This window comes from Lemur catta, chromosome 1 (assembly GCF_020740605.2).
Source record: "Lemur catta isolate mLemCat1 chromosome 1, mLemCat1.pri, whole genome shotgun sequence".
NCBI lineage: Eukaryota > Metazoa > Chordata > Mammalia > Primates > Lemuridae > Lemur > Lemur catta.
In genome coordinates, this window is record NC_059128.1 from 209,114,350 (window position 1) to 209,387,762 (window position 273,413).

Genomic DNA, 273,413 nt, shown 5'->3' on the forward strand with positions numbered 1-273,413 from the left:
CTCCTGGAGGTCAATACCCCCAATTCAGTTCTGGCTCAAAGTAAAGAAGCTATAGAAAGACTAGATTTACTGTGTCTTTCTTCTTTCTTTCTTTCCTTTCTTCCTTTAACTTTTTCATTTTAAAATGATTTAAAATTTACATAAAAGTTGTAAAAATTGCACAAAGAGCCCCTGTGTACTCTTCACTCAGATTCCCCAATGGTGGATGTTTCTAAACCATTGAAAATAAATTGCAGAATTGATGATCTATTAACCCTGAGTACTTCAGTGCATATAGGACACTGTCCTATTAGTGTATAAGCACAGTGCAACCCTCAAAATCAGAGAATTATTATCAATCCAATATACTGTCAAATCTATAAGCCCTATTCAAATTTTGACAATTTTTTGTCCCAATAATGTTTTTTATAGGTCCAAGATCTAATCCAAGATCAAATCCAGATCAAATCTCTTCAGTCTCTTTCAATCTGGAACAGTTCCTCGGTCTTTCCTTGTCTTTCATTACCTGGGTATTTTGAAGAATATAAACCAATTATTTTGTAGTTATTTTGTCCCTCAATTTGGGCTTGTCTATTACTTTCTCATGATTTGTGCATTTTTAGTAGGAATACCCCAGCAGTGGAGCTGGATTGTTCTCAGTGCATTATAGGAAGTACACAATGTCAATTTGTCACTTTACTGGTGACATTAACTGTTAATCCATTTAGTTAAAATGATGTCTGCCAGATTTCTCCACTGTAAAGCTAATTAGCAAGTATGGCATACTTATTAATTAACAAGCCATTTTTGTGGAGAGATGCTTTGAGACTATATAATTATCCCATTCCTCATCATGATGGTTCTGGCATGAATCAATTATTCTATCATCTTTACAAAATTGTGATTTTTCTAATTCCACCATTTCTTCTGTATTTATTCATTGGCATTCTAATATAGAGTTTTTCCTTCTCTTTTACCCATTCATTCATTCATTTCTATCAGTATGGATTCATGGACTCCTGTTTTATTCGAAGGGTTACAATTCATTATTGTCAATGTTTATTTTGGTACTCAAATTTCTTGAATTTACTATAGGCCAACAAAGAACAAAACAGTAGCTGATGATGTGGCCATGACAGGAACTTGGGGAAAATGACCATCTCATTTGTCGATGCCCTTCTGCCAAAGACCACTGGGAACACACCTGTAGTTAAACAAGTTGGCTTTATTACTCATTGCAGCAAAGGAGGACACACAACATGAGGAACCATGGGGAGTCTCAGTAAGAGAGTATTAGAAGTACCAATTGTAAGATTTAGGGTTTGGTGGAGTGATTTGGGGAGAGCCTGAGGAAGCGACGATTTGTTCAAGATTGAATGCTGTCAGAAAGCTGGGGTGGGGGGCACGATTAGATAAAGAAATAGCAGTCATTCACTTGGCAAGATCAATATACAAAATCAATTGTATTTCTACATAGCGGAAATGAACAATACAAAAAGGAAATTAAGAAAACAATTCCATTTACAATAGCATAAAATATTAGAAATAAGTTTATCAAAAGAAGTGCAAGACTTGAACACTGAAAAATACAAAACATTGTTGAAGGAAATTAAAGATCTAAATAAATGGGAAGATATCCTATGTTTTTTGTTTGTTTGTTTGTTTTGTTTTTGTGAATATGAGCTTTTATTCACTGCCAGCTCTGGGATGGAAGGACAGGGCAAGTCATGCACAGCCTAGGTCTACCCTCCAACACCAGGCGGTGCTGGGCAGGGGACTCAGAAAAGGATGCAGAGTGGGCTGTGGCACTTGCAGAGCTCCCTCACCACATGGAGCAAAGCAATCTCACCAGCCACCTCCAGGATGCCCGTGGGTCACACTGCAGCAGTGGGGAAGATCTGGGGCTGGAGTCTGCTGTATCTGACACCAGCCCCTGTATTCAAGCTACCTTGATGACGATGCCCACAGCAGGGCCTGGCTGATGTCCCCTTCTGCCACAATTCTCCCCAGGTGATCGTGGGACAGGCCTCGCCCTTGCCAGGCCTCACCTGGCTTGTCTGTAAAACGGAGGTGATGATGCCGCCTCCAGCCTTCTCAAGGCTGGCTGAGGGAGAAGCCACGAGTAAAACCGCTTGGTACACAGTAGGTGCTTAATACACAGTCATTGGGATTAGTCTTGTAAACACAAGGAAACTGAGGCACAGAGTGGGCAAGCCATTTTCCCAGAGCAACACAGTGAAGCTGAAATGCAAACTCAGGCTGCCAGTGGGTTTTCTCACTCACCCCAGAGAGGCGCTGACACATCGAGGGAACCCCCCAGAGAGTGTGTCAGACACACCCCGGTCAAGGGCTCATCTGGTGGGCCTCAAACACATGGAATCTTGTCCAGGGTGGACACTCTTCTCCTGCCTTGGCAGTGCCCTGTGAGGCCTGGGCCTCCTGGGGCATCAGTACCCACTTGTGGAGTGGATTACCCCTCTGCTTAGATATGGTGAACACCTATTCATCCATCAAAGCCCCAGGTCCCACACCCTCTTCTCCAGGCAGCAGCCTGCAGGATTGGAGGCAGACTCAATAGAGCGAGGCCAGCCTAGGAATGGCAGCTGTGATAGCAGGAAGCGGCCTTGGGGGAGGGGAATTGTTTATGGACTCTCCAAGTCACATCCCTACTGGGCCCACACAGGTAAGCTTGGCATCATACCCTCAAATTGGGGGGATCTTGGGTCAGGGATGGGATCAGGTAACACAAAAACTTTAAAAGTACAGAAAAACTAGAAAACACAAACACATATGACTTGTCCAAAGTGCTTCCTTCTCAGCCCAGAGGGCAGGGACTGCAAACCAGGTCCCAGGTACCTGGGGCAAGCTGCCTTCATAGGGGCAGCTCAGTCTGGCTGTCACTTAAGTATATGGCCATACTCCCCAAATTGATCCACATATTCAACACAAAAAATTGGCCTAAATCATGTGAACCTGGATTCTTAAAACAATTCTGTGTTAGTTTTTTTTTTTTTTTTTTTTTTTTTTTGAGACAGAGTCTCACTTTGTTGCCCAGGCTAGAGTGAGTGCCGTGGCATCAGCCTAGCTCACAGCAACCTCAAACTCCTGGGCTTTAAGCGATCCTACTGCCTCAGCCTCCCGAGTAGCTGGGATTACAAGCATGCGCCACCATGCCCGGCTAATTTTTTCTATATATATTTTAGTTGGCCAGATAATTTTATTTCTATTTTTAGTAGAGATGGGGTCTCGCTCAGGCTGGTCTTGAACTCCTGACCTCGAGTGATCCACCCGCCTCGGCCTCCCAGAGGGCTAGGATTACAGGCGTGAGCCACCGCGCCCGGTCCTGTGTTAGTTTTTATAAAAATACTTTTAAAATCTAGCACGTTGAAAGTACTTGATTTAATTTTTTTACTTTCTGGAATTTTAGGGAATATTCAGTTTATAAAAGTGCTTATTTAGTTCTATAGGCCTATCAGAACAAAGTTCCTTAAGGAGGCTTTACAATCAACTTTATTAATGCCATCTAGAGATAGAAAATATTACACTTTCACACAGTGAGAGAGAAAGGCCTTTCTGAATTACAAACATAAAGACAAACAAACATAGAAATTAAAGCTTAAATTATAAAATTTCAGCCATAGGTCATGAGTAAACACAGAAGTATAAAACTTGGTGGTCCACATCAGAGAGCTGTTCTCTTCCCAGTAGATATAAACTCTTAATTTATTTGCACTCAAAATAGACAAGTAGACAAAAAAAAACAAATAAACCAGAATTTCTGTCATCTTTTACCCAACAGGGACAAGATATCTATAAACCATCAGTCCATTTACAGAAATTATCAAATGGTCAAACCATAAAACCAAATTTCCAATGGGGACTAACTTACCGGCTATAAACAAACCAAAAACAAAATAGACAGAGAAATTAAATCTGGAAAAACAGAGAATCAGCAAGGTTCTATTATCTCTTTGGATTCACCTATGGGAGGCAAGAAAAGATGTACCCAGGCTTATGCTGCCTTTGAATTGGACGAAGTTTATCTGGCTCTGCCAGGTGAATCCAATGGGCATCTTGGTGGCAACTCCAAAACTATTAAAAGATAATTTCAGAAAAAAAAGTAAAATCATGACTCTTATACAGATATAAAAATGAACATATGTTAAAGATTTTGTTCTACTCATATGATAGGAGGGAACCAAGCAGATGTTATAACCAGTTCAAGGGAAAAATCAAAAGATCACAATTTATGTGGAGTAAAGGAATGATGAGATGAATTGCGATTGGTGACAAAATTGATTTTCCCACAGGGAGGGGGGGAGTCAAATAAATCTCTACCAGACAGGACAGAATTCACATCTGTCAGTTACATAAAACTTTCAAAAGAGCTGAAAAATAGCTCAAAGGCAATAATCAGGGCCAGAATCAGATGGCCCTGAGGATGTGCTATAGATTATGCAGAGTTTTCCACTGAAACACAAAGTTTTTTCCTCTGCTAATATTTATTCATTTTCTTACTTTGTGCCAGGCACTGTACTAAATGCTTCACAAGCTTATCTCATTTAATCATCACACTAACCTAGAGAGGTAGGTACCATTATTAAGCATATTTTGCAGATTAGAAAACTGAGGCTTGGAGGGTTTAAGGAAAAGCATATCAGAAAGACCATTCCATCACTTCCTCGTCACTTTTATTTTTTTAAAAACCTCTGCAATTATTAGTATATTAGTATCATCCGGGACTCAGGTGTTCAGTATTACTCCTGAAATTACACAAACAAATGGAAACAAATGGAAAGAATCCAAGTCAAAATTATATAACAAAACAGCACTCCATCACAAAAGCGTGTAAAATTACAGGAACGCTATTGTAACGTACTAGCACTTTAAGAGAACAATAATCTCAAAAACCACAAAATTGCCAAATTGTTCCCTAAACTGCTAAGCAGATAAATATGACTCTAATGAATAGGTTTGGGTTTTGTAAAGAAAGATTGAATTCAAATAAATTGAATAATTTGTATTGAGATGCACAGTTTAAGTGTCTTGTTTCCTCATATCAATTTGGTTCATAAAGGGACAAACCTCAATACAGGAAAATATACCCTATTTTAAATGTGGTATAACTTTAGAGGCTGGCCCAATTAATTAAAAATACTCTTAATGGAGAATCTCAAGTTTCCTGAGTAGTCTGTGTTTAGGTAGATAGGAAAAGACATTTACAGCCAGCACTTTCTTAGTCTTTGCTAGGACTAACATCAACAAAACTTGAAATGTGGCAGTCTTGTGTTTTACACTCACACTTTTGGGGATACATTCCCAGGTCTTCTTTAATGTGGGAACTGCAAAATATAGCTGCCATTACATGATAATGAGAGTTAAAGAATAGAATCCTCATGTAAAGATTAAAACATACTTTTCTACTAGTTCTTCAAGGACAGACTTTCAAAATGTTTGTTTCCAGTAATTCCATGCTGTGAGTAGATTGGTTACTCTTCACTTTGTAAATATAAGTGGGCTATGTGAAATTTGTTATCAACTGATCAATTTTGGAGTTTCAGTTGTAGATGAAAACTGTCTCAATTTAATTTTTATTATCTCCATCATGATATGCAGGGTATGTAGACAAAAGCTCTTTATCAGCTAACTCTATGAAAAGGTAAACACCGTAATAATCATGTGATCCAAAATGAGCAAAAGCAAAAGGGTAGCTTCCCCTGAAGAAGAAAAATTTCAGACCTATGAAAAGGACAACAGTACTAATAAAAAAATTGCATTTACTCTGAAGCATTCGAAATGTCAACAAAGCAGCTGCAACTTTTTTTTTTTGCAATTACAGAGTGGTATTCAGTTAACAGAACAACAATTATTTCATATAGGCTGCATCAGAGACAACTGAAGTTTAAAAACTGCCATCTCCATATATAACTAATTTGCACTGTGCACCAACAAGAACCTGCTTTAGGTCCATGGAGCTGTGAGGAGGAGGTTGGTGCATCAGAGCCAGAGCACAGCACCTGACTGACGTGGGACTGCAGTGCTGCAGGGGGACACTCAAGTCCCCAGGCTCCCGCCGGGCGCAGTGGCTCACGCCTGTAATCCTAGCACTCTGGGAGGCCGAGGCGGGTGGATCGCTCGAGGTCAGGAGTTCGAGAACAGACTGAGCAAGAGCCAGACCCCGTCTCTACTAAAAATAGAAACAAATTAGCTGGCCAACTAAAATATATATAGAAAAAATTAGCCGGGCATGGTGGCGCATGCCTGTAGTCCCAGCTACTCGGGAGGCTGAGGCAGTAGGATCGCTTAAGCCCAGGAGTTTGAGGTTGCTGTGAGCTAGGCTGACGCCATGGCACTCACTCTAGCCAGGGCAACAAAGTGACACTCTGTCTCAAAAGAAAAAAGACCCCAGGCTCCTCCGCAAAGAGCATCTCAAACAAACAAACAAACGAGAACCTGCTTTAAATTTCCATGCCAATTTACAACTCCCATACTGTACCAGGCAAGGTTAGTGGCTATTGAAAATACCATCAGGACAGGGCTATCTAAAGACACATTCAGTAATGTGTTAACTATACAAAAAAAGGCACCATACAGTTTAAAAACAAATCTTACACAGCCTTACATTTCAATTTTTTTCCTTAAAAGGAGTGAGTTTTGTATGGCGCGGTGGGGGGGGTGGGCATTAAATGCTTTATAGACAAGAAAAAAACTGCACTAGAACCAATTTATTCATCATCATTATCTTCTTCTTCATCTTTTTTACCTTCTTCCTCCTCTTCCCTCTTTTTCTTGCTTTTTTCAGCCCCAATAAGTCCCTTTTTTGCTGCATCAGGCTTTCCTTTAGGTCAGTATGCAGCAACATCCTTTCGATATTTTTCCTCCAGCTTTGCAGCCTTCTTTTCATAGGGCTGCTTGTCACCTGCTGCAGTGTGATTCCACATCTCTCCTAGTTTCTTTGCAACATCACCAATGGATAGGCTGGGATGTTCTCCTTTGATTTTGGGGCAATATTCAGAACAGAACAAGAAAAAGGCTGAGGCTAGGCGCAGTGGCTCATGCTTATAATTCCGGAACTTTGGGAGGCCAAGGCGAGAGGATTGCTTGAGCTCAGGAGTTCAAGACTAGCCTGAGCAAGAGCAAGACCCCATCTCTACTAAAAACAGAAAAATAATTAGCTAGGTATAGTGGCACACTCCTGTAGTCCCAGCTATTCAGGAGGCTGAGACAAGAGGATTGCTTGAGCCCAGGAGTTTGAGGTTGCTGTGAGCTAGGCTGATGCCACGGCACTCTAGCCAGAGTGGCAGAGCCAGACTCTGTCTCAAAAAAAAAGTTAACAAAATTATCACATCACCTAGCAGTTCCACTTCTAGGTATTATATATACCCACAAGAATCGAAAGCAGGGACTCAAACAGCTGCTTGTACAGTAATGTTCATAGCAGCATTATTCACAATAGGCAATAGGTAAAAACAATCCAAGGGCCCATCAGCAGATGAATGGATAAACAAACTGTTCTATGTACAATAGAATATTATTCAGTCTCACAAAGGAATGAAATTCTGATACATGCTACAATGTGGATGAACCTTGAAAACAGTTGAAAAAAGCTGTACACAAAAGGACAAATGTATGATTCCACTCATAGGGGGTACCTAGAGTAGGCAAATTCACAGAGACAAAGTAGAATAGAATAGAGATTAAGGGGCTGGGGGTAGAAGGAATGAGGAGTTTAATGGACACAGAGATTCTGCACAGGATGATGAAAAACTTCTAGAAATGGACAGTGGAGAGGCTGTACAACATTGTAAATGTGCCACTGACTTGTACACCTGAGAATGGTTGAGGTGGTGCATTTTATGTTATATAGTTTACTACAATAAAAAAGTTAATGTTAAAAAAGTTACAAATAATAAAAAATTAAAGAAAAATTGGAAACTAAAATGAAAGAATAGAGTACCAAAGAAAGAGAACAAATGGCTTTCTAATTTTACTACAATTTTTAAAAACGCAACATTCTAAAAAATCCAAAATTTACTGCTGGTACTAATTTCTACAAGTTTGCTGTGCTGCCATACCCACATCAAGAAATTAAAAGATACCATTAAATATGTAGGAACATTCAACATCAAAAGCTAACTGTATGTAGTAGCCCCTGAAAAAGCTACAACCTGCATTTTTTAAAAAGTATTTTCTCTACAAAGAATCTTATCAGCTATACAAAAATCAACACAGTTTCTATACTGAAACTAATATTGAGCTGCACTTGAATTCACATTCCTTATTTTGCTCAGCAAAACAACCACCTGGGCACACATAGACACTCCACACACATCATTACAGTGTAGCCATTTATTCTTCATCTTCTCCTGTTCCTCCTCATCTTCATCATCTGCCTCTTCCCCCTCCTCATCTTCTGATTCATGCTTCTTCTTTGAGCCTGTTGGCCTGCCAGGGCCTTTCTTTCCTGCCTCACTTTTGCCCTTGGCACGGTATGCAGCAATATCCTTTTCAGATTTCTCCTTTAGCTTAGCTGCTTTCTGTTCATATGGTTGTTTATCTTTGGCTGACTGTTCAGGCCACATTTAACTCAATTTTTTTGCAGTACCCCCAATGGGTAGGCCTGGGTGTTCACGTTTGATCTTTGGGAGATGTTCAGAGCAAAACAGGAAGAAGGCAGATAGGGCCCTTTTAGGAGCACTGGGATCTTTTTTCTTTCCTTTCTTATCACCTTTGGGAGGAATGTAATTTTCATCTCCCCGTCATAGTGAGCTTTCTCACTTTTTGCCATATCTCAAACTTATATGACCTTTTATTTGCAGACATAGTCTTCCATCTCTCCGAACATTTCTTAGAGAATTTGGCAAAATTGATAGAAGAGTCTCGGTGTTTCTTCTTGTGCTTTTGCTGGGAAGTCTGCACAAAGAAGGCATATGAGGACATTTTGCCCCTCGGTTTGTTGGAGTGTCCTTTACCCATGATGACAGAATGGTGTCTGTCTACCTGGTGTGAGCTTTTCCTCAGAGTCCCGCAGACTGGGCGGATCCAACAGAGAGGCTTCCTTCGAGGGCTCTGGTGTGAACTGGTTTGACAGGTGGATTTTTGAAAGAACCAAATAAAACTTCTAGAAATGGAAAATATAATCACTGAAACTAAAAATTTAGTGGGCCCGGGCATGGTGGCTCACGCCTGTAATCCTAGCACTCTGGGAGGCTGAGGCAGGAGGATCGCTTGAGGCCAGGAGTTTAAGACCAGCCTGAGCAAGAATGAGACCCCATGTCTACTAAAAATAGAAATTAGCTGGACAACTAAACATACATAGAAAAAATTTGCCGGGCATGGTGGTGCATGCCTGCAGTCCCAGCTACTTGGGAGGCTGAGGCAGTAGGATTGCTTGAGCCCAGGAGTTTGAGGTTGCTGTGAGCCAGGCTGACACCAGATTATATTTGTGGGGTTTTGTTTGTTTGTTTTAATTCTACATTCTAGCCCATCAAGAATCAGTGAACAGGCTGGGCACGGTGGCTCACGCCTGTAATCCTAGCACTCTGGGAGGCCGAGACGGGCGGATTGTTTGAGCTCAGGAGTTCGAGACCAGTCTGAGCAAGAGCGAGACCCCGCCTCTACTAAAAATAGAAAGAAATTATATGGACAGCTAAAATATATATAGAAAAAATTGGCCGGGCATAGTGGCACATGCCTATAGTCCCAGCTACTCGGGAGGCTGAGGCAGAAGGATCGCTTGAGCCCAGGAGTTTGAGGTTGCTGTGAGCTAGGCTGACGCCACGGCACTCACTCTAGCCCGGGCAACAGAGTAAGACTCTGTCTCAAAAAAAAAAAAAAAAATCAGCGGACAGATTAGATGGTAGTTTAATCACAGCTGAGGACAGAATGTGTTTCCTGGTAGCTAGATCTGAGGACATCACTAGGCACACAGAAAAAGAGATAGAAAATAGGAAAGAGGGGTTAGCAGGCAGAATAATGGTCCCCCCAAAGATGTCCGTACCCTAATCTCCAGAATCTGTGACTGTGTTAGGTTATTTGGAAAAGGGAGAATTAAGGCTGCAATTGGAATTACCGTTCCTAATTAGCTAACCTTGAGTTGGGAAGATTATCCTGGATTATCCAGGTGGACCCAATGTATCACAAGGGTCCTTATAAGTGAAAGAGGAAGAGAGAACAGAATGAGAACCAGAAAGATGAGGTGGCAGTGTGAGAAAAATTTGGCCCAATGTTGCTGAGGTTTTGAGGGGGGCGTTGAGACAGCGTCTCACTCTGTTGCCGGGGCTAGAGTGCGGAGGCATCCTCATAGTTTATTGCAACCTCAAACTTCTGGGTTTAAGCAATCCTCCTGCCTCAGCCTCCCAAAGTGATAGGATTACAGGTGTGAGCCACCAAGCCCGGGCAAGCTGGTGGTTTTTAAGATGGAAGAATGGGACAATGAACCAAGAAATGCAGGCAGTTTAAAAGCTGGAAAAGGCAAGGAAATGGATTCTTCCTTAGAGCCTACAGAAGGAATACAGCCCTGCTGACACATTGATTTTAGCCTAGTGAGATCCGATTCAGACTTCTAGCCTACAGAACTGTAACACAATAAAGTGTGCTTCCTTAAGCCACTAGGTTTGTGACTTGCAACAATAGCAACAAAAGGCATGTAAGATAGAAGGAAACCATCTACCATATGTCTAATAAGAGAAAGAATAGAAGAAACACAATGTTTTTTAAATGGCTGAGGATTTTGCAGAATTGAAGACATGAATCTTCAGATTAAAGGATCACACAAAGGTCTGAATGTGATCAATATAAACTATTTATAACCATAAACATTATAGTGAAATATCTAAGACCTAAAGTCTTAAAAGCAAACTGAACCTCAAGCACAGGCAAGAATAAGACAACCAGAGCTCTCTTTCTGGGCAGGTTACAAATGTCAGTGGTCAACCAATGCTATCAGTATTCAAAGTCAGACTCTAGGTGTGGCCCATGTGCCTGTAATCTGGACATCCTGGGTCCCAATACATGCTCAGAGAAGAATTTAGACAAAGGAGATGGAAGGAAGCTGTTTCCACAGGGAGAGATTTCCTTTCTACCTTGTTCTCAGTCTTCTGCTTCAAGGTAAGAAAGGGGCAATGATGGAGGACGAAGGAAGAACTCTCTCTGGTAGAACATCTAGGTAATTCTTTCAAATTTCCAACTCCTAGAGATTATCTGAGATGGGCATAGTTCTTTCCCAACTATATTACTGTGATGCCCAAACAGACTTTCCTTCTCCAAACTATGGAAAATCCGCTTCTAGTTACGTGCCACACAAGAGCATTTCTATTTTTCTTCCCATGAACCAGCCACAATTGTGTTCTCTTCCATTCAGCTTCTACATCCACCTATCTTCCTACCCACAGGTATAATTCTTTTTCTCTACATGTATGAAACCCACCTATTAGCAGAGTGCCCACTTTAGCCATAACTTCTCCATCCACCTACTGAATCCAAGGGCTGTAGGTTAGGTAAGATGCCAGAGGGCAACAGGTCAAGGGTGAAAATAGAGTGTGTGCTTCTCTTCCAGTGAGTTAACATGGTAGAGTGGCTGAAACATGGGCTTTGGAGACAGACAGCCCTGGGTTTGGATCTTGGTCCCTCACTTTGCTAGTTGTGTAACCTTGGGTGAGTTGCTTAATTTCTCTGAGCTCCAGTTTCCTCATCTGTAACATAGGACTATCCTTGTAGAGTTGTGATGATTCAATTAGAGAAAGTGGGTAGCACAGTGCCTGGCATTTGTTAAGTGCCAATAAATGTCATCTCTCCCCATTAGGTTGTCACAGGACTTCAGATAAGGTGACACAGGAAAGGACTGGACCAGAGGTGACTTCAAAGGCCAGCACAGGAAAGAGACACAAATTGTATACCTGGTCTAGGCAGTAGGAACATTTTAAAAGCTTCTCTGGCCACTTGCAGACAGGGATTGACAAATGAACATTCGAACGATTCAAGGATGTGCCTGGAGAGCACTGTGACTTTGGGAATGGATAGGGCTTGATGTCGTTGGCACAGAGGTCATCTCTCTTATTCCAGATTGTTGCTTTTCCAACAAATCTCCACCAGTAGAAAATTGGAATCATTATTAGTCAGAAAAGGGGGAAGGGCAACACCTAAAAAGCCTCAAACTAATAAACACGGACAATTATTATATGCACACTAAAAATAAAAATCTTTTCTAAAAAGCCTCAAACTAGAAAGCTGATAGTAGGGTTGAGCAGCAAAGTAGGGAGAAAGTTGAGACAGTCAAGATGAAAATAGGTATGTTCTCTTTGGGGCCCCAGGACAGTAATCCTATCTGATGACTATCACTGTTTCAGGGCTCAGTTTGCATACAGATTTGGGCATGCTTTGCTTGCAGACAGAAATATTAGACAGGAGGCCGGAGCCCTAAGTCAGCTTACCACATTAGCTTCCATCATTTGCATTCCAGCCCAGCCCATCCTCCCTGGCATGGCAGGAAGCACCCAGCAGCTGGACGCCTCTCAGTGAGCCCTCCCCCATTCTTCCTCTCATCAAGGTGTGGGGGGCGCCTAGCACAGCAGCAACAACCAAACCTGCGATCAGATCAAGTCCAGCTTCTGCCTCTTATTATCTGTTTAACCTTGGGAAATCACTTCTTCCTGTTGCATCTTAGTTAAATGTTTATTACATGAGGATAAAAACAGTATCTACTGATGGGGGATTGGATTAAATGGGGTAATCCATTTAAAGGGCTTAGAATATACCTGACACATAGTCAGTGCTCAATAAATGTTATTATTATAACAGGCTACCCAGGCCCTGCCCTGGGGCCCCTCTCGTATAGGGAACACAGGCATTCTCGCATTCTCTCCCTCCTCTCTCATGTTTGACGTCCACTACAGGAAGGGGCAGTACTTTCACCATCGATTGCTCAGGGTTTGAACAGCATGGGGTGGATCCCTCTGCTCTGAGTGTGGTGTTTGACAGAAAGGCCTTCCGTCCAGCCACCAACCTCAGTGTCCCCACTCGAGTCAACATCTCCTTTACAATGTCTGCCATCCAAGACGTGGTGAGTGCTACCCCTCTAGCCATCCTTGGCGTCCTTAATTTTTTCCCGGCCCCTGGCAAGGTGACCCCCAAAGCTGTTAACCACACACCAGCTTCCTCCATCATTGCTATAGGGCATTTGCCTGGCACGGAGATCTCAAAGCAGCTCTGTACAGTTCAGCAGGGTGAGGTATAACAGCACATGGAAGAGAATCTTTTCTTCTCACCCTGGCTGCATACCAGTGTCCAGGATCCACCACCACAGGTTCTGTTTGGATGAAACACAGGCATTGGTATTTGTGAGCTCTGGATTATTCTAAGTTACAGCCAGGTTGAGAAGCACTGCTTTCCTCAGCCCTGCTGTGAACTCCCCTGCCCATGGCTGGACGTATCTATTTTGTCCAAGCTTTTGTCCTGGACTTGTAATGTTGGCCTTGATCATAGCATCCTCTTTATATACCTTGGGGATTGGTAAACAAAAATGTGAAGCGGGGATGAAAAGACTTCTTACTGGCAATATACTGGAAACAGAAAATTCTTTTGGCAGGATGAACAGCTACAGCTCTTGTCATCGTTCCTATGGCTGGAAATGGTATGGCCAACACTTTATTCTCTCCCTTTCTTTAGCGTCAGAAAGGATTTTAAACAAAGATATAATAATTAAGACTTTTAATGTACCTAACATCACTTTGGAACACATGAAGGAGAAATTGAAAAATACACCATAATGGTGAGAAGCTTCAATATACTGCTTTCAAAAGTCAAGTAAAACAAGAATAAATATATATGGTGATTTTTAACAACATAATTAAGAATCTTAACCTAGACCAGGTGCAGTGGCTCATGCCCATAATCCTAGCAGTTTGGGAGGCTGAGGCAAGAGGATTGCTTGAGGCCAGGAGTTTGAGACCAGCCTGAGCAACATAGCAAGAACTCGTCTCTACAAAAAATTAAAAAATTAGCTGGGCATGGTGGTAAGCGACTGTAGTCCTAGCTACTTAGGAGGCTGAGGCAGGAGGGTTGCTTGAGCCCAGGAATTCAAGGCTGTAGTGAGCTATGATCACACCACTGCACTCCAGCCTGGATGACAAAGCAAGAGCCTGTCTCAAAAAAAAAAAAAAAAAAAAAAAAAAATTAAAAAAAGAAATTATGAACTTGAAATGGAGCACATACATATGAAAATCTATGGAATGTAGCCAAAACATAACTCAGTGGAAAATTTATATTTTAAGTGCATTGATTAGCAAACAAGAGGGACTTAGCAAACAAGGGGGGAAATGACTGGAAGCTTATTAGAAATGTACTTGATCTCAGGCCCCACCTAAGGTTACCAGCCATCCCAGCCTGCCCAAACTGAGGGTCCTCAGGTCATGGGACTTTCAATGCCAAAACCAAGAAAGTTCCTAGCAAACCAGGATAACTTAGTCACCCTACCCACTGGATCTGAATCTGCATTTCAAAATGATCCCCAGGTGTTTTATATGCACAGTGAAGTTTGAGGAGCACTGATCTCATGCAAACCTTTATCTAATATGCATAGAACCCCCGTTCTGGCTATGGACACAAACTTCAGCTGCTGATATTAAAAGTGCCTTGAGACTAGACAAGCCCACCCAGAGTTGGGTAGTCTTTGAAAACATTTTCCAGAGAAAGTTACCAGCCTTGGAAAAGAGAGCTGGTCACCACAAAGGCAAGAGAAGATAGTACCCAGCACCCGCCAAGTAGAGGAAGACCACTAAGGCTCTTGGCTTCAAAGAACCCAAGGGCTTGTTCTCTCCTCTCAATAGAGACCAGTGGGAGATAATTAAGACCTTGCTAGATATTAATCCTATCATATAATAATGTCTGAACAACATTGCAGTTTACAAATCCTTCCATACCCTATTTCATTTATACCCACTACCACCCTTATTTCACACTGAGGAAATTCTAGCTCAGAGAGGGTGAGTTATTGATCTTTCAGCTCCAAATCTGATTCCTACTATAAAAGGAGAGTATTTCCCTGATCATCAGTAATTTCTCACTGAAGTAGAAAAGCAGAGGGGTCAAAATTCACGAAGAAAGGAACACAGGGAGGTTCAATTTTATCTGTAATTATGATTTCTTGGGGAAAAAAGTCAAAATATTGACTCCACAAAATTGGGAGGTAGATAAATAGATGTTATTATATTGTTTTATATACCTTTCTATGTGCTTGAAATATTCTACAACTTACGTTTTTTTAAAGAGGAAATTGAAGGGCAGGGGAAAATAACTCCAATGCATGTCAGGCTTTCACCTCTCCTCCACCTGGCCTGTAGGTCTGGGATAACCCATTTATCAGCTGGAACCCAAAGAAGTGTAAGGGCATCACCAAGATCAGTGTGGCGACCAAGAACCTATGGCTCCCAGACATTTTCATCGTTGAGTTGTGCGTATCTGGGGAAAGTCAGAGGGAAGTCCCATCTCCTGGTATCAGTAGAGATTACAGTTTACCACTGGGGCTACCATCAGTGGTCTTTAGATGGCTAAGAAACAACCAGAGAGATAAAGAAAAAAAAACACAGCACCTGCCTCCCACCTCATCTCTCTTCTAGCATGGACGTGGATAAGACCCCTCAAGGCCTCATAGCATATGTAAGTAATGACGGTCGCATCAGGTATAAGAAACCCATGAAGGTGACCAGCATCTGTAGCCTGGACATCTTCTACTTCCCTTTTGACCGGCAGAACTGCACCCTCACCTTCAGGTCATTCCTCTACACAGGTAAGTTGCAGGGGGGTCTCAGGGATGGGGTGAAGGAAAACAACCAACAAGACAATAAAAAATAAAATATAAAGTAACTGTGAGTAAATGGTGACCAAGGAGTATGGGTTTTGGAGCAAAGAATAAGGCTATATGGATACAAAAATATTTTCCATAAAGGCAGAACCCACATCTGCCTTGTTTATCACCATCCCAAGCTCCTAACAAACTTCCTGGCATATGGTAGTCACTCAAAAATGTTTGTTGCATAAAAGGATGGGAAAGAGAGTGCAGTTGAGCCAGGAAACTACATCCTTAGAACACGATTTGGATGGGTCTCACTTTCAGTGGATAACATGTTGCTGGGCATGGAGAAAGAAGTGTGGGAGATAGCAGACACGTCCCGGGACATCGTTCAGACCCATGGAGAATGGGAGCTCCTGAGCATCAACAAGGCCTCCCCAAGGATATTGGTGGGAGGCAACCTATACGATCAGATCATGTTCTATGTGAGCTCGGAGACCTTTGCTTTTTCCTTCCTTGATTGCTCTTGCCCTTGCCCAGAATCTCCACCAAATGAGTCTCTCCCAAGTTTCAGGGTCTCTCAACCTTACCATTTTCTGCCTGAGGCCAGAACCCTCTCTCCCAGCTGCCCAGCCTCACTCTCCTTCCTAAAACTCGTGGCTCTGGCTTAACCCTCTTGGCTAGTTCTATTATCAGATTATGAAGCTGGATGCCACATAGCTCCAGATCCCATGGTGTTATCAGACCAATGAAAAAGGCAGAGACAGAAATAGTCGCTGCTATTCCTGGGAGTGAGCTGCTATTTCTGGATTTGGGATTTCCTCCATCTCCTCCCCACCAGGTAGCCATCAGGCGCAGGCCCAGCCTCTACATCATAAACCTCCTGGTGCCCAGTGGCTTTCTGGTTGCCATTGATGCTGTCAGCTTCTACCTGCCGGCAGAAAGTGGGAATCGCGCCCCATTCAAGATAACCCTCCTGCTGGGCTACAACGTCTTCCTGCTCATGATGGATGACTTACTCCCAACCAGTGGCACCCCCCTCATCAGTATGGCTCTTCCAACCTTTGGGAAGAGAAGAGTGGGAACTACCTCAGGGAAGGGAGGTGTACTGGGAAAAGGAGGCTCCATGCCTGCCAAGGTGGGATCAGAAGAGAGAAGTCCTGGGTGGTGTCTCTGGCCCTCACACAGGCCCACCTTCCCTCGAGGTGTCTACTTTGCCCTGTGCCTGTCACTGATGGTGCTCAGCCTGCTGGAGACCGTCTTCATCACCTACCTGCTGCACCTGGCCACCACCCAGCCCCCACCCATGCCGAGGTGGCTCCACTCCCTGCTGCTGCACTGTACCTGCCCAAGGAAATGCTGCCCCACTGCGCCCCACAAGGGAAATGAGGCCCTGGGTCTCCCCACCACCCAGCTGCCTGGTGAGGAAAGTCAGCCCCCCACACTTGCTCTTCCCACATCCCCACTTCTCTGCCCCTGCTTCTCTCCCTGGGTGGGTAACTTTCACAGCCTAGGGCTCAGTCTCTGTCTTTCTGTAGGTGTGAAGGAGCCAGAAGTGTCAGCAGGGCAGATGCCTGGTCCTGGAGAGGCAGAGGTGGCTGGGGGCTCAGGATGGACAAGGGCCCAGCGGGAGCAGGAGGCCCAGAAGCAGCACAGGATGGAGCTGTGGGTGCAGTTCAGCCACATGATGGACACCCTGCTCTTCCGCCTCTACCTGCTCTTCATGGCCTCCTCCATCCTCACCATCATTGGCCTCTGGAACACCTAGCCGTGATATCTACCTGCTCCTTCAGATCCCAGCTGCTTCTGGCCTCCCGAGACCAGCCAGGTCTTCACCCTTTCCCAAGAACCAACTGCCATATCCCCAAAGATTACCATTTCCTTGCTGTATTCCATGTATACCAATCCAGCCCTGCTGGTCAGTCTCCTCCAGTCCCAGACATTTTCCCCTTGGTCCTGCATTCTGTTGGCTTCCCTCAGTCCTACCATGTGGTTCTAGGACCCCTTTATGTCTTCTGCATAGCAGGTTCTACCTCCTTTGCCTGCTAACTTGTCCCAATAAATCATTTTACAGAGATTTCTGGCTCTTTGTCATATCATAGAGTAGAAACTTAAATATTCAGGACTGATAGTTTCAAAATATCACCTGTGCATTCCATTGCCTGTGATAAAGCTTTGGTGTCATAAGGCTGCGATCCCCAACCCCCAGGCCACAGACCAGTACCAGTCCATGCCCTGGAAGGAACCAGACTGCACAGCAGGAGGTAAGTGTCAGGTACACAAGGGAAGCTTCATTTGTCTTTTTACTGCCACTCCCCATGGCTCACATCACCACCTGAGCTCCACCTCCCCGCACCAATTCAATGGAAAAATTGTCTTCCATGAAACTGGTCCCTGGTGCCAAAAAGGTTGGGGACCATCATAAGGGATAATCCACTCACTTTAAGTCCAGTGTGACAACTCTGCTATTTGAGAAGTTTTAATTCTCTTAGGGGTTTTCAAAAACATATGTTCTTACTAATAGAGTTCTTGATTCATCTTTTTCACTATCTTGTACTGATTTCATTTTAATACTCTCTGAATTTGTTTCATTTTATTCTTTTTCTTATTTTCCAAGTTGAATTCTCCATTAAAGTATTCTTGGTCTTTCTATAATATAAATTTTACTCTGAGGACAGCTTCAGCTAAATCTCATAGGTTTTAGAATAACGTGTTCTCCTCTTCATTATTTCATAGACAATTTATAATTTGTTTTTATTTCCTCTTTGATCTAAAGGCTATTTGGGAGAGTGTGGCTTAATGTCCATGGACAAGCAGGTTTTCATTGTTAATTCCCAGTTTTTTTGGTTTATGATCAGAGAGCATGGTCTTTAAATTTAAAACTTTTTGGATTTATAAAGCTTTCTTTCAGGCTGAATGCATGATTGGTTTTGTAACAGGTTTTTGTTTTAGGACACTAAAAATGTATATATTCTCTATTTATATGTACATCTACTAAGTAGAGTGTATTGATTGCATTATGCCAGTCCTCTTCAGCGGTCCCCAACCTTTTTGGCACCAGGGACCGATTTCATGGAAAACAATATTTCCACAGACTTGGCGGGGGGGTGGGGGGGATGGATGGTTTCAGGATGATTCAAACATATTACATTTATTGTGCACTTTATTTCTGTTATTATTACATTGTAATATATAATGAAATAATTATACAACGCACCATAATGCAGAATCAGTGGGAGCCCTGAGCTTGTTTTCCTGCAATTAGACTGTCCCATCTAGTGGTGATGGGAGACAGTGACTGACTTGACAGGAGGCAGAGCTTACACAGCAATGCAAGCCATGGGGAGCAGCTGTAAACACAGATGAAGCTTCGCTCACTGGCCTGCCACTCACCTCTGCTGTGCGGCTGGTTCCTAGCAGGCCACAGAGTGGTACCGGTGCGTGGCCTAGGGGTTGGAGGCCGCAGCTGTATATCATAGTTTATTTTTTGTGTACCTGGTCTGTTAAAGCTCAAAACTATTTTATTCGTGTTCTCTGGGTAGTTGTAGTTTCCCTTTGTATATCTGACTGTTAGGTTATATGATGCATAAAAGGGTATGGTTATTATATGTTCTTGCATTATACCTGATTTTACCCTTATATAATGTCACTGTTCTATTCAATGTGTTTGAACATGATTTCCATTAGTATGATGATGTTGCAAATCTTGCTTTTGCCTGGTATATTTTTGCACATCTCTTTTATTAATTCTTGATTAATTTTTGGCAGGGTCATATACATACAAGGTACAAATATCAAAAGGCATATATGGCATCTATCTTTGTTTCCAGCCACCTAGTTCTCCTCTCTAGAAGCATCTGCTGTTCCTTTCCTTGTGCATCTTTTAGAGTACTTCTTTATTTTCCATCTTGCCTTGTCACTTTATTTTAGGTGCACTTTTTGTAAACAACATAAAGCTGGATTTTATTTAATTCAATGTCTTCCTTTTGATAGAGTAATTCACCTGTTTACATTTAGAGAAAAAGCTGATATATTTGGTTTTATTCTTCCCGCATATTTCATGTTTACCATTTATATTCCTTCATGCTGTTTCCTCTATTTTCCATTCCTTTACTTTTGCTGGCTTGATCTACTTTCTGTTCATTTTTTTTTTTCCTCCTACAAAATGAAGTCCTGCAATGCTTCTTAAATTCTGCTCATGATTATCTTCAAAACAGATATCATTAGAACTACATTTTTCCAGTAATACATGAAAACTAAATTATAATTCTGTTCCCCCACTGAAGTGTTTTATTTGCCTATTCCTCCCCAACCCCAGAAAATGAAAAATTTTTTTAAAAGTTTACTTTCTCACTCTTCCCCCTACCTTCACCTCAATGATTAGAATTTGCAAATACAGTCTAAAATTTTTAATATAAGGATATTATTTTTTCTTACAGTTTGACTCTTCGTTTTCAAGGATCCTTGCTTTTTAGTAATGGTTGGTTTACTCTATAATGTAACTCTACAGAGGTTGAGTATTCCCTTTCCAAAATGCTTAGGACCAGAAGTGTTTCAAATTTTGGATGTTTTTGGATTTTGGAATATTTGCATATATAATGAAATATCTTGGAGATGGGACACAAGTCCAAACATGAAATTCATTTATGTTTCATATACACCTTATACATGTAGCCTGAAGGTAACTTTATATAATATTGTTAATAATTTTGTGCATGAAACAATGTTTTGACTATGTTTTGAATGCAACCCTTCAAAAGAGGTCAGATGTGGAATTTTCCACTTGTGGTATCATGTCAGCACTCAGAAAGTTTTGGGTTTTGGAGCATTTCAGATTTCAGATTTTCAGATTACAGATGCTCAACCTGTATATTCCAAGATCCACAGTTTATCTCAGTTTCTCTCCTCCTTGTCTTTTTCTATCAAGAAAACTTTGTTCTGTTTTAATTGCCGCCTTGTTAGCACGCTTCTCTCGAGTATTTTCTTCAAGTAGTGTACTGGGTATATGCTCTGACTCCTGTGTGTCTGAAAGTGTCTTTTGTTTTGACAGATAACACTTTCTTGGCTAGGCATAGATGGTATAGGTATATAATCGCAGTCCCCCATCCCGAGTTATCTATACTTGTTATTCTAGTTTCCAATGTCTTAGATGAGAAATCCAAGGCTGCTCTCATTCTCTCCCTTTTGAAAGGAATATCTGGATGCTTAAAAGAATTTCTATTTATCCTTGGAACTTAGAAATTTCACTAGACCATATCTAGATGCGTGTGTGTGTTTCCATTGATTCTGTCTGTGTCTCAGCGATCCTTTTCAAAACGAATATTCAAATCTTTCTTCTGCCTGGGGGATTTATTTCTAAGATTTAAGTAACACTCTACTCTTTTCCATCTGTTCTTTTCCTGTTCTGGAATTTCTGCTATTCACAACGTAGGTCTCATGCATCTGTCCTCCAAACTATCTTTTTTTCTTCATGCTCCCATTTCTTTGTGGTTTGGCTTTGTGTTATGACCAATCTTTCAGACATCCAATTCAGGTCTCAGTAGTGACCATTTCTACTCTCTGTTCATCGATTGAATGTTTTAATTAAAAATAAGGCTTTTCATAAATTCTTTTAGTGTTCTAATCACATGTCCTAGAAACCATCTTCTCTTCTTCATTAATCCTACTTCAGTATTAATGAATATTCACGTGATCACCGATGTGGCTAATTTTATGTGTCAACTTAGCTAGGCTATGATGCCCAGATATCTGGTCAAACACTAGTCTAGATGTTGCTGTGAAGGTATTTTTTATATGTGATTAACAATCAGTAGACTTTCAATAAAACAAGTTACCCTCCATAATTTGGGTGGGCTTTATCCAATCAGAAGTCCTTAAGAGCAAAAATTGATGTTTTCTGAAGAAGGAATTCTGCCTCAAGGCTACACCATAAAAATCCTGCCTAAATTTCCAGACTTCTGGCCTGCCCTGCAGATTTTGGACTCAGACTGCAACATCAATTCTTCCCAGAATCCCAGCCTGCCACCCTCAGCCTGTCCTACAGATTTAGCCCCCACAATCATGTGAACTAATTCTTTAAAATAAATATCCCACCCCCTTTTCTCTCTCTCTCTCAATGAATATATATATATGCACACACACACACATATATATAAATATATATATGGTGTGAGAGAGAGAGAGAATATGTGTGTGTGCGTGTGTGCGTGTATGCGTGTGTCTGTGTGTGTGTGTGTGTGTGTGTGTGTTTCGTTTCTCTGGAGAACCCTGACTAATACAGTTATGCTTCCTGAGACTGAGTCCCCTTACATAAATTGTAAGTTTTCTTTGCTTGTGATTGTGTGTCCCCTCAGCACCTATATAGGCCATACTGTGAGATTCTTTTGAAGAAGAACAAATTGTCTTAACTATGGAAGGCCTGGAATAGACGGCTTTTATGAACCAGTGAGGAAACATCTTCCTTCTACTGAAGCACATGGAGGGCATTTCTCAATTCCCAGGTCAATCCAGGAGCAGGTAGCAATCCTCTCCCATCTTTGGGGACTGAGAATAATTGAACACATCAGTGCAATTTCCCCTGTCCCCAACATGAACCAGACAGGCCATCCAACAACCACAGCAGCAAACAGAGGCAGCTCTTCCCCGAGTTCACAGTCGTCCACTTGCTAGGCCCCTTCAGAGAACTGTGAAGTTCTGATGTTTACACCAACCTCAAAGAGAGACAAGCTTTCTCCTCAGTGCTGGTCCATATCATTCAACTGGGACAGAGAGAGGGGACACAAAAGCACAGATCTGACCATCTCCCTTCTTTCCCCTGTCTCACCTCTTTTCACTGCCTTATTTTCCCCATAATCCCCTAGGATATTAGGGGTTAGACTTTTTCCTACATCATATCATCATTCTTCCTGACTCTAGTTTCTTGACTAAATGGCAGACAAAGTTATCTTCCTAGATTATGGGAAAAACTTGTGATCTGACCAACCAGGCCTGGTGCTTGGTATACTTAAAAGGATATAAAAATATATAGAAATTTCTTTCATTCTCATACTGCCTATTATCTTGCTACATAATCACGTTTTTAATATAAGCCATTAAATGTTGCCTTTATCAAAACTTGGGTTTTTTGTTTTTCACAAAATGTAAATTTATAGAGAGAGGGAGAGAGGGAAGTTAATCAAAAGAAATTTAGGATGCATAACTTCAATTTAATCATGATAAAATATCAAACAAACCTAAACTGAGCTTAATAATTTGAAAAAGCTTCCCATAGGCATAGATAGCTTCACTGGTAGATTTTACCAAATATTTAAAGAAGAATTGATACCAATTCTATACAATGTCTTCCAGAAATTAAAAGAGGAAGAAACATTTCACAACTCATTCTGTGAGTTGCAGTCCCTATCGTGATCCTTGCTGCTTTTTGCAGAAATTGACAAGCTGAGTCTAAAATTCACGTGGAAATGCAAGCCGCCCAGAATAGCCAAAACTATCTTAGAAGAGAACACAGCTGGTAGACTCATACTTCCCAATTTCAAAACTTACTACAAAACTATCATAATCAAGATAGTGTGGTACTGGCATAAGGATAGACATATAGATCAATGAAATGAGAATTGAGAGTTCATAAATAAATCTTAATACTTACAGTCAATTGATTTTCTACAAAGGGACTAAAACAATTCGATGGGAAAAAGAATAGTCTTTTCAGCAAATGGTGCTTGGACAACTGGATATCCACATGCAAAAAAAATGACTGTGGACCCTACTTTATACCAAAAATTAACTCAGAATGGATCATGGTCCTAAATATAAGAGCTAAAATTCTTAGAAGAAAACACAACAGTAAATCTTCATGATTTTGGATTGGGCCATGATTTCTTAACTATGACATCAAAAGCACAAATGATAAAAAGAAATATTGATAAATTGACATTATCAAATTAAAAACTTTCATGCTTTCAATAAGCCATCAAGAAAGTGAAAAAAGGCCAGGTGCAGGGGCTCCCACCTGTAATCCCAGGACTTTGGGAGGCTGAGGCAGGAGGATCACTTGAGGTGAGGAGTTCGAGACCAGCCTGGGCAACATAATGAGACCCCCATACGAAACACACAAAAAAACTAAGGAATTAATTGTCACAGATTGTAGGAGACTAAGAAGTGAAAACTACATACAATATGAGATCTTGATCTAATTCTGGAACAAAAAAATGATATTGGGGGGGAATTATTGAAATTCTAAGAAGGCCTGTAGTTTACTTAATAATATTGTACCAGTGTTAGCTTCCTGGCTTTTAGAATTGTACTATGATTATGTAAGTTGTTAACTTTAGGGGGAAAATATTGTACTATTTTGCAACGTTTTGTAAATCTAGAATTACTTCAAAATGAAATTTTTGAGAGAGAAATTTAAGAAACATTTCAAACAATTACAATATATAAACTTTATTTTGATCCTGAACAAAACAATTAATAATTAAAAGAAAAAAACTTCTGTGAAAATTGGGGAAATTGGAACACTGAGTGGTTAATGACACTAAAAATCATTGTTAACATTCAGTGGAATAATGATATCGTGGTTATTTTTGTTAAATAATACTTTTTTCTAGAGATAAATGTTGTAATATTTACAGAGGAAATGATAAAATTTCTAGGATTTGCTTCAAAATAATCTGAAGAGAAAGAGGAAAGCATGGATCTAGGTATTGATGAAACAAGACTGTCTATGAGTTGATCATTGCTTCATGTGGTGATGGGTACATGGGATTCATTATACTGTTTTCTCTATTTTGTATATGTTTACACTTTTTTATTATAAAATGTTTGTTCATAGAACTGCTTGTTTCTTTCCCTTTACCTCTTTTCTGTAACAAATCCTAATCTCTTCTCCAGCAGGTGCATACCTCAGGTCAACCAGAGATAATGTCATATATTCAGAAAAGTTAAAAAAAAAAAGGCACATTACTGGCTCTCAAAATATTACCTACAGTAAACTGGTATTATGGACACAAAGTTTAAGGCAGTGGCTTCCAATTTGGGGGTTATGGACCTAGGGAACCAACTCCATGGGATTGGCAAATACAGAAGTATTCCAAGTATTGATTGTAGATGAAATAAATAATATCGCGCTCTCTCTCTCTCTCTGTCTCTCTCTCTCTCTCTCTCACACACACACACACACACAAACACAAACACAGCTGTTTTTAGAAGCATGTTTTAAATTTTCAAATATATAAGATTTTCTCAATTATCTTTGTGCTATTGATTTCTAACTTAATTACACTGTGGTCAGAAAATATGTTTTGTGTCCATGCATGTCAAACCTTAATGTACATATGAATCCCCTGGGGATCTTGCCAAAACACAGAAGGTCTAGGGTAGAGCCTGCACTTCGACATTTCTAACAGGCTTTCAGGTGATGCTGCCACTGCTGCTCCAGGGACCATATTTTTAGTGGAAAAGGTCTGTATGATATATGATACCAATTTCTTGAAATCTGTTGAGATTTGCTTTGTGTATAGTTAATGTTCACAAACCTTCCACAAGAATTTGAAAATAATGCATATTATCCAATTCATAAATGCAGAGTTCTACATAAATCTATTAAATCAAGATGAGTAATTGTGATATTCAAGTCTTCTGTATCCTTACTCAAATATCTGTTTGATCTATGAAATACTGAGAGAAATTATTTAAAATGTCTTACTATGATGGTGGATTTGTCAATGGTTTCTTGTAGTTCTATCAATTTTACATATGTTTTACATATTTTTTGGTTTTTGTTTGTTTTTTGACAGAGTCTCACTCTGTTGCCCGGGCTAGAATGCAGTGGCATCATTATAATTCAATGCAATCTCCAACTCCTGGGCTCAAGTGATCCTCCTGCCTCAGCCTTCCAAATAGCTGGGACTATAGATGAGCGCCACCATACCACGCTAATTTTTCTATTTTTTGTAGAAATAGGGTTTTGCTCTTGCTCAAACTGGTCTTGAACTCCTGACCTCACTCAATCCTTCCACCTGGACCTCCCAGAGTGCTAGGATTACAGGCATAAGCCACTGCACTTGGGCATATGTTTTATATATGTTTTGAAGTTTCATTTTTTGGTGCACAGAATTTGAAATATTTTAACCTCCTGGCGAACTAAAGCTTTGTCATTATAATATGATCTTTCCGATTTCTAATAAAGCTTACCAATAGATTTGTTTTGGACAGCATTTGCCTGATGCATCTTTTTCCATCTTTTTACTTTCAGCTTTTCTGAGTCCTTGTGTTTTAGTTATGTCACTTGTAAGCAATATATTACTGAATTTTATTTCTTTATCCAGTCTTTATGTGAATAATAAAAAGATCTTAGAATGTTTTAACCCTAATCACCTCCTTCCTGACTTATGTGTATAAATAGTTTAGCACTTTCTTTTAACCCCCCAACTTAGATATTAACATTATTTTATACCGTCAATGTTTGTTTATATTTACTCACACACTGAGCATTTTCTTTTCTTTTTTTGAGACAGAGTCTCCCTCTGTTGCCCGGGCTAGAATGTCATGGCGTCAGCCTAGTTTACAGCAACCTCAAACTCCTGGGCTCAAGCAATCCTTCTGCCTCAGCCTCCCAAGTAGCTGGGACTACAGGCGCCACCACCACACCCAGCTAATTTTTTCTATTTTTAGTTGTCTGGTTAATTTATTTTTATTTTTAATAGAGAAGGGGTCTCACTCTTGCTCAGGCTGTTCCCAAACTCCTGAGCTCAAGTGATCCTCCCGCCTGGGTCTCCCAGAGGGCTAGGATTACAGGCGTGAGCCACTGTGCCCAGCCCTGAGCATTTTCTTTACTAGCACTTCCACCTTGTACCTCATCTTTGTTCTGGAGTTTTCTCCTGCTTGGAGTATACCTTTTAACAGTGTTGTTCAAGAGAACTTTCTGCAATGCTGGAAATGTTCTATCTCTGCGCTGTCCAATAGAGTAGCCACTAGCCACATGTAGTTATTGTGCACTTGAAATGTGGCAATTGTGACTGCATTACTAAATTTTTAATTTTGTATAATTTTAATTTTAATAGTCATATGTGGCTAGTGGCTACCACATTAGACAATGTAACTTTACAAGTTTCTTTAGTAAAAGTCTTTTCAAAAATTGTTTATATTGCTATATAATGGCTGCGCATATTTTGGGGGTACATGTGATATTTTGATACCTGTATACAATGTGTAATGATCAAATCAGGGTAATTGGGATATCTACCACCCGAAACATTTATATTTTTGTGTTGGGAACATTACAATTCTTCTAGCTATTTTGAAATATATAATAAATTATTGTTAACTATAATTTCTCTACTGTACTATCAAATAGAACTTAATCCTTCTACCTAACTGTATTTTTGTACAACTTAACCAACTTTTCTTCATCCTCCCCCGAGTAAATGTCTTTTATGGCCAATTGTCTCCATTTTTGTTTATCTGAAAATGTATTTATTTTAATCTTGTTCTTGAAAGATAATTTTTCTGGGAAGACAATTGTAGTTTGGTGTTATTTTCTCTCAACACTTTGAAGATGTTATGCCATTATCTTCTGACTTCCATTTTTGCTCTAGTAAAGTCAACCTAATTTGTTCCCTTTTAGGTAATACTGCATGTATTTCTCTTGGGTTGTTTCTAATCTTTTTTTTCTTTTTTTTTCTTTTGTCTTTGGTGTTTTGTCACAGTGTTGCTAACATATAGCTCGTCAGATTCAAGGACTCCTTCCTGTCCAGGCATTGGAAAAACTCTGGCTTTTTCTCCTGGTCAAGGCTTTTAAAAATTTCTTTCAGAGATGGGTCTTGCTCTGTTGCCCAGGCTGGAGTGCAGTGGTGTGATCATAGCGTAATCATAGCTCACTGCAGCCTCGAACTCCTGGGCTTAAGCGATCCTCCTGCCTCAGCCTCCCAAGCAACAGGTGCCCACCATTGCTTGGCTAATCCTGATCAACTCTCTAGGAGGGAGTTCCTGCAACAGAACTCTTGGCACCTGTGACCTGTTTCTATGGTGAGCAACCATTCCAGTGTGCCAGAGACTGAGCAGTTTCCCTCAGTCGAGGATGCAGAACTTTCAGTGCTAAAACTGGGACAGTCTTAGGCAACTGGGAACAGTTGGTCACCCTACCTACTTCTCCTCCTTCCTACCACAGCCTTCCCCCTTCTAGAGCACACACGTTCCTCTGGGGAGGCTGGATAGAGCCAGTCAAGCACAGCTTCACACTGTTTCTACAATTCCTCCCCCTTCTAGATTCAAGACCATGATGTTCAGGCTGATCTATCTGGCCATACTTTTTTTACTCCTGGCAATGCTGCCTCAGGAACCCTATTGTCTCTCTCCAATCCAGCCCCATTAAGGAAGCTCCAGGTCTCTTCAAGAGGGTTGGTCTGTACATGTCTGGACCTCAGAGTAGCCAGGTAAAATTCCTTTCCACAGAGCTCTGGGGTCCATGAGCATCATAGGTGTGGCTGGCTCCTACTCACAGCCCTGGAATGCTCTGTCTGTATCAAAAGGCACCTAAACAGCCCGGTATAACAATTGGTGAGGAGGTCTGTGCACAACCCAGCAATGAGCTCTAGGGGGCGGTGTTGCCCAACTCCACAAGCCACCCTTCAGCATCTCATCAGGGCCCAACCAAAGTAGTGTATTTATTGTTAGTGACCTTATTTTCATCTTTTCTCTCTTCTTCTCTTTGCTTAAGTTTTTAAGTGAAGTTTCTTTTAAAAAATCCCAACCTGTTTCAACTGAACTATGGATAAAATTTAAAGGATTTTTTTTCTCCCAAACCTCAGCCCAGAAAACAAAGAGGATTGTTATATCTCTGGAGACTGATTATATCTCCAGAGGAGACAGTGAGAACAGGCAAGAACTCAGAATTTTATTTCTTTTGTCATTTTCTAGCAGTCTGGGACATGGAGAGTTAAGATCTCAGTTATCCTGTAGCATACTTAGAAACTTTAACTTTCAGAACAACTCCAGACCCAAATGTAACTAGAAAAATAAACAACACTCACGGCAGTGAACAACCAGCTCTGACCACTGATCAACAAGTAAGCCCAGCTGAGAAGTGCAAAAGGCCCTACGACTCATCCTGAAAGTGCTCTGCCAGTTGGATGCATCCTATTGCCAGAGCCCTGACTCTTAAGCAATGCCTAGAAAAGGCCAGTTCTTGTGTACATATCAAAGATGTCCTGAAGGGGACATATCCTACATTATTTTGACATATTTGTAAGTAGAATCTAGGGAGGAAAAAGTACCATTTACAAGTTAGAAGAAAACATAGAGGAAAAGCTTCATGTCATCGGATATGGCAATGATTTCTGAAATGACAACAAAAATACAGGCAACAAAAGAAAAAATATATAAGTTGAATTTTATCAAAACTAAAACTTCTGTACATCAAAAAACACTATCAAAGGAATCAAAAGGCAATCCACAGAATGGGAGAAAATATTTGCAATCATAATCTGATAAGAGGTTGATGTATGAAGAACTCCTACAACTCAACAACAACAACAAAAACAGGCTGGTTGAGGAGGCTCACACCTGTAATCCTAGCACTCTGGGAGGCCAAGGCGGGAGGATCGTTTGAGCTCAGGAGTTCAAGACCAGGCTGAGCAAAAGCAAGACCCCCGTCTCTACCAAAAATAGAAAGAAATTATTCGAACAGCTAAAAATATATATAGAAAAAAAATTAGCCGGGCATGGTGGCACATGCCTGTAGTCTCAGCTACTCGGGAGGCTGAGGCAGGAGGATTGCTTGACCCCAGGAGTTTCAGGTTGCTGTGAGCTAGGCTGACACCACGGCACTCCAGCCCGGCACTCCAGCCCAGGCAACAGAGTGAGACTCTATCTCAAAAAACAAACAAACAAACAAAAAAAAACAATCTAATTTAAAAGTAGGCAAAGGACTTGAACATTCATTTCTCCAAAGAAGACATAGAAATGGACAATAAGCACATGAAATGATGTTCAATGTCACCAGTCACTAGGGAAACACAAATCAAACCCACAACGAGACCACTTCACACCCATTAGAATAGCTATTATATTTTCTTTTAAAGAAAAAGAAATGTTGCTAAGGATGTGAAGAAATTGGAACCTTATGCACTGTTAGTGGGAATGTGAAATGGTGCAACTGCAATAAAAAACAGTATGGCAATTCCTCAAAAAATTAAACATAGAATTACCATATGGTATAGCAATTCCACTTATTTTGGTATAAGCACAAACTAAGTGAAAGCAGGGACTTGAATAGATATTTGTATGTCCAGGTTCATAGTAGCATTACCCACAATAGTAAAAGGTGCAAGCAACCCAAGTGTCCATTGACAGATGTGGTATATACATACAATGGAATATTACTCAGCCTTTAAAAGGAAGGAAATTCTGAAACATGCTACAGCATGAATCCACCTTGAAGACATTATGCTAAGTGAAATAAGCCAGACACCAAAGGACAAATATGGTATGATTCCTCTTATACAAGGCTTCTAAGTAGTCAAATTCATAGACACAGAAAGTGGAATGGTGGTTGCCAGGAGAGGGTGGAATGGTGGTTGCCAGGAGCGGGGGGAATGGGGAATGGGGAATAGGGAGTTAGTGTTTAATAGGTACAGAGTGTCAGTTTTACAAAATGAAAAGAGTTCTGTGGATGTGGATGGATGGTAGTGATGATATCACAACAATGTGAATGTAATTAACACTACAGAACTGTACACTTAAAATGATTAAGATGATAACTTTTATGATATGTGTATTTTTACCATAATATTTTTAAAAGACCTTAGCCTTGGGAGAGCCAGGATACTTTTGTTTGTCTACAGTTGATCAGACACTCAGTTAACTGACTGGCAACAACTAGTCATTCATTCAACAAATATTTATTCAGCATCTGCCATGTGCCAGTTACTCTTCTAGACACCTGGAACACAGCAGTGAATAAAACAAACAGAAAGCCCTGCTTTTCACAGAGCTTACCTTCTAGACTGATTTGATAGTCAAGATTCATTTTGAGGCAGGGCGAGGTGGCTCACACCTGTAATCCTAGCACTCTGGGAGCTGAGATGGGCAGATTGTTTGAGCTCAGGAGTTTGAGACCAGCCTGAGCAAGAGCAAGACCCCACCTCTACTAAAAATAGAAAGAAATTATATGGACAGCTAAAAATATATACATAGAAAAAATTAGCTGGGCATGGTGGCACATGCCTGTAGTCCCAGCTACTTGGGAGGCTGAGGCAGTAGGATGGCTTGAGCCCAGGAGATTGAGGATGCTGTGAGCTAGGCTGACACTACGGCACTCTAGCCCAGGCAACAGAGTGAGACTCTGTCTCAAAAAAAAAAAAAAAAAAAAAGATTTATTTTGAAATCTAAATGCAGAAAAAGAACCAGAACTGACAGTTAACCAAAAAATACAAATGATCCCTTAACATATGAAAAGATGTTCAACTTTACTCAAAATAAAAGAAATGAAAATTTAAATTACACCTTTTTCCCCTTATAGATTGGCAGAAATTCTAAACTGTTGACAAAATACTCTGTTGGTGAGGCTATGGGGAAATAGGCGCTCTCCTACATTGTTGGCGTAAGGGTAAAATGGCACATTGTCCATGGATGGCAATTAAGCAATGTCTCTGAGTTCCGCCAACGCCTCTGCAGGCTTCCCAATGAGTTTAACAGCATATCCCCTACCAAAGAAATTGTATCCAATTTGATCCAGTCACTACACTTTAAGAATAAATTCTAAAAAATAAATGCAAATTTATAAAGATACATAAGAGGATGCTTGTTGTGGCATGATTTGTAATTGCAAAATCTGCCAAAAATATGAATGCTTATCAATAGAGAAATGGTTGGATAAAAAATGGTGTATTCATACTACAGAATATTGCAGAAACATTGAAAATAGCTAGGTTTGTCTACATTCCACCACATACCAAATAAAAATCAAGTTGTAAACAAAAATGCATAATCATTATAGCTAATATTAATACTTACAGTAACAATATGTCAAACACTGTTCTGAGAGTTTTTCATATATTATTTCATTTAAATTTCACAACAATTTTATGAGGTAAGTACTATTATTATCCCATTTCAAAGATGAAGAGGACCAGACATAGAGAGCTTGAGTAACCTGCCCAAAGTTACCCAGCTAGAAAAGGTACCCAGATCAGGGCCTAGAATGGAACCCAGGCAGTCTGGCTGACATACTAGCATGTAATCATAAAGTAAGTATACTGTCTGTAAGCAAAATTCTAATTCTGTGTTTGAATATGTGTGGATATAGGTATACTATATTTGACCATATGGGTATGGTGTGTATGTGTGTAAGCATATACACACATATCTCTAGTTCTAGATATATAAAATTAGGGGGAATGGAAAGAATATACATGAAATTGTTAAGAATGGTTAACTCTGAGGGTTGGGTAAGATGAGAGAAGTAGGGGAAGGAATTTTTACTTCTTTATGTAGTTTGTGTGTGTGTGAGTATGTATGTGTGGTTTTCAGTATCTTTTTGAACAAAATAATTAACAGAGAACAGAGTAAGAGAGTCTCCCTGAGAGTCATCTATTAAAATCGTATCCAGCCAGCTACCTTTCTACAGAATTGTAAGACCTGGATTACCGCATGCACAAGTGCCTTCAGCAGCAGATTCACCACTTCTTAAGGTTGCGGGAGTCATTCAAAAATTTCTACAATCATGAGCAGACAACTTGCAGAATGGGAGAAAATATTTGCAAACTATGCAACTTACAGAGAACTGATATCTAGAATTTACAAGGAACTCAATCCAACAACAAGAACAAAAAAACAAATAGTCCCATTAAAAAGTGGGCAAAGGACACGAATAGACATTTTTCAAAAGACATACAAATGGACAAGTATATGAAAAAATGCTCAACATCACTAATCATCAGAAAAATGCAAATTAAAACCACAATAAGATATCTATCATCTTACACCGGTCAGAATGGCTATTATTAAAAAGTCAAAAAATGTTGGTGAGCATGCTAAGAAAAGGAAACACTTCTACACCGTTGGTAGGAATGTAAATTAGTACAACCTCTATAGAAAACAGTATAGAGATTTCTTTTTTTTTTTTTTTTGAGACAGAGTCTTGCTCTGTTGCCCAGGCTAGAGTGAGTGTCGTGGCATCAGCCTAGCTCACAGCAACCTCAGACTCCTGGGCTTAAGCGATCCTACTGCCTCAGCCTCCCGAGTAGCTGGGACTACAGGCATGAGCCACCATGCCCGGCTAATTTTTTTGTATATATATTTTTAGTTGGCCAGATAATTTCTTTCTATTTTTAGTAGAGACGGGGTCTCACTCTTGCTCAGGCTGGTCTCGAACTCCTGACCTCGAGCGATCCACCCGCCTCGGCCTCCCAGAGCTAGGATTACAGGCGTGAGCCACCGCGCCCGGCCCCGAGATTTCTTAAAGGACTAAAAACTGAACTACCATTCGATCCAGCAATCCCACTGCTGGGTATCCACCCAAAGGAAAAGAAATCATTATATCAAAAAGACACCTGCATGTTTATCATAGCACTATTCACAATAGCAAAGATATGGAATCTACCTAAGTGTCCCTAAGCAGATGATTGGATAAAGAAAATGTGGTACATGTACACAATGGAATATTATTCAGCTATCAAAAAAGAATGAAATCATGTCTTTTGCAGCAACATGGATGGAATCAGAAGCCATTATCTTAAGTAAAACAATTCAGAAGGCCGAACCCTACATGTTCTCACTTACAAGTGGGAGCTAAATAACGTGTACACATGGAAGCAAAGTGTGAAATGATAGACATCGGAGACTCAGGATGGCGGGAGGGCAGGAGAGGGGTCAGGGATAAAAAGTTATTTACTGGGTACAATGTACACTATTCCAGTGATGGATACCCTGAAAGTCCAAACTTCATCACTATGCAATGTATCCATGTAACAAAATTGCCCTTTGTACCCCTTGAATTTTTAGCAATAAATTTCTACAATCGGACCTGCTTTCCGTACCTTCTCAACCTCTCACCTCTGTGTGTAGGTGTGCTATTAACTTCCTTGATAGTCCTATTTCATTCCTTTTTTTCCCTTTATTTCTGACTCTGAATTTGGAGGGCAGCTGAATACCTTCCTCTACGACGTACATTCATTTAACAGAAAACTTTTACTGAGTTGCCTTGTGTCTTTTTTCCTCCAGGCTAAATTTTCCAAAACCAAATGGTTTTCGCTCAGCGCCCTCAAGAGGGAAGAAATGACAGCCTCCATGGTCCCACGAGGAGGGGGCCGGAGTACAGTGGGTCAAGTCGGAATCGCCACGTGGCAACAACTCTCAGTCCCAAGAACTCCAAATCCCGACGTGCAACGCGGGGATGGGTGGGAACAACGTTTGCAGAAACAGCAGAATCCCGTGGCTGAGGAATTCGGACAGTTCCCGCGCAGAAAGGCACGGTGCCTTGCTGGGAAGCTCCTTGCCTCCCGAGTGACGCCCAGGCTGCCTTGCCTCTCTTCCGCCGCCTCTCCATGGCAGGCTTGTTTTACTCTCGGCAGCCACCGCTTCTTTCACCGAAACGTGATGCGCCCCTTCAGTGTCGGGCCTTTAGTTCGCAGTTTCCTGTGCCTGGAAAGTTTGCTGCTTAACTGCAGTCCTGCTCAACTCAGCTGGTGTTCTTGATCCGCCCCCGTCTCCACTCTGCTTAAGACAGAGTAGGCTGATAGGCTGAATGAATGAATGGTTGAAGACATCATAAAATAGTCACTGTTATCCCCACATAACTTGGCAGAAAGATTGTGGAACGATGAAGTTAGGCAGATCGGGTTCCAATATCTGTTCTTCCACTTACTAGCTGCGTGAACTTCCCTCTCAGAGTTCAAGTAGTGTTTGCTGAACGAATGATAAAGTGTCTTGCAGAGGTATGTGACGAATTAAATAAGATAATGCCTGTATCGTGTGTGTCCCCCAATCATCGCTCAGTAGAATTACTACCCTCCCTACAATACCACGTTCCGTGTTTATGTGAATTCCCTGTGGGGAGGCGAAGTCTGACTCGGTTCCAGCTCCCCAAGGCGCCAGGTCCCTTGAGATGAGTAGACTGAATACTGAGGACTGTGATATTTAACGTGCTCGGGTCGGGGAAACCGCTGGACGGTTACAGATCCCGGATGGAGCGGGCCCCCTCGCGGCGACCACAAGTCCCATCATGCCGCAAGATTATCGGCTCGTTCACGTACAAATGAAGGCCTATAATACTTGCAGATGGTGTCTGATGTCTAAGGGACCGCACCCCCACCCTACGCCTCCTCTCCCAGGACAACCGGCCGAATCCCACCCCTCACGCCTCGGGCTCACCTCAGACCCAGAGGTGAGGGCCTCTGCTAGGGGAAGACGCATGCGCACTCCTCCCTTCTCGTCTCCTTCCCTACGGTAATTAGCCCTTCGCTTTTCAAGTGCCGGGTCCTTTTTGTCCCCTACTGCGTGCGGTGTCAGTTTCCCTGCGGAAGTGGTGGCCGTGAGAGAAGAAGATGGCGGCCACCGTGGTGGCACCGCCTGGGGCGGCGGCTAGTCGGCCTAGCAAGCGCAGCGGCGTTGGGCCGGGAGGCGGCGGCGGCGGCGGCGGCGGGGGAGGCAGAGGGGCGGAAGAGGAACCGCCGCCGCCCCTGCAAGCAGTTCTGGTGGCCGACAGCTTCAACCGCCGCTTCTTCCCCATATCCAAAGACCAGCCTCGGGTGAGCTCCGCGCACGCAAGCAGCCAGAGGGCCCGGAGGGTGGCGGGGCTGGAGTAAGTTATCCTTTCGGCTGCCTAGTGCAGCGTGCTCTGGAAGGACTTGTGTCCATCCTGTTATCCTAAAACCGAGCTTATCTGGTTAGGAGGAAGGCGAAAGAGGGACAGTCTAAAGCCCTGACCAAGTCAGTGGCTGGCTGATTTGGGCATTCATATTGCTGTGTACCTCAGGTTTTAGAGGAATGGAGAGTACTAAATGTAGAAACAGTACTGAAGAGAAGCCTTCCCAACCAGGAATCAATGCTCCTAGAGGAGGCCGCGCCGCCTTTAACCTTGCAGAGGAGAGATGCTTAGGTGAAAAGAAACACCACCCTTTGCCTCTGGAAGACCGATAGTATGCCTAAAAAAGAGCGGGCTAGATCTCAGGCAGTGTGCTTTTTTTCCGTTCAGATTTTAATGACAGCCAGTGCCTTCTGTCCAAAGGACAGAATGGGTTTAGTGGTTGGTTGCCATTAGCCCCTGAATTGTCGAGACAGTGGGGAAGTGGACTCTGAGCTAGTTCTGGGATTTGCTTGGTCACTTAGCAGTACCCAGTTCTATCAAAGAGAGGAAACTGCATTGGGTTTAGGGAAAATTCCCTCTAACTCTCCCCAAAAAAGCCAAGTGATGAAGGGTAGTAGCTCCTGACTCTTAAAAAGGGACCAAGGAAGGAAATTTTTGTGGGGAAGAAGGCCTTAGTAGTGCTTAAATTTATGGAGACTTTATTGATTTCCATTATTATCCTTTGTCAGCAGTGGTCTGCTATTCTATCACAGCTCTGTCTGATACTAGACAAACAGATTCTATGCTTACTATGCCCAAATTGCAACATCTTAGACTCAAGCTTAGAACAAGCTATGAACGTCAAAGACAGGAACCTGTTTACCTTTGAATTGAAAGGATAAAGCAAAACTGTAATGTTTGGATATACTCTTAGAGAAGTGAAAATTATTATTGCAGTGGAGTAACCAAAGAGCCCTTAACAGATCCAAGACCTCAAATTTTTTTTTATATCCTACCCTCCAGGTCCTCGTGCCCCTAGCCAACGTGGCATTAATTGACTACACTCTGGAATTCCTGACTGCCACAGGTGTACAGGAAACCTTTGTCTTTTGTTGCTGGAAGGCGGCTCAAATCAAAGAACATTTACTGTAAGATCCTGCAATTTTTCTTTCCATGTTTCACCACGTTTTTCCAGTTTTTTCAGGATGGAAGTAATTTAGTAAGGGGAAATGTGAAGGGAAAAAATGTGTCTATTTAGATCCCATTGTAAATTCTAAGAGTGTTGTCTTAACTTATCAGGAGGTGAGCAGCTGAAGCCTTGTATCTATCTGTCTTGGGGTTCCTGTGACAAAGATTAAAGAGTAACACTGGGGTTTTTCTGACTCTCACCTATAAAGTTTCGTCCCAATGGACTTTGCTTTTTATTTAATGGCTCCAATATGGAAGTTACAAAAATAACATCTTTGTTTTTGCACTGAGTTTTTAAATAATGTTTGTTCTGACCCTTGATGACAAAAATGAGCTCTTCTTCATTCTTTGTATTCCCACTGCCTAGCTTAATGCCAAGCATATAGTGAGCACTTAACAAATGTTTGTTGAAATCTCAAAAAACACTAACTCTCAGGATTTATGGAAATTAGGATATTAGCATGGTCTCCATTAGACAGTTCCTAAATTTTATATAGACTTCACAAAGAGAAAGCTGACATGAAAAAAGTATGTTCCCCGGGTACTTTCTGTACCCTAGGTTTCAGCAGGATTTTGAGTTCAAATCCATGTTTGAGGATAGGGGTCAAGGTATAGAGAGGAAATAACCATGTTTCTCTATGCCATAAAACAAGACTGGTGACACAGGATGCTGAAAACATTAATTATAGTTCATAAATCTCTTTGAAGTTGAGGACGCTGGCAAGGACCCAAAAAAGCCATAGAGAAGGAGTGCGAGTGCTGAATGGGGGAGAAAGACAGAGGAGGTTCATATGATCTTTATGGTTGATTTACACATCCCCCTCACCCCCACCTTCCTTTAGGAAATCCAAGTGGTGCCGCCCTACATCCCTCAACGTGGTTCGAATAATTACATCAGAGTTATATCGATCACTGGGAGATGTCCTCCGTGATGTTGATGCCAAGGCCTTGGTGCGCTCTGACTTCATTCTGGTGTATGGGGATGTCATCTCAAACATCAATATTACCAGAGCACTTGAGGAACACAGGTCAGGATGGGAGAATGACAGGGACAAGGGTTAGGGACCAGCAAAGCCCTGTGACTGCTTTTTTGCAGCTTTTTGCTTCCTATCCTTTATAGGTTGAGGCGGAAGCTAGAAAAAAATGTATCTGTGATGACAATGATCTTCAAGGAGTCGTCCCCCAGCCACCCGACTCGTTGCCAAGAGGACAATGTGGTAGTGGCTGTGGATAGTGCCACAAACCGGATTCTCCATTTTCAGAAGACCCAGCGCCTCCGACGTTTTTCATTTCCTCTGGTGTGTGGGTATCTGGGGTCCATGAGGTAGGAAAGTGACAGGCTTCAACAGGAGAAACAAATTAAAGTCCTTATAACTTTTCCCCACAGAGCCTGTTTCAGGGCAATGGAGATGGAGTGGAGATTCGGTATGATTTACTGGATTGCCATATCAGCATCTGCTCTCCTCAGGTGAGCTCTTCAGGCCAAGGTCACACACCCAAAGAGTAGAACTCTGAGGGTATGTTATTGCCCCCTTAGACGGCCAGGCTATATTTTTCTTGCTCTTTTTCTGATCTGTCCTAAAGCAAAGAGGTACTGTCATCTTGTCCCCAGTATCCCATTGGGAATCTCTTTGAGATTCTGGTCCATGTCCAATGTCATAGGGTGTGATAGGTCTCTGGGGGCTTATCTATACTTCCAGAGAATAGCACCTAACCTTAACCCACCCTACTTTACCCCCCAGGTGGCTCAGCTCTTTACAGACAACTTTGACTACCAAACTCGAGATGACTTTGTACGAGGCCTGTTAGTGAATGAGGAGGTAAGAAAAGGCTTACTAGGCCTCTTTAGGAGAGGGCTATGATTTTATCTTATCCTGGTAACTTTGGGTTCCTTCTGTGGGCCTTAGGAGGGAGAGTGAGGAGAACAGTACAGGAAGTCTTAGGCCATTTGGGCTGTAACAGTGAGAGGCAGAGCGGAACTTATGAGGATTAGAAAGGTGCTGTACTTGGGGCCATTCTTTCTGTCTTGCTTGCCTGGGTAACCTCCCTTTCCTTCTCATTCAGATCCTCGGGAACCAGATCCACATGCATGTAACAACTAAGGAATATGGTGCCCGGGTCTCCAACCTACACATGTACTCAGCTGTCTGCGCTGACGTCATCCGCCGATGGGTCTACCCTCTTACCCCAGAGGCAAACTTCACTGACAGCACCACCCAGAGCTGCACTCATTCCCGGCACAACATCTACCGAGGGCCCGAGGTCAGCCTGGGCCATGGCAGCATCCTGGAGGAAAATGTGCTCCTGGGCTCTGGCACTGTCATTGGCAGCAATTGCTCCATCACCAACAGTGTAATTGGCCCTGGCTGCCACATTGGTGAGCACAGATGCAGAATCAAGCCAGCCATCGTAGGAGCAGGAACCTGGCGGGTCCTCTGTCTCCAGAAACAAGGATGGATACACAGGGGGCAGTCCGTGGGAATAAGGAACTTGAGTGGCTACCTTAAGAAAGGAGGAAACAGATTTGGAATTACTGATACCTTAATTTATGGCCTGTGAACTTCTTATTGGGTGACTCCGCATTCCGTGGTACCCTGTATTTTACATTCAGGACCAACTGGATAATTAACACCAATAACAACATTTATTTACTGCATTATAGTTTACAAAGGGCTTTTACATATATTGTTTCATTAATCCTCACGAAAACCTTGTGAGATAGATGTTGTTTATCCCTAATTCATAAATAAATAAATAAGCTCAAAGAGGTTGTCCTACCCATGGTCATAGCTAATAAGAGGCAGTGGTGGGACTTAAATGTGGGAATTCTGGTTGTAGGTCCAGTGTTCTTTTTACTCTACTATAACTGCCTCATTAGCCTCTTGGCAACTCATATTGGTTGTGAGAATGTGATGCTTCGAATAGTACTGCCCCTTTAAAAGAATAGTAAGATTCAGATTCTAAAATGTACAAGAAGAGGTGGAATAATTTGGTTCTTCTTATAGACATGTATGTGATTCTAATAAGGTTCATGAGTTCAAGGGGTCCCCAGGAATCTTGAAGTTTCTTGGGTTCTTAAACCTGATAGATAGTCTATTATTGTAAACCTGGTATAGGATGGTCAGGCTAAGCAATGTTCTATGCACAGGCCTGGGCTTAAGAGGGTGAGTGGGTATTTCTGGTGAATTGAGGGATGGCATATTAGGAGAGAGCTGTGGTGGTGTCAGTCAGCCCTGTCCTCCATGAAGGGCTCTTGTCTGAGCCCTGAGTGACCAGGAGTCCTTTCCATCCTGAGCCAGGTGATAATGTTGTGCTGGACCAGGCCTATCTGTGGCAGGGTGTTCAAGTGGCTGCTGGAGCACAGATCCATCAGTCTCTGCTCTGTGACAACGCTAAAGTCAAGGAACGAGTTACACTGAAGCCACACTGTGTCCTCACTTCCCAGGTGAGACCTGCTCCATACTATGCACAGGCCCCAAATCGAGTGATAATCATGCTGAGCCAGAGGGCCCTTATTTCCACCCATAATTCAGTCTAGCTTGAGAGTCCAAATCCAGTGGTTTCATTTACCTTTTACTTAGCATACTGAAAAAACATTTAAAAAGTCACTCTTTCATTGTCAGGATGTACTTTTCCTCAACACACTGATGGTTCTATGTCATCCACTCGTTTTTTTTTTTTTTCTTCCCTAGGTGATAGTGGGCCCAGACATCGTGCTGCCTGAGGGCTCGGTGATCTCTTTGCACCCTCCAGATGCAGAGGAAGATGAAGATGATGGCCAGTTCAGTGATGATTCTGCGGCTGGTCAAGAAAAAGAGAAAGTGAAGATGAAAGGTGTGAGGCTCAACAGGTGTGGGGCATCTATGTGTCTCTCTCTCTCTGCCCCATAGGAAAATGAATGTTTCCTCCTGGAGGGATCGGTGCTTCTGCTAGGCCTTCTGTGTAGATCAATGCCTTTTCTAGGTTACAATCCAACAGAAGTAGGAGTTGCAGGCCAGGGCTACCTCTGGAAAGTTGCAGACATGAACATGGAGGAAGAGGAGGAACTACGACAGAATCTGTGGGGTGAGCTAGGCCTTATGCCTGCCTTCCTCCTTCTACTAAAATCTGAATATTTTGAAGGATAATGAATATTTCAGAATTACATTACTTGTACATTCCTTTATTCAGGTAGACAGGACAGATATTTTACTGTTTGTCAGTGGCTCTTCCTTTGTTTTTTCTCTTTATCCTTTATGAATTCTCAGGACTCAGGATCAACATGGAAGAAGAGAGTGGAAGTGAGAGTGAGCGAAGTATGGATTCTGAGGAGCTGGACAGCCGGACAGGCTCCCCTCAAATGGATGACATCACAGGTGAGAGACCAGGAGAGCAGTGCCCTGGAAAAAGGAGGAAAGCCCTCAGTTTATCCTTTGCCTGGATCAACTAGCCAAAGGCTTATGTTCTTCCCAGAAAGGGTTTGGTATAAAGTCAGGGCTAGATGACTGAGAGCAGCGGTCCCCAACCTTTTTGGCACCAGGGACTGGTTTCATGGAGGACAGTTTTTCCCCGGATAGGGGGATGGTTTCAGGATGATTCAAGTACATTACATTTATTTATTACATTTATTGTGTACTTTATTTCTAATTTCTAATATTCTTTTTCTACATTTTCATTTGCCATTCACTGATAGGGTTTTGATATGAGTCTGCAAGCAATTAATTTATTATGGTCTCTGTGCAGTCAAACCTCTCTGCTAATAATGATCTGTATTTGCAGCTGCTTCCCAGTACTAGCATCACCACCTCAGTGCCACCTCAGATCATCAGGCATTAGATTCTCATAAGGAGCGTGCAACCTAGGTCCCTCAAGTAGGCAGTTTATAGTATGGTTCATGCTCCTATGAGAATCTAATGTCATGGTGATCTGACAGGAGGCAGAGCTCAGGAGGTAACGCTATTGATGGGGAGTGGCTATAAATACAGATGAAGCTTTGCTCACTCATCTGTTACTTACCTCCTGCTGTGTGGCCCGATTCCTGACAGGACACAGACCAGTACTGGTCCACGGCCCAGGAATTGGGGACTGCAGAGTTAGAGCATTGTGAAATGATGTTGGCCCATGAACTTATTCTTCCTTTGATTTTAGTGTTTCAGAATGAAGTCCTAGGAACACTACAGCGGGGCAAAGAGGAGAATATTTCTTGTGACAATCTAGTCCTGGAAATCAACTCTCTCAAGTAAGAGCAGCCCCTCCCTGTTCTCCTTGGGGTAATCCCAGGCAGGTAGGGGTTTTCTTCTAAGTATTTCTTTTCCAAATAGGAACCTATTCCTTTGACATCCCAAATGGAGGCGGCCAGTAGCATTTGGAGCAAGGAGAGCATTAGGTTCTAGCCTCAGCATAGATTTTTCCCTTCCTAAGCCCTTCCCTTCCATGTTGTTCCATCCAACTTCCTCTCCTCCAGTGTTCTGTGAAAGTCTTATTTCTACAGCATGCTGAAGGGCCGATGGAGGCCCTGGTGTCACCCTAGTGTCCCCACAGGTACGCCTACAACATAAGTCTAAAGGAGGTGATGCAGGTACTAAGCCACGTGGTCCTGGAGTTCCCCCTGAAACAAATGGATTCTCCGCTTGACCCAAACCGCTACTGTTCCCTGCTGCTTCCCGTGAGCAAAGATTTGGGATGGGTACAGGGGATTGGGTAGAGGCAGATACATACCCTTGCTATACTTGACTTCAAAGGAAATCAGGAATAGAAGGTCTTATTATGTGATGTATGTTATTTCTGGTTCCTTTCTCCTTGCCTCTGGAAGCTGGTTGGGTTCTAGAACACCCTTACCTGGTCCAGAGGAGTCAGGTTGGGTTCAATACTGAGTGGCCTTTGAGACTCCAAGATTGAGACCATACTAGGCCCCCAAAGGTGTATTCAGAATAGACTTGGACAGTCAGACTCTATGAAAGTGATTTGACCCAGCACAAGGTCAACTTCTAGACTGGGAATAGGTATTTTGAGGCAGCCTATAACATCTGATCCCCTTTCATCTTCTCTGAGCAGTCTCTTCTTGTTTCCCAACTCTAACTGCCAGGAACTCCTAAGTTCCTCTGACATGATTCCATAGGGCCTATATCATCTCTCTCCTATCCTCCCATGTCATGAATACTGATGTTCTTTGCTATCCAGGTATAGGTGCATGCTCAGGAGTATATTGCAGCTCCCTTCTCCTCCTTTCTTCCATAGCTGCTCAAAGCTTGGAGCCCTGTTTTTAGGAACTATATAAAACGTGCAGCTGACCATTTGGAAGCATTAGCAGCCATTGAGGACTTCTTCCTGGAGCACGAAGCTCTTGGTACTTCCATGGCCAAGGTGAATACCACCCCAAGCCCCATGCTCCTACATTTGCTTTGAAAGAGGCCTTGGTGACCTCATGGAGACACAAAACAGGCTAACATGAATCCAGTATGGAATCTGGTGAACAATACCATCCACCCCTAATATTTTGCTTATTGCTGGAATACTACAGCTTAGATGGCAGCCATTTGTGGGAGGTGGCCTAGGAAAGTACAAAGCTCTATGCAGCAATAGTTCCAGAAGTTATACCTGCCCCAGTAGCTGAGTGAACAGCTCAGTCTTGTCTGTTTTGGAGGAGGCTGCTCAGCGTGTGGAAGATAAGGGCCTGGTAGAGAGATGCTAAGGTCATGCTTCCTCTTCCTCTGTTATCCATTATATCTTGTTGGACCCTGTAAGACCCCTGAGATCCCCTTTGCTGGCCTTCTGCAGGTGCTGATGGCTTTCTACCAGCTGGAGATCCTCGCCGAGGAAACAATCCTGAGCTGGTTCAGCAAAAGGGACACAACTGACAAGGGCCGGCAGTTGCGTAAGAATCAACAGGTGAGTCAGGCTACCCTCCTCTCACCAAGGAGGTTGTCTGGTTCCCAGGTCCTTGCCCCTAGACTCTAGGGTCATTGGTCCCCGGGCCTCTGTAGTTGTTAGAGCTGTTTATCTGCTAAGAACAGGAGGATTATGTGCTCCTCCCCCAGGAGATCTCCCCTCTGCTTCCTTACAGCTGCAGAGGTTCATCCAGTGGCTAAAAGAGGCAGAAGAGGAGTCATCTGAAGATGACTGAAGTCACACAGCCTGCTCCTGTGTGTGTGACTGATTGCCCTCCTGGCTCCCGGGCCCGGACAAGTGAGGAGCTAGTTGCAGAAGGATGAGTGATCCCCATCCACGCTGAGACATAAAGGAGCAGAGACTGGAACTACAGTATTCTTCCCACTGCCAGCAACCATGTGCCTCCCATCCTGACTGGGGAGTTGGGATGAGGGAAGCTGGGCTGGAACAAAGCTTCTGCCTAGGGAGGAGTTAGGCAGGCCCTGCAGCTGGAGGAAGGCCAGAGGAGCTGCTTTGTGCTCTGGCTTTCCCTCAGGGGATGGCAGAGAGCAGCTGGCTCTCTCTGCTCCTTGTATTTGTTAATATTAAAAAAAGAGATAGCGGTGTATTTGGTTTCTCTCCATCCTAGACTATGTGGTTTTTCTACATCCGTGACTATTCAACCGTTAAAGAATGAGACCAGAGTTCTGAACCATTGATCTGGCAGCCTTCCCTGAACTGGGGGAGAGGGAGAAGGTTGTTATGGCCACTAGGTGGTACTGTGGTGCCTTGCTAATTAACCATTCCCCTGGCTCATGGGTAGTGAAGGGCCTACTTTCTTATCCAGCCTTTGTGGACCAGCTTGTGGCCCTGGGATGGTGTGCCTAAGTCTGTTTCCATAAAGAGTCCTAGTCTAAACATTGCCAGAGGGTGATGATGCCAAACCATGTGTCAGTCCCTCTCACATGTCTTTTCTACTTGATCCAGTACTAGTCCTGTCAGAGAAGCTGGGCTACTCTTCATCTTACAGAAAAGAAAAGTTGCTCACAGTCACATGACTCTTGAGAGGTAAAGCTAAGGACTTGAACCTCATACTCTCCTTCAGCATACTATGTCTCAGTGAAGGGAAAATTGCCCCCAGGACAAAACCCAAAGCCAGTAATGGATATACTAAGAAGCAGGAAGGTCCTGGGAAAGCTTTCCCTTAATTTTGAGTGGGTGTTACTGTGTGACAGGCATTTTGCTAAATACTTTTCATGTGTTAGTTCATTTAATCCTCACATCAGCCCCAGGAAGTAGGTCATATCCCCATTTTCAGATGAGGTGCCTGAAGCTCAGAGAGGTCCCATAAGTAGTAATTGATATAGCCAGATTTGATAATGGATTCTGGAGCTGGCATTTGTCACTTTGTTGTATTGTCTCCTTTAAACTCAACCATGAGACATGCCTTTCTGTCTCATCTTTTTGAGCTCTTTGTTGTCTTCATACAGAGATATAGAGTAAGTCAATAATTTCCTCTATTGGCACTTAATCTTTGGCAAATGTCAAACAAGTGCCCCCCACTCCCTGCCCCATAAGAGATCAAATGGTTGCCTTTCTTCATTTCAGTTGGGTGGAAAGAAATAAGCTGAGGAAGATGTTACTGAATTCTACTTGGGGGTATGGAAGGTATTACTGGGTATTTCTAAAGAGGAAAAAACAAGGTCTCCAGGGTATGGTTTAATTTACTTGTCTTGTTCAGTAAATCTAAATTTCTGTCTTGTTGAGTAGAAACTAGTTCCTAGAGAACACATAAAGGTTATGGCATGGGCCTAACAGGGCAGTTAAATACAAGTAACAATAAGACATCTCTGATCTGTACCAAATATGTACAGATCTCTGTGACAGATTAGAAGTAGCCTATAGAACATTTTTAGGAAGGAGAGATTCCTTCTAGTAGGGGTGGTTAGGGAAGGCTTTACAGAATTGTGACGCTGGAGTGACCTAAAAAATAAAACGTTAGAAGGGGCCAGGCACAGTGGCTCATGCCTGTAATCCCAGCACTTTGGGAGGCCAAGGAGAGGATTGCTTGAGTCCAGGAGTTCAAGGTTACAGTGAGCTCTAGCCTGGGCAATGGAATGAGACCTTGAGACCATATCTCTAAAAAAAAGAAAGAAAAAGAAAAAGTTAAAAGAGCACATTAAAAGCAAAGCAAAAGATTTCCAATCAATTATGGAAAATTAAACACATGAGCTTTTTTGTTCCCTCTAAAAACTCCATTAAAATGCTTATAAAGGAATTCTTTTAAAAAGCCATATGACCCAATGATAAGGAAAACAGGTGATGACAATGAGTGAGAGACATTAACGTTTTAGAAAATGAAAAATAAAAGGGTAGAAAGGTGACTTAGCAGAGCGGAATGAGTTGGGTTCTACCTGCCAAGGGAGTTATTAATCGGAAGCAAGCCAGTGTGCTCTTCTGAACCCAGAAAAGGCTCAGCACTTCAGAGAAGGGTACAGATAGGGATTGAAAACTAGGGGTGGGGTGGAGGGAGATTACACAAAGATCTGTATAAGAAAAAGCCCTCCAGGTCCTGACATCATGTGATCCATCTGGGTAATTACACCTACTTCTCCCCTGCAAGAAATGTGAGATTATGTCTCTGGAGAAATGGTGGGGAAGAAATTATCAAAGAAATACTTAAGATTTCCTAAACTGACAGGGCCCATTAGTGCTCAGTATAATGAATGAAAAAGCCCATGAAATTTCAGAATGTCCAGGAGAACTTACACTATCAGAGCCTCTGGACTCAGCAGCAGACATAGTGAGATTGGGAGTGAAGTGTTAGATTGAAAATGAGGAGTTAAGTGAAAGTATATGAGTGGTGGGACTCTGAACATCAATATACAGTGACTTATAACCCCCAGGCAAAAACAAATGGAACAGCTGCAGAAAAAAAGTCCTATAATACTGACATTTTTGGTTTCCTTGACTAAAAAAAAGGTCAGCTTTCCCCTCACTGATCACCCTATACTGAAACCTATTAGTTAATAAGCCTTGTACATAGACCAAGCTTCCAATCAGCTTTTAGTATCTCACTGTTAAATGTGAATAGACAGCCAAGGACCATCAAACATTTGAAGAATCTTCCAACATGAAAGGCAGAAACCAAAACAAGTAAACAGAAAATTGAAACCAAGGAAATAATGGCAAAGTAAGGAACTTTTTGCAAACTTCAGGGGGAAAAAGCTACAATTACTATACTCAAAACTCAAAGAAGAAAGATACTGTGGCTATGAAGAAAGTGCTATAGGCCGGCCACGGTGGCTCATGCCTGTAATCCCAACACTCTGGGAGGCCAAGGCTGGAGGATCACTCAAGGTTAGGAATTTGAGACCAACCTAAGCAAGAGCGAGACCCCATCTCTACTAAAAATAGAAACAAATTCTCTGGACAGCTAAAAATATATATAGAAAAAAATTAGCTGGGCATGGTGGTACATGCCTGTAGTCCCAGCTACTTGGGAAGCTGAGGCAGGAGGATCGCTTAAGCCCAGGAGTTTGAGGTTGCTGTAAGCTAGGCTGATGCCACGGCACTCTAGCCGGGGCAACAGAGTGAGACTCTGTCTCAAAAAAAAAAAAAGAAAAGAAAAGAAAAGAAAAAAAAATGCTATAAAAAGAAAGAATTGGAGAACAAGAAATAGGACTAGAGAACCAAATAGGAGGGAGAAGTTTTATTGTATTTCCATCCTTATGTACTTCTTGAATTTTGAATCTTGAATATTTTAGCTATCAAATATATTGAATAGGTAAAATCCAGTGAATATATTGGATAGATAAATGGTTGGAAGGGTTGGATAATAATGTTAAGAAAATCTTGCAGGGCTTGGTGGCTCACACCTGTAATCTCAGTTCTTTGGGAGCCTGAGGTAGGAGGATTGCTTGAGGCCAGGAATTTGAGACCAGCCTGGGCAACATAGCAAGACCCCATCTCTACACAAAAAAAATTTAAAAATTAGCCGGGCATGTGGCAGGTGCCTGTAGTCCTAGCTACTCCAGTGCTCGGGAGGCTGAGGTGGGAGAATTGCTTGGGCCAGGACTTGAAGTTTATAGTGAGCTATGATTGTGCCACTGCACTACAGTCTGGGCTACAGAGTAAGACCCTGTCTCTTAAAAAAGAAAAGAAAAAGAAAATCTTGCAAAAAGGTGAAATCACTGAAAAATAAAAGGAAATGGATAAAGGAGAAAAAGATAAGAGAATTAAGGATCAATCCAGAAGGTCTAACATCTAACAGGGGTTACAGAAAAAGAATAGGGAAAATTTTAGTGAGAATGGACTTAATTCAAGAAATTATTGTTGAATTTCTAGCACAGTGAATGAGAAAAGATCCTTACCAAAGTGTATCACCATGCAATTTCAGAACCCCAGAGATAAAGAGAACTTCCTAAAGACTTCCGGATACAATAAAAACAAGTGTATAAAAGCTTGGAAAAAATAAGGAGATCAAGCTGACCACTCATTATCAACACTGGAAACTAGAAGATAACAGTGTGATGCCTTCAAAATTCTGAAGAAAATTATTTTCAACTCAGAAGCATATATTGTCAGATATGCAAGTTCTCAAAAAAAATTTTATTTTCCATGCTTCCTTTCAAAGGAAGCTACCAAAGCATATGCTTTACTAAAACAAATGAGTAGACTATCCAGGAAACAGGGATTCAACAGAGGAGAAGTAAAGGGAATTCTGAGGATGCAGAGAAGTCCCAAGATGACAGCTGTGCACAGGCTGAGACAGCCAGCAGTGCAGACCAGAGCAAAAGAATGAAAGGCTACAGGGAAATAAGGAACTGAGTGAAAAAAAATGTGTGTTGAGAAATAATTAGATTATATGGAAAGAATTAATGATAGGTACAATATATTGAAAACAAAGCAAATGAAAAAGCAAGGCAATGATTAATGCCAGGGGAAACAAAAAGTTGTAAAGGAAACATAATCATGGAACACACATGGCTTAGCGGTGAACATTTATTCATAGTTAAAATAATGTCAATACTAAGTACTATATTGACTTAACCAGAAAGTGTGATTTCACCATTTTAAGAGGGTAGGGGGAAGTGGAAGAGACATCATCATCAATCAAAATTGGAAATCAATAAGTAATGTCTAGAATGCATAAATCAAGAAATAGTAGTACAAGCTACTCTGTTTCAGAGAAATGAGTTGTATAAACAAAAAAGAGAAAAAAGAAAAGATTCTGAGAGTGGAGAGGGAAATTGGACAAAGAACTGTTGTTTTTGTTAAAAGCTTCTTAATGCTATTTCACTATGCTACATATTACTTTGATTAAAAATTTAAAGAAGGTGAAGGGAAAGGTATGAAGTCAAAATATATTAGGTGTGTGCAGGGGCTAGCAAGTGGGTTCATTTCCCTGGAGTCAAAAAAAATTGGCTGGGATATAATGAGACAAAAGGCTGTAAAGGTAGGTACAGGTTAGATTATGGAGTGCCCTGATTATCATGCTAAGGATATTTGGAAGGCATTGGGGAATGTGGAGAGGTTTCTGAGCAGATGATGAATCTGAAAGTTCTTACTCTAATTTGGCAACAGTATACAAATGGAGTGGGAGGAGTCCATACTTGTTACTGTAGCATAAAAAGCCCTATTTGATCTGCTCCCCCCCCCACCTTCTAGCCTCATCTAACACTGTCCCTTTAGTCACAGGGAACTTCTTCTTGTTCCTCAAGTGTGGCAAGCTTACTCCTGCCTTGAGCCTTTATACTTGGCTGAGCCCCCGCCCCGTCCCCAGAATACTCTTTCCCCAGATCTCATAGCTGCTTCCTCCTCACTATTTCTAGGCCTTAGTTCATATGGAAGAGGCCTTCTCTGTTCACCTAGAATCCTCTTTCCCCTGTCACTGTCACATCACTCCATTTTATCTTGATATTAATAGCATTTGTCACTCTGAAATTATTTACAAGCCTATGTGCTTTCTTCCAGTTGAGTGAAGATCCTGAGGGCAGCCTTGTTCATTTTGTTACTGTTGTATCTCATGCAGTACGCCTTGCATATAGTAGGACCTCAGTATTTATTAAATGAATTAAAAGCTAAGGGGCGAGGAGATCTGTTAGGAACCGATTATACCTAGTTCTGGTTTGAGAATTACTGTCCCAGGCATGCTTGCATCCACTCATTCTTCATTCAATCCATTTGTTAAACCACAACTTTGCACTTAGGCGCCAAGGTTAGAAGGAAAAATCAGTACTCGATCCTGTCCGGCCTCCAAGGAGCTCAGTTTAGCAGAGTCAATGACAGCAGCTGTGCTTCTCCACAAACCCTAAAGAGCCATGCTGAGGTCACTCTCCTCCGGTCTGGGGACCAAAGCCATCCCTACATTCCACTCCTCCCGGACTGCAGGGGAGCCACCGATCCCAATAGGGTACAGTCAGGCCTTTGGAAGGTTCGGGGAGGCGGCCATCCTGGTGAAAGCTCCCCTTCCCTTCCTGGGTGCTGGGGCCAGAGCGCCGCCGCCCGGCGGGTGGGCGGGGTGTCTGCGGGGCAGGCCGTCTGCTGGGGCGGGGGGAGGGGAGCGGGCCGGGACGCTGCCCAGGGCCGGGAGGGCCGCGGCCACCGGAAGAGTCGCGTTCGCCAGCCGAGCCGGGAGAGTGGGGAGCGGAAGCGGCGGCCGCGGCGGCGGCAGCAGGCGGCGCTGGGACCCGGGAGCGGCCGGAGAACAAGGGAGCTGGCGCCGCGGCCGGCCGCCGAGCTGGGCTGAGCCGCTGGGCCGCGCCGAGCGCCGCCGCCGCCGCCTGAGAGGCCTGGCCCGGCCGCCTGAGAGGCCGCGCGCGGGCCGTTGGGCCCGGGGCCGGAGCCATGGGCGAGACCAAAATCATCTACCACCTGGACGGGCAGGAGACGCCGTACCTTGTGAAGCTGCCCCTGCCCGCCGAGCGCGTCACCTTGGCGGACTTTAAGGGCGTTCTGCAGCGACCCAGCTATAAGTTCTTCTTCAAGTCTATGGACGACGATTTCGGGTGAGGATGGCCCTCGCCCCTCCTCCGGGGAGCCCCGGCGCCACAGGCTTTCAGGGCCGACGCGGCCAGTCTGGACTTCCCTCGCTACCCTGGCTTCTAGCTCCACTCTGACTTCTAGGGGCGACTTCTAGGGGCCATTTGGGCCCCCTTGGCTCCTTCGGGGGCCAAGGTTCCAGCCCCTCTAGGGGCTCCCGTGCGCTTCTTGAAGGGGGACCTTGGCCCCCCTAGTTTAGGGGGACGGCCAACTCCCCAAGAGCAGTTCCTGCCCGTCAAGCCCGCTCACCTCCGCAGAGACCAGTGGCCCACATAGACAGACACACCCCCCCTCCACCCCGTTCCAGAGCCGGAGCCCCCAGCCCTCCTCCTGCCGAGGGAGCCACCTTTTTAGCATAGGCTAGGGGTGTCTGGCACTCGGCCTTGGCCCTCTTCATCTTTTCAGCTCCACAACTCAGAGCCATATTTGGAGTATCCTGCATCTGAGGGCTATGCCTTGGGACTCTGAGCTGGGGGAAGGGGGAGTTGGGGGTGCTCAGGCTCCAGGATGTGAGCTAGGATCTGCAGCCCTGATGTTTATTTAGCTGTCTCCCCTCTCTCCCGTGGGCCGTTCCGATGTTGTCAGGGGAGCAGCGCCTGACCCCCTGAGGGGGAGTCCTCACCAGCCCAGGTGCTGATCTCCCTTTAGAATCGGGGCCTTTTTCCTCCAGATGGTGGCCGAGGGGGGAGATGTTGGAAGGGGCTTCAGGGCCTGGGTGGGAGGGCCAAGAAGAGTTTCTGGGTGTTCTCCATCTTCCCGTCCCTGGCGGGGTCGTCCCCTCCACCCAGCTGCAAGGCTTTGGACAGGCAGAGTTTGGAAGCATAGACTTCCCCTTTAAGAGGGGATGGAATGTTGGAGCCGGAAGGTTCTGTAGCAGCTGGCCTGGGAGGGGGGGCCTGGCTGATCCTCTCGACACCCCCCCCCCCAACTCCCAGGGGACTGGGGAAGGGGGAGGCCCGCACGCTAACTGGGCGCTGGGCCTGGAGGCCATGGGGAAGGCCTGGCCAGGCCCTCCAGGCCTGAAGGGCGCCTCTCCAGCCCTAGCCTGAGGCCTGCACTGCTCCTCAGAGCTGAGGTCCCAGAACCAAGTGAGGGGAAATACTCTTCTCCCCATTGTTCATCAGTCTGGGTTCTCTCCCACGACCAGGGCCCTCCTAGCCCTAGGAGGCAAGCACCTTCTCTCTTCTGTCTGGCATGTTTTGCTGTCACTTTCTGCCTTGGAACTCAGGGTTTGATGAGCCCATGAAATCATGTGTGTGAAAGTGCTTTGTACAGGGGAGAGTGCTGTGTAGATTCTGACTATTCTTTCCATTGTTGCTGTTCTTACCCTGGGGTGGGTACTCCTGGGGTGGTGATGATTGTCTAGCTTCAGTCCAGAGACAGACACCACTGATTGGAAGATTCTTAGGAGGTGTGGGTGCCTTGGTTTGGCAAGAGAAGAATAGGGTTAGAAGGGACTAAGATACTGCCTCAGGATATGGGATGGGGAAAAATCAGCCATAGTCCAGTGGCTGGAGTCACCATGGATCCAGATGCCTTGAGGGACTAGGACAGGCCTGTGTCTCCACCCTCTACTTATCCCCCCACTTATCCCTTACAGCCTGACACCCACTGGGCCTAGCCCCCACCTCCTAAGCTCCCTTACTCTCTCAAGGCTGCTGTTGAGCCAGGCCTAACTGCAGTCATAAGAGGGCCCCCCCCTTACATCCACTCACTGTTTACTTAATATATTTCTTTAAATCCACTGTAAAGCTTTCTCTTAGCTTGACCCAACCAATAATATGAAATCACAGGTCTGATTTCCTATTTATATTTCTTTCTAAAATATGTTTAAAATAACTGTCTAACTATTGAACTAAGAAATGTTTATTCATGTACTATCCGAAGCCATCTTGCATACATCAGTGGTACTTAACCACCCTTTGCAAAATATCAGAGTTGGCCATTTTAACAGGGTTGAGAACAATGCTAAAAATGAAGTGGAGGAGATTAATTTTATTCTTATCCCCAGAGGGATAAATGAACAAGAGGCCTGATAGCTATCTTGGCACAGAAGACTAATAGCTGACTAGCATGTATAGTTTTCATTTATTTAACAAACTCATTTTATGGTACTTAACAGTATGCCAGGCACTGATCTTAATGCTTTTCAAATCTTCACTCATTTAACCCTCATAACAGCCCTATGAAATAGGTAGTAATATCCCCAGTTTACAAATGAGGAAACTAGAGCACAGAAAGCTTAAGTAATTTGCCCAAGGTCACACAGCTAGTGAGTGGCAGAGCTTGATTTGACATCAGGAATCTGGCTCCGAAGTCTAAAGCCTTAATCACACAAGTGTAGGTGTTATGATGATTACCGTTTTACAGATGAATCCTTTCTGAGGGAGATGGTAAGCCTTGGCAAACCGTAAAGGTGCTAGGGCCACCACTTTTCCAAGCCCCACAAGAGCAGGGTTGGGCGGAGGCTAGTGCCCCTGCTGACAGAAGGGAAGAGGGGGTCAGAGGAGGAAGGCTGCTGCCTCTCCAGTCTCTCCACTCCAGGCTCACCCTCTAAGGTTCTGATTATGAGGGCTGAGGACTCCCCAAGTCCCATCTGGTCTCCAGAAGCATTTGTCAAGCTCAGGGTAGACCCAGTCATCTTAAATTATTTGGGAAATGGAAAAAGGATAAACATTTTCAGCCCTGAGGAGATGGTGGATGGTACACGATAACAAAGTACCCACTGCTAGCCTGGCCTTGAGCTGTGGGAGGGGGCAACATGGCAAGTTAGGTCATTAGCTGTGTTGCTCCCCGCTCCATGTCACAAACTGTTCTCCCTCCCTCTGGGCCTTCTAGTTGGAGCACTCTTCCCCTGTTTCCTCCAATTCCAAATTCTCCTATCCTCCAGGTTGAGCTTTTCCATGAGAACAATCATGGCACTTATTTTCTTTATCCTTACAGCCTGATACTAAATAACATGCAGCAGATGTCTATCCAGTGAACACATCTGCTGCTTTTATGACTCTGACCACTCCCACTGACAGCGTACTTATATGAACTATCCAGTAGACTGTAATCTCCCTGAGGACAAGGCAGGTTCGAAGGTCTAATGCTTCACGAAGTCCATACAGTGGGAAGCATGGGACCTAAAACCCACTGGGCTCTCAGCAAAAAGCTTTTTGTTTATTTATTCAATTAATTATTTTATTTTTTTGGAGACAGAGTCTCACTCTGTCGCCCCAGGTAGAGTGCAATGGTGTCATTGTAGCTCACTGCAACCTCAAACTCTGGGCTCAAGCGATCTTCCTGCCTCAGCTTTCCGAGTGGCTGGGACCACAGGCACACGCCATGACGCCTGGCTAATTTTTCTATTTTTAGTAGAGATGGGGTCTCGCTCTTGCTCAAGCTGGTCTCAAACTTCTGAGCTCAAGCAATCCTTCCACCTCAGCCTCCCAGAGTGCTAGGATTATAGGTGTGAGCCACTGCACCTGGCAACAAAAGCTTTTTAATCAGATGAACAATGAATAATGAGCAGAAGATTTGTTGGCCCTGCCCTTAGCAACTTACATCTAGTTAGAAAGAGTGTGTGGATTCTGCTAAAAATTGACAAAGTTAGTAACTAGCTTATATTGTATGCCTAGATTGTGCCAGGCATTTAAGAATCTTGTTTACCAGAACAAGACAAAGGCTTGCAAAACTTAAGAAATTTCTGTAATATGGAAAGGCTAAGAAGTGGTAGAATTGGAATTTGGACCCATATTTATTCCACTTCACTTGGGGTGGGTGGGTGTGTGTAAGTGCTATGGAACCCTGAGCCATTTGGCTCCATGGTAGGAGGGTAAGACCTGTCTGAGGTCCCCTGAGGCTGCTGAAGATCAGCTGATTGTTGTGAGTCAGCAGAGCCTTGATGGCCTGTCACTGACCCCCAGAAAGAAAGGAAACATCTGTAGTGTGGAGCAGTGTGGTGGGGCCTGGTAGGGGAGGGGGAAGAAGGGACTCAGCAGCAGTTTCCCACTTACAGGGAGACCCTCTCCAAAGCAGGCCACAGAGTCCATGCCATGTGGTGCACATACCTGCCTTTTCCTTTGAGTCCTGGTTCCCATGTGGGGCTGCAAACGTGGGGTACCCTGCTGCCAGACCGATGGGGGTCTGAGCTACCTCTCTGTCCCTTCTTTCCAGCCTATACTTTCTACACTTTCTGCCATGGTGGGCCTGAGCAGAATGATCTGGGCTTCTTTCTTAAGGTTGCTGTGGGGTTGCAAGTGGTGGAGGAGCCAGAGCTGGCTGGGAAGTGGGAGGGTAGGCTCGGCCTGCAAACTTGGCTGTGAGTCTAAGAATGTGAGCATCACAAGGAGCCAAGCACATTCCAGGCTCTAGACAGAAGCTGCTCTAGGAACAAGGGAGAACTGGGCTTCCCCGCTTCCTTGTTGTCTTCCCTCTCTGCTCAGAGCTCCAGGCATGTGTCATTCTCTTACCCTTGGTCACATCTTTCCAGCTCTGTACTCCTGGTGTGTTTGATAGTCTGACGGTCCTCAAACTTTTCAGTTCCCTTCCCAGGCCTCAAACTGTAGTCACTGTCTGACTTCTTGCCTCACCACATTCCACAGGCCAAACTACATGCCCATGACCACATCCCACACCCCTCATGCCCCACATCACTGTCCCCCCATCACCCACCTTCCACACAGACCCACATTACCTCTGTCATTGTACAGGAAAGAATGTGAGATACGGTAGAAAGAGAGGGAGTTTTGGAGTCAGATGAGCCTAGAGTTGAATTCCAGCTCTGACATCTACTAGTTCTTTGACCTTGGAAAAGTTACTGAGTGTTTCTCAGTTTCCTTATTCATGAAATGAGGACCACTGTCTACCTAATGAGGCTGGTATGAATATTATATGTTCTAACTGTAGGGAGATAAAAATCATAAAATAGGTAAGAATATAGACTTTAGAGTTAGGCTGACCAGGATTCAAATTCTAGCTCTTCACTTGCTAGTGGTGGGAGTTTAGGTGAAATACTAAACCTATTGAGCCTAGTTTCCCCATCGGTACCTACCTTATAGCATTGTTGTGAATATTAAATGTAATGATACAAGTAAAATGCTTAGCATAGTGTTTGGCCCATAATACATGCTCAATAAATGAGAGCATTGTTACTGTTAATTATAATGGCATGTAGAAGATGTATGATCATCAAATGCCTTCTCCCTTTCTCTCTTCTAATTTCTTTAAATTCCTTGCCCATACATCCCACAACAATGTGAGGATTCCCAGTTTAGAAGGGAAGGGCAGTAACAATTGTGTGCTTTTTTACAGTTTAAGGTCAGAGGGAAAGAGAAAGTCTAGCCCAGGAGAGCCATGTTGGGGATGGGTAGAGCACTCTGGAGATTCGAGGGAGTGGCACGCAGGACAATGATTTGTCAGCTGTAATTTGCAATCACCTGATGACTGAGAGGATGACCTAGGAAGGCAGCTTGCCTTGGTGGGGCTGGTGTCTTCCTGGTGGTGCTAAAGAGCTGTCCTTGGGTCACCCCTACCTCTGCTCCCATTTGTGCTGGTAGTTTGATTTCCAGTTTAGGGTTGAGGAGCCCCTAGGAGTTGAGATTTGAGGAGCTTCCATTTCTGTCCCAGAAAGTTCTCTCTGACATCCCCTTTCCCTGCAGAGTGGTGAAGGAGGAGATCTCGGACGACAATGCCAAGTTACCCTGCTTCAATGGCCGGGTGGTGTCCTGGGTAAGGAGCCCTCAGCCTTCCATCCACCTGCATCCCCATGCCAGGCTGGAAGGGGAAAATCTTCACTGAGATTGTAGCTGGTGGTTTTATGTTTCAATGTCTGAGTCTTCCTTTAGTTTTTAACTGAACTGTTTCTCACCCCAGATTCTATAACTTTAATAAAAAGTGAGAGTGGTGGGAAGGGGGAAAAGGGAGAGACAGAAATACACAGTGAAGACAATAATGTCTCCTATGGTCTTTGAGACACTTTGCCCCAGGTTCCCTCCTGTCACCTGCTGATCTCTGCCATGGGCCAGTGACCCTTTGCCCCCACTCCACTTCACCACCCCATGCCTCCCAGCCACCCCGTCAACCCAGACAGTGGGTCCACTCTTGATCTCAGCTGTTCTTGCACAGGCCTCTTTTCCCTCGATGTTTCTTGCTTCATTCTCCCTAGGCTTTCATGCCTTGCCAGAAGCCAACTATCCCCCTTCTCCCGGGTGCCCCTGTAACCTAGTACCCTCTCATTTTCTCCCCATCAGCTGGTATCAGCTGAGGGCTCACACCCAGAGCCAGCCCCTTTCTGTGCTGACAACCCATCGGAGCTGCCACCGCCTATGGAGCGCACAGGAGGCATCGGGGACTCCCGACCCCCATCCTTCCAGTGAGTGCAACCTGAGGGTGGGGAGGGCCCATGGGGGAGGGCCACATCAGCTCAGCCCAGGGCTGGGGGGAGGGCCTACCCCCTCCCGGACTAAGACTTCTCTTCCCTGTAGCCCTCATGCTGGTGGGGGCAGCCAGGAGAACTTGGACAATGACACAGAGACGGACTCTTTGGTGTCTGCCCAGCGGGAGCGGCCACGTCGGAGGGATGGCCCAGAGCACAGTATGTCTTCCCTGAATAGGGATGTGTTCCCCACTCCCACACCCTCCATTCAGCTACCCACCTCTTTGCCCTTCTTCCTGAGCTCTGGGTGTGCCCGGTCCCAGTGCAGCCCCTGGCTTGTCTCTCCTTCTTTCATTCCTACACTGGGCACTGTGTGAACCCAGCTGCTTCCATCCGCTGCAGCAGCTCGGCTAAATGGAACTGCAAAAGGGGAGCGGCGGCGAGAGCCAGGCGGTTATGATAGCTCATCCACCCTTATGAGCAGCGAGTTGGAGACCACCAGCTTCTTTGACTCAGATGAAGATGACTCCACCAGCAGGTGGGGCTTTAGTTTCATGGGTACTGTAGGGCAGGTGACCCTTGAGGAGCCCTGAACCCTGAGGATGCTGGGCCCCTGGGAGGCATGTGGGCTTTGTGTTGGGGACCTGGGCCCTGCAGTGCCTCTCATGGGGCAGGGCTGGGCCAGCCTGGTGGGGAACGACTGTGGGCCCCACAGGTTCAGCAGCTCCACAGAACAGAGCAGTGCCTCACGCCTGATGAGAAGACACAAGCGGCGCAGGCGGAAACAGAAGGTTTCTCGGATTGAGCGGGTATGGGGCCTGGGATGCTAGGGATGGGTGGGGGCAGATTGTGAGCACTTCTCAGGCAGGGCCAAGGCTTATTCTTCCTTAGATCCCTTCCCATTAGTTCAGGGGAAAAGGGGGATGGCACTGAGGGCTCATGTTGAGGAAGAGCCAGTTGGGAGTGAATTCCTGCCACCCCTACCTGCTGCTCAAAGCCTCTGTCTATTCCAGTCCTCATCCTTCAGCAGCATCACGGACTCCACCATGTCACTCAACATCATCACAGTTACTCTCAACATGGGTGAGTCTGATGAAACAACACTCTTGAGCACCTACTATACATGCCAGACACTAGGCAGACTTGAAGATTTCAGAGAGACACGGAATATGTTCCCTGCCATCAAAGAGCTATCTTGCATAATATCAACTAATACATAAACTGATCATTCCAGTATCTCATGATCAGGGCTACAACAGAGATAAGTCTAGAAAGCTATGGAAGCAGAAAATGGCATCAGGGAGGGCTTCCTGGAGGAAGTGATTTCTGAGTGCCCCACTCCTTCCCATCTTTCAGCCAATGCATCCTTGCTCTCTGATTTTTGCCCTACATACTCTCCTTAGGAGATAGCCAGGTATAATAAAAAGAGGTCAACTTTGGGATTTAAACCTCAGTTTGAATCCTGACTCTACCACTTACTGGCTTAGAAAAGTCACTTAAATTCTCTGAACCTCAGTTGCCTGCTCTTTAAAATGGAGCTAAAAGTCCCTACATCACAGACAGCAAGCATTCAATGATAGCATGTGTGAGCCCGCTGAACACAGTGCCTGATTCAGGTTCAGTAAATGTCAATTCCTGTCCCTTTCCATTTTCTAATAGTGGGCTGGGAATTTGGGTAGGAACCTTGCTCCCCCTCAAGGTCATAAATTACTCCCTGTAGAAAAGTATAACTTCTTGGGCATCTCCATTGTGGGCCAAAGCAACGAGCGTGGTGACGGTGGCATCTACATTGGCTCTATCATGAAGGGTGGGGCCGTGGCTGCTGATGGACGCATCGAGCCAGGAGACATGCTGTTACAGGTACCATTGCCCACCCTGGGTGGTGGTGTGGATAGGAAGCAGGGAGTTGTCCCTACCCTCTGTACCCTGTTCACTCAGAGGCCCTCTCTTGGTGGAGGGAAGATCTCTTGACTCACCAAGCTGAGTCCTCCACCCCCACCCCAGCACAACTGTTTATGCCACTCCTGGTTCTCTTTTCCAGGTAAATGAGATCAACTTTGAGAACATGAGTAACGACGATGCAGTCCGGGTACTGCGGGAGATTGTGCACAAACCGGGGTATGGATGGAATGGCACGCTGGGGAAGACAGGGCAGGCATTTCTGGTTGTCAGGCAAGGGACTTGCTCTGGCCTCCACATATCATGCCCTTACTAAGATGTCCTTGCTTTCAGACCTATCACCCTGACTGTAGCCAAGTGCTGGGACCCAAGTCCACGTGGTTGCTTCACATTGCCCAGGAGTAAGTGGATGGGGGACTCAGCCCTAAAGCTGGTGCTTGACATACATAAGCCCTGTGTCTCCTTTCTTGTATGTTGCCCTGAACCCCCACACCTATCCTGTTGGGCCCAGCAGTGGGCAGGGTGGGCAGCCCATGACTCCTCCTCCTCCCTGCAGGCGAGCCCATTCGGCCCATTGACCCTGCGGCCTGGGTCTCCCACACTGCAGCCATGACGGGCACCTTCCCTGCCTACGGCATGAGCCCCTCCCTGAGCACCATCACCTCCACCAGCTCCTCCATCACCAGTTCCATCCCTGACACAGAGCGTGAGTGTCCAACCCTGTCTCCTGGGCCCAGGAGACAGAGCCAGGTGGGAGGGAGACTCTTGCTTGAGCATCAGAGGGGAATTCAGCTCATTCTAGCTGCCCCACACTGCAACTTCCCCCAGTGGTCACTCTGACCCTCACTAAACAGTGTTTGCTCTGAACCTGTATTGAGCACCCAGGGTACCTCAGTTTCCTCTTGTAAAATGGGACTAACAATAAACGCTTACCAGGTTCCTGGGGTTTTAATGAAAAGATATAAGTGAAGCATCATCACAGTGTGTGGCATAGAGTAAGCATTCAATAAATGATGGCCATTTTTATTCTCATAACATCCCATGATACACTGTGCTAATAAGCACATTCATTTACATTATTTAATTATTTCTTCAAATATCCTTGTAATATACATATTAAAAATCCCAATTTTTACAGAAGGGGAAACTGAGTATCCAAGAAGTCAGTAATTTACCCAGTATCAGTCCCATAGTTATTAGGTGGCAGAGCTGGAATGTAAACCCTGTCAACCTAACTCCAAAGCCCCTTTCTGTCTCACCAATCTGCCTCCCACCCCCAGGCCTAGACGACTTCCACCTATCCATCCACAGTGACATGGCTGCCATCGTAAAAGCCATGGCCTCCCCTGAATCAGGGTTGGAGGTCCGCGACCGCATGTGGCTCAAGATTACCATCCCTAACGCTTTCATCGGTGAGAGAGCCCCATGGTGGGATGAAGGATGGGTGGGGAGTATTGGGGCAGGGCAGGCCAGGGGGCACAAGAGCTCCCTTGCACCACTCCTTTGAGCTGGAAGCAGCCCCAGCCTCATAGCATCTGAGAGACCAGATGAGCCCAAGTCAGATGGGCTTCCCAATCAACTGGCAGCCTTGCCCCCAGGCTCAGATGTGGTGGACTGGCTGTACCACAATGTAGAAGGCTTCACTGACCGGAGGGAGGCCCGCAAGTATGCCAGCAACCTGCTAAAAGCTGGCTTCATCCGCCACACTGTCAACAAGATCACCTTCTCTGAGCAGTGCTACTACATCTTCGGCGACCTCTGCGGCAGTACGTGCCTTCCCCACCTTCCTCCCCTATCTCCTGGCTGGGAGTGGGGTGGTGCCCAGGGATGTGGCAGCAGACTCCAGAGAACCCAGACTGGGGGGCAACAGAGCTGGGGGCCCAGCTCAAGGCCTGGGAGTTCTGTGGTGGAAGCAGAGTGCAGGCTAGCCTCTTCACCTGCCCTACATCTTCCTTTGGCCTGGCATTTTCTAAGTGCCTCCTCTCTGCCTAGTACCATGCTGGTGGTTTCTAAGGCATCGCCTTGTTTTCTAACTCAATCCTTACAACATCCCCAGAGGCCCACCTCAGGTGGATACTGACAGAACAGACGTTTTCCTTCTCACTGGTCAAGGTCTCCTGAGCCAAGAGTGTGTCAGGCTCAGAGGGGACACAGTCACTCCCCTCGGGACAATAGTCTGGAGGCTCAAGTCATGACCAGCTCTTTGAGCATGAGCTGATGCAGACCACTTTTTAACTCCACCACCACCCCTCATGCCAGCTGCTGGCCTCTTGACAGGTTGATAGCTTGGCTGGCAGGCTCCACAGGCTGCCTCGGAGCTCTGCCTCCTGACTGTTCCCTGGAAGGCTGGGCTGGCCCACCTTAGGGCTTGAAGGAAGGTCTCTATATTGGGTAGGTGGCCGCTAGGACCGTTACAGCTCTCTTGGAGCTCTGGGACCTAGTACAGATGGCATGTGAACAGGGGGTATCCCAGGCAGGTATTTAGTCCTAGTGGCCCCTTATATCCTCTTATATTCCCTTCAAGGTAGTTCCAACACTGGTGGGGCCAGCCTTGCCCTTAAGGAATATGCAATTTCCCCAAGGGAGCTACAGTCACGAAATAAGTAATGTTATAGGAGTGAGACAGTGCTGTGAAGAGCCAGGCCTGGCTGGGAATGGGATAGAGAACACAGAGGAGGCACCTATGTTCTCTCTTTCTGGCCACATCCCACCCTCACCAGTAGCACCAGGGAAGTATAATCAAGGCCAAGGGCCTTCTATATGCGGAGGCTCTGAAAGGCCCTGTGCTCATTCAGGGCTTTTAACAGGTATTTTTTTTTTTTTAGTTCTAGGTGAGGGGGGAGGGTAAAATTTCACCTAAATTTCCCCAAACTGCTCCCTGCTCCTAACTAATGACTTCATCTGGAAAGGTAAAGCAAAAGTAAGGAACTCTTAGCTTCTGTTCTGGCTGCAGTTTAGGTTGACCTCAGGCTGGTCATTTAACCTCTCTGGATGTCACTTTCCTCATCTGGAAAAAATATGACAGATACCTTCTTCATAGGGTTGGGGTAACATTTGCAGGAGATAGTGCTTTGTATTGTGCTTAATGAATTATAGGCAGGCAGTACCTGATGGTATTTCAGCCCTCCATATTCCCCAACATCACACCCTCTGAGTGAACAGAAGAGAAAAGGGCCAAATAGGAGTTTTGCCCCTTCCTCCAGCCCACTGCAGAGAGAGGAGAAGGTGCCAAAAGCTTGGCAGGGGCCTCCAAGGTGTTGGAAGTTGGGTGTCCAGATTTGGCTAAGAATCTGAAATGATGACACAGGGCCTTCCTGAAGAGAGTCTCCCAGAGCTGTCTCTAGTGGTGGTAGAGAGGGTCTATAGAAGGGGTGAGCTCTCTGGCCTGTGTTTCCTCTCATTCTGGCCAGAAACTACCACAGTTGTTATCCAAAGCCCACTCACCCGAGTTAGGCTGGGGATCTCTCTCTCCTAACCAAGGGGTGTAGAGCATAGGATAGACCTAGCTCACCCAGCCCTCTCCTCCACAGACATGGCCAACCTCTCCCTCCACGACCATGACGGCTCCAGTGGCGCCTCTGACCAGGACACACTGGCCCCTTTGCCACACCCTGGGGCTGCCCCTTGGCCTATGGCTTTTCCTTACCAGTACCCGCCGCCCCCACACCCCTACAACCCACACCCGGGCTTCCCGGAGCTGGGCTACAGCTACGGCGGGGGCAGTGCCAGCAGTCAGCACAGTGAAGGTAAGGCGGAGAGGACCATGGAGGGAGGCCACAGGTGAGCCCCAGGCTTCCTCCTCAAGCGCTGAGCGTCCCGGCCTGATTGTCTCCTACAGGCAGTCGGAGCAGTGGCTCCAACCGCAGTGGCAGCGATAGGAGGAAGGAGAAGGATGCGAAGACTGGGGACTCCAAGTCTGGGGGCAGCGGCAGCGAATCGGACCACACGACACGCAGCAGCCTGCGGGGGCCGCGGGAACGGGCGCCAAGTGAGCGCTCAGGCCCAGCGGCCAGCGAGCACAGCCACCGCAGCCACCACTCACTGGCCAGCAGCCTGCGCAGCCACCACACACACCCGAGCTACGGCCCTCCCGGAGTGCCCCCTCTCTACGGCCCCCCCATGCTGATGATGCCCCCACCGCCCTCGGCCCTGGGACCCCCAGGAGCCCCTCCGGGCCGCGACCTGGCCTCCGTGCCCCCGGAACTGACCGCCAGCAGACAGTCCTTCCGCATGGCCATGGGAAACCCCAGTGAGTTCTTTGTGGATGTGATGTGAGCAAGGCCCTCCTACCCACTGCCATCCCAATCCCTCCCCGGCCGGCTGCGTTCCTCCCTCCATCCGTCCGTCTTTTTTACTTTGTCTGGTACCTAAAAGGGAAATAAATGGAACTAAATCCAGGTGCGCTAACTGCTCGCTGGGTGCAGCAAAGGCAGGGTATACCTACCAATTGGCTCTGCAGCCCCTAACCTGCCTCTGGCCCCAGTTTGTTCCTTCTGCCCACTAACTGCTGCGCAGGACTTGCTGGGACCCTTCATGTGCCTGGGACCAGACTTACTGGTGCTGCCTTTTTACTCCCCTTCACCTCCTTTAGGAGGTGACCCCCGTGGTGTCCTTGGGGGCATGTTCACTCCTTATCCCCTCCTTTTCCCCTTCACTTCTCTTTCACCTTTCATTCGGTTACACCATCCCTCTATTAACCCCACCCCCTAAGGCATGTGTTCAGATCTCTTGACTGCCCCACAATACTGACACCAAAAAATATTCGCCTCGTCTGCCTCTTCTAATGTCCGGCTGCCTGCTGCCCCAGTCCTGCACCCTAGAGCTGTAGTCACCTCCAGTAGCCATACTGCCTGTGCCCAGCCTGGATCAGAAGCCCAGAGGGCCCCCTCAGTTGCCTGAGCAGCTAGTGGCTTTCATGGGGCATCTCTGCTCTACTAGCACCCCATGCCTGCCCTGTGTGCTGGCTCCTTCAGACCCCTAACACTACTAACTAGCAGGCTCATCTCACCTCTGGGCCTGAAACATCTCTTTTCTTTCTTTTTTCCTCCCCAAATTTTCCCTGGGCCTGGAGCAGCCAAGAATTTCGGGCTGTTTGACTTTCTGTGAGCCCCCAGCGAGAGGAGGCCAAGCCTCCGAGGAGACCAAGAACCCTGCTTCAGCAGCCCCTCAGGGCTTCCCAAGGATGTCCAGCCCCCACACCCACACTTCAACATCTTGAGTCAGGCTTCTGGGGAGGGCCCAGAGTCACCCATGCATGAGAGACTCTGTTCTTTCCAGAGACAGTGTGCATCTCCTCTCTCTCCCTCTCCCTCCCATTCTCTCTCCCTATCTCTGTTTCTTTTTTTCTCTCATTTTCTCACTCTCACTCACATAAGCATGCACGCATGCCCACACACACAGGTGCCTATGCAAGTTTGCTTAAGCCTCAGGGCTGGTCCCTGCCCAGAGGGCTGGACCCTCTCTCCCAGTCCTCTACCAGGTTGTGGGGCTGGTCCCCTGACTTCCCTCTCCCCTTCCTTGTAGCTTTCAAACCTCCCACACATCCCCAGCATCTTCTTACCTGGATAAAGCCCATAAGCTGGGTCTCAGGCTGAGCTCAGGTGACTGACAGGCCATTCTCACACCCCCCAGCCTCACACACCCTTCCCTGTTTTCACATTTACCATGACAACCCCAGAGCAAGGACACAGAGCCCACAGGCCAGTTGAGGTTGGGCAGAGGGACTTCCAGACTGATAGAATGCCAAGTGTTCTTATTTTTTACTTTATTCTCCACTTGAAACAAATCATGACTTTCTCTTTAAGCCTCTGCTATAAATTCTTCTAGCTCACCCAGACTCCCATGCTTTCAGGGCTGGGTGTCAAGAGTGAGATGAAAGGCCGGGTGTGGTGGCTCACGCTTGTAATCCTAGCACTCTGGGAGGCCGAGGCGGGCGGATCCTTTTAGCTCAGGAGTTCGAGACCAGCCTGAGCAAGAGTGAGACCCTGTCTCTACTAAAAATAGAAAGAAATTAGCTGGACAATTGAAAAAATATATATATAAAAAAAATTTGCCAGGCATAGTGGCGCATGCATGTAGTCCCAGCTACTTGGGAGGCTGAGGCAGAAGGATCGCTTGAGCCCAGGAGTTTGAGGTTGCTGTGAGCAAGGCTGATGCCACAGCCCTTTAGCTCGGGCAACAGAGTGAGACTCTGTCTCAAAAAAAAAGAGTGAGATGAAGTCCTTAGCTCCAGGCTTTGGGGTGAACTGAAGTAGGGGCATTTTGGCATTCAATCATTTAACAGTACTTCTGGGGTTTTGGTGAGCAGAGGGCTGTGTTGAAAGTGTGACTCAGTATTGCCGGCCTGCTGGTAGCTCTGGGTTTGGTACCAACCCAGGCCATGGCTTCTAGCCACCACTATAGGGCTATTTCCTATACTTCTCTCTCTGACTTTGTCTTGAGAATTTCTCCACTATTGCTCATGCCTTCAGTGTTGGTGCTTCCATTGTTCCATCTTTGGACTATTCTCTTTTCCTCTCTATTTACTTCCAAAATGGTGTCATCCATCCTGATGTTCTCAATTGCTACTGATATGCTGGTGATTCCCAAATACAGAGTTCCAACCCCAACTTCTCCCAATCTTTAGATTTGCATTTTTATTACTTACTGGACATCTCCATGGATGTGTCTATATGGACTCAACTCACCTCCCCAACCAAGTGTGTTCCTCCTGAATTCCAATCCTGGTTACCTTCATCACAATCTACATAGGCTCACCAGCTAGAAACATTTATGGGCTTAAATTCCTTCTTCCTATATTTTACTCATCAGCATATCATGTCCATTCCACTCCAACAATCTGTTTTGAATTTGGCCCTTCCGCTCCCCTCTGCCTCTACTTTAATTCAACAGAGCATGGGATTTGGGGTCAGGTTGTTCTTGGTTTGAATTCCAGCTCTATTTTTTGGTTGCGTGATAAGAGAGTTATTTAACCTCTCTGAGCCTCAAGTTCCCTCGTATGTAAAATGATGATAATAAAACCTACCTCACAGGGTTGTTGTGAGGATTTAAATTAGATATTGTACGAAAAGTGCCTAGCACAGAGCCTGGCACGCAGTAGAGTAGGTGCTCAATAAATGGTAGCTATTATTATTATTATTATTATTATCATCATCATTATTATTTACTCTAAATTGGTAGCAGTTTAGGGTATGTTTGGAAGATAAAGCTTTTACAAAAGGTAGGAGTGAAGCCTTGAGTGCTGGTTCAAAGATTAGAAGTGCCTGTATTCAATCACTCAATGGATTCAGGCTGTGATCACAGTTTGAGTTTTGAGATCATCCTGCTGCATTCTGGCTTCTGGAAAGAGGCTGCAAAGGACAGTATGGTTTGCAACCACATTTGACCTTTTTTGCCCTTCCTCTCATGACAGGCTCAATCCTGCTCAGGGAAGGCAACAAGGTATCTCTGCCTACAGAAAGAGAAGAGCCAACAGATTTTCTTCAGATCCTTCAAGAACCAGGCAGGCCTTTCATGTTTGAGGGTCAGTTCTATCTCCTCTACTCAGCTTGGATGTAAAGATTAATTCTGTTCATCAGAGAGGGAATCTCGAATCCCATGTCCAACTAAACTCAATTCTCCAAACATTTTCTAAGTAATATCTGTACCTGTCACTAAAAGGGGCACACAGTCATGCAGGTATAGCTGAGGAGACATGGGCACATTCATGGAAAGCTTTAGCTGGCCTTCAGGAAGAGTTCATAGTCATGGACACATTCATGAAAAACTGTAGCTATTAGTTTCTTCCTAAGCATTTGCCTCCTCCCTCCCCGCTCCTCTCCTTGAGTCTTAATCCCTAGGAAAAGGCTCTGTCTGGAACAAATACATGAGAAAAGCTTGGGATAATCAGAGGTGGTGTTAGAAAGCAGTAAATTCAGCATGAACATTTCTACTGCCAAGTTGTGTTTCTATGTAAAGAAAGGACAGCTAGTCCTCGGACTCTGGAGACAGAAAAGGCCTTTAGCAATCCAAGGCTTAACAGATAGGCTTCAACAAATAGTATTAATCCTCTGAGGCTCTCTGAAACACTGATACGGGAACAGGAGACTACAATCCCCAAAATGCTAAGCGAAGAAAACTAAGGGAGTGCTGCGACCTTTGCCGTAATGTGTATTTCGGATAAGGCGGGCGAAGGACGCGCCTATCCCCGCCCAAGGCGGGGGCGGTTTCTCGAAGGCAGTCGGTAGTTGTAGTTTTGCTAAACTTAGCTTAAATTTGTAAACGAGATGGCCGAGGGGCTTGACGGGATTTGTAGTCTACGCGGGAGGCGGATGCGCACGCGCAGATGGGGCCGGGGCGGGGCCGCGGCATTGCGGTGAAAGCCGAGGCAGCGGGCAGGCGAGCCGGGGGCGGGCGGACATCTTGGGATCCCGAGAGTGGCCGGGCCGGCAGAGCAGGGGCCGCGGACACTAGGTGAGCTGGGTATGGGCTCTTATGCGGGAGCTGGGGGGAGGACGCCGCGGGTCGCCTTCCTCTCCGCCCAGCTTTGCCGGTCCCTGCACTGCGCCGGTGGAAAGCTGCCCACACCCAGGAGTGGCCTCAGCCTTAAGACCCAGGAGGGAGCTGACGCCGGGGCGGGGGCGCCTGGGGTGCGGCTGCAGGACGGGCGGGGAGCGGCGCCCTCCACCTGACCCGCCGGGTACCTCCCGTGAGAAGGAGACCTCCTGGAATCCTCCCAGAGCAAGGACGCCGTGCGGCGTCCCCCTCCCTAGGATCGTGAGACCCCCCCTAGCCCTCCGCGCCTCTTCCTCGGCGCAAGGACAATTCTCCCATCTCCTAGGACAGTAGCACCCTCTTGTGCCGCCTCGTTGGACTGTGACAGGTCTCACACTGTGCGGCACTCCCTTCTCTCAGGTGGCACCCCGCGGCTCTTCTTCCTCAGACCTGTCACAGTCCCAGCACCGCGTGGCACTTTTTCCACGATGTTCTCCTCCCCAGGGCGAAAAGCCCACCACCCCCTCATGCCTCTGTTCCTAAACCCCAAAGCAGGTTCCGTCTCCCCAGCTTTCCCTTATTCACCACTGTCAGTCTCTCCCTGTCGGTTTTTCCTTCTCAAAGCCCTGATCTTTTCCATACTGGAAACTCTTTCCTTTAGGTGCCTCACCACCCCTGTTTGCCGCTGTGGGCTCATCTGAATTATACTGCCTGGCGGTGGCTGCCAGTCTTTTCCCTTAACTAAATATTCCATTCCTGTCTAGGGCCCCACCTTTCGTCCTCTGTTGCCTTAAGCTACCTACCACTAGATACCTGTGGACTTGGTTCTTTGCCCTGGGCTCTACCTCCATTTTGCATCTCTTTTCCCAGCCCCTTTGGGACTGAGGTATGGGATGTGTCCACCACCTTGAGAGACCTCTCACTGGTCTGGGAGGCCTTGACAGCCACAGTAAAAGTCTGCTAAACTACTCCCTGTGAAATTAATACCAGGGTTAATCCAGGAAATCTAGAACCAAATTAACCCCTTTTCTCAAACAGTCTAAATTAATTTGACCCAAATAATGTAGATAATTCAGGCATTCTGACATCCCTGCCCCTTGCTTATAGGCACTCAGGCCAGAAATGAGTTACTTGGTGGGCCTAGAATCACAATTTCAGCTAGAAGGATCTCTTAATTTTATGAAGCTGCCCTCCCCCACCCCAAATCCTTATTTTTTTTTTGCACTCCAGAGTTTTTTGAAAGAGGGGTAGTCAGAAATAACTGTAATAAGCAGGGTCATTGAAGTGTGGTCTGCCCATGCTGGGACCTTTCTCCTCTACTCTTTGCCTGTTTATCTGACTGCCTGGAAGAGGTCGAAGCCACATTCCTAGGTCCCTGTCAGAGCCTAAGGCCTCCCTTGCCTCCTCCTCCTCCCCCCACCCTGCACACCCTTTCCTGGAATGTTTAGACTTCTGTGAATTAGAGTGTCAGAGATTCAGGCCCAACTGCCTTCTCAGAAGGGTAGTGGAGTCTGAGAGATTAGATGCTCTGTCTAAAGGTTGTGCCTGGGGGCCCCAGGCCTGAACCAGCTGGAGTAATTCCTACCACCAATCCTGCCACCGGAGGCAGCGGCGCCCAGGCCTTCTCAGTGACTCACTGGCTGGAGCCTGAGTGAGAGTCTGCACAGGAGGGGGCCTAAAAAACGGATCCTTGCTGAGCTCAGCGCTGTGAAGAAGGGGCTGGGGCTACTCTCTGGCTCAGCCCCAGAAAAGGAAGGGTCAAAATGGCCTTAGAATCCTGGGCCTAAGTCCCTTTCCATTTCTTTCTCCCATCCAGTTTTGGGTAAACAGGAACTGGAGCCTGGCTAAGGGGAGGGGCATGTCTGGGAGGGCTGCAGGGTCACTTGCTAGAGGGTTGAGTCAGGAAAAATGTGCCAGTGACCTGCGCAGCCCCACAGGGGACATTGACAGGGGTTCTGAGGTCTTCCTTACCCTGCCCCCGCCTGTCCTAGGTCTGTTCTCAGAGCGATGGGCCGCGGAGACTGAGCTGCCGCCATGATTGGAGGCTTATTCATCTATAATCACAAGGGGGAGGTGCTCATCTCCCGGGTCTACCGAGATGACATCGGGTGAGTCCCCTGGCTGAGCCAGCTGTGTCTCACCATGCCAGCTCCCCCAGCTCCAGCATGCAGGACCAGGTCTGTTCCCACCAGAGGCTTGACTTGGGCCACCCCCACACCTCGATGCATCCTGTAAGCTCGGCTAGTGTAGCCTGGTTCCCATCAGGTCTGGTAGTATTGGCTTGGCAGCCAGCTTGCTGGCCACTAGGTGGGACCTATGGAATGGCACGGTCCCCACAGCCTTAAGAACACCTGCCCTTCCTGCCTCCTGTTTCCCTTAGTTACAGGCCTGGTTGCTGGAGATGAGTGCTTTTGTCCTGGCAGGTTGATTCTTCCTTTGAGGAGAAGCAAGATCTGTCTCTAGTGGGTGGAATTAGTGGCCGGGCTGGCTCTATCTAAGCCGTGCTCTTAGAAGTTCTTCTCATGTTGAGGACCTTCACTGGATTCTCTTGAAAACCTCTCCAGGCTGCTGAATCCTCTCCCACTCCCTTTCTCAGGAGTCAGATTGCTGACTCAGCTCTTTTCAGTTCCTCTAGGCCATTCCTGGAAGAGAGGTTGTGAGCAAGCTTGAGGCACTCTCAGGTCATTGAGGGAAGGGCAGGGAGGCCATGCTGCCCTTTCTGGCCTATCAGAGTAGACTCAAAACAGCTCCATGTCCTGGGTCCTTCAGACCCAGGAGCCACAGCCTTACTTCTCATTCTGCCCCACCCTGCACGCCATTGTTCTTTCCGGACTGAGGGGACCTATCCTAGCCTCAGCAGCTCTAATGAGATTAGGCTCCTCCAATTCCTGCTGCCCCATTCTTTTTCCTCAATGAGCTTGAGATAAACAGTCTCAGGATGGGCCTGTTGCAGTGCCCCTTGCTTCTTGGCTCCCTGGCTGATAGGCTGGCCTAGCCTTTGTGGCTGTTTGTTCATTGGCTGGTGGTGTGGCATGAGCTAGAATTGTGGCAAGGCCTGGCCTGCCTGAACCTGGCTAACTGCACCCCCCAACCCCCGTGTCCCTCCTGCCCTGGATGGACTTGGGCAAGCCAAGGCCAGGTCACATACCACTTTGCCTGTCTTGTCTGCTTCCACTTTATGGTGTGTGCTGCCCTCCCAGTGTGCCGTGTGTCTAACCCTCTCTCTTGTTGCTGTCACTCTCCTCTTCTTGCTGGCGTCATTTCTCTCATCCCATCTCATTGGCTGCTGTAGCAATAGGTAAGCGGCCTGTCAAGCTGCTGCCCAGATACAGGTGGGTGGGGAACCCTGGCCCCCCCTCATTGTTTTCCTTCATCCTTTTTCATTCCCTTAACTTGCTCTGGAGTTGGATCCTGGACAAGAATGGGTGGCACAGCTCCAAGGCCTCTTGGTACTTCTCCTTCAGTAGATTAGAACCTTCTCCGAAGTCATGCTAGCTTTGTCTAACTTCTGGAGGAGCTGGCCTTCCCCACTGGTGGGATCACTAGTGGGAGGACTGGAGAAGAAGCAGGGTCTCTTTATGTCTTGGGCCTGGAGCTTACTGGGAATCTAGAGAGGTGGCAGCTGGGGTATGGCTGGGAAATTGGGGCCAGGCCTGGGAGTCAGGAACATCCATCTCTAAACCTGGTGGACCTCACTCTATTAAGGTTACATCTGCCCTCCTGTTATTGCCACTTCCCCATTTTTCATGGCCTTCAGACACCAGCCCAGCTAAGGCCTTCTGCCCATGCCCCCGCTGAGAATCATAAGAAGGGAACCACCATAGTGGTTTAGGCATTGGCATTAGAGTTCATGTCAGAGTTCAGCAGTGAGGAGGGTGGGGCTGTTAGCAGCTGTGGTTGATCCCCGGGGAGAGGGGTGAGGTTTGCCTCGGCTCTGAGCAGCCTCTGTGTACTGTTTTCCCTCAGGAGAAATGCAGTGGATGCCTTTCGGGTCAATGTTATCCACGCCCGGCAGCAGGTGCGCAGCCCTGTCACCAACATTGCTCGCACCAGCTTTTTTCATGTTAAGCGGTCCAACATCTGGCTGGCAGCAGTCACCAAGCAAAATGTCAACGCTGCCATGGTCTTCGAATTCCTCTATAAGATGTGTGATGTAATGGCTGCCTACTTTGGCAAGATCAGCGAGGAAAACATCAAGAACAATTTTGTGCTCATATATGAGCTGCTGGATGGTGAGGCTGGTGGGGCAGTGGGCCTAGGGTGGGGATGAACCTGACTGGTCCTGGCCTGAAGGTGGGAGCAGGTCTGAGGCTCCAGTACACTCTAAACTTTCTTTCCTGAGTGTCTGGTCTCTTGGGCTAGGATCTCTATGCCCCTGAGAAGGCCAGTTCACATTCCAGACCTAAGGGCTGCTCTGAAATGGAACACAGAAATAGGCCAGCAGGTGGGGTAGGGGAAGTTTTGGTCTTTCAGGGGGCTAGAAACCTGACTGTGCGGTTTGGTGGCTGAGCCTACTATATTCATCTTACCTTTGTGGTTTGGGCCTTAGTTCACTGACTGTTCTCCCAGCTTTCCATCTCAGGAGCTGCTTCAGAGCCTGGGGGAGGTTGAGATATTACAGGCCCCTTGGGGTGCACTGTTATTTCTGTTCCTTTGTAAGGTGTGATATAGGTGTGAGTCCTTCCACCTTCCTAACATCTCTCTGTTTTCTAGAGAAAACAGGGCTCAGGGCTTCTTGACCTGTCACCCACTGGCCATGTGACTTTTCTGTTGATTATTTGGAAAAAATGAAACATTTTAATTGTTTTCTTATGAAGCACAAATCACAGAGCAAAGGCTACAAAGCTGGAAGATTTTGCTGCAGATGATGCCACACAGTCTTTGGGAGCTCTGCTGGTCAGACGTGTCCAGGCCAGGGGAGGGATTGGAATGAAGGAGCCTTAGCTTTGTCCAGGGGCTGATGATTCCCTTCCTTTTGCAGAGATCCTGGACTTTGGCTACCCACAAAACTCTGAGACAGGCGCGCTGAAAACCTTCATCACCCAGCAGGGCATTAAGAGTCAGGTACTCAAATTGTACAGACTACTGTCAGGGTGGAGTCCAACCTCCCTTCATCCCAGCTGGCCCTCAGGCCTTATCCAAGCTGACTCATGAGCCTGCCCGCCCATGACAGGAAGTGTTGGTCTGAACCTCCTGCCATCACGGCAGGCTTATTTTGCCCTGTGTGGCCCTCCCACCCCAGGAGAGCCAATTCAGCTGATCTCTGTTACCAGGAATACAGCTCAAGCAGTTTCCTTCTGCACTGCAGGGAGGGGATGTGGGCTGCTCTGGAGGCCTGGTGTTCCTTAGGAGGAGAAAGTTTGGGCCCTCTTCTAGGATCCAGGCCTCATAGCCTTTTCTTTTTCTGCCTCCTTTGTTGCTTCCTGTGGGCACCTCGCTGGCCTGCGGCCTCCAGCATCAGGTAAGCTATTCCCTCAGCTTCTGCCCTTGCAGCTTTGCTTGTTTGGTCTAGGCCTTGCCCTGTGGGGATTTTGGGGGAAGATGGGTTACAGGTGGGGACTAGAAGGGAAGGGGATGAGGGTGGAGTGGGGATAGAGACAGGAGGATGATTGAAAGGGGAGGGGAGTGAGGCCATTGCTGTTTGTCTCTACACCCATGTAGACAAAAGAAGAGCAGTCCCAGATCACCAGCCAGGTGACTGGGCAGATCGGCTGGCGGCGAGAGGGCATCAAGTATCGCCGGAATGAGCTCTTCCTGGATGTGCTGGAGAGTGTGAACCTGCTCATGTCCCCACAGGGTGAGGGCCCTGTCATGGTGAAGCTGGAGTGGGGTCAGGGTAGGATCCTGGGCCTGCCTGCCAGACTCAGTTGCTCCCCTGTTTATCTCTTTATCACCAGGGCAGGTGCTGAGTGCCCATGTGTCAGGCCGGGTGGTGATGAAGAGCTACCTGAGTGGCATGCCTGAGTGCAAGTTTGGGATGAATGACAAGATTGTCATTGAAAAGCAGGGCAAAGGCACAGCAGATGAAACAAGCAAGAGGTACTTGAGGCAGGATAGCCGGGGGGAAAGGGTGGGCCTTGGAGGCCTCAGTGGGACCTGGGGAGCCACAGTTCCTTCTGGACTTCATTTCCACTGTAATTGCAAACTCTTCCCAGGGGTATGCTTGGCTGGTTGCATTTGACACCAGTGCTAAAAGAGATGAGGGGATTGTTCTCAGCAAGCCCCTTTGTTCAGTCCCCAGGACAAAGGCCTCCTGTGTACATACTGATGGCCTCTGCCCAGTATGCCTGAAACACCTGAGTCCCAAGGAGTAGGGCTCTTGAGAAATAATGAGCTTGCAAAGCTTCCCCTCATCCTGAACTCTGGGGCAGGGACCTCTGAGGCAGAAAGCCACCTTCTGCCAGCTTTCCATAGTCTATGGTGCCAGCCTGTGGTAAGGAGGCCTTCCAGCCTAACACTTGCCACTCTCCTGTATTGATGAGGAAATCTCTTCTGCCTTTGCTTGCAGTGGGAAGCAATCAATTGCCATTGATGACTGCACCTTCCACCAGTGTGTGCGACTCAGCAAGTTTGACTCTGAACGCAGCATCAGCTTCATCCCACCAGATGGAGAGTTTGAACTCATGAGGTGCCATTGAGCTGTGAGGAGGGAGGGGGTGCTGCTGGCAGAGAGGGGAGAGAGGGAGTGGGACAGACTCTGTGGTGCCAACCTTGCTTCCTATCCCCAAAGGTATCGTACCACCAAGGATATCATCCTTCCTTTCCGGGTGATCCCACTAGTGCGGGAAGTGGGACGCACCAAACTGGAAGTCAAGGTGGTCATCAAGTCCAACTTCAAGCCTTCACTTCTGGCTCAGAAGATTGAGGTGAGAGCAAGGGGCTTGGGGAGGAGGAAGACCTTGTGTCTAGGAATAAAGGCAGCTGATGTCAGAATTTGACAGAGCTCCCTGACAGGTGTGTCACTTCTAGGTGAGGATCCCAACCCCACTAAACACAAGTGGGGTACAGGTGATCTGCATGAAGGGGAAGGCCAAGTACAAGGCCAGCGAGAACGCCATCGTGTGGAAGTGAGTCTTTCCTTCATGAGGCCATAGCAGGGCTCAAGTTGCCATAGTGTACCCTCTTGTTACCCTCATCCTTTTGAGTGTGGGGTGGGAGGAGTAAGTGTACCTTCTGCAGGAGCTTCTCCAGGAGCCTCTGCTTATACTGTCAGCCCTTACACCTCTGTGTGAGTGTGTAGATGCTTGCACTTGGGTTCACACATGTACTTATTTTTCAAGATGCTTTGGCATTTCCCCACTTGCCCTTGTAGTATCTCTGTGAAATAAAGACAGAGCAGGGGATAGTATGCCCAAATATCTAAGCAGAAACTGTAGCCCTCAGTACTAAAGGAGACCCAAGGTTCCATAGAAGTGGTTATCAGGGTCTTGACTACTTTTCCTTGTCCTGGCATCTCCTGCAAGCTCGTGGGCTCTCTCCCACTTGAAATGGGCAACTGCCCCAAGCTACCACAGGTACTTGCTGCCCATTGCCCCTGTATTTCCAGGATCAAGCGTATGGCAGGCATGAAGGAATCGCAGATCAGCGCAGAGATTGAACTTCTGCCCACCAATGACAAGAAGAAATGGGCTCGACCCCCTATTTCCATGAACTTTGAGGTACGGCAGAGGAGGGGCCTAGGGCCATGGCAGGGTGTGCTGGGAAAGACCTTAGAGATCATTCAGATCAACCTCTGCACCTTAGAGATGAGGAAACTGAGGCCTAGAAAGGAAAAGTGACTTTAATTCATAGATGCATTTCTTCCCCCTTCAAGCCTTTTAATAGAAAAGCTGTTCACACTGAGGCTATTCACACTGAGAAAAATCTTTGACCTCTCTTGGCTTGTCATAAAACAGTTTTTTGAAAAATTTAGATTGTTTGAATTCCAGGTACGAGGCTGGGCACAGTGGCTCACGCCTCTGGGAGGCCGAGGTGGGAGAATCGCTTGAGGTCAGGAGTTCAAGACTAGTCTGAGCAAGAGCAAGACCCCATTTCTACTAAAAATACAAAAAAAATTAGCCAGGCATTGTGGCCAGCGCCTGTGGCCCCAGCTACTTGGAAGGCTGAGGCAGGAGGACCGCTTGAGTCCAGGAGTTTGAGGTTGCTGTGAGCTAGGCTGATGCCATGGCACTCTAGCCTGGGCATCAGAGCAAGACTGTCTTGGAAAAAAAAAAAAAGAAAAAGAACTCCAGGTAAGATACAAAGTTTACTTATAGGCTGACTTTGCTTTGTACATATTAAGCATATAATTTTCTCCACCGTATTTTTTAAGTCCATAATATTGAGCAGGATAAATATGTTCTAAGACAGTTTTTTGGTTGCTGTCTCCTGCTAATTAAAAGAATTGATTTAAGTTGTCATAGGCAGGGCCTGACTTCAAACCCAACATGATTGCTAGCTACTCTTGGATATACTTCCTTTTTTAGTAACCTCTCAGAGGGCCTCTCACCACCCGAGTTTCCCCCAGCATCTTCCAGGGCCCCAGCCATTCAGACACCTGTTGAGATGTGGTAGCACAGGGCTACAGAATGTCCCAGAGAGTGGCTGTGAGGGGAAGGGCACATTTCCTAATTAAAGCTGTCCCTTGCCCAGGTGCCATTCGCACCCTCTGGCCTCAAGGTGCGCTACTTGAAGGTGTTTGAACCGAAGCTGAACTACAGCGACCATGATGTCATCAAATGGGTGCGCTACATTGGCCGCAGCGGCATTTATGAAACCCGCTGCTAGCTGCCTAGTGGCAGCTAGCCCACCTCCCCACATCTTCTTCCGCACGTTTGCATACCACCCCCTTCTCCACCCCCCCCTCCCACCACCACACAGCAGTGTCTCCTACTCTCCCTTGCTTTGCTGCCTTCCCTTTGCACCAACCCCTGAGTCTAGGTCTGGACCAACCACTTTGCGAGCGGGACTGGTGGAGCAGTCCCCAGGCTCCCTGGGCAGGGAAGTTCTGGGGCTCCTGCTCTTCCATCCATCTGTCCTGGCCAAGTGCCAGGTTCTGAGTTCTGTGACCAAAGCCAGGTGAGCCCCTTTTCCTTCCCACCCCTGTGGCCATACCTCTAGAGTGGGAGGGTTGGCTGCCCTTCACCTTGGAGCTCCCCCAAAGGCCAGTAACAGATCCCCAGCCCTCAATCTCTGCTTTGGGATAGTGTGAGCTTCATTTTGTACACGTGTGGTTTTGTCCAGTTCCAAACCCAATAAACTCTGTAGAGCGGAGTTGTTGGCTGTTGATGTGGGAGTTACTTGGGGAGGGGAACTGGTAGGACTGCTCTTCCTAAGATTTTCTATTCCGAATACTCTCAAGGCTCTTGTCCCAATTGTTAGGCCCTTCCTGGACCATCCAGCTCTTATCCTCATGGGTTGTTGGCCCAGGTCTACTGACTCAGCTAAAAGGAAAACAGCCTCAAGGGCAAGCAGCCCCACAAGGCCCCAGTTACCCTGAGGGTAGATTCTTCTTTCCTTAACTTTTTTTTCTTTTTTTTTCTTAAGAGAGGTGGTCTTGTACACCTAGGCTCAACTTACCCTCCTGGCTCAGCCTCCCAAGTAGCTTGGACTAGTGGCACTCACCACCACTCTTAATTCCATCCTTTTCCCCCGTTACCCAGGTTTCCCAAACTTGGGTGGGTGGTAGGAAGAAAAATTTTATTTTTCCTAGGCCTCTTCCAAAGCAACGCCCTTTGATACCTCCACCCCTCCAGATAATTGTGTGGTGAGTTAGTCCCTGAAGGACCTGATGCATAAAGCAGATTTTTCCCTCACCAGTTTTCCCTTGCTTAGTTTCAACTTTCTCAAACTTAAAAAATCTATTAAAAGCTGGATGTGGTGGCATGTGCCTGAAGCAGGAGGATTGGAGGCTGCAGTGAGCTATGATTGTGCCACTGCACTCCAGCCTAAGCAGCAGAGTGAGACCTCAACTCTTATTTTATATTTTATTTTTTAATTTTTTAAATTTTGATTTCTTCAACTCTATTTTTTTCAGCGAGTTGTAATCTTTTTGCTGAGGGAGAGACCTCAACTCTAAAAACAAACAAAAAACTAGAAAATTTCAAACATAAACAGAAGTAGAATAATCATCTCCCATCACCCAGCTTCAGCTATGATCAACTCATGGCCAATTTCTTAATATCACCCAGTCTGTGTTCACTTAACCCAGGTGTCCTATAAAATTTTCACAACTTCCCTCTGGATCCAAAAAGGGTCCACTGTAGTTGGTTAATCTTTCTTAAATCTTACAATCCGTACGTTTCACCTCAGCTCTTGCAATTTTGTTGAAGTGGACTTTTGTAGTTTCCCTATCAGAATTTGCCTGTTATATCCCCATGGTGTCACTTAACGTGTTCCTCTTTGCCTGTGTTTCCTATAAAATAAATATCCAGATTGATTCCTCACAATGGCAATGTTTAATCCAAAAGAATAAATGGATAATGATGTAATTTTAGGTACCACTTTTAGAGCCAGGTTGGATAATATTTACGTTAAATACAAAGTAGTAGTGTCATTTTGGGTAAATTCTTAAGTTCCACCTGAAGGAATCAATAAAAGAAAAGAGGCTTTTACTGTCATTTACTGATTCAGGGTGCAAAGAAGTCTGCTTTGGGTGTAGGTAGGGAATAAATACCAGTGAATTTATACAAGCCACGTTGCCCTGGTTTTCTTGCCCTTTGGCGGTGGGTGAGGTTGTGCCCTGGGGTGGTGGAAGAACATAATTTGCAATGGTCAGCTGAACTGTCAAGTGTGAAAGGACTGAACACAGGTCGCGCGGGGTGGACGAGAGAGTGACAGGCTACCAGGCTGAGAAGCCGGTAGGGCCTGGGGACCGGCGAACCCATGAAACTGAACAGGGGGGCAAAATGGTTGGGTGCGCGGCGGCACCAGACGCGCATCAGGGAAGCGTATAAAACCTAGCAAAGCCAGTATGTTTTATCTGTCATCTGTCTCTGGGGAAGGCTCTCACCCGCCGGACCACCGGTACCTCACTCCCTGATAAACCTCGAGCTCCTCTGCCTCCTCCCCTCGCCTCCGAACCTCAACCTCCCAGAAGGCAGCGAGAACCACACTTCTGGCTTATCTTTCGGCAGAAAACGCGTCGCGCAAGCGCAGAGAGAACAGTTCTGGCGCAGACTCTGAGCAGCGCTTGCTGCCGTTCCTCCGGCACGTTTCACTCCGCCCACCGGGTTCCGCGCACTCCGCGCCTTTCTTGCGTCACCAGTACGCATGCGCTTTGGAAGAAGGGGCGAGATTTCGGGGGAAGGGCAGGGGGCGGGCCTAGGGTAAGGTCTCACAGCGACTGCGCGGACGGGTTCCCTATTGGAACATGGCGACTTGCGCCGAAATCCTGCGGAGCGAGTTCCCTGAAATTGACGGACAGGTCTTCGACTACGTGACTGGTAAGCCGAGCAGAATCATCGGGCTGGGGAGGCCTAAGTGGAGGTCAGGGGAAAAGCCTAAGGGAGGGCGGTGCCGGGGACCGCTGCCAGGCCTCTCCTCTGCATGACCTCTTGTCCCGAGGGCCGGTTGGGTCTGGAGACCTGACTGGGCCCGGGTTCGGGGACTGAAACTGATTGTATGTCTACCCTATCCGGTTTCTTCTTGTCATGCCACGCCCGGCCCAGGCGTCTTGCACAGCGGCAGTGCGGACTTCGAGTCTGTGGATGACTTGGTCGAAGCTGTGGGGGAACTGTTGCAAGAGGTGTCCGGGGACAGCAAGGATGACGCGGGCATCAGGGCCGTGTGCCAGCGCATGTACAACACTCTGCGCCTGTACGTGCCAGGGAGTAGGGGTTGATGGGGGCGAAGGGAGGGCGAACGGTCTGGAGACAAGAGATGGGGGAAGAAGGCCTAATGGCCATAGAGCTTTTCCCTCAATTCCTAATCCTGCACTTTCTATCCCTACCTACATAGGGCTGAACCACAGAGCCAGGGAAATAGCCAGGTGCTACTGGACGCCCCCATCCAGTTGTCAAAGATAACAGAGAACTACGGTGAGAGTGAGGGGAGATTGAACTAACTGTCCTCTACCCTTTTCTTAGCCCACCCCACCCCATCCTCCAACAGCCTCTTGCAGCTCAGGACTCCTACTATCTCTTTAACACAGGATAAGCTTGTATGAGTTAGCTGATGTCTTTACTGACATCAACTTTACTGAGGGCAAAAAAGCCTATAATGAAGGCAGTGGGGTTGGAGGATTCTCGGAGCTCTTGGGTATGGCAGGAAGCATACAAGAGCCTTGGAGCTGGACAGACTTGGTTTTACCCCCAATTTTGCAACTTATTAACAAATTGCATGTTCTTGGAAGAGTTGCTTATCTGCCCCACCTTCTGTATCCTTATATATAAGATTTATTTTTTGAGTGCAGGGAGGATGATAGCCATTTATACCCTGAATTGTAAAGCTTTCTTGAAAACGGCTTTCTGTGCCTGGTTTGTATTAGTCACTCAAAATGTTAGTTTCCCTTCCTTCAGGGAGAAGGTGACTGCTTTTCTTATCGCTTACAGACTGTGGAACCAAACTTCCAGGACTGCTAAAGAGGGAACAGTCCTCGGTGAGGAGGAGGAGGAGGAAGAAAGGAAGGGGGCTGTGTCTGTGATGGGGATGAGAGTTGACTGTCTAAATATTGGAATATTTTGGGGGGGGGATTTCTCATTATGTCTTTCCCTGAGTCTTTGAGTCTGTTCATCATGGGTAAGTTAAGAGGGTTTACTTGAGATGTTCTCTCGGGGGTTCCATTCTGAGCCTGCACCCTAGAGTGAAGTGGTTGTGTTTGGACCCTTAGACCGTGAATGCAAAGAAGCTAGAGAAGGCTGAGGCTCGACTAAAGGCAAAGCAGGAGAAGCGCTCAGAGAAGGACACACTGAAGACCAGCAGCCCTCTGTGAGTTGAGGAAGAATGGTTCAGAAGAGAGCAGAGCAGTCTCTGCTGGGACAGAAGGGTGGTTGGGAGCACTCAAACCTATCCATTTCTCCCTTAAGAGTTTTGGAAGAGGCATCAGCCAGCCAGGCAGGCAGCAGAAAGGAGAGTCGGTTGGAATCATCTGGCAAGAACAAATCCTATGATGTGCGAATTGAGAATTTTGATGTGTCTTTTGGTGACAGGTGAGGGAATGGCAGTGGGGTGTGGCATTCTTTTTGAAGAGATGAAATGAAGCTAAAAACAATGCTAGATTTCTGTTGTTAAGCTTGCCGTCCACCTATTTCTAGAGCATTCTTGGTCTTTTTTCTACCACTCCTGCAGGGTACTGCTAGCTGGAGCCGATGTGAACCTGGCATGGGGCCGCCGTTACGGGCTGGTAGGGCGGAATGGGCTGGGAAAGACAACGCTGCTGAAGATGCTGGCCACCCGAAGCCTGCGGGTTCCAGCCCACATTTCCCTACTGCATGTAGAGCAGGAGGTTGCTGGAGATGACACCCCTGCCCTGCAGAGTGTGCTGGAGAGCGATAGTGTTCGAGAGAACCTGCTACGGCAGGAGCGGGAGCTCAGTGCCCAGGTTGCTGCTGGCAGGTAAGTGCCCCAGGCTAGGGAATAACTGGCAATAGCCGTCCTTCAGAGTGCCTGCTGTGCTGTCACAATCCACAATTCAAGTGCCTCATCCTAGTAATCAGCAGAGCTTGGAACTGGGCACTGTGAAACTCTAAAGCCCTTGTTCTTTCCACAGTGTCCATTGCCCTTGTTATCTTAGGGACGTCCTTCCTGTAGTCTATGGCTACTCCAGCAACAAGGCAGCCAGTGGCCTGCTTTACAACTGTATAGGGTGCAGAACATCCTAGACTGCCCCCACTCAGGCTGATTGCTCTTTCTCCTCCCGCCTAGGGTGGAGGGCTCAGAAGCTACACAGCTGGCAGAAATCTATGCCAAATTAGAGGAGATTGAGGCTGACAAGGCACCTGCCAGGTATTTAAAATTCTCCCTCCCTCCTTCAGATTTCACCTTTCTCTTCTGTGAACTATTCCAACTGGGTTCTTCGATTTCTTCATTTCTAGGGCATCAGTCATCCTTGCTGGGCTTGGCTTTACCCCTAAAATGCAGCAACAGCCCACCCGGTGAGTGGCGTTTGCCATTCTTGACTCTGAACACTGTTGGCTCCGCCCCTGCCTTCCCGATGAACACCCACCCCTAATGTGGCTCTGTCATTCTTTAGGGAGTTCTCAGGTGGCTGGAGGATGAGACTGGCCCTGGCCCGGGCCCTGTTTGCTAGGTGAGTCTCCTGGGCCTGTGCTTGGAGTGCTATAGAGATTAGCCCTTGGTCTTTGGGAGGTGGCAGTGAGTCACTGACCTGAAACCTTATGCCATGTATTCTTCTTTTTCATAGGCCAGATCTTCTATTGTTAGATGGTGAGTTTGAAATGGGGCACCTTGACTTTGGGATGGGCAAGGTGGTAGCATCCAAGCTCATAGTTCTCCAGCACTTCAGTCCCAAGTGTGTGCTCCCCTACTTCTTCTCCAGAGCCCACAAACATGCTGGATGTAAGGGCCATCCTGTGGCTGGAGAATTACCTGCAGGTGAGTGCCTATAGGTGCTGGAGTGGGTTTGGGGATTGTCTGCCTCCAAGACACCTAGGGGCCTGGGAACTGACTGCCCTCCCAAACCGGGCCTGCCATCCTGTGACCCCTCAGACGTGGCCCTCCACAATCCTAGTCGTCTCCCACGACCGCAACTTCCTAAATGCCATCGCCACAGACATCATTCACCTGCATAGCCAGCGGCTAGATGGTTACCGCGGAGACTTTGAGACCTTCATCAAAAGCAAGCAGGAGAGGCTGCTCAACCAGCAGCGTGAATATGAGGCACAGCAGCAGTATCGCCAGCACATCCAGGTGTCAGGGCATGGGGGGCTGGGGTGTCCCAGCCCGTGGGTACTAGAGTTGGGAGTAGTAAGGGAGTGTGACCAGTGCCTGCACTCCTCCACCTGCAGGTTTTCATTGACCGGTTTCGCTACAACGCCAACAGGGCCTCTCAAGTGCAGAGTAAACTCAAGATGCTGGAGAAACTGTGAGTACAGTGTCCTTGGCTAGGCCCTGACTCCTGTTCTCTTCATTTCTTCCCTCATGTTGCAGGCCACCTCTTGCTCTCCCATTCTAGGTCTCCCCTTTGCTAGAAGCCAACTTTGCTTTCCTACAGGGGAAAAAATCAGAGTATTCTACACTGCTCTTGGAGGGTTCGTCTTGCCTAGCCCATGGCAACCGCTAATCTACTTTGTGTCTATATTTTGTTACTCTGGATGTTTCATATAAATGGAATCATTAAATGTGACCTTTGTGTCTTTCTCACTTAGCATAATGTTTGCAAGGTTTGTCGATATTGTAGCATGTGTCAGTACTTCATTTCTTTTTATGGCTGAATAATATTCTATTGTGTGAATATACAACACTATTGATTCATCAGGTGATGGACATTTGGGTTGTTTTCCATTTTGGTTATTGTGAATAATGTTGCTATGAACTTTGGTGTACAAGTTTTCGTGTGGACATGTGTTTTCAGTTTACTTGGATACATACCTAGGAGTGGAATTGCTGGGTTACGTGGTAATTCTATATTTAATCTTTTGAGGAATTGCCGAACCATTTTCTAAAGGAGCTGTACCATTTTATATTCTACCAGCAATGTATGAGAATTCTAATTTTTCCATGTCCTTGCTGACAGTCGTTACTGTCAGTTTTTAGCCATCCTAGTGGGTGTGAAGTGATACCTCATTGTGGTTTTTTATTTGCATTTCCTTAGTGACTAATTAGAGTAAATACTGGGGTTTAATCTTGAAGCACCCTTTCTAGAATTGAAATCGTGAGGCTTAGATCTTTGTGAGTTGGAAACATACATTACAATATATTAACTGAGAATAAAAAGCTATAAAAAGGATGATTCTGTTTTTCAGTATATAGTAAACTACAAGAATATACTCTAAAATAATGGTGTCTGAATGGTGGGAGTACAAGCCTTTTCTAAAGTTTCTCTGAACATATATTACTTTTGCAAGAAATTGTTTTTTTTTTAAAGTCCTAAGTCTAGTCCATCCCATCTCTCCCCTCAGACCGGAGCTGAAACCTGTGGTCAAAGAATCGGAGGTGGTGATGAAGTGAGTGTTGGGCCAGAGGGGCTGCCAGGGAAGTACTTCTTCTGGCCATGTCCACAGTCCTCACTCCCACCCCCTGCAGGTTCCCTGATGGCTTTGAGAAGTTCTCACCACCAATTCTGCAGCTAGATGAGGTGGATTTCTACTATGACCCTAAACATGTCATCTTCAGTCGTCTCTCCGTCTCTGCTGATCTTGAGTCCCGCATCTGTGTGGTATGGTTGCTGTTTCTCTGTTCCATGCGCTGGGGCTCTCCTACCCCAGTATGTGGTGTGGATTGGCCCAGATGCACAGGAATAGGAGTGAGGGCCTGGGCTAAGGGCTTTGCTATACTTATACTGCCGCTGTCTTCTGGCTGCACAAGGCTGCTCTGCAGAAAAGAAGAGCCTGGTATGTGATATTTTATGAACACTTAGAGCAGTGCTTTATCTTACTGCTCTCAGTTCTGAATTTTCTCAAACCATGGAACATCGAGGAGAGAGCATGGGCTTCAGGGTCAGACTTTAGATCACAACTGTGCCATTTCCTCACTTCGTTACCAAGCAGTTTCTTCATTCTTAAAACAGATATGACATCTACCTCATTTGGTTATTGGGAAAAGTAAATCCCTAGCACTTAACAGATACTCAAGGATTGCTTCCCTTAGTATCTTTATTTTTCTGTATAGTTTCCTTAAAAATATTTTTTTGGTTGTTGAGGGAGTCATTGGGACTGCTGGATCTCTTCTCATCTCCTTCCCTTCTGTGTGCCATGTGTGTATTTTTTTATTGACATATAATGTACATATTTATTGGATACAAAGTGATATTTCAATACATGTATACAATGTATAATGATCAAATCAGGGTAATTAGCATATCCATCACCTTAAAAATTTATCATTTTTTTGTGTTGGGAACATTGAAAATCTTGTCTTCTAGCTATTTGAAAATATACAATAAATTATTAACTGTAGTCATCCTACAGTGCTGTAGAACACCAAAACTTATTCCTCCTGTCTACCTGTGATTTTTGTCTTCGTTAACCAACCTCTCCAAACCTCTCTGTCAATCCCTGCTCCCCGCTACCCTTCCCAGCCTCTAGTGACCACAGTTCTATTCTCTGCTTCTATGAGCTTGACTTTTTTTTTTTTTTTAGCTCTCACATATGAGTGAGAACATGTGGTGTTTATTTTTCTGACACGTATTCTAAAACATTCTCATGTTTCTTACAGGTTGGGGAGAATGGGGCTGGGAAGTCCACCATGCTGAAGCTGCTCATGGGGGACCTGGCACCTGTTCGAGGCATCAGACATGCTCACAGGTAAGGCCCACCTGCACCCCTGTGCACACACTCATAGGCACTCACACTGCCTACAGTCCTTCATGGTCGTTGCCTTCCGTCCCCTTTTCCACCTCCCTTTTTGCCCGTAGGAATCTGAAGATTGGCTATTTCAGCCAGCACCATGTGGAGCAGCTGGACCTGAATGTCAGTGCTGTGGAACTGCTGGCACGCAAGTTTCCTGGTGAGTTAGGGATTTGAGTTGAGGAAGGAGGGCCAGGGCTGACTCCTGCAGCCAGGCCTGCCTTGGGACAGGTGCAGAGCAGCCCACCCAAGTGTAGGTGTTAGGACTTGAGCACTTGGAGGTGTTGTGGAGGATAAAGGGAGAGAGTTGAGGCAATAACCCACCTGATGAGAGGAGTTCTTTTCCAGGGCAGCCCGAGGAGGAATATCGTCACCAGCTGGGCCGGTACGGCATCTCTGGAGAACTGGCCATGCGCCCTGTTGCCAGCTTGTCTGGGGGTCAGAAGAGCCGAGTGGCCTTTGCTCAGATGACCATGCCCTGGTGAGGCCTCACTTTCTAGAGCTCTTGCCCTCCCATTTTCCCTTCTTGCCCAGTAGACAATGGTCTCCTTTTTGTATCAGAAAGATTCATTTTCTCCTACTCCTGTCCCTTAACTGCCCCTATTCCTGGATTCTGCCTTCCAGCCCCAACTTCTATATTCTGGATGAACCTACAAACCACCTGGACATGGAGACAATCGAGGCTCTGGGCCGCGCTCTCAACAGTTTCAGGGTGAGTGTGCCTGCACCCTGACCACTTCTCCCCAAGCCTCAGAGCCCCTTGGCTTTCCCCTGAGCCCCTCCTGTTTTCCTGTCTTTCAGGGTGGCGTGATTCTGGTGTCCCACGATGAACGCTTCATCAGGCTGGTGTGCCGGGAGTTGTGGGTGTGTGAAGGAGGTGGCGTCACCCGGGTCGAAGGAGGATTTGACCAGTATCGCGCCCTCCTCCAGGAACAGTTCCGCCGTGAGGGCTTCCTCTAGGGCCTCCAGGCTGGGGACTGTGCCCAGGACATGGACTGGTCTCAGACCCTGGGCCACCATGTAGGCAACCAACTCCACGCTGAGGACTTCACCCAACTTGGGGACAGCCTTATTCCAAATGTCTCTCTCCTTTTGACTGGAGCATCCTCTATACAACCTGGGGAACCCCATCCAAGGGTCTGTGAGGACTGGTCTCCCAGGTGGAAGGGGTCGGGTGACGCCCTCTGGGGTTATGGATTCCCCCACTGCCCCAGCTCTGCCTGGGCCCCACGTGGCTGCTATGTAAATTAAATTTCCCCCTGCATCTCCCTGGCCTCATCTCTGCTGCTCACTGCAGGGCTGCAGTGGTTGCCTGCTACTGTGGGATGTGGGCCCTTTGGTTGGTGGTTTCCTTTGATACTTGCATCACTCACAAGGAGGAAGCAGTGGCAGCACCAGCCTTGCCCCTGGGAGGAGACATTAAGGCCATTGGGGCTTGGAGGGCATGTGCCGGAGCTGGGGGAGGCTGACCCAGTGGGACAAAAGGCAGCACATTGGCATCGTGTTACCCCAGCTCGGGCACAGCCTCAGCTGAGTCTTGGGCTCTGCTCCTCAGCCTCCACTGCTTGGGAGGCTGAACTGATTCTGAAACCTGGCCTCACACATCGTTTGCCAGCTGCATTCTCCAGTGGTTTCTGGCTCAGGTTGGTCTTGCTTCTCTGATCTGGACCCTAAGGGCTGAGGAGAAACCATCTTTGTCCTTATTTTGCTTGGGCAATTTCATATGTGTTATTTTTCCTTTAACCATATAGTAAGGACCTTGGAAGTGAGGAATTTAGGACAGTATCTAATGGGAAGAAATAGAACACTTTGTTTTCAAATTAAGCCGTCTTTAAGAGGGGAGAGATGTTTAACAGAGGTGGTATGATTTGTAAATATTATTTCTCAAGGATTCAGCTGTTACATGCAGTTGTTATGCAGAAGATGTTAAAATGGAGACATTGGGGCTGGGCAGGGTGGCACACACTTGTAATCCCAGCTACTTGGGAGGCTGAGGCAGGAGGATCACTTGAGCCCCAGGAGCTCAAGACCAGCCTGGGCAACATAGCGAAACCCCATCTCTTACCAAAAAAAAAAGACACTGCTTTGCAGTCAGTGACAATGGAGAAACCAGAGGAGTTTTCTTTCTTCTTGGAGATTGTAGTCATAAAGCTTAATCAAGGAATCTTAACTCTGAGCTGCTAAGGGTAATGTAGTGTAGGTAACTAGGGGAGAGAAGCCTGTTTGGGGGGTAAAGGAGAATAAAGGCAGGAAGGTTCTGTTGATTAATCACAGAGTTGGCACTGGTGGGCTGGTGAAGCTGGCAGAAGGACCGCTGATCTGCCTGCCTCCTCAGCTTCCCTCCCTCTCAGAAGCCCAGAGGAAGTGTTTCTGTAGCCTTGAGCACCCCCAGCACTCCTGAGAACTTTCTCACAACCCCTGTAATTCTCTTCCAACTTCAGACCTGCAGATGGGCAAGTCAGGGAGCCATCTGTTGGAGGTCTATGCCTGCCTGCTTGCCAGGCTTTTGGCCCCTGAACCCCTCACCAGTTGTGAACCCCTCTTGGAGTTCCTCCCAGCTCCTTAGAGTCCTCAGAAATGCAGCTGAAGGGTTCTCTGACACCGAATCTGCTTTTGTGCATGAAGAGCATTGGAGTTGGTGCTGGATCTAATAACAAATCTCAGCTCTGTTACTGGTAATAGAAGGGACCACCAACATTAGCTGGGTGACCACAAATCTCTTCATTTCTGAACATCTACTTGGTTTCTTTATAGGACTGTTGTGAGGATTTGCTAACAAATATAATGTGTAACCACTCAGAAATGTGACCAGTCTGACCTGAAGGACTATAAAGGGAAAAGAAAAATTTCTCTGAGTGACTGCAGAGGTAGACCAGTTTGGGCTCAAAGGAAGGATGATGTTAATAGTTCAGGCTGCCTTCTGAGAGTGAGTTATCAATTGCTGGGACCATTCAGCCCTGTCAGGCTTTAGAGAAGGGCTCTCTGGGCTAGGAGGCAGCACTAGATGACCTCCAGGTTTGCTTCCAATTTTATGACTCCATGGAAGAAATGGGAAGGGCCTATATATATGGCAATGCAAGCCCATGCTACAGGACTTCAGAAAGGTGGGATATGAATTGTACTGGCTGGGAAAGACCTAGCTTTTAGAGATTAGAGGGGGGAGTTGGCAGAAAACAGCTGTTTTGAGGAATGGAAAATGGTAGTGTCGGTGTAAGCCAGCTCCATTTCAGAAAGCACAGGACAAAGAAGGGAGAGAGGGATGTGACATGGAAGGGTGGGAAGTAACTTTTCTTTCTTGGCATCTCAGGGTGGGCGTGAACAGAGGTCACTCTTGATCACTCCAGGGTGCACACTCGCAACCACCCCATTTACTGGCTAACCCCAGCCAAAGGGGAAGCCATCTTCCCCAGCTGCTGACCCTGTGCTGCTCTGCCAAATTCCGGCCTTTAAGTCAACAGGAGCTGGCCAGGTTGAAAGGCCTTAGTCCACAGAATCTTCACTGAATTCCAGGCCTTCCTGCCTCTGCCTACCTTACCACACTCACCAACACCTTCTCAGGCAACCTAGCTGGTCCCCAGTGGGAGGCAGAGTGACTAGAGCATGGATTCCTTGGCACCAGCCTGTGAAGCTCTCAAGGATGCCAGTCAGACAGTTGTTCATTTCAAGGTGATTATTACTGTCTTCAAATTTGTTAGACGTGGACAACATTTTGCTAAGTTCTCACTGATTTCCAGACAAATTTTAGCCCACATCAAAGCTCAGCTCTGCATCAGGGCTGAGCGTGCAGACTGGATGTCAGAAGCTGTGGTTTGAAATCCCAGCAGGCTAGCAGGGTGGGCTCAGGCTGTGAGGACTTACACAGCCTGGCTGAAGGGCCTCTAGGGGTCCCTGAACCTGAAGCGATGGACTCCTCAATTCCACCCCTCTGACTAGCCTTCCATTGCACTTTATGCTTCCCCAGTGAGCTGCGTGCCATCATTAAGATTGCAGTGCCCACTTTGCCTTGACATCCTTGAAGGATGGCTTACTCATCTTTGCATTTTCTGTGCCTGTCCCAGGTTAGGTTTCTTGGGAAACAACTTGAAGAGATCAGCATGCAGGGTGTTTTCGGGGTGCTCCTGGGATAAACAGCTATGGAAAAAGGGGCCAGGAAACAGGATGGAGCAGAGGGAGGATGGAGCAGTGCAAGCCCAGTGAAAGCCTTGGGTTAGCCGTGCAGAGTTGTCCTGAGTTGGGGTCCAGCCTCTACTCTGCTGAGGTGATCAGCTTTGGGATGCTGGCTGCTACCAGAAGGAGGTGTGACTTGAAAGAGGAAGCTTTCTTTAGTTGAGGCAAACCCCAAAGGGGCTGGCTGACAGCTGAGGATTTTGTGCCTCAGCACTCTTAGCAGCAAGGGCAACAAGTCCTTTCTTCCTGAGAGGGGATCTGGGCAGGTCATCACAGCATCCGCTCCAAGACCTAGTACATAATAGGTATGAATAGACATGTTTGATAAATGAATGTTGTAGGAAAATTGAGAAGAAGCAGAGAATGACATGGAAGGAGAGAGTCTAGCCCTGAGGAGGCGGGGCTGGGATGATGGAGGTGAGACTAGGGCGGGTGGTGCACAGACGCTTGTGAACTTGGCCCAAACTAGAGAGGACTCCTTTTTCAGCCAGAACCTTTGAAATGAAATGAAAGCTTTGGAACATTAAGTGGCAAGTTATAGGGGCCTTTTTTGTTTTTTTAAATAACTTTCCTTGGTTTCCTTTCAAGACCATTCTAAGGAACTTTCAAACAATAACATTAATGAGGCTCTTATTGTGTAACAAATACAGTTGTTAAGTACTTTACCTGTATTGACTAAGTCAATCCTGACAATCCTATGAACTGGCACAATTATTGTCCCCATTTCATAGGTGAGGAAATACAGGGAGTTGATATAGTGGGTGGCAGGGTTGGGATTCAAGGCCAGTCTAGCTCTGGGACACAGCTCTTAACCGCCACACTGTACTACCACTGGGCTCTTAAGGGGCTGTGCAGAGTAGTCACAGCTTGTTAATTCCATCACTTAAAACTTAGTTGCATGGGCGGGGGATTGAACAAGCTTCGCTCAGGAGAGCAAGCCGAGGAGTAGGAGTTCTGGCACAGTGGCTGACCCATGCTAGGTGCTTCCTGAATAGTTATTCATTAAATAAGTGATCCAAAACTCATGGTATAATGGAAAAGTTATGCACTGGTATTAGCTCAGCTCTAACACTGATGGCCTTGGGCAAGTCAGCCTCTATTGAGTAAATTATCCATGAAATGAGCACAACACAATTTGTTTTGCTTCTTTGGGTAGTTGGATTGAGTTAGATAAGGTCCTGTGTAAACTGAGTAAAAATTTTTGTAAACTGTAAAGTCCTATGGGTCTAAAGGGTGTAATTTCGTGGAAGAAGTGATTGGGGCAGCAGCCTGGAGCCACCTCTGGAGACACACACACTCACACGTGCACGTAAGCACTCCAGGCCATGCTCAAGAGGATCACCCCAGGACGACCACCCCACAGCTCTCCACGTCCCCCGGGCCAGACATCAGAGAGCACCCACCAACTCGCATGGGGTGAGGCGGAAATCACCGTGAAATTTTAGCCCATTCTAATAATATGTATAGTTCATGCCCTGTTGATAATTCTAGGTTTCTGTTTTCTTTATATTAAATAAATGGGTAGTTTGGAAAGCAATTTCTGCTTTACTGTATATAGAGAAACCTTTGAAACCCTAAATTAGAATAAATATTTTTTAACCCATGCTGCAGCGTTTTTAACACTGGGGAATGCTTTTACAAACATTCTCTTTGGCCTTTTCTCAATAATCTTGCTTAAGTGGCGTCTGCTGAGTTATTCTCACTTCATAGAGAAGAGTTTGGGGTGGAAAGATAAGTATCTTGCTTAAGTTCACATACCTCTACGTGCAGAGATGAGGCAAGTACCCAGATACCTGAGCACCAGCCTTCTCACATCCAGATTGGCTGTTCTCAACTTTGTTCTGCAGCTATTCATACAATGGGTGACATTCTCATGTCACACATGCCTGTGGGGCACACCCAGGGTCATGTGCCCTTCTGTCCTTTTAGGGAAATATTTTGATCCTGGAATGGGAGGGAGTGACTGTGAATCTGCTCTACTTTGTTTTTAACTTGTAAAATAGGGAGCCCACTCTAGAGTCAGAGAGAATTGCCTTTGAGTCTGGCTTCTATCTTCTAATAGCTGTGTGACCTCGGCAAATGAGGCCTCTCTGCACCTCAGTTTCCTGATCTGTAAAATGGAAATCATAATAGTCCTTACATTGTAGAGTTATGGTGACTATTAAATAAGATAAGCAAAACTCTCCATTATGGTTTCTAGCAGTTTAATAAGTGATAGCCATTGTGATGAGCTATTAGTATTTGTTGAGACCTTCACTACTTTATTGATTTTTAGTGAGCTATTGTTTATAATGTTTTGTGGCTGAGAACCACTATGTAGTCTGCCCTCTCTATCCATGGGTTCTGCATCTATGAGTTCAACCAATTGTGGATGGAAAATATTTGGGAAAAAAATTACGTCTGTACTGAGCATGTACAGACTTTTTTTCTTGTCATTCCCTAAACAATACAACATATTTACAGTGTATTATGTATTATAAATAATCTAGAGATGATTTAAAGTCTACAGGAGGATGTGAGTGGGTTATAGGCAAATACTATGCCATTTTATATCATGGACTTGAGCACCTACAGGTATTGGTAACTGCCAAGACTCCTGGAACCAACCCCCATGAATACCAAGGGATGACTATATTTAGTCATAGTGCCTCAGCCAAATAAGTAGGTATTCATGCCTCCTAATTTGTGCCATTGGGCCCAGAAGGGACCCCTTCTTGGATTCCTCTCCCACTGCAAAGACTTTTCTTCTGATTCTTCTATTCATGCACATACATATATCCATGTCCCTCTAGTTCTTGCTGGATGTTCTGTACTCAATCTATTCCATCACTCAATACTTTCTTCCAGGATGTGACTCTCATCATCAGTGTAGGAGTCCAGGTTTTTCTTGACTGGTAAGGACCCTCGAGTGTAGTCATTCTGAACCTTCTCCCCACCAAAGATTTCTTACTCCTCCTCCCCCATGGACGCTGCAGTCAGAACATAGGTATGGCGTATGAATAACTTGCAAGTAGAGTTATATTAAAGTAAATCTAGTAACCAACAAAAAATGGTTGAGGTGTAGAATTCATTCAAGAGATTGTAAACTGTAGTTTTGTGGTGTATGTGGGTCCGAGTTGGGGAGATATTTAAGAACCATCAGGTTGATGAGGGCCCGGTAAGCCAAAGAGCACAGTGACAGGAGGAACACACAGAAAATGACTGGAATCCTGCAGTGGAGGGGAGGGTGTGAGAGAGCAAGCCCTGGTCAGTCGGTCCCCAGCCCTGCCTCAGAGGAGGCAGACCCCACTGGTGACTTGTCTCACAGCAGCTCTTGCCCTGGGTGCCTTAGTCCGTCAGAACTTGACACTGCAAGCCCCTGAGCTCCATCCGCTCTCTACCCCAGCTCCACTCCACTCTCATCTGGCCTCTTTGGCTTGTGGTGTGGTTTCTTGTGTGGCCTTTCCCACCCAGAGAGGACGTGCCAACTAGCAAAGATGGATTTTCAGGCCACCTGTCAGCTGCATTTCTAATAATGTTAATAAACTGGCAGCTGGTTTTCATATCAATCTCATCTAAGTTTCACCAGCTTGATCCAATAATAACAATTTACTGAGCACTCTATACCAAGCAGTGTTCTAAGCATTTTACAGGAATTCACTCATTTAATGCTCTTTTTTTTTTTTGCAACAGGATCTGGCTTTGTTGCCCAGGCTAGAGTGCAGTGGTGCCATCATAGCTCACTGCAGCTCCAACTCCTAGGCTCAACCAATCTTCCTGCCTTAGCCTCCCAAGCAGCTGGAACTACAGGTGCATGCCACCGCGCCCAACTAATTTTTCTTATTTTTTGTAAAGACAGGGTTCTGCTATATTGCCCAGGCTGGTTGCAAACTCCTGGCCTCTCAAAGTGCTAGAATTACAGGCATGACCCACCACGCCCAGCCTGATTTAATCCTTACTACAAACCACTGCAGTACGTATTATCCCCATTTCATAAATGAGAAAATAGAGACCCTGAAAAGTTAAATAAATAAATACTTGCTTAAGTACCCCAAGCTAGGAAGACTCTGAGCTGGGGCTTGAACTGAGGTCACAGTGGGCCCAAAGCTTGAGCTCGCCTACTTTAGCACAATGGGACACCTTGATCATGTGGATGTTCGGGACCTGAGGCAGCAAGGGACCTAGCGCTCTGTGCTATGGTGACCTCAGCAGGTGCTGGGTCCCTGGAAGTCACATCTCAGCAGCCTGCCCAGGGCATACCACTGTGTTTCAAAAGATTTTATTATATCTATGGTCCAGGTGTGTTGGCTCATGCCTATAATCCCAGAACTTTGGCACGCTGAGGCTGGAGGATCACTTGAGGCCAGGAGTTTGAGACTACCCCAGGCACCATAGTGAGAACCCATCTCTACAAAAAAAAAAAAAAAAAAATAGCCGGGCGTGGCGGTGTGCACCTGTCGTCCTAGCTACTTGGGAGCCTGAGGCAGGAGGATCACTTGGGCCCCAGCCTGGGCAACACAACAGAGAAAAACCGTCTCTAAAAAAAAATGTAAATAATTTATCTATGAAGCAAACCTAATTTGTTAAATGATAATTATTTGTCCATAAAAATTTCATCAAAGACATAGTATGGTATGGTACAAATCACAGTGTCTAATCAGCCTTAAATAATTACAGTTGTCAACTCAAGTTATATAAATCCAGCCCCAAGAAAAGAAATGTTTCATTTGGCTTGGACACTCTGGTGATATCTCTTGGCCAGTCTTACTGCCTTCTCGGACCCCGGGCTGGGATGTCTGTGCCCTGGAGGGTTGGAGACCACCGCCTTCTACTATGTGCCTCTCTGGACACTGGCTACTCATCTGGAACTACATGAGCACGGGTGTGTTAGGACTCCACACCTCACTGGTACATTCATGAGCAGGGACAGCTAGGAAGGTTTGGTCTAGGACATTGCGGTGTCTGGGGAAAGAGCATTCCATCTGATTTGATATTTGCTAAATGTCTACTTTGAAGGCTTAGTCTTCCCCTCTATAAAATGGGCACGCCACTCCCCTGTCCTCTGCCTGATTTGTTCAATATCAGGATGTGAGTCCTGTCCGGAGATGAAGCTTGGAGAGATGCCCCCTCACCTGACAATGTGAAGGGTCCACAGAACAACTTCCACGTCCCCTCACCATGGCCCCCAATACCCTCTTTCCTGGTCATTGCATTGTTTATTCATCAACCACATGTGCCGGTCACTGTGCCTGGGCCCAGAGGAACAGCACTGACTGAGACACTGTTCTTGTCCTCAGAGGTCTCTGCCACCGCCAGGTGGGGGAGAGGGGAAAAGCAAGCCAAGGGGCACACCTGCAGGAGCACAGTGGGGGGCCAGGAGCAGCAGAGTCACCACCGCTCCCCCTAATCCTGCTCTTCAGGCCTTGCTGACTGCAGCTCCGACACCCTCAGCCTACAATTCCCTTCAGTACTTCTTTTCCCTGACAACTCCTACACATTCTGGAAAGCCTACTCAGGAAAGCTTCCCTGAAATTCTCCAAGTAGGTAGAACCTCCCCGCTCTGCTCCCAAGACAGTTGACACATTCCCTGTTATAGCTCCTAGAACACTGTCCTGGAATCACCTTTCTTTAAATCTGTGTTACCCACTATACTGTGAGTCTCTGCGGGTGAGAACGATGTTACTGTGTTCTCACCCTCTAGCAAGATGCCTGGCATATAGTAGCTGTACAATAAATATTTCCTAGATGAATGGAAAAAGAGAATAAAAATTGTTCCTCCAACAAGGTACCATAGTGCTTAAAACTACATTATCAGAAAGGCATTCTTTTCATTATGCATGACCCCCTCTTAGGGAAATTAAATAATAACACTAATAAATCAACAGTAAGAAGGAGCTGGTGAGGGACCAACCATAAGAGGTAGGATGGTGAAGAGGAAGGAGCATGAATTTTGGAAATCTAGGCTTAAAATTTGACTCCCACACCCTCCGTGAGTTATCTAATCTCTGTGAGTTTTCAATTAGTAATATGGAAATGAAAATACTTACACCAAAGAGCTATAATGATTAAATGAGATAATGTATGTAAAGTACTGCTATAGAGCTTTGCATATGGTAGGCATGAAATAAATGGTGGTTACTATATTATTATCATTGAAACCTAGTTTGTATTGATTTTGATTGGACTTTCTTTTGTGCACATGCCAACGACTTTCAGGAGAAGAAAAAGAAGGAAATCTTATAGGATCCAAAGTGATTTATCTTTAATACAGCTACTCATGTAAAAACCTCTGCAGTCCTCTGCCCTAACATCCTCATTTAAACTTTTTTTAACTTTCCTGAATATTTTTTCCTCATTATATACAGTAGCTTTATTTTTCTATTCTTAGAAGTCTTGTTTAGAGCAATTATCATCTTCCCCCTCCTCTAGCTCTGTCTCCATCTCTGTCTCTATCTGTTTCTCCTTCTCCCTCTCTCGGGTTGCTGTCACCCAGGCTGCCAGTGAAGATGTTAGCTATGCATTTCTGCAGCTACTGCCCAATTTCAGGTAAGGCTATCTCTCTTCTGGATTTTTGAAAATTAAAAAAGTCTTCCTCTTTCCATCCCTTCCCAGTCCTGTAAGCCATCAGGTGAAGTAGAACAAGGTAGGTATCCACACTAGGGTGAGGGTTTGCCTTGGTGACTCAGAGCAGATGTCAGGATGTAAAGAGGGTGAGGAGGGCACCGGTGTGGAAAGGTTGCCTAGTGTGAGGTGTCAGAACCCGAGCAAGGTGCATGGCCTGGTGCCAGCTGTCAGAGACTCAACAGGGTGAACCTGAAGCAATGGGGTGTAGCCCAGAAAGGACGGTCAGGGCCCAAGCAGGGCAAGGAAGGCATTCTCATGAGGAGAAAGACCAGGGCAGCATGCTGGGAAGGTTGGGATGAGGAGGGAATTCTTGTGGGGAGAGGGAACCGCAACCCAAGACTGAAAGGAGTGAGAAGGGTGTCTGAGTGTGGAACAGGGGGGCCGGATAGGAGATTGATCATAAAAGTAAATATTAATATATTGAGGAAAATGGGAGCCAGGATTTCACAAGTGGAGAAGGAAATTACAAATATAGAAAAGGAGAAAACTAGAATGAACTCTGTGGTGCTGGATTAACATGAAGATACTGGTGCAAGCGCATGGTTTTCAACATGAAGAGATAGATATAGAAAATCCATATAGATGTAGATTTAAATGTATTTGTAGCTCCATCCCAGCTCTGTTTAGAGGGTCTTGTAGAAGTGACACCTACCCTTCTGCCAATGGCAATGAGCCCACCCAGTGCCCAAATCTTGGTTTCCATTAAATAAATACCATTCTCCATTGTAAGGTACCAGGGCCCCTGGTGAAAGGGCTGATTCTAGGGCTGAGAGAGAGAGAGAGAGAGAGACAGAGAGACAGAGAGACAGAGAGATTACAAGATGTGCCTAGAAATCTTACATTAGAGAGCAAAGAAGTACCACCTGGGCTAGAGTGCTGTGGCATCAGCCTAGCTCACAGCAACCTCAAACTCCTGGGCTCAAGCCATCCTCCTGCCTCAGCCTCCTGAGTAGTTGGCATTACAGGCGCACGCCACCACGTCTGGCTGATTTTTTCTATTTTTAGTAGAGACAGGGTCTCACTCTTGCTCAGGCTGGTCTCCAACTTCTGACCTCAAGCGATCCTCCAGCCTTGGCCTCCCTGAGTGCTGGGATTACAGGTGCGAGCCACCACGCCCAGCAAGCAAGGAAGTACTTAAAGAATGGAGACTTGAAAAAAAGACACAAAAGTGAGCTTGAAGTGCTCCTACTTCAAATTAGGGACAGTTTGAGCATCAATATAAATAATGATAGTAATGAATTATAATCCCTGAATAAAACAGAAAACCATGGGTTTATAGTGATATACATAAATACATGAAGACATTAAAAGTTTGATGAGAAATGAGATACTGACATACTTTCAAAATATCTCCACCCCAAACATTTATTAATTATATATAAAGGGGAAAAAGAGTTACTTTGCAGTGGATAAACCTGGTAGACACCACCTTAAGGAAGTAATCAGAGTGGGACAAGTAATCAGTAATGGGACAAATCCACATCTTGTGCCAACCCATAGGATGCAATCAGAAGAACACAGCATCTCTTCTGCAACATTCCTGCCAAAGATCCATAACTTGAATCTAAGCATAAGGAAACATCAGACAAGCCCAAATTGAGGGACATTCTACAAAATAAATATTCTGTACTCTTTCCAAATGTCAAGATCATAAAGTGAAGGAAAGACTGAGGAACTGTTTCAGAGTGAAGAAGAGACTAAAGAAATACATAATAACAATACGCAACATGTAATCTGCACTGAAGTTTTTTTTTAATTTAAAGGACATTATGGAGACTCTAGGCAAAATTGGAATGGTGTTTGAGGATTAGTTGGTAGAGATTTATCAATGTTAATTTCATGACTTTGATGGTTGTGTTGTGGTTATGTAGGAGAGAATGTCCCTTTTTGCAGGAAATATTTACTGAAGTATTCAAGGGTGATGAGATATCAAATTTGGCTACTTACTCGTAAATGGTTGCTAGGGGAGAAAAGTTTTTGTTCTGTACTTTAATTTTTCCACATGTTCGAGATTGTTTCAAATTCTTTAAATAGTTTAAAAATATGAAAGTAGTACAGGAGTGTTGTAACAAATTGAAGAATGCAGTGGAATAGTCTAAGAAAGTTAATATATCCCCCTCTCCCTCCCAGTGCTAGTTCCTTCATCCCTAAGGAAACCATTATTACCAGTTTTGTTTGTATCTTTCCAAACTTTGTCTATAGTCATTCAAACATGTAAACCTGTAAATGTATGTGTATGGAAATATCTTCTTTCATTGTGCCAGCTATTAACTTTGTCCATAGTGTCCTTCACTGAATAGAAATACTTAATTTTTATAACATTTTATTTTGAAGTAATTTCAGGATTGGAGAAACATTGCAAAGTATTGCAAAGAATTCTGCTTTTCCCTTCAGCCCGATCCCCCAAATGTCAACATTTTGCCACATTTGCTTTATCATTCTGTGTGCTTGTGTGTGTGTGTATACATATTTTCCTAAACCATTGGCAAGTAAGTTGTAGACAAAATGTTCCTTTATTTCTAAATACCCCAATGTCCTGTTTACTAATAACAAAGACTTTCCTGATATAACCACCATACAATTATGAAACTCAGGAAATAAACACTGACACAGTTCTAGCATCTGATCTAGAGAGTTTATTCAAATCTTACTAATTGTACCACCAATTTCCTTTATAGAAAAAGAAAAAACATGTTTTTGGTTCAGGAGCCAATTTAGGATCCCACATTGCATTTATTTTATTATTTATTTATTTTGAGACAGAGTCTGGCTTTGTTGCCCGGGCTAGAGTGCTGTGGCGTCAGCCCAGCTCACAGCAACCTCAAACTCCTGGGCTCAAGCAATCCTTCTGCCTCAGCCTCCCAAGTAGCTGGGACTACAGGCATGTGCCACCATGCCCGGCTAATTTTTTCTATATATTTTTTTAGTTGTCCAGATAATTTCTTTCTATTTTTAGTAGAGACAGGGGTCTCGGTCTTGCTTAGGTTGGTCTCGAACTCCTGACCTTGAGCAATCCTCCCGCCTCGGCCTCTCAGAGTGCTAGGATTACAGGCGTGAGCCACCGCGCCCGGCCCCACATTGCATTTAGTTGTGTCTCTTCAGCCTCCTTTTATTTGGAACAATTCTTCAGTCTTTCTTTATCTTTCATGACCTTGACATTTTGGAAGGGTACAAGACACTTACTAATTTGGATTAATCTGGTGTTTTCTTATGATTAGATTCAGACTATGCATTTTAGGCACGAACACCACAGAAACGGTGCTGTGCCTCCTCGGCGCATCTTATCAGGAGGCATGTGATGCCAATTTGTCCCATCACCAGTGATGTGAACTTTCATTGCTTGGTTAAGGTGGCGTTTGCCAGATTTCTATGCTGTAAATTACTATTTTTCCATTTGTGATTAATAAGTTTCCTGTGGAGAAGAAATACTTAATTTTTTTAATTTAAAATTTATTTATTTAGTTACTTGGTTTTAGAGACTGGTCTCTCTCTATCATCCAGGCTGGAGTGCAGCGGCGCGATCACAGCTCACTGTAGGCTTGAACTCCTGGGCTAAGGCAATCCTCCTCCTCAGCCTCCGGAGTAGCTGAGACTACAGGCATGAGCCACTACACCAGGCTTTTTATTGCAATTTCTAATTGGTTACAACTGGTATAGAGATATACTATCAATTTTTGTAGACTGATCTTGTATCTGGCTACCTTGCTGAATCCCTTAGTAGTTACAATAGCTTGTTCACTCTAGTGGTTATTTTGAGGTAGATCATTATATTACTTACAAATAATTATGGTTTATAGGCCGGGCGCCGTGGCTCACGCCTGTAATCCTAGCACTCTGGGAGGCCGAGGCGGGTGGATCACTCGAGGTCAGGAGTTCAAGACCAGCCTGAGCAAGAGTGAGACCCCGTCTCTACTAAAAATAGAAAGAAATTATCTGGCCAACTAAAATATATATAGAAAAAATTAGCCGGGCATGGTGGCGCATGCCTGTAGTCCCAGCTACTCGGGAGGCTGAGGCAGTAGGATCGCTTAGGCCCAGGAGTTTGAGGTTGCTGTGAGCTAGGCTGACGCCACGGCACTCACTCTAGCCAGGGCAACAAAGCGACACTCTGTCTCAAAAAAAAAAAAAATTAGCCAGGCTTCATGGCCTGCACCTGTAGTCCCAGTTACTTGGGAGGCTGAGGCAGGAGGATTGCTTGAGCCCAGGAGTTTGAGGTTGCTGCGAGCTAGGTTGATGCCACAGCACTCTAGCCCAGGTGACAGAGCAAGACTCTAAATAAATAAATAAAATTCTAGGTCAAATGTTATTTTCTTCAACTAACTCTTTTTTTTTTTTTTGAGACAGAGTCTCGCTGTGTTGCCCGGCTAGAGTGAGTGCCGTGGCATCAGCCTAGCTCACAGCAACCTCAAACTCCTGGGCTTAAGCGATCCTACTGCCTCAGCCTCCAGAGTAGCTAGGACTACAGGCATACGCCACCATGCCCGGCTAATTTTTTCTATATATATCTTTTAGTTGGGCAGATAATTTCTTTCTATTTTTTTTTTAGTAGAGACGGGGTCTTGCTCTTGCTCTTGCAAATTCCTGACTTCGAGCAATCCACCCGCCTCGGCCTCCCAGAGTGCTAGGATTACAGGCGTGAGCCACCGTGCCCGGCCTTCAACTAACTCTTGAAAATATTATTCTGTTTTCTTGCATCTAGTATTACTTACAAGAATCTTACATCAGTTGATTCTTGTTCCATTACAGCTGATCTATGATTTCTTCAAACATTTCTCTAAAGCTTTTTCGAATTTTCTCTTACCTGTGTTGTTATTAAATTTCTTTATAATGTGTGTCTGTTTTTCTTTGTTTTTTCTTTATTCCCTTCTGGTTGAGACTCTATGGGTCCTTTCAATCTGAAGTTATTTATTTTTCTTTAGTTCTAAGAAATTTATCTCTATTATTTCTTCAAATATTTCCTCCTCTCCTTTTATTTTTCTCTCTTTTGGATATTCCTATTATCTGAATGTTGACACATCTATGTCTATGCTTTGTATCTATGAACTTTTGTTTTCTGTCTTTATCCTCCCTGTATTTTTCTGAGAGAATTCCTCAATCTGATCTTCCAGCTCATTAATTTGTTCTTTAGCTGTTTCTATCTTATTATTAATCCTATTTATGATGTTCTTTATTTTAATTGTAGTTTTCATAACTAAGAGATCTACAATCACTTATTGAAAACCCATGGGGCCACATATTTTTTAGAATTCAGAATATTTCAAATTTTAGAAAGTTAATATAATAATACTCTAATGCAATACTATGTATTTGTAAAACCCCCAGTGGGACCTGGAACAGTATCCCATAATCAGAAACATTCATACTTCTGCAGCAAAATATATGAATATTCACACTAAATGGGATAACTACTACTATAAGTAGCTCCTTGTCACCCAATGAGCATTGTTCTCAAACCTATTTTTTAAAAAATCCTGGGACTGCAGAGTTGTTTTTTGATTCTGGAATGTTGGTAAGGGACTGTGAATTAGTAGTTTCACTTTTTTTGTTTTTTGTTTATTATTTGTTTAGTGATTGCCTACTCTAGTTATATATTGCTGATATGTTCCTTTAATTTTTTTACTCGAACGATGCCTTCTTTTGCAGTACCTTCTCTCTTACATATTTATCAAAACCTATTCCAAATTCTTGATCTATCTGTTGTAATACTTGTACCTTAGAAGTATATGTTGTCCAGTTTGTTGTCTTTCACCTGGACTCCCTGGGTGTCTGGTTAGTTTGGCCTGGGAGCTCATATTCCCCTGGTGGGTATCAGCCATTCTTTCTGGTAAGAGGTACTGGAGCGGTCACCCCAGTCTATTGCAGTCCCTGTGAGTTCGAGGAAAGTGGAAAGAAAGAGCCCTAGGGCAGAGGGCAGGCAGCACACCAGGACAATTAACCACTCCCTTGCGCTGCCACCCACTAAGAAATTTAAATCCTTTAAGCCCTTACAGAGAAGCAGGTGGGGAGGAGGCAATTTACTAGCCCCAGGGTTCTGGAAAGAAGAAATGGGGGAGTGACTGCCAACATGATTCAGTCCCCTTCTGTTCTCATTAAGTCCTCTCCTAGCAGGGCTTTTGCACTACCCTGATATTAGAGGTAGTGGTAACTATTTGTGTTTATTAAAATGCCCTTATACACACCATTCTGCACTTGGTTTTTTTCTTTTATGGATATATATATAAGTAGAACTCATTCTTTTTAACAGCAGCATAAAACTGCCCCATATTTCATGATATGGATGCACCAGCATTTATTCAACGGTTCTCTTTTTAGTGGACATTCAGGTTGTTTCCCTCTTTTTTGTGCATTAAAACGGGTTTGTATCTTTCACTATGCTCCCTTACATACTAGTGTATTTATTTCTATAGGATAGTTTCCCCAATGTATGGCGGAAGAATACATAAAGATACTGATAACACTGATTACTTCTAGGCTGGGACAGAGGAAGGAAAGGGAGGCGGACTTTTTACTTTCCACTGAATACCCACTAAGCCTTAAGTACTTAATTCATTAAATTGAAATAAACTCTTATGATCATATCATTCCCTAGCTTAAAACCCCTCTCAGGGCTTTCCACTAATTTTCAAGTGAATTGGAAAATCCTTATCAAGGCTCTAAAGCCTTTAATAATCCAGCAACTGCTGACCTCCCCAGATTGTGTGGCCTCACTCTTCCCTTGCTTTCAGGTCGGTAACCCCATGAGCTTTCTCTCATTCCCTATAAGGCTCCAGGCTTTTTCCCAACTCATGGCCTCTGCACACATAGATCCCTCTGCCTAACAACTTCTCCCCCATTTTATTTGCCTACCTAATTCTTATTCATCCTTCAAATCTCAATTTTATTTAAAAAAATTGTTTAATCCCCTAAATGTTCTCCAGGACCAAATCTCAATTTTTAGAGTGATATGTTCAGAGCAGCTCTCTGATTCTTCCCCCAAGACAAGTTGCCCAAGTTCCCTTGCCACGTTAATTTCAGAGAAACAAGTACTTTCTTGCAGCATTATCATAATTACAGTTTAAAAATCTAAATTAAAAAAATGAATAAATAAAGGAAATCTAAATAAATAGAGACACATACTGTGTTCATGGATGAGAAAATTCAACATAGTAAAGATGTCAGTTCTCCTCAAATTGATATATAGATTTAATGCAATCCCTATCAGTATTCCAGCAAGATTTTTTGTAGATATAGACAAGATTATTCTAAAATCTATATGAAAAGGCAAAGGAAATAAAATAACTAAAAACTATTTTGAAAAATAAAAATAAAGAGGGAAGAATCAGTCTACATGATTTCATGACATATATCTGCAGTAATAGAGACTGTGTGGTATTGGCCAAGGGACAGACACGTAAACCAATGGAGCATAATAGAGACCCCCAAAATAGCTCCATACAAGTATAGTCAACTGATTTTTGACAAAGGTGCAAAAGCAATTCAATGGAGGAAAAGACTTGTCTTTTCAACAAATGGTGCTGGACCTATTGGACATCCATAGGCAAAAAGAAAAAAGAAAAAGAACCTTGACCTAATCCCTTACACCTTATACAAAATTTATTTCAGACTGGGTGCAGTGGCTCAGGCCTATAATCCTAGCACTTTGGGAGGTTGAAGAGGGAGGATCACTTGAGCCAGGAGTTTGAGACAAGACTGAACAACATAGTGAGACCCTGTCTCTATAACAAATAGAAAAATTAGCTGTATGTGTACCTGTACTCCTGGCTACTTGGGAGGCTGAGGCAGGAGGATCACTCGAACCAAGAATTTTGAGGTTACAGTGAGCTATGATTGGGTCACTGCACTCTAGCTCAGGTGACAGAGCAAGACCTTGCCTCAAAAATATATATTTTTTATTTCAATGGCACTATCATAGCTCACTGCAGCCTCAAACTCCCAGGCTCAAGCAATCCTTCTGCCTCAGCCTCCTGAGTAGCTGGAACCATAGGCACACACCACCATGCCCAACTGATAAGAGATTTAAATGTAAAACTAAACTTTTAGAAGCTAACAAGGAAGGATATCTTTGGGAGGTAGGGCTTGGTGAAGAGTTCTTAAATATAACACCAAAAGCATGATCCATAAAAGGAAAAAACAGTAAATTGAGGTTTTGATTTGTGTTGGTGAGGATGTGAAGAAATTGAAACCCTTACACATGGCTGGTGGGAATGTCAAATGGTTCAGCCAGTGTGGAAAACCTCAATGAGTTAAACACAGAATTACCCTATGACCTGGCAATTCCATTCCTGGGTATATACCCAAAAGAATTGAAAATAGGTGTTCAAACAAAAACTTATACACAAATGTTTTTAGCAGTACTATTCACAATAGCTAAAAAGTAGAAAAACTCAAATGTCCATCACTGGTGAATGGATAAACAAATGTGGTAGATACATACAATGGAATATTATTCAGCCATATAAAGGAATAAAGTACTGATTCATGCTACAACAGAAATGAACCTTGAAAACATTAAGTGAAAGAAGCCAGACACAAAAGGCCACATATTGTATGATTCTATTTATATGAAATATCCAGAATAGGCAAATCCCTAGAGACAGAGCATATTAGTGATTTTTAGGGACTGGGAGGAGGAAGGAATGGGGAGTGTCTGCTTAATGGACACAGTTTCCTATTAGGGTGATGAAAATGTTCTGGAACTAGATAACAGTGATGGTTTCACAGTATTGGGAATGTGCTAAACGTCATTAATGATAAATTTTATGCTATGTATATTTTACCATGATTAAAAATGGTGAATTTTACTGTATGTAAGTTATACCTCAATAAAACTGATGTAAAATATTATTTGGGTCATCAATGGATGCTAAAAGTCATAGGCAAAATTTTGATGAAGATCAGGATAGTTACATAGAATCAAACTATCTCCCTACAAAGGGACTGATTTAATTACAAAAAGAAAAATACAGCATTACAATGGAGAAATCTTGCAGACACCACCTGTGATAGTCAATTTTATGTGTCAATTTGGAGAGTGTTTTTGAATGAGATTAACGCTTAAGTTGGTGAATTTTGAGTAAGCAGATTGCCCTCCAGAATGTGGGTGGGTATATTAGTCAGGGTTCTCCAGAGAGAGAGAATCAAAGGAGAAGGATAGATAGATGACAGATTTATTAGGGGATTTGGCTCACGTGATTGTGGAGGCTGACAAGTTCCACAACAGGCCATCTGCAAGCTGGACATCCTGGGATGCAGTAGTGTGGCTTAGTCCAAGTCCAAAGACCTCAGAACCAGGGAAGCTGATGGGGAAACTGTCATTTGGAGGCCAAAGATCTGAGAACCTAGGTGGGTGGGGTTCTGTGTGGAGGGCTGCTGTGTAAGTCCTGGAGTCTCCAGGCTGGAGAACCTAGAGTTCTGACGTCCAAGTGCAGGAGGAGAAGAGGGCCCCAGATCCAGGAAAGAGTGAGAGGAAATCTTTTTCTTCCCCTTTTCCTTCCATCTGGTTCCCCAGCCAATTGGACGGTGCCCACCCACACTGAGGGCGGATCTTCCCCATTCAGTCCACTGACTCACAAGCCAATCTCCTCTGCAAATACCCGCACAGACACAGAAGTAATGTTCCACTTGTTCTCTAGGTATTCCTTAATTCAGGCAAGTTGACACCTAAAACTAACCATCACACACACACACACACACACACACACACACACACACACACACACACACACACTCTTTTGGTTTTGTTTTCTCTGGAGAACCCTGACTAATGTACCACCTTTGTCAAATGATCAAAGTTAACACCGCCAACAATAGCAACTGACATGTACGTCCTCCTGATGAGATATAGTGAGAAAAATACAACATCACTTACACGGTGTTCCTGCCGAAAGTGTGTATCCTGAATCTAATCATGAGGCAACAATAGACAAATCCAAACTGAGGGACATTCTACAAAACAACTGGGCAGTGTTCTTCAAAAATGTCAGTATCAGGAAAGACAAAAATAATGAGAAACTACTTCTGATAGAGGAAGACTCTAAAGGGAATTATCAACTTAATACAATGTGTGATCCTGGATTGGATGAAGGAGGGGGATATCTATGAAGAACAATTTTGCAACAATTAGTGATACTGAATATTGACTATAGTTTAGATAATAGTATCGTGTCAAAGTTAAGCTTCCTGTTATGTAAGAGTGTGTTCTTGTTCAAGAAACACACACTGGGCCTGGTGTTGATGTGCTTTGGGAGGCCAAAGTGGGAGGATCACTTGAGGAAACCAAGAGGTTTGAGACCAGCCTGAACAACATAGCAAGACCCTGTCTCTACAAAAAATACAAAACTTAGCCAGCCATGGTGGCACACACCTGTAGTCCCAGCTACTTGGGAGGCTGAGGCAGGAGGATTGCTTGAGCCCAGGAGTTTGAGGTTGTAGTGAGCTGTGGCGACGTCACTACACTCTAGCCTGGGCAACAGAGTGAGATCCTCAGGAAAAAAAAAAAAAAAAGCACACACACACTGAAGTGTTTAGGGGTAAAGAGGCATGATGTGTACAACCTATTTTCAAATGGTTCAGAAAAAAATGCTATGCTTGCAACTTTTGTATAAGTTGAAATTATTTCCAAATAAGAAATTTAAAAATTAATTGTATAATTGTTTGACATCTTTCATGAGAAAAGGCAACTACTACTGTCTTGTTTCTGCTGTAGCTCTGGTACAAGCACATACTAGGCTCCAATAAGAAATATTTATTGAGTGAACAAATGAGTGAATGAACTAAACTGTCTTCTGATTTGGGCTTCAGACACGGGCTGGGATTTGGAAGCAAGCTCTAGAGAGGCAAGAGGTAAAACTCTTCTCTTTTTCTAGGTCTAATGCATCTGGAGCACAAATCTGAGCGTACAGGTGCTTCTGAAGTTTAGGAAACAAGACGTCTGCCCCCAAGGCATGGAGGCAGGCCACGGGCAGAGAAGACAACAGAGTTGTGCTTTTGCAACAAGATGACCTGGCTGTGTGTCATTGTCTAAGGCTGTTTCCTCAGGGTTATCCTCCTCCCCATATCACCATTTGGTAAAGGGTTATTGATATATTCTAGCCCCAGCCTGGGCAGTGTTATCCTGAGGGGCAAGTTCAAATCCTCTCTCTTGGACCAGATCAGTGGAAAAGCAGCACCCCACAGACCAGCGTGGTCGTGGCTGAGGTGAGCAGATGCCCTGGACAGGGAGCTCAGTAGCCACAATACATGATAAGTATATACAATATTTATTTGTCAATTAATATATTTTTTTAATTTTTTAAATTTTAAAAAGAAACCTGCATTGTCTATAGTAGCCGTTTAAAAACAAGTGTTCCGAGGCCAGACCATCTGAGTTCAACACCCTGGCTCTACCACTTTACTTGCTTGTGATAAGCAAGTTACTTACCACTCTGGGCTTTGGTCTTCTCATCCATAAGATAATAATAGTACCTATCTTTTAGGGCAGTTTTGATTATTAAATGTAGTAATCCATGCTTAGCACAGTGCCTGGCCCATAGTAAGTGCTGAACAAATGTTAACTAAGAGAACAAATGAATACTGTACATACTTATTTATACTTTCCTTGGTCCCCCTGGCTCTCTCACCTTTTTTTTTTTTTTTTTGGTAGAGATGGGGTCTCACTATATTGCCCAGGCTGCTCTCAAACTCCTGGCCTCAAGGCAATTCTCCCACCTTGGCCTCCCAAAGTGCTGGGATTATGAGCGTGAGCCACCGAATCCAGCTTCTTTCTTTTGACAAGCTGATTTCTCTGCCTGAAACACCTTCCCCTTCACTGCTTAACTCCCATTTAGGACTCAGCTTAAACACCCTCCCCCAGGTTAGGTGACCTTCTGAAAAGCTCCCTGTTAAAAGCTTTTATACCATCCAATTACTCTTTTTTAATGCAGCACTTATCTCATTCTCCTGTAACTGCTTATCTGTCTGCCCTTTTCTTTCAAGTGTGAGCCTCTTTTGGCACAGACTACCTCTTTTCAGCTCTATATCCCCCACCCCCTGCCCTGTGCGTGGCACAGAGCAGACCACCTAAGCCCCAAGCCATCCCTCAGCCCTGCCTAGGATTTCCAACACCTCCTGGAACCTGGCTTCTGGGCCCTCCAGGGCTATGCTGTCCCCTTCTGCTCTTGGTTGCCATGCCGTCGTCCCACCACCAGAGTGCCTTCCAGCTGGGCTTTAGAGACCCTTCTTCCTCTCCCACCCCACGCCTGGCTGCCCCCTTCCTGCATGCTGCTCTACCCCTCTTGTGGAGCTGCTAAGACAGCCTTCCTAGCAGGATCTCGAAGCTGCTCCAGCTTCCCAGTAAATGTGGCTTCTGCCAATGTGTGTGTCTGGTCTCTGATAGGGACACTATCTTCCTGGGAGATCCTCTTACTTCCAAGCTCTCTTTAGGACCAAAGACAAGGATCTCTTTTTCCATTTCCATGTGTCTGAGGCCTCCTAATGATGGTTCCTGTAGCCTCACATTTGGCCTGAGGGCCACACGTAGCTCTTGTTTCATTTGCAGAAGGGGCAGAACACAAGGCACCTATGGGGAGGTGGCCACTGCCTGGGCCTTTGTGGAGCCCTCAGGACCAAGCCCTCAGGGTCCAGGTGCTGCCAGGGGACCTGGATCACCTGGAGGGACCACTAGCCCATCCACTGTTTCTTCCCAGGCCTGGAAGAGGGACCCTCATTCCGAATGGAGCTGAAGCGGGCTTAACAGAGAAAGGAGGAAAGAGGTCAATGCAACTACAGCCCAGACACTATGGAAACAACAGGGCTGAGACCCAGCAGGAGCTCCCTGTGGGCTGGATGGGTGTGACTGTGTCTGTCCTTCTGCATTCCCACCCATGAAGTTCCCTGGGAACAGGCCAAGCTGTCTGTGTTGTGCTAAGTGGTTTGAGCAAGGGAGAGGGTTGGGGTTGAGGGCTCAGATGCCCAAGGAGGCATTTGGTGATGGTGATTGGAATCAGAAGAACTGACTTAATAGGGACCAGTGAGAACGCTGAGTGTAGCTTGAAAGCCCACTCCCTACTGGCTGCCCCCACTCCTGGCTCTCCTCAAGCTCTCTTTGCAGAATCTGACTGTAGCATGGGTAAGAAGGCTTGCATGGGTGACCCACAAACATGGTCACCTCCCCTCACTTCCCCAGGACTCCCAGACTCTCCCTCAGGGGTCCTGGGGGAAGTTTTACAGATTTCCTAATCTTTTGCAGCATCACACTGTCAAGCACATGAAAAATCTGCTAATAATAAGGGACCTGTTTTACAAGCAGGGATGTTTTCTCCTGAGGCGCTGCAGCCATGTGTCCGTGTGGGTGTGTGTGTGGTCACTTCTATGACAGGGGCAGTCTGCAGCCAGGAGAAGGCTCTTCAGGCTGGAAGGCTTCACTTCCAAGGCCCCAGGCAACTGAAGGGACCAGGCGGTTCTGGCCTGAGGGAGCCAATATGCACACCCTCCCACCCCCAGCAAAACTGGGGAGACGGCACTGCAGTGGTGGCAAGGCAGGCTGTTTCCGACCGGGAGGGAGGAAGTCGCTGCAGTGATGGGGAATCCTCGCTTGGTCACTTAAGTGACTGCACGAACTAAGGCTACCTGCAGGAATGGGGGTTTTCTGCAGTAATGAAGGATCACTTTGCAAAGGAAAGGGGCTAGCTTCTTGAGGGAAAAGTCCTATGGTGACAGGGCGCTGGGGTTCGCTGCAGTGAGGAGAGAGTGTCACTGCAGTGATGGGAAGCCTACCCTGGGCGGGGGCTGGGCTGCCTACGGCGATGACGGGACGGCTGGGGTCGCTGCAATGCTGGGGGGATGCAGACTGAGCGGCTCTGCTGCACTTGCAGGATGTCTCACTTCCTGAAGAATGGAAAGGGTGGGACCTCGGAGGCTTCGTCTCGCACTGTGGGGGGACCGTGCGGCGGCGGGGACGCGGTTCCTGCACTGCGGTGCCCTGTCTGGCTCCGGCGGCCGGGCTGGCGCGGAGGCGGTACCTCGCCCGCAGGAGGCGGGAGCGACCGCCCAGCCGCAGCGGCGGGCGGGGCCGAGGCGGGCCGTAGGGGCGGCCTCTCGGAGCGGGGGCGGGACCACCACTGCCAGGGCCCGCGCCCCTCCGGGTACTCAGAGCCGCCGCAGCTGGAATCGCGAGCTGGCGCCCCGCGGGTGCCGGGACCCAGGGCAGCCCAGGGCGCAGAGGCGGCACCACCTACCCTGGTCCCGTCGCGGCGCCCGGAACTCCGCGGAGGACGCGAGGGTGAGGCTAAGCCTGCCGGGAGGGAGGGGGCGACCCGAAGACCTAGCCCACAGCATCTCCTGTGGGGGCAGTGGCGACTGCAGTCCCCCGCTACTCCCAGATCAGCTCTGCCAGGGTGGGGAGAGGTGCCTTGGACGGATCCCACGGAGTCCCCCTGCCCCGACACCTCTCCCGGTCTTGCCTCCGAAAGACCCTCCTCTTTTAGCTTCCCTCTCTCATTTTTCCCACCCCAAGCCCCTCCACTCCAGCCCGCGCCCCAGTCGGATGAGGCACCAAAGAAAGACTGCGGCCCTTTCAGCCTCCCCATCCCACCCCGCCCCTGCTGTCCCTTGCTGGGGTGGGGGCACCGGGAGGATGCTGGCCCTTTAAACCTTTGCTCCCCACCCAGAGCATCCTCCATCTCTCCACCCGCGCTACTTCCGACAGCTGGCAGCCGCGGGGAGCCCCGGGGGGCCGTCAGGTACGAGGGTGGAGGTGAGGCCCGGGAGCGGGTGATGGAACAGCTGTGACCGCCCCCTCACCCCCCCAGAGGAGCGGGCAGCGGGACTGCCGGGCGCCCCCAGCGCCAGTTAATCATTAACCCTCCACTCCCCGGGTCCCCGCGCTGCCGGGAGCTGCGCTCCGCCCGGCTTCCCAGGTAACCTGAGAGGATGCCATCTAGCCATCCCCTCGCCTCGCCTTTTCTTATCTCCCCCCGCCACCTGTCGGCCTGGCAGGAGCCCCCGCCCAGCCTTGCGCCCCCTGCAGGCCCGCGTCCGGGTGCCTGAGTTGGACCGTCGCGCTGGCTTTCAGGGGCGCGGGCTGGGGCGCCCCGGACTCACCCTGCGCACCGCACCCTCAGGCGCGGCCTCTCGGCACCATGCCCGGCCTGTACTGCCCCTCCAGCTGGACGCCGCTGCCCCTCACGGACTCCTGGGTCCGGGCCAGCGCCAACGGACCCTGCCTCAGCCTGCGGGCGCGGCTCACCTACCACAACCCGCAGCCGCAGCCGGTGGACGGTGAGGCCGGGGCGGGCGCTCGGGGTGGTGGGGAGCCGGTGTCGGGAGGGATGCGACGCCGCCTCCTGCCCGCCCCTCCCTGCAGGCGTGTTCGTGTACCCGCTGGCCGAGGCCGAGGTGGTATCCGGCTTCGAGGCCGAGGCGGCCGGACAGCGCGTCTCCTTCCAGCTGCAGAGCCGGCGCCGCTCGCAGGCCGCCTGCTGCCGCGCGCTGGGCCCCGGGTTGGGGGCCGCCACGCCCCGCCGCTGCGCGCAGGGTGAGTCCGGCGTCCGCACCGCGCCCTCCCGAAATCCAGCCAGGTTCCTGCACCCGCTCTGCGACCCGCCCCTCCCCCCTTCCTCCAGGCGCTGATTTTTTTCATTCATTGATTCATGCCTTTATTCAACAGTCATGGACTGGGCACCTGACCTGTGCCAGGTGCTGGGAGAATATGGATGGCCCAAGGTTCACAGCCAGGAAGACAGACAAGGCAGGCAGCATAAGGCTTGCCAGGGTACCACGGCCCTTATCGCCCAGGAGACCATAGTTTCCCCCTTGTGCTGCAAAGGGAGCGCCCTCCCCAGATACCCACCTCTAGCCCCTTACCTTTTAGCCTACAAACCTTCTCAGCCTGGCCCTGTGTGAATGTGCCAGCTCCTGGATCAAGTAGGATTCCTTTGCCCAGCAGCCAAGGCCCTCACTCCCCACTCTTGCCCCGCTCCGTCCCTCTGCCCTTCCCCACACCAGGTACCACAAACGCTTGGCACGCTGACCGGCCCTTTTACACTTCCTGGCTCTATCTTCCCATCTTCTAGTGAGCAAATTTGTACTTGTCCTTTAAAATCCATTCAAATGTCATTCCTTGGGAAACCCTGCCTGACTCCCCACAAGCAATGGGTGCACTGTTTCCTTGCTCCTAGCCTTTCGGGCCACCTCCTTACAGCACTTACTAGGGGAGTAACTGTCACAGGTCTGCATGCCTGTCCCCTCTGGACCATTAGCTCCTGAGCTTTGGACTGGGTTTTGGTCATCTCCAAGTCCCAGCATCTCACACAGAACCTGGCACAAAGGGGCCCAGTAAGTGCTGGGGGGAGGGGATGGAAGCCCAGCCCTGTGCTGGGTTCTGTGGCTTTCACTTCATTCTTTCCATTTATTCTTTCATACCTTCATTTGATTCCTTCCCGTGGGATTTGACATCTGGGTAAAAAGAGGGACAGAATCCAGTGGTATTGAGAGTTGCCATAAGCCCAGCAGGTGGTTAGAGGCCAGAGTGAGCTCTGGGCTAGGCCCCGGGAATGTTCCAGAAGGAGGTGGAGCCAGCATTTGACTGAAAGCAAGGGTAGGACTTGGTTAAGTGGAGAGTAGGGGCAATAGTATAAACAAAGGTTTGGAAGTAGGTTATACTGGGTAATGGTAATAAAATACCTCATGTTTCCAGTGACTTACAGTTTACAGTCACTGGTATCACCTCATTTGAATGCTGAGTGGTATGTAATGCAAGCATTGTCCCCGTTCCCCCTTTTATGGCAGGTGAAAATAATAGCAATGGTCATTCCATATATATTCGATACTTTGTATACAGATTTGTAACAAATTATTTCATTTGTTCCTCACCACAATCTTTGAGATATAGTTATCATGATACCCATTTTATGGATGAAGAAACTGAGGCTCCTGAGAACCAGAGAGTTACAAAAGGACACATTGGAAGTCACAGAGCTGATACTCAAAACCTGCTGCTGTGCTCTCTCCACTGTATCAGCTGGCTAGGAGGGAAGCCCCTTTCTTCCCCCTTCCTTACCTCCCTTCCTACCTTTCCTTCCATCTGTTTCTTCCCTTCATTTATTCAGCAAGTATTTCTCAAAAGGAGGATCAAATGATTATTGTGAGGAAGTGAGGCAAAGTAGGGCTATAAAGGTGGGCTGGGGCCAGACCAACACACCTGGCCATTATTCCTTTAGCAGCAGTGGTGACTGCCACAGCTCTGCCAGTCCCCAAATAAACCCACAATCTAAATAAAATGGTGTGCTTGGCATGCAAATGCAGCCTTATGTCCTCTAGCCTGCATGCAAGCAGGTTACTGCCGCTAAACTCCTCTCAGGTAGAAAACTCTGGAGCCACCCTAGTGGGCAGTGGGGAGCCCCTAATGGTGCATGAGCAGGAGATTTATGAGCAGAGTGGGTCCGAGGCCACAGGGAGATGTCTGTCCACTAGGGATTGTGCCCAAGGGTTGAATGGGCAGAGGCAGGCAGGGGAAGAGGGGCATAGGCTATGGGGTCCCCAGGACCCTTGGAGTGGACATGCCCCCTTCTCCCCAGCCCTCTATTAGCAAGGATGCCACCCTCCCTTGCCTAATGACAGCCAGATTCTTCCACCGTCAACCTGCCTCTGCCGCCATCATTCATTTCATGCCTCCATCCTGCATCCCCAGCACATTAGCCCAGTGTCCCATCAGTCATGCCAAGCTTCCTTTGCCCAGGCTTGCTGACTCGGTGCCTGCTCCCCTTTATCTTCCCCTACCTCCTCTGCTTCCAGCTCCCTCTGACCTCTCTTCTCACTCATCATAGGTCATCTTGTCTTGGATCTGGCCCAGGCCCGGTCCACGCTGGTGCTGCCCACAGGCCTTATCGCTGCGGCTGGCACCATGACAGTGACCCTGCACAGCAGCCGGGAGCTGCCCTCAAGGCCTGACGGGGTGCTGCGTGTGGCCTTGCCCACTGTGCTCACCCCGCTGGCCCTGCCAGGCCCACCAGGGCCCCCCAGGCCTCCGGGGCTCTGTGACGACAGGTTGGGCCTATGGTGATTCTCTTCGTCCCTCCCTCGGCTTCTCTGGGTCTAGTGCGGGTGAGGGGGCTTTGGCAGGGTACCCCAGGGGATGGGCAGGGTGAGGAAGGGCTGGGGCCAGTAAGCCAGAGGGGCCTAGGGGCCTTCATAGTGGCCCAGTGACCCTCCTCGTGCTCCCTTCCAGCCCCACCAGCTGCTTCGGGGTGGGCAGCCCTCAGGAGGAAGGGGTGCCCTGGGAGGAGCCGGCTGCCCCTCTGGACGTGTTCTCAGGTCCTGCCCGCTGCCCTGCCCCATATACCTTCTCCTTCGAGATGCTGGTGACTGGGCCATGCCTGCTGGCAGGTGGGTGCATCTGGCCTGACTTGACATTTTTTCAGATGCCCGTCCCTCCCAGTGTAGCTGACTGGGAAATAATCAAGACTCAGGGATGGGAGGAACATAGGACAAAAGTCAGTGCCCTAAGCCTTAGGAACCTCCAGGGTACTGGTGGAGCACCCCCTGGCTGCCTCTACCCATCACACACACCCTATTTTATCAAGGTAATTTATTTATATCCCTCCCCACCCACCAATGAGGACAGATCAAGTGATGTAGTAGATTCTCCTTGTGCAAGACGTTAAGGAGGATGCTAAGTCAGCAACTGGTTGATGTATAACTCTTTGACCAGCCAAGAACAGAGCTGGGAATCCATTTCGCAGCCCATGAAAGCAGGCAAATGCTTCCTTGTCCATCTGAGCCTAGAGAGCAGACTCAGAACACTCAGCCCACAACACTGTGCTCTTGGTACTGGTTTGGGGTGATGGTTGCATCACCCCTTCCTGCCTTTATGTCCCTCAGGCCTGGAGAGTCCCTCTCATGCCCTGCGAGCAGATGCCCCCCCACATGCCAGCTCTGCGGCAACCATCTGTGTCACACTGGCAGAGGGCCACCGCTGTGATCGGGCCGTGGAGATCCTGCTGCACCCCAGTGGTGAGCTACTGGGACACACAGTGGGCCAACTCTGGCCTGCTTCCGAACAACCTGGGCAGCATTTTTCAAGTATAGATGTCTGGGCCCCAAACCACGGGGTCGAGTCATCTGTGAGGGTGGGGCCCATGGTGCAGGAAGGCTGGACCTGCAGGCTGCTTCCAGGACAGTGGCACTATGCAGCTGGGGTCTAATGGCAGGGACTTCCCTGATGGAGTTGTGTTGTCTCCTCTCAGAGCCACATCAGCCACACTTGATGCTGGAGGCGGGCAGCCTGAGCTCAGCAGAATACGAGGCCCAGGTGAGGGCCCGCCGTGATTTCCAGAGGCTGCAGCGCAGGGACTGTGATGGGGACCGGCAGGTATGGTTGCATGGGCTCTTGGCCTGGCTCCTGGCCTCACTGCTGGTTACATTTGTGCATGAGGAGAAAGCAAGCAGGCTCACATTGGGATGGGGGCCTCGTTCCCCAGAAAGACCTCTCAATAGCTGCCACCCACCTTCATAGAAGGCAGATGAGGGTCTCTCTGAGATATGTCCCAGAGGATGGAAGCTAGGTCTGACATAGGCAGAGGACAGCCATCTGCCTCTGCCCCTGCCTTTATTCAGATTACTACAAAAAGATGTCCCCTCTGCATAGATCAGATAGAAAAAGGCTCCCAGGCCAGGTCCTACTGGCCATCCTGGACAAAGTAGCAGTAAGCCTTGCTCAGGTTGACGCAGGGCTCCCATGCTCAGGTGTGGTTCCTGAAGCGGCGCTTCCACAAGGACATCCTGCTGAACCCCGTGCTGATGCTGAGCTTCTGCCCAGACCTGAGCTCCAAGCCTGGACACCTGGGCACAGCTACTCGGGAGCTCCTCTTCCTGTTGGATGGCAGCAGTGCAGCACACAAGGCCTGTGGGGGCATGGCATGGGCAGGCCAGGGGCTTGGGTGGAGCAGTGGGTCAGAGGTGGGCCAGGGGCAGCCTCTTGAAGCCAGGAGTCACCTTATTGCTTCAAACACCATCTTCCAAAGAGGAACCAGACGGCATCTCCTCAGGGGGATTACCTTAGAGAGCAGCCCTGCCCCAACTCCCAACCCCACACCCATACACACTCTCAGGTCTCTCTTTCCCATATTCACCCATACATGCATGTCTCTCAGATGCCAAGAGCCTCTCTCATACACAGGGTCACACTGAGAGAGACACGAGTTTCACATACACCTCCACAGTCCCCTACAAGAAAAGGTCTCTCGCACATATTCAGGGTCTCACTTGTACACACACTGGGCCTCTCCCAGGGTACCCCATCCAGCCCCCCGTTTTGATCATGGCCTAGAGAAGGTGAGCAGTGCTGGCTACCCTTGCTCCCTACCAGTGCCTGGGGGACCTGCCTCACACTGCCCTCCCTGCCTTCCCCAGGATGCCATTGTTTTAGCTGTGAAGTCTCTCCCCACCCAGACACTCATCAATCTCGCCATGTTTGGGATGTCGGTGCAACCGCTGTTTCCAGAGAGCCGGCCTTGCAGTGATGTGAGTGTGGTCTGGGGATTTGGGGGCCTCATGGAGATGTTTCAGCCCAGCATGGCCCAGCCCATGCCTTCTTCTCCAGGACACTGTGCAGCTGATCTGTGACAGCATTGAGACCCTACAGGCTGTGAGTGGTCCTCCAGACGTGCTGGCTGTGCTAGACTGGGCCATGGGGCAGCCCCAGCACAGGGCCCACCCTCGGCAGCTGTTCCTGCTCACTGCTGCCTCACCCCTGGCTGCCACCACTCATCAAACCCTGGAGCTCATGAGGTGGCACAGGGGGGCAGCCAGGTATGCGATGGGCAGAACCAGTTGCCTAAGATTTAGCCCGGCCAAGGGGCTCCTGCGGGTCACAGCTGCTTCCCTTCCCTCATTAGGTGCTTCTCCTTTGGTCTGGGGCCCGCCTGCCACCAGCTGCTGCAGGGTCTGTCTGCCCTCAGCAGGGGCCAGGCCTACTTCCTGAGGCCCGGGGAGAGGCTGCAGCCCGTGGTGAGCTTGAGCTGGGGCCCTATTCCCTACACCCGGAAGTCTTTCTTCCAAGCTACACATCATGTCTGAAACAGAACCCGCTCCTGCCATGGGGTCCCCTGGACCCTCAGCTCTCTAATCTCTCCTCTCCCTGATACACCAGTCAGGGGCAGAGCTGTAATTGCTGCTGCGGGGTGCTGCAGAAGGCCAAAGGTGCGAGGCCACCTTCCAAATCTTACTCTCAGTCTTGTCCTGGAAGTGAGCCTCATCCTCACAGTCCAGCCCCATCCACATGGCAAAGCTCAGGCCAGGAGACAGACCAAGACCTGAGAACTGAGCCCACAGTCCTCTTGCTTGTTCCTGTCCCATTTCTTCTCCTGCCCCCAGCCTGACACTGTTCCCCATCAGCCCAAAGGCTGGGCACATGGCATTGGGGAAGGGCGACCTTCCTGCTCTGTCTGGCTGTGTGACACCTTTCTCTCCATGTCCTCCCTCTGGCCACTCCCCACAGCTGGTGCAGGCTCTGAGGAAGGCACTGGAGCCCGCTTTGAGTGACATCTCTGTGGACTGGTTTGTGCCCGATGCTGTGGAGGCGCTGCTGACCCCCCGGGAGATCCCAGCACTCTATCCTGGGGACCAGCTGCTGGGTTACTGCTCACTCTTCAGGGTGGATGGCTTCCGGCCCCACCCACCAGGGGTAGGCCTGGGCTCAGGTGCGGTGAGTGGGCCTGGGATGGTGGAAGTCCCCGCATCTCTCCCAAACCCTTCCATTCCCTGTGCCTCTCTCTGCCAAGCTCCCCTTACTATCTCCTAGGACTCCACAGAGATCACACTAGGCCCCCAAGGTGACTGCATCCTGTCTCCTTCATGGGGTCTTCCACCCAAGGTCACTAAAGCACACAGCCACAGAAAACAGCACCAGCATTTGCTGTGAGGTTTTTGTCAAAACTGTTGCTCACTACTTCACAAGGTACCCTATGGAGACCACCACGTGACATATTTCCTGTAACTCAGTGACAGAGGAGCATGACATAGGTTGTAGGTGCAATCACAAATCCCAACTCTGCCGCTTACCAGCCATTTGATTTGGGCAAGTCATTTAACCTCTCTGAGCCCACTTTCTCGTGTGTAAATGTTTACACATGTTGCTGTAATTAGAGGTCATAACCCAAGTGCTCTTGGCAGGACACTTGGACACTTGACACAGTAGGAGTTTGAGAAATGGTAGTTACTTTTTTAATGAAAAGCTTTATGTTTCTAAAAGTAAGCATGCTCCCTCCTTTTTGATCATGAGGCCTACATAATAGACTGCTTGTCTTTCGCCTGGCTACCAGGAAGCTCAGGGACAAGCTTCAAGGTCAGCTCCACAGCAGGTCTGTTAACCCTTACGGTTAACACATTCGCTTCCTGCATTCTTAGTACTGGTCTGTTGTTTCTGGTTTGTTAGCTTTATTGCCTCTTCCTGTGAACCATCTTAAAATCCTGTTTGGAAAGAGGTTGTATATAACTACAATCAGGTTTTTTTTGTTGTTGTTGTTGTTGTGTTTTTACCTTTTTGTTGGTTTCCCCCCAAAATCCATGTTGAAATACAATCAGTTTTTTTCACAATGATATTCTCTCTAGGGTCAAGAGCCTGGCTGGCAGAGCTTGGGTGGGTCTGTGTTCCCATCCCCAGAGGAGGTGCCATCTGCTGCCAGCCTTGGCACGGAGCCCACTGGCACCTCGGAGCCCCTGGGAACAGGCACTGTGTCAGCAGAGCTGTCCAGCCCATGGGCTGCTGGGGACTCAGAGCGGAGTGAGTGCCTGGGAATATCAGTGTTGGAGGAGTGGGCAGTGGGAGGGACCAGGACTGGGGTCTATTCTACTGCCTCCCAGCAGGTACCGATGCTCTGACAGACCCAGTCACAGATCCTGGACCCAACCCCTCCTCTGACACAGCCATATGGCGCCGCATCTTCCAGTCCTCGTACATCCGGGAGCAGTATGTGCTCACCCACTGCTCTGCCAGCCCCGAGCCAGGCCCGGGCTCCACAGGCAGCAGTGAGTCCCCAGGCTCCCAGGGCCCTGGATCCCCTGAGGGTAGTGCTCCCCTGGATCCCCCTTCTCAGCAGGGCTGCCGCAGCCTGGCCTGTGGAGAACACGCAGGCTCCCGCTCCTGCCCCCTGCCTGCGCCCCCACCAGCTCCATTCAAGGTGAGATTCGGCCCACATTCATTCACCATGTATCCAGCAAATATTTACCACCTGCTGTGTACCAGACATTGTGCAGAGTTTACTATTAGGTCTAGCTAGAGAGATAGGTGGGTAAATCTATAATGACAATACCATGTAACAACCAGTGATGAGTACAGGAAAAAGGTACTATGTGGGCTCAGAGTGGGCATGACCAACTTCCTGAGGGAGTCAGGAAAGTGAGAGCCGTGTCTAGTAGAATAAGTTAGCCAGGCAAAGAAGGAAAAGACATAAACAAAAACATAGAGACAAGCAACAACCTTAAGTGGGAAATAGGGAGTAGATTAAGATGACACTGGGAAGGTTAGCCAGGGCCAGAGGTCCTTGTAGGCCACAAGGAGCTCGACCCTCCTAAGAGTAGTGAGCAGCCACCCAGGGTTTCAGACAAGGGGCCTGTGGCCAGCTGTCTATGTATGATGGTCAGGAGCTCTGCATTCCTTGACCAGCTGCCCCCACATCTCACACGCAGGCAGGGGCCTTGAGTACTGAGGTGCTGGGCCGTCGGCGCAGGGTGGCTCTGGCTGGCCGAAGCCTCTCATCCCCTCCAGGCCGGGCAAACCCAGTCTCTGGTCGACCCCAGCACCCGTCTCTGGGTGCAGCACCAGATGGGCCAGGCCCCGAGCCAGGCCAACAATTGGGACAGGGCCTGGATGACTCAGGTAAGGGTTGGATAGGAAGCTGGTTTCCCTGACACCAAGGAGGCCTTGGGGAGGTGAAACCCAAAGTACTACACTGCCCTTGCCTATGCCATCTTCTTTCCCTAGGAAACCTGCTCTCCCCAGCCCCCCTGGACTGGGACATGTTGATGGAACCACCCTTCTTGTTCACGGCCATGCCCCCCAATGGGGAGTCAGCCCCTCCTGCAGTGCCACTGCCTCCCCAGGCTCCACGCTGCCATGTGGTGATTCGGGCCCTGTGTGGGGAGCAGCCTATGTGCTGGGAAGTGGGTGTTGGGCTGGAGACACTGTGGGGGTCTGGGGATGGCTCACAGCCTCCGGCACCCCCTGTAAAAGAAGCTGCTTGGGACCAAGCACTCCACCGGCTGACGGCAGCCTCTGTGGTCCGGGACAATGAGCAGCTGGCTCTCCGAGGAGGGGCCGAGACCACAGCTGACCAGGGTGAGTTGCTAATGGGCCCACTGAGGGCCCCAGGGAATGGATAGGCAGGAAACAGCAGAGGTGTAGGTCAGTGTGTTTGATCACTCTCTATACTTCATCTTGTTCACAAAGGATCTGATATGTCTCAGCACACTGATAAGATAAAATATTAAGCAGAGCAATGGGAAAAAGTCAAAATAAAAGGAAGCTGCGAATAAGGTTATATTAAAGATGCTCATCACGAGGTTATGTACTCTTGCAAGCATGGGACCCAAAGCTGACAAGCTTCTTGGGAGCCAGCACAGAGGGAAACATGATCTTGTAATGAATCATAGGGCCCATAACATAAAAACAAACCTTTGTCATTCAAGAGAAGACTATTAAAATTAAATAAAGTTAAAATTTCAGTTCCTCAGTTGCACTAGCCACTCTTGAAGTACTCAGCAGTCGGCTAGTGGCTACCACACTGGATCATGCAGACATGGAACATTTCCATCATAGAAGAAAGTTCTATTAGACAGTGCTGAAATGGGTGGAGGAAAAGGTGCCAGTCAAGGCTTCCTCTGGGTGGTGTCCAGGGTTGAATTTCTGGGTGGCTGGGGGCCCTTACCCTGCTATGGGTTGAAGGATCAGCCTGACCACTTCTTGTCAAAGTTGGGAGCCTGAGCTAGTTCTGGGCCTAAGAAGTCACTCTGTTCTGTTCAAAAGTAGACATAGGGAGAAGCTGTGAGGAACATTGACTTTTTCTGTGAATCCCTCTATAGAGGGCAGGTGGTGGGAGTTCAGCATGTGCTCCTTGGTTTCACAGGCCATGCCCGGAGATGCTGGCTCCGAGCCCTTCAGACAAGCAAGGTCAGCTTCGCCCCCTCGTGCTTCACCTGCCCTGTAGCTGTGGATGCTACCACTAGGGAGGTCCTGCCCGGGGCCCTGCAGGTGCAGAGCTCAGGTAGGGGCCCTCCTCTGGTGACTTCTCAAGTGCAGCTCTCACGGCACTGGCCATCCTCCTGGACAAACCTGATGCCATTCCCTGTGCCCCTGCAGAGCCAGCTGAGCTCCCAGGCACCCCTCCCACCTCTCAGAGCCATCTAGATGCAGCTTCTCTGCTCACACTTATCCACTCTAAAGGTAATACTCAAGTGTGGGGAAAGGGTAAGGGGCAACTGGGCTGCTGGCACGGATTGGCTCCACCTGCTGGCATGGATTGGCTCCACTGCAGGACTTCAGGGAGGCTCTCCAGCAGGTGCCTGGCACTCAGACCAAAATGGCAACTCCAAGACTGCTTTAGGGGACCCTGTAACCCCTGCAGGAGGTCCTCACCGCCCACCCCCGCAGCCTCCCTCTAGGCTCAGTCTGGGCCGCCGTCGCAGACTCTGCAGCCCTGACCCAGGCCAGGCCAGTGACGGCAACAGTGAAGGAAGTGACCATGACTACCTGCCCTTGGTGAGGACTCGGGAGGTGGAGGGTTGTCAGGCGTTGTCAGGCCCTGGGTGCCATCTCAGCTCACTTCTCCCCCCACCTCCTCTCTCCTCAGGTGCGGCTGCAGGAGGCGCCCGGCTCCTTCCGCTTGGACGCACCCTTCTGTGCTGCGGTTCGCATCCCGCAGGAGCGCTTGTGCCGCGCCTCGCCCTTTGCGGTGCACCGTGCCAGCCTCAGCCCCACCTCATCCTCGTCTCCCTGGGCACTTCTGGGCCCTGGTGTTGGCCAGGGTGACAGCGCCACGGCCTCCTGCAGCCCCTCCCCCAGCTCGGGCTCTGAGGGTCCAGGCCAGGTGGACAGCGGACGGGGCTCAGACACTGAAGCCTCAGAGGGGGCGGAAGGGCTGGGTGGTACCGACCTGCGCGGCAGGTCCTGGGCCACTGCTGTGGCACTTGCCTGGCTGGAGCACCGCTGTGCTGCCGCCTTTGGGGAATGGGAACTGACAGCGGCCAAGGCTGATTGCTGGCTGCGGGCCCAGAACCTTCCCGATGGCCTTGACCTGGCCGCCCTCAAGGCCGCAGCCCGAGGGCTCTTCCTGCTGCTGCGCCACTGGGACCAGAACCTGCAGCTACACCTGCTGTGCTACAGCCCGGCAAACGTGTGACAGCTGCCCACTGCTGCTCGGGCTGGCGCCTCCTAAGTACTCAAGTCACTGCCACCCAGGGCCCCCCTCTCAGTGCTGGGACGGGATAGGCTGGTGTCAGCCTGTCCCCACTGCTTCTTACTCCCTTTCCAGAGTCTCACCCCCACAAAAAGTGCCTGCCTGTGCTCTCTCCCACTCCTCTCACACCATGCCCCTTGCCCTCCCTGCTCTAATCTGCTCCTCCACCCAACCCAGTCCCCCTTCTCCTCTATCCTCTGAGCTTCATGCAGCACAGTGGAAGGGGAGAGAGCCAGTTCCCAAATCCTATGCAATAAAGTGCCTCTTAGGACGGCCTGAGTGAGTTCTTTCTCAGCCCCATAAATGCCGCTTACAGCCTGGTCCAGGCACTAGCTTCCCCTATCTCCATGAGGGCTATACAGGGGTGGACTTGCCAAGGTTTATTTGGAAGGTCACAGAGTCTGTCCCCACCAGGGTCCTGAGAATGGACTGGAAAGGGGTGGATTTCACTGGGCTTTCTTGCTGTGCTGGATGCTCTTGGGGAAAGCCTGCGGACCCAGCCAGAGCTGCAGCAGGATGACAGCATGGCATACGTGCAGTGCAGCAGAGCTGCAGGATGTGGACGGGTACGTATTCCAGGAGAGCTCGATGAGCCCCAGCACCAGCAACCTGGAGATGAGAAACAGGATCAAGCTTTTTTTTTTTTTTTTGAGACAGAGTCTCACTCTGTTGCCCAGGCTAGAGTGCCATGGCGTCAGCCTAGCTCACAGCAACCTCAAACTCCTGGGCTCAAGCAATCCAACTGCCTCAGCCTCCCAAGTAGCTGGGACTACAGGCATGCGCCACCATGCCCGGCTAATTTTTCCTTATATATTTTTAGCTGTCCAAATAATTTCTTTCTATTTTTAGTAGAGACAGGGTCTTGCTCTTGCTCAGGCTGGTCTCGAACTTCTGAGCTCAAACAATCCGCCCGCCTCAGCCTGCCATAGTGCCAGGATTACAGGTGTGAGCCACCGCGCCCGGCCAAGCTTTTGTAAAGTTTCAAGGCCTATAGCCCCTTCAGCTCCTCATGCCCTAGCCACATCCCTCTAGCTTCTCCATGGTCACAGCCTTGGGATGAGGAGCTCCCAAGCCCCTCCCCCTCCCCTAGGTTGACCCAGCTGGTACCTGAGCAGGTGTGTGAGCCAGGGTGCAGGCGTGGCCCACAGGAGGTAGGGCAGTGTGTGGAAATACCAGACGTAGAACTGGTAGTGAAGGGAGCGGCTGAAGCAGATGCCAATGAAGTTGGAGGTGAAGAGGGTAGAAACGATCTGTACGCGGTGGTCAAGGCCAAGGGCAGGAGCAGAAGGGGCAGGAGTTGGGGCAGTCTCAAAATAGAGGGCAAAAGTTTGTGGGTCAGATAGCCCACTAGCTCTGCCATTCTTAGATGCATGCCTTTGGGCAATTTCTTAACCTATCTGGACCTGTTCCTCAATCTAATATGGAGACAGTAACACCTACAGCCATAGGCTGAATCCCCCACTTACTAGCTGTGTGACCTTGGTAAGTTACTTAACCTCTTAAAGCCTTAATTTTGCCATCTATAAAATGAGGATAAGAGCAACTCCCTGTCTAAGCATGTCCTGCGAGCTTTAAATGTTAGAATGTAGCTAAATCTCTTAGGACAGTACCAGGGAGAGGGTTAGCATTCCTAACCATGGACCAGTACTTAGAATTAAGAATAAAATATGCCTCAATATGTAAAGTGCTCGGCTCAGTGTCTGGTGCAGAATAAGAGCTCTATGATTGGGCTCCCCTTCCCTCCCCGAGGGCTAACTGACTAGGACCCCGTCTGCCCCTGGAGAGGGCGAGACTTACCTTCCCATGATTTAAAGGATATGGTTGGGTGTAAGGGGCTGGGGTGGAACCTTCCTTTTGGAGGGATCCTTCAGCAGCGACAGGATACTCTCCCCTGTCCTAGAGAGAAGCCATTCAGACATTTATTAAGCCCTCATTGTGGGCCAAACTCTAGACTCACCTCCATGAGCTTAGTATCTCTTCTGGGGAGCCCCTAAGGCCACAGCACTGCCCCCCTTTCTCACCTGTGCCACCTGTAGACGGCAAACAACAAGAGCAGGGTGAGGTGGGCAGCCAACAAGGCCAAGTGGAAAGCCCGATGCAGGAAGAGGGCCTCTGGGAGGAAGCGCCAGTTCACTGTCCAGCGGAACAGAAACTGGCGGCCAAGGTCAAATGAGCGGGAGAGGTAGCCAACGGGGTTCTCCAGCAGGAAGGGTAGCCCCAGCATCACCTGAGGATGGGTGTGATGTCAGCAGAGCTGCCAAGGTTCACCCCCCAGGCTTAATGCTAATCACTGAGGGGAGCAGGATGTAGGCCTCGGAGGTTCTTAATTCCCACCAGGAACAGGAGGAAAGCTACACACACACCCAGGCCAGAGCCTGTGGCCAAAGAAGCTGAGGTGGCAGGTAATAACAATACTTTAAGGTTTGGATTTACCAAATCATAAATGGGCAGAGCTAGAAAGGCTCTCAGAGACTATCTAGGTTCAGTACCCTTATTTTATAGCTAAGGAAACTAAAGCCCAGAGATAGTGGCTTCCCAGCTCAGAATCAACTCCAAAATCCTGCCTCTTGGCTTTGAGGAAGTCTCAGGGATAGAAGGAGACCAGATGAATGGCACTCCCTTCATTAGAAAGGGGAAGAGTAAGGTGGGGGTACCTGAAGGGCAGCACAGATGCCCAGCTTGGGGAGAGCTCCATGGAAGCCAAACTGTGTGAGGAGAAGAAATAGTAACCCAGGGGCGAAGAGCAGCACATTCATCTTCACAGAGACTGCCAGGCTGGGGTGGGCAGGGGAGAGGAAGGGTGGAGATCAGCTCCAGGGCTGTGTACACTGCCCAAAGACATACCCCAACCCCAAAGCCAGCAAACTCCAGGATGGGGGGTCCACACTCAGAACTGCCAGAGGGAGGGTAAGTTAGCCTGCAAGGAGACTGGAGGTAGTAGGCAGACACCTAGTCTCTGTGCCCAAACTGAGTGAGCATATGTTGAGTATTTTGAATGTGCAATGACCAATTCCAACAATGGATGTAGTCTAGTGGGAAGACAGGATGGGAAGAGGGCACGTGTGGGGGTGGGAGGGCAGGGCACTTTCTACAGATCCTGGACTCACCCTGTGGGGCCTGGAGTGACCCACATTGTCTGGCTACTCCCTTACTCCATCACAGAAAATTGGGGAGAAAGAATGAAAATCCACAAAGTAAGAGAGGAGGCCAGAAGGGAGGGGTGTTGACCTGAAACAGCAGCAGCCCCAGCTCCAGCGCTGGGCCAACAGGAGGTTGATACTAAGGAAGAGCAGCACCATGGCCACTGGGTCATTGAAGAGCCGCAGCACAAAGATGGAGTGGACACGGTAAGAGGCACAGCACATGAAGAAAAAGACGAAGGGAGGTACCTGAGGGATGGGCACAGTGAGGAACAAGATCAGCTCAACAAGCCTGAACCATCCTCACTCCCTAGCCATTCCAGGTTGGGGCTTTTTAGTCCCAGTAGCATGGACTTACCTTGCAGGTCTGGTGATAGATCAAGAAGACGAGCAGCAGGGTGGCCAGGTAGAGCACAGCAAAGATGTTCTGAGCCATGCGGATATCAGTGCCCCGGCCAGTGGCATAGTATAGCCCCATAAAGATGTACACAAAACCAGCTGGGTATCTGGAAGATGAGAGGGAATATGAGCCTGGGTCAGGCCACCTAGACTGGTACCCAGCCAGCTCCTCACGTCCTCCCGGAACCTCCTATTCCCACTCACACAAGTGGTCCAGTGTCACCCTGCAGTTGGGTATAGTCATAAGTGCCATTGATGACTCCCTCCACCTGGGCCATGTAGGCTTTCCAGTCGATCTCTGTGTCTAGAAGAGGACAACATGATCTGTTTACTTCTGAGTCCAGAACTTGTCTGCCTCCCTCCCCATACCTCCAGACTGTTAAACCACAGACTTCCAGCTCATTCCCAGGGCTTCCATTACCACCTCCTATCTAACTGCTTATCTGACATTCTCTGGGTGAACCCAGGCATTTAAAACTCAACATGTCTATAGTTAAACTCATGATTTTTCCTTCCACTCTAAATCTGCTCCCCTTCCTGGGTTCCATGAATGGCACCATCAACCTCTAACTGTCCAGGTTAAAAACCTGGCTAAGCCCTTTAATACTTCCTTCTCTCTCATTTTCAGTCTTCAGTAAAGAAGTCCTGCCTATTCTTCATCCTAAATATCTCTACCATTTCATACTTTTCTGCTACTACATACTCTCATTTGTGCTTAACAAAATCTCTAGCCTCAACAATACAGAAAATAGCCTCCTAATTAGGCTCCCAGCTTCTACTTTCACCCCACTACATTTTCCAGCCTGCACCAGAAAGCTTTTCCTAAAATATAAATCATAGCAGGTCTCTCTTCTTAAAATCCTTCAATGATTCCCCAAGACTCTTACGACAAAGACCAAACTCTATTATTTCCATTTCCAGAAGAGGAACCTAAGAATTAATTAGATTAAGCGACTAGCCTAAGATCAGTGAGCTAGGAAGAGTAGAGAGTTTGGATTGGAACTCATGTGTTCCAAAGTTCTTAACTATCATGCTATCTCCTTAACAAAGCCTTTCAAATCCCTTCATGATCTGGTCTTAATTTCTGTACTCTCACCTCTCACTACTACACTCACTTGATTTCTACATTACAGCTCTAAAAAATTCTTTCATTCCTCAAAGGAACCAGGCTGTCTTTCTTTTTTCAATCTATTTTTTAATTTTTAAGAACACCAAATTTGTGGCTCTTTTTTGACTGGAGATTAAAAAAAAATTTTTTTTTGAAAGAGGGTCTCACTCTGTCACTCCAGCTAGAGTGCAATGGCATCATCATAGCTCAATGCAACCTCAAACTCCTAGGTTCAAGTGATCCTCCTGCCTCAGCCGCCTGAGTAGCTGGGACTACAGGCACACACAACCACACCTGGCTAATTTTTCTATTTTTCGCAGAGATGGGGTCAGGCTGGTCTTCAACTCTTGGCCTCAAGCAATCCTCCCAGCTTGGCCTACCAAAGTGCCAGGATTACAGGCATGAGCCACCGTACCCGGCCTGACTGAAGGTTTTTGATACAGGGTACTCTCTGCCTAGAACACTGTTTCCCCTTCCCTTTTCCTTCTTTCCTCAGCTAGCTAGTTCCTACCTTCCAAGGGCGGGGGTCGTCTATGAAGCCTTCCTTGACTCCTCAGATCTGGCTTAAGTGCCCTCCTGTGTCCTTTATAGCATCCTGTCTTACTACCATCATAATGAATACGATGCATTGTAATTGCTTGCTAACTTATCTTTTTCCAGGCCTACAGACCCAATTCAGAAATGCGTCTCTTTTATTCACCACTGTACCTCTGGTATTTAGCATAATGTTAGGCATATAATAAGCATTCAATAAATGTGCTGAGAAAGCCAAGTGCCTTAAGCCCAGTGTATAGAGTCAACCTCGGAAAAGAGTCGCCAATAATGCCTAATGGACTTGAGCGGTCACAAAATGCCATCGTTGAGAAGGGACTTTCAGAGACCTCAGAATTGAACAGATTAGAAAATTTAGATCCAGGAAGGGAAATGACGTGTCCAAAGCCTTAGAAACAAGCAGCAGCAGTAATGCATTTAACTTGGGCCTAGGTCTTCTGACTGCCATGCTGGTTCGCTTTCTTAGCCTGGCAGACTGTATGTTCAGGGGAGAAGCCAATCTCTAGGGTCGCCGCCTCCGTCGCGGTGGGCGGGATTAAGATCCGATTTTCTGTCGAGCACGCTTGGGGTTCGGGTAGGGGATATGGGTCTGCAATTGATGAACTGGAGTCTGCTTTTGAGTTACAGGTCTGAGCTTGGGTCGGGGGGTTTGGGTCTCCCTCCCTTCCCTCCCCTCCCTTCCCCTCCCCGTCGGCGCACTCACATGCCACCCTGTGAATGACCCAGAAGGTGATGCCCACCTCCGCCAGGCAGAGGCAGGCGGCCACCAGCAGCGTGTAGCGTGGCTCCCGCAGTAGTAGGCGCCGCTCTTGCCAGGCGCGCTGTAGCCATTGGCGGCAGAGACCCGCTGCCTGGGCCGCGGAACCGGCCCGGCCGCGTTTCCGCAGCCCAGCCGCCATGTTGATGGTGCGTCGCTCGTGTGGGTCCACCATCCCGGAAACCCGACCCTTCAACACTTTAGTTCCGCTCCTCGCACGGGGCGTCCCCGGACTAAACGCTGACCCGAGTACCAGCGTCCTTACTGACTCCACTAAAATTGACTTCTTCCGCGAGTCTCCTCTGATGTACTATACGCTCCGCACGAGCAGGAACAAAGTCTTATTCCTCAGTTTATACCTAGCCCTGAGGTACACTGCGCTAACCTAGAACGAATGTCCAGAAAAGCAACATTCCTGCTCACCTCCCCCCTCCCCAAACACAGCATCCCATTTCGCCTGTGTTGGGAATATCAGTGTTTGTGCTGTCTCTTCTAGAGGAAAAAGGCCCTGTCTGTGCCTCCCCTTAGATCCTTCTGAGTACTCAAAAACGACTTGGAAAGAAATGAATCTTTCACTAATTTTCAGACTTCTTTTTTTGTTTGTTAAAAATTTTATCTTTTTTTCTTTTTCTTTTTCAAAGCATTCAGAAGCAGAATAATTTTCAGACTTCTTAACGGGAGGAGCCATTCACGTTGAAAATACAAGAGGACGCAATTAAGAGCCTGAATAAAGTCTGACACTATGAGTGTGGTCCTAGGAAACGAGTGGGCAGTAAAGCCGGAGGATTCAGGGTCTGGACGCTACGGTTTTCCCAGCCGGAGGATTTTTCCAAGTGTGCTTAGCAGGGGACGGAAGTTCCACGTGTTTGTGTTGGGCAACTGCAGACGGTGGGCGGAGACAAAAGGTTCCCGCCTCCCACATCCGCCATCCGGATTGGCTAGGAAGGCCGGGTGCTCTGCCGGCCGGGCTGCTGAGAGCATGGCCTCTCCAGGGGCCACGTCTCCCCAGCCGGAGTTACCCGAGCGAAACTGCGGGTATCGAGAGGTCCAGTACTGGGATCAGCGCTACCGAGACGCAGCCGATTCTGCCCCCTACGAGTGGTTCGGGGACTTCTCCTCCTTCCGTGCCCTCCTAGAGCCGGAGCTACGGCCGGAGGACCGTATCCTCGTGCTAGGTGGGTAGTCCCAGCACTTTCTCATACAGGTGGAGGTGCCAGGATCGGCTCCGCCTGGGCCTGGCCCCGTCCGGTTTCCTGCTGTCTACCTCTGTTAGAGGACGCCCGAGTCTGGAGCCAAGGTCCGATACCTTCAGAATCCTGGCTGTATTTAGCTAGGGCAAACACGAGTTAGAGATTGTCGGTCCGGGGGCCCTCGGGAGGCAGCCTCGGGCACCGGAGAACTCAGAGGACCTAGTTTAAGTCCCAGCGCTAATTGACTGTATAACTTAGAACAGGTCATGAACCTGTTCTGAGCTTCGGATTCAGTTCTAGAAATGGGACTGCGAGTTCAAGTCGGATAAGGCACGTGCAGGCACCTCGAGCACAATGCCTAGCGCGTTTCTTTTGGTCCCATGGATACTGGGACCCACAGAGAGAGTCACCTGGGGACAGTTACCGTCTCATCAATCACTCTCAGACCCCTAACTGAAACTTGGTCCTATGCCTCCTGTGAAGTGAGGGTGAGTAAAGCGCCCTCTGAGGTCGGAGGGAAGATTGCAGCAGAGATTAGTGCGACTCCGCAAAGGGAAGTGGTGAGACCCAATGTGGGTGGGTCTCTGAGAAGTCCCACTGCCTTCTTGGGGTTTTCTCCCACTGTCAGTCTTGAAAGCGCTAGTGAAGTCTGAATGAGTAACAGGTTTCCTTCCAGTTATAGTTTTTATTTTTGCTCTTTGTAAAAGCCTTTATATGTTTAAGTGAAGTATTTAATATAATAAATACAAAAGACATCTATAATATAGTATATATATAAGGTATAAATAACAAGTCGAATGTGTGTGTCTATTCTACGTAGTCTGAGAAATAGAACCTGACTAGGACTAAAAAGGAAGTGTAACTTTGTGGTTAAGAACTTGAACTCTTGGCCTGGCATGGTGGCTCATGCTTGTAATCCTAGCACGCTGGGAGGCTGAGGCGGGAGCATTGCTTGAGCTCAAGACCAGCCTGAGCAAAAGCGAGACCCCCATCTGTACAAGAATTAGAAAAAATTAGCCAGGTGTGGTGGTGCATGCCTGCAGTCCCAGCTACTCGGGAGGCTGAGGCAAGAGGATTGCTTGAGTCCAGGAGTTGGAGTGATAGTGAGCAATGATGACGCCACTGCACTCTAGCTGAGGGGCAGAGTGAGACTCTGTCTCAAAAAAAAAAAAAAGAACTTGAACTCGAGAGGCAGCTAATTATGTTGGAATCTTGGCTCAGCTTATACTGGCTGTTTAATCCTGGACAAAATACATAAATTTCTGTGCCTCCATTTTCTCAGCCTTAAAGAAATAAGATGATTTATTTACTGAGTTTTAGGATGATTGAACAAGTATGAAAGATACCTAGAACAATGCCTGGCAAAATGAAAATTACATTCAAAATTTTCTGTGTGGTCCTCCCTAAACCTGTTCCCCCCACAGGTAAACACTTTTTTGAATATTGTCATTGTAAACCATTGCATTCATTTATAGATTTACCATAGATGTATGTTTTTCAAGCTTTAATGTGTATGAAAATCACCTGGAAAGCTAGACCCCACCCTGAGATTCTAATTCTAGGGATGGTCTAAGGTGGGTCCCAGGAATCTATATTTTAAATAAACTCTACAGCTGATTTTTATGCTGGTGATTGTCAGAGTAATACCATCTTAAATTCTGCTTGACTGGGAGGTATCGTTTTCTGGATAGGAGAGGTGAAACGTCTAAAAATCAAAAGAGAAAACTTTCTAGGCATGATCCTGAAGATCTAAGAACAGGACCCACAACTTGAGTACCCTATGTTACATTCCACTTCAACAAACATAAGTTGAGCACCTGCTAAGTGCCAGGAAGTGTGATGGGCCCTTTCTAACTTACTTAATTCTTATGACATTCCCTAAAGGTGAGTCATAAGTATTAAGAGACTTACTCTAGATTATGGGTCTGCAAACTTTTTCTGAAAATGGTCGAAAAGTCCCTCTCACAACTACTCAGTTCTGCTGTTGTAGAAAAGCAGCTACAAAAGTGGATGAGAATAGCTATGTTTCAATAAAACTTTATTTACAAAAACAAGTGGCAAGCTAGATTTTGGCAACACTTGCTGTAGGTCATTGTCTTAGGTTGGGTTCCCCAGAAGCAAATCCTTAAGATGAGGATTCATGTCTAAGTCATTTGTTAGGAAAGTGCTCCCAGCAGAATTGGTAAGAGATCAGGGTAACAGGGAAAGGGAAGAAGCCAAGCAAGATTGTGATCTCAGGCAGAAGTTTCATTGGGTGTATTTTCAGCTTGAAGAATCACAGATGCAAACCATTAGAAGCAAACACACACCAAAATTGGGACATACAAAATTTTTTTTTTTTTTTTTTTGCGACAGAGTCTCTCACTGTTGCCCGGGCTAGAGTGCCATGGCATCAGCCTAGCTCACAGCAACCTCAGACTCCTGGGCGTAAGCCATCCTACTGCCTCAGCCTCCTGAGTAGCTGGGACTACAGACATGTGCCACCATGCCTGGTCAATTTTTTTTTTCTATATATATTTTTAACTGTCCAGATAATTTCTTTCTATTTTTAGTAGAGATGAGGTCTCACTCTTGCTCAGGCTGATTTCGAACTCCTGAGCTCAAACAATCCGCCCACCTCGGCCTCCTAGAGTGCTAGATTATAGGCGTGAGCCACCACGCCCAGCCTGGGACATACAAAATTGGTAAAAGGACTCTGAGGGGATCTGGTCAGAGTACCAACAGTGTCCACTACTGTCACTGCAGCAAGTAAGTGGTGCAGTAAGGATGCCTTCTGACGCGACCTTCTATAATACTTTTTCTGTACCACACAGATGGGTGAAGAGAGGCATCTAGGCTAAGCGCGGTGGCTCACGCCTGTAATCCTAGCACTCTGGGAGGCCGAGGCGGCAGGATTGCTTGAGCTCAGGAGTTTAAGATCAGCCTGAGCAAGAGCAAGACCCCGTCTCCACTAAAAATAGAAAAATTAGCCCGGTGTCGTGGCCCAAACCTGTAGTCCCAGCTACTTAGGAGGCTGAGGCAGGAGGATCACTTGAGTCCAGGAGTTTGGGGTTGCAGTGAGCTATGACGATGCCACTGCACTCTAGCCCTGGTGACTGGTGAGACTCTGTCTCAACAAAAAAAAAAAAAAGAAAAAAACAAGAGAGGCATCTAGAACTCTGTTGAAACTGGTAAAGTAACTACATTGTGAATTACAGCCTAATGGTCATATTGATATAGCTAAAGATGGAATATCCCTGCTGGAGGTGAGGGGGCCTCTTGAATACTGGAGGCAGTTGAGCACAGTGGTTTAAGAGCTCTGGTTCTGGAATGATACACACATGGGTCCAAATTCTGGTTTTTCCACTGAGCATGTGACCTTGGGAAAGTTTCTTACTCACTTTCTTCAATTTTCCCATTTAGAAAATGGGAATGGTAATAATAGTATCTTTTATATGGATCTATTGCAAAAATAAACTGAAATAATTCTTATAAAATGCTTTAGCATAGTGCCTGGTGTTCAGTGACTCTTAGCTATCATTGTTATTGAAAATGGGGATCAGAGAGGCAGTTTATCCAGGACTGTTCAGAGAACAGAGTGCCCTGCCTGAGGACTTGTGTTTCTGGTCCCTACAGCAGGTGAATGCATATGGATGGCTATCTCCACTTTGCCATCATTATATTAGGTTATTAACTATGAAATGTCTGATTTCCTTAAGTACTAAGTTTGATGGTTGATATCTCTGACATTTCACTTTGACACTTGTTTTGTTTTTATTTGAAGGTACATCCTCAGTCTTTCAAATGCATGTTTTGGCTTGTGATTATCTTCCAATTTTTTTTTTTTTTTTAGCAATTTTTGTGGAACCATGGATAAGTCAAAAATTTGTGTTATTTTCTTTTGGGAGGGGGTTGTATGTTTTTATTTCTCTCAGGCAGATGTAGGGATTCTGTTTTTTAACACACGCTGGGCATGTGCAGAAACCCTCACCCATCCAGCTGTCACTTTTGGTGTTTTATCCCTTTGCTATCCTCTTCCCCAGCCTGGTGTGCCACCCCTAGCCCCTGCCCTGGTCCCCTGGAGAGGACTGAGTGCAGTGGGGAGGCCCTTAGAGGAGGCCCACCCTTGCACATGGCTGCAGAAGGAAGAGACCTGTGGGGCTGCTCACCCAGGGTCAGGGCTGTGTGTGTCAGAGCCCATCTCACTCTTCACATACATGTGCCTTGACTGGAATGCTGAGCTTGATCAGAGGCACTCTGCAATTGTTAGCTCCATAATATATCCTGCTATGTTCTGAATGTCTGTGTCTCCCCAAAATTCATACGTTGAAATACCCCCACCTAAGGTGGTGGTATTAGGAGGTGGGGCCTTTGGGAGATGATTAGGTCATGGGGCTGGAGTCCTCATGAATGGGACTAATGCCAGTATCTTGATCTTGGGCTTCCAGCCTCCAAAACTATGAGAAATAGATTTCTGTTGTTTCTAAGCCACACAGTTTTATGGTATTTTGTTATAAGACACCAAATGGACTAAAACATTAAAGCATGATTTTAACTTTTTAAATAAGGAAGTTTTTGTCCAGAGGCATCCATCACCACATGGGGAAAAGAGCAAACTTGGGACAGACCAGAGGCCCCATGACTGAGTGTGGCAAAAGCACCCTTCTGAGCATGGCCTAGCAACCCACTGGAGGCTGGAGGGAAGCAGCCTTCAGGGGTAGGGATGTGCCTTTCTTCCTTCTTCCACTTCATTCTGAATTTTCCTTATTGAACAGTTTTATAATCACCAGGGACCTCCTGCCAGGTCACTAGCAGCAGGAGCTACCCAGTGTTGGAGGATAGCCATGCAGTCAGTCAAGCAAAGGCAGAGAGGTGGGCAGGAGAAAGGTAATGGCCTGAACTCAGGGTTGGGGGGGATGAGGGGACCTGAGCCACTCCTGGAGGCCCCACTCTAGGACCAACTGGCAGCCCGCCCAAAGGCTGCAGCCCAAGGCCTGGTGCCTCAGGAGGCTGGGGTGTGAATGAGCAGTGCCCAGGAGGGAAGCAAGTCCCTAGCAAAGGCCTGTCCAGGATCTGAGAGGCAGGGGCCAGCAGCTGTCTGCTTGCCAGAGACCACTCTGGCCAGGGCTGTGGGGAGTGGCGCTTTCTTGCAGAGAACCTCATGATGGTGTGATATTCACAACTAAACTAACTTTCCCTCAATGGGATGGGGCAAAATCACTGTATCTACCCTGAGGTGCCCCCAGTGCCATTCTGGAGCTTAGATGAAGTCCTTATTACATTCTGAAACCACACACCGGGCAGGGGTTCAAATTACGGCAGTTTCTTCAGTAGGACAGTGCTACTAAAATTCATGTTATTTTTTAATGTGAGTTCTGTTGTGGAACCAATGCAGCACAGACAGCTCAAAATGTCAATGAATTGTTTGGGAAGGATGTGGCTAATGAATGCACAGTATGTTGATGGTTTGAGAAGTTCTGTTCTGGTGATTTTAATATTGAAAATGAGCCATGTGGCTGACTTGAGACCAAGGTGGATAATGATGAGCTGAAAGCTATAGTGGAAGCGAATTCATCTCAACATACACGTGAATTAGCAGCAGGATTTTACATTACTATTCCAACAATATTGGACCATTTGAAACAAATCAGCAAGGTCAAGAAGCTGGATAGATAGGTTCTACATAAATTAAACAAGCATCAGAAGAGAAATCATCTCGAAGCTTGCCTTTCTTTGCTGTCACGACACAAAGGTGAAACATTTCTGCACCATATTGTTATGTGTGGTGAAAAATGGATTCTTTTTGACAATCTCAAGTGTTTGGCACAATGGTTGGATAAAGATGAAGTGCCGAAACACAGTCCAAAACTAAATATTCATCCAAAAAAGCTAATGGTGTCTGTTTGGTGGTCCAGCGCTGGTTTTATCCACTATAGCTTCATGAAACCTGGTCAATCGATTACAGCAGATGTCTGCTGCAGCCAGTTGGACAAAATGATGAGGATGCTTGTGATTAAGCAGCCAAGATTGGTCAACAGAGACAGGCCAATCCTCTTGTAAGACAATGCTTGACCACTTGTGGCACAAACAACACTACTCAAACTACAGAGGCTAGACTCGGAAATTCTCTGTCATCCACTGTATACACCAGACCTTGCACCAACTGATTCCCACTTCTTCCAGGCTTTGGACCACTTCTTGCAAGGAAAAATATTCAATTCTCAACAAGCTGTGGAAAACGCCTTTTGTGATTTCATCACCACTGTCTCTACAGGCTTCTTCACTGCTGGCATAAACAAGCTACTGTTAAGATAGCAAAATTGTGTTAATAGTTTAGACTCATACTTTGATTAATTGTACTGCTTCTTGTTTGAGATATAAACTGCACTTTTGTTTAGAAATCAGACATTTCATATTTAATGACCTAATACTTCTCTGATTCTCTATCCTTGCTTGACTCCATGCTCCATAGGAATCTTCTAATCATAATTTGGCTTCCAATTTAGATATCCTGTAAAGAGAAAAGGGACTGACTAGAGGATTCAACTCCAGTCTCTGTGATGGCTATTTTTCCTGTAAAAAGTGAGTGAATTGGCCTTCTGGCTAACAGTCTCTTAGTGTTGAGTTAGCATCCACACAGCTCCAGGATCCCATGTGATGTGTTCTTGAATTTGGATCATTTCTTCAAGACTCTGCTTCCCTAAGGCCCCGCTTTGGAAGGCAGTGGCCTTCTGAAGCCCCATCTTAGTTGCTAGCCCCACATTACTGAGCCAACAGAATCAGAAATCACTGCTTTGTAAGCATAACTGACCCAGTGGTTAGGTTTTGTTCTCTCTTCCTCTTTGGTAAAGTTCTCTTGGGAGATGCCTTCCTGTACCAAGGGGAACAAAGGAAGGAAATTTGGGGCTATCCACAGTTGGGCAGAGCTCTGCAGGCATATGAGGTCAGGTATGGGGTAATGAAGGGATTGTGAGTCAGAGAACCCAGTGGGATTTCAGCCTGGTATTGAGTCAGAGTCTCCTGTTCAGCCACCCTTATCCCCCATCCCAGGTGCTGTATCTACCAGAGCTTTTGTGGCTCCAACTTGGGGAAGCATGTGTTGGGTCTTCCCAGGCAAGATAGTACTTTCCCTGAGCCCCAGGGCTTGAAAACGAACATGGGAAGGGGCAGCTGAGGACCAGCCAGCTGCCTCTGGGTGCCCTGTCCAGGTGCCAAGCCCTGCTAGATTAGGGCTATCCCAACTGCTGATCCTGTGATCCTCTTAGGAAGGTAAATGGGGATTACAGGCAACCTAATCCCAGGACCTGGAGATCCCCTCATGGGGGTGTCAAGAGCTGTCACAGCCCTGTTCTTAGGCTGAAGCTGGCCACAGGAGGGCCTGGAAGAGGGCCACTGGATCTTCTGAGGAAGTCATGCCTGTTGGGCTGTAGATCCACATCTACTCCTCTAACCTCCACCCCCTCTCTAACCTGACCCTGCCCTCTTTGGTACTGCATTCCAGGCACTTCTCACCAGAATGTTGGAAGTTGTCAAAACTATGTTTTTCAAAGCTCTGCTGTGTTGTCAGCTCCCTGGAAACTCTTGGCTGACCCACCTGAGGTGGGGTTGGGGCATTCCTATGTGCTCTCATAGCCTGGCCCTATTGAAACACTCATCGTGTTATGTGGCAACTGCTTGGTTACACATTTGTTCGTCCCACTGAAAGAACAAAGGAGCATGAGCTCCTTGAGGGCAGGGACTTTTATTCATCAACAGAGCCCAATATGTAGTGTTCAATACATACATTAAGAATTACAAGGGATCAGCTCCACTGTGTGTCCCCACCTAGTTTCCCCTTCACTGCCTTAGAAAACAAAGTAGGATAATAACTCCTAACATGAAGCCTTCCCAGGGTTGATATCTTCCAAGTTTCTCTAAGAGGTTAGGGTTAGGGATTAGAATAATACTAATATTATCCTAATAATAATATGATGGTCCTAATGATGCTAATATTATCCCCATTCTGAGTTTGAGGGAACTGAGGCTGAAAGAGTTGAATGATTTTCCATGGCTGTGTGACTAGGGATCTCAGAATCCAGATCTTTGAACTCCCAAGTTCAGAGCTCCTTCAGCTGCTCTCCAGCTATTTTAATTCTTAAATTTAGTGTATCACATCCTGTGTGTATACTAGGTATTGTCTTCATTTTGCTGAATAGGAAATATAAGTTCCTACTATTTAAACAACCACCTAGTCCGCACAGCTAGGAATGATAGAGCCAGGGTTTGTGCCTAGGTCTGTGTGATGCCAGGACACATGCTGTTTTCTGCACTATGCCACCTCTTCTCAGTACTGGAGGGTTTGGACTGAGAGAAAATGGGCCGAGTGGATAAATAATCAAGGGGAGATGAGAACCAAAGCTAACCTAGCTCTTTTGCTATCCATCCCTTCCCACCCCAGGTTGTGGGAACAGTGCCCTGAGCTATGAGCTGTTCCTTGGAGGCTTCCCTGATGTGACCAGTGTGGACTACTCATCAGTTGTGGTGGCTGCCATGCGGGCTCGCTATGCCCACGTGCCCAAGCTGCACTGGGAGACCATGGACGTGCGGGCATTGAACTTCCCCAGTGGCTCCTTTGATGTGGTCCTTGAGAAGGGCACATTGGATGCTCTGCTGGCTGGGGAACGGGATCCCTGGAGTGTGTCCTCTGAAGGTGTCCACACTGTGGACCAGGTGTTGAGTGAGGTGAGGGAGCAACAAGAGAGAAGGGCAGATCAAGAGGTGGGGGTGAGGGGTTGAGGTTTCAGGGGATTGGAAGAACTCAGGAGATCAGAAGCCAGAAGAAAGCATGGTTTGGAGCAGGTAGTGGGTCACCTTAGGAGTGTGGTTCTCTGAGGAAGGGGAGGGTTAAGCTGGGTCAACATTAGAGGGGCCAGGCGCACAAAGGCTGATGTTTGGCTACTAGGTTGCCATAGGGATGAGGTAGCAGCCAGGTTCCAGACAGGTGATGCAGACTGGGAAGGTGAGCAGTTGATAGGAAAATAGTGCTCCCCACACCTGACATCACTCCCATGCTCCTACCTGTCTACTTACCTTTTTTTCTTTTTCTTTTTTTTTTTTTTTACCCACCACTATACTAACAAGGATACCTATCTAGAATATAGCTCTATCCCTATGGAATGCTAGGGGCAGAGTAGGTGGCTTAGTCTTTGCCATGGAAAGCCTGAGCTACTGGATGTAGGGTAGTACCTGAGGTTTGACTGGGAGGGCCTCTGGAGCAGTACTGACCTTCGAGAACCTGCAGATAGACTTCTCACCGATGACTTCTCTGTCTGTCTTGCAGGTGAGCCGGGTGCTGGTCCCTGGGGGACGGTTCATCTCAATGACCTCTGCTGCCCCCCACTTTCGGACCAGACACTATGCCCAAGCCCGTTATGGCTGGTCCCTGAGACATGCAACCTACAGCAGTGGTTTCCACTTCCATCTCTACCTCATGCACAAGGGTGGAGAGCTCAGTGTGGCCCAGCTGGCCCTCGGCTCCCAGATCCTTTCACCCCCTAGACCTCCTACCTCACCCTCCTTCCTTCAGAACTCAGATCATGAGGATTTCCTTAGTGCCATTCAGCTGTGAGGTCAGAAGAATGGTCCTCCAGCCCTCACTGCCATTCTGCCCTGGGCTTCTCATGTAGTTGGAATTCCTGACTCAGGGCTTGAGGTTGGGTCCAAGGTGCTCACTTCCCAGGGACCTCATGCCTCAGATAGAAGGTGGGAGCAAACCCACATGAACCAATACAGCCCATCTAACTAGAGTCCAGGTTTCTGGCTTCCTTCTTGGGTTCCTGAGATCTCTTCTGAGTTCCCTAACCTCTGCCACCACATCAAACCACTAGTGATTCATCCTCTGGGGGAAAGCTTAGCACAACCCCTCTGGACAACAGTCAGCCTCAGAGACTCCCTCCCTGAGGCCTGTTACTGATCCTCATCCAAACTGGATTTATCCACAGGAGGCTGCAGACTTTGAATCTAGATTGCTTTATGCCTCTGACCCCAGCTGCAGCCCCAACAGTGGTGATTTGTCCTGCTTGGGTTGTACCTGCACCCAAGGAGGCTATATTGTACTGATGTTCCCAGGCCAGGCTGGCCTGCCTGTCTTTGCTCGGCAACCCTCCCCCACCAGCACCATGCACCTAACATTCCCAAGTACCTGCCCCCCTCTGATTTTGGCCTGGCTCCTGAGCGGACCTAAGCAGCCGCCACACACACGCACACACACACACACACACACACACAGGGAGGTCTGTGTTTATTCACACACTCCTGGTACAGTGAGGATGGAGGAACATTTACAAAGGGCACCCCTGGGTTGAGAACATCTCCAGGGCCACAGATGTCATCCAAAGGTGCAGAGCAGTCCCCATGTGGGTTCCCAGGGGCAAGATGCAGGGGTCCAAGGTAAAATCAGATCTGGGCCCTTGGAAGGTGATGATACCTTGGGGGAAAGGGTCTGCCAGAGAACCTCCTGGGGTCAGGCCTGGGCAGACTGGCCATGTGGTTGGTAACCATATTGGGGGCTTGTCCCACCCCAGCCTCAACACACATCCTATCTGCCAGGCGCAGAAGAGCGTGGTCGAGACTGAGGGGAGGGCAGAACCATGAGCAGAGCCAGTAAACAAAGAGTCGGATATAAAAATACAAATGTGCTGAGGAAGTCCCTTAGAAAGAGGCTGAGGCTGGGGTCACGCCAGACAGGGGTGGGGGTGAGGAACGGCCCGGAGGGCTGGGCTTAGATGGGTGGAAAGCTCATGCAAATGCGCAGCCAAACATCCCTGGCCGCGAGCGGTCCGACACCTGCGGCCGCCGGGTCCACAGACCAGACTGGCCGCAGGGGGGTGGGGCAGGGGAGCCGTGCGGGAGGGGCGGGCTGGGGGCCGCGGGTCTCTGTGTCCGTTCCGGTGTGCGGGGTGGGGCTGCGGCCCGAGGTTCTAAAGTGCATGAGCGCGGCGGCGGGCTCCCGGCGGGTCCGCGCTGCCGCTACCGCAGCCGCCGTGGTGCTGAAGCGGACAGCTCCGGAGTGCCTGGCGGCGGCGGCGGCGCGGCCCTGCAGCCCCCGCCCGCGGGCGCTTGGGCCGGGGCGGGGGGCGCCCGCAGCCGCATCACCAGCCCGCGCTCCTGGCCGCTGCGGGGCTGGGCCCGGAGCCCGCCGCCCGAGCCGGCGCGTCTACACTCCGGACGGCGGCTTCTCCCCCATCCCCTTCAGCACGTCGTCTATCCGGTCATCCTCGATCACCACTGCGCAGGGAGAAAGCGCGTCAGCCGCGCGGCCTCGGGGGGCGGCGGCGACAATCGGCCCCGAGTCCTAGCACCCCGCGCAGCTACTGCCCGTGACCCAGCGACGCCCCTCGGAACCCTGTGCCACTGTGTCTTCCCCATCTGAACTCTCCTGCCAAGCCTCTCCCACAGACCCCCTCCCCTCCCTAAGGCGGAACGCCCCTCTTCCAAAGACTCCAGCTATTCTACCCAGTACAAGCCCTCCCGTCGCCTGAATCTTCCCCTATCTGAGCTGATCAGAGACCTCTCGTTCGTGGCATCCCCCTCTTCAGCCCTCACTTCCACAGAACCCCCTCCTCAATGGGGCTCAAACAGAATATCCGGCTAGTCCAGCCCTCTCCCCAACCTAAACCTCTTGCCGCTTGAACCCCTCTTCCAATCTTGGTACCAACAGAACCTCCCTCCCCATGCAAACAAGCAGGACAACCGAACCTCCGGCCTCCCTGCCCTCTCTCCAGTTGGACGCCCCTCTCGACCCAGAGGTTCTGGTTCTTCGTAGCATTCACCGACTCAGTATCTGATTCCTAAGAATCGGCCCGTCACCCCCTGTTCCCACTTCAAGCATCCCCAAATGCCTCTACCGGCCCCTCCCCCTCGCCCGGGTGCCAGGGCTCTGCTTCCAGAGGTGGCGAACATCGAATCCGGGGCACCGTGTTCCCGGGAGAGGGGAAGAAGGGGACACAACACTGCAGCGAGGACCCCCCCCCCAAGCCCGGGCCGGAGAGCGGCTGGCTGCGCTGGTCTGCGGCAAGAGCTGCGGGCACTCGGCGGGGAACGGCAGCCCGGGGGCGCCCGGCGAAGGGTTTCTGGGTCAGGCGGCGACTCCGGGCCCGGGCCGCGTACCTCGCTTGGCTCGGCCGATCTGGCCCAGCTTAGGGGGTCGCTTGGCCTGGTTGCCCGCGAAGAAGGAGTTGGTGTCCTGCAGGCGGCAGCTGAAGGAAAGATCGGAGCCCTCGGGGTCTGCGCCGAAGCGGCCCATCTTGTCCTCGCTGTAGGGCAGGATCTCGGACATGGCGGGCGCGGGGCGGGCGCGGGACTGCAGCGGGGCGCGGACGGCGGGCTAGCTGCCGGACCGGCCCTAGCTCAGCAGGGTAGCCGGCGGAAGGATGAAGTCATGCAGCATCCGGGGCTGCGGAGCCAAGCCGGGCCTCCTCCCCCGCGCCTCCGCCTCCCGGGCCGCTGGGCAGGCGGCGGCGGCGGCGGTGGCGGGAACCGGGCGGGGGCTGGGGGCGGGGGCGGGGGCGGCGGCGGCGGCGAGAGCGGAATGACGATGAGCGCCCGACTGCGGCAGAGCACCGCGGGCGGGGCGCGGGGGAGGCGGGGCGGGCACAGGCCACGGAAAAGAGGCGGGCCCGGGGGTCAGCCGCGCGCCCAGCTAGCCAGGGAGAGGAGGGAGCAGTAGTGGGAGGTTCCCGCACGGTGGCGGGGAATGGACGGCACATGGGCCTCAGGGAACTGTATTGGCCAACGGGGGCGGGATGTGGCGGGGAGAGGCGGAGTTGGAGGTGGGGCGGGATCGAGCCTGGTACCTGCGGGAGTCCGACACCCTGGCTAGGAGAGGCGTGTAAAGGGGACTGGCAGCGGGCTTGCTGGGGAGGTGCACCGAAAGCTGGCGGGGCGCGTCTGGGCCGGAAGGCGACAGCAGGGCAGGCAGTGGAAAGGGGCGGGGGCGTGGGAAACGCGGTGGGGGGCGGGTCTGGTACTGGGTGAGAAGCGGGGAAGGCAAGAACCGGCAGGACTCGGAAAAGAGCTCAGGCCAGTGGATGGTGCCCTCGCAGTTGGCGCGCTCTTGCATCCTATTTGCCCGCGGGTCTTACGTAGTTCATCAGGGTCTGTGCGTCTCTGCCCTCCTCTATTTCTGTCTCTGCCTGTCTATATGCCAGTCTATCTCTATGTGTCTGTCTGTATCCTGTTTCTGTGCCCCCATATCTGTTTCGCTGTGTTACGGTCTTTGTCCACATCTGCCTCTTAAGTGTCTTTGCCTTTCCGTATCTTTCTCCATGCGTGTTCTCTGTATCTGAGTGCCTGCCCTCGTATCTCCGTCTCCCGAATCTGTGTATTTCAGTCTCTCCTTAGTAACTGGACGGATGCTTCGCGCACCGGAGCGGACACCTTCACCCCTGGCCCGGCATCTGGCACCGAAATCCCAACTCAAAGCGCCCGCGGCGCCCGGCGGTTCCCCGCCCCTGAAGGCCGGCGCTGTGCTTGTGGTGTAGGAGGAGGAATGAATGGCGGCGTCGCAGGGGGCGCCCTGGCTGCGGTTGACGCGGGGAAGCCCGGAGCACCTGAGGACGCGGCGCGCGCCGGTGTGCGTCCTGAGGGAGTGCGGGAGGGACGCAGGGCGCCCCCAGCCCTTGTTGCTGGGGACCACGGGAGAGTTCTCGCCCCACGGATGGGAACACGCCCTCTTATCCCTCTTACCTCCGCCCCTCACCCCCCACCCCCGCCCTGGCTGGCCGTCAGCTGCGGCGTCACCTGCTTGCTAACGCGCAGGAGCTCTGGCGCAATCACTGGTCTGGCGGGGAGGGGGTGTCTCACATTCGGCGACAGTGACGCCAGCGCTGATAAGGGTAATAATCACCCTGCACCTTCTCTGTACGTTCACATCCCAGGCCGAGGCGCTTCCTACCTTATTCTGGCCAAATCACATAGCTAGTGAGGCTGCCCGGTGTTGGGTTTCCTTCTTCCCACACTTTCTCATCTAGCGTTAGTCCCAGGGACACAGAGGCTAATGCAAGGTGGCTGCCCTCAGGGAACCGGACGCAGAAGTGGTGCAAGAGGATGCCTCAATGCCAGCCTCACTCAAGGCCCCAGGCCTGGGGGACAATCCTGCCAAGGCCTCCTCTGCTCTGTCCCAGTCTCTCGGATGAGGGCTGCAGCTGGAGGTGGAGGCCCAGCTGGAGTGAGAGGAGCCCTGACACTGGAAGGACTATAGAGGGGGGAGCTCAGGGTCACTAGGGGGGAGTCTAGAAAATTCCATCTCCACTACAAGTTGTCTGGCAATGGGTTCCAATCCTGACTCTGCCACTTTCTAAGTAACCTTGAACTGAAGGACCCATATTTAAGGCTTTCAAAAATTAATTCATTTGCACTTGTAACATTTTAAGAAAATAAGAAAAATCACACAAAACCTTTGATATATACATCCTTCCAGTCTTTTCTGCCACATGTTTGTATAATTTGCATACCTCTCTGAGCCCCATTTTCTAGACTGAAGCATAGAGATGATCAAACCTACTTACTAAGGGCAGATTTATAGTTGAAATGAAATTGTCCTGAGGCGAAGTGGGTTGTCTCAGGAAGTAATAAGCTGCCCCTCACCTAAAGTGCTAAAAAAGGGGCCAATGAGTGTTCTTGTTAAGGATGAGACCAGAGCACTGGGTGAAGAATTGAAACAATTCTCTTTTCTCCTTCCAGAATGAGGGAGATTGGAGGAATAACAATTTAACCTAGAATTAATTTGGTTAGCACCTTCTTAAATAATCTTATTCCTGTCTCTGCTGTGCATGTTGGATCATGGTTAAAGCAAAAGATCCAAGTGCAAAATTACAGAGATTTCGCAATATATAAGTTTCAGCTATGTTGTAAAAATGTGGGGGGATTTCTTTAAATTCTGATTCTCTACTTAAAATTCTGATGTCCTGCATCCTGCCCATGAGAGGGTAAATTCATTTTCACAGCTAAAATGAAACAAAGTTTGTATGGAGTTGTGTGACAGTGTGACACTATTGAATTTCTCAATAGTATACTTGCTTCATATATTCTAAACAGAATAATATGCCTTTTGTCAGTGGCACTTTTATTCAAATAAAAACTGTAGGCCTGAGTAGTAAGTTGAATAGGGACCCACGACCCCAATTCATGTCCACCTGTAACCTCAGAATGTGCCTTTATTTGGAAATAGGGTTTTTGCAGACATAATTAAATGACGATGAAGTCATACTGGATTAGGGTAGGCCCTAAATGCAATCACTGATATCTTTATACAAAGAGGATAGACACACATACATAAGGAGGAAGGCCTCATGAAAGAGGCAGAGATGGGTGTGATGGAGTTACAAGTCAAGGAACTGCTGGGAGGCAGTTGGGATTGCTGCAAGCCAAGGGAAGCTGGAAGAGGCAGGGAAAGATTCTTCCTCAGAGCCTTCTGAGGGCGCATGGCCCTGCTGACACCTTGTTTTTGGACTTCTGGCCTCCAGAACTGTGAGAATAAGTTTCTGTTGTTTTAAGCTACCCAGTTTGTTACAGCAGCCTTGGGAAACAAATACAAGCTGTTAAAAATATTTTGGGCACTCTTTTTACTATCATTTCTTATGACCATGGTTGTGCTTCCTTAAACTCTCTCTGGGGGCCCTTTGCTCCTACCCCATCCACTTGAAGGAAGCCCAAACCATAAGAGTGTTTCTAGGACTCATTTTTAAAAGAAGCTGATAAATGGCCTAGCGCAGTGGCTCACACCTGTAATCCTAGCACTCTGAGAGGCCGAGGCGGGAGGATCGCTTTAGCCCAGGAGTTTGAGGTTGCTGTGAGCTAGGCTGATGCCGGGCAACAGAGCAAGACTCTGTGTCAAAAAAAAAAAAAAAAATGCTGATAAATTACCAAAAAAAGAATGAAGAAGATCTGTGTGAACAGACTCTCCAAGACCTGCCAAAATGTCACCAAATAACAAGTTTAGAGCACAATTTCATATGTGTGGGAAATGTACACATATACATAAATATATACACCTATACACACACATATATATACATATGTATAGTGTGTTTAGGTATGGAAATACATATAAAAGATCTAGAAGGATACATACCAAACTGCTAATAATAGTTATCTCTTTTCTAAAAAAATTTCTTTTACAGACAGAGTCTCACTATGTTGCCCAGTCTGGACTCATACTCCTGGGCTCAAGTTATCCTCCTGCCTCAGCCTCCTGAGTAGCTGGGATTACAGGCATGTGCCATCACGCCCAGCCTAATAATAGTTATCTCTGAGGATGGTATTGGGATCCCAGCAGAATGAATTTCATCTTTTATTCTACATATTAGCAAGAAAAAGTCTTTAATAATTTTTAAGAGGTTTAAAACCAATGATATAGTCCACTTACCAAACATCACACTTTAGCTCTAGAGTGACTGTGAAAGGACAATAGTGTAGTAGTTAAGAGCATGGAGTTTAGATTCAAATCAAGGCTCTGTTTTCTATCTGATGTGTGACTTTGGGCAAGTTATTAAGATTTCCTAAGGCTCCTCATCTCTAAAATAGGGACAGTGATATTGGTAGAATCTATCTTAATAGGTCATTGCAAGGATTAAATAAGTTAACATGTAAAGTGCTTAGGTAAATATTGGACTACAGACATGTTAGCTATTATTGTACAGAAAAACATAAAGAAAAAGTTGAAAGTAATGTCATCATTAGATATATTCATACTAACATTTTGTTGCGTGTCCTTCCAATCTTTTTGAACCTGTGCTTTTATACTTTTTTGCTTCACAAAAATGAGATTTTATAATCCTTTTCCTCCCCAACTTAACTCTATATGGAGAACATTTCCCTATAGCATTAACTCTCTTTTCTATCATTTGTAAATATTGCTTAATATCCATTGTATGGATGTTTGATTTATTCAGCAAGTCCTCTACTCTTGAACATTGAATTTCCCAATATTTTTGGCATTATAAATAGTACTGTGATGAATAAATGTTGTAGAAAATAAGTGACCATATTTTATACCTCCTCCAGTCAAGAAGTAGAATCTATTTTCCTATCCCTGAATCTGAGCTTGACCATGTGACTTGCTTTGCCCAATGTGGACATTAGCAAATGTGATGCAAGCAGAGACTTGAAAAAATGTTTATATATTGGGGTTTGCCCCCCTTTTTGCTGAGAATCCCTAGACCACCATATGAAGAAGCCTGGCCTAGCCCACTGGAAGAGGAGAGACTACACAGAGACAGGGTTCAGGCAACCCAGCTGAAGCCTAGACCATCCAGCTCCTGCTGAGCTGACCCATCCTGAACCACCCAATCAACCCACAGAATATGAGAAATAATAAATGTTATTTTAATCCACCAAGTTTGACATGGTCTGTTACACAGCAAAAGCTAATTGAGATAAACATCCTGTGGATAATGATTATTTCCTGGAAAAATTTCTCAGAAGTAAACTTTCTTGGTCAAAGAGTGTGCAGACTTTTAAACTTTTTTTTTTTTTCAGAAACAGGGCTTCTCTCTGTCACTCAGTCTGGAGTTCAGTGGCATGATCATAGCCTCAAACTCCTGAGCTCAAGCGATCCTCCCTCCTTGGCCTCCCAATGTGCTCGGATTACAGACTCCCTGGATTTGAATCCCACCTCTGCCATTTACTAGCTGTGTGGCTGTTAGCCTTCCTATGCTTCAGTTTCCTCATCTGTAGAATGGCTTCCTAAGTGTTCATACAGCAGCTAGAACAGTGGCTGGCACATAGTAAAGTGCTGCATAAGCTTGTTATTTCCAGTATAGTGTTGCAGCAGCCATGGGACTATTTCTAATGATCCTATTGCCAGGAGGTCCTTATGAAGTAGCTTCGGTTATACAGTCCTGCACTGCATAGCAACCTTTCAGTCAATGATGGACTACATATATGATGATGGTCCTATAAGATTATAATACTTTACTTTTACTGTACCTTTTCTATGTTTAGATACACAAATACTTACCATTGTGTTACAACTGCCTACAGTATTCTGTACAGTAACATGCTATGTAGGTTTTGTAGCCTAGGAGCAATAGGCCATATTAGATAGCCTAGGTGTGTAGTAGTTTATACCATCTAGCTGTGTAACTACACTCTGTGAGGTTTGCACAATGACAAAATCACCTTAAGACAGATTTCTCAGAAAGTATCCCTGTCATTAAACAAGATGTGACTGTACCCATGTGACCATGTCATAAGGAAATTTTCCATGTGACAGGACCAACCCCGCTGCCATTCTTGGGGGGAAAGGGGAAAGTGGTGACTGCTATGATGCCACATTGTCATCAGGGTGAACATGAACAACTCCAGAGACTTATCTCGAGTAGATTTTCCAAGGCCTTGCTGCTGCAGACTCCAGTATGGCTGGATTTGAAAGTTCCTTGCTCAGGGAATCCCTGACTAACCTAGAACCCATCTGCCAACTCTACCATCTGGGAAATAGAACAGGCTTCCTCCACCCTTACAATTCTCATTTCTACTTATACGGTTGGAATGATATTAATTAAAGTAAAATAATAATAATAACAATAGTAGATAACACACTGAGTGCCCATTATGTGTCAGGCACTGTCCTAAGCAATTTACAAATACTGTTTCATTTAATTCTCACAACCACCTTTGAAGTAGATACTGTTCTTATTTCAATTTTACAATGAGGAAACTAAGTCTGAATCCAGAATCTTCCATCTTAAATGTGACACTGTACTGTCTCCTGCTTAAGAATATGCAATTTTGGGGTGAAAAAATGCCAAAGAAAGCAATCCAACACTTCTCAGCCTAATCCATTCATAATCCACCCTTTCTCAGCCACAAGAACATTCTGTGTTGGAACCACTTTGCAGCAAGATGTCTGAGAACTGAAGTGAGAGTCAAGAAACGGATTATGCATTTGTCACCACTTCAAGCCTTCTCAGGTCAAATTCTTATATTCGCTTGGTAGGAGTTGGGGGTAGGAAGAGGAAATGAGACAGTCTCTGCCCCCACCACTGTAAAAAACACTAGGCACTTTTCAGCACAGCAGACTGCAACAACACTGGGCCTGATTAAGGAATGACAATATGGAAGACAGATGGCAGATGCATGGATGCCACACTATTGCCTTTCAGTTCAATATTGCTTGGTGGTTTTTTTTTTTGCCTTGTAAATCTCCCAAATAAAATGGTTTGCTTTCCCCAAGTTAGAAGTGTTAGCACGTCTTTTCTTTAAATATCTGTGTATGGCTGTTTTTTTCCCTGCCAGTTTGTCACCATCTGTAACCCTCCCTTTATGAGATGATCTGATGACAGCAATTATGTTGGAGAGTAAAAAATGTGGCCTTGAAGCAACATGTAAGAGTGCACGCAGTGTGGACTGTGCGTTGTGTGCAGGGGATGCTGCCCTGCACTTTGTGTGTGTGTTGTGTGTGTAAGGAATGACTGCACTTTGTGTGCTGGCTCTGGGTGCCTCGCGTATGTACACACTGTGAATGAGTATGCAATGTGTATACATTCTGTGAGCGTCTTGCGTGTGTGTGGACTGTGTGTTGGGCTGCGTGCCTGCCTGTATACTCGGGGTCTATGTGCTCTCTGTGTAGATACCCTGTGGACACCCCGTATGTGAGTGAACTGCCTGTGTGCTCTGTATATGGACTGTGCAGACTACTGGGGGAAGCTGTTCCTCAGGAGGGCATATTTCTCTAAAGTGTTTAAAGGGAATGCGGAGGGCCTGACATTTGGGGAATTGGGCCTGGGCCAAAGGAAGCTAAACTATGGGTGGCTTGCACGGGGGTGCTGAGATGGGTTGCTGGCCAGGAGCAGTGGAGGGGTCTCCAGGCGTTGCTGGCGGAGAGCCCCGCTCGGCTCCTCCCTCTCCCCCCCGCTCCCCCCATCCCGGGCGGCGCCGCGGGGGGAGGGGGACTCGGGCAGGCGGGGGCCACGGCGGCCAAGCAAGGGGCTGCGCAGCGGCTGTGATGGCGGGCGGTGGCGGGGCCGCGAGGGCGACGCGGGCAGCGGCCCGGGCGCGGGCTAGCGGCCGGGAGCCCTAAGGCACCGTCTGGCCCGACTCCACCATGAACGTCGCGCTGCAGGAGCTGAGCAGCGGCGGCGTGAGTAGGGCCCCGGGGCTCCCGGGGAGAGGACCCCGGGGGAGGGGTACGAGGCGGAGGGGTCGACCGCGAGTAGGCAGGCGGCATCCAGCTCGCGGACGTGGGGCTGCGTACCCGGGCCGGGGTGAGGGGCGGTGTCAGAGGGACCCCACGCCGACAGCCGGGGAGGTGGGAGGGGGCCTGAGGGGCAAGAGCATTGGGGTAGGGCGGTGGGCAAGCAGCTCTGTCTGCCTGACCGCGGTGGGCGCCCCCGACTGTCTGGCAGATGGTGGAGTACAAACGGGCCACGCTTCGGGATGAAGACGCACCCGAGACCCCCGTAGCGGGCGGGGCCTCCCCGGACGCCGTGGAGGTGGGCAAAGGGGTTCCCCCTTCTCACCAGGCCCCAGCCCTGGCATGACGCCTAGCATACCCAGGAGCTCTGGGCTGTTCTGGAGGGTTACCTGCCCCCGCCACCTCCGCTCCATCTCTGGCCTCTGCGCTAGGACCATGGTGAGGCGATTCTAAGCCATGACGTTGCACAAAACAGGCTCAGGGCTCAACTCGGCCTGCCTCATTGCCCCTGGGCCCAAAGTTAACCCCATTAGCGTCTTTGCTCCATGGCTCTGGAAACTGCCTGTGCCTTCGCCCTCTGGTGATCTTGGATCCCTGCCCTGCAGCTCAATTGCTTTCTGTCCCCCTGTGTTCCCCAGGTGGGATTCCAGAAGAGGACAAGACAACTCTTAGGCTCACACACACAGCTGGAGCTGGTCTTGGCAGGTGTCTCTCTACTGCTGGCTGCACTGCTTCTGGGCTGCCTCATGGCCCTGGGGGTCCAGTACCACAGAGGTAGGTGGGCCCACACTTGTCACCAGCCCTCATAGCTCTGGAGGCTCTGGAGGCTGAAGGACCTCTAAGATTTCCTCTGGTTGGGGCCAGCCTTCCCCACAGAAAAACTGGTTTTTCTTTCTCTTCCCAACCTTCCTACTATCATTGCCTTTCCAAAGAGTTTGCCTCTCCCAGACTGACTGACAGTCTCCTATCCTCTGGCCATGTCCCCTGCCACAGACCCATCCCAGAGCACCTGCCTCACAGAGGCCTGCATTCGAGTGGCTGGAAAAATCCTGGAGTCCCTAGACCGAGGGGTGAGTCCCTGTGAGGACTTTTACCAGTTCTCCTGTGGAGGCTGGATTCGGAGGAACCCGCTTCCTGATGGGCGTTCGCGCTGGAACACCTTCAACAGCCTCTGGGACCAGAACCAGGCCATACTCAAGCACCTGCTTGGTGAGTGGGGCTGTTACGGAGGCCTTGTGCTCAGCACAGGGCCTGGCATTTATTAGGTGCTCAATAAATGTCCACGAATGAGGAAGTGTTCTGTGAACACTCCTGAGGGAGGAGATGCAGAGAACAGGGGGCTCTTGAGAAGCAGAGATGGATTTGAGGGGAGCAGATCTCTGAGTATAATGGAGGGCTGCCTCTCTGCACTGTTTGGATGGTTGAGGTGTGGTAGGCACCAGTAAGCCTTGCAGGGCTCAGATTTCTTTGAGGGTCTCTGTGGACAGGGGAAAGGAGTCATGATTTGCTGTTTCAAGCAGTCTTACTGGGTCTACATTAGGAGATCTGCTCATTGATAAGGCAAGGAGAGTCTGGGTGCCGTGGCTCATGCCTATAATCCCAGGATTTTGGGGGGCTGAGGTGGGAAGATCACTTGAGGCAGGAGTTTGAGAGCAGCCTGGACAATATAGCAAGACCCCATCTCTATAAAAAATAATTTAAAAAAAAATTAGCTGGGCACGGTGGTTCACACCTGTAGTCCTACCTACTTGGGAGGCTGAGGAAAGAAGATTGCCTGAGCTCAGGAATTCAGGGCTGCAGTGAGCTGTGATCATGCCACTGCACTCCAGCCTAGGCGACAGAGCAAGACCTTGTCTCTAAAAAATAAATAAATAAATAAAGTCAGGGAGAGGAACTGAGCAACGTCCAGGGACTCCCCCTCAGCAGTTAACCTAATTACCACCTGGCCCCTGTGTTCTACCCCACAGAAAATACGACTTTCAACTCTAGCAGCGAAGCTGAGCAAAAGACTCAGCGCTTCTACCTATCCTGCCTACAAGTAGAGCGCATTGAGGAGCTGGGTGCCCAGCCACTGCGAGACCTTATTGACAAGGTAGGACTGCAGGGTGGGCTTCAAGCAGGGAAGCTGGAGGAGTCTTGGGAGAGGATGTGGGCCAAGAAAGCTTTGGGGGCCCTGTGCTATAGCTTTCACTTTTGGTCTCTACTCAGATCGGTGGTTGGAACATCACGGGGCCCTGGGACCGGGACAACTTCATGGAGGTGCTGAAGGCAGTAGCAGGGACCTACAGGGCCACCCCATTCTTCACTGTCTACATTAGTGCTGATTCTAAGAGTTCCAACAGCAATGTTATCCAGGTGCTGGGCTGGGGAAGGGCGAGGAGGCAGGCTGGGCTGGCCCCCGAGCCCTACACAGTAGTCTGGGTCCCTGGCGGGGGCACTCACCTCCTTTCTTTGCCATTGCAGGTGGACCAGTCTGGGCTCTTTCTGCCCTCTCGAGATTACTACTTAAACAGAACCGCCAATGAGAAAGTAAGAAGCATCCTCAGAACCCCAGTCCCTATCCCTTGCTGAACTGGGTTGATTCCTGTTGACTTTTCCCTTCGCCCAGGGTCAGAGCAGGGAAAGTGAGCCTATTCTGTCACCTAGTGAGCCAACTGCCTTTCCTTCCTTCCTTTCTCCCTCTTATTCTTCCAGGAAAATTTTATTTTATAGGTACCTACTATGTGCCAGATGCAGTGGGGGAATTCTGAGATATAAGTTTCAGAGCCATTGTTCTGGTAAGCTTTTGGTGTTTGTGGGTTTATGGACCTAGATGTATGAGAACGAGGCTCAAAAGAGGGTCCCTGGCATTCAGGAGAGACTCGGGTAGCCAGAGAATGCTTCCTGAAGAGATTGCACTTGGGCCAGGCCCTGTAGCATAGGTAGGAGTGGATGAGGTCATGCTGGGTGGAGAGATCAGTTTAAACAAAAGTGTTGAAGAGGGAAAATCTAGGTGTGTTTGGACCATGGGAAGGGGTTCAGTGTGGCAAAATATGGAGCTCAAAGCAGATGGGAGTCTGGAGTGTGGGCGGGGACTAGCTATGGAGGGAACACTGAATACCACACTACAGAGCTTATTCTGCAGCTCTCAGAGAACCGTCGTGTACTCCAGAGCAGGGAGGGAGTGATCCAGTGCACAGTGCTTTGGGAAGCCAGTTGGCTCGGATGTGAGATGTAGATGCGAGAAAGAGCCTGGAGATGAGTTAACCATCTCTGTAGTACTCTAGGCTCTCAGTTGTAAAGGCCCCAGTGGAGGCATGGCAGAGGGAATGTTAGGAGGGGAGGATGCAAGAGAGTTGTTAGATGGTAGAAGAGGGAAGAGGTGGAAATGGTTGAGGCTGTAAGCCTGAGCGATGGTGGAATAGAGGGGTCCTTAGGGAATCAGGGTGTCTGCAGGAAGAACCAGCTTAGGGTACACTGGAGAAGAGTAGACAGTGTGATGTCACAGGAAAAGGAGAGACTTGGAGTCAGACCTGGATTCCAATCTTAGCTCTGCTGCTTGGTGCAAGTTGATTAATCTTTCTTAGGCTGTTTTCTCACCTGTAAAAGGGGATCACAGCATCTACCGCATATGGTGTTTGGGGTGGAGTGGGGCTGTAAGCTTATGTTCCTGCACGTGGCAGACACTCCGGGTGTGGGAGGTGCTCATTTTAGACTGAGTTTGAGGGACCTGGGTACCTTCTAGATGGAGAGGCCAGCAGACAACTGTGAAAGTCATGTGGAGTCCGGGAGAGGACAAGCCTGAAGGGAGCCAGAGGCCTGAGGGGCATCTCCTTAGAAACCTAAGCAAAGGCTTAGGAGAGGTGAGAGAAAGGAGGAGAATAGAGAAAGGAAGGAAGGAGACTCTTGAATTTTAAAGACAGTAGGAGAAAGAATCAGCAAAGGAGATTGCTATGGAGTAGGACAACCAGGAGAGTCATTTGTCCTGCTGTCACTCATTTGCAAACATTTACTGAGCATTCCTCTGCCAGATCTCCTCTAGGCACATGGTGAACAAGGCACTTCCACTATTCTCTAAGTGGGAGAGAAGACACAAAACAGCTTGTTACGTGGCTGTCCTATCTGCAGTTGTCTGGACTGTTAGAAAGCAGAAGCATAGGGTTCTAAGAGTATAACTGGGAACCAGGTCCTAGGATGAGAGTAGACTGCAGTGAAGGAAGAGTGTTCTGCAAAAGGAACAGCTTATGCAAAGGCTCTGAGGTGGGACAGAGAATGGCCTATTGACCATACTCAACAGGAGAGGGAAGCAGGAGGGGAGAGTGGCCAATGTCTTCCAGACAGGTATGTAGACTCATATTATGCATGAGCATTATGGGGAAAATTTAGGTTTTTATCCCAAAAGAAATGGAAAGAGAAACTCAAAAGTGGTACGAACAGCTGGGTATGGTGGCTCACACCTGTAGTCCCAGCATTTTGGGAGGCTGAGGTGAGAGGATCACTTGGGGCCAGAAGTTTGAGACCAGCCTGGGCAATATAGTGAGACTCTATCTCTTAAAAAAAACAAGAAAGGCCAGTTGTGGTGGCTCACGCCTGTAATCCTAGCACGCTGGGAGGCTGAGGTGGGAGGATCGCTCAAGGTCAGGAGCTCAAGACCAGCCTGAGCAAGAGCAAGACCCCGTCTCTACTAAAAATAGAAAGAAATGATCTGAACAGCTAAAAATATATATAGAAAAAATTAGCCAGGCATGGTGGCACAAGGCTGTAGTCCCAGCTACTTGGGAGGCTGAGGCAGAAGGATCGCTTGAGCCCAGGAGGTTGAGGTTGCTGTGAACTAGGGTCACGCCATGGCACTCTAGCCCGGGCAACAGAGCGAGACTCTGTCTCAAAAAAAAAAAAACAACCCAGAAAACAAAAAAACAAGAAAAATTAGCTCGGTGTAGTGGCGTGTGCCTGTAGTCCCAGCTACTCGGAAGGCTGAGGCAGGAGGATCGCTTGAGTCCAGGAGTTTAAGACTGCAGAAAGCTATGATTGTGCCACTGCACTCCAGCCTGGGCAGCAGAGTGAGATCCTGTCTCTTAAAAAAAAAAAAAAAAAAAAAAAGGTGTGAACAGATGTGTGATTTGACATCACCTGAGTTGGAGGAAGAGATAATTTTGACAATGCAGGAGAGAACCACATGGTCCAACAGTTTGGAATGGGTGGGGAGAAAGCCTTGGGTTTGGTTGTCAGCATGTCACTGGTTGCCTTGACCAGGAAGCCTCCAGTGCTGGGATCTAGGGGAAGCTGCAGTGCAAAAGGGTTGAGATAGGATAAAAACTAGGAGTAAAGCAGGGTTCAGGAGAATCTCAAAAGTAAGTCTTAAGCTGAAGGGAAGGAGGTAGGGAGACAAAGGGGTAAGGTGAGATCACTGGTTGAATGCTAACCAACCCCCTTAGAAGCTGGGATGGCTGAGATTGGCACTTAAACTTCCTCTGGCACCAGAGAAATGCTGGGGTACAGAGAATGGATATTAAAGAACCTAAACACTTTTCAGTAAAGTTGAAGAGGAGATGGCCTTTGGTGATTAGGGGAGCCCAGGGTGAGGCTTCAGGTTAGGAGTGGGAGTGGTTTCTGGGAGGAGGACCACTGGGAGTTGCTGCTGCGCAGTGCTGAGGGGCTCTTTGAAGATTTTCATCCCTTTATTCAACAAATATTTATTGAGGACCTAATAATGTGGCAGCCAGTGTGGTCAAGGCTGAGACTGCAGTGGTGAGTAAAGCAAACATAGCCCCTGCCTCATGGAGCCCGAGTGCCAGCAGGGTGAGGCTACATGAGTTTGTCCACAGTCCTGGGGTCATCAGGCCTGGGCCACATTCTCACTCTGCCATCTGCTAACTTGTGATGGGAGTCAAGCCCTGTCACCTTTCCAGGCTTGTTCCCTCGTGTGTAAAATGGGACTCTCATCTGCTTTATGGAGTTGCTGTGAGGTGTGGAAGATACATTATATGTAAAGCTTCCAACAGAGAGTCTGATACATGTATACATATGTGGTCACTAAAGAGTTCCTTTCCATGCTTTTCGCTCCCTTGGAGACAAGAGAGGAGTGGAGAAAGCAGCAAGTTTGAGGCCTGGCACGTGGTCACTGGCGGGCAGGGACAGCTAGACAGGCTTTAGGAGATGAGAAGGCAAAGCAGTATGGGAAGCAGGTCCATCCACTGGACAGGTCTTCACAGAGCATCTGTTCTGCACTAGGCCCCATTCTCGGCCCTGGGGATACAGTGGTGAATGAGCTGCTGAAACTTGGAACAGCGCTCTGCTGGTGTACCTCCTTCTCTGGGAAATAGGTGATAAACAGGTACACGAATAAATAAACAACACGGAGCAGATGGTGACCAGCACTGTGTCAGAAATGCAGCTGGGACATCCAGGAAGGCTTCTGGAAGGAAGACAAGCAGATGAGAGAGTGAGCAGTGGAGGTGGCCAGACAGATCCTCTCGGCCTTAGGCAGGACATGTTGCTGGGCTCTGAGGACTACTTGGGGCCTTGACAGGTGCTCAGTGCCTACCTGGACTACATGGAGGAGCTGGGGTTGCTGCTGGGCGGACGGCCAACTTCCACGCGGGCGCAGATGCAGCAGGTGCTGGAGCTGGAGACACAGCTGGCCAACATCACAGTGCCCCAGGACAAGCGGCGCGACGAGGAGAAGATCTATCACAAGATGAGCATCTCAGAGCTGCAGGTGGGGCAGATAGGGGACTTGAGGGGCCAACTCCGGCATGGACCACCCAGCTTCCCTTTATGTCATCTTCCTGAGGCAGCCAATCCTTTCCTCATTTCCTTGCTTTTCTGAGTCTCCCATCTGCACTTTTGCTATCCTAGAAAGAAAAATGGTGTCCATTTTAGGCCACCTCTCACTGGGCCATCCTTTGGCCCCTTTCTTGTTGTCTGGGAATGCATAGAGGAATTGTTTTAAAAATTTATCACAACTTGTATGAGATGTCCACAAAACAGCGAGAATAGAAATGGAAGCTTCTCCTGGAGGGCCCCTACTGTGCCAGGCATTAATGCTTTAGGTGTTGGATTATGGAAAAGTTGGGGATAGGGGTGGTTCTGGAGGAGAGACCAGGTATGTGGGGGCAAGGTGTCGGGGGCATGGTATTTTATCAACTGTTATGAAAATATACGGATATCTTTACCCTAGCTGAGTATCACACGTGGTGGTTTTCCTTGTATAATAAGTGGCTGGGCTCCCAGATTGAGGGGTACTCGGAAAAGGGTTTATTGCAGGAAGGAATCACCAAGCAGCCAGCAGCTGTTGCAGCTGTTGCTATGGCAATGGGAAGGGCTTCCAGGCTACAGCACATCAGTGGGGGAGGGGTCTGCTGGAAGGCAGGTGGGCAGGCCGGGAGGCCTGAGATGTTTTTGCTCTCAGGCTCTGGCACCCTCCATGGACTGGCTTGAGTTCCTGTCTTTCTTGCTGTCACCGTTGGAGTTGGGTGACTCTGAGCCTGTGGTGGTGTATGGGACGGATTATTTGCAGCAGGTGTCAGAGCTCATCAACCGCACGGAACCAAGGTGGGGGGGAGTCCAAGGTGTGGGTGGTGGGACTCAGGGCTCTGTGGAGGTCTCTGGCAGGGAATGGGCATAGTGGACTGGTGTAGCCAGATAGAACGACATTTGGTAAGGTAGAGGACCTTCCAAATATTAAATCAGAATGTCTGCAGGCTTTTTCTTCTAGGCTAGGGTCTCATAGTGCCCATTTGTGATCTCTATTCCCATACCTTGCTCCAACCTTACTTCTTTAGCCAGGTGTGTGGTCCCAGGGTGAAAGAGGGACTCTGGGACAGCTTCCACATATAATTCTCAGGACTCCTCTTGCCTGCATATTCCCAGGGGCTATTTAGGGAGGAAATGGTACCCCACCTGTCCTTTCCTTATTTTTTGGTCTGGATGCCAGTGTCCTGAACAATTATCTGATCTGGAACCTGGTGCAGAAGACAACCTCCAGCCTGGACCGACGCTTCGAGGCTGCACAAGAGAAGCTGCTGGAGACCCTCTATGGTACCAAGAAGGTAGGCTCTCTGACTCTGCCTCCACTTTCTGATCCAGTCTGATGCTGCACACCTTCCGTGTGTCAGGCACCATTCGCCTCGTGGTGCACAGGTGCATAATATGGAGCACAAAACTTGGAATCAGCCACCTTGGGTTCTAATCCCAACTCCCTTGGGAGTGTCACCCAGCATCTTTGACTCTCCATTCCCTGGTCTATAAAACAGGAATAACTTATAGGGTCATTAGGAAGATTAACTGAGTTAATATAAGGAAAGCACTTACCAGTGCATGGTATGTTCAGGTACTCATTCAGCTTTGATGATGAGGATGGAGAAGTTGAATAAATGTTGTTCTTAGTTTCACGATGCCCCATTAAATGGGGGGAGTGAACATGTAAACAAATACATTAGGGCCAGGTGCAGTGGCTCACGCCTGTAATCCTAGCACTTTGGGAGGCTGCGCCAGGAGGATCACTTGAGGCTGAGAGTTTGAGGGCAGCCTGAGAAACATTGTGAGGCTTTGTCTCTACAAAAATTTTTTAAAAATTATTACCTGGGTGTGGTGGCACGTGTCTGTAGTCCTACCTACTTGGGAGGCTGAGGCAGAAGGATCACTTGAGCCCAGGAGCTGGAGGCTGCAATGAGCTGTGACTGAGCTACTGCACTCCAGTCTGGGCAACAGAGCAAGACCGCAAGACCTTGTCTCAAAGAAAAAAAAATAGAAAGAAAGAAAAGAAGTAGAGTTAGTAGACACTAGTGATAGACTGAGTGTGGGGCTAGTGAGATGGAGGAAGCTGAGTGACTCCCAGGTTTCTGGCATAGGGGACTGACTGGATATAACATTGAGATGTAGATCTGAGCAAAGAAACTTCTGGACTCCAAAGGGCCTTTTAGAAATGTAAGAAGAGAGTGCTAAGAATAGAGTGGGCAGCACATGTGTTCTACTGAGGTTTCAATGCTGGATTTGGCACACTTTGAGATATTGGCAGTCATTTTCCCTGAGGGAGAGATGGCACCCCAAACCCAGGACTCTGTTGTCCTGAGCTGAGAAGGGCTAGCCCCAGAGACAGAGAAAGGCCCTCAGACTGGAGGACAGCGCCATCTCTGGGGGCCTGACCCTTTGTCCTTTAATAGTCCTGCGTGCCGAGGTGGCAGACCTGCATCTCCAACACGGATGACGCGCTTGGCTTTGCTTTGGGCTCCCTCTTTGTGAAGGCTACGTTTGACCGGCAAAGCAAGGAAATTGTGAGTCCTCAAGGTTCTTCCACCAATACCCCTTGTTTTATTTAAAATTCACTACTTAGCCAGGCACAGCGCCTCATGCCTGTAATCCTAGCACTTTGGAGGCCGACATGGGAGGATTGTTTGAGGTTAGGAGCTGCAGACCAGCCTGAGCAAGAGCAAAACCCCATCTCTGCAAAAAACAGAAAAATAATCTGGGCATGGTGATGCATGCCTGTAGTCTCAGCTACTCAAGAGGCTGAAGTGGGAGAATCTCTTAAGCCCCAGGAGTTTGAGGTTTCAGTGAGCTATGAAGACGCCACTGCACTCTAGCCTAGGCAACAGAGTGAGACCCTGTCTCAAAAAATAAATAAATAAATAAAATTTACTATTCATATATGTGTGAACATATAGAAAAACGACTAGAAGGAAATTCATAAACAAATGAAGAGTGGTTGCTATGGGCTTTGGGATTATGAAGCCCCTTTTTTGATCCTTTAAAGTTTTCTGTGTTTTCCAGTTTTTCTGTAAGGAGCTTATGTTAGCTATATGCCTAGAAGAAATACTATTTATATTTTAGGAAATGATAATGGCTATGTTGAAAGTATTATCTATGAAGATGTTTATGGCAGTGTTGTTGATAATAGGGGGAAATGAAAACAGCTTAAATGTATAACCATAGGTTAAAGGAAAAATAAATTGTGGTTAGGATGGATTATGAGGCAGCCTTTTAACTTTAAGTGAAACTGTAAGTGAAAAAAGGTGGGTTTCTTTCAGGAGCTTGTTTCTGAAACAAAAAAAAGAAAAAAGTGGGTTTCAAAAAATATATGTTATACAACATAATTCTGTATTTTATGTGCATATCTGGGTGGGAAAATCAAAATGTTAGGTGATCTCTGAATGATTGGATTATAAGTGGTCCAATTTTTTTCTTAAACTCAGTTAATTTTCCAAATTTTCTACTAATACCCTCCTTTCATAGATAAAAACCAGTGCGGCTGGGCGTGATAGTGCACGCCTGTAGTCCCCACTACTTGGGAGGCTGAGGCAGGAGGATTGCTTGAGCCCAGCAGTCTGGGGTTGCAGTGAGCTATGATGACACTGCTGCACTCCAGCCGGGGTGACAAAGTGAGACCCTGTCTCAAAAACCAAACCAAACCAAATCAATGCACTATATTAAATTTTAATATTAATTTAATTATCTTATTGTCAATTAAAATTTTTAATTAATTAGAAAAAAGCCATCCACAATCTCAGTACCTTCACAAATGGTGTTTCCTTCTCATCCTCCCCAGATGCCCAGTCTTATTTCATGAGTCCAGGCATTCCCACGTTTCCCCTGGAGGGACAGGAATGGGGCACTGGGGTGGATGGGGGAACAAGAAGGCATTAAGTGCAGGTAGAGGCTGACTTGTGCCCTTTCCGTCCCAGGCAGAGGGGATGATCAGTGAAATCCGGACTGCCTTTGAGGAGGCTCTGGGACAGCTGGTTTGGATGGATGAGAAGACCCGCCAGGCAGCCAAGGAGAAAGTGAGCCGTAGCTGGGGTTGGGGTGCCATCTTGAGGTGGGGATGGAGCATACAGTTTTGCTGCTGGGAACCTGGGGAGGGAAAACCTTAACCTGGTCTCTACAGGCAGACGCCATCTACGATATGATTGGTTTCCCGGACTTCATACTGGAGCCCAAAGAGCTAGATGATGTTTATGATGGGGTGAGTACCTGTGCTAACCAGTACTGAATTTTACCTCCGTTGGGGGCACTGTTCCCCGGCCTCAGTAATTGGGGCTCAAGCACTGGGAGGGAAGGAGATGCTTGCTTTTTGGTTCCTTTCAGAGACAGATGGAAGCAACCAACATTGCTTAAGTGTTGGCTCTGTGCCAGGCTACAGGCCAGACAGAAGTGAAAGATAGTGTTAACAAAAAGGGATTTGGAGTCAAGCCTGTGTCAAATCCTGTTTCTACCCCTAACTGTGTAACCTTAGGGGTAGAGGCAAGACCTCTCCAGGCCTCAGTTTCTTTATCTGTAAAATGGGGATCCTACTAGTACCTCCCTGATAAGGTCATTGCAAGAATAAAAGAAGGCAGTACGGATGTATGTACATACATTCTACCTTCTTTTATTCTTTTATCCTCACAACAACCCTGTGAGGGTTGTAAAAAAACACAGCACCTACAACATAAGTGCTCTTTAAATATTGGCAATGATTATTTACTAAATATTTTACTCCCATTTTACATGTGAGGAAACTGAAGCTTGGAGAGGTACTGATTAGTAGCTAAGCTGGGACTATTATCTTCTCCAATGTATTCTCTTGTTTGCTTTCTACTTCCCATCATTCCTGTAGTATGAAGTCTATGAAGATTCTTTCTTCCAAAACATGTTGAATTTGTACAACTTCTCTGCTAAGGTGATGGCCGACCAGCTCCGCAAGGCTCCCAGCCGAGACCAGTGAGCATGGGGGCCACAGACAGTTTGGACAGGCAGCAGGAGAGGTGGGGGAAGGTTTCCTGGGATGTGGGAAAGGGGTGGCAAGACTGACTCCAGACCTGAGGTACAAGGCCCTTGTAGAAGCCAGGGCAGGGCTGCGGGCCTGGGAGGGACATCAGGAGAGCCAGAAGCCTCAGCCTCTCCCCCTTCCTCCCCAGGTGGAGTATGACACCCCAGACAGTGAATGCCTACTACCTTCCCACTAAGAATGAAATCGTCTTCCCTGCTGGCATCCTGCAGGCCCCCTTCTATGCCCGCAACCACCCAAAGTGTGTCTGAGGCAGGAGGGGCTGGGTGCCGGGGTCTGTGCCTGTGGGTGAGCTGGGTGCAGTGCTGGAGGGATTCAGAAGTACCCCTGCCATGTCCTCACTCAGCATTCCTCACCTACCAGGGCCCTGAACTTTGGTGGCATTGGCGTGGTAATGGGCCACGAGTTGACACATGCCTTTGATGACCAAGGTAGGGCCTGTGGAGTTGTCCCTTCCAGCTTAGAATTCCCAGTGGCTCCTGCAAGGCCTTGGGGTATTGGGGGCAGGTCCCAGGGGTGCTGGAGTCTGTGGACCAGGGATGGTGGGAATGCTCCTGCCCTCAAGGGATGAGCTCTGGTCTTGGAGGGGTGCAAAGGTGAGTTCTCCTCAGGGCGAGAGTATGACAAGGAAGGGAACCTGCGGCCCTGGTGGCAGAATGAGTCTCTAGCAGCCTTCCGGAACCACACGGCCTGCATGGAGGAGCAGTACAACCAGTACCAGGTCAATGGGGAGAGGCTCAATGGCCGCCAGACGCTGGGGGAGAACATCGCCGACAATGGGGGTCTTAAGGCCGCCTACAATGTGAGTGGCCTGGTTGGCCCTCCAGTGGCTGAGGCCCACTGGCCTGGGGTGAAAGGGCACTGGGTGGAAGTGGGCAGGCCCTGGTGGACTTGCTGCCCACTGCTCCTCCCCAGGCTTACAACGAGTGGCTGAGAAAGCACGGGGAAGAGCAGCAGCTGCCGGCCGTGGGGCTCACCAACCACCAGCTCTTCTTTGTGGGATTTGCCCAGGTATTGCCCTGCTGGGAGGCCTGGGGTCTGCCCCTACATCATTAGAAGTCTGGGGCATGCAGGAAAGGGGCTGGGAAAGGGGCCAAAGTGGGGGTGTGGAAGGTGGCTGGAAAGGCCTGTGCCAGGGCCTCTTGGCTGGGGCCCATGACAGCAGCCCGGGGAGGCCTGAGGGGGGAGATCGCAAAGGGCAGGGCTGCCCTGCTTGAGGGAAAGGGGTGGAGCAAGCATTGGTCCTTACCACCTTCCTGTGAGGGAGGTATGGAGGAGGACACTAAAGCTCGAGGACACAAAGTGGCTTGTCCAGGGCCACCCAGGGATAGAGTAAGTGTCAGAGCAAGGACTCAGGCAGGGTCTCCTCTAGGTGCTTTGCATAATAGCAGGCAGCCTCTGGGGGCTCTGCTCTTTTCCTCAGCTGTGTCCATGCTGGGCATCCTGATGTCCAGGGCAGCTTTGGAAGCGCTTCAAGGAATTTGGGAGGGAGGGTGTGTTCGCCCACTTTGGTGCTGTTGACAGAGGGATTGGAGCTAAGATGCAGGCTCAGTCCTCTGCAGTGTCCCTGAACTGAGGCACCGGAGCAGTGGTGGTTTGTGCCCCAGGATGGCTCTGCGGTAGCCGAGTCTATGGCCCAGCTCCACACTAGACACCATATGGCCCCATGTCTGTCCTGGCCCGCAGGTGTGGTGCTCAGTCCGCACACCAGAGAGCTCTCACGAGGGGCTGGTGACCGACCCCCACAGCCCTGCCCGCTTCCGCGTGCTGGGTACTCTCTCCAACTCCCGTGACTTCCTGCGGCACTTCGGCTGCCCTGTCGGCTCCCCTATGAACCCAGGGCAGCTGTGCGAGGTGTGGTAGACCTGGGTCAGGGGAGGAATGGCTGGCTGTTGCCAGGCCTGGGGCGGTTCTCCCAGAAAAACTGTTTGCCCCTGGGTTAGGAGAAAGCAAATGCAAGTTGTGCTGGGTCCAGCCCTGCCACACCACAAGTGACATGAGTACCAGTCCCTCCTTGACCACCACATTGTGCCTCTGCTTTGGGGGTGCCCCTGTCTCCAGCAGAGCCCCACCATTCACTGTGACATCCTTCTATGTCACCCTGCCTGGAAGACGTCTGGGCTGGAGTGCCAGTTCCCCCAGGACAGAGTCTGCCTCCTCTGGCCCCAAGCTCACTCATGGGGTTGCTATGCCTGTCCCACTCTGACCTTGCAGGCCTGAGTGGTGTATCTCCCTGCTTCTCCCAGGGCTCACTCAGTGCTACCTTCCAGCCCCACCCTCAGGGGCTACCCCCACTCCTGGGCTCCTTGTCCTTGTGCTGCTGTTTCCAGTACCACTGCCGGCCCTCACTGACAGATGCCCTGTGCTTAGCTCCTAGTAGAAGCCTGAGGGCCTGTGAAAGCTTCCCTGCTGCCCCTGTTTCCCTGGGCTGAGAGGGGAAGTGTGAATGCATAGGGGGTGCTGGTTTCTGTATCTTAAGGCACAAGTCTTAGGGGGTGACTAATTCTTCCTGGGCCAAACAGAAAAGCAGATAGAGCAGAAAGAGGGAAGGACAGAGTTTATTTTTACAGGGAAGAGGGTGGGGAGGGTGTGGACTTGGCCCTATAGGACCCTGTGCCAATAAATAGACACACATCAGTCAGCTTGTCTCTTCCTTCAATCCTGTTTTCATTTATTCATTCACCCATTCCACCAATATTTATTGAGCAACTACTGTATGCCAGGAACTCTTCTAGAGACTCATTTATTCACTCACCAGATATAAGGGACTGTGATTTGAAGCCCTGAGAAGACAAAAAGAAGCAGGGTAGAGGAATGGAATGAGGTTGAGTCTGGCAGGGCAGAGTAAATCCTCTGCTCATTGGTGGCCATATCCCCATTGCCAGCTGTTCTATTGCTGGAAGGAGTTGCCACTCCCTTCCGCTGGTGCATGCAGCTGGGCTTGACACTGAGTCTGGGTAACCACCGGGCCAGGGTTGGCTTAGAAGATGGGTGACTCTTACCCTATAGTGGAAGGAAGCCCTGGCCAAGGTAGCATATCACTCCTTGGAGCTCAGAACACTGGCCTCTGCTTGTAGATGAAAAGATAAACATTCCCTCATGGCCTCAAAGGCTCAGAGCTCCTGAGAATCAGCCATTCCACCTACACTCACTAATCAAGGCCTACCAAGTGCCAGGCACAGAGACTGCAAATATAGCTTCTATGCTCCAGAGTGAGAGACAGAAAAGGAACATTTATTGAATACGTTTTGTGCTCCAGGCACCTGTGCTAGTTTCTTTATTCATTCATCCATTTATTAATTTATACATTCATAGCCTTACTTTTTTAAAAAATATACTGATTACCAAAAATATTTGTATCAGGCACTGGTGATACAAAAATGAATAAGATGGGCAGGGTGGTGCACTTGTAGTGACCTCCCAGCTACTCAGGAGGCTGAGGTGGGAGGGTGGCTTGAGCCCAGGAGTTCGAGGCCAGCCTGGGCAATATAGGGAGACCCTATCTCTTAAAGAAAAAAAGAGGAAAGAAAAGAAAGATGAATAAGATGGTTTCTTTACTTATGTGACTCCTCCTCTTCTACTGGCACTTTCACCTTCATGAGCTCACCTAATCCTCATAGCAACTGTACTTTGTAAGTACTCTAGTCTTCGCTTTACAGATCTGACCCTAACCACTTCACTACAAAGAGACCTGGGCTGAAATTGAAGCTCTGATAGTTGTATGAGCTTGAGCCTGTTCACTACCCTCCCTGAACCTCAGTTTCTTCACCTGTAAAATGAGAACTACAGCAAAACAGTGGAAAGAGTCCAATCTCAATTCTCTTTAAAACTCAGTGCTCCCCAAGGTACAAGTAGGGGTGGGTTTGTTGAGTTTGGAAGGGGAAGAGTGAAGCTTTGGCAATGATTGCTGCTGGGGTCCCTGACTCCTTGGTGATGACACTGGCATGTGTCCCACAGTCTATATCCTGTCCCAGCTCTTCAGGGCACCAGACTGACCCATAAAGAACTGTATGCAGATCCCTGTCATGTTACCTCAAAGTGCTGGCTGCTCACCAAGAGAAGGAAATAGCTGAATCCTCAGGAAGGAGCAAAGTGTTTTCTCGAACTCCTTGACTGAGGGAAAGCATGGCCTGAGCCTGTGAGGGTACAACTCCAGGGTGGACAGCAAAGTGTACTGGAAAGAGGAGGGCCATCACATCAGGAGACCTGGTCTGGCTCCAGCTCTGTACCTGCTAGCAGCGTGACACTAAGCATGGCTCATCTCCCCTCTTCAGGTCTCAGTATGCTCAGAAGTCTGTAAAATAAGTGGATTGGATGAGACAATCTCTCAGAACCATTTCGGCTTTAATGCTTTAAGAAGTGAATTCGTGGGCTTAGCAAATTCCAGAACTCAAAGAGATTTTAATAAATGACTTGTGAAGTTTGGGTGTTGCAGAGTGGATGAGATTTATAATGTCAGAGAGCATAATGACTTGAAGAGAGAGGTTTGGCAGGATAAAGTCTTGCCATTTTCTTGACACCTAATTTCAGAGGCCAGCTTAGGATTCTGACCAGCTGTCCAATGTGGTATTAAGACTTCATATTGCAAAAAGGTCAAAATGTGAAATAATAACAATGATGATGATGATGATAATTGCCAGCTGTCATTTACTGGGTTCCTATTTTGCTTAAGCTTATATGCTAAGAATTTTAAAAATATCATTAAATTCCCTCAACAATTTACAATGAGGTTCTATCATTGTCTCTATTTTACAAGTGGAGAAACTAAGGAAAAAGATTACATAACTTCCAATGTCAGACAAGACAGATTACATTAAAGTCAGATTTGGAACTCAGATGCTCTTAATCACCATTAGTTAGTCTTCTAAGTCATGGCAAAATTAAGACTCAAACATAGACATCTACCTTCTGGGCAATTTCATGATGTTTCCGAGTGGGACCATCACCAGCAGGTATATTTCCATGCAACTCAGCTCCCCTGGGCCAGGCACATGTGACAACCAGGCAGCTGCAGGAAACTTAAGCACACATTGTGCTGAAATTAAGCCAGGTAGCACCTGTTTGTTGAGCACTCTGAAGGTGCTTGGTTCCAGAGGCAAGGCATCTGGTGACAGATGTAACCTTTACCCTCAGTAGCCCTGTGATATGCTCTAATGTGTTGAGACACAAGGAGAAATAAAGGATGGTGCTCCTGGGTGGACACAAGAGAGTAATTATTGCTTAAGGGCTGGGGCATCCCCTGTGCAGTCCCATTGGGAAGTCTGACTAATCCTACTATCCATAATAAGATAACATATGCCAAGAAATATGATTTCACACTTGGTAGCACTCTGGAAATATCAGGCTGGAAGAGAATCTGCCATAAAAATTAGCACAGTTTCAGTGGGCCTATCATGATTCACAAATGGAGAATTCTGATGATTTTCTGATGCCCAGCTCTGGGCTCCAAAGAGAGCCCCCAGTGGGTTGTTATTATATACAAAGATGATTCTATGAGGAAGGAAATGCATGAAAATTAAAAAAATAAAATTCTGTGGAGGAAATGCATCAAAATTAAAAATTTTTCAAAAATAAAACATACCTAAGCATGACCTAAAGATTAATGCAAAGCCACTCATTCGTTCATTTAGCAAGGCCTACCACGAGCCAAGCATTAGGCATAGTTCCTGTCCTTCAAGAACTCAGAGCCTAGGGAGGGAGAGGTATGTGCTAAGCATGCTGGGAATATAGGAAAAAAATGAGTAACCTAGAGGTAGGATAGGAAAAGCTTCCTGGATAGGTAACATTCAGCTGGAGATCATAGAATAGGAGAATTTACTAGCTGAAAACAGTGAAGGGCATTCCACACAGAAGGAATAGCGATGTGAAAAGGCTGATCACCTTGAATAGGCAAGGCATGTTCAGAAATTGTGATGTGTTTAGGATTATCAAATGGAAGTAAATGAAAGGGACATACTATGACCTATTCTGATATGTAAAAAAAAAGGGGGGGGGAAATGAAAGGGACATAATGCAGGACGAGAGTCTGGAGAAGGGTCGTAGTAATAGTAGGCATGAAAAAAGAGAATTGTAGGATTTGCTGTCAGTCCTGGGAATTAACAGTAAAACGGGCCACAGTGCAATGTGGCTGTTTGAAGGATATCACATAAAGACAGTAGTAACGCTGTGGAAACAGAGCAATGCTGTGTGCTGCTAGGAGCATTTCTGGTGTTATGTAGGTGATGGCTTTGGGTTGAACGGTTTTCGGGTGAGTTAGCCATCCATAAAATAATGTAGCTCTACAGCTTAGGCCATGTTTGGCGAGCAGCATAGTAGGCTTACAGATGTAATCGGAAGGAAGGAGGAAGGAAGGGGCAGGTAATGGCTTGGCTCCTGACTGGAAAGCAGTTTGGCCAGAAGGCTGGGAGTTTGACCAAATGGTAGTAAGCAGGAGCGCTCCTGGGAGGGTAGTTTGGCTGAAATGAATCTTCAGGCAGGACATTAATGTTATCAAGGGGCCTTGAAGGTAATTCCCAGACATTTGTTTAACTAGTGGCTTGGAAGCTTGAGTGCTTAGGGGTGGTGAGAAAGCGACAAGAATGTTTAATTCAGCCCTGCAGATTTGAGGTAGTTGGAAAATAAAATGACAACTGCCTCCTTTCTAGTTGCCAGGCACCTAGCTAGGCACTCTACATACATTGTCTCATTTAATTTTCATAACAACTTAGAAGAGAGATACTTTATGACTCACATTTTACAGAGGCAGAAACCACTCTGAGAGAGGTTAAGTAGCTTGCCCAAGTCTGACAGTTTGTGAATGGTAGAATTTAGTTTAAAACACCAGATCTATCTGTTTCTAAAGTTTGTGTTCTCCCTCCCCCAACTTTTTATTTTGAAATGTCTCAAACTTACAAAAAAGTTGAAACATAGTACAACATTTACAATTATTATTCATTTACCCCATTCATCCGGAGTCACCTGTGCTTTATGCCACAACATCACCTCATCTCCTCTAAGGTCCTGTTAGGGATATGACTGGTATATAGCACCAAATCTGCAACCTGATAGAAGGAAGTCATAGGAAAAGGAGAGATTTAGGAAAAACCCTCTGCAGATGACTGAAGAAAGCATGAGAATGTATGGACAACCTGGAGGCAGACATAAAATAGGCAGAACAGCTATGAACTGTCCAATTTCTATCTGCAGACCAGGGCTGGGGGAGTCATTAGCAATGGAAATGTAAGGTTATCCATAGATTCCAAGCACTGAGTAGGAAAGAGCAACATGTTTTTAAAATGGATTCAGACCTTTGAATCTGTATCTATACAAACATTTAGTCAACATTCATTCAGTGCTATGTTGTTCTCTATATTGTTCAAACAGAAGTATGTTCTAACACTTCTGCATTCTTTAATGTGTTCTGTATGAAGTTCTAATGTGTTCTTTAGAACCCATAAAATAAAACTCCAGGCCAAATGGTGCGTGTTCCCACCCACGTGAAAGGAAGAAGAGTTACTTCTTCTTTTCTTACCTTCTAGACACAGACATATAATAGCCCAAGCTGAAGGAAAAACTTTGGGGTTTGCCTGAAACAGTCAAGGGCTTGGAAGACTGAAAGACTGAGGTTCAAATCCTGATTATACTAATCTATATGCTTTCCTCTAAAATGGACACAATCTTACCAATCTCAAAAGGTTGTTAGAATTGTGTGCGATCACTTAAAAGCAGTCATGACGTAAAGCATGTCAGTCACACTACTTTTAAGTCATAACAGGGAAAGGAAGATCAGTAGACAGGCTGAGGGCAAACACTTTGTCTTGTTCTGCTTTTGCTCCAGAACTTGGCAATGGAGCATAGGATTTTATTTATTTACTGATTTCTATTCCACCTGGCTCCAAAAAAGATTTAAGATGGTAACCACACCCTCACGGTAATATCAGAGCACTCTCCCTCAAATGGGGGCAAACGTTATGAAGTTAATATTCCACAGTAGTGTGGGGCTAGACATAAAGTAGTATATTGACTTTATACAGGCAGCAATCAAGCGTCCGGGATTTCAAGAATTTTGTCCGTTTGTCGGACGACGCAGCCAACTGGGATGTCACTGTGGGTTCTCTTCACCCAGTTATGAGAAAAACCTATGGGCTGGGAAAACGACAGCCCACCTCGCAGCCCGCTCACATCCCGTAGTAGCGAGCGCATCCCATCCAAACCCCACATTACACAGTTCTGGGGGATTCAGGAGATTTCGAGGAGGTCCGCGCTGGGGCGGTGCCTATGGCGTGCGGGAAGCTGGGAATTGTAGTTTCCGTAGGCCTCCGAGGGCGGGGTCCCAGGGCTGGGTGGCATGCTGTGCGCCCCGGCTCGCTCGGCGTTTCTGGTCGCAGGCGGGCTCGGGAGGAGGAGGGGCGCCGCGGACGACGCGCGCGAGGCCGTCTGGGAATGAGGGCGGTGCGAGCGGGTGCGCGCGCAGCGGGCCGGCAGTGGCAGCGGCGATGGAGGACGGTGGCCGGGACAAGGCGCCGCTGCAGCCCCAGCAGCCCCCAGCGACGGCTCCCGGGGGCACGGACGAGAAACCGAGCGGCAAGGATCGGCGGGATGCCGGGGACAAGGACAAGGAACAGGAGCTGGTGAGGCGCGGCCCCGGGAGCCGGCGGAGGAGGCCGCGGGCTGAGTCACGGCGGCTCGGCAGGCCGCAAGTCCGACTCCCAGCGGCTCCACTGCACCCGGGAGGGGGCCGATGGGGCGACCCTCGGGACTCCCGGCACCCCGCCTCTCTGCCCCTTATTCTCCATTCCGCGCTGTCACCTCTGCCGTTCCCACCAACCCTCACCACCGCCTCGTGAGGTGGGCTCGAGCGGGGGTCATCATCACTCCCATTTCCTAGAACGGTATTCAAGCAGAGCCTGGCTCAGAACTCGGGCTGCCTTCCCAGCAGGGCTTCCGTTTCCCACTTTTTCCTTGTCCACTTGGCTCCTCGTAAGGAGGCAGGCTTATTCTCCGCCTGCCCCAGAGTGAGTGGGAGGATGTGTTTGAGACCCCTTCTTTTCATGAGCTTCTTCCCCTAACCTTCCAGTCTGAGGAGGACAAACAACTTCAAGATGAACTGGAGATGCTCGTGGAACGACTTGGGGTGAGTCATGACGTTAACATGATTGGGTGCATATTTGGATCTTACCCACTTGTTTGCTGTATTCCATTTTGAGGCAACTATTCCTATGTGAGCTGGACTGTATTTTAGGGTCAGTGTTATGATGATGTCGTGAGGCAGGAGAGATACAAAGTATATTTGTACGGTTTTGTACCTTTTGTGGGAGGAGCAGAGTTCTTAATTCTTAACTAGGGTCATTTGTTTTTGTGCCAGGCAGTGTGCAGGGAGTTGGGGAACCACAGATGAATAAGACACAGCTGTTTCCCTAGAGGAGTTGTCAGTTAAATATTTCTGTATTGTATTATGATTTGGAGAGTTGTGACTCCTTTTTATCTGAGCCCTAACATTTCCTGATCAGGAGAAGGACACATCCCTGTACCGACCAGCCCTGGAGGAACTTCGGAGGCAGATTCGTTCTTCTACAACTTCCATGACTTCAGTGCCCAAGCCTCTCAAATTTCTGCGTCCACACTATGGCAAACTGAAGGAAATCTATGAGAACATGGCCCCTGGGGAGAATAAGGTAAAACTATTACAGACACTGGTGGAAGCATAGTTTAGGAATTCCTTTTTACCTAGACCATGGGGCTTATGGTTAATCACCGTCAAGCCTGATAGACCTAAGCCCTGATCCAGTTAAGCAGAGTTCGTCACAGTCAAAATACGCACAAAAGAACTGAAAAGAGGATCAGTTTTTCAGAAGACACTCTTTTTGTTATTCCTGTTGGACCTTGAGATTTCATTAGTGTGGTTTAAGTTACATTTAACTTTGATTTTTCTCTTTTCTTCTATCTCATATTCATTCATTTCTTTTCTTTCAAAAATATACTCCATATTCAGTCACTTCTTTGAGTGTTGGTACAGCCCTAATCCAGGAAATGTTCATTTCTCACCTGGACTATTGCAGCAGCCTCATAACTGGTGTTCTTGCTTTTGTCCTTGACCTCCTACACAGTCTATCTTTCATTAAATAGCCATAGTGGTTTTTCTAGATTATGGGTCTTTTGTGCTTAAAACCTTTTAACAGTTTATAATTGCAATTAAAATAAAATTCAGGCCATGCAGTGACTCACACCTGTAATCCCAGCACTTTGAGAGGCAGAGGTGGGAGGATCCCTTGAGGCCAGAAGTTCAAGACCAGCTTGGGCAACATGGCGAGACCCTCATCTCTACAAAAAAAAAAAAAAAAAATACAGAGCCTCCATCTTTTTCTGCTTTCCCCTTTGTTTATCACCCTTTAGTTGGCTTAAAAGAGAGATAGCAACACCAACCTTGGTTTTTCTGAGGCTTAGCTTAGAAAACACGTAAATTTCTAATACAGAGACTAGTATATAGTTAATAGTTAATTTGGAGGATAGTGACAGTGGTCTTGATTTCATGTGACACTTCCCTTACCCTGGACTGTTGGATTTGACTTCAAAGGACTGTATTCTTTATAGCGTTTTGCTGCTGACATCATCTCTGTTTTGGCCATGACCATGAGTGGAGAGCGTGAGTGCCTCAAATATCGGTTAGTGGGCTCCCAGGAGGAATTGGCATCATGGGGTCATGAGTATGTCAGGTAAGACCTTTTCTTCTTGGGAATCTGAAGGGGGCTCTGACGCATAATTCTGAGTTCTATCTTAGAGTACTATCTGTCTTGGGAGTACCAGTGTATTGAATTTTCCAGATACTGAATTCCTTGGTCCATAGGGAAGTGTTTCCCCTGAAGCTGTACTCCCTTAATGGTCTGGGCCTATCCATAGGCATCTGGCAGGAGAAGTGGCTAAGGAGTGGCAGGAGCTGGATGATGCAGAGAAGGTACAGCGGGAGCCACTGCTTACCCTGGTGAAGGAGATTGTACCCTACAACATGGCTCACAATGCAGAGCACGAGGCCTGTGACCTGCTCATGGAAATCGAGCAGGTGGACATGCTGGAGAAGGAGATCGATGAGAATGCATATGCAAAGGTCTGCCTCTATCTCACCAGGTGAGTGAGTGTGGTAGGGATGGGTGGCAGGCCTGCCTTTCCCAGCACTTGTCTCTCAATTTTGCTTTCTCTATTCTCTCAGGGCATCTGCTCAAGGGTAGCATCAGGCTGTAGTTAATTTGTTGATGACCGTTAGTTTCTTGAGGACAGAGACTTTGTTTCTTCTTAGTAGTCCTAACATTTAGCATAGTACCTAGTATATAGTTAGACATTCATTATTTATTTTGAGTAAGTGAATTCAATGGTACTCTGGGACTTTCTGAATTCCTTTTACATTTATCTTTGTAGTTGTGTGAATTATGTGCCTGAGCCTGAAAACTCTGCCCTGCTGCGTTGTGCCTTGGGTGTGTTCCGAAAGTTTAGCCGCTTTCCTGAAGCTCTGAGATTGGCATTGATGCTCAATGACATGGAGCTGGTAGAAGACATCTTCACCACTTGCAAGGATGTGTATGTAGGGAAGAAGTTGGCAAAGGGAGAGATAAGCTCATGCATAGGGGATTTACCTGAAGAGTTGGGACTTGTTTCTGATTAGGGTTTGAGGGTCTTGCCTGTGTGCTTAGTGGACAGTGGTGAACAGATGAGCTGGCTCTCTCTCACAGGGTAGTGCAGAAACAGATGGCATTCATGCTAGGCCGGCATGGGGTGTTCTTGGAGCTGAGTGAAGACGTAGAGGAGTATGAGGACCTGACAGAGATCATGTCCAACGTGCAGCTCAATAGCAACTTCTTGGCCTTAGCTCGGGAGGTGAGACTCTTTCCTTTTTTTCATCAAAGCTTTTTGGTTGTAATTCTACCTGCCATTTCACCTCTATGAGTATACCTCTGACTAGACTCTCCTTGGTTAGAATTACCATTCAGTGGGATAGCAGAAGGGACATCTGGGGAAATACTAGGGGAGCAGTTGTGACCCTCTGACTTCTCTTCAGCTGGACATCATGGAGCCCAAGGTGCCAGATGACATCTATAAAACCCACCTAGAGAACAACAGTGAGTAGCTCTTTCCACACAAGTGAGGATTGAAGGATAGTTAGTTGCCCCTTGTATTGGGAGTGATGACTTGGCCAACATGCTTATCCTATAGAGCTCAGAATTCCCACGAACCTTTTCTCCAGGTCACTGCTTGGGGACATAGATAGACAGTCTTAAGGGAACCAGAGACTACCTGCCATACTTTGTTCCTTTCTTGTCCTACTCTAGACCTTCTTTCCTTACCTTTCTTTTCCCTCCTGTGCAGGGTTTGGGGGCAGTGGCTCTCAGGTGGACTCTGCCCGCATGAATCTGGCCTCCTCTTTTGTGAATGGCTTTGTGAATGCAGCTTTTGGCCAGGACAAGCTGCTGACTGATGATGGCAACAAATGGCTTTACAAGAACAAGGACCATGGTATAATTCTGTTCTTACTTCATCTTTTGTGTTGCTTTGGTCACTCTTGTCCTAGAGTCATAATTTATCTGACAAGGGATCCACAGTGCAGTTCCTTGGAGTGACTTTTATAACAGTTTCCTCAGGGTAGGGCCATTTTAAGACTGACAGATTCTTCCTTGGTTTAGGAATGTTGAGTGCAGCTGCGTCCCTTGGCATGATTTTGCTGTGGGATGTGGATGGTGGCCTCACCCAGATTGACAAGTACCTATACTCATCTGAGGACTACATCAAGGTTGGTCTGGGCATAGTCCACTCATGGGGATTTCCCCTTTCCATGTTCTAGTGCTCAGCAGTGCCTTCTTTCACTGATAAGGTGTATACAGTTTTTAAATACAGTAAAGGAAGGTGCTATAATGAGGCACATGTTGCATCCTTTGTGGCAAGGAAGGTGGGGTAGCCTGAGTGAAAAATCTATTTTCTCTTTGTAGTCAGGAGCTCTCCTTGCCTGTGGCATCGTGAACTCTGGGGTCCGAAATGAGTGTGACCCTGCTCTGGCACTGCTTTCAGACTATGTTCTCCACAACAGCAACACCATGCGACTTGGTTCCATCTTTGGGTAAGGTTTCTTGCTTCTTTGTCTGGTAGCACTCAGTTTGTAAGCTCCGAAGAATAGGAACTGGGCCCTTTTCACTTTTATATTGACAAGGAATACTACTGTGTCTGTTAAGTATTTGACTCTTGGTGAATGTTTGTTGAAATGATGAATGAATAACCAATCCTCTTTTTGTTCTTTACTTGCCTTGTCCTTGGGTATGTGTTGGGGACTGCCTCTCCATGGCTTTTGCAGGCTAGGGTTGGCCTATGCTGGCTCAAATCGCGAAGATGTTCTAACACTGCTGCTGCCTGTGATGGGAGATTCCAAGTCCAGCATGGAAGTGAGTAGAGGCTGTTAGGCACTTAACATGGGTAGGGAAGGTGCTCTGAGTTACTCTCTGTGATATATAATGAAAAAGAAATGTGTGTGCACACATGTGTTTGTGTCGAAGGGTGTGACCCCAGTGAAATTCCTTAGAACTGGGATTCTAAGCCTCTGGTTGGTATTGAGATCTAGCTCTTGGGAACCCCGAGGAACTTTCTGGATCTAGAGTGAGGAGTAACTTAATGTAGCTTGGGGTTGATGATTCTCACTCAGTGTTTTAGTCATTGGCCAACCTTAAATTTTCTTACTTGTACAGAGTTATTTTAGTGTTGGATAGATATAGTATGGTGGCCAAAAGCATAGGTTTTAGAGTCAGAAAGACCTGAGTTCAAGTCCTGCCACCTTTGCTTTATAAGCAATGTGATCTTCAACAAGTAACTCAATCTCTTTAAGCCTCATTTTTTCATCAATAAGAGGAGAATAACATCAGGACCTGTTACCATGGGGTGGTTGTAAGGATTAAATATTAGTGGTATGCAAAACAGTTGGCATAGTGACTGATATATAGTAAGTACTCAATGAATAGTGGCTGATGTTTTTTTTCTGAGAAAAGTTCTTGCTCTGTCATTCAGGCTGGAGTACAGTAGCCTGATCATAGCTCACTGCAGCCTCAAACTCTTGGGCTCAAGTGATCCTCCTGGCTTAGTCCCCTGGTTAGTAGGCATGCACAATCATGCACAGCTGATTTTTCTTTCTTTTTTTCTCTTTTTTTGTAGAGACAGGATATCACTGTGTTGTCCAGGCTGGTCTCAAACACCTGGCCTCAAGCAGTCCTCCCACCACCTTTGCTTCCAGAGTGCTGGGATTATAGGCATGAGCCACCATACCCAGCCAATATTGTTATTTTGACCTACCATCAAAAAGGGATTATTACCTAGCTGTGTTAGGGAGTATGTCTTAAGTGGTCTGTAGGAATCAGATATCTTGAGTCAAGACAGATAAACAAGTATTTTAACAACTCACTATGTGTAATACTGATTTTGCTATTTCTAGGTGGCAGGTGTGACAGCTCTAGCTTGTGGAATGATAGCAGTGGGATCCTGTAATGGAGATGTCACTTCTACTATCCTTCAGACCATCATGGAGAAGTCAGAGACTGAGCTCAAGGACACTTATGCCCGTTGGCTTCCTCTTGGACTGGGTCTCAACCACCTGGGTGAGGGGATGTCTTTCTGTTTGGGCAGAGGGCTAACAGTAACTGGATACCACAGGGAGGGTTTATGTGTCAAGCTGTGCTACATGGAAGCAGGTGTCCTCTGACCCCTTGAATCTGTCCTGTAGGGAAGGGTGAGGCCATCGAAGCAATCCTGGCTGCGCTGGAGGTTGTGTCAGAACCATTCCGCAGTTTTGCCAACACACTGGTGGATGTGTGTGCCTATGCAGGTCTGTGTCTTTGTTACTTTGTCTTTGTTACTTTGTCTTGTGCTTCCCCAGTAACTCCTCACTTCTCTTCTTGATCCTTTTTTTCAGGTTGTTTCTTTTTTATTATTCTGATCTACTCTAGATTCTTTAGGCTTCTCTGATTTCCAAAGTAAGCTTTTTGTTGGTGCCTTCTCAGTTCTACCCTTTCTCACCCTACCACCCTGCTGCAGGCTCTGGAAATGTGCTGAAGGTACAGCAGCTGCTCCACATTTGTAGTGAACATTTTGACTCCAAGGAAAAGGAAGAAGACAAAGATAAGAAGGAAAAAAAGGACAAGGACAAAAAGGAAGCCCCTGCTGACATGGGAGCACATCAGGTTAGGTGGGCAACTGGGCACTCTCAGAGCGAGGCTCTGAGAAAAGATGAGCATGTAGGGGAACAGGGGAGCTGTGTTTGTTTTAGACTCCCTCTGGGTATTGCCATGTATTGATATGGCATGAGACTGGTTTCTGTACCTGAGGGGGGGCAGGGTGTTCCCCACAAGATAGCTTTTATTCTTAGATGGGAATTGAGTCAAGGGTGATTGCTTGGCCGGGCATGGTGGCTCATGCCTGTAATCCTAGCACTTTGAAAGCCGGGGTGGGAGGATTGCTTGAGGTCAGGAGTTTGGGACCAGCCTGAGCAAGAGTGAGACCCCGTCTCTACTAAAAATAGAAAAAATTAGCCGGGCGTGGTGGTGTGTGCCTGTAATTCCAGCTGCTTGGGAGGCTGAGGCAAGAGGATGGCTTGAGCCCAGGAGTTTGAGGTTGCTGTGAGCTAAGCTGACACCATAGCACTCTAGTCCGGGCAACAGAGCAAGACTCTCTCTCAAAAAGAAAAAAAAAAAAAAGAAAGAAAGAAAAGAGTGACTGCCTTTTGTTCCTTGAGCTTAGTGGCTTCTGCCTCTTTACTTGCAGGGAGTGGCTGTTCTGGGGATTGCCCTTATTGCTATGGGGGAGGAGATTGGTGCAGAGATGGCACTACGAACCTTTGGCCACTTGGTGAGTACAGCCTGAAGATGATGTGAAGATGATTTCAGTATACCAGTTTTGGTGGCCTGGGGTTCCCCAAAGGAGATTTTCCTGATGGGTTTTCTTGGTGGAGAAGTGGTCTTTTTGTTGTGCCTTTTCTACAGAAGTTAAGGCCCCCTATTACGCATTAGTCTGTGCCTGTAACTGAATTGTTTTTACTACTTTTCCCCATACTGTTGTTATTTTCTTTGATCACCAGCTGAGATATGGGGAGCCTACACTCCGGAGGGCTGTACCTTTAGCACTGGCTCTAATCTCTGTTTCAAATCCGCGACTTAACATCCTGGATACCCTAAGCAAATTCTCTCATGATGCTGATCCAGAAGTTTCCTATAACTCTATCTTTGCCATGGGCATGGTGGGCAGTGGTAAGTATCAGGCAGAAAAAGATCATAAGCAGATTGAGGGGAGGTTTGAGGCCCTTTTTTCCAAGCCTCTGTAATGCTTAACATTTCCAGGTACCAATAATGCCCGTCTGGCTGCGATGCTGCGCCAGTTAGCGCAATATCATGCCAAGGACCCCAATAATCTCTTCATGGTGCGCTTGGCACAGGTAAAGAATAGAATTCTTCTTAGAGGGTGCCAAGAGAATTATCTGTGGTAATGGAAGGGGAACATGGTATCTTGGCCTGGGAGGGAAGATGTGGGCAAGTTGTGGGATTTCTGTTTGGCTGGATGAGGTGATGACTCCCTCCCTTCACTTCCCTCTGTTTTTTTAGGGCCTGACACATTTAGGGAAGGGCACACTTACCCTCTGCCCCTACCACAGTGACCGGCAGCTTATGAGTCAGGTGGCTGTGGCTGGGCTGCTCACTGTGCTTGTCTCCTTCCTGGATGTTCGAAACAGTGAGTTCCTATCAGAAATCTTATATTGTGGTGCAGTATCTTTACCCCTACTAGGGCCACTGTGGTAATTTAGGATCAAGACACACCCCACATTAGCTCTGTAGGTTCCCAAGGTTCTTTGGGCCTGTGAAGGGTCACATGAGACTTTCATCTCCCACACTTTTGATCTGGCCCAAAGAGATTTGAGGATGATAAGCCCAGCATTTGCTCCTAAGTGACTGGGGAAAAGCGATTTGCAAGTCTAAGGGATGTAAGCAAAGTAAGGTGGGGGCATCTCTGGTTAGTAGTAGGGTATACGAGGGGAGGAATATGGGTTCAGGTGTGTGACTGAGGGGTTATAGGGACATACTTGAGGTGGGCTCCCAGGGTTCTGGCTAGACCTGTCCTGCTGTCTCTTAACTGTTTGTCTTGTGTGCTTCCCTCAGTCATTCTAGGCAAATCGCACTATGTATTGTATGGACTGGTTGCTGCCATGCAGCCTCGAATGTTGGTTACCTTTGATGAAGAGCTGCGGCCATTGCCAGTGTCTGTCCGTGTGGGCCAGGTGAGGGATTGAGTGGAAGGGAGGGCTTAGGCTGTATTCTAGAATCTGGAAGGCCAGGCACGGTGGCTCATGCCTTTAATCCTAGCACTCTGGGAGGCTGAGGCAGGAGGATTGCTTGAGCTCAGGGGTTTGAGACCAGCCTGAGCAAGAGCAAGACCCCATCTCTACTAAAAATAGAGGGAAAAAAATTAGCTGGGCAACTAAAAACAAAATAGAAAAATTAGCCAGGCGTGGTGGTGTGTGCCTATAGTTCTAGCTACTCAGGAGGCTGCGGCAGGAGGATCACCTGAGTCCAGGAATTTGAGGTTGCTGTGAGCTAGGCTGACACCACAGCACTCCACCCCAGGCAACAGAGCAAGTCTCTGTCTCAGAAGAAAAGAAAAAAAAATACAGTTAGAACTTGGAGAATGCGCATATACTTGCTTCTCTAAAACTAGTATGGGCATTGAGTTGTTGCTATTCTCCCATCTGGAGTTCCTCCTTTTCAATTTTTGTACCCTACAGGCAGTGGATGTGGTGGGCCAGGCCGGCAAGCCTAAGACCATCACAGGGTTCCAGACACATACAACCCCAGTGTTATTGGCGCATGGGGAACGGGCAGAATTGGCCACTGAGGAGTTTCTTCCTGTTACCCCCATTCTGGAAGGATTTGTCATCCTTCGGAAGAACCCCAACTATGACCTCTAACTGGCCACCAGGGGCCCTGAGCTGCAGCTCATGTATCAGCGGGCCATGATTCCTGCTGCCAGAGATGGACACTGCTTCAGACCTTTGGGGGAATTGTTACCTCCTGTTCTTTTGTTACTGAGTGAGATAACCTGTTGAATAAAGACATTTATCCCTGAAGTCTCCCTATGTCTGCTTTCTGGGGTATCATGGTAAGAGATTAGACCGGGGTGAGGAGTGGATGTGAGAGGGCATTGTTTGGAGCAACTGCGAGCCCAGGCTAGCAGGGAGGCTGGCCCGAATGGAAGAACCTAAGCCCCTTTCCCTTCTTTCCTTTTATAATCATTTTCTGAGAACCCTTGAGAAGCTGGTAAATATAATGGATCTTTCTAGGAGATACATACACACACATTTTTATACAAACTTTTTTTTTTCTTTTTCGTGTACCTGTTTACATCATATACAAACTCTTACAAATAACTTTTCAAGGGACTTGTGGATCCTGTAAAGCCCCCCACCCCAAATAGACACTTTTTAAGACCATCATCTTCTGACCTCGGGCTAAGGATGCCCAAGAGTAGGCAGCACCATACTTTTCTAACCTCTGTGCTGCTGAATGAAAGGAACATTTTTTACCTTCTGTGACCCTCTGTCCCTCCTGAGAGGCTGCTATTTGAGGGATTTGATCATACTAACATTTACTTCTGGGATGTTCTTATAGAATGTAAGTTTGAAAAAGCTTGACCTTGGCCGGGCATGGTGGCTCACGCCTGTAATTCTAGCACTCTGGGAGGCCAAGGCAGGAGGATTGCTTGAGCTCAGGAGTTCAAGACCAGCCTGAGCAAGAGTGAGACCCCATCTCTACTATGAACAAAGAAATTAGCCAAAACAACTAAAAAAATAGAAAAAATTAGGCATGGTGGTGCATGTCTGTAGTCCCAGCTACCCGGGAAGCTGAGGCAGGAGAATCCCTTGAGCCCAGGAGTTTGAGGTTGCTGTGAGCTAGGCTGATGCCACGGCACTCACTCTAGCCCAGGCAAGAGAGTGAAACTCTTTCTCAAAAAAAAAAAAAAAAAAAAAAAAAGGAAGAAAAAAAAAAGCTTGACCTTGACCTTCCTCTTAGTGTAGCAATGGGAAGGAGGAATAGCCTCCCTCTTGATCTGCAGTGCTCCTAGCGGAGCTGGTATGAGTATAGCTATACTGCCACTTAGGGCCTGCACCCTGTGGATGCAATGTGGGAGAACAGATAGCCCTGCCAGATCATCATAGTTAGCATTTATCTGAAACTTACTGTGGAATTAACCTCAGAACAGTGGCTAGCACTTACTAGGTCTGTAAATGTTGAAAGTATAACTTCTACATGCTTCTGAGACCTCACAACAACTTTGAGAGGTAGGTATTATCCCCACGTTTTGGTGAGGAATGTGAAGTTTGGAAAGGTTCAGTAACTTGGTCGAGGTCACCTAGCAAGTGGTGGAGCCAGGATTGGAATAAGTCCATCTGACTAAAAACCCCATGCCCTTCTCCACTGTATTACTCTGTCTCTGAAGCCTTGGAGCACTCAGGGTCCCAAGGACTTAGCTAACTGGAGAAACAGCTACAAGTTTAGGTCAAATCATCTCTCTACTTGGCAGCCTGTATAAAATGTTGAAGCCCTGGACTTGGAAGTCAGCAGAGCCCCTTTAATGTGACTGCCGTAATCAAGTCAGCATGTGTGATCAGCCTGTCACTGTGTAATGTGGATATAGTAGTTGCCTTACCTGATTTCCAGTGGTGGTGATGTTAAAATAAGTTATTTGTAAACTAAAACATAAGTAAAAGGATAGTTTTCTCTCAAATCGTGATTTGGATGATTGTACTTGAGAATAAGATAGTTTCATAGTGGCTCTTAACCTTTCACATTCAGTCATTCATTCAGCAATGAACATCAATGGAGTCTAACTCTACATTGGACATTCTAGTTTGTGGGGTTGTAAATACAGAAGAAAAAAAACCCTATCCTCAAAAAGGTTAATGGAAAAGAAAATAACAAGAAAACAATTGTGATACATTGTGGTCAATATTTTACTGGGGTGTGAACAAGAGGTCATTGAAATGGCCATATTGTCTGGGTAAGTCAGGGGAGACTTAAGGAAGCTTATACTTGGAGGAAGATGTGTTTATCCAGAGGAAAACAGGGTAGGATATCGCTAAGGGAGTAGCAAAGGCAGGAAGTCCTCGAGGAAAAGCTATTTGTTTTCAGGAACTGGATAATTTGGTTTGGCTACACGTCTGGGGACCTGGGAAAAGTGAAGTAGGTGATACGGCTAGAGATTCAGGCTTAGACTAGGTTTAGAAGACTTTTGCTAAGAATTTGTCAATATCTCTCAATGGGGCCCACTGAATGAAACCAGGAACAGAACGTGTGACATGGTCTGCTCTCTGGGTGAGAGCACTCACCCTGAAGGCCTGGAGACCAGGCAAGGGAAATGAATGCCTGAACTAGGGTAGTAGAAGTGGGGAGATGGGGAAGGGTAGAAGAAAGATTTCTTTTCTTTTTTTTTTTTTTTTTTTTGAGACAGCATCTCACTCTGTCACTTAGGCTGGAATGAGTGGCCTCATCACAGCTTACTGCAACCTCAAACTCCTGGGCTCAAGCGATGCTCTTCCTCAGCCTCCCAGAGTGCTAGGATTATAGGCATGAGCCACCATGGTTGGCAGAAAGATTTTTTTAAAAGATAAAATTAGTAGGACTTGATTTTGAACCAGTAAGACCTGATGACCGATTAGAGGTAGTGTCTGGCTAGAGAAGGAATGTGGAATGAATCCCAGATTTTCAGTTTGGGCACTGTTCGTTGAAAAGGAGTAAGTGAACAACATGTATGTTTGGGGGCAAGATGGGGGACTGGTTTGAGAAGGGGGAGATGACAAATTCTGGTCTGGTTGTAAGTATCCAAGTTTGTATTAAAACCCAAACTATCTGACTCAGCCGGTGGATTCAGCTCTAAAATGGTCCCTTCTGGCCTCCAAGATCTTTTGGCTGCAGGACAAGGGTTTTGGGATTACCTTTTCCATTATTCTGAATTTTCCGTGGTTGACTTTTGCCACAGCCCCCCCCCCCCCGGGAGTGTCTGATTTTTGTAAACAACAAATTTACTTACTACTTATCTAGTTAGAATGTATCAATCCTTTTAATTTGTTTGAAGAGACAAGGTAGAATGCACTGACCTCATCATAGCTCACTGAAACTTCAAACTCCTGTGCTCAAGCAGTGCCTCAGCCTCCCAAGTCCGTAGGACTACAGGTGCACTGCCACCACGCCCTGCTAATTTTTTAATTTTTTGTAGAGAAGGTCTCTAGCTATGTTGCCTGGCTAATCTCAAACTCCTGGGCTCAAGCGATCCTCCCACCTCACTCTCCCAAAATGCTTGGATTACACGCGTGAGCGACCCCTCGCGGCCACTTTCTTTTGTTACAGTCCTTTCAATGATCTAATCTACATTATTTTCAAAGCCTGCATAATTCATATTGTACCACACGATTTACTTAGGCAGGTCTGAGTCTTTAATTTCAGTGTCCTCAGCTCCAGCCCAGCACTTCACCTAGCACTTAGTATGCACTCAATAAATGCTTGCTCAAAGTATGAATGAACTAAAGAGCACGGAACAGAGACGCAGAGGGAGGTAGGTCTGAGAGTTCCAAAGTTCGGGAGGGGACAGGGGGGCGGGCAGTGGCTGTCACGTGACGGGGCGGGGCAAGTCCCATGCGCTCCGTGGCGCAGGGCGCCCGGCGCAACTCCGCCCTCTGCGCCGGTCACGTGGGGGCGCCGGCTGCGCCTGCGGAGAAGCGGTGGCCGCCGAGCGGGATCTGTGCGGGGAGCCGGAAATGGTTGTGGACTACGTCTGTGCGGCTGCGTGGGGCTCGGCCGCGCGGACTGAAGGAGACTGAAGGTAAAGCCGCCATGTCCGGGCCCGACCCGGCCCCCCCACCCCCTCCCCCCGCATCCGCCGCCATCCGGGCCGGGACCGGCCACCCTGCACCGCCGCCCTGGCGCCCTGGCCCCGCGGCCCGAGGCCGGGCCCCGGCCCGCCAGGGCCCGATCCCCGGCCCACGTGTGTCAGGCCTGGCCCGGCCTGGCTGCTGGGTGGGGGTGGGGAGCGCGGGGCCGGACTATGCGGGCCTCGCGGGCTGGGAGGGCGCCGGGTTCGCCGGCCGCGAAATGCCACCTCGGCCCGACTCGAGGAGGCCCGGCGGCCCATGGGCGCAGGCACCGCAGCTCCCAGCCCGCCGCCCCCTCCCCCCTTCGCGGCTAGGCCGCCGGGAAGTGACACGTTGTTCTTTGGCACTGGCCGGCGCCGCGCAGGGAGGGCGCAGGGGAGGGAGGCGGCGGTGGCGGCGGGCAGGGAGGAGCCCCCGGCCCCTCCCGCCCTCCGGGCCGACCCTCACTTGCCTGAAACCGGCTCCTCGACGGCCGCCGCCCGCCTGGCCTTTTAGGGCTTGAATCCCGCCCTTCCTGGCCTATACTTCTGGGCGGTGGCAGGCCTCGCCTCTGGCCCCGCGCGGGTGCCCCGGCGGCAGGCGTACCTTGCGTGCCCCTGGGCCAGGCCTCGAACCCGGTGTCCCCGGGTGGGGGGGTGGGGACACCACGGCCGAAGCAGCTAGCTCCGTTTGTGATCCGGGAGCCTGGTGCCAGCGAGACCTGGAATTTCCGGTCTGGTTGGTCTTGGGCCCCGCGGAGCCAGGTTGATACCCCTCACCTCCCAACCCCAGGCCCTCGGATGCCCAGAACCTGTAGGCCGCACCGTGGACTTATTCTTAACCGAGGGGGTGAGTGAGGGGACTGTTTCAGCAGGCTAGGGGGGTGGTTGGAGGTGATGCGGGTTTGACAACGTGGTGGTGGGGATATAGGCGTGATCTTTTCTGCTCTTTCACTCCCTTGTCACCTCCAGGGCTCCTTATTGGACCCAGCCCTTGCATCAACCCTTCCCTCATTTCATTTGCCTTAAGCTTGGGTCCCTTCCTCTTCTCGAGCTCCACTCTTTTCCTAACAGGTGTTGGGGGGACCCTGATGTTGGGGCACCAAATGAAATGAACAAAGCTCCACAGTCCACAGGCCCCCCACCCGCCCCATCCCCCGGACTCCCACAGGTAATTAGGGAGGAATTAGCAGGAACTGGGGTGGGGGTGGGGGTGGCGGAGACCAAGCAGCCTGTCAGGAACAGGCTCTGACCTCTGGATTTTCCCACCCCCATCTGTGTCAGGGCAAAGTGCAGCTGCCTGCTGCCAAATTGAGACAAGGCCCCTGGGCTCTCCCCCTGGGCTGTCACGGGGAGGGGGTATGTGGACTGCTGAGGCTCTTGCCTAGATCTGCTCCCCTTATTTCACCAGCTTGGGTTTCTGCCCCACCTGGGCTTCCCCTCTTGCTGAACTCTGGTCTCCCCCCTTCAGCCAGCGTTTCCCCCGGGGCAGACAGCACCGGTGGTGTTCAGTACGCCACAAGCGACACAAATGAACACGCCTTCTCAGCCCCGCCAGGTGAGGGGCTGTGGGGAGGGGAGTAGGGGACCTGGGTGGGAGCTGTGGAGAGCTTCGGCCAGTTTAAGCCTAGGATGGAAAATATGGAGGCTGTGTACCTGGCCCCTATTTCCTGACAGTTGCTTTGTGTTCTTTCACGAGGCTCTGCAATTTGCGCTGTTGATTACTTATGGTGGCTGGCCCCCTGGGTAGTATGTAGTTGATAAAGGTGGCATTACTGGGGTCCTGGTGCCTCTGAGGATTGGGGGCAGTACTTTGGGCCCTGCTGCTAACTCTTGCTTTCCTATTTCCTCCTTTTACTGGAGGTTGCCATTGCTCCATTCCCCTCTCTGCTTTCTCTTTGGTCTATGTTGAGATCCACACTCCAGCTGGTTCTTTCTTTCTCTGTTCCTTAACTTCATCCTCACTAAGTAGGATGATTCTTGTCCTATTTCCTTCATTGTTTTTCCCCTCATCACCTTGGGGATAATTTTCTTCTTTCCTGTCCCCATGTGCTCTCAGGGAGGATTCAGGTCTCTGCAGGTAATACTCCTTTCCTAATCTGGACTGTCTCCTGGTCTCACCCTTACCCTTTACCTTAGTCAAGGGCTAGACGCAGGGATTGGGGTCTTCAGGGTGGGGACTTGTTTGCTGTCCAGGTCCTCAGTCTGAGGCTGAGTGATGCATGTTAGGAGCTAAATCTCGAGCGTGTATCTGGGGACTGGGAGACTGTTGCATGTCCTCAGTGCCTTAGGTGGAGCAGTGCATGCTGGGGAGTATGTTGCCCGAATGGGCCTTACTTAGGCATGATGCACCTGGGTGTTAGGAAGCCTCTGCAGAGGGGTAGTCTGGTGGAGGTGACATGAGCATGCATGGCAGTGAGAGAGTAAATATACATGGAATACAAAGTATACATCTGAATTTGGAGGGCATGTGTTCGCACAAGAAACCATTTAACCGTAAGTTTGTCAAGTGGGACTAGGAAAGATTGGTCTCCATGCTCTGAAGCCCACAATACTTCTGCCCAGACTGTAGAGATGTTGTGGAGTGGCTTTTTTGCTGTCCACTTCCTCCCCTTCCCAATGCCAACTGTTTTCCTCCCTCCTGACAGCACTTCTACCCTAGCCGGGCTCAGCCCCCAAGCAGTGCAGCCTCCCGAGTGCAGAGTGCAGCCCCTGCCCGCCCTGGCCCAGCTGCCCATGTCTACCCTGCTGGATCCCAAGTAATGATGATCCCTTCCCAGATCTCCTATTCAGCCTCCCAGGGGGCCTACTACATCCCTGGACAGGTGAGGCTAGAGGCTTGGGGGCTGGAAGCCACAGGACCTTGTACCCCAACCCTCACCCTGATCCTCCAGTTCCACCCCTTTTCCAGAGGTGGTGCTTCCTTCTGGTCATTGCCCAGAGTTGGCTTGTCCTATCTTGCCCTAGATTCTCTTTGGAGTCCATTGTGGTGCTCATAGCTCCCTCAACTCCTTCTCTCCCCCCAACCCCAGGGGCGTTCCACATATGTTGTCCCGACACAGCAGTACCCTGTGCAGCCAGGAGCCCCAGGCTTCTATCCGGGTGCAAGCCCTACAGAATTTGGGACCTACGGTAAGCGGGGGAGGGAGAGTCAGGGGTGAGATGGCATCCCAAGGAGCATCTAAAGTGGTCTACTGATTTCTAAGTGTAGGTCCCTTCCCAGGCTTGGCTTTTGGCCTAAAAATGATAGGGTTAATTAATAGGTAGTAGGAATCAGTGCCTAATATTTAACTGGCGTTGGTGGGAGAAGATTTGATCCTATAGCCAAGAGAGTTAGAATCCTCCCCACGTTAAGGAATATGGGATCAGGCACCAGCTTGAGGGACTGTCATTAGGCTTTCCCTGTGACACTTCTTCCGTGGTTGTTGGGAGCCTGTGTAGCATAGATTTGGGAGGTTTTTGTAGCTCTTTTTCATTTATATTTTAGGAAAGGATTAGTCTGTTCTTTATGGCAGTGGTTTCCAAGTTTTTTGATGACCTGTCAAATTTTGAGTATGTGTTTTTAATACATGTATGTTTTTGTTTGTATATATGTATGCATAATTGAAAAAAATAACACACTTGTGTTTGTTGAAAACAAGTGGAAATTATGGATGAGTTTAAAGAATGCACCCCACTTTAGAGACCATTGCTGTAAGGAATGAATTTCTTCATCCGGAGACCAGTTTATAATGTTACTTTTTGTTTCCTTGTCCCTTTGCAAGGGGCTGGATACTGTAACTGGACTCAAGTTGAGTGAAACAGGGTTAGCAAATCTCTTTCTCTCATTCCCAGCCAAAGATGTGATTCTGTTTCAGGTTCAGAGTATGTGTGTATGTGTTGTGGGGGGCGGGGGGAGTACATACAAAAGATTACATTGTGGGGTAAAAGACTTAAATCCTCCTGGTAGCTGGTGTGTGGTGGGAAAGGAGTGCCTGCCTATGAGATGTGTGTGTGAGGTGTGTGTCAGTGTTAGGAATTCTTGTAAACGCAGTTCAGACTGGTTCCCCAGCTTTGACAGACACTTAATTCCCTGGGGGAGGAGGGCAGGGCAGGGCAAGGGGCCGGCTGTGGGTGATGGGAGGTTCTGGGGTTGGGAGGTGTTTAAGCTGGCATTAGTATATGGTTGGGCCCTGACGTTGCCACCATTTTTCTTCTCTATTCCCCCTTCCCAAAGCTGGCGCTTATTATCCAGCCCAAGGGGTGCAGCAGTTTCCCACTGGTGTGGCCCCTGCCCCGGTTTTGATGAACCAGCCACCCCAGATTGCTCCCAAGAGGGAGCGTAAGACGGTAAGTAGCAGCATAGCAGCAAGGGGCTCTGGGACATCTGGGAAGGGGAGAACCAAGGTCAGGTGCCTCCAGGACATTGTGTCTGAGGGAGCTGGAATTTAAGGAAGGAGGTCTTCAGCTGAGAGTGGGCAGAGAATGGGGGTCTGTGGAGTGTTCAGGTTTTATGTAAAGTACTAAGATCTCAGTATAGAAACAGCTCATGGGAGGGCAGAAGTGGCTAGCGGGGAAGTTCCTGAGAGACTTGGGCTCTGGGGGTTCGTAAGAACTGTGCTTGGTTTTGGGTTTCTGGTGGCTTGCCTTGGAAATGGTTTGTTTTCTGTGGCCCCGCCCCCACTCCCCCCAGTCCTGGAAGCTTTCAAGGCCTCCGCCTCTGCTCAGTCCTCAAGCCCTGGGCGTGGTGCCCAGAATAGGGTGCCAGAGCTGGGGAAGCCGCTGAGTCACTCTGGCTCCACCCACTGGATCTGGGCCCTGCCCCCAGAGATCAGGCAGACTAGCCACAAGTGAGCTGAATGGGTGCTGGATGGGGGTCCTGGGCCCCAGGGTGTGCATCCACTGACTTGGGGACTGCTGGTGGGGCAGGGATGAGGGAGGGAGGGGCATTGTGATGTACAGGGCTGCTCTGTGAGGTCAAGGGTCTCTTAGGGGTGGGGGCTAGGACAGAAACTACAAGAGCAGCCGGATGGGTTGACAGTAGAACTCATGGGGTTTCTGGCACCCACCCACCTGCTTCCCAGTAGGGGGTGGGGGGTTGGCCTGGAGTCTTAAGAGTGGGGCAGGGCGGAGAGGTGGGCTCCTCCTGCTTCCCACTCATCCTATAGCTTTCTTTCCCCAGATCCGAATTCGAGATCCAAACCAAGGAGGAAAGGATATCACCGAGGAGATCATGTCTGGGGCCCGCACTGCCTCCACTCCCACCCCTCCCCAGGTACTGTCTGCTCTTTGAGTGATCCCCTGGCTGGGATGGCTGTTCTGCCCTGGACTCCCAAGTCCCTTGATCTTTTCTTTCTTTCAACTAAGGGATTTATTTCCCTGCTTTCCTGGATTTCTAGGCAGAGCTAACTTAAAAATGGCTCTAGTAAAGAAGGGTTGTGGGACTCTTCAGTGCAAACTTGGTAACCCTTTGTGTCCTGCAGACGGGAGGCGGTATGGAGCCTCAAGCTAATGGGGAGACGCCCCAAGTTGCTGTCATTGTCCGGCCAGGTAAGTAAGCAGATGGGAGAGAGCTTTCATAGGGAAAAAGGAGTGTGGCAGCTTAAATGCCAAGAAGGTGGGGTGACTTGAACTGGGTGTCAGAGGAAAATAACTTAGGTTTCAGGTAGTGGAAATTTGAGGGTGGATTGGGTTTTGGATGGGAAGGGAAAAATAGCTTAGATGAGAGAAGGTTAGAGAGGGTGAGGTGTTAAGATGGGAATACCTTGCTGGGAGGAGGGGAGGAGGAACAGCAGCAGTGGAGGACTTGCCTTGAGTTACTCATTCTTCCTTCCTGTGCTGCAGATGACCGGTCACAGGGAGCAATCACTGGGGTCCGGCCAGGACTGCCTGGCCCAGAGCACAGCCCTTCAGAATCCCAGCCTTCATCACCTTCTCCAACCCCATCACCACCCCCAATCTTGGAGCCGGGGTCTGAGGCTAATCTCACAGTCCTCTCTATTCCTGGGGACACCATGACAACGGGGATGATACAAATGTCTGTAGAAGAATCAACTCCCATCCCCCATGAAACTGGGGAGCCATATTGCCTCTCTCCAGAACCAACTCCTCTCGCTGAACCCATACTGGAAGTAGAAGTGACACTTAGCAAACCAATTCCAGAATCCGAGTTCTCTTCCAGTCCTCTCCAGGTTCCCACCCCCCTGCCATCTCACACAGTGGAAATTCATGAGCCTAATGGCGTGGTCCCGTCTGAGGATCTGGAACCAGAGGAGGAGTCAAGCCCAGAGCTTGCCCTTCTCCCTCTCCCGGCTTGCCCTTCCGAATCTCCTGTGCCCATTGCTCCCACTGCCCAACCTGAGGAACTGCTCAACGGAGCCCCCTCGCCACCAGCTGTGGACTTAAGCCCAGTCAGTGAGCCAGAGGAGCAGCCCAAGGAGGTTACAGTGTCATCGGCCCCTGCTACCATCCTCACTGCCACTCCAGCTATGGCTCCTTCAGCTACTTCCCCTGCTCAGGAAGAGGAAATAGAGGAAGAAGAAGAAGAAGGAGAAGCAGGAGAAGTTGAGAGTGAGAAGGGAGGAGAGGAACTCCTTCCCACAGAGAGCGCCCCTGTCCCAGCCCATTCATCCCAGAATTTGGAGGCAGCAGCAACCACCCAAGGTAAGGTGGGGCTGGATAGTGGAGGTGGCGCTGGCTGGGGGTGTGGTTCCTTGTCTTTACTGATGACTTCCCATCTGTGCCTTCATGTCTGGGTCAGAGAAGGCCTGTGGTGGAACCTAGATTAAGGTTTTAAGCCTAGAGAGGGTGTGATGGGAAGAGGGAATATTGTACTGTGGCAGCTTTTTATTTCCGAGGAGTTGGGGGTGCTCCCTAAATTGTTCCCACCCCTGCTTTTCTTTTTTTGTTTTTCTTTTTTTTTTAATTAGTGGCAGTGTCTGTGCCAAAGAGGAGACGGAAAATTAAGGAGCTAAATAAGAAGGAGGCTGTGGGAGACCTTCTAGATGCCTTTAAGGAGGTAAGGGAGCAGAAAAGTGGGGGAGGGCAGAGATTGGGTGTGGAACAGTGGTCATTCTGCAACCAAAACGGAATGTTCTGTTGTTTCAGGTGAACCTGACAGTACCAGAGGTGGAGAATCAGCCTCCTGCAGTCAACAATCCACGCCCAGAGTCTGAGGGCAGCAGTGTGCCCCCACGACCTGAGGAGTCAGATGAGACCTGGGACTCAAAGGAAGACAAAATTCACAATGCTGAGAACATTCAGCCTGGGGAACAGAAGTACGAATATAAGTCAGGTATGCTGAAGGAAGGGTTGGGAATGACTGAGTAGTCTTGTCAAGGTCCCAGGAAACAGCATGATGGGTTCACGCTCTTTCTTGCAGATCAGTGGAAGCCTCTAAACCTTGAGGAGAAAAAGCGTTATGACCGTGAGTTCCTACTTGGCTTTCAGTTCATCTTTGCCAGTATGCAGAAGCCAGAGGGATTGCCCCATATTAGTGATGTTGTGCTGGACAAGGTTGGTGACTTGAGGGGGAGGAGAAGTTTGGGCTGGGTGGATAAGGAAAAATCCTGAGGTCCTGAAAGAGTAGTCAGTAGTCCTAGCCTGCTTCTGAGAACTTCCCTGTCCTCTTTGCAGGCCAATAAAACACCGCTGCGACCACTGGATCCCACCAGACTACAAGGCATAAATTGTGGCCCAGATTTCACTCCGTCCTTTGCCAACCTTGGCCGACCAGCACTTAGCAACCGTGGGCCCCCAAGGGGTGGGCCAGGTGGGGAGCTGCCCCGCGGGCCGGTGAGTGGGGCTGGTTAAGGGGGCAAGTGGGCAAGGGGCAGGGGTAGGTGGCTCCCTTGTATCTCATTGCCAGATTAGTTTGCTCTGGAGATGTGTGGTAGCGGTGGCACATGTTGTGCTGACTAGTTCTGTGTCTTCTCTTGTCCTCGTCCCTTGCTTAGCAGGCTGGCCTGGGACCTCGACGTTCTCAGCAGGGCCCCAGAAAGGAACCACGCAAGATCATTGCCACAGTGTTGATGACCGAGGATATAAAACTGAACAAAGCAGAAAAGGCCTGGAAACCCAGCAGCAAGCGGACGGCGGCTGATAAGGACCGAGAGGAAGAGGATGCTGATGGCAGCAAAACCCAGGTACTGGCAAGTCCTGTTTTTGGTCTCCATTTCTCTTTAAGGTCTGTCGTCTGAGCCAACTTTGCCCTCTTTGTGTCTGCCCATCTTTATGACTAACATCTGCGTAGGTCCCCACCATCCTCTCTGGCCTCTCCTCTTCTAAGAACCTCACTGGATCCTCTGTCTTCTGTCTCCTATCCCCCAGGACCTGTTCCGCAGGGTGCGCTCCATTCTGAATAAGCTGACACCCCAGATGTTCCAGCAGCTGATGAAGCAAGTGACACAGCTGGCCATTGACACCGAGGAACGCCTCAAAGGGGTCATTGACCTCATCTTTGAGAAGGCCATTTCAGAGCCCAACTTCTCTGTAGCCTATGCCAACATGTGCCGCTGCCTCATGGCGGTTAGTTTCCACTGTTTTCTAAATCTCTGGGTCTAGTTTCTTTCTGTTCCCAAGACTCCTTGAGCCCAGCTTCTTGGTTCTCCTCCAACCTATGCTGTTGATGGCAGCCAGGAGGAGGCAGAGCTGGGGCCAGAGGTCTTCCTGGGTCAGGTAGTTAAAGACTCTTGGAGGGCCTTCCCTGCACTAGCCTGAAATATGACATTGTCTTTGACCAACAGCTGAAAGTGCCCACTACAGAAAAGCCAACAGTGACCGTGAACTTCCGAAAACTCTTGTTGAATCGCTGTCAGAAGGAATTTGAGAAAGACAAAGATGATGATGAGGTTTTTGAGAAGAAGCAAAAAGAGATGGATGAAGCTGCTACGGTGAGAGAAAACCCACCAATTCTGCGCCCCACACGGCTGTTACTTAGTTGTAGAATTCAGGGTGGGAATAGTGGTAAAGGGGGGTGAGGGATTCTCTGCCTCAGGGCCTAAGTGCTTACTGCTAGGTTTGGATATCCAGATGGTAAAGGAGAAGGGTTTTAGCTAAGTGGCTTGGTATCTTTTTGACCTGATCCCTGCCCCATGACTGGCAGGCAGAGGAACGGGGACGTCTGAAGGAAGAGCTGGAAGAGGCTCGGGACATAGCCCGGCGGCGCTCTTTAGGGAATATCAAGTTTATTGGGGAGCTGTTCAAGCTAAAGATGTTAACAGAGGCAATAATGCATGACTGTGTGGTGAAACTGCTTAAGAACCATGATGAAGAGTCCCTCGAATGCCTGTGCCGTCTGCTCACCACCATTGGCAAAGACCTAGACTTTGAAAAAGCTAAGGTAGGGGTCCTTGCATGTGGAGGGGGATGGGCTGAAGCCCATGGGGCCCACTGAACCACAGTGGAGCTGAGGGCCTGAGGAGGGGCAGGGCCTACAGTTGGAGGTGAGGTGTTAGAAGTTCTGATCTCTTTGTTCCTCCCTAGCCCCGAATGGATCAGTATTTCAACCAGATGGAAAAAATCATTAAAGAAAAGAAGACATCATCCCGCATCCGCTTTATGCTGCAGGATGTGCTGGATCTGCGAGGGGTATGCATCTCCTTCCCCCTGCCAGACCACTGCCCCCAGTTCTCGACACTGTCTTGTCTGGCCCTTCCTGACAATTATGTGACTGGCCCCCTGTCCCCACAGAGCAATTGGGTTCCGCGCCGAGGGGATCAGGGTCCCAAGACCATTGACCAGATCCACAAGGAGGCAGAGATGGAGGAGCATCGGGAGCACATCAAAGTGCAGCAGCTCATGGCCAAGGGCAGCGACAAGCGTCGGGGTGGCCCTCCAGGCCCACCTATCAGTGAGTTTGAGGCTAGGATTGAGGAGGGGGCAGCAAAGGGACTGAGGTTGTACTTTCCTCTGATGACTTCATGTTAGTGCCATGTGTCTGGGCCACTGAGACCCCATGATGGAACTGAGGATCTGAGGAAGGGAGGTTGGGGGTGGCCCAAGGGGAAGGAGCTATTAGGAAATCTAATACTCATTTTATGGCATTGTCCCCCACCCTGTTTTTGTCCCAGGCCGTGGCCTTCCACTTGTGGATGATGGTGGCTGGAACACAGTCCCCATCAGCAAAGGCAGCCGCCCCATTGACACCTCACGACTCACGAAGATCACCAAGGTAGGGGTGTGTGCATAGGGGTAATGCTGGTGAGGTGGAGGGTAGAGAGGGATCAAGCGGCATTAAGCTCAGGTTTGGATCCTAGTCATCTTGCTTTTCTAAGTTTGTGAAGGTGACAGCTGAATTGTTCGTCTTAGACGAACTGGTTAGGTTGCTAGACAGGACTGCCAGCTCTCTAGGGAGTGAGTATATTCTTATCAGTCTGGGTCAGTGACTGGCAAACTGATACGTACACCAAATCCAGCCTGTTGCCTGCTTCTGTACATCCTGTGAGCTAGGAATGGTTTTTATGTTTTTAAATGGTTGAGAAAAATAAAAAAGTATATGGTAACTATGATGTGGAAGTCAAATAAAATTTAAATTTCAGTATTCACAAATAAAGTTTTATTGGAACACAGTCACAGTTATTCCTTTAAGCATCATCTATGGTGCTTTCATCCTACAGTGTTAGAATTGAGTATTTACAATAGAGACTGTCTGGCTCTGTACAGAAAAAGTTTGTCTGATCTCTGGTCTGGGACCTTCAGTACCTTTGTGGCTGTGTATAGCGGTGCTGGCTGAGGGATTCTGCCAGGTCAGACCCGTGACTTGAATCCTTTTCCTCCTCCTTCAGCCTGGCTCCATTGATTCTAACAACCAGCTCTTTGCACCTGGAGGACGACTGAGCTGGGGCAAGGGCAGCAGCGGAGGCTCAGGAGCCAAGCCCTCAGATGCAGGTACGGAGATCGCTGTTGCTGTAAGGAGCTAGTGGTTATTAATCTGAGCTCCCTTGAGGGCAGAGCCTTGCCTAGAAGGGAGGCTTCCAGTACAAGGTGGTTAAGTAATACAGGTAATGTTGGAGACATATATGTGGTTTCAGAGATTGAACTGCTTAACTCTTGGGACTGAGACCAAATGTCCTAAACTGGCAGATAGAGGAGAAGATGCAAGAAAGTAATTCACGTTTTCTGCCTTCCCAGGATCAGAAGCTGCTCGTCCAGCTACTAGTATCTTAAATCGCTTCTCAGCCCTTCAACAAGCAGTACCCACGGAAAGCACAGATAACAGACGTGTGGTACAGAGGTGAGGTTTCCTATGTGTCAGTGTTCTTCACACTGATTATGTGATTGCCTTGTGCTTGATGCCGTAGGGTGGGAATTTCTCATACCTGTCATTCTCCAAGCCCTTGGGTTAGATTGGGCCATAATTCATTCTGCCAAGATCAAGGCCCGACAGTTGCTTAGCATGTTCGAGGGAGTGCCTGGGCAGTACAGGTGAGAGACAACATGCCTATTTTTTTTCTAGGAGTAGCTTGAGCCGGGAACGAGGTGAAAAAGCTGGAGACCGGGGAGACCGCCTAGAGCGGAGTGAACGGGGAGGTGACCGTGGGGACCGGCTTGATCGTGCACGGACACCTGCCACGAAGCGGAGCTTCAGCAAGGAAGTGGAGGAGCGGAGTAGAGAGCGGCCCTCCCAGCCTGAGGGACTGCGCAAAGCAGCTAGCCTCACAGAGGATCGGGACCGTGGGCGGGATGCTGGTGAGGGGCTGGCAGAAGATTGGAGGGGGGAGGGAAGGGTGTTGGCTGGCTTGAGCCTAGCTGCTCCCCAGCTCTCTTGAGAGCTCCAAACCCTGTTTGCTGGGAAGGCTGGAACTGAATAGTCTCTCTGATCTGTGTTCTCCCACAGTGAAGCGAGAAGCTACCCTTCCCCCGGTAAGCCCCCCAAAGGCCGCACTCTCTGAGGAGGAGCTGGAGAAGAAATCCAAGGCCATCATTGAGGAATACCTCCATCTCAATGACATGAAGGTAGGCAGTGGGAAGGGTCTGGGTGATTGAGGAGGGGGCTGGGAGGAGGGAGCCATGCTAACAGGCATGGGGGGCCAGACAGTGACCACTTTCCTTGCTGTGCCCTGTGCCTCATAGGAGGCAGTACAGTGTGTGCAAGAGCTGGCCTCACCCTCCCTGCTCTTCATCTTTGTACGGCATGGTGTTGAGTCTACACTGGAGCGCAGCGCCATTGCTCGTGAGCGTATGGGGCAGCTGCTACACCAGCTTCTCTGTGCAGGACACCTCTCCACTGCTCAGTACTACCAAGGGTATGACCAGCTTCTGAGGGCCTCCCACTTTTACAGACCGTTCCTTTGTGGGGCCCCTTGAACCTTTCATGAGAATGTAGGCTTCTCAGCCATTCTGGTCAACACGCTTTTCGGGGGGGTTGGTGAAGGGGGTGAACAATCTTAAGGATAAGAAGGTGGCCTTAGCTTGAGATAATTGCCCCATGTCTAGAAAAATCATTCCGGGAGTGGGGTGGGGCTTCACAGTTGATCCTTTAGCTATGACATGCCTTATTACCCCAGAAGGAGGGGGCGTCTTGGTCTATCTTCCCTAGAATGTCCTGACTTTGAATTCCCTTTGCAGGCTGTATGAAATCCTGGAATTGGCTGAAGACATGGAAATTGACATCCCCCACGTGTGGCTCTACCTAGCGGAACTCGTAACACCCATTCTGCAGGAAGGTGGGGTGCCCATGGGGGAGCTATTCCGGTAAGTCTCCGTTGGTGAAATTCAGGGAAGACAGGAGAAAGTGGGGAGTGTAGGGAGGTATGGCAGGTTTGATGCTTGGGTTTGGAGAGGGAGGGAGTAGGGTTGAGAGAATTGTGGAGGCTGTCAACAATGTGTTTTTCTCTTGTAGGGAGATTACAAAGCCTCTAAGACCCCTGGGCAAAGCTGCTTCCCTATTGCTGGAGATCCTGGGCCTCCTATGCAAAAGCATGGTGAGTGAGGGCCTTTCTGAAGGTGATGTGTTCAGGACTCCTCTTACCATGCGGTTTTGGCTCCTTGGAATGGCCCTGAAGCTTCATGTCATGGTCCATTGGTGGGATGGAGTAATGGTGATGACAGTGCTATGTTGGTACTTGGGAGAGGAAACATTGAGGTGGGCAGTCTCCTGCAGGCCAGTTCCTGTCATGAGTTCTGGCCAAGGCTGGAGGAGGATGGCAAGCTAAGACTCTAGGCCCATGATTGATTGATTCGTTCATTCATTCAACTAGTGTTTGAACACTTATCACATACTAAGCACTGGGGATAGAGCAATGAATAAAACGGTTAGGAAACAAGCTGATAGAGAAAAAGTAAGAAGTGACAGCTTAATAAAAACAACAGTGTGAAGCAAAGTGTGAAATAAACTAGTTGAAATGTAGTGGGTGTCTTAAGTACTGTGAGGTTGCAAAGAATTTGGTGGTATTCATGACAGAAGGCTTCTAACATACAAAGGCAAAAGATGCAGAAAGTCAGGCTGGGTGTTGTACTTAGAAGTTGGGATGTGCAGTTTCAAAAGAGTTCATCTATCTGGGAGCTGGAAGAATAAGATTTTGGATTGAAAGGAATTATTTTTTCAGCGTTACATAATCTTTTTAGATACATGTGTACCAGGACAAGTTCTTTTTTAAAACAAGCATATTGAACTATTTATGTATTTCATTGATTAGATTATAAGACATTTACATGCTGCTGAGAAAGAAAAGACTTACAGTCCTATTTTTAAAATGCAATATATCAACTGTGAGACAACTTTAATGGTGAAAATGAAAAAATGGGCAACTTTTAAAATCTATGAACTGCGATAATCTTGTTAACAGCTGGTGCCATCCTGAATACCAATTATGAAAGAGTAGTGCCTTTAGAGTCTCTTGCTTTTTACAGAAAATGGGTTCAAATTGGCTGTTTTTGTGGGGATTTCTAGTATGTTGGAGATGAAGCATATGTGCTTCTAAGATTTTCTGGATTAAGGAAATAAGCATATTTGTTAGAAGTAGTCCCTTCCTGTAAGTAAGCATTTGCTGCTTGGAATAATGGAAAACCAAGCTGCTGTAGGTAAAGAAATGTAGGTGAGAGTAGAAGGCTAGGATGAAGTATTTGGATTTGTTTTTTTGCCTTTGAGAATCCTGCAAGAGTTAATTGACATTTTTTCTGAGAGGCTCTTAGGTCATTTTCCCTGCCCTAGTGTCAGCACTGTGGTGGATGAGTTCTTATTTATTTGAGTGGTTTGACTGACATTGGTGCCCTGCACTAGACTGTAGACATTGAAGGATTGTTCCTGTTGGTACCTCTATGGCATCGTTAGCTCCTAGCAGGTACCTAGTAGGCCTTCAGTAAGTATTGTTGGGTGACTGTTGTGGAGCTGATAAGTCCTTAGAAAGAGGAAGGATTGCTAAGTTGGTCTTGTGCTTTCCAGGGTCCCAAAAAGGTGGGGACACTGTGGCGAGAAGCTGGGCTCAGCTGGAGGGAATTTCTACCAGAAGGCCAGGACATTGGTGCATTCGTCGCTAAACAGGTTTGGAGTTAGATTAATTCTAGCATTTGGGGCTGTCCAGTCTTTGTCCTCATCTCTCACATGGTGCACCTAGCCTCTCTTGACTGTGGGCCTTTTTGGTTGCAGAAGGTGGAGTATACTCTGGGAGAGGAGTCAGAATCCCTTGGCCAGAGGGCACTCCCCTCCGAGGAGCTGACCAAGCAGCTGGAGAAGCTGCTGAAGGAGGGCAGCAGTAACCAGCAGGTGTTTGACTGGATAGAGGTATGCTTCTCCTGGATATTGGGGGAGGGGAGGGTAAAGGAAAGGTATTTCTTGGGGCAGGGTTGGGGGTGACAAGAATGAAGACTTAAGGGCACAATTCAGAACTCTTGGGCCATTTGTTTTCTCCTGCACAGGCCAACCTGAGTGAGCAGCAGATAGCATCCAACACATTAGTTCGAGCCCTCATGACAGCTGTCTGCTATTCTGCAATCATCTGTAAGAGGAGTTAGGGAGATGGCAGGGCGAGGGTGGACCCGAAAGACAAATGGATGGAGGGGGGTTTCAGTTTGCCTCCTGCTTTCAAACCAGGCTAAGGGTACATTATGCCACTTATCATCCCTGTCTTGTTCCTTATAGTTGAGACTCCCCTCCGAGTGGATGTTGCAGTGCTGAAAGCGCGAGCGAAACTGCTAGAGAAGTACCTGTGTGACGAGCAGAAGGAGTTGCAGGCGCTCTATGCCCTTCAGGCCCTTGTAGTGACCTTAGAACAGCCCGCCAGTAAGAGCCACACAGGGACCAGGGGGTAGGGTGGAGGGACTGCCAGATAGCAGGGTGCAGTGGTGGAAGGGTCTCAATCCAAGAAAGGTGGGTAGTCATTGAAGTGCACAATGCCCATATGGTTTAATTCCTTTTCCCTCCATTTGTGTCTTTGTCTACAAGTGGAAGGAGTGAAACTTGGCTTTGACAATTAATTGACTACGTGCTTTGTGCCTATCCATCTGTTTGATGCCACCGGTGCAGGGATGGTAAATGGCAGCATCTATCTCTGCCTGGTACAGGGCTAAAATGCTTATCTTGCCTTGTTCAGTCCTCACAGCTATTGTTCAGGGTAGATGGTATCCCCATTTTCCATATGGGGAGACCAAGGTCTAGTTTACCATATCTGAAGTTATGCTTCAACACATAGGTATGTATCAGGGCACTGGGATGTTCACAGTAAGTCAAGCATAGTTCCTGTGCTAACATAGATTCAGAAACATGTAAGTATGAGAAGATGGGTAATCAATCTCTGCGGGGAGTATACCTTGTCTGAGGGATGATGGATGGAAATTAGCTAAATGACAAATGGTGGGGGGGACTTTAAACAAAGGCATTGTGTGTGTGCTTTCTGTGGTAGGAAGAACTTGACACAAGGGAAAAGAACTATTGAGGAAGGCCAGTGTGGGAGAGCACAGCAGCTGGTCATAAGTGAGGAAAGATGGGGCTGGAGAGACAAACCTTGCCCGGTCATGCAGGGCGGTGTGACCTATGGCAAGAGTTTTAGGCTTTAGCCTCAGGGCAGGAAAGGGCCTTGATCGAATTTTAAGCAAGGAATAAAATAATTAGGTCCTAGTCTTTAGATCATCCTGGCCATAGTGGGAAGAATGGTTTGGGATGTGAGAGTGAATGTGGCAGGATCAGCACTAGTGCTTCAGCCTTGCTGGTGACAATGGAAATAGGGGAAGAGTTGGCAGATTCAAGGGCTACTTAGGAAGTGGAGTTGACAGCTTTTAGTTAACAAGGAGGGGGACATGCAAAATTAGAAGTCCTGGATGACTGCCAGGATGGTTTTAAACCAGGATGGGTTTAGAGTTGATAGTGTGGTGGTGTTCGCTGGGGTAGGGAACAGTGGATCAAGCTTAGTTTGTGGTCTCTGGGTTGGGGAATCATGTAGACAGCCGGGTATCTATCCATTTGTAGAGGAAGAGGTCAGGGCAAGAGGCAACATCGTGAGTTGCTGGCAGAGGGTAACACATGGGGGTCACAAACGGATATGGGTTTGCTAGAGGAAGAGTGATGAGGACCTGGGATAGAACCCCGAGGAGGTGGAGGGAATGCACAGTTAGGGACAAAGGAGGACAGGCCCTGTAAACAAAGGGCAAATTGTAGGAGAGGGAAGTGGTAAATAATGCTAGATGCTGCTGAGCGTCCCACAGGAGCAGACCTGAAAATTAAATAATAAATATATTACCTTTGTAATGTAAAAACATGGAGGTCACCTTGGCAAAAACCATATTTGGTAGATTGGAAAAGACTGAGAAACGCTTGACTGGGACAGGAAAGAAAACAGCAAGTGTAGACAAATCTTATTTAGCCTAAGAGATAGTGTTTAAAGGGGGCATTTTATGTTTAGATGGGAGAAACTCAGACTGGAAAATAAAGGGCAGAGTGGATAATGAATTCTGTAGGGTCCTTGGGTGGGTGTGCATGGTATTTGGAGCATGAGCATAAGTGAAGGATCTGCTGTGGCCATTGCTGGGGGGTGGGGGCAGCTGTAACCACAGGCAGTTTCTGTGCATGCCCTGAGGGACATTCTGGCTTGTAGCTTCTCCTAGGTGGCTTAGTCAGGATTTCACCCAGGTTTGGACTTAAGATCCTGTGCTTGATTTAGTTGACTTACTCTGCTTCCCTTTATTTTTAGGCGTATAAGGTTTGGTTTGGGAAGTCTGGCAGTGTGGTGCGGGGGATGGGGTATGTTGTGTTACGACAAGTGCTTGGCTACCTAGCAGCCAGCGGTGGAGGAGAAAGGGGGTCAGAGTAGGGGGTGCTTGAGTTGAGTCTTGAAGGAATTTACTAGGAAGGTGACAAGAGAAAGGATGTTCCTGGCAAAGGGTAATTGCACCCACAAAAGTGTCAAGGCCAGAGAGGGTGTGTGTTCAGGAGATGTGTGGGAAGGGAGAAGAAATTTGGGTCAAGAGTTCCTCAGGATCTCTTTGGAGGCCAGTGAATGTTCCAGGCTACACCCTTGATGTTTGTGAGTAATACATCTGGGACTGTAGTAATATCCCAAATTCAAGAGTACCAATTTGAATATAGTTTTCCCGTTAAATGTATCATGAGTGAAGAAGTCTGAAACTGCCAAGGTGAGGCTGGGTAAGTTTTAAGGTTTTTTTTTGATGGCCAAGTGACTCATTTCTGTGCACCAGTTTCTTAGATCATGACATTAGCATCCGGTTGGGACCCTAGTCACTCTGGAATGGTCACAAATGTTAGGACAGTGGGGCAGGGTCTTGTTTTTAACAGTGGAGCTAGGAAGGGACCCCTGGGGACAGACTGAGGTGGCTATGGCCAGTCACCTCTAATTGCTGCCCTGCCTGCTTGCAGACCTGCTTCGGACATTCTTTGATACCCTGTATGACGAGGACGTGGTGAAGGAGGACGCCTTCTACAGCTGGGAGAGTAGCAAAGACCCCGCTGAGCAGCAGGGCAAGGGTGTAGCCCTTAAATCTGTCACAACGTTCTTCAATTGGCTTCGACAGGAGGAGGAGGAGTCTGACCACAACTGAGGGCTGGTGGGGCTGGGCACTTGGAGCCCCATGGACATGCAGATGGCCCAGCCAGCCGCCTGGACTGCAGGGGGGCGGTGGCAGCGGCGGCGGTGGCAGTGGGTGCCTGTAGTGCGATGTGTCTGAGCTAATAAAGTGGCTGAAGAGGCAGGATGGCTTGGGGCTGCCTGGGGCCCCCCTCCAGGATGCTGCCAGGTGTCCCTCTCCTCCCCCTGGGGCACAGAGATATATTATATATAAAGTCTTGAAATTTGGTGTGTCTTGGGGGGGGCACCACTGCTTGCCCCTGGGGTCCTTTTTTATTTTCTGAAAAATCACTCTTGGGACTGCCGTCCTCGCTGCTGGGGGCGTATGCCCCAGCCCCTGCACCACCCCTGCTGCTGCCTGGGCAGGGGGAAGGGGGGGCACGGTGCCTGTAATTATTAAACATGAATTCAATTAAGTTCACTGCTTCTGCTTTATGGCCTGTTCCCTCTGGAGAAGGGGTTGCATAGATGGATATTCTCTTATCCAGAGCTGGCACTGTAACACTGTTCCCTGTAACCTGGCACCCCTCCTGCCTCTGCCCCTATCCACGGTTGCAGCGGTCTGGGGAGTCACTTCCCTGGGAGGTTGGGCTCTTGACGTGATGGGGTGCTCTTTTGGTTAGGAGAAAAGGGAGGTTAGTATTAGAACGTTCTTGCTGGCCTCTTGCTCTCCTACCAGAATGTGGTACAATGCCCTGTGAAGGCTCTGGATTTCAGGCTGTTTATAGCCAGAGGATCCCTTTATGGCTTCAGGGTGTCATCTGTAAAATGAGGGGGTTGGATACAAGGCTTTCTGTCCCCGTGTAGTATGACTGGGCGGGCCCGGGTGAGTTTCCGCCTCCCCTGTCTTTCTGGTGGCTCCACAGTCGGGCCTGGAGGAGAAGACTGGCCTGGGGCCGCCGTTGCACGGCCGTGACGTCGGCTGCGCCCCGCCTGCTCTGAGGGTGACGCGGGCGGCCACGCCCCCGCGCTTACGTCACCGGCCCGGTTCCCTCTCCGGGGAGCGGCGGCGGACGCGCGGCTCCCACCCCCTCCCCTCTAACGGGTTCTCCCCTGCCCGGAGGTGGCCGCGACCCGACCCTCTGCAAGGCGATGGCCCGGGCTCCGAGTGTGAGCTAGCGTGCCCCGGGTGCCGGGCCATGGGCTGTATCGGCTCTCGGAGCCCGGCGGGTCAGGGTAAGAGGCGGAGGCCGGGCACGGGTTGGGGAGTCGGGCTGCGGCCGCCAGGTGCGCGGGCCGCGGGTGGGTGGGGGCCTTGAGGAGGGGGCCGAAGTCGGGAGAAGGAGGAGCCTGCATCAGGGAGGCGGGCCAGGCAACAGGAGGGAGCGGGAATGAGAGGGGGAAGGGGGCAAACCGACTCTGGTTCCCTCCCATGGCCTGCCTGCTTCTGGGCGTTGCAGGGCAGACGCGTGGTCTCCCGCTGTCCGCCTCTATTCCCACCGTTAAGGGTGGCAAGAGGTGTACTGCCTTGGGAGGGGCTAGTCAGCCCGACGCCCCCACCTCTCCAGCCCATGGCCTTGCACGCCCACACACTCTCACTTCCCTCTGTGTACACCTCTTCCTTCACTGTCCTGGGAGTGGCCCTGTGCTGGGAACGTGCCATTCCCAGCTGTGTCCCTATCCTCTTACGGAGGTGGCCTTTAAATGCTGGCCAAACACCCTACCGCAGAGTTCTTGCCTAACACTCCTTCCTGAGAGTCAGCTGGTGGATGAAGGGGACTGAGGCCACATTTGGGGCACCTGTGAGCACCTGATCACCTCTCACCTATTAAAACTGTTTTAATTCCCTTCCCCTATCCCCAGCAAAAACAAAAGAATCACCCTGCTCTGTGGAGGGAAAGAGGAATCCAGAGGGAGGGCTTCTTTCCCACAGCTGCTGGCCCCTGCTTGGGCCTTGGTTTCCATGCATAATGATGCATGCCAGGGCTTGTGCTTAGTCCTTTGCATCTGGGGTCTGCCAGCCTACTTTACTTCAGTGTCATGGATTTCTCCAAGCCTAGGGCCAGACAGGGACTTGTGACATTGAAGGCTGGGTTTGGAATGGGTCTTGGGCCTTCAGGGCAGGTGGTCAGTCTCACAGGCCTTAGTGTGGTTGGTACTTGAGGTTCTTTGGAACTGAGACTCTGGCTGAGATTTGTACTTCCCTGGAGGAATCCTGGGACTTGTAGTCCTAAATTAACCTCATGGCTTTTGAAGCTGAGAAGCAGCAGGCTGCTCTGATTCCTATGGCCCTCCTAAGGCTTGGAGTTCAGGAAGTCATCCCCTCCTGTAGTCAAGGGAGAGTTTGGTTGACCTCAGGACTGGCCTTGAGAGCCTTGATTAGGTTCCAGTTGGGGGCCAGGGATGGTCTGTAATCTCCTGTCTTCCTTCTGGTTGGTAGCATTTCTGGGGACCACCAGCTGGCTGAGGCTCAGGAATAGAGACGGCTGCTCCAGCTAAAGGTCAGTTGTGATGTACACTGCCTGTTGGCACTGTCTAGGGGATGGGCCCCAGTTTCCCGAGCCCCAGAGAGCTTGGCTAGGCCCTGGCACTCCCACCTCCTCAAAGCCATGAGGCAGGAGTGTTCTCCTTATGTGACTAGGCACAGGTTCCAAATGGGGAGGGGACTGGCTCAGCATCCGGAGGAGCCAAAACAGGAATAGAACTGGGAGCTGAGCCTGGAGCAGTTCTGGGCTTTTGGTTCTCTGCATCAACACAGCCAGCATGCCTATGATTTCTGTGCTGGGCAAAATGTTTGTGTGGCAGCGTGAAGGGCCTGGAGGACGATGGACTTGTCAGACAAGTCGCAGAGGTGAGACCAGAGACCATAGATGTGATCTGGGAGGTGATGGGAAGCTGAGCAGTAGGGAGCTCAGGTGGCAAGAGGAAAATTACTCTGGCTTAGATATTGGGAACCAGGCTGAAATGGGGAGAACCAGGCTGGGGCCAGTGAGGGTATCAGGAAAAGGCTTTAAGGGACAGGGGTGAAAATCAGAAAAAATACTATGAGTTTATCGGAAAAGAGGAATAAAGAGCTGTGGACCAGCTGAAGCTGGTGTGAGGCAAAGAACCAAGCCAGCAGGGCTCCAGAAGGAAGGCAGCAAAGCCTGCAAAGGGTCCACGGTGGTAGTGGGGAGGGGGCAGCGATGGTGGGAGAACTCAGTGTGCTTTCCAAGAGTAATGGGTAGGCTGAGAAACTGGGAGAAGATTCAGAATTTATTAATGTTTGAGTTTCACCCTAGGGTTTTGATGGCAAAATATATCCAGAACAGGAAGGTGGCCAGTGGGCTGCCATAAAATGGCTCAAGGGGCCCAAGGGTCAGGGCTGTTATGGATAGGGGCTTTCGGAGTTGAGGAGAGCACCCAGTGGACACGATAGTCTGGGGGTGGGGGAGGGGCTGAGGAGAAATGATATGGCAATACTGGATGAAAATGGGGGTCTTGGCAAAAGTGGGCACTCAGCTGAACAGCCTTTCCGCCTCCCCTCAGTGGCCTCGGACCCCGCGTGGGCTGTGGAGTGGATCGAACTTCCCCGGGGCCTCTCTCTATCTTCCTTGGGATCTGCTCGGACCCTCCGAGGCTGGAGCCGGTCCTCCCGCCCTTCCTCGGTGGACAGCCAGGACTTGCCAGAGGTGCTGGGCCCCCCGTGTTGGAAGGGGAAGGAGGACCATATCCACAGAAAGGAGATCTATATCCCCCACCTCCGCCTCACCAGCCTGCTTCTAGCTCCCTTTTCCGGCGAGCGGAGGCGCTATCCGGCCGGCGGGCACAAGGCCGCCCCCGCGCCGGTCTGCTCGGCTCGGCGCTGTGCCAGCAGGCGGGGTAGCTCGCGCCTTCGGCGCTGACGTCAGCGCATCCCAGGCCGTATCCCGGGAGACCCTGTTGCATGGTGATGGGTTGCCAGGGAGACATACACCTTTTCTCCGGGCCTGGGCCGCAGCTGCGCCGAGCGCTGGGTGGATGGCGGCGGCCGAGGGGAGGGAGGGGAGGGAGGGAGAGCGAGCCAGGAAACACCCAGCAGGTGCTCCTGTCCCCAAGGCCTGGCCGGAGGCTACCAGCGCTACCCTGGGGGCCCTGTCAGCCAGGTACTCAAGGGGAGGGCCTGCGAAGGTGGGCTTGAGGTCAAGGGGCAGGTGCAGCTGCTCTTGTGAGGGGTGGGAACGTGAGAAGAGGAGAGCTAGGCGACGCAGAGCTAGGCAATGCTGGGGAGGGGGTGTGTGCCTCAGATTTCCTTCATTGAGGGAAACATTTGCTGGGGTTTGTCAAGGAGCATTGAGCCAGGTGCAGGGTAGAGGCAGGAGCCCAGGTGGATGGGACTCAGGCCCTGCCATCCTGAGCTCCCTCAGAAGACATACAAGGGCAATGTTGAGGGGTAGGGGGGAAAGTGTCAAAAAAGAGAGAAGGACGGTGGGCTGGAAGCATTATTAGGAAGCGGCAGGCCTTAAATGGTAAGGGAGCATTTTGTCAGGTAGGGATTGCATTCTTAGTCCACAGGAAACTGGGTTCCTTTTCCTGCAGGCAGATGAGTTGCTTGTTGACAGGGGAGGCAGAGAAGTGGGGTTTTATTGGGCAGAGGAGAGGCAGGGGCCTCACAGAATGGGGTCCTTCAGTGCCCGGTTATAAGGCTTTCACTAACCTCACTGGGCAGTGCGGGAGCCCAGAAAAGATTTTAAATAGGGACATGCTGTGACCACTTGCACTCTAGGAAAATTGTTTACATTTATACCTTACCTTATTCATTCAGCCTATGCATTTTGAGAGATTACTCCGTATTAGGCACTATGCTAAACACTGGGGCGCAGTGGTGACCAAAACAGACTGAATTCCTCAAAGAGCTAAAGACCAGTGAGGGAGACCCACAAGAGACAGGAAACACTCCAAATAGACCATAGTTACACACTGTGATTAAGGGCCACAAATGGAGTACCTTGGTAGAGGAGAGTAATTTGTTAGAGACCATAGAGGAAGAATGGCCACTGGTGGAGTGGCCAGGAAGGCTCCTCTGAGGAGGTGATATTTCAGCCCAAACCAGAAGGATGAGAAAGAGCCAGCCAGCCATGGGAAGCATGGGGGGAAGAGATGGAATATGCACACACACACACCATTGTGGGCTGAGAGAATAGCATGGAATTGGGGGAAGTTGGGGGAATACCACTTGTACTAATCTGGGCAGGGGGCAGTAGGGCTTAAAGGTTAGTGGCAGGAGTACAAAGGACAAGGGTCAAGGGTCATGTCAGAGGCAGAGGGGGGTGGAATCCCTAGGTCTTAACATCAGATAGGAGATAGGAGACAATGAGATAGGAGAATGGTGTGCTGATGCTGATACAGAGGAAGGAAGTCAGGAAGCAGGGCCAGATGTGTGGAGAAGGTGTTGAGTTTGATTTGGGTCATGCCGAGTTTGTGTCTTTGGCAGGCAGTCCAGGAACAGCTGGAATGTGGGATCTGAAGACTGAGAAGAGGAGAGGGGCAAAGGGGAGAGGATCTTAAGGAAGTCCCAGATGCCATAACCCTTTCCCTCCCTCCTCTTCCCTCTCCTCAGAGGTCCCTCTCCTGGGTTCTTTACTTCCTGACCTGCCTTCTTCCCCTCTGGGATCTGGGAAGGTGAAGGGTTAGCTACAGTTCTGTTCCTGGGCCTGCCTGCATCTCCAGTGCTCCCAGGGAGGACATAGTTTACTGGTCCTAGCTTCTTACCCTCTTATGTGTCCCAGCAGCCACTGGGACATATGTGCTGCTCTGGTATCTCTTCCCAGCTCCCACCGCCCCCAGTGCCTTGGGTGGGCTATGGGCATGCTGGGGAGAAGGTCACTGCTGTCAGAGGGACACTGACCTTCTAATGGTATCGCCCAAGGTGAATGTTGGAGATACAGTCGCGATGCTGCCCAAGTCCCGGAGAGCCCTAACCATTCAGGAGATTGCTGCACTGGCCAGATCCTCCCTGCATGGTATGCAGCCCCCTCCCATGCTTCTGGCTACTTTGTCCTTTCTCCTTCTTTTGAATAGTCCCTTTGGGACTGTTTTCTGTAAGCACTTGCTGGGATCTCCCTTTTCCTCCCTTTCTTGAATGAATCCCAGCCCTTTCTCCCACCCAAAGGTATATGTGAATCCTAACTACTGCCACCCTTCCACTTCTCTGTCCAGGTGCTCCATGGCCCGTGCCCTTACCATTCTCCCCTACCTCCAGGTATATCCCAAGTGGTGAAGGACCACGTGACCAAGCCTACCGCCATGGCCCAGGGCCGAGTGGCTCACCTCATTGAGTGGAAGGGATGGAGCAAGCCGAGTGACTCTCCTGCTGCCCTGGAATCAGCTTTTTCCTCCTATTCAGACCTCAGCGAGGGTGAACAAGAGGCTCGCTTTGCAGCAGGTGGGTGGCAGAAAGGGAATTAGCCATACATTTGTCATAGGGCTGCTTTCTCTCATCTCCTTGGATCTCACATTGGCGTTGGAGTCCTTCCACACTTCTGTCTCTTCTTCTCCAAGTTGAACCCTAGTCTTAGCTCACCTTCTCTACTAATGAATTTTGTGTCCCCTCAACAGGAGTGGCTGAGCAGTTTGCCATTGCAGAAGCGAAGCTCCGGGCATGGTCTTCGGTGGATGGTGAGGACTCCACTGATGACTCCTATGATGAGGACTTCGCTGGGGGAACTGATACAGGTGAGGGATATCCCATGCTAGAGCTGCCAGCTGTGGTGAACCTGCCTGATAGGACTGTGTCATTGAGAGCCACACCCAGAATACCCTCAGCCTTTGGCAGGGGAAGGGAAAGGGGCAGACTCTGTCCATGCAGTTCTCACACTCCAGGGCCAGTAGGGCTGTTCACACTCATGGGTGGGAAATCAACAGTTAGACATTAAGTAGTTCCCTTCCTATAGGTACTGAGCCTTCTCTGCCTGTCTGCAGTTGGTCCTTGCAGTCCCCCCTAAAACCAAACAAAAACCCAGAGACCTCCGTGACACCTTCTGTGCAGCCACATCTCTGGGAGGGTCTGCAGTGCCTTTGCCTTTTCCTCTCCAAGGCAGCTTTCTGGCTGGCTGTGGTGGGACAGATGAGCTGCAGCACAGCACCTCACAGGGCTGCGGCCCCAGGTAAACAGGAAGGCATGCTGGGCCTAGAACACCCACAGGGCCCCTCTGGCTCCAACTCAGCATCCTTGCATTCCAGCCTGTGGGCCTTTCTCTGGGCCAGTGCTTGCAGAGGGGGCCCTGCGGGGCTGTGCAGCTGTGCCCAGCCCTCCTTTCATCTCCAGTTCCTGGGACCACATGGCTGACTTTCTCTGTAGCTTCTGGGCTCACAGGCTGCCCCTCCTTTTCTTTGAAGATTGCCTTTACCATTCCCCACCCCTCTAGCTAATTAACGAGTTCTCTAAGGCAGGCAATACATTAGAGCATGTTGGAGACTTCTGCTGTGGTCCAAAGGGGACTGATTTGGATGCCTGAAGCCAAGATGGAACCCTAAACCACAAGCATTTTTGTTTGATTGCCTTCCAGGCCTGCTTTGACCCCTGGGATAATGATAATAACTAACATTTATCCAAGGCTGCTACTAGCCCATGTGGAATCTTTGTGCAGATTAGAAAAAGGTACTCCTTAAGGAGTGTGTAACAATTCACCTGCCGAATCAACTAGCCCTAAAAATATTTTATAAAAAGAAATTTAAATTAAATAAACAAACAAAAAAAAAAGAAAAAAGAAATAGGTACTCCTTTCTCTGGCAGGCACAGCCCCATGCCAAGGCCTATTGCTTGGTGAGTAGAGTGTGGGCTGAATTTTGCCCTCCCTCACGGCCTTGGCCAGGCTCCCCTTGTGCATTGAACCACCTGTATGAGAATACGTGGTTGCCCCGCATTTATTGCTTGCTTACTGTATGTCAGGTTCTCGATTGCTCAACAACCCCACAAGGTAGGTATATTATTAGAATCTCTAACTCACCATTAAGGAAACTGAGGCCTCAGAAAGTTGTGACTTGCCCAAGGTTGCCCAACTCCTATCCATCACCCTCAGAGCTATGCCAGGAATAGAGTGGGTGGGTGGGGGGAATGTGGCTTCCACGTTGGCCAATTGAAATGGGGCCAGCAAAGCTGTCTTCTTTTCTCTCCCTCTTACAGAAATGGCTGGGCAGCTGCCCCTGGGGCCCCACCTCCAGGACCTCTTCACTGGCCGCCGATTCTCCCGGCCTGTGCGCCAGGGCTCTGTGGAGCCTGAGAGCGACTGCTCGCAAACCGTGTCCCCTGACACCCTGTGCTCTAGTCTTTGCAGCCTGGAGGATGGGTTGCTGGGCTCTCCAGCCCGTCTGGCCTCCCAGCTGCTGGGTGATGAGCTGCTTCTTGCCAAACTGCCCCCCAGCCGGGAAAGTGCCTTCCGCAGCCTGGGCCCATTGGAGGCCCAGGACTCGCTCTACAACTCACCCCTCACGGAGTCCTGCCTTTCCCCCGCTGAAGAGGAGCCAGCCCCCTGCAAGGACTGCCAGCCACTCTGCCCACCACCAGTGGGCAGCTGGGAACGGCAGCGGCAAGCCTCTGACGTGGCCTCTTCTGGGGTGGTGTCCTTAAATGAGGATGAGGCACAGCCAGAGGAACAGTGACTCAGATCATGCCTGGTGGTGGCATGTGTCCCCCGGCTGCTGCTAGGGGCTGAGCCTCCGTGCCCAAGTGTGGGCTTGAGGCTCCCAGCAGAGCTTTGCAGCCTAGAGGGCTTCTGGGGGCACTCACTTCTCCATTGTGTGTTTTGCATGAAAGTGTTTGGAGAGGAGGCAGGGGCCGGGCTGGGGGCGCATGTCCTGCCCCCACTTTTGGGGCTTGCCGGGGGTTGCCCGGGGCCCCTGGGGCATGGCTACAGCTGTGGCAGATGGTGATATTCATGTTCTTAAATCAAAAACTCCACACACGTTTCCTCCTCGGACCATGTGAACCCCTGAGGGGGTTCTTGTGACTGGGCTGTATGAGGATGCAGTGGGAGGGGGCCCGGCCACCTCTCCACCCTCCCCATGCCTCTCTCTTCTCTGCTTTTCTCCTCACCTCTGAGTCCATGTGCAGTGCTTGATAGAATCACCCCCACCCGGAGGGGGCTGGCTCCTGCCCTCCCGGAGCCTACGATCGAGCCATCTCCCAAGGGCCCTTGCCCACTTGGGCTCGTGCTGTGCTTCACCTCTCCATCGTCTCTAAATCTTCTTTTTTCCTAAAGACAGAGGGTTTTTGGTCTGTTCTTTCAGTCGGATCATCTCTGGGAGGCTTTGGAATGATGAAAGCATGTACCCTTCACCCTTTTCCTGGCCCCCTGATGGGGCCTGGGTCCTTTAGCAGCCCTTCCTAGGACGTGTGGGCAGGTTCCTGGAGGCTCACAGCCAGCCAGACTGCCCCACTCGTGCAGTTCTCTTTAGGGTGGAGGTGGAAGAAAGGATGGTTCTGGTTGCTACAGAGCTGTGACTTCAATGTTCTTCCAGTGAGGCCCACAAGGGGGCTACATGGGTGGCCGGGCAGTTGTCAGCTGATGCCTTCAGGGGCAGGAATTGTGCCAATGAGTGACAGTCATGAGGGAGTGTCTCCCCTTGGGGAGGAAAGAGGGTAGTGCCTTTCTTGGCTGAATGAAAGGCCAAAGCTACAGTACTGGGGGCCTCCCGCCCCAGCCCGGGTGTTAATGACCATGCAGTGGAGGTCACTGGCATTGCAAGGACACTGGACTCTAGATTTTTATGGCTGTGGGGAGGGTGGGTGGCTGTGGAATTAGGGGCCTTATAGCCTTTGGCAGGTAAGAGGGCCCAAGGTAAGAACAAGAGCCAGAGGGCACAAGCATTCTATATATAAGTGGCTCATTAGGTGTTTATTTTGTTCTACTTAAGAATTTGTTTTATTAAATTAATATAAAAATCTTTGTAAATCTCTATATACATCTGGTCATTGGAGGTTCCAGTATAAACCCATCTTAGTTCTACCCCTTTCCCCTCAAAGGGGAAGCAGGGGCCCACCCCCATCCTGCCAGAGCAGTGCCAATTTTCCTGCCCTTGGAAAACTTGCTGCAGGTGGGCACTGGGTGAGATTCCAGGTAGGATGAACTGGGAGAAGCTAGCACCCCAGGTCTGGAAGCGGGGCTGGGGCTACAGCCTCTGGCTGCAGCTGCCTCCTGTCTTCCCAAGGCAAAAGGAATATGAGAGTTGCAGGATCTGGACTGACAGGCATGGCTATCACCATCCTAGGACACCCATTGAGGGGTTCATTGGCACTTGTCATCGCTGTCAGAAGGGCTGGCCTCCCGAGGGAGGCCATGGCGGGAGCGGGGTCCCCAGAGTGCATGCACCTCGGTCGTCTCTGTGTCACTACTGCTGGTGGCACTGTCTCGGAAGCTTGCGAGTGGTGGCCGGACTTTCACGCCCTGTGCTGTGACAGAGCCCTCAATGGCCTTCCGGAGCTGGAAAGGTGATAGGGTCAGATGTCAGGACTCAGAGCTCCCTGCTCAGACTCCTCCCCGGCACTTCCCCCATGGAATCTTGCATGAGCTTCCATGCCTTGCTTTGAAGTGGAAGTGGCTTTGGTGGCCACTTTCATCTCACCTCCTTTAGGGTAACGATTCCAATGAGTCTGCCAATACTGGTGACATAAGCATGGTCCACTCCCAGCAGTGAGAAAATGGTGTGAGTCTGTGGGGTGGGGAGAAAACAGTTTGGACCTGATGTGTGAGGGGACAGATCTAAATGACAGGCCATAGGGGCTGAGGACAAGGTCAGGGGCTGGAACAGAAAGGGTGCCACAGATAGAGGGGAAGGGGACAGGACTGTTAGAGGGAAAATAATGAGTGCTTCTGTGCCCCGTCCTCAGAACTTGGTAATGGAAATCCTTATGTTGCTTGTATTGATGGAGAAACGGGACAATGAGGATTCTTAATCCCATGTTAGCAAGGAGGATGCAAGAGAGCCACAGGCTCCATGCTAGGTCTTACATATCACTTAGTTTTAATACTGTCCTGAGAAGTAGGTATTATACTCATTCCACAGGAAAAGCAGCGTGAGGCTCAGTAGTAAAGTGACTTGTTGCGGGTGGGCCATCAGGAGTGGTGCAGCCCCAGGTCACTTTTCATTGATACTACAGAGGGAGGAAACATAGCCCCAGTCCTCTTATGCACATGTCCTGATGAGGCATGTTAGTCAGTCGTGGATACACCCACACCCCCTACAGGGGCACTGGACCCTAAAGCCTGTGCCTCTCTCCGCTGCTTCTCATCTGCCCTACCATTACAGCTGGCTGGCCAGTTTTGGTATCTCCATATCCAGCTCTGATATCCCAATCTTGGCCTGAAGCATACTACATCTCTCACACAGTTTGCCTTTTCTGGGATCCAAGCAGCGGCCTAGGTCCTGTTCAGATGCAGCTTGCAGTCCAAGAGGACAGCAGTCACCCCCAACCCCCATGTTTTTCTTGCTTTGGGCCCTCCCCCAAGCTTTCAAATGTAATCACCAAGAAATCACCAGAAATTGTCAGCCAGTTCCCCTTGTGCTGTCAGTAGATTTTCTTGGGCCAGATGTCTTGAAAAATGCTCTCCTGACTCAGCAGTTCCTGGAATTTCTGTACTATCATTTATCTCACTGTTCTGAGTTTACTTGTAAGCCTCTTGGCTTAATGTTTGAATCAAGATGGGCAATAATAACCCAGCTTCTTGATTACTCAGAACTTATTTGTCTTAATATTTTTTAAATGTTTTCTTATACATTTGGAATTCTTTAGGAAGGGACTTCCAGAATTTTCCTTTCTCCATCCAAGGCAAGACAGTACTTATAAAAAGGGGCAAGAAGTTCAATTTTAGAATAAGCTCTTGTGGTTAGTAAGTTCCTCCTTGTATCTAACTTGAATCCTACATGCTACAAGTTAGCTTTAATTACCTTATCTGACTTCAGAGGAAAACCTTTTTATTACAAGGTTAGTTCTTTTAATAATCTCTTAGCCTTGTCTTCTTATGGTCACATAATCCCCTCATCTCCCAAGGAGCCTATTAAATAGTTCTCTTGGATTTTCTTCTCTGCAATCCTTATCAGGTGAGCTTCTGGCAGGCTCTGTGCCTTTCAGGTTTGCAAACCACTTGTCCCTGGCAGTCACCAAGCCTTACCAATCTACTTCCTGAACCTCCTGGCCCTTCTCCCTGACTCTTAGCCTCAATATCCTTACCAGGACTGAGGCCACAACAGCCTAATGAGTTCTCCTGCTTTCTTCCTCCCTTCCCTCCATCTTGGCTCTGCCGTCCTATGCACCTGGTCAAATCTGAGTAGATCCCAGACTTCCTACGATGGTCTGTGAGACCCTTCCCAAGCCTGATTCTGCCATGAAGCCCAGGTTGCAGCCTCACATAATCACTCATCTTTTTCTGAAAACATCCATTTCTTCCACACTTCAGCTCTTCCCTCATCACACTATCTTTAAAGTTCATCTCTCAGCATAAGAAGGAGTACTAGTAATTCCTGACATATAATGAAGATTTACTGTGTGCCAGGTACTATTGTAAGTGCTTCACGTTTCAAGTCCTTTAATTCTCAGAAAATCCAATGAAGTATGATCCCCATTTGACAGATAAGGAAAATGAAGCACAGAGAGACTAAGAAATTTGCTAAGGTCACACAGCCGGCTAGCATGGGGCAGAGTGCGGATTTGGGCTCAGCCAGTCTGGCCCTAGCGTTGACACTATGGCCTCCCTTGCCTCTACCACTGCTTCTCCATAGGTGGCCTCTGAATGAATGAGATACTTAGCTGGTACAGAGATCTCAAGCTGCAGGGGCTCCTAAATAGTCCCCAGTGTATTCTATCTGAATGTTTCCCTCCTGAACTTAATTGGGTTACTACCTGTTGATTCCTCAGGCCTGCAAGGACATTTTGAATTCTAATCTTTTGTGTTCTTATCACTTACAGTTCTTTGTACTTTTGCTAAGTTGTTTCCCTCAAAGGCTTCTTCTCTTCCTCTGATTTTTAAGTTTGTAACAAACACCTACTTTGTTCTTTTTCATTTTAATTTAATTAGACATCAGGGAGCCCATTGGAGGGTCCTGTATTTCTTGCGCTTGGGAACAGTGAACAGACATGGAGAGGGACAACATGGCCTTCTGAAAGAATCCTGGGAGCAGGGCCAGGAAATCTGGGCTCTCGGCCTGACTCTGTTATACTAACTCAGGCAAATGGTTTTCTCGATGCATGCCTCAGTTTCCCTATGTATTAAAATTGTTAAAGCCATAGGCTTTTGAGTCAGACCATCTTGGATTCCAGGCCCAGTTCTGCTTCTTACTAGCTGTGTGACCTCGGGCCACTTGCTTAACCTCCCTCTTGAATCTAAGTTCCTCATCTGTAAAAACTGGAATATCACAATATCTATCTTATAGCATGGCTGTGAGGATTAAGTTAGATGTGAAGAGTTTAGCAACAGTGTTTGGCACATGGCAAGTGCTATGTCAGCATTATTATCATCATCGTGATGGATATTTGGGGATTAAGTATAATCACTGTGGAAAAGCTTTAGTGGTCTTAGGAAGAAAGGCTTTAAATAAAACCCTATGTATTATTTTCAGGCCTATCTCCTTTTATCTTGCAACTGCACTGCAGTAACCCACTCACCCAAAGGCTTTATTACCTTTTGCTTTTTTGTTTCTCTTTTGTCCCCTGTCCTTCGTGCCTTGGCCTCTGCTTGTCTGTGCCATGCTGGCTCTTAGCATAGCTTGTATCTAAGCTAGCCACCAGGCTGCAGGACTTGGGAGTGTTCGCCCTCTGTCTATCTCCTTCTCCCACGTCCCCCAATGCCTCGAGGCTTGCACTTAAGTCTGTCAAAAATTTAGCCAAAACACCCTTTGGCCTTTGCTGGTCCCAGGAGTTGTCCTACCAGCCTGCTGGGCGTGCCTGCACTCCCCCACTTCACTTGGAAGCCTGAAAGTGCCCAGTGATGTGGGCTGCCCCCTCCTCGGGAGCCCCTGCCTTCCCTTGGTGTCTGCCTCACTCACCACCAGCCAGTTTGTGCTCAGTTCCTCTCCCCATTTCTGCAGGCCGCTTTGCCCTTCTGCTGAGTTGTCTTCCTGTGTCCTCACCAGTTTTCCTTTGGCCCACATTAAGTCAGACTTCTGGGGTCTGACATTCCAAGCCCCCCACTGGGTATCTCTCATCTTTGTTTATCTCTTCTCTGCAGTCTCCCACCCCTACTTGGAGGTTTGTTAGTTTTTTTATTAGATTTTCTTATCCTGCCTGTTTCTCACCCATTTTTTTCAGCATGGTGTATCAGCCTTGTTGGGTTCTGGCGGCCTCCTGCCTAGCTCTGACCCTGGCCTGGCCTTCTGGCTTCCACCCAGCTCCAGCCCGGTCTTTGTTGCTTCTTTGGTCCAGAGTTCCCCGGGGGCAAGGCTGAGTAGAAGAAAACTGATGCCTGGCTCCATAGGGCAGGAGGAGGCTAAGGGGTTCTAGCCTCCCATGGTCCAAAGCAGCAATACAGCTGAAAAACATACCAGCACAGAGCCCACTCTCTTTTCCTCCTTCCTTCCGCACTGGCCTGAGTCCAAACTTGCATGTGGGGGCGGTCCTAGGTCCCCACCCTGCCCTCCTGAGAGTCCAGGCCAGCCCTGGGCGAGCTGCTGGCCCTACCTTGTGCAAAGAGGTCCGCTCCACCAGCTGGAAGGGAGCAGGATCAATTTTGCAGTCACTGAAGTTGACAGGTTCATCCAGTTGCTGCTCCTCCCACTCCAGAATCTGAGGGAAGAGACTAGGAGGCTTAGGGAGAACGTGCACATAGCTGACCTCACCTCCCCGGAACCTGGCCTGCCCTTCTTCCTACCCCATGGTTCCTCCCATGGGGACAGCAGCCAAGATGATGACTGAATACACCCAGGAAGAAACAGAGTCCAGAGTCCACTGGCACCTTACCTCCTCAGGGCTCATCTCGCCTTCCAGGTCTGAGTCACTCTAGGAGAGAGGAAGGGAGGTTGGCAGCGAGGGGCTGGGGGGAGGGGGTGTACTCCTGGCTGTGAGAAGGTCTACCCAGCCTAGACCCTGGCCCTCCCTGTCTAGTGTTCTTGAGCTGCAGGAGAGAGGGTGCACTTACCGCCAGGGAGATTCGGACCCGCTTCAGCTTGCGCTTGTCACAGGATTCCGACTTCTCCAATTTTGTCAGAGCCAAACCAGAAAGAACAGGAGTTGAGGTTATAGGGAGGGGCAGGTGAGGGGAAGTGGTGGAGCCCAGGAGGATGGGCACACTTGCAGGCCAGAGCTGACAGCTAGGAGGGCAGAAGGGCAGGGAGAATGGAGGCAGGCACTGCAGGGTTGATAGAGAAGTGGTCTCAGTGTCAGAGAGGGAGCTGGGGAAAAAGCAAGCTGGGAGGAGAGGCTCCAACCACTCACCTCTGAAGTAGCCTCGGGAGGTGGACTGCCACAGAAGAGGCTCCTGAGGGCAATGCCTGCTGACTCCACATTCCCTGTGTTCCCAAACACAAGGCCCCAGGGGGCAATGTCATCTTTGGGGGACAGGATCAGGAAGGCAAGGGGAGAGGCGTCCTAGTTCTGCCCCTGGCCCATCTGGGCGGCCTCTTCCAGCTGAGATGTATTCCCGCAGAAGGGCTGGGCAGGGGCCCCAATGGATCTCAGTGGCTCAGCTCAGGCTCTGTGGGTGGAGAGATGGGCTTACCTGTGGGACTCTCCCCGAGGTTCATGGTGATGCTGGGCCCCCTCTTGAGAGCAGGCTTTAGGGGCTTGTTCGTCTCCCCCCGGGTTGCAGGGAAGCCTGAGTCTTCTGTGTTCACCTGCATGGGCAGGAAGGGGCTGGTGAGGCTGTGGCCTCAGATCACCCTCTGTATCGTCCTCCCAATCAGTCTATACAGTGCCACTTAAAAAGTCTGTGTGGCTTTTCCCCTTACCTGGAAGCAGACAGAGGTCTCAGGGCTAGGGGGACTCTCCTGATCGGATGGTGGAGAGGTCTGGGAGGCTCTACGCTCCTGCATGTACTGCCGCCGGCGGGCCGGACTCAGCTGGGCCCCCAGCAATGCCACCACCTGTGAGCGCTCGATGGAGCCCAGCAGAATCATGGACTCTGGATAGAACAGGCGAGGGATGTAGGAGCTGGGGGTGAGCCCCGCTCCCCCTGCTCCCGCCAGCCTTCTCTCACACCCAGAGTGGGGCCTCAGACACCACACACCAGAGGGAAGCCCCTGAGCTCCTTCCCCTCTCCTGAGCTGTGACCCTTAGATACCCCTAGCACCTGGTCCCCCTCCTGGCCTTACCAGGGGACTCCACTAGGGCCAGCATGCGGCCCTTGGTCCTGTGCAGTGCCACCCGCAGGTCCCGGAAGGTGCAGCTGAGGGCCACGTGGGGAACATCCCGCACCATAATGTCCTCCACTCTCACCCGGTACTGCCTGGGGGCGGAGAGGGGCACTTGGTTTGTAGTCAGCGTAGGGAGAGTAGCCCAGAACTCTATCATCCCAGGGCCCACGGTGATGGGCTAGGGGCGGAGAGTCCAGGAGTGCTCCCTGCCTTTCTTTCCGAACAGCTGGGGCCAGCTACAGTGCCTCCAGGGTGTGGACAAGGGTGGCTCTGACCAGAAGGGAGCAAGGTCTTCTTCTTTTTTTTTTTTTTTGAGACAGAGTGTCGCTTTGTTGCCCGGGGCTACAGTGAGTGCCGTGGCGTCAGCCTAGCTCACAGCAACCTCAAACTCCTGGGCTTAAGTGATCCTACTGCCTCAGCCTCCCGAGTAGCTGGGACTACAGGCATGCGCCACCATGCCCGGCTAATTTTTTTCTATATATATTTTAGTTGGCCAGATAATTTCTTTCTATTTTTTTTTTTTTTTAGTAGAGACAGGGTCTCACTCTTGCTCAGGCTGGTCTTGAACTCCTGACCTCGAGCGATCCACCCGCCTCGGCCTCCCAGAGTGCTAGGATTACAGGCGTGAGCCACCGCGCCCGGCCGGGAGCAAGGTCTTAAGATGCCTTCTGCCCCTCACCCACACCCCCCTGGCACCCGGCCCTCCGTACTGGTGGCGGCCCCAGCCCAGCTCAGGCAGATAGGGCAGTTTCTTGATTCGGATGATGCTGTCATAGAGTGAGGGCTGCAGGCTTTGGGCGACGGCGTTGGCCAGGATGACGGCGATCATGACGGGCAGGATGTGGGCGATCTGGCCTGTGAGCTCGAACACAATCACCGCCGTGGACACTGTGTGTGTCACTGCTCCTGCCAGTGCAGCCGCTCCTGGGGACAGCTACCTTCAGTCTCCTCAGGGTGCCCAGGCCCCAGAAGACCCTTCCTCCCCTGCTGTGGGGGGCCCCCTCAGGGCTGCCCAGTACAGTCCTGAGGACTGGGTCTCTGCATCCGAGGGAAACCCAGTTTCTGCCAGCAGGGGGCACTAGAGTCTCAGACCCTGTGGCCAGGGCCAAGGGTCTTAAGAGGCAGATGCAGACCTGGGGCACTCACCAACCACGGCGTAGCCCCCAGGCACAATCCGGTAGGTGCTGCTGTCCGTGTGAATCCCATCTGGGAACCAGGCAGCCATGCTCTCACCCACCAGACGCCCAAATGCCGCTCCTTCAGGGAAGGGGTGGGAAGAGAAAGAGGTAGTGGACGGGGAGGGGGGGGGCACTAGGAAGAGAGAGGGTCAGAGGGTGGGGGAGGGGCCACCGGGTCATTCAGTGCAAGGGACAGCCCCTGGGGGTTGGGCTCAGGCTGGGGCAGGATCAAAACCCGCTCCTGGGCAGAGAGGGGATGGACCAGGGGGGTGGCCAGAAGGTGGGGAGGGTACAGGCTGGAGAGCTGGCAGCTGAGAACTCACCAATGACAAAGACAGGCATGAAGGCCCCGCAGGGCACTGGGATGGTGGTGGCCAGTGCAGACATCCAGAACTGCAGGCAGGAGGTGGTTCAAACAGGCAGAGGCGCTACCTGATTCCAGGCAGCCCCCACTCCGCCCAGAGGAGCCCACCTTGCTTATCAGGCAGCCACAGAATCCCCAGAGGTGAAGGGAAGGGGACAGACTCGGGAACCAGATGGCTTCGGTTTAAGTCCTCACTCTGCCATCCAGCTGTGTGCCTTTGCACCAATTACTTTACCTCTTTGTGCTTCAACCCCTCGTCTTTATTTTTTATTCCTCTTTTCCCATCAGAAAGAAGCACATTTGAAACTCCTCATCTTTAAAACAGGGATAATCACAGTACCTTTCTCATGGTGGTGCTGTGAGGCTTATAGGAGTTAGTACTATATGGCAAGTGCTTAGAACAGGGCCCGGCACCTAGTAAGTCCATGTAAACATAGTGATCAATATGTAAGGGGCCCCACCTTCATGAGAATGAAGATGACCAGGGTGAGGAAGACGTTGGCGCGTGGTGGGCTCCAGGCCTGTGAGGTGCTGGGAGGTTCTAGCTCCTCCACCAGGCCCTGGCGAACCCACGTCCGGTTGTCAAACAGGGTGACCAGTGTCTCTTTCTGTGAGAGCTAAGGAGAACGGGGTGCTTCAGGCTAGGCAACAGGCAGAATGAAGGGAGGAGTCCACAGGATCCCACCGGGAAAAAAGGACCCTGTAGTCAGGCTGGGGCTGCTGACTTTTGAAGGAATGTGTCCCAAGGGAAGACACAAGTTTCTCCTCTGCTTACAGTTACCTGTCCAGCCATGAACTGTCCAAAGCCAGGGGGGAAGGTCAGAGTGGAGATGAGCAGGGTCACCAGAGCCGGGAAGAGCAGGCGTCTAGAGATGTAGGTTTCACAGCATCAGACATGAGTGGTGATGGGCTGGGTGCCCTCACATACCTCAGGGCTGAGGTCAGAGCAGAGCCTCTTCCATGAAAGCATAGTCTGGGAGAAGGTCCCCTTTGCCACGGATGATACATACGATAGCCCCAAGGGCGGTGCTAGACCAGGGTGATTATAAGAACTGGGGGTCTGACCCAAAGGCCTTTCTGTTGGCCCCTGACTCCGTAAGTGGGTAGCAGCAGCAGAGAGTCCATCCCCTCAGCCCTCTCTTGGACATCACTGAGCTGTGACTCCACCCTCTGCCCTCAGAAGCCCCAGGTAAAGGGTGCATTGTGTGAGGGTAGAGAGAAGTTTCTGCCTCTGTCTGTCTCTCTGTGGTGACTTAGAGTGAAGGTCAGTGTTGGGGGAAGCTGTGGTCACTCAGGAAGTTGCTCCCTACAGAGGTGCTATAGGGAGCAGGTTCAGTCGGCTGCCCTCTCTCTGAAGGACGTCAGTCCTAATGAAAGTAACGCCTCAGGCCTCCCCACTCTCAGTCCTTAGAGTTACATTGAGAGAGCTGTGCTCTGGAAGAAAAAAAAAATCTTTTTTTTTTTTTTTTTGAGACAGGGTCTCACTGTGTTGCCCAGGCTAGAGTGCAATAGCATCATCATAGCTCAATGCAGCCTCCAATTCCTGGGCTTAAGCCATCCTCTTGCCTCAGTCTCCCAAGTAGCTGAGACTACAGGCATGTACTACTACCAATTAAAAAATTTGTTTTGTAGAGACTGGGTCTTGCTATTGCCCAGTCTGGTCTCAAACTCCTGGGCTCAAGTGATCCTCTCGCTTCAGCCTCCCAAAGTGTTAGGATTACAGGCATGAGCCACTGTGCCTGGCCTAAAAATTCTCATTCATCCCTCCAGGTCATGGGGAAACTGAGGCTCAAACACTCTCCAGGGAGCATTACTATCTGGGCCACGCCAGAGGACTTGAGGAAGCCTCAGTCTTTGATCCCAAATACCCTCTGCCACTGACTAAAACTTCAAAAGTGCCAATTTTCAAGTAATAGAAACATCAATATGTTCAGTCAGTCTGGAAAACACCATTGGCTGCTTTTCCAGTGGAGCGTCTGTTTTTGACTGGGCCACTACCTCACCTGTCACTGTCTCCTGGCCCACTGTGGCCCTCCTACAACGCAGAGCAGCCTGGAGAGGAGCCTAGAGCCAACTTACTTCCTCATGAGGAAGCGATTGATGGTTTTCTGCTTCCGCATCACCTGGACAATCTTCCTGTTCAGGTAGACAAAGAGGGCTCCCCCGAAGCCACTAGCAATGCTGGAGAAGGAGGAAGCACCAGGGTGAAGGGAGTCTTCTCGTGGAAACCTCCCTCCTCTCCCACACCCCCACCACTCTCAGCTCCTCACCCAATAACAGCAAAGGCTGGCAGTTCCTGCAGGTCGAAGGGGAAGTCGAGCCGGAATCTGGTTTTGAAGAGCGCGGTAATGGTCTCTGAAGGGAAGAATAGCAGAGAGAGGCAGGTCTAGCCTTGTGGGCCCCAGACTGAAGCATCTTAGGCTCCTTTCATACCCTGGGTGACCCCACCTTCATCTCGGTTCCAGACTGCCAGGACCCGGAAGATGAAGGCACTGAAAGTGGCAGCAAAGAATCCCCGCCAGTAGTTCCGCACAGCGAAGAAGGTGGAGGTGACCTCGATGCTGAAGAGCACGCCTGCGATGGGGCCGGGGAGAAAGGCACCTGAGGCCTAAGGACCCAGATGAGTGGGGCAAAGGAGGAGAGGCCAAGGGCAGGGCTGCGGGCTGGACTGACTGAGGAGCCCTGCCTACCTCCGATAGGTGCCGCAAAGCAGCAGCCCACTCCCACGGCACAGGCAGCAGCCAGCATCTCTGTGTTCCGGGATTCATTCTGACAAGAGTGGTGGCAAGGGGGTGTCAGCCATGAGCTCAGCAGCCCATGCCTCCCCCTCCCCAGGGTGCCCCTTACCTCATAGATACCCCCAAAGAGGGAGAGGAACTTGCTGAGAAGGGCGGCGCACATGCTTGCAATGTGCACAAAAGGGCCCTAGGGGTGGAGGCAGGTGGTGAGTGGGGAAGGGGCCTGCCCTGACCTTGGCCTGGCCTCTTTCTCCACCAGGAGGGGCTCCTTCATTCCCCAACCTGAAGTTACCTCTTTGCCAAGTGGCATCCCGCTGCCCAGGGCACAGGTGAGCCCGATGACCTTAGCTACAAAGGTCTTGAGGGTGAGGTATTCTTTCAGCACCACTCCCCGCAAGATGGTCTTCATCTCAGGGATGCCGGACCCTGGAGAGGGTAGTCCCAGGAGAGTCATTTGACATGTCCATTTTAGGAAGCCCGCCCTCTGCCCTCCCCTTTTCTCCTATTGTACCAACAGCCTGAGGGGCTAGGATCTGTGTGAATCCGGCTGAGAAAGTTATGAGGACGACAGGGTAGGTGACCCAGGCGAGGTACTGGAGCAAGATGCTGGTGTTTAAGCCCTGGGACATCCACTGCTGAGCTGTGGGAAGAGAACATGCTGATGGACCCCTGATCCACACACACACCAACTCCCTGCCTGGCCACTGGGACATACTGATGTGACAGCTTGTCCCAGGGAAGACCTCACAGAGCCTGGGCACAGAGGGAAGGGAAGGGGCCCTAGAGGGCATTCACTGGGACAAAGACCATTTTAGGTAAAAATGGTCAGTGGAGAGGGGAGGCAAGAAGTTGTGGCCTATGGGAGTGGCAGCAATTATGCCTGAATATGGACAGTCAGACTTGCAGGGGAACATGGTCAGTGGCCAAGTAGCCATGATGCCTGGACAAGTGTGGCATGGAGGAAGCAGGTTGGTTCTCCCCAGCCCTCCCCCTGGCAGCTCTTGCCCTCACCCTGCAAACAGGCAGCAATGGCATAGTCCATGGCCCAGCTGACCAATGCCATGAGGAGCCCCAGCAGGACCAGGAAGATCCAGTCTTCACCAACCCTGGACACGAGGAACTTGTGGCAGTGTACAGAACAGACTGGGTGCAGGGAAGGCAAGAATGGGGAGGCTGGCACCAAAGTGCTCCTACCCGTTACCAGCCACCCCCTCTTCCATCGGCAGCTCTAAACGGCCTCTGTGCCCCTCAGCACAGCACAGGTCCCCTGCCCCAACCCAATTCTCACTGCGGCATCGGGCGCAACGGCTCTGTCCATATTCCAGGAGCTCTGGGGGAGCCCGAGATGAAGGGGGACCCCTCCAGGGCTCAGGTCCTCCCAGGCGAATCCGAGCAGCTTCCTCTTTGGCAAAAGCCCCAAGGTCCTGAGTATACCGGCCATACATCTGGAGCAACAGGGAAGATGGGGACATTAGTGGTTGTGGGCTGAGTTGGGGTACAAGGAGGGCTCCTGGGGCCTTGACTGCCCTTCTCCCAGAGGCCCACATTGTATACCCCCTCTTGGACCCACGGTTCCCACTCTTGCTTGGGGTATGGGAACAATGCACATTGCAGACTGTGGGGGCTGTCCTGGCCAGAGTGATGGGACAGCCAAGGTACAGGGACACAGCTCTGGGGGTGGCAGAATAATCGGTCCTCTTCTCACAGGCCTGGGGCGGAGGCACTGAGGAGGAGTGGCAGTGAAGTTCCCAGAGGAGGAAAAGACGGAAAAACCTAAGCCACAGTCTGGAAGTGGGAGGAGGGAGGGTCAGAGAATAAGGGATGGTCAAGGGCATGTGGGCAACAATAAGAGCCTCGTGGAGCTGGGGGCAGCTGAGTTGGGCCTAGCAGCAGGCACGGCCCCAATCCTTATCACGTTCCTGCTGGGCCTCTGGCCTGTGACCAACTCAGCTGCACCCCTCCCACCCACCCTAATCCCCTTGTCCCCATTTTCCACCACCACCCCCACTAGCCTGCCAACCCAGCTGGGAGTGCAAAGCCTCTCCTGGTGGGTGAAGAGTGCTTGGTGGCCTCAGCCTCACTCTGGAGCTGCCCTGAGCCCAGTGGCAGGCTGGGGGACAGCAGAAGCTGCGGATGGCTGGGCTGTGACTGTGGATGCTGGGGTGATGGGAAGGGAAAGTCGCCTGCCCCAGTCATGGCTAGACCTGCCAAGCTGGGCGTGTGTTGGGGGGTGGGGAGGAGTAGATTCCGGCTGCCACCCGCAGAGCTTCGGGACACAAAGGGCTCCTGTTGGGGCTGGGTTGGGGGGGGAGGGAGGGAACGATAGAGACAGAGAGAGGGAGAGAGATAGAGAGTGAGGAAAGGGAGAAGCACAGAGAAGAGAGGAAACCAGAGAGAGGAGAAAGGGGAAAAGAGAAAAGGTGAGGGGAAGGGATAGAGGAGAGAAAGAAAGAGAGGAGAGGGAAAGAAGTAGGGAGGAGGAAAAGAAAAGAGAGTATAAAGAGGCAGGCACAGCATAGGAGGGGGAGGTGAGAGCTGTGAGAGAGACAAAGGGATAGGAAGGAGAAGGGGGAGAGGCTGGAGCAGAGAGTGTCCGGGAGAGAGCTTGACCCTGAGAGTTCATTCCAGAGATAGAGTCGGAAGGGAAGGAGATGGAGAGGTGGCTGGTGCAACAGAGGCACCATTTCAGAGGCCAGGTGTCAGACTTCCTCTACCAATGCCCCTGTCCCTGGCTTGTGCAGGCTGACACACATCTCCCACCCTATCCCAAGGGCTTGCCCCTTTACCCTTGCTCTACCCCTACCCTGCCACCTCTCCGGATCATCCTGTTTCACCCAGTCTTGTAACTGGGCACCTCCCAGGCTCAGTTACAGCCCAGGCCCCCTCCTCCTGGAGAGGTTTCCTCTCTGCCACCTTCCTGGGCAAATTCCAGCCCAAGCTGGTAAAAAGGAGCCATGAATCCATTCCTTTCCCTAGGGCTCGGGTCTTCCACTTCAGTGACACGAGAAGAGTCAAATGACTTCTCAAACACTAAATAATAATGTTGGCCATGAGTCAGCTCACAGCCCAGGACCCCTGCTTCTAATGAGGTCAAGGGACACCCCCGGAGTAGGTGGGGGCTGGATGGACAAAGGTCCCAATCCCCACACCCATTCCTGCTTGACCCATTCTCCCTAAAGTTCCTGTCACCCAGGGTGGCAGGCCACTTTTTCTCCAGAGAATCAACTGAGGAGTTCCTGCCAACGCTGGGTGTTGAGCCCCCAGAGGTGGGGACTGGGGCTGGGTTTGGATCTGATCATCTCTCTACACTCTTGCTTCTATGCTTAGCACAGTGCCACGCACATGGCAGGGACACAGGAAATGTCTTGGATGGTGGACACAGGAGTGTGGAGAAAGTTCAATGGTGTCAGTGGTGCTGGGGAGGGGTAGTGGGGTGCTGAGACGGGCCTAGGTGGCGAGGGGGAGGAGCAAAGAAAACGTGTGTTGTGGGGAGTGAAGGGAAGGACACCTGGGACAAGCACCTGGTGTCCTTGTCCTCTGCAGGACCCCAGCCTAAGCCAGAAACCAGCATGCAGCTTTCCATCCCTTCGGCCCTGCAGCCTCTCAGACTCCCGAGCCTCAGTTTCCCCAGATTAAAAGGCTGGGGCAGGGTTAGGGTAAGCCCCTGGTCCTCGCACTTCCTAGGGTAACCCGGAGCAGCGGTCCCGGGGCACACTCCCTCAGGGCTCCGCTCGGCTTCACTTACCAGGGTCTGCTCGTACTGCAGCGCCCGCGGTTCCATCCCTTCCTCCGCCGCGGCCGCGGCTGCTGCGGCCGCCATCTCCGCGCACTGCCCTCTCGCCTCCCTCTGCGGCTCCGGCTCTGTCCTGGACCCAGCTCCCGGCCCGCAGAGTCCGAGCAGGCAGCCGTCCGGTCCCCGCAGCCCCGGCGGCCGAGTGCAGAGTGCGGCGGGCCCCGGGCGGGCGCCGCTAGCGCAGCCTCCAGTTCGGGTCCCCTCCTAGGCGGGCGGGCCGAGGGCGGTGCCCTCTGTGCTGCTCCGCCCGCCGGCCCAGCCGGAGGGGCCGCCCAAGCGGGGCTGGGGTCTGCGCTGGGGCTCCAGAGAGGCGGCAGGGGGCGCTTGGAACGCGCAAGCCCGTGTCCCCATCCTGGGGAGGCCCGGAACTGAGAAGGGGGCTCCGGGCCAGCGCGGGGGCGGGTCCGCTGGCACGTGGAGGGGCCGGGCCGGGCCGGGGCGGGAGGGGCTGGAGACGCTTGGGCTCAGTCGGGCTTGGGGCTGGGGGCTGCAGAGGCTTCCAAATCGGACTCTTCTGGCCCAACCTGTCCGGAGCAGTCCCCTTTCTGCTCCTCCGAAGGGACAAGCGGCTCAGAAGGGCCTGGGAAGACCCCTCTGCCCCGTTTGGGGTGAGAAGCAAAACTGGGAGGATTCGGAGGGGGGTTCTGAGCCGTCTCCCTCATCCCCTCCCTTTCTCCTTCCTTTCCTCACGGCTCCCCCAGGGAGGTGCACCTGGAGCAGCCAGGCCTGCGGGGGCGTGCGGAGGTGGAGGTGGGGAGGGGACGCGGAAGGGTGAGGCCCGAGGGAGGGGAGCTCCTAGGTGCAGGAGGCGGGCGTGGGGGAGCAGAGGTCGCTTCTCCCTGGCTGGGCCCAAGGAGAAACCCGAGTAGCTGCTGACGTCTCGCCGCCTTGGGGGAATGGCATAGCTGGTGCTCTGCGTTCTCTATCAGGGTCCAGGGAAGGATACAACAGAGGGTGGAGTGAGCGCAGGGTGGATGGGCAGTGTTAGAGATAGTGTCAGAGTGAGGGCAGTGCCCAGGAAACGGACAGTGTGAGGGAAGGGGCATTACTAGGATAAAGTAGCATTTGGGAGGCAGAGGCGTTGCTCAGGGGGCCGGGGCGGTGCCTAGGAAGGGGGGCAGTGTGAGAGAGGAGCCAGCACGCAGAAGGGAGAAGAGCTGGTATCCAAGGGAGCGCATAGTGCCAGGAGGAAGGGGCACGTAGGAGATGAGTGCCCAGAAGGAGAGGACAGTGGTGAGGGAAAGGGGCAGTAGCTGGAGGGGAAACACTCAGGGGAGGGGTTAGTGCCAGGCTGAAGGGGCGGTGTGGGGGAAGAGGGCAGTGGTGGGAGAGTGCAGTACCAAGGAAGGGGACAATGCAGGTTTCCTCTTCCCTATGGTGACATCATGGCAAATTCCCAAACTGGACGGACCCGGCTCGGGTGACGTCCGGAAGGGCCGAGCTGGTCCAGGCCGGCCCTGGGGGCCTCGGTGCCGGCTGGAGGAGCTGGGCACAACTCCCTGCCCGGCCAGTGCTCTGGGGGCGGGGCTCTGCTCCACCCGCCCTCGGCGTGGACTGTGCCCTAGGTGGGCACGCGGACTGGCAGGGTAGGGCTAGGGCCGGGCTTGTCTGGGCCAAGGATCAAGGTCTCCGCTTGGGTTAGGCTCCCACGCATTCCAGTGTTCCAGGCCGGACTCTGAAGAGGGCGCAGGAGAGCCCTACCTAACTCAGAGCTAGAATCCGCGCCACCACCGCCGAAGGTTGGACCTATTGTTTCCCCGCCCTAGGCGGGGTCACCTGGGCCTGAGACCCGCCCTCAAAGCCGAAGCCTCTCGGAAGCAATCTTTCGGGGCGGAAGTTAAGAAGCCCCGAGGTGGAGGTGGCGGAAGTGGTCGCGTTACTACTCGTCCATGCGCATGCGCCATTCTTTGTGGCTTCCTCTGTTCAGGAGCTGGTTTTTTTCTTTGCTTTTCTCCACGTGAGGAGGTTCGCATACCTGGAGTGGTGGTCGTGCGCTCAGCGCTTCTTCTGCTCTCTTGGTCCCCCTCACGATGGCGGGCATCCTGTTTGAGGATATTTTCGATGTGAAAGACATTGACCCGGAGGGCAAGAAATTTGACCGAGGTAAGGTAAGGTATGTAGGGACGGTTTTGGGGGAGAGACTAACCTCCTCCGAGTGGACCCCATGTCCACGCAGCTGACGTGCTCTGCCCCTACTGGCAGGTGCTGATGTAGGGACCTCCCTCAGGAAACATTTTATGGTTGAGAAAACTGAGAGTGGCCTCAAGTTTGCCGTTCCTGTGCCTGGGAGGCCTTTTATCATTCATGGTGCTGACAAACTCCCGAGTATCTTTATAGTCGCCACCTATTCTCTGCTAGGTGCTGTACTGTGCACCTCACACACGCTTTGTCTTATTTATTCCTCTCAAGAGTTTTCGTGAGGTAGGCGATGCCCTCATTTTGCTCAGAGAGGTTAAGTAACCCATCCAAGTCTGCACAGTGAGTAATTGACTTCAGAGCCTATACTCCTGCATTGCCCTCAGAATCTTTAGCTCTTTGGGAAGTGTTCTCTGAGTTAACTGCATGGTATACACCTCTTTATTCTGTCATTGATCAGTAATTGTTTCTCCTTGGTGTCTCTTTCTTTTCCTGGAGACTGAGATGTTTTTCAAGATGTACACTAGTTCCTGTATATCCTGATAATCCCTTCAGCACAGTGCTAGAACAGAAAGGAATCCTTTGGTTGAATGAATAACTTGCCGAGAGTCAAGTTCTAAATTATCCAGGTAGGCCTAGAACCTGGATATTATTTGCTACCAGAGAGCTTTGATTCTTTTCTGAGGATTCTGTTCACTTGCCATAGTTTTTTCTCCCGTTTTCCTGCATATCTGGTTCTGATTGAGCCTGTGCTTCTGTGAGAGCAGATGAGAGGCCAGTCGATGTAGACTGGGTTAGATTGAGTGTTCTGTTGCATATAATCCCCAAACTGGGATCTGTAGGATCTGCTGGATCTGCCCTGGGCCTGGCAATTACCTCTACCACTCTTTTCCTACTTCTCCCAGTGTCGCGACTGCATTGTGAGAGTGAATCTTTCAAGATGGATCTCATCTTAGATGTAAACATCCAGATTTACCCTGTAGACTTGGGTAAGTATTAAACACAGACAATAGCAAGAGGCTTTTTGCTGCTTCAGTTATTCTTCACCCTCAGATATTGTTGTTATTTTCAGGTGATAAGTTCCGATTGGTCATAGCTAGTACCTTGTATGAAGATGGTACCCTGGATGATGGTGAATACAACCCCACTGATGACAGGCCTTCCAGGTGAGGTAGTGCAGAAGGGAGTACTGGAAATATGCCCTGAGGACCAAGTAGATAAGTGATATATTAGATCATTAAGTACGAAGTGTCCGATTTCCTTAAGTACTAAATTTGACAGTTGATATTTCTAACATTTTCACTCTGAAAATTCTTGTTTTATTTTTATTGTGAAGGTACGTCCTCAGTCTTTCAAACATGTGGTTTTTGGTGTAGGATTATCTTCCAAATTTTTGTAGAACAATTTTTGTGAAACCATGGGTAAGCCAAAAACTTGTGTTCTTTTTGAATATGAGTTCCATCGTGGAACAAATGCTTCACAGACAGCTCAAAATACCAGTGAAGTGTTTGGGAAGGATGTGGTTAATGAATGCGTAGTCTGGTTCCAGAAGTTCCCTTATGGTGATATATCTTGAAAATGAGCCACATAGGTGACCTGAGACCAAGATGGATCATGATGAGCTAAAAGCTGTAGTGAAAGCGAATCCATCTCAACCTACACATGAATTAGCAACAAGGTTTGATGTTACTATTCCAACAATATTGGACCATTTGAAACAAATCAGCAAGGTAAAGGAGCTGGATAGATGGGTACCACATGAATTAAATGAGTGTCAGAAGAGAAATCATCTCGAAAAGACTTGCTTTTCTTTGCTGTCACGACATAAAGGCAAACCATTTCTACACTGTATTGTTACATGTGATGAAAAATGGATTCTTTTAGATAATTACAAGCATTCGGCATAATGGTGTGCTGAAACACAATCCAAAACTGAATATTCATCAGGAAAAGCTAATGGTGTCTGTTTGTTGGTTCAGTGCTGGTATTATCCATTACAGCTTCATGAAACCTGGTCAGTCGATTACAGCGGATGTCTCCTGCAACCAAGTGGTCAAAATGATGAGGATGCTTGTGATTAAGCTGCCAAGATTGGTCAATAGAGACAGGCTAGTCCTCTTGCAAGACCACATGTCTCAAAAAACAACTCTGATCACTATAGAAGCTGGACTTGGAAACTCTCTGTCATCCACTATATTCACTAGACCTTGTACCAACTACCACTTCTTCCAGGCTTCAGACCACTTCTTGCAAGGAAAAATATTCAACAATATTCTCAACAAGCTGTGGAAAATGCCTTTTGCGATTTCATCGCCACTTGCTTTCCAGGCTTCTTCACTGCTGGCATAAACAGCTACTGTCAGGATGGCAAAAGTGTGTCGATAGTGTAGGTGCATACTTTGATTACTTGTATACTTCTTGTTTGAGATATAATAAACTATACTTTTGATTCGAAATTGGACATTTCATATTTAGTGACCTAATAGAAAGATTCTTACTTAGTTTCTGGAATAAATGATGATCAGTAGAGTCTGAGTAACCTTAAGGAAAAATTTTTCTACTTAAGAATTCAAACAGGCCAGGCATGGTGGCTCACGCCTGTAATCCTAGCACTCTGGGAGGCTGAGGCGGGAGGATTGCTCGAGGTCAGGAGTTCGAGACCAGCCTGAGCAAGAGCGAGACTCCGTCTCTACTAAAAATAGAAAGAAATTATATGGACAGCTAAAAATACATATAGAAAAAAATTAGCCGGGCATGGTGGCACATGCCTGTAGTCCCAGCTACTCGGGAGGCTGAGGCAGTAGGATCGCTTGAGCCCAGGAGTTTGATGTTGCTGTGAGCTAGGCTGACACCACGGCACTCTAGCCTGGGCAATAGAGCAAGACTCTGTCTCAAAAAAAAAAAAATTCAAACATGCCGTTATTTATTAATAGCAGTGATTACATGCTGTGAGTTGTAGCTTTTTGAAGGCTCAGGAAATGACTACTCAGTAACCTAGGCTGTGTGGGCCTTGTGTCTTGGGAGGGATCTTGGTGTGATGGAAAGGCTTTGGAGCCCCACTGAGTTCAATTCTCAGCTCTTGTCACTTATTTTTTAAGTAACCTTAATCTCTGCTGGTTTCCTCATCAGTAAAATAGAGATAGTCATGCCTAGCTTACAGGGCTGCTATGAGGACTAAATGACATGTTTCTAGTAACTGTTGTTATTATGCTGGCATTCAGTTACCAGTTACCATTTTTAAATAGTGTCTCTTATATTGTTTAATTACTATTAAGAATAATTTTGCCACTGTTGTTCCACAGGGCTGACCAATTTGAGTATGTAATGTATGGGAAAGTGTACAGGATTGAAGGAGACGAAACTTCTACTGAAGCAGCAACACGCCTGTAAGTTCCATAGTCCTGTGAGAATCCTTTTTCTCCTCCCCGTTCTGAGAATTTGGGTCATGCTCCTGCTTCCTGTGTTGGGACCCTTTCCTCAAGCACCTTAAGACCTTGGTGGGACCTAGAAAGAAACTTCTTGGGGCTGGGTGCAGTGGCTTATGCTTGTAATCCCAGCACTTTGGGAAGCTGAGACAGGAGGATTGCTTGAGCCCAGGAGTTTGAGACTAGCCTGAGCAACATGGCGAGACCTCGTCTCTACAAAAAATATATAAAAAATTAGTCATATATGGTGATGCACACCTGTAGTCCCACCTACTTGGGAGGCTGAGGCAAGAGGATCACTGGAACCCAGGAGTTCATCTAAGAAATCAGCCCAAGATTCTTACAATGGAATGATATATGGAAATGATCACGTCACTGCACTCCAGCCTGGGTGACAGAGTGAGACCCTGCCTCAAACAAACAAAAACTTCTGGGAACAGTTTCCAGTCTGAAATGTAGGCTGCTCACTTTGCCCTTTGTTAGGACCTCAAGGCTCAGTGGTCCAAATGAGAAACTGGTAATCTTGCTGTGTAAAGTACAAAGTAGGGTTGCTTCCCCAGGAACTAAATGCAGTATTAAGTGATTAAACCACTGGGCTTTTTTTTTGTTTGTTTATGTGTGTGTGTGTATGTGTCTTGCTACACTGTAACCCAATCCCTCATTCTTTGGTTTCTCTGCCCAAGTATTTTTTTCTTTTCCCTGAAATCTTATTAAAACAGTATGTGTTCTTTGTAAGAAATTTGAAAAGCGGAAAAGTAATGCGAAGAAAGAAAAAAAGTCACCTATAATTCCATACCATAACTTGAATATTCTAGTTTTTTAAATGTTTTTCCTGTGAGACTGTGTTGTTTATTACAATGTTTACTTCTGCTCTTTTTGCTTAACATTATGTAAAACGTGTTTCTCCATGTCAGTTTAAAGCTTTCCTAAACATTTTAATAGCTGTATAACATTTTAGTAAATGGATATATCTTCATTCATTTGTCTATTCCCCTAATTTTGGGCATGTAGGTGTTTTCCACCTTTGCTAATATAAAGAACACTGCCTTGTGCATATCTATTCATTCATCTTTGTCTGAAATTTGGTTCCTTAAACACTAGAAGGGTGCCTCTTTTCTATCTTAGGCTGGGATGGAGAGCTGCTGAGTAGCAGCTGCTCCAGAGCTCAGACTCACAGGACTGGGGCCTTCTGTTTCAGCTCTGCCTATGTGTCCTATGGGGGCCTGCTCATGAGGCTGCAGGGTGATGCCAACAACCTGCATGGATTTGAGGTGGATTCCAGAGTTTATCTGCTGATGAAGAAACTGGCCTTCTGAACTACGAGGGAAGCCAGCCTTGATGCTTGCTCACTCAGGTCATGGACACTGGTCAAGCCTGAGTAACAGATGCTGTTGTTCACCTCTTAAGGAGAGGCTGGCCCCCTTTCTTCTGTGGGTGCATCCTTAGCTGGTCTGGACTCAATGGGAAACTGACTTGCCTGTGAAAGACCCAGTGGGAGAGCTTAAATGAATCAGAAGTTGTTTTGTGTGTATGATTTTTTAATTAAACTTTACTTTTTTCAGACTGTCCCCCCTTTTTAAAAAAATCCATTTACTTTAAACTCACTTTTTTTCCATTTGTCTATGATATATTATTTCTGGCCCACAGCCAGATGATCATATGTCAATGTAGGATCTGTTCCAGCCTTTCGGTATCTGGATTCAGGGTTATCTCAGTCTCCTGGCTTACTGTTCCCAATATTTATCCTCCAATGCTGTTTTCTATCTGGGAGAGAGAGTGTCATGCCTTTGACTCCTGAGGGTACCCCAGGCCTGGAAGATACCACCCATTTGGCATAGAATTTTGAATTGGCAAAGAGTCCTGCTCGTGTTCTTCCAGTACTTTCAGTCTCTTAGGAAGTCAGTTCACGTTGACTTGTGTGAGTCACTTGCATAGTCTGGAAATACTCATCATTTTTATGGAAGCTCTGGGTAGAAGCTTTTAGACACAGGCATGGAGCATGACTATGAAGAGAGCAGGAGGAGAGGACTTTGTGGTTATGGAAGCAGGTGGAGGGGCTGGCTCTCTACGTTCCATGGTGGCCTGGGAGGAGGGAGGGTAAGTGGTGGTGGTTCTTCCCAGAGACACTGAACAGAGAGCTGCTGCACAGACCAGTGAAGCGGACGGGGCAGCAATACCAATAAGGTTGGTGGTCCAGTGCCAGCGCCAGGACAATGCAGCAGCCTGACTACAGTCACTAACTTAGAAGAAAAAAAGTCAAGGAAATGGTGATGAATACAGGCACTCCAGCATGTGAGCTGGCTCTTCAGCCTGGCATTAAAGGTCTCTGAGAAAGTATATGGAACTCTGCTTCCTCCTGGGAAATTCAGGATAACAATCCAGAAAGAGATTCTCTGTGTGTATTAAGTAGTTGTCTCTTTTGATCTCCTGGTTTTGGCATGGGAGCTGGTCCCCCTGCTGGGATGCCTGGGGTATTTCCTTCCTCATCATTTTCAGGTCTTTTCATGAGGTGTTAGAAGTAGTATTTAGGGAGATGGGTTGACAGTGGCCTCAGCAGGGTGAGGAAAAGGTATTTCTTTTACCTTACTGTGGGTGGGGTGGGGTGGAAGTAGGGGAATAGGAGATGCTGTGGAGGTTGGGATGAATTTTTATGGAATCCTAGAACCTTTCCATGGGGTCAGGTTTTTTGGGGGGTTGGAGAAGGATGGATTTAAGCTAGAGTGGGAGAACCTAATTACCAGTAATAGTGTGGGCTATTGTAGCAGACTGTCTTGGCTGCTCTGGGGTGGCCAAAGAGAGAACTAGTATAAAGTTGATTAGGGATAAGAGTGTTCTGGTTGTAAGAGGATTTGGGGGTGTGTGTGTGTCAAAAGGAAGAAGAGGTGGAATCAGCCAGACAGAATGGTTTGGGAATGGGTTAGATCCTTTTCTTTTCTTTTTTTTTTTTGGCCTGCTCCTCGATGGGTTGGAGGGGTTAGATTCTTAATAGGGACAGTTAGTTCACACTGGTGAAGCCCATGAGTTTATTTGTATTAGCCCTTAACTGGAGTAAGTTCCAGATGCCTGGATCTTTCTGGCAACATTTTGCAGTTTTGCCTTTCATGTCTCTCATCTGATTGTGCCAAGAACCCAAAATTCTCTGGCCCCTTTGGCATATCTTGTCTTAGGTGCTGGCTCTTTCATGTGCCATAAAGTTTCATTTGATCATTAAATTTAACCTACTTCAGTATTTCAGTAAATTACAATTTCTGTTTACCATTCCCTTGTCCACAGTCTAGAATTTGTAGCAGATGAACTAATTCTCTCCCATGCAGAAACCGACACCATCTGAGATTTGGACATTTTTGAGCTTTGTGCATTTGTTGATTCCTTCTCCGTAGTAACTGTTCTGTCCATGAAAGAAGAGAGGGACACCAGGATATGTCTAAATTGGTCACCTCCACCAAGAACCGGTTTTCTACTCAGAACTCTTTAATTGTTGATGTATTTACTCCCTAAGGACTTGGAATTCTTTCCCAGTAAATAACTGAATGATTCACTGGACAGTGCACCACACTAGGGAAAGTATGGGCCCTAGAGTAAGTCAGACTAGGGTATTTGTTCTTTACCTGCTCACAGGCTTTGTAACCATTGGGAACTCACCTGACATCTCTGAGCTTCAGTTTCCTCATCTGTAAAATAGGAATGGTAATACCTAACTTACAGAGTTATGTGAAAAAGGTAAAGTAGGCCAGGCAAGGTGGCTCCCGCCTGTAATCTTAGCACTCTGGGAGGCCAAGGCAGGAGGATTGCTTGAGCTCAGGAGTTTGAGACCAGCCTGAACAAGAGTGAGACCAGACCATCTCTACTAAAAATAAAAAAATTAACTGGGTGTGGTGGCATGTCCCTGTACTCCCAGCTACTGGGAAGGCTGAGGCAAGAGGATCACTTGAGCCCAGGAGTTTGAGGCTGCTGTGAGCTACGATGATGCCTCTGCACTCTACCCAGGGTGACAGAATGAGACTCTGTCTTGAAAAAAGAAAAAAAAAAAGTAATGTACATAAGATTCCTGACACATTTTGCTTTCATTCTGCTATTTTGGAATGCCTTTGGTGATCCTGGGGTATTTGTGGCAATGTTTAGAGCTCTAGGTTCTTGGCTCCTCTACTTACATGGTAACCTTTCCTTTGGGGTGGGGGAGACGAAAAATCTTCCACTCATTTTCTTACAGGAACCTTTGGAGGTAGTAGGTTGACTTGCAATGGAGTTTTTGTTTTTGTATATTAACCTCCTCTTCCTGAGCACCAAGGCAGCACTTATTTAAAAAGCCCCATAAGCCTGATTTCTTTTCTAGAGATCTCCTAGCAGAGTTTATGGTGGTCACACAGGGCTGCTTTTTAGTTGCACTTTTGGGAATTGGGGAATGAGCCTTCAACTTGGTGCTTGACTTATGCTTGTCCTGCTGTGCGAGCTCAAGGAGCCCGACTCTTGCCACTTCCTGCACTTCCCCCTGACCTCCACAGGAGGGAGGCAGGAGTCCACGCCTGGTGAAGCCTCCTGGGGAGCTGCTGAAGGCGCTGGCTGTTTGCTCAGCTGTCACATCCAGGTCTCTTCTACTGAACTGTCTGCACAGTCTTACCTAGAGTGTGAGGCTCCCCAGGGCTTCCTGTTAGCTTTTTTTGGTGGGGGTGGTGGTCAGAGGCATCTGTTGTACCCTGTGAAGAATATCTCTCCCTTGCTTTTTAGTCAGCTTTTGGGTGCTCTCATTTATTTAAACAGGCTCAGTTTTGTCTATTGCATAGGGACAACCTTTCTGAGAGACAACTTATTCATTTCTCAAGAGTAGGTATCTCTTAAGAATAGGGGATCAAACAGAGTCCCACTGAGAATGGTAGTAAAGGATATGGGGCATTGGAAGGCCTTAAACTTGAAGCAAAGGAAAATACCCTTTCTTTTCTGACACAAGGTTAGTCCCAACCTCTGTTCAAAGGCTGGGCCAGTCCAGGTCTTTGTAGAATTATTATATGAAAAAGCACATAGAGGATTAGTTGCAAATTTGTACAGAAAATAGACCAAAGATAACTAGCTGCTTTGATGAATATCATTGATAGCTTAAAAAAAATAGCTTCTAAAGTTTTGTAATGTATAATGAAAAATGATCCCTTTTTCTGTCCTTTCTGTCTGTGTGTCACCCTTTACCAGGGCTTTGGGTTTCAGGTGAAATCAGGCAATCTGGTATAGCTGCAGTTGTCTCCCAAGGACTCTCCCTAGGGAAGGGAATGGTACCTGAGACACAGTGCTGATGCTGGCAGTGCCTGAGTACCTTACCCTTCCTGAGACAGATTCTGGGAGTGAGGGTGGGCTGGGATTAGAAGAGGGCTGGTAGTGTTGGGTGTGGTAGCAGAAGGGTCAGGAAGCAGGGTGTGGAGCTGGACTGCAGGGGTAGGTGAGGCGGGTGAAGGAGAGAAGAGTGTGTACTGTCCAGTGGGCAGATGGGTCAAGGAAGGGGAATATCCAGGCTGGAGGCTGGGTGGCAGGGAGCCTGTGTCCGATGTTCCTGGGGAAATGTCCAGGGCCCCTAGAGTCCTGGGTGAGGGTCCAGGAAAGAGTCCATGAGTTCCATTCAAGAGTTTGTGTGTCCTGTTCAGGTATCCAGGGATTTGGTCCAGGGACCTGGAGGTTTGGTTCAGCAGACCAGGAATCTTGGCTTTGAATCCCTGCTGCCTGTTCAGAAGTCCAGAACCAGTAGTTCTGGCTGAGACAGTGGAGTTTGTCTCCAGCAATCCAGAAGTCCTGTTTGGGAGCTTGTTCAGTGTGAGGAATAGAGAGGTACTGCTTGGGACAGCTGTTGTGGGTAGGGCCCGCCTGACACAGAGGGTGCGTCCTCCCACAAGCAGCAGGAAACGTACTTTTCCTCGGAGCAGTTGTTGGAAGTTCAGGAAGATGGCGTTGGGATCCTTGTGAGCTGTGGTCCTGCCCTGTGGAGGAAGCTGAGGGCAGAGGATGGGCCTGAGGCCAGAGACCAGGGCCATATATCAGGCCTCCCTTGTCTATGTAGGAAAGACAGGACACCAACACCCAGGCATTATGACTGGGAAGGAGCACTCTTTAGTAGTATCAACTCTTCTACCTTCAAGATCCTTACATGACCCCTTCTTCCCCGAGGTCTTTTAGGGGGAGTGAGTCAGAGAAGGACAGCTTGAGGACTTACCTGGGTTCCAAGGAGGCCCTGCAGGGCTCCAAGGAGGAGGCGGATCTGTCCAGAAAGCTGTCCCAGGAGGGATGAGAGGCAGGTGGGTCCCAGTTGTCCTCGTGCTGCCATCACTCCCTCCAGCAGAAGGGTCACTGCTCCCAGAATGTCCTGTGCCTTGGTCTGCTCCTGGGAAAGAGATGGAAGAGAGAAGCGGACTGCTTCAAAGGGCATGCTAACAGCGGGTGGGGAGCCCATAGGAGCAGCCAGCAGAATGAATCATAGGAGCTGAGAATTGGACAGGACCAAGGTCCCACCCAGCACAGGAATTCCTTCACAGTCTCCCGACAATTGGTCATCGGCTTCTGCTTCAATAACTCCAGTGTCCGCTAACCCAGCCTGGTCTTACACTTAGTTTCGGTCAGAAAATTTCCTTTTTTTCCCTTACATTGCTGAAATCTGCCCTATTATAGCTTTTATGTTTTGGTTCTAGTGCTGCAAATCTACTTTTTCTGCTATGAAACCTTACGATCATATGATTTTTAAACTAAATATAGAAATGAGAACTCTCTATCATAAAGATGAAGAGAAGGGACTTACTAAGTGGCAGAGCTGGGACTACAAGGGATCCATAGGAACTGCCCTTCTTCCCTGACCTAATGCTGAGGGAAGAAAGGGGATTCTAGGGATTTTGAGGATGGAAGATTCCATCTACCAAGTGTACCCTCCGAGCAGTTTTCCCGAGTTCCAGGCTAAAGCACTTCTTCCTGCACAAGACCACTTTTCTCTAAGTTAATCAGATAGGTTTTTATTTATTTATCTATTTTTAACCATTTGTCATACTGTTTAGGCTGGTTCTTCCTTCTGGACACATGTTAATTTAATATGATCTCTTAATAAATTAGCATGTGTCTTGAGGGGGATGTCCAGTACTCAGGCCAGTACTTTTAAGTGTAGTCCACCCAGAATAGAGTTCTGTAGGAATACTTTTACAACATGGATGCTAAATATCTAAAACAGCCTAGAATTGCTAGGTTTTAATATAGCTGCTTTAGTAATGTTACATGCTAAGTTTGAAGTAATTTAATGCTCTCAGATCTTTTTCATAGGAAGTGATAGGACTAGAAGTTTAAATTATGGCAGCAGGGCATTGTGTCTTAAAAGCTGGACTAGGACTTTATTCAATTAATTTACACATGTAGAAGTTTATATATATCTCTGTTAAATTTTACCTTTTTTTTTGACCTAGCTTTTCAGCCATTTGAATCTTGATTCTGTCTTTTGTGTTTTAGTGGTACTTCCCAGCTTTGTGTCATCTGTGGATGACAGATCAGTCTTACTTCTTCATGCCAATTTAAGAAGGTTGAAAGAGAATAGGTCAAAGGCATGGCCATAATAAGAGACTTCTCTCCAGCTTTTCATGGTGTTCAGCTTCAAATCTATTTAACATATTGATCCTGCAAGCCATCGTCATCGCGTCCACAGGATATTATAGGTGAATGTAGATTGGGTTAGGGTGGTCAAACTGAAGGTAAGATATTTTTAGGGGGCTCAAGAATTTTGAACAGTCCATGGGAAGCATCAGGAAACTGATGAAGACAGGACTTAGAGGAGCCAAGATTAGGGATGACTTTCTTACCGTCTGGGTTTTCCATTCTCTCAAGCTAAAGTCCACAGCAGGCAGCAGGACAGGTGTGGACAAAAGGTTAACGTCTGGGCACTGGCTCTGTTGAAAAATATTGATGGGGGAGAAGAGAGCTGAAATAGAGAGGGTATGGTGGCCCAGTAACCAGGATAGCCTTCCGTGAGAAATAGGTCCAAACTAGAGCTTTTAAATGAGGGCTCTATTGCAAATCATAATCCTTGTGAGGGACTGGTGATCAGCAGGTGGTCACAATATTGGACAAATGGTCACTGGGTCAGGGAGTGAGAGGAAGTGATGGGAGTAGGGGTATCTTACCAGTTAAATGGATAGAGGGGATAGTGCTTGGGAATTCTCACCAGTCTGCTGTGAAGGACATGGGAGTCACGAAGCAGTTTATTGAGGAGCCGGGGGTCACAGGCAGGAGGAGCTGGGCTGGACAGAGGTAGTCTTGCAGTTAAGAGAAGCATGACCACGAGGAGCAAATCTTAGATGAGGAGAGGTGAGGTGGAAAGGGGTGGATAAGGAAGAAATCATTATCGGGTAGTGGTCCAGGAATTCCCATATAGGACCCAGACCTGAAATCCAGGGAATCTGCTGCTTAGACGCCTTATTTTTGGGAGATTGGGTTCCCCAGCTCGACACTCCTGCAGTATGTTTCCCTTATCCTTCCCCCTCTACCATGTTTTGATCTGGCCCTAGCCCCTCAAGTGTGTTCTTACCAGTCCTCTTCATTCTGGCCGGGTTGTCTGGCTGGAGTGGCTCCCTGTATGGGGCCTCTCCCCTGAATCCTTCCTGGGGCCATGGAGGCGGCTTGGGCTCTTGCACTTCTGGGCAGAGTAGGGTGGGGCAAAGGTGGGCTGAGGAAGAGGGTTGGAATCTATCCTGAAAGTGACAAGAATAGTGACCATTTAATCAAGTGTCAAGGAAAAGACTGCCTGGTAGGAGGAACAGATGCTGGCAGGGCTTGAGATGCTGACAAGCCTAGAACTGCTAAAGATCTGACTGCTCCTACATTTTCTTGTGATTGCAGCAAGTAGTATCTTCTTTTTGTCAGGGCTGTTCAGTGAATCTGGGTTTGGTGTCCTCTCAGGGTGCTGAGAGCAGCAGGACATGATATGTATACATAGATATCTTAATTGGCCTCAAATTCTGAGCAACCTTGGTTGTTAGGTCAGAGAAAATCCGGGACAGGGGTAGAGAATGAAAGTATTATGGCTTAAGCCTGGAGAAGAGTAGAAAATGGGATATAGGGCCAGGATGAGGAAGTAGCAAACATGTACAATGTGTTCAGGGGTAACTTCAGCATGGGGGAGTGGGGTTGAGAAGGGGCACTGGTCAGAGATATAACTGGGACTTCTAGAGGTCAGAGATTAGAAGGTGTTATGGGAGAAAGGAACCTCTCGTTCTTTCGCTATTTACCTCCACACATAAAGCCTTCTGGAGTTTTTCTTTGCACTCCAAGTTCTGAAATAGCCCATTATCCCAGGCAAAGAGATAGGCTAACAGTCCTGGGACTTCCTTCCTGAGGCAAGTTGCCCTGGAATGGGCACCTGCTGAGCAAGGTGATGCCCACCTTACACAGCTTACCTCATCTTAGCCACCCACCAACATATCTGTCTCATAACCCGCACCTGCTCCCTGCCCCCTCTGCAGACCTCTTCCGGGTCCTTCACAGGACCCCCCACATGGCTTCCTCCTCCTTTCACAAGTTGTGCAAAGAGGCCTGCACCTGATTCAATATTGGGATTTCCTGTAGGTCTGTCAACATGCATGAGCCCTCCTCCCATTACCCTCTCCTTGTGCCCTGGCTTGCCTGCCCTAACTTCCCCACCCTAGGATTCAGAACCTTAAGCTAACAAGGAATGACCAGCTCAGAATGGGGACTGGGGCTCTGTCCATCTTGGTGCTGTGTTCCCCATACCCTAAATGCACCTCCTCTCTTGCTTTCTCTCTGGGCTCATGTCCCGTTTCTCTAGGGCCAGCCAGGACTGCGCTGTATTCCACCAAATAAGTGATCAGTCCCTCAGAAACCAGTACCCCACCCCCTACCCCTGCTCTGCCCTGCTCCTCCCATTCTGGGAAGGCTACACTCTTCTCGACAAAGGTCAGTGCCTGTAGGTCCACTTTGCCTGCCCCTCCCCCAGCTGAGAGTCCAATCCCTCTTTCCTGTCCTTCCTACCTTCACTTAACCTCAAACCCTGCTTGCCACTCACCCGGTGAAGCGCTGAAGGACCCAAGTGCACAGCACGCAGCACTCTGGGGAGCAGATGGGTAGGAAGACATGTGGTGTTGGGGCACAGCCCTTCCACGGCAGTGGGGTCACACGCCTGCCCAGGCCACTTCTGCCCAATCAGAGCAGGGAGCCACCAGACACTGGTGAAGGCCCCCGGAAGTGACGCCTTCTCTTCCCTGGAGCCCCTGCCTGGACCATGGTCCACTCGTCCACCCACACACACCGCAGGGAAGATTTGGACGGGGGATCCGTCTTTTCCTAGGAGATGGGAAACCTGGGACCTGGCAGGGGAGAAGAGATGGGAGAGGAGCAGAGGTTTTTTCCAGGAGGAATCTGGCAGGACATTTTTGTCCCTAGAGGAGGCACAGAGTTCTTGTTTTAGATTGGTGGGGTTTTCAGTTCATGGCTATCCAAACTTCTTTTCCTTGGATACTACACCTGCTGCCAAAATCCAATAGGACTCTTACTTTCCTGCTTTTCTCTCCTATAACCCCCTAAGGAGTCCTGTCTCGTCATTCTCTCTTTCTAAGTGGGAATTTGGGTATTGCCTGTATTAGAGAATGATCCTGTCATGGGTCAGTGCTATGGGGAAAGGGTTTGGATGGTTTGAGAGGACTGTAAGGTATAGGGGTGTGTGTGTGTGTGGGTGTGTGTGTGTGTGTGTGTGTGTGTGTGTGTGTGTGTGTGTGCTAGGTGAAGCCTGGGCCCAGGTGCTCTTCCACTGGGGCCCAGTGGCTTGGACAGCTATGCCCACTTATCTCTGTGCCCGGGCCCTCCTTTGCTTGCTCTGTCTTCCTCTCCCACCTCCTACCATTCCACGTGTGACAAGAGGAATAACCAGGCCCATGTGTCCCTGTCTTAGGAAAGACAGCTGCTGGAGCTCCTCTGCAAATACCTCCCTGCTGGCCCCCCTTCCTTTGGCCCTGGCTCTAGTTCCTTTGCTTTCCCCTCAATCTCAGTCTCGCCACAGTCTCTGTCCTCAGGGGCCTCCTGTCCTGACCTTGTTCCCACCCCCTCCCCCCAGTTCTTCCTCAGGCTCTGTCCTATTTCTCCTCCCAAGGATGGGGATGTCTGCTAAGGAGTATGGCCTAGATCCCAGAATTCTCCAGTTGAGCCAGACGAGATGCCTCCCAAGATTAGGAAGGAGGGTGCTGGGATAGCTGGGAGGATGGTGGTGTGTGAGGGTGGGAGGGGACCGGGAAGTATTCATAACCAGGAAACCAAGACAAAGGCAGTGGGGGTGGGTTGGAGGGGCAGAGGATCCCTTGGGTGAAGGAAGAGGGTGAGAAAGCAAGAGGGTGATGGTTGAATGGGCCTGAGGGCAGGTTACAAAGGAGAGGGAGACACTGTCACTGGATAGAAAGGGGAACAGTTCCTGGCTAGGTCCGTGTCCTGAGTAACACAAGAATGAGAGGAGACCTCAGAGAGGAGATAGGGACACAGGCTAGGCAGTGAGAGAGGGTGTTGTGGGGTTTGAGGGGTGCCGTGGGCCCAGAGTCAGGGGAAGATCAGTTGATGGGTCTTTCCTGCACGTTGTCATCTTTAAAGACAGGTCCTCATCCTCCCAGCAGGAACCGGGTCCTCACCCACTGACGGGTTCAGGCCTCAGGCCCAGCCTCTGCCCCTCCCTGGCCTGAGGCTCCCGTCCTAGGCGGACCTCAACTCCTGGTCCGGCCGTCCTGTGGCCGCTGGCAGCGGGGGGGCTCCAGGCCCGCCTCTCCTCCCCCTCTTCGCGCCCCCTGGTCCGTCCCCTCCCCCTACCCCCTCCGCTCCCCCTTCCCCTCCAGCCCCTCCCTCCTCCCCTGCCCCGTCCCAGCCCCTCCCTCCCCTCCCCCACTCGCGATCCGGGCCGCTGCCGCTGGGCCGGACCCCCCCCCGGGCTCAGCCCGGCCCCTCGTCGAGCCACCGCCACCGCCCCGTTTGCAGAGGAGGAGGCCCCCGGCCGGGGCGTCGGGCGCCGGGCATAAAACGGGCCGGAGCCGGCGCCCCGGGCACTAGAGCCGCGTACGGCCCGGGTCAGCGCCCGCCCGCCTGCGCTCCTCCCGGCCGCTCCTCCCTCCCCGCCCGGCCCGGCGCCGACTCTGCGGCCGCCCGACGAGCCCCTCGCGGCACTGCCCCGGGCCTGGCCCCGGCCCCCTCCGGCCGTACCGCCCCCGGCCCGGCCCTCCTCCCTCCTCCCTCTCCTCCTCCCTCCTCCCTCCCGCCTCCCCAGCTGTCCCGTTCGCGTCATGCCGAGCCTCCCGGCCCCGCCGGCCCCGCTCCTGCTCCTCGGGCTGTTGCTGCTCGGCTCCCGGCCGGCCCGCGCCGCCGGCCCGGAGCCCCCCGCGCTGCCCATCCGTTCCGAGAAGGAGCCGCTGCCCGTTCGGGGAGCGGCAGGTAGGTGGGCGCCGGGGGGAGGCGCGGGAGGGGAGTCCGGCTCGGGGCAAGTCCGCGCCGGCCCGGAGGGGGCGCCGGGCACAGGTGGCTCCGCGTAGCGGGCAGCCTGGAGGGGTGGGCGGGGGCCGCGAGGTGCGCGGTGCCCCGGGACCCAGGGCCCTGCAGGCAGCGCCCGGGGCGGGCGCACGGCACAAGCGGGGCAGCGGCCGCCAGCCAAGCCCGTCCCCGCAGGCTGCTCCTTCGGCGGGAAGGTCTATGCCTTGGACGAGACGTGGCACCCGGACCTGGGGGAGCCCTTCGGGGTGATGCGCTGCGTGCTCTGCGCCTGCGAGGCGGTGAGTGGACCCCGCGGCCCGGGCCCTCGTGGGTGGGGGAGCGCTGGGGTCCTGGGACGTCGGAGCTGCTGAGGAGAAAGAGGCTAGTTGCAGATATTTGGGATATTTTTCTGGTGGAGGAAGAGGGAGTATCGTCCTCTTCAAGTCTTAGGTGTTGACTATTACTGATCGCCCACTTTGTGTGAGGCTTTGTGCCAACCCCGTTTAGTTCGTCTCTCATTTAACTTCCATTACAACCTTGTTATTATCCCCATTTTCCAGATAGGGACCTTAAGGCCCAGAGAGGTTAAGTACCTTGTGTAGGGTAGCACAGCTTGTAAGTGGCAGAGTTGTCTCACTCCGCGGGATCCTGGACTCTGGTGCCTGGACTCTCCCTCCTGGACTCTCCCCCGTCGCCCTGGGGTCTCATCAGTTGGCATCTAGCACTCACTTGGTTTTCCGGTCTTCTCCGTGAGCAGCCTCAGTGGGGTCGCCGTACCAGGGGCCCTGGCAGGGTCAGCTGCAAGAACATCAAACCTGAGTGCCCAACCCTGGCCTGCGGGCAGCCCCGCCAGCTGCCCGGACACTGCTGCCAGACCTGTCCCCAGGGTAAGACCCGCTCTACCATGAAGGGAGGCGGCAGGGCCGTGATACTGTGTCCTGGGCCACTTGGATGGGATGGCCAGCTCAAGCCTGTGTCCCCTATCCCTGGTGCAGAGCGCAGCAGTGCGGAGCGGCAGCCAACTGGCCTGTCCTTCGAGTATCCTCGGGACCCGGAGCACCGCAGTTATAGCGACCGAGGGGAGCCGGGCGCTGAGGAGCGGGCTCGTGGTGACGGCCACACGGGTAGGCGGGGGAGGAGGGGTACTGGAGGTGGGGTCGTGGTTGAGGCCGTGCCGCCAGCAGCGGTTGACAGTGCTCAGGCCATCTTCCTCCTCTCGCAGACTTTGTGGCGCTGCTGACAGGGCCGAGGTCGCAGGCGGTGGCACGGGCCCGAGTCTCGCTACTGCGCTCTAGCCTACGCTTCTCCATCTCCTACCGGCAGTGAGAAAGGGGACAGAGAAGGAGGCGGGAGGGGGCCAGCTAGGGGCGGGGAGGAAAATTGGGAGAGGGGTTGCTTCTGGCTCAGGCTCAGATACCCGCCTCACCCGACCTCTCATTCCCAGGCTGGACCGCCCCACCAGGGTCCGCTTCTCAGACTCCAATGGCAGTGTCCTGTTTGAACACCCTGCGGCCCCCTCCAGAGATGGCCTGGTGAGATGATGCCATTTATGAGTGCTTATCCAGTCTGGGCACTGTGCTGAGAGCATGTTCTGCATTGCCTCCTTTGATCCTCACAACAGCCCAGTGGGAGGAAGGCACTGACATTATGATGCCCATTTTACAGAGGAGGGAACTGAGGCTCAGTAGCAGAATTTGATTTGTTTAATGTCACACAGCTAGAAAGTGGTAGAGTCAGGATTTGAACTCAAGCATCTGGCTCCAGGGTCCCTCCTTAAGCTTTCTAGCGGGGCCTGGAGGCTCCTTTCTGTATTCCTTTTACACCAGGCCTTTGCATCTTAGCTGGCCTGTCCTGCATACTGTCTGAGCGCAGGGCCTTCTTGTCTCTCTGCTCCAGGTCTGTGGGGTGTGGCGGGCAGTGCCTCGGTTGTCTCTGCGGCTCCTTAGGGCAGAACAGCTGCTGGTGGCCCTCGTGACACCCACTCACCCTTCAGGGGAGGTTTGGGGGCCTCTCATCCGGCACCGGGCCCTGGCTGCAGGTAAGGGGAGCAAACAGCTCCTGGATGTGAAGTTCTGAATCTTCTTTGTCCCCAGGTGTGGGGTGGGCTGAGGAGGGGATTTCCTGATGGGTTCTCATGGCTCTTCCTCCCCTAGAGACCTTCAGTGCCATCCTGACTCTGGAAGACCCTGCACAGCAGGGTGTAGGGGGCATCACCCTACTTACTCTCAGTGACACGGAGGATTCCTTGCATTTTTTGCTGCTCTTCCGGGGGCTGTTGGAACCCAAGAGTGGGGGTAAGTGGGATGGGGGGAAAGCATGTGAGACAGGTAGGAAGAGCACCGATCTCAGAAATGTCCACATGTGTGGCCTTGCAGGACTAGCCCATGTTCCCTTGAGGCTCCAGATTCTACACCAGGGGCAGCTACTGCGAGAACTCCAGGCTAATGCCTCAGCCCAGGTGAGTGAGGGTCTGGCTCTTGCTGCTGCCTGCTCTGGCCTCTTGTTCTTGCCCACCACACCCTGCTCTGTCCCCAGGAGCCAGGCTTCGCTGAGGTGCTGCCCAACCTGACAGTCCAGGAGATGGACTGGCTGGTGCTGGGGGAGCTGCAGATGGCCCTGGAGAGGGCAGGTGGGCCAGGGCTGCGCATCAGTGGACACATTGCTGCCAGGCAGAGCTGTGATGGTGAGGCGGGGGCTGGGAGGCCTAGTGGACCGGGTACACACAGCCATGACACACAGACAAGTGCAAGGGAAGGGGCCAGGATGGGTGTGGGAAAGATCCTGGGGGCTAGGGATATGAGTGGCTGTGGGGCAAGCCTGCTTTGTCTTGTCCACCTGTCTTGTCCCTCTGTAGTCCTGCAAAGCGTCCTTTGTGGGGCTGATGCCCTGATCCCAGTCCAGACTGGTGCTGCTGGCTCAGCCAGCCTCACACTGCTAGGAAATGGCTCCCTGATCTACCAGGTAAGAGTCAGGGGCTGCAGGAGGTGGGGAGGGCAGTCGGGCAGGCCGCAGGCCTTCACTGCCTCTCCACTTTGCCTCCCCCAACCCTGCCCATCAGGTGCAAGTGGTAGGTACAAGCAGTGAGGTGGTGGCCGTGACACTGGAGACTAAGCCTCAGCGGAGGAATCAGCGCACTGTCCTGTGTCACATGGCTGGACTCCAGCTGGGAGGACACATGGTGAGGACTCCAGGCAGAGCTGGGCCACAGGGCCCATGTGTCAGGGCTGCTAATGCATGGGCTGTGGGAAGCCAGGTTGGCTTGATACTGAGTAGGGATGTTCAATATCATTCATTCACTTGTGGGCTCTCTCATTGATTCATTTGACACATTTTAGTGAACCCCAGGTTAGGGACTGGAGTACAAAGAAAATCAGATGTGGCTCCTGTCCTCAGCAAGCTCACTGTCAAATGGGAGGAGTTAGACAGGGAGAGTAGTGCAATAGACCATATAGTAATAAATGTGATAGCAATGGTTGCTATTTATTGGGCCTTTGAATGTGCCAGATACTGCACTGGTTGCCTTACTTACATAGTGTTTGACCTTCATGGTACCCATTTTATATATATATATATATATATATATATATATATATATATATATATATATATATATATATTTGTCCTCGCTATCTGGAATCATCTGTATGGTACCCATTTTATAGATGAGGAAGTGAAGGCTCAGAGAGGTTAAGTAACTCTTCAAGGTTGTTACATAGCTGGGAAGCGGCAGAGGAGGGGTTCGAAACTGGGCCTTGCAAGGTTCTTATCCAGTGTTCCTGGTGTGTGCAAGTGTGTATGGGTGAGTGGGGGCACAAAACGTGCAAAGGCTTCATCATCCTGGGCTTGTGTGAAAGCTGAGGAGGGCTTATCTTTCCCTGCCCCCCAGGCCATGGGTGTCTGCCCTGGGCTGGGTGCTCGGGGGGCTCATATGCTGCTGCAGAACGAGCTCTTCCTGAACGTGGGCACCAAGGACTTCCCAGACGGAGAGCTGCGGGGACATGTGACTGCCCTGCCCTACAGTGGGCACAGCGCCTGCCATGATAGTGAGTACCCCAGGGGTCTGGCTGCCCTGTGGTGTCCTCTAACCCTGCAGTCCCCAAGCCCTGGGCCACGGACCAGTACCCATCTATGAATGTTAGGAACTGGGCAGCACAGCAGGAGGTGAGCGTGGGTGGGTGAAGCTTCCTCTGTATTTACAGCCACTCTCCATTGCTTACCATCCCCCCACGCCTCACCCCGGGTCTGTGGAAAAATTGTCTTCCATGAATCTGGTCCCTGGTGCCAAAAAGGTTAGGGATCGTTGCTCTAACCTGTGACTTGAGCATGTAGGGGATGGTGCCAGAGGGCTAGGGCCTGGTGTACCTTTCTTTGTGCCTGAGCTCTGGGTTGGCATCTGGAGTAGGTGGGGATGTATAGGGTGGCCCCGTTGGCAGACTTTCCCTGTTGCCATGGTGCAAGGTCTAAAACTTCCTGCTTCCTGGGCCCTGGTCCTATGGGCAGTGCCTTCCTGATCATGGAGTTTGTGTTGAGGGAGATGGGAAATGCTGGGACTGGGGGGCTGCCCTAGGCCACCTTCTCATCTGTCACTTCTCCTCTGTCTGGACCCAGCACTGCCTGTGCCCCTGGCAGGAGCCCTGGTGCTGCCCCCTGTGCAGAGCCAGGCAGCAGGTCATGCCTGGCTCTCCCTGGATACCCACTGTCACCTGCACTATGAAGTGCTGCTGGCTGGGCTTGGTGGCTCAGAACAGGGTACCGTTACTGCCCACCTCCTTGGCCCTCCTGGGATGCCAGGGCCCCGGCGGCTGCTGAAGGGATTCTATGGCCCAGAGGTGAGGACGTGATGCTAGGAGGCAGCATTTAGCTTGAAGGGTGGTGTGGGCCCGTGGTCGGGGAAGACAGAGCAGGCAGCCTGGTATTGCAGAGCTGGCAAGGGCTCAGGGGCAGATGGACCTGGGGGTGAATCTGATTTGGCTTTTTATTATTCATTCTCCTTTCTATGTCCTTCTCTGGTGGGATCCCTTGGATAGTATGTAATATCCTGGACCTCTAGGGGGATAGTTGGGATGGACCAAAGCCTCTTGAAGTGGGGTGGGTTGCCATGGACTTGAAGTCAGAGAGACTTGGCCTGTAAGCTCCACGCCATTACTAATGGGCTTTGCTGCCCTGGAGACCTTCTTTAACCTCCCTGGGTCTCAGTTTCTTCATCTGCAAAGTGGGGACAGTAGGCTTAGCCCAAACATGCCTTGTTCCCATCCATTTTCCTGTCTACTCGCAGGCCCAGGGGGTGGTGAAGGACCTAGAGCCTGAGCTGCTGAGGCACCTGGCGCATGGCACTGCCTCCCTGCTGATCACCACTAAGGGCAGACCCAGAGGGGAGCTTCGAGGGCAGGTAGGTGGGCAGTGTGGGCTGTGGGGATGGTGCAGAGCTGGGCTGGCCCTGTGTGCCCTTGCCCTAGTCACTTGCCCTCTCTGAGCCCTGGGAGTGGGTATCAAACTCCCTGGCTGGTGGGGAGGGAGGATGAAGCCAGATAAGGCACATTAGGAGGCTGGCAGCTCACCGCTGCGTCCCTGGCAGCTGAGATGATTGCGGCGGCTGACAGCATCCCCCGAGCCACCACCGCAGCAGCACGCTGTGTCTCCCGCGGAGGTGTCTCCTGTTGACTGGGGCTGGCCAGGGGGCCGGTGGAGACGCGAGGGGGAGCCCCCGCGCTGCCTCAGACGGCCTCTCCTCCCAGGTGCACATCGCCAACAAATGCGAGGTGGGCGGCCTGCGCCTGGCGGCCGGGACTGAAGAGGCGCGGGCGCCCGGAGCTCCAGATGCAGCGGCCGCAGGATTGCCCGCGCTGCCCTCGGTGCCGGGCCCCGAGATCCCGGCGCCCGCCAAACCTGCCGGTCCTGGGCGGCCCCGAGATCCCAACACGTGCTTCTTCGAGGGGCAGCAGCGCCCCCACGGTGCTCGCTGGGCTCCCAACTATGACCCGCTCTGCTCGCTGTGCACCTGTCAGGTAGGAGGCCCTGGGAGGGCGCACCGGGTCCCGAGGTCTTCGGCAAGGGGCCCGGGCACCCGGTCAGCGCCCCCGCCCCTCTCTGCAGAGACGAACGGTGATTTGTGACCCCGTGGTGTGCCCGCCGCCCAACTGCCCGCACCCGGTGCAGGCTCCCGACCAGTGCTGCCCCGTGTGTCCAGGTGAGTTCACGGCAGGGGAGGAGAGGGGAGTGGAGAGGCCTGGCTCTGGGGGGATGGGTCCTCTGGGGAGCAGAGCAGGGGTCATCCTCTGCCTTTACCATTTCTTTGGCTCCGCAGAGAAACAAGATACTAGAGACCTGCCAGGGCTGCCCAGGAGCCGAGACCTGGGAGAGGGTGAGCTGGAAGGGTGCGTGCAAGGGTGGGAGGATCCAGAGAGCCAATGGGTGGGACCAGGAGGGGGACAGGAGAGGCACAGTAGACGTGGGGGTGGGCTGACAGGCACGGTTCCAAGTGACACCTAACAGGCCTCATTAGTGTGACTAGCTCACAAGCAGGCCCTTGGGTTAGGCTAGTGTGGGGTTGGCCTGAGGCTTAAGCCTTGGTTGTGGGCCCAGCTGATGAGCCCAGTAGTAATGGCCACTGGGTACTGTCCCCTACCAGGATGCTATTTTGATGGTGACCGGAGCTGGCGAGCAGCGGGTACCCGGTGGCACCCCGTTGTGCCCCCCTTTGGCTTAATTAAGTGTGCCATCTGCACCTGCAAGGTATGGTCACCCAATCTTCTCTAGTGCCGTAACCCAGCCGGATCTCTGGAGATGGGGAGGGGGCTGCCGGGAGAGGAAAGCCTGTCCTTGATGAGCAGGACTCAGGACCAAAACAATATGAGAAGAGCCCCTGGGCTTTGAGAGTCAGCTTCCTGTAGGGAAAGGGAAAAGGCTGACCTGGGTGTGAATTCTGGCTCTGCCCCTGTCTAGCTCTCCAGGACCCTGGGCACTTTCTGTAGCTTTCTGAGCCCATTTTCCTCTCGTAAGCAGATACTATAGCACCTACCTTGCAGGGTTACAATGAGGATTTGAGTTCAGGTATATAAAGCAAACCCAGGGCTCTGGGTAAAGGCCACAGATACATTACATTTGAGGTGTGGAAGAGGAGACGAGGGAAGCAGGAGGCTTATGTGCCCCTTCCTTCCCAACACCCTTCACTCAACGGATCCCTACAGGGGGGCACCGGAGAGGTGCACTGTGAGAAGGTGCAGTGTCCTCGGCTGGCCTGTGCCCAGCCTGTCCGCGCCAACCCCACTGACTGCTGCAAACAGTGTCCAGGTGAGGGGCGTGCAGGCACTGAGACCTCATCTTTGGGCTTGGGGCAGGCCTTGTCCTGGGTGAGGGGATCCATGGTGAGGGTGAGGGTGAGGGGAAGGGTTTCCTCAGCCAGTTCAGCATTTCCTGTGCCCTGCTCTGTGCCTAGTCTGGAGCCAGGACTCTAAATGCACTGGAAAGAATGTGATGTACTAGTGGGATATGGTGGGTTCTGGCTTCTGCTCCACCCACCTATGGATCCATCCATCTAAATTTATCACCTACTAAGTGCCAGAAACCACTAGATGCTGGGGATTCAAAGAGAAATAAAACCTGATTGGTCTTCCTGACTGACTCCTTCCTCCTTCACTCCCACAGTGGGGTCAGGGGCCCACCCCCAGCTGGGGGACCCCATGCAGGCCGACGGGCCCCGGGGCTGCCGTTTTGCAGGGCAGTGGTTCCCGGAGAGCCAGAGCTGGCACCCTTCAGTGCCCCCCTTTGGGGAGATGAGTTGTATCACCTGCAGATGTGGGGTAAGTGGGGGGCAGGGGCTTGTGTGAGGTGGGCATTGGGAGCCTGGCCTGGAGAAGGGAGATCTTCCCAGGGAAGGCAGATTCCCGGGGCAGGCTTCTCTGGAGAAGATGAAGGCTACTGTGCCCAGTACCTCTGGGGGACCCTCTGTATCTGCTCTGTCCTGTGCCAGGCAGGGGTGCCTCACTGTGAGCGGGATGACTGTTCACTGCCACTATCCTGCGGTCCGGGGAAGGACAGTCGTTGCTGCTCCCACTGCACACCCCGACGGCGGCGTGAGTCAGGGAGGGGGCAGCAGCTATGGCTGAGGGCTGGGCTGAGGGCTGATGCTGACGGTGGGATGCCCAGGGAGGGAAGAGAGTGCCTTCCGGGGCTAGGAACATGTGGCCTGCCTCACAGGTGCCATTCTGATCCACCCTCACAGCAACCTGGTGGAGTTATTATTTATTACCTTTTTTTCACAAATGAGATTTCAGGAGCTCAGAGGAATTAAGCAACGAGGCCAAGGCCCCACCCAGCTGGTGTGCACTGACCTGCTTAGAAAACTGTGACCTGTCTGGGCCCAGGGCAGAGATGCTCTGCTCCACCCTCCGAGCCTTTCTCTATGCCTGCCTAGTCCCGCTCTCCTCCTCCAATGCTCCCTCCCATCTGTCTCCAGCAGCCCCAGAGACCAGGACTGTTCCAGAGCTGGAGAAAGAAGCTGAAGGCTCCTAGGGAGCAGCTGGAGGGCCACATGACCAAGAGGATGGGGCCCGAGCTGGGGGAAGGGGTGGCACCGAGGGCCCCGCATTCTTCTGTGGGAAACCCAGTGCCTTCACTCTTCTGTCCTGCCTCTTCTCTCTCCCCCACTACCTCCGGGAACAACAACTCCACGAGGGGGAGAGGCAGCTGTGCCAGGCCAAGGCCACATCCGCTCCAACTTCTCCCTGTCACCCTCGGCCTCTGTCCTGGAAGCCCAACCCCTTTCCTTCTGTACATAATGTCACTGGCTTGTTGGGATTTTTAATTTATCCTCACTCAGCACCAAGGGTCCCCCCACTGCATTCCTGCTGCCCCTGAGCTGAGCAGAGTCATTATTGGAGATTTTTGTATTTATTAAAACATTTTTTTCAGTCTTTGGGCTTGAGGTTAGCTCTTTGTGGCCAAGAACCTGAGTGGGTCCTAGAGGAGAAGGGTCGGAGGTGAGAGAGGAGCTATGGCTCCAGAGGCTTCCCCGACCCTCATGGAGCTATAAGAGACCTGGGAAGGAGCAGGGTGGGACAGCAGTTGGCTGGCATGCCTGGATTCCGCAGAGGGGCTTGGGACTGTCCTTGAGATTAACTAGAGCCTCAAGGAGTCAGGCAACCTGAAGCAAGATTTAGATTCAAGTTTAGTTATCCATGTTGCTGTCATTTTTGCTGACTCTATGTTTGAAGTTGTTCCAAAGAGAGAAACAAAAGTATCACCAGTCTCTTAACTTATTTTTAGACAAAAAGTGAGGCAAACACTTTCCTGTTATTCTTCTATCTCAGAGACTAATTGTGTTCTGGGCCAGTTCTGGGGCAAATCTGGATCAAAGTGGGTTGGAATCAGCTCTGGTCCAGCTCTCGGCTGAGCTTATCTTTTTCTTTTCTTTTCTTTTTTTTTTAAATCCCTGAGACATCATCAAGAAGTCTGAGCTTATCTTTTTTTTTTTTTTTTTGAGAGAGTCTCACTCTGTTGCCCGGGCTAGAGTGCCATGGCATCAGCCTAGCTCACAGCAACCTCAAACTCCTGGGCTCAAGCAATCCTACCGCCTCAGCCTCCTGAGTAGCTGGGACTACAGGCATGCGCTACCATGCCCGGCTAATTTTTCTATATATATTTTTAGCTGTCCATATAATTTCTTTCCTATTTTTAGTAGAGACGGGGTCTCGCTCTTGCTCAGGCTGATCGTGAACTCCTGAGCTCACACAATCCGCCCGCCTCAGCCTCTGAGCTTATCTTGGGACCGAGTGATGTACAGAATAGGAAAAGACCCTGCTGCCCATTTGTCCCTTTCCTCCACCCCCCTTCCTGCCATCAGGAACCAGGCATTCCCACAGGCCCCACAGGCTCTAGGGAATAAGGGCATCAGAACAGAAATGTAACAAATGCGTGTACCTGCATGTACCTGCAGATCTATCTTCCATATAAACGATGTGGGGTGAAATGAATCTGGAATTTTATGATCTGGTAGTGCAGGGAAAAGGAAATCCATAGCCTTCTTATTTAGTGTTAGGCATGCCATGTGTGCTTAAGAAGTTATTAGCCCTTTGAAGCATCGAGTTCCAGTTCTGCTATTAACTAGCTGAGTTATTTAACTTCCACGAACCCCTGTTTCCTTTCTATAAAACAGATATTATCTCTCTCAGAGGATTCAATCAGAATGCATGCATTACACAGCTCAGTGCCAGGCACATAGTAATGGGAAAGGGCACTCTAACCGAGGTGGGCTTTCTGGGGCTGGTTTGGGGTGAAGCCAGGGTAAACGTGGGGAGGACAAGGGCAGTGGGCATGATATTCTGCTGAATGCTTGGGGGAGGGTTGTGGAGGGGCCAGGCTGAGATGAAGGGATGATAAGGACGGTGATAACTGGACTTGGCCCAGAGCCCTGGCTATCGTAGGAGGCTGGTAAGGGCCAGATACGGATGAAAAAGCAGAATTCAGCATGAGGTTAGACTGAGGGAATGAAGCACAGCACCATGTGTGGTATGATGGAGGATTTGGTCCAGAAATGATTGTGCTGACATGACAGTATTGTCCTCCTTGGTGAGTAATGAGGGAGTCTGGAGGGAAGAAGGGCTGAGAAATTTTGATCCTTAGATTTAACATCAGTTTGTTACTGATGCTCACAAGACCAGGGGAAGGGTAGAGGCAGACAGCAGGGAGTTGGGTGAGTCACCCGCAGGCTGGCCTGGTGGGCTCCACGAGGCAGAGGCCAATCCCAGAGATCCTGAACGGCAGGTACCCAGCCAGGATTCAGAGCAGGACTTGGTGGATGTCAGCTGACAGAATGAATGAACAGCTAATAGATCTAGGAAGAGTGATGTCCTCTTTAGACAAAAATCCTTGAAACACCTTTCCTATCCTAGCCTGCATTCCAACCAAGCCTGGCCAGTCCCCAGGTTCTTCCTGAGCCCAGAGAGGTGGTATGGTGACCCAGAATGTCCAGCCCTGTGCAGTGTGTGAGGGACTTCATGTCAGACTTCCCGGAGGCCTGGTATTCAGAGACCTCAAGAGGGCACCCCATCCGTTCCCCTTCAGGCGACCAGCAGAGAGCCCTTTCCTTTTCTAAAAAGAGAAAACAAAAACAAAAAACTCAACAGCAACACCACCACCACCACCCAAGTAGGGGCCTATTTTCCTGGGTAGAACATTTCAGTGTCTCAAAACAGTTATTGGTAGGATTTAAAATTTGGTCCCTAACCTTTGGGTCAGTCAGGCCTGCTCGTTGCAGAGGGTTTGACTAGACCGCTGAGCTTCTGCAGCAGAGAGAGACAGGAGGTAATGCATGGAGGCTCTGCTTGGCTGGAGAAAGGGAGTGGTTCGATACATCTGTTTTTGGAAGAGATGCAGTCCTCTACCTTGCCACGTTCTACTTGTGGAACCACCTTTCGTGTATTCCCCAATGACACCCTTTACCCACTTTTTGTATGCCAGATCCAGATTGTGCTACCTCAGGCAACGAGCAGCCTGCAGTTCCAAGCCATGGTGCGGTGGTGCTGCAGGAGCCATCAGTTCACTTTTGGCCGAGTCACCAGAGCAATGTCTGTGCAGTGACTTAAGAACAGTAGTTTTCAAACCCTGGCCTTGGATGTGTGAAAGTGCCACAGGGCAGAGGGAAAGATGGGGGCGGGGCAAGTGGAGCGGCCCAGGGCCCCTGCTCTCCTGTCAGGGCAGCTGCTCCACAGCTAGGAAAGCCTGCATTCCAAAGAAGACTTGGTTGCTTTCAAAAAAGTTTCAGAACAACTGTTTTATTGCATTTCACCCCTTAGTCTTTTGTAAAAATAATGGGAAATAGAGAAAACAAAAGTGTGACACTTTTGACACAATGAAAGTGACAGAAAGAGATCTCGTAATAAAATTGAGAAAAAGAAAGATTTCACTGGGCATGCTGGAAGAGACACATTTTAGCTTGTTGGATTTTTGGTAGTCAGAGATGATGTGTGAGGGAAAAAATGTATATGTAGGGAGTGAATGTATAGAGAATGTTATGGAATGCTGGAAACACATTGTTAAAAATGACAAAAAGGTAGGACATATTGGGGATTGTGGAGTGATTGTTGTGCTCTGAGAATGAAGCCACCCCTTATAACATTGTTTGGCTTTGATGCATATTTTCATGTACAAAGGGGGGTGCCAGAGTTATATTTGCTCATCATAAAAGTCATTGTGAACAATTAGGGTTATATACAAATGGGTGAGAAAGAAAGAAAAATTCACCTGTTACTCTAACCCCTGAAAACTGCTCTTAAACATATCACTGAGCATTTTTCTAAGTTTTAGTTAGCTAAACATTTAGTTGCCTGGCACCCCCCCCCGGGCCCTGCCCCTGCTCTGGGTCCTGAGCCTGTAGCACCTTGGGCCCCATCTGCGAAGTGGCTGTGATATCCCAGTTTAGGGTACTTGTGTGATGCCTCTGGAGCCAGAGCACACGTGCATCTACACAACTAGGGAAAGCAGTAGAGTGCATTTGAGGGAAATCTGGCTTTTACATTGAAAATGGCCAGGGAGGCATAAAAACAAAGTCTAAGAAAAAAATCTTCAATAGCTCAGATAATCTGGCAAATTGGCATTCAGTGATTTAATTTTCAGTAAATTGACTAGACCCCACCAGCCGGGTCCCAGCTCCTCAGCTGATGGGTGTTGGGCAGGCCTGGAGGTTGTCCTGTCCTCATGTGGGCAGCAGAGATTGGCCAGGGCCCCTGTGTCCCTTGGGAGGAGCCATTCACAGTTCTTTCTCGTCCACCTGCCTTGGCTGGGCTGGCTCGTCATCGGCTGAGCCACAGCCTCCTTGTGAGATGCCAGGGTTTGTCCTCCTATTTTGGAGTCCCCCATGATCCACTGAGGTCCCTGGTCTACTGCAGGGACAGAGACTCCTCAACCTCTCATCTGTGCAGTGGGATGAGCCGGGGCACAAGTGGACGTAGCAGGTACCAGTTGAAGGGGAACTGCCCGACGGCACTGAGTCTGTCCCCATGCGGGGCAGAAAGGCTGCTGTCTGGGTACGGAGAAGACAACTCCGCCAAGTACATGTGCTTCCAGCCCAGCAGCTGGTGGACCTCATGAGCCTGACATGGCTGGCGAAGAAGCACATGAGCCTGGAGCAGGTGGCCCTGGCTGTGACTTTCCACACTCACGGCAAGAACACCCTGGAGACTGCCCACACAGCCTGCTGTTGCTGCCGGTCTTCCCTGTGGTCCTGGAGCTTTTGACACTGTCGCCTGGGTCCCTGACCAGCCCCCACTCTGGGGAAACGTGGGGAAGTGGGAGGGAAGCCGGGGGCATTCTCCTCTCCACCAATGTAAAAAAAAGTAAAGAGCTTGTCCTTCAAAACCCAAACCTTCTGTAGTCTTTTCTGCCTTCTTCATGGGCAGCAGTGGAGACATAGTCATTGTGCTGGTCTGGAGGGAGGGTTGGGGTCGGGGGTGGTAAGCAGCGAGACAAGAGGCTGCAGAGAAAGGAGGCCGGGGGAAATGTGCCAAGGAAAAGTAGCTAAGGCCTTTTATTGTGTACTATTTCTCTTACAATTAATTGATTTAATCACTTTTAAATGGCTAATAATTGCATGCAAAAGGTACCAAATGATGACTAGGAAAGAGTTTCTTCCTCCCACCCCCATCCCCCAGGCATCCAGGTCCACTCCCCAGAGAGACCCACTGTTACTAATTTCTTGCATATGTGAAAAGCCTTTTAAGAACAGTGATGTCTAAGATCCTAGTTTAAGTCGTTGCATTGTTGTGATATAGACCAGTGCTTTTCAAACATTCTCGTGCAGGTGGGTTACTGGGCGTCCCGTTTAAGGGCAGACACTGATTCAGAAGTCTGGGGTGAGGCCTGAGACTCTGCATTGCTGACATGCTCCCAGGTGATGCTGATGCTGCTGGCCCAGGAACACACGATGAGTAGCAAGGATGCTGACAGTCCATCACCTCACATTTTTAGCACAAGCTGCCATACCACCAAGGCAGCATGTGAATTTGTTCACACAACCAACATTTATTGAGCATCTTCTTTGAGCCAGGCACTGTCCTAGGTGCTGAGGATTCAGCATTGAATTAAACTGACAAAAAGGCCTGCTGGTGTGGAGTTTATAATCCAGGGGGGGAAGATAATCAACACATACAATAAATAAGTCAATTGTATAGTGTTCCAGAAGAAGATGGTGTTATGGGAGAAACAGAGCAGGAGATGGGAAACTGGGAGTTCCAGGGGAAGAGGATCTGGTTACAATTTTAAAGAGGATGGTCAGAGAATGCCCCAGGGAGGTGATGTTCAGAATAAAACCGTGGGGATAGGTAGCCATTTTTTTTAAAACTACAAATGCAGCTAAGTTCCTTGTCAGGAGAAACCAAAGGAAGAGACCTGCCATAATTGTGAGATTCATGTGAAATCAAGAGGTTAGAAGATATCAGAACTCAGAGTAAGAGGGGATGCTCAGAAAATGATTCCCTTGGGCTACTGGGGAGAGAAATGGAGCTCTGCAAGAATAGAGGGTAGTCTTGATTCAATTGTATTGAGAGTTCAAAGAACATGGTATTTCATCTAACATTTAAATTATATACTATATAAAGATGAAATATGACCAGAATGAGTGTTAAATAAATAGCTACTACCTGGTACAATTAAGTCACATATATTAACATGTCAGTTCTGTGTGCGTGAATTTGCTTACAAAATAAACCCACCCAGGCTTTCAGAGTCTGGAGAATGAGGAAGAAGGGAGGAGGATCTTATTCAGGACTAGGAAGAGACCCTATTGCAAAATCTCTACTAAGGAAGAGTTGCAATTTAAGCACATATTTTGTGGTTGGAAATGTTAGAGGCCAAAATGCCACATGAAGCATAAAGAGGTTTCCAGGTTGGCAGACGAGGCAGGCTGCAGTTTGAAAATCTCACTGAATGCCACCCAAAGCAGCACCATGCCAGAAATCACAAATAAACTCCTGGAAACTCTGAGGAAAGGGGTTAATGTGAAAGAAGGGGAACAAAGGAAAGATGGTGAGGGGAAGTACCTGGTAGACCATCTTGGAAGGGCAGGCCCCAGATGTCGGAGGGCAAAAGATGCCTCATTCTCCCCCAGCAGCTGCAGCAGCTGGAACCAGTCCAGCCCCAGTTTGTCCTCCGAGGAGAGCAGGGGGCCTTCCTGGGGAGAGGCCCAGCACCCCTCTTTGTGACACCCGCTTCCAGGTCCCAGGAAGTCTACAACAGATTTACTTAAAGGACCCCACCCCCCGCCAGCCGCCGCCGACTCTCCGTGGCAAAAACATTACTGCACCTGCTGGCTAATGTCTGAAATTCCTTTAGTAGAGGTTTTCCATCTGAAAGTGGAAGATGGGAGTTTTTAAATGCTAATAACTGGAGAAGATACTAGGTCACCTGCTAAAGTAGAATCTATCAGTCAACAAATGTAATCCATTATTGTCAGATCCGGTTCCTTTTGACAAGAGGGAGGGGTAGAGAGGGACGGATAACTGAAGGGTGAGGACTTAGGGACATCACAGCCAGGCTTCCAGGCAGGCACATTTACAGGGGCCGGGCTATTTACCCTCAACAGCTCCACAGAGGAATAGTCGCTGTGTGGGGAGAAATTTCTGTCCTGCACATCTGTGCACTCGCCCAGCTTAGCGGGAACTCTGCCACTCAGACATATGATTCACATCAACTGTGTTTTTCATGAGTTTTAGAGACTTTTTTTTTTTTTTAAGCAAGGCTGACATCATTATGAAGGAACTTTTTTCTCATAGGTTCCATCCGAGGTACCACTGGAAATGTCACCCAGGGAAGACCTTCAGAAATTGCTTTTTTTCCTCCCTTCTTCCAGACATAGGTGAGTGAGGGGACTTCCTAACAGGGATTAAAAAAAAAAAATAGTGCTTCATTTTTGTCTGATTTTAAATGTAATGATTCTTCATTGGAAAAGTTTTGGAAAACAGAGCAGTATAAAATGAAGACATTTAAAGTTAATTACTTAATAAAATTAAAACTCCAGCTCAGAACGATCCTCATTTACCTTTGATTTTTCCCCCTTCTTTTTTTTCCTGAACATTAATATACCATGATTTATTTTTAAATTTCAGATGGTATTTTTAGTGAACCATATTTTTAAATTATAAAAATGTTTACTTGAAGTAAATAAATTGGTAAAAAAATCAAACAACAAAACAAAATAAACTGGGAAAAATTCTTTGTGGAGAATACAAAGTTTTCTGAGGTTTTTCTTCTTTCTCTGTGTATTTTGTTGAGTTTACCCTGTGTTTATAGTTTTATATCTTTCTTTTCCTTGCTTGGCCCTATTACCACACATATCATAAGTTTTTTTTTTTTTTTTTTTTTTTGAGACAGAGTCTCACTTTGCTGCCCGGGCTAGAGTGCTGTGGCATCAGCCTAGCTCACAGCAACCTCAAACTCCTGGGCCTAAGCGATCCTACTGCCTCAGCCTCCCGAGTAGCTGGGACTACAGGCATGCGCCACCATGCCTGGCTAATTTTTTTGTATATATGTTTTTAGTTGGCCAGATAATTTCTTTCCATTTTTAGTAGAGACGAGGGTCTTGCTCAGGCCGGTCTTGAACTCCTGACTTCGAGCGATCCACCCGCCTCGGCCTCCCAGAGTGCTAGGATTACAGGCGTGAGCCACCGCGCCCGGCCATATCATAAGTTTTTGCCATAGATTGTTGGAGCTTTAAGGATACTGCCAGGTGCTTGCTGGTTTTGCACATCTGGAGGAAGCTAGGCCCAGTGGCCAGAGTGACACGGAAACCCCCCAGCCTGAGGCCACCTTGGAGGGCTAGCCTCGGCCCTGGGTCCAACTGTTTGACAGCAGAGCAGGTACTTGGCACCCGCACCTAGGATGAAGAATAAATGAGTTCAGATATCCAAAATGAACCACAGTAGGGAGTAGCATCGAGCCAGCTCCCTATTCATTTTCCAAGAGATGGCAGCAGCTGGAGGGAGACTGAGATGTGACTCCTGGGGTGGGGGGTCGCCCCCTGAGGTCAGTCAAGAGCTGCTCCAAAGCTGGGTGCTCGCTCTCCACATAGCTGTGGTTACCTTCATAGTCTGCAATGTGTGTATTCATTTGGTTGCCAAGAAGACTCGGCTGAGTAGGTTTGGGCTGAGTAGACTGACATTTTGCGAGGAGAAGGGAGGCAGTTGGGGGTGGGGGAGCGCCATGAGGGGTGGGAACAGCCTGCTTTGCTAGTGATCCTTTTGGTTGCTTGGCCTCCACTGCCTCAATGTGCTTACTTGTGAAAACTTCCCAGAAATAATGGTGGGTCTTGAGCTGGCAGCAGCTTCGTAGAGTGGTGTGAACTCAAGGACTGAAACTTGCTAGCTGTGTGACCTTGGGCAAGTCATTTGCCATATCTAAGCATCAAACGTCCTGCAAACTGGTAATAGTCATGGTTATCTGTATGATTGTGTTCAGGAGTATAGGAGACATATGCACCATGCTTGGCATATGGGTGGCAGATGGTTGGCACTTGATACCATTGCATACTTGAATCTGATAACAGGTGTGAGAATTGTTAAGGATGTGTGACATGCTCACATGCCCACGAAAGGGTGAGGTCATTCTGGGGGGGAGGGGACTGAGTGCTCAGGCTTCCATTATGTGATGGGACAAAATTATTACTGTGGGCATGACCACAACCTTTCTACCTTTGGCAGCCTGTCAAAGAGAGTCCTCTGAGCCCACCCACTCCCCACTCTCCTTTCCCACCTGAGAGGAAACATTCTTTCTTGCTGGGAGGGAGGCTAGGTCCATCTGCCTAAGTGTGAGAGAGGGGAGTGCAGGGGTGAGGGCTCCAGGGCTGGAGGTGGCCAGTGAGGGTGGAGGAGCGGTGTGCAGAAGCACATGTGGGGTGGGAGGGGAGTGGATACGACAGCAAAGAGATCCTAACATGCTGCTGTGGGCTGTGTTTTTGGGTCTGCTTTAATATTTTTCAAGAGATGAATAAAAAAAGGAATTTCTTTTTGTGGTAAAATTAACAAAATTAACCTTTGAAATCATATTTAGGGTGTATAATTCAGTGGTATTAAGTACATTAACAATGTTGTGTAACCATTGCGACTACCCGTGTCCAGAACTTTTTCATCATTTCGAACAGAACCTCTGTACCCATTAAAGCATAAATCCCACCTCCAAGCCCCTGGTGACCACTATAACCTTGATTCTACTTTCTGTCTCCATGAATTTGCTTATTCTATATCCTAGGCACCTTATATAAGTAGAATTATACAATATTTGTCTTTTGTTTTGGGCTTATTTCACTGATCATAACTTTCTCAAGGTTCATCCATGTAAAAAAAAAAAAGGTTCATCCATGTAGTGGTATGTATCAGAATTTCATTCTTTTTAAGGCTAAATAATATTCCACTATATGTACAGTCATCCCTTGATATCTGCTGGAGATCGGTTCCAGGACCCCCATACCAAAATCCGAGGATGCTCTAGTCCTTTATATAAAATGATGTAGTATTTGTATATAACCTACACAACCCTCCCATACACTTTAAATCATCTCTAAATTACTTATAATATCTAATACAGTGTAAATGCTAGGTAAAGAATTGTTATATTATATTGTTTTTTATTTGTATCATTTTTATTGTTGTATTGTTATTTAAAATTTGTTTCATCTATTATTTTTGATCTATGGTTGGCTGAATGCCCAGATGCAGAACCCTTAGATACTGAGGGCCGAATGTATAAGCCACATTTTGTTTATCCATTCATCAGGTGATGGACATTTGGGTTGTTTCCACTTTTTGGCTATTATGAATAATGCTGCTATGAACATTGTCGTACAAGTATTTGTTTGAGTCCCTGCTTTCAATTTTTTGGCTATATACCTATTAATAGAAGTGGAATGGCTGGATCATACGGTAACTCTGTGTTTAACTTTGGAATTTCCCTTTCAGTGCTGTGGGCTGTCAGACTGCATTGTTTGTTCTTATTATGTTTCTCAAATCCTTTCATTCTGTTGCAGTTCCTCCCCCTCTTTATTTCATGCCATTGATTTGTTGGAGAAACTGGATTATTTGTCTCTAGAGAATGATCCACAGTTTAGATTTACTTGTTGCCTACTCATAGTGCCATTTAATTTGTCCTCCATCCCCCATATTTCCTGTAAACTGAAAGTTAAATATAGAGTCTTGATTGGATTCTGGTTCAAGTTTTTGACAGGAATAGTCCATAGGGGTGCAGTGTATTTTCCACTGGATCATATTGGGAGTCACCAAATGTTCTTAAACATAAACATAAATTTACTCTGAGAACGAACCATCCAGGTGTGTGGGCTAAAGCCTGTTTGTTCTGTGACATGCATTCTTAATTTCATTCCTAATGCCCTGGGGTAGGTACGATCATTTCTACTTTGTGGAAGAGGAAACTGAGGCTTAGCGAGATTAGGTAAGGTGTGCAAAGACTCCCCCCGGCCCCCCCCCCCGGGTGAGTGGCCGAGCAAGGGTTCAAATGCGGGTCTGACTCCTGGAACATGGATTCAAGAGGTCTCTCCGGCTTTATGGGAGGGAGGCAGCCAGTCCAAAGTTCTACAGGCTCAGCGCCCAGGACCCAGGTCCCCTGAGGAAGGACTCGTGGAGCCTCATCTAGTTCATGGCATTGTTTAGCAAGTCATAGCTGTTTTGTTGTAGGTCTTTGAGAAGTCTGTGAGGTACAGATTATGTAGAGCAGCAGTTCTGGCTGGGAATTTTTATGAAATACCTAAGCCTCATTTCTAAACCAGACCCTGTGAGGATGGGGTGCTGGCAGCAACAGTTAAAAAGCTCCCCCTGGGATTCTGAGGCAGGTGAGGGATAAGGACAAAGGCAGGCCTTAGAGGCACAGTCAGGAGATGTGACGGGCCCTTCCTCAGTGCAGAGCTCCCCTGCAGCACAGCCAGCTGGGGAGGGGACTTTGGTGTACCTTGCTTAAGAGCCTGGTCATAAGGCATTATCTGTGCCCGTGAGAAGATTGATTGTTCTGTGGTAGTATCAGAGGTCCCAGCAGTCTCCCACAGAGCTCTCCTAACTGCCCCCCAAGCCACTCATGGTTCTGAGTAAGGTCACTTATTTGCCCCCAAAGTGTGCTGGGGCAATTGCCATCAAATGCCAAAAGGTAAGGCCAATGCCTCTCCTCCTATTGTGCTGCTCTAGGTGTACTGGGGTCAAGGATGAGAATAGAGATAGCAATGGGGGGGGGTCTGATTTATAGAGCAGTCCCCTGGACTAACTGTGGTCCCTCTTCTCAGTTGCTGCTTTCACCATCTCTCTGCTCCATCGTCCATGGGTCTCTGTCCCTCCTGTTTGCTGCTCCTCTCTGACCCCCAGTCTCTGGCCACCTCCTGTGCCTCTACCAAGCATCTGTCACCCCAACCCTTGGTGCTGGCTGTCCATGTAGAGATGGCAGCCTACCCTCATCCTCGGTCCTTGGGTCGTGGGGCAATTCTCACTATTGCCAGTCCCTAGGGCTCCTCCTCCCCCATCCCCAGATTTCTGGGGCTCACAGTCCTCCTATTTCAGTTCAGCTTTTTCAGGAGGAAGTGGATGTGTGTGTCCCATAACAGAGCTGCTTGAGTTCCTCGTGGTGGTTTTACCCTGCAGCCCCCTGGGATGAGGCATCCTCTTCCCTCATCATCACCATCATGACCGTTCAGTGAATCTCCATCAAGAACCCAGCACTGTGATGACAGCTTGACATACATGTGGTCCTTAAAACACCGGTAGGAGGTTGTTACCTTGTCATCCCATCCCTGTTTTGCAGATGAGGAAAACAAGGTACATAGAAGAAAAGTAAACTTCCTAAGTACCATGGCCAAGCGGGTTCCTCATGAGGACCCCCTGCCCCGCCCCTTAACCTCCGATCTTTGCATTCCAGGAAGGAGGTGAGTTTGGAGCTCTCAGGAGCAGCCACGCAGGGCACCTTGACCTCCCTGCTGCGCCGACCTCCACGTGGGGCTGAGTCTGGCTCACTTCCTTACTCATGGAGATTTCTTCCTTGGGGTCCCCGTTGCCACTCCTGTTGGGGGCCTCTCTCCACCCCACCCCCACCAGCCACGTGTTACTCTGTCTGTCCAAATGTGCTTGGGGCTCAAGTTACTTTCCATGGGCTACAAAACACATCTCTTAATGTCTCCAAACATTTTGTGACAACTTAATTGGCACAAGGGTGCCTGTAGAGTGGTGTCCACCAACTCCACAGGCCACTGTTGTGTGTGTATAAGGTAAGAAGACAAAATGTGAATAGTCCAGATCCTTGTCAGGATTCTTGCTGAAAAACTTATGTTGTTTTTCTTTACAGTTTTTGCTATATCAAATCTTTAGTACTTGCACAAAACAAGTACAGTAAAAATTTGCCGGGTGTGGTGGCGCACACCTGTAGTCCCAGCTACTCGGGAGGCTGAGGCAGGAGGACCACCTGTGCCCAGGGGTTCGAGGTTGCAGTGAGCTGTGATGACGCCACTGTACAATAGCCTGGGTGACAGTGAGACCCTGTCTCAAAAAAAAAAAGAAAAGAAAAAAAAACAACCCACCAGTAAAATAAATAAATGTAATCTGGGAAAAAAAATAAAAGCATACGAAGAAGAAAACTAAAACCACCCATAATGCTTTAAATTATTTTTTTGTTTTTTCCTTTCCTTTGTTGTTCTTTTTTTAAGTTTTTTACTGTTTTTCTTCTTATATACTTTCTTTAAAATTACCTATGATCTTAATACTCAGAAATAACTACTGTTAATTTTGGTAAAACTACTGAGACTATTTCCTATGCTGCGGTAGATACACATAATTGGGATTGTCTTGTTCTTTTGGTCACACACAACAGAAATTGTCCCTGGTAAGAGTAACCAAAAAAGAAAATGTATTCGGAGGTCGTAGGGGACTCACAGGACACCGGGTGCTTGGCCTGCAGCTGGAGCCAGGAGTCAGGAAGCTGTCTGGAGCCGGGCCTTGCCGTTTGCTCTGAACAGGGCTGAGGTCAAGGGACTTGTTGACTGCCTGTCATGCTTCCCTGACCCTGCTCCTTCTAGTACCTTGGGGGGCCCCTCTCCCAGTCCATGTGGGACTGGGGACTGTCACTCACAGAGCTTCCTCCCAACCCCCACATACACTCAGCCGTGCAGGGGAGGCTATTAACTAAGGGCTGTTGTGTGGCCCAAGTAGTCTCAGAGTCTTCCTTGGGACAGATGCATGGAAATGAGGTGAGGAGTTCTCACTTCCTTGGGGTCCTTAAGCTGGAGGAGATGGAGTCTGACACGTCTAAAGGCCTTTATGCTTGGGATGGGGAAATAACTCGATCCAAGTGAAGGCAAGAGGTGGAGACAGGGACAAAGCAACACCACTCTTTTATTTAGCAGTTGGTGAGCCCAAATCATTTCTTTTTGTTCATGCTAATTTGATCTGGGTTTCTGCCACTTGTTTCTGAGTAAGACCTGACCAATACCACTCATCTCGGCTCTTCTGCTCCAGTTCCTTCTTTTGAGACTTTTCTAAGTGCAGGATGGTGTGTTCATAGTCTGGCAGCTTATGGATACCGAGTCCCAGCCATGCTCAGAGAATCACTGGTTGTGTTTGAGCCCTAAATCCCTGGAGAGGGAATTGGGTCAGAGAATGGAGTTACACAGGACAATGACGACTGCCAGGGACCCACCTCTGTGGGGATATAGGGGTGTAAGTGGGGGAGAGATTCACAGAGTGTGGACCATTGTGAGCCAGGCAAGCACCCTAGAGTTATTTCCTAGGGGTCAAAGTGTACTTATGCAATGGAGACATTTTTGTGTGGGCAGCGGTACAGGTGCCACTGATACCTTAGCTTCTCTTGCCCTGAAGATGCCAGGACCTGTCTTTCACCATGGGCCCCTTGCCTCCTGTCTCCTACTCTGGCCCTTTCTGCTCCTTTCCTGGGCTCCCCCTCCCTGCCCCTCACTCTAATCAAGGCCCTGCCCAGTACAGACTTTGCATTCTGGGGTTTTATCATCTAGTATGAGAGATCTGACATATGCATAAAATCCCAATGGCACCAAGCGGAGTGTGAGGAGATGTGGGGCTGGTGGAGATCAGGGAGGAGACATATTCTCCTAGCTGGGAGAATCAGGGCAGACCTCACAGAGGAAGTGGCTTTTGAGCTGAGCCTTGGAAGATCCCTAAGCTTTAGACATTGCAAGTGGAGGGAAGGACCCAGGGCCCTGGGGTGGGAAATTGCAGGAAGAGAGTATGGATTCACAGGGGCTGGAGAAGGAATTCAGAGTAGGAGGGTAAGGCTGGGCAGGCAGGCCTGGGGCAGCCCGGGGAGGGCCCTGAATGCTTTTAGTCCTTTCTCACTGGGAAAACTTCATTGCTAAGCAATCAGGAGCCCTGAGATGGTTGGGGTTGGGGTTGGAGCTCAGTAATGGTGTGGGGCATGTGTCTTCACACCTGCAGCCCACAGCCTTGAATGTCTCAGGGAATTTTGAGTTTATGTTGCCAGCAACTAGAAGGCAGACTCTTTTTTGTATTCTTTCTGGGGCATAAATTGCAGCTGGTGATGAAATTTGTTCAGTCTCTCTCACTACTAAATCACGTTGGACCACACAAATGCTTGGTCTAGGTAATCCTACTGGACCTAAACCAAAGGGACAGGCTTTTCCACAGATGGATTAGGGAGACGTGCAGTCATAGGGTGAGCTGTCAGGGTCCCCCCAAAGACAGGGGGATTGGCATTTATTTTTTCCTTTCCTTTCATAATAACATGAAGGAATTGTCATGAACAAGTGGAGTGAATTCCTTTTGGTAGACCTTGTTCAAAAAGACGATGTTTTGCTCTACTTACTTGATTACCATATCAAAGAAAAATGTCATCATGGGTGGCTCCAACAGAGCATTAGGGTCCACAGTGATTTTACTAAGAATCTCCTATAAAAGGCAATGAAGGCTCTTCATTGTGTGTTTCCTGTGTACTTGACCCCCTTCTCCCAAACCAATCACATTGGCTTTCTATTTTAACTCCATAGAACTACCCATACTTGACAGCAGTGGCTCACTTTTTCTTAATACGAGGTTTTCACAGTCTGTTCCCTCTGCCTGGAAAACCTACTCCAGCTGCGTTGGCCTAGCTGCTGTTTTCTGACTTCCCTGTCCCATTCCCTCCCTGGAGCCTTTGCGCCCGGGCTCCATCTGCCTGGATGTCCTCCCCTGCATCTCCCCATGGCTTGCCCCTCATCTCCTTCAGTCTCCCCTCAAATCCTGCCTCTCGACCGTCATTGTCGCTGCCCTCCACCCAAAGACCGCCAGAGACCCCTGCACCGGAGCGCGCCGGGTTTATTGCTTGTGTCAGTGGAGGGGAACACACACCGTGAGGCACTCGTGGGCGTCTCAGTGAAGGGCTGTCCGAAAGGACTTACCGGGTTTGGGCTTATTTTTGTCTAGAGCTATCACAGCCACAGAGTGGCCTTGTCTGACGTTGATGTTCTGTGACACTGTTTATATTGGGCGGGAGCGCACCGTGCCGGCGGCGACCGCCGCTCTCCCTCTCCCCACTGCGTCCTCAGTGCGGGGAACTGCAGCCGGCGGAGAGGGCGGCGGGTGTGGAGTGAAAACGTACTGAAGGAATCCATGAAGTCTGTCCTGGCAAATTCTGACTCCACGTTCAAGTGCCCAGCCAGAGCCCCTCCTCCGGGCAGCCGTCCCCGACTCGCCAGGGGGACCCTGATTTGCGCTCCTGCCGCGTCCACACAGACTCTCATTAGAGCAGTCATGGTCACACCGGGAGGGCTGCCGTCTCCCCACTGTGCTGTCAGTACCTTGAGGGTAGAGACACGCCTTTCCTTTAAAACCCTCAGCGCCAAACACGGAGCAGGTGCCGAATAACGTCAGCGAGGCCGACGGGCCAGCTGTGAGCCCCCTGGCTGGGCTTGAATCGCGCCTCTGCCGGGCTCGACTTCTCCCGCGTTCTCCGAGGACCCGGCCTGAGGCCGCCGGGTGGGAAACAAGCCGGAGAAGCCCAGGCGCCAGCGGCCAGAGGGCGCTTGTGAGCTGTGATGCTCGGGGACAACTTTCCGGCCCGAGGACTTTGGCCCCGGTGTGGGGCCTCTGTAGTAAAGCCTCATCTGGGCCTGGCTCCGCCTGAACAAATGCCCCATCCCTGCTGCCCACGGCCTGGGGGAGGCCGACGGGAGCCACGGGCCGGGCAGTAGGAGCCCGGGCACCTCAGAGACCGGGCCCGAGGAGAGGGAAGACAGAGGAGTTACCCGATTATCTGGTTCTACTCTCATAAAGACACACCGAGGTATGTACAATTATTGTCCTTTTACAGAGGAAGAACCAGAGGCACAGAGAGGTTACATAACTTACCCAGAGACACACAACTAATGAGTGGCACAGGTGGGATTCGGACCAAGGTCTGGACCCCTATCCAGACGTCCTCCCATAGCCCTCTGCGTGGCCTCGAGGGGGTCTGGACGTTTCAGTTAAGGAGCCCACTCCGAGAGCCCTCTGGACCAAGGGGCCCGAGAGTTAATGCTCTGATGCTCCCAAGGGCCAAGTAGGAAGTAACAGGCCTGGGCAGGGCGGGCTCTGTTCTAGCACAGCAGGGGCGACGGTGGAGAGAATTCACCCTGGGCCCTGTGTAAGTGGCACCTTCAGGCTGCCTGTGCCATTGCCACAGGTCCCAATCTGCAGCATTGGGTGTGTGTGTGTGAAGCCTTAACTCCTTGCGGCCATGTCCTTGGCCGAGGGCACCGCCGATTCCTTTTGTGGCCACCAGAGGGAGGCGCTCCCCTGGGAAGTGTTTGCAGCGGGGCCTCACCCCTGCAGACCCCTTCCCTGGCACCTGGGGTCTCAGCGCCACCCCCGCTGTTACCCTCAGGCCCAGCTCTGCTCTGAGGAGCGTTGCTGATGAGGCCTCGTCTGCATCCTGTGGCCTCCCCTTCCAAAGAGGCACTCTCAGGGTGTGTGTGTGTGTGTGTGTGTGTGTGTGTGTGTGTGTGTGTGTGTGTGTGTGTGAGAGAGAGAGAGAGAGAGAGAGAGAGAGAGAGAGAGAGAGAAAGAGAGAGAGAGAGAGAGAGAGAGAGACTTGGGGACATGCAGACTTCACCTCAGATAGTATTCATAGCAAAGCCCATGTATAAAAGCCTACTGAATTTTTATAAAATGATCTCTCCTCTTTTACATTTAATAAAAGGAAACATAAGGACTTCTCTACAGGTACAGCAACCACACAATTCAATCCTTGATTTCCAGTCAAGATGGCATAGGGGGTTCGTGCGGTACTCACTCTGTTCCAAACACATAACAATAATAAATAAAACAGAAAAAAATAATAAGCAAAAGGACATAGTGGGGCCCCAACCAAAATGGATATCTCTGTGTGCCCGAAGCAGATAAGAAATGCCAAGTGGTGAGTGGGGCCGAGGGCCTGCCGGTCTCACGGTCTACAGACAGCAGGAACTGCCAGAGGCGTAGCTCCTGGTAACTGGAGCTAAAGTGCTCCATGTAGCACAGGGCACAACAGCCAGGCTTCTTGAAGCCAGGGGTGGGGTGAGGCTCCCTCTGCTTGTGAAAAGAAACTGGAAAAAAGAAAAAACCCCAGCTGTCCACATACAGCCTGGGGCTTGAGATGTGGGGAGATGAAGACAGACTCTTGATTAAGCCAAGCCACCATTTGGCTATGTGCCTGTATATGTGATGTCCTCATACTACAACAGAGTGGGAGCCCTGAAATGCTATTGTAAGATCTGATTCTCAACTGGGCCTAGGGTCCCAGCTCAGGATAGTTAGAGACAAAGTGACAAAAAAAAAAAAAAAAGATGTAAAGACAAAGTAAAAAGTCCTCCAATTCACTGTGAAGTTGTAAACCAAAATAGATGAAAAATACTTAATGGTAAGAAAAACAGTCAACAAAACCAACATTTAGAATATGAATTCACTGCAGACTAAATTAATTTTTTAAAAGTCTTACAAAGAATTAAAAATATTTAGGTTGCTCAAAAAGGCAATGAAGGCTTAATATCTGCTGGAAATTAACAAAACATAAAGAGGCAGATCAAAATTACACAAGGACAAGTGAATATAAAAAAATCAATTAGAAATCTTGGAAATGAAAAGTTTGTTCATTAAAAATAAAAAACACTGCATAAACTGTAGACACAAAAAGAGAATTAGCAAGTTAGAAGACATTACTTAGGAATTAACACTAGTACAATACACAGAGACAAAGATTTAAAGATATAAGAGCAGTTATGAGACATGAAGCACACCTTGTATGAAGGACAATGTATGTTCAGTAGGAGTTTCAGATGAAGAGAATGAAGGGAATGGCAGTGAAGCAATATATGAGGAAATAGTAGCTGAGAAATTTCCTTAGGGAAATTGCAGAATCAGACGCAAAGAGAGAAAAAAAAAGAAAGAAATCCCTTACAATAGACCTGAGAAAAAGACAGATTACTTAAAAAGTAACTTCTGGGCCTCAGCAAAGACTGAGGCCATAGACGAAGGAGTAGTATCTTCAAAGTGCCAACTAGACTTTTATACCCAGCTAACCTATAGTTACAGTTTAAGACAAAAATGGGGCATTTCCATACATATAAAGTATAGACCCTCCTTGAAAGAATTATTATAGGATATACTTCAGGAATAAAAATGAACCCTGAAAAAAGGGAAGGATATAAGAAACAATGTTAAGCATATAAGTTGATAAAACATGTTGATAAATCTAAGCATTGACTACAAAAACTCTTTTTAAAATTCTCATTTTTTAAAAAGATACACATATACATATTTTTAAAAGTCAAATAATTCTACAAGGCTTATGTGGTAGCCAGCTTCCTGTATGGTACCCAGTGATCCTCACCTCCTGGTATGCATGCCCTTGTGTCATACCCTTCCACTGAATAGGGCTCATACGTATAACCAATAGGATGTTGCAGAAAATAATGGTGTTGACATCTGAGGTTAAGTGATGAAAGACATTTAAGCTTCCACCTGTTTATTGTTGTTTTAATCAGCTTGTTTGGGATAATTATTATGCAGCAATAGAGAACAGATACACTCATTTATATACCTAGATACACAAGTCATAAATAAAATACTAGCAAAATGAATCAAGTAGTCTATTATTAAAGTTTATCCCAGAACGTAAGAATGTCTAACTTAGAAATGTTTATTAATGTGATTCACCATATTAAAATTTAAAGGAGAAAAATATGTGATCCTCTTAGTAGACACAAAAAAGCATTTGATAAAGTTTGATATTCATTCATGGTAAAACTTACCAAATTGGGAATAAAAGGAAGCTTTTTGAACATGATAAAGGTTATCCACCAATAATCACCAGCAAACAAACTCCTTTTTTTCTTTTCTTTTCTTTTTTTTTTTTTTGAGACAGAGTCTTTCTCTATTGCTTGGGCTAGAGTGCTGTGACATTAGCCTAGCTTGCAGCAACTTCAAACTCCTGAGCTCAAGCCATCATCCTGTCTCAGCCTGCCAAGTAGCTGGGACTACAGGCATGTGCCACCATGCCCAGCTAATTTTTTCTATTTTTAGTAGAGATGGGGTCTCCCTCTTGCAGAGGCTGGTCTTGAACTCCTGAGCACAAGCGATTCTCCTGTCTCAGCCTCTCTGAGTGCTAGGATTACAGGTGTGAGCCACCACGCCCAGTGGCAAACAAACTCTTGTGGCACAATTTCAGAAGCATTCTTTTAAACTCAGGAATAAGACAAGGATGGCTGTTCTCATTACTTCTCTTCCACATTGGAGAACCTAGCCTATGCAATAATATAAGAAAAAAATGTATAAGAATTGGAACGGAAGAAATCCAACTCTTCTTTTGCAGAGTATAATTATCTATACAGATAATTCAAAAGAATTTATAGGTAAACTATTAGAAGTATTAAATGAATACAATAATATTGGTAGACACAAGGTCAACACAAAAAAATTACTAGTCTTCCCACTCATCAGTAATGACCAGTTAGAAAATGTAATAGAAAAAACAAAGGTCCCATTCATAATGACAAGATAAAGTATGAGGTACCTAGTGATTAATCTAACAGAATAGATAAGATTTTTATGGAGAAAATTACAAGGCATTGTGGGAAGAATAAAAAGAAGACCTGGAAATAAACAGAGAGACATATGTTCATGGATTGAAGACTCAATATCCTAAATATGAAAACTTCTCCAAAATAATCTATAAATTCAGTTAAATTTCAATCAAAATCCCAATAAACTTTTAAAAATGGAACTTGACAAGCTGATCTTAAAATTCATATGGAAGATCAAGAGCTAGATAATTTTGGAAAGGAACACAAGGCAGTGGGGCAGAAGGAAGACTTAACCTGCAAAATAACAAGACTTAGTGGTATTATAAAAGAATGGTAATTAGTGAGTGGGGTGGTGGTGCAGAACAGAGAGCCCAGGAAGAGACCCACGCACATATGGAAAAGATATGCAACAGCTGGGGTTTGGAATCAGTGAGGGAAAGAAATTACTTTTAAAAATAACTGATGCTTGGAAAATTGGTAATCCACATGGAAAAACATAAAATTAGGATCCCATTTCCACACCCCAAATAAATAACTAAAAAGCTAATATTTAAATCTTTTATAATATATAGAAAAAGATCTTCATGCCTTTTGGGCAGGTAATGATTTCTTGAGCAGGATACAAAAACAAATAAAAGGAATGAGTGACATTTTACCTGCTTTACATGAACAACTTCTGCTCAAAGAAGACATGTTAAACAAAACTGAAGACAAGACTCAGACTAGGGGAAAGTATTTGCCACTCAGGGAACTGACAAATGATTAGTATGTACAATTTGTAAAGAAATTCTACAAATCAAATAGGAAAAAGATAAATAATACTATAGAAAAATATGCAAAGAGCATGAAAAGGCAATTCAGAGAAAAGGAAATCCGAATGAGCAAGTTCATTAATAATCATGGAAATAAACATTTAAACTACAGGAGATACCATTTCACACCTGCAGACTGGCCACAATTAAAAATGGGTACTATTAAGTATTTACAAGGATGTAGAGTAAACAGAAACTCTCACAGGCTGCTGGTGGATGTATAAATTGGTACAATCGCTTCGAAGAGCAACTTGTCAATGTCTAAGAAACCTCAGATGTGCAAGTTCCTCAATGCTGCAATTGACTGCTAGAGGAA

General features: G+C 48.9%; 17 protein-coding genes, 2 long non-coding RNA genes, 2 other non-coding genes and 1 pseudogene across 51 annotated transcripts in view; 16 read left to right on the top strand and 6 right to left on the bottom strand.

The window, feature by feature from the left end:
* Positions 1-2,489: 2,489 nt before the first annotated feature.
* On the bottom strand, positions 2,490-9,026 carry LOC123646641 (annotated as a pseudogene).
* Positions 9,027-10,558: 1,532 nt separating this feature from the next.
* On the top strand, positions 10,559-17,843 carry LOC123641882 (5-hydroxytryptamine receptor 3E-like). 2 transcript variants are annotated; one of them, XM_045556815.1, is made up of 9 exons: positions 10,559-11,088; positions 12,873-13,039; positions 13,565-13,609; positions 15,318-15,427; positions 15,594-15,763; positions 16,091-16,251; positions 16,608-16,812; positions 16,972-17,187; positions 17,305-17,843. In XM_045556815.1, the coding sequence occupies exons 1-9, from the start codon at positions 11,022-11,024 to the stop codon at positions 17,532-17,534; spliced, it is 1,371 nt and encodes a 456-aa protein (XP_045412771.1). In that variant the 5' UTR covers positions 10,559-11,021; the 3' UTR covers positions 17,535-17,843. The 2 variants fall into 2 exon arrangements, with proteins under 2 accessions (XP_045412771.1, XP_045412778.1); XM_045556822.1 differs by lacking the exon at positions 13,565-13,609.
* Positions 13,827-16,004, bottom strand: LOC123641899. The gene is made up of 3 exons (XR_006736364.1): positions 15,952-16,004; positions 15,296-15,524; positions 13,827-13,957 (listed from the first exon to the last, which is right to left on the bottom strand). It is a non-coding gene; the product is annotated as an uncharacterized LOC123641899 (long non-coding RNA).
* A 17,347-nt stretch (positions 17,844-35,190) lies between the features above and the next one.
* EIF2B5 (eukaryotic translation initiation factor 2B subunit epsilon) lies at positions 35,191-44,211 on the top strand. The gene is made up of 16 exons (XM_045539791.1): positions 35,191-35,511; positions 36,573-36,697; positions 37,580-37,765; positions 37,858-38,035; positions 38,125-38,205; positions 38,480-38,557; positions 38,802-39,114; positions 40,037-40,182; positions 40,430-40,571; positions 40,701-40,802; positions 40,985-41,092; positions 41,865-41,955; positions 42,258-42,381; positions 42,954-43,079; positions 43,494-43,604; positions 43,780-44,211. The coding sequence occupies exons 1-16, from the start codon at positions 35,308-35,310 to the stop codon at positions 43,837-43,839; spliced, it is 2,175 nt and encodes a 724-aa protein (XP_045395747.1). The 5' UTR covers positions 35,191-35,307; the 3' UTR covers positions 43,840-44,211.
* Positions 44,212-50,173: 5,962 nt separating this feature from the next.
* Positions 50,174-66,697, top strand: DVL3 (dishevelled segment polarity protein 3). Of its 4 annotated transcripts, none has more exons than XM_045539793.1 (16): positions 50,174-50,593; positions 56,273-56,342; positions 56,864-56,985; positions 57,098-57,207; positions 57,394-57,526; positions 57,704-57,797; positions 58,002-58,071; positions 58,709-58,848; positions 59,030-59,106; positions 59,221-59,288; positions 59,444-59,593; positions 60,168-60,299; positions 60,486-60,653; positions 62,418-62,633; positions 62,726-63,136; positions 66,299-66,697. In XM_045539793.1, the coding sequence occupies exons 1-16, from the start codon at positions 50,433-50,435 to the stop codon at positions 66,442-66,444; spliced, it is 2,268 nt and encodes a 755-aa protein (XP_045395749.1). In that variant the 5' UTR covers positions 50,174-50,432; the 3' UTR covers positions 66,445-66,697. The 4 variants fall into 4 exon arrangements, with proteins under 4 accessions (XP_045395749.1, XP_045395748.1, XP_045395750.1 ...); XM_045539792.1 differs by having other exon boundaries at positions 57,391-57,526; positions 66,299-66,696; XM_045539794.1 differs by lacking the exon at positions 66,299-66,697 and adding an exon at positions 63,962-64,541 and having other exon boundaries at positions 57,391-57,526.
* A 498-nt stretch (positions 66,698-67,195) lies between these two features.
* Positions 67,196-76,611, top strand: AP2M1 (adaptor related protein complex 2 subunit mu 1). Of its 2 annotated transcripts, none has more exons than XM_045539796.1 (11): positions 67,196-67,338; positions 71,326-71,591; positions 72,341-72,423; positions 72,815-72,820; positions 73,021-73,156; positions 73,257-73,398; positions 73,868-73,987; positions 74,090-74,225; positions 74,329-74,426; positions 74,906-75,017; positions 75,991-76,611. In XM_045539796.1, exons 1-11 carry the CDS (start codon positions 67,211-67,213, stop codon positions 76,123-76,125), a joined length of 1,362 nt encoding a protein of 453 aa, XP_045395752.1. In that variant the 5' UTR covers positions 67,196-67,210; the 3' UTR covers positions 76,126-76,611. The 2 variants fall into 2 exon arrangements, with proteins under 2 accessions (XP_045395752.1, XP_045395753.1); XM_045539797.1 differs by lacking the exon at positions 67,196-67,338 and adding an exon at positions 69,352-69,467.
* Positions 76,612-78,527: 1,916 nt separating this feature from the next.
* ABCF3 (ATP binding cassette subfamily F member 3) lies at positions 78,528-86,067 on the top strand. Of its 3 annotated transcripts, XM_045539799.1 has the most exons (21): positions 78,534-78,782; positions 79,008-79,155; positions 79,297-79,376; positions 79,890-79,936; positions 80,168-80,265; positions 80,364-80,486; positions 80,626-80,892; positions 81,202-81,282; positions 81,372-81,431; positions 81,530-81,586; positions 81,701-81,723; positions 81,836-81,891; positions 82,006-82,206; positions 82,305-82,381; positions 83,418-83,462; positions 83,542-83,674; positions 84,673-84,761; positions 84,872-84,963; positions 85,152-85,284; positions 85,428-85,515; positions 85,605-86,067. In XM_045539799.1, exons 1-21 carry the CDS (start codon positions 78,710-78,712, stop codon positions 85,761-85,763), a joined length of 2,130 nt encoding a protein of 709 aa, XP_045395755.1. In that variant the 5' UTR covers positions 78,534-78,709; the 3' UTR covers positions 85,764-86,067. The 3 variants fall into 3 exon arrangements, with proteins under 3 accessions (XP_045395754.1, XP_045395755.1, XP_045395756.1); XM_045539798.1 differs by having other exon boundaries at positions 78,528-78,782; positions 81,836-82,206; XM_045539800.1 differs by lacking the exons at positions 78,534-78,782; positions 79,008-79,155; positions 79,297-79,376; ... (1 more) ...; positions 80,168-80,265; positions 80,364-80,486 and adding an exon at positions 81,104-81,110 and having other exon boundaries at positions 80,793-80,892.
* A 24,563-nt stretch (positions 86,068-110,630) lies between these two features.
* VWA5B2 (von Willebrand factor A domain containing 5B2) lies at positions 110,631-122,255 on the top strand. 2 transcript variants are annotated; one of them, XM_045539808.1, is made up of 19 exons: positions 110,631-110,828; positions 110,914-111,084; positions 113,375-113,606; positions 113,776-113,933; positions 114,429-114,560; positions 114,794-114,918; positions 115,293-115,448; positions 115,959-116,069; positions 116,149-116,357; positions 116,444-116,555; positions 117,046-117,231; positions 118,158-118,329; positions 118,410-118,726; positions 119,235-119,424; positions 119,530-119,883; positions 120,671-120,808; positions 120,904-120,987; positions 121,079-121,302; positions 121,394-122,255. In XM_045539808.1, the coding sequence occupies exons 1-19, from the start codon at positions 110,690-110,692 to the stop codon at positions 121,940-121,942; spliced, it is 3,759 nt and encodes a 1,252-aa protein (XP_045395764.1). In that variant the 5' UTR covers positions 110,631-110,689; the 3' UTR covers positions 121,943-122,255. The 2 variants fall into 2 exon arrangements, with proteins under 2 accessions (XP_045395764.1, XP_045395763.1); XM_045539807.1 differs by having other exon boundaries at positions 113,375-113,594; positions 113,743-113,933; positions 118,413-118,726.
* A 14-nt stretch (positions 122,256-122,269) lies between these two features.
* On the bottom strand, positions 122,270-128,146 carry ALG3 (ALG3 alpha-1,3- mannosyltransferase). 5 transcript variants are annotated; one of them, XM_045539803.1, is made up of 9 exons: positions 127,902-128,146; positions 125,743-125,842; positions 125,498-125,645; positions 125,228-125,388; positions 124,654-124,774; positions 124,021-124,029; positions 123,819-123,895; positions 123,107-123,251; positions 122,270-122,608 (listed from the first exon to the last, which is right to left on the bottom strand). In XM_045539803.1, exons 1-9 carry the CDS (start codon positions 128,128-128,130, stop codon positions 122,354-122,356), a joined length of 1,245 nt encoding a protein of 414 aa, XP_045395759.1. In that variant the 5' UTR covers positions 128,131-128,146; the 3' UTR covers positions 122,270-122,353. The 5 variants fall into 5 exon arrangements, with proteins under 5 accessions (XP_045395759.1, XP_045395762.1, XP_045395760.1 ...); XM_045539806.1 differs by having other exon boundaries at positions 122,365-122,608; positions 123,107-123,249; positions 123,797-123,895; XM_045539804.1 differs by having other exon boundaries at positions 122,365-122,608; positions 123,107-123,306; positions 123,797-123,895.
* A 697-nt stretch (positions 128,147-128,843) lies between these two features.
* EEF1AKMT4 (EEF1A lysine methyltransferase 4) lies at positions 128,844-138,909 on the top strand. The gene is made up of 3 exons (XM_045539813.1): positions 128,844-129,130; positions 137,562-137,845; positions 138,444-138,909. Exons 1-3 carry the CDS (start codon positions 128,935-128,937, stop codon positions 138,729-138,731), a joined length of 768 nt encoding a protein of 255 aa, XP_045395769.1. The 5' UTR covers positions 128,844-128,934; the 3' UTR covers positions 138,732-138,909.
* A 477-nt stretch (positions 138,910-139,386) lies between these two features.
* CAMK2N2 (calcium/calmodulin dependent protein kinase II inhibitor 2) lies at positions 139,387-141,694 on the bottom strand. The gene is made up of 2 exons (XM_045539814.1): positions 141,272-141,694; positions 139,387-140,389 (listed from the first exon to the last, which is right to left on the bottom strand). The coding sequence occupies exons 1-2, from the start codon at positions 141,438-141,440 to the stop codon at positions 140,319-140,321; spliced, it is 240 nt and encodes a 79-aa protein (XP_045395770.1). The 5' UTR covers positions 141,441-141,694; the 3' UTR covers positions 139,387-140,318.
* A 7,372-nt stretch (positions 141,695-149,066) lies between these two features.
* Positions 149,067-163,684, top strand: ECE2 (endothelin converting enzyme 2). Of its 2 annotated transcripts, XM_045539809.1 has the most exons (19): positions 149,208-149,243; positions 149,509-149,595; positions 149,936-150,071; positions 150,291-150,506; positions 151,265-151,389; positions 151,506-151,652; positions 151,761-151,826; positions 155,806-155,994; positions 156,688-156,830; positions 157,213-157,327; positions 158,441-158,551; positions 159,959-160,057; positions 160,162-160,239; positions 160,873-160,976; positions 161,174-161,284; positions 161,407-161,474; positions 161,655-161,845; positions 161,959-162,054; positions 162,730-163,684. In XM_045539809.1, exons 1-19 carry the CDS (start codon positions 149,208-149,210, stop codon positions 162,904-162,906), a joined length of 2,295 nt encoding a protein of 764 aa, XP_045395765.1. In that variant the 3' UTR covers positions 162,907-163,684. The 2 variants fall into 2 exon arrangements, with proteins under 2 accessions (XP_045395768.1, XP_045395765.1); XM_045539812.1 differs by lacking the exon at positions 149,509-149,595 and having other exon boundaries at positions 149,067-149,243.
* Positions 163,685-169,348: 5,664 nt separating this feature from the next.
* PSMD2 (proteasome 26S subunit ubiquitin receptor, non-ATPase 2) lies at positions 169,349-179,152 on the top strand. Its single transcript, XM_045539815.1, has 21 exons — positions 169,349-169,652; positions 170,099-170,155; positions 170,532-170,696; positions 171,613-171,734; positions 171,919-172,143; positions 172,432-172,590; positions 172,743-172,887; positions 173,069-173,129; positions 173,377-173,523; positions 173,691-173,797; positions 173,994-174,121; positions 174,353-174,440; positions 175,478-175,640; positions 175,766-175,867; positions 176,077-176,222; positions 176,803-176,886; positions 177,116-177,284; positions 177,375-177,469; positions 177,636-177,762; positions 178,188-178,306; positions 178,811-179,152. The coding sequence occupies exons 1-21, from the start codon at positions 169,518-169,520 to the stop codon at positions 178,991-178,993; spliced, it is 2,727 nt and encodes a 908-aa protein (XP_045395771.1). The 5' UTR covers positions 169,349-169,517; the 3' UTR covers positions 178,994-179,152.
* A 3,645-nt stretch (positions 179,153-182,797) lies between these two features.
* Positions 182,798-201,337, top strand: EIF4G1 (eukaryotic translation initiation factor 4 gamma 1). 3 transcript variants are annotated; one of them, XM_045539816.1, is made up of 33 exons: positions 182,798-182,901; positions 183,722-183,778; positions 184,003-184,099; positions 184,400-184,486; positions 185,577-185,753; positions 185,961-186,060; positions 187,145-187,257; positions 188,090-188,182; positions 188,391-188,457; positions 188,752-189,570; positions 189,837-189,925; positions 190,015-190,201; positions 190,289-190,422; positions 190,543-190,701; positions 190,863-191,051; positions 191,236-191,433; positions 191,652-191,798; positions 192,011-192,247; positions 192,391-192,495; positions 192,598-192,757; positions 192,978-193,078; positions 193,692-193,794; positions 194,038-194,140; positions 194,363-194,595; positions 194,744-194,862; positions 194,980-195,152; positions 195,475-195,600; positions 195,749-195,830; positions 197,291-197,389; positions 197,495-197,629; positions 197,764-197,845; positions 197,987-198,127; positions 200,714-201,337. In XM_045539816.1, exons 3-33 carry the CDS (start codon positions 184,040-184,042, stop codon positions 200,893-200,895), a joined length of 4,800 nt encoding a protein of 1,599 aa, XP_045395772.1. In that variant the 5' UTR covers positions 182,798-182,901; positions 183,722-183,778; positions 184,003-184,039; the 3' UTR covers positions 200,896-201,337. The 3 variants fall into 3 exon arrangements, with proteins under 3 accessions (XP_045395772.1, XP_045395773.1, XP_045395774.1); XM_045539817.1 differs by having other exon boundaries at positions 190,866-191,051; XM_045539818.1 differs by lacking the exons at positions 182,798-182,901; positions 183,722-183,778; positions 184,003-184,099; ... (2 more) ...; positions 185,961-186,060; positions 187,145-187,257 and adding an exon at positions 187,298-187,757.
* Positions 189,625-189,697, top strand: LOC123630898. Its single transcript, XR_006732832.1, has one exon. It is a non-coding gene; the product is annotated as a small nucleolar RNA SNORD66 (small nucleolar RNA).
* LOC123630896 lies at positions 192,812-192,887 on the top strand. The gene has a single exon (XR_006732831.1). It is a non-coding gene; the product is annotated as a small nucleolar RNA SNORD66 (small nucleolar RNA).
* A 558-nt stretch (positions 201,338-201,895) lies between the features above and the next one.
* On the top strand, positions 201,896-210,778 carry FAM131A (family with sequence similarity 131 member A). 4 transcript variants are annotated; one of them, XM_045539827.1, is made up of 7 exons: positions 201,896-202,097; positions 203,302-203,362; positions 204,390-204,532; positions 206,749-206,842; positions 207,082-207,264; positions 207,438-207,554; positions 209,005-210,778. In XM_045539827.1, the coding sequence occupies exons 4-7, from the start codon at positions 206,773-206,775 to the stop codon at positions 209,478-209,480; spliced, it is 846 nt and encodes a 281-aa protein (XP_045395783.1). In that variant the 5' UTR covers positions 201,896-202,097; positions 203,302-203,362; positions 204,390-204,532; positions 206,749-206,772; the 3' UTR covers positions 209,481-210,778. The 4 variants fall into 4 exon arrangements, with proteins under 4 accessions (XP_045395783.1, XP_045395782.1, XP_045395784.1 ...); XM_045539826.1 differs by lacking the exon at positions 203,302-203,362; XM_045539829.1 differs by lacking the exons at positions 201,896-202,097; positions 203,302-203,362 and adding an exon at positions 203,610-203,712.
* CLCN2 (chloride voltage-gated channel 2) lies at positions 210,688-225,561 on the bottom strand. 6 transcript variants are annotated; one of them, XM_045539823.1, is made up of 24 exons: positions 225,186-225,561; positions 222,729-222,885; positions 222,452-222,583; positions 221,952-222,080; positions 221,733-221,866; positions 221,550-221,627; positions 221,393-221,471; positions 221,151-221,276; positions 220,973-221,057; positions 220,782-220,883; positions 219,484-219,568; positions 219,164-219,319; positions 218,662-218,731; positions 218,307-218,417; positions 217,871-218,084; positions 217,119-217,252; positions 216,756-216,928; positions 216,527-216,641; positions 216,244-216,317; positions 215,948-216,001; positions 215,770-215,808; positions 215,491-215,595; positions 211,443-211,529; positions 210,688-211,300 (listed from the first exon to the last, which is right to left on the bottom strand). In XM_045539823.1, the coding sequence occupies exons 1-24, from the start codon at positions 225,258-225,260 to the stop codon at positions 211,106-211,108; spliced, it is 2,709 nt and encodes a 902-aa protein (XP_045395779.1). In that variant the 5' UTR covers positions 225,261-225,561; the 3' UTR covers positions 210,688-211,105. The 6 variants fall into 6 exon arrangements, with proteins under 6 accessions (XP_045395779.1, XP_045395775.1, XP_045395777.1 ...); XM_045539819.1 differs by having other exon boundaries at positions 215,948-216,019; positions 218,307-218,471; positions 225,186-225,426; XM_045539821.1 differs by having other exon boundaries at positions 215,948-215,998; positions 218,307-218,471; positions 225,186-225,419.
* Positions 225,562-226,858: 1,297 nt separating this feature from the next.
* Positions 226,859-232,355, top strand: POLR2H (RNA polymerase II, I and III subunit H). 3 transcript variants are annotated; one of them, XM_045539831.1, is made up of 6 exons: positions 227,260-227,336; positions 227,868-227,998; positions 228,275-228,358; positions 228,442-228,535; positions 230,672-230,755; positions 231,993-232,355. In XM_045539831.1, exons 3-6 carry the CDS (start codon positions 228,310-228,312, stop codon positions 232,108-232,110), a joined length of 345 nt encoding a protein of 114 aa, XP_045395787.1. In that variant the 5' UTR covers positions 227,260-227,336; positions 227,868-227,998; positions 228,275-228,309; the 3' UTR covers positions 232,111-232,355. The 3 variants fall into 3 exon arrangements, with proteins under 3 accessions (XP_045395786.1, XP_045395787.1, XP_045395788.1); XM_045539830.1 differs by lacking the exon at positions 227,868-227,998 and having other exon boundaries at positions 226,859-227,336; XM_045539832.1 differs by lacking the exon at positions 227,868-227,998 and having other exon boundaries at positions 227,287-227,341.
* Positions 232,356-235,583: 3,228 nt separating this feature from the next.
* Positions 235,584-241,218, bottom strand: THPO (thrombopoietin). Of its 4 annotated transcripts, XM_045539836.1 has the most exons (7): positions 240,822-241,018; positions 239,328-239,490; positions 238,965-239,092; positions 238,603-238,689; positions 236,985-237,152; positions 236,683-236,763; positions 236,094-236,566 (listed from the first exon to the last, which is right to left on the bottom strand). In XM_045539836.1, exons 2-7 carry the CDS (start codon positions 239,338-239,340, stop codon positions 236,183-236,185), a joined length of 861 nt encoding a protein of 286 aa, XP_045395792.1. In that variant the 5' UTR covers positions 239,341-239,490; positions 240,822-241,018; the 3' UTR covers positions 236,094-236,182. The 4 variants fall into 4 exon arrangements, with proteins under 4 accessions (XP_045395790.1, XP_045395789.1, XP_045395792.1 ...); XM_045539834.1 differs by having other exon boundaries at positions 235,584-236,763; positions 240,822-241,218; XM_045539833.1 differs by having other exon boundaries at positions 235,584-236,751.
* Positions 241,219-242,759: 1,541 nt separating this feature from the next.
* CHRD (chordin) lies at positions 242,760-252,165 on the top strand. Of its 3 annotated transcripts, none has more exons than XM_045539838.1 (23): positions 242,760-243,217; positions 243,449-243,552; positions 244,011-244,140; positions 244,249-244,377; positions 244,476-244,575; positions 244,698-244,785; positions 245,150-245,291; positions 245,407-245,547; positions 245,629-245,711; positions 245,789-245,936; positions 246,108-246,214; positions 246,312-246,431; positions 247,140-247,296; positions 247,862-248,082; positions 248,529-248,642; positions 248,989-249,258; positions 249,347-249,440; positions 249,558-249,614; positions 249,882-249,985; positions 250,441-250,543; positions 250,898-251,052; positions 251,223-251,325; positions 251,712-252,165. In XM_045539838.1, the coding sequence occupies exons 1-23, from the start codon at positions 243,070-243,072 to the stop codon at positions 251,762-251,764; spliced, it is 2,871 nt and encodes a 956-aa protein (XP_045395794.1). In that variant the 5' UTR covers positions 242,760-243,069; the 3' UTR covers positions 251,765-252,165. The 3 variants fall into 3 exon arrangements, with proteins under 3 accessions (XP_045395794.1, XP_045395793.1, XP_045395795.1); XM_045539837.1 differs by having other exon boundaries at positions 242,762-243,217; positions 251,709-252,165; XM_045539839.1 differs by lacking the exon at positions 251,712-252,165 and adding an exon at positions 251,527-251,699 and having other exon boundaries at positions 243,049-243,217.
* Positions 252,166-268,375: 16,210 nt separating this feature from the next.
* LOC123641905 overlaps positions 268,376-273,413 on the top strand; it is a 12,022-nt gene continuing 6,984 nt past the window's right edge. The window contains exon 1 of the long non-coding RNA XR_006736365.1: positions 268,376-268,531. This is a non-coding gene — a long non-coding RNA (uncharacterized LOC123641905). The remainder of the gene's footprint in view (positions 268,532-273,413) is intronic.

Coding starts and splice junctions, on each gene's coding strand:
- AP2M1 (XM_045539796.1), top strand. CDS start 67,211: ATGGGGCCGGGGCGGGGCCGCGGCATTGCGGTGAAAGCCGAGGCAGCG. Junction 67,339..71,325: donor GCAGGGGCCGCGGACACTAG/GTGAGCTGGGTA, acceptor GTTTTCCCTCAG/GAGAAATGCAGTGGATGCCT. Junction 75,018..75,990: donor CTATTTCCATGAACTTTGAG/GTACGGCAGAGG, acceptor TCCCTTGCCCAG/GTGCCATTCGCACCCTCTGG.
- VWA5B2 (XM_045539807.1), top strand. CDS start 110,690: ATGCCCGGCCTGTACTGCCCCTCCAGCTGGACGCCGCTGCCCCTCACG. Junction 113,934..114,428: donor TGGGCCATGCCTGCTGGCAG/GTGGGTGCATCT, acceptor TATGTCCCTCAG/GCCTGGAGAGTCCCTCTCAT. Junction 120,809..120,903: donor CCTGCAGGTGCAGAGCTCAG/GTAGGGGCCCTC, acceptor GTGCCCCTGCAG/AGCCAGCTGAGCTCCCAGGC.
- ECE2 (XM_045539809.1), top strand. CDS start 149,208: ATGAACGTCGCGCTGCAGGAGCTGAGCAGCGGCGGC. Junction 161,475..161,654: donor ACATGCCTTTGATGACCAAG/GTAGGGCCTGTG, acceptor AGTTCTCCTCAG/GGCGAGAGTATGACAAGGAA. Junction 162,055..162,729: donor TCTTTGTGGGATTTGCCCAG/GTATTGCCCTGC, acceptor CCTGGCCCGCAG/GTGTGGTGCTCAGTCCGCAC.
- EEF1AKMT4 (XM_045539813.1), top strand. CDS start 128,935: ATGGCCTCTCCAGGGGCCACGTCTCCCCAGCCGGAGTTACCCGAGCGA. Junction 129,131..137,561: donor GGACCGTATCCTCGTGCTAG/GTGGGTAGTCCC, acceptor TTCCCACCCCAG/GTTGTGGGAACAGTGCCCTG. Junction 137,846..138,443: donor TGGACCAGGTGTTGAGTGAG/GTGAGGGAGCAA, acceptor TCTGTCTTGCAG/GTGAGCCGGGTGCTGGTCCC.
- EIF4G1 (XM_045539816.1), top strand. CDS start 184,040: ATGAACAAAGCTCCACAGTCCACAGGCCCCCCACCCGCCCCATCCCCC. Junction 192,248..192,390: donor TAGACTTTGAAAAAGCTAAG/GTAGGGGTCCTT, acceptor GTTCCTCCCTAG/CCCCGAATGGATCAGTATTT. Junction 195,831..197,290: donor GCCTCCTATGCAAAAGCATG/GTGAGTGAGGGC, acceptor TGTGCTTTCCAG/GGTCCCAAAAAGGTGGGGAC.
- POLR2H (XM_045539830.1), top strand. CDS start 227,264: ATGGCGGGCATCCTGTTTGAGGATATTTTCGATGTGAAAGACATTGAC. Junction 227,337..228,274: donor GGGCAAGAAATTTGACCGAG/GTAAGGTAAGGT, acceptor TACTTCTCCCAG/TGTCGCGACTGCATTGTGAG. Junction 228,359..228,441: donor GATTTACCCTGTAGACTTGG/GTAAGTATTAAA, acceptor TGTTATTTTCAG/GTGATAAGTTCCGATTGGTC.
- ALG3 (XM_045539802.1), bottom strand. CDS start 128,130: ATGGTGGACCCACACGAGCGACGCACCATCAACATGGCGGCTGGGCTG. Junction 124,775..125,227: donor TGGGGCTGCTGCTGTTTCAG/GTCAACACCCCT, acceptor TGCCCACCCCAG/CCTGGCAGTCTCTGTGAAGA. Junction 124,227..124,653: donor GCATCTGTGCTGCCCTTCAG/GTACCCCCACCT, acceptor ACCCATCCTCAG/GTGATGCTGGGGCTACCCTT.
- PSMD2 (XM_045539815.1), top strand. CDS start 169,518: ATGGAGGACGGTGGCCGGGACAAGGCGCCGCTGCAGCCCCAGCAGCCC. Junction 174,122..174,352: donor CGACTTGGTTCCATCTTTGG/GTAAGGTTTCTT, acceptor TGGCTTTTGCAG/GCTAGGGTTGGCCTATGCTG. Junction 178,307..178,810: donor TGTCTGTCCGTGTGGGCCAG/GTGAGGGATTGA, acceptor TGTACCCTACAG/GCAGTGGATGTGGTGGGCCA.
- EIF2B5 (XM_045539791.1), top strand. CDS start 35,308: ATGGCGGCCACCGTGGTGGCACCGCCTGGGGCGGCGGCTAGTCGGCCT. Junction 36,698..37,579: donor CAAATCAAAGAACATTTACT/GTAAGATCCTGC, acceptor ACCTTCCTTTAG/GAAATCCAAGTGGTGCCGCC. Junction 41,956..42,257: donor CTGGAAATCAACTCTCTCAA/GTAAGAGCAGCC, acceptor GTGTCCCCACAG/GTACGCCTACAACATAAGTC.
- ABCF3 (XM_045539798.1), top strand. CDS start 78,710: ATGGCGACTTGCGCCGAAATCCTGCGGAGCGAGTTCCCTGAAATTGAC. Junction 79,156..79,296: donor ATGTACAACACTCTGCGCCT/GTACGTGCCAGG, acceptor CTACCTACATAG/GGCTGAACCACAGAGCCAGG. Junction 81,724..81,835: donor AGATCTTCTATTGTTAGATG/GTGAGTTTGAAA, acceptor CTTCTTCTCCAG/AGCCCACAAACATGCTGGAT.
- CHRD (XM_045539837.1), top strand. CDS start 243,070: ATGCCGAGCCTCCCGGCCCCGCCGGCCCCGCTCCTGCTCCTCGGGCTG. Junction 245,548..245,628: donor GTTGGAACCCAAGAGTGGGG/GTAAGTGGGATG, acceptor GTGGCCTTGCAG/GACTAGCCCATGTTCCCTTG. Junction 248,643..248,988: donor GAGGGGAGCTTCGAGGGCAG/GTAGGTGGGCAG, acceptor CTCTCCTCCCAG/GTGCACATCGCCAACAAATG.
- DVL3 (XM_045539792.1), top strand. CDS start 50,433: ATGGGCGAGACCAAAATCATCTACCACCTGGACGGGCAGGAGACGCCG. Junction 57,527..57,703: donor GAAGATGACTCCACCAGCAG/GTGGGGCTTTAG, acceptor TGGGCCCCACAG/GTTCAGCAGCTCCACAGAAC. Junction 62,634..62,725: donor CAGCAGTCAGCACAGTGAAG/GTAAGGCGGAGA, acceptor TGTCTCCTACAG/GCAGTCGGAGCAGTGGCTCC.
- FAM131A (XM_045539829.1), top strand. CDS start 203,625: ATGCCTATGATTTCTGTGCTGGGCAAAATGTTTGTGTGGCAGCGTGAA. Junction 203,713..204,389: donor TTGTCAGACAAGTCGCAGAG/GTGAGACCAGAG, acceptor GCCTCCCCTCAG/TGGCCTCGGACCCCGCGTGG. Junction 204,533..206,748: donor ACAGCCAGGACTTGCCAGAG/GTGCTGGGCCCC, acceptor GTATCGCCCAAG/GTGAATGTTGGAGATACAGT.
- CAMK2N2 (XM_045539814.1), bottom strand. CDS start 141,440: ATGTCCGAGATCCTGCCCTACAGCGAGGACAAGATGGGCCGCTTCGGC. Junction 140,390..141,271: donor GATCGGCCGAGCCAAGCGAG/GTACGCGGCCCG, acceptor CTCCCTGCGCAG/TGGTGATCGAGGATGACCGG.
- LOC123641882 (XM_045556815.1), top strand. CDS start 11,022: ATGGAAGGAAGCTGTTTCCACAGGGAGAGATTTCCTTTCTACCTTGTT. Junction 11,089..12,872: donor TCTCAGTCTTCTGCTTCAAG/GTAAGAAAGGGG, acceptor CGTCCACTACAG/GAAGGGGCAGTACTTTCACC. Junction 15,428..15,593: donor GACATTTTCATCGTTGAGTT/GTGCGTATCTGG, acceptor TCTCTCTTCTAG/CATGGACGTGGATAAGACCC.
- CLCN2 (XM_045539819.1), bottom strand. CDS start 225,260: ATGGCGGCCGCAGCAGCCGCGGCCGCGGCGGAGGAAGGGATGGAACCG. Junction 218,472..218,661: donor CATGCCTGTCTTTGTCATTG/GTGAGTTCTCAG, acceptor CTCTCTTCCTAG/TGCCCCCCCCCTCCCCGTCC. Junction 218,085..218,306: donor TGGGGGCTACGCCGTGGTTG/GTGAGTGCCCCA, acceptor AGCTGTCCCCAG/GAGCGGCTGCACTGGCAGGA.
- THPO (XM_045539834.1), bottom strand. Junction 238,690..238,964: donor ATGTCCTTCACAGCAGACTG/GTGAGAATTCCC, acceptor ATTTTTCAACAG/AGCCAGTGCCCAGACGTTAA. Junction 236,764..236,984: donor AGGGCCTCCTTGGAACCCAG/GTAAGTCCTCAA, acceptor CTCTGCCCTCAG/CTTCCTCCACAGGGCAGGAC.